This window comes from Xyrauchen texanus, chromosome 18 (assembly GCF_025860055.1).
Source record: "Xyrauchen texanus isolate HMW12.3.18 chromosome 18, RBS_HiC_50CHRs, whole genome shotgun sequence".
In the NCBI taxonomy this organism is placed as follows: domain Eukaryota; kingdom Metazoa; phylum Chordata; class Actinopteri; order Cypriniformes; family Catostomidae; genus Xyrauchen; species Xyrauchen texanus.
In genome coordinates, this window is record NC_068293.1 from 12163810 (window position 1) to 12407602 (window position 243793).

Consider the following 243793-nt stretch of genomic DNA (forward strand, 5'->3'; position numbering starts at 1 on the left):
CCGCCTACATAACAACTACCATTGTTTGCTTTTGTTCTAATAAACTTCCAGCACAGGGATCCTAACACCATCTCCATGGCCAGTTCATTACACATACACTATGATACTGAAAATAACTTTTTAAACTTTTCATTTCTGTAATCATGTTGCCCTTTTATTTTTTTTAAATCAGATTCATGTAGTGTTTACAGTATCCTAGATAAGTGATGTATTTTAAAAGTTATCAAAGCCACAAACACCTATAAAATATTCTTTCTGGCAAACAGCCATGAAAGGGAATGTAAATTACGATATGTGTGCTGCATTTTTAAATTGCAGCATAGAGTTTTTATTATAAAGGGACATAGCTTTCTCAACTCAGTACTCAATACTCACTACTCATGAGTACTTTAAATGAGATAATCTTTTACTCTTACTTGAGTACTTTTTAGGACAGGTACTTTTACTCTACTCAAACTATTTATTTTAAGAAGTAACAGTACTTTTACTTAGTACTGTAATACAGAGTATTCTTTTTCAGTACTCTTTCCACCCCTGGGTGTAATTCATTTCAGATGGCAGATGGCAGCCAACAAAATACCAGCATGCATTTCTGTTCTGTCATTTGCACAATTATGCAAATGCATGCTGAATGTTTCCAACTCTCAATATTGTAAGGAAGGTGCAACTGAATGCGTTTGACAAATTATCAGCACACAAATACAGGATTCTTGAGCATTTTGAGGCATTATGAGGCTCACTACATGATGTCCCGGCTAATGCAGGAGTTGGCAACCCTACAACTGATGTTGTTCTTATAGTTCTATAAAGGGGTTAAAGAATTACATTACCCACCCACTATTTTTTAGAAAGGCTATACACCACTGCTGCTGGTTTATCATGGTAGAAAAAGTACAAATCAGGTTTATTTAAAAATTGTATTTGTATTTATCACAGTCAAACTAAAGCTAAAATCAATTATTTCAATAATTAAAAACACTAATTAATTAACAGGACAAATTCTAATCTAGTCTTCATAGCACCTGTCTGATTTAAGTGCCACCACAGGAAAACTGTTGTAAGTGAGCCTCTCAGTGATCTCCACATCAGACCATCCATCAAGTCTCCGGTTAGGATGCTTATCAGATATTAACTGAATATTTGGATACCATGGTGCTGTTTAGACATGGAACAAGTATGTCATTTCTTAACAATTACAGTAAAAAAAAAAAAATAAAATTAGCAGACAATTCAGTAAACTAACAACAGGTTTCCATACAGCCACATATAATATTCGAAAATCATTCTGACTTCTTAGAACTACAGAGAAAAATATTCTTCCACAGGCGATTCTGGGGAGGAGGGAGAGAATTAGATTAGACTGTCACAGTGTCTCAAATGCCTCTGATGCACAGCTGATACAAAAAGAGATACAGAAAAAGAGAAGGGGAACAAAAAGGAGTGTGAAATGGAAGAAAACTAGAGAAACATGATTGTTCTCTTCCTTGGGAAAAATGTTGTTTGGATCAAGGAGGTACATAATACCTGTCCATTAGCATTCACATTCACATTCATCTCAGTTGCAGTTGCTCAGCTGGCAGATGTACCCTGGAAGTATGCAACCTGCATACCATCTTAGCTTTTGGGCAATCTGTTCTGGACACAATGTTTTTTGAGCCTAAAAATGTTTTATGATGCTCTAGATTGGATTGCTCTCTGAGATGCTGCCTCCCACAAAACACACACACACACACGGACACACACCTAAAGGGTTATAGGAGCACACTGATGAAAACAATTCTGTTTATCACACACTCTGTGTGTGAGGGTGAAGCAAGAGAGTGAGAAATGCAAAAAAGGTGGTAAAATTAGCTGCAACAAACCCTCTAAATCAGGTTAATTTGGTGGATTTGTTCCAGCCCACTCAGAGCTTCTATCTGAAGGCATATTATAGAGCTAAATTCCCAAAGACACCATCTGTAGGCACCATCACTCAGTTATATTGCCTTTCTCCCACCTCCGTGATACTACACACACATTTACACCTGACCCACTTTTATACATTCGGAAATTCGGAGAAAGCTTGCCTGTGTGTGTGTGTGTGTGAATGCAGAATATTTAATGTGTGAATGCAGAATATTTAATGATGCACTCTTAATGCAACTACACCCTCGACAGAGCGCTTGACAGACGGCATTCCGGGCTGCGTCATCAGAGCGTGTGCGGACCAACTGGCTGGTGTTTTTACTGACATTTTCAACCTGTCCCTCTCCCTGTCTGTAGTCCCCACATGCTTCAAAACATCAACCAATGTGCCTGTACTGAAGCAAGCCAAAATCACTTGTTTAAATGACTGCCGTCCTGTTGCTCTGACCTCCATCATCAGCAAATGCTTTGAGAGGTTGATCAGAGATCACATCTGCTCTGTGCTGCCCACCTCTTTGGACCCATTGCAGTTTGCCTACCACAACAACCGCTCCACTGATGATGCCATTGCATCTACACTACACACTGCTCTCTCCCATCTGGAAAATAAGGAACACATATGTGAGAATGCTGTTTGTAGACTACAGCTCAGCATTCAACACCGTAGTGCCCTCCAAGTTTGATGAGAAACTCCGGGCTCTGGGCTTAAACAGCTCGCTGTGCAGCTGGATCCTGTACTTCCTGTCAGGCAGTCGTCAGGTGGTTAGAATGGGCAGCAACATCTCATCACTGACCCTCAACACTGGAGCCCTGCAGGGCTGTGTTCTCAGCCCACCCCTGTATTCCCTGTACACACATGACTGTGTGGCAACACATAGCTCCAATGCCATCATTAAGTTTGCTGACGATACAATGGTGGTAGGTCTGATCACTGACAATGATGAAACAGCCTACAGAGAGGGGTGCACACTCTGACACGCTGGTTTCAGGAGCACAACCTCTCCCTCAACGTCAGTAAAACCAAAGAGCTTGTGGTGGACTTCAGGAAGAAAGACAGAGAACACAGCCCCATCACCATTAATGGAGCACCGGTGGAGAGAGTCAGCAGCTTCAAGTTCCTCGGTGTCCACATTACTGAGGAACTCACATGGCCGTTTTGAAGAAGGCTCACCAGCGCCTCTTCTTCCTGAGACGGCTGAGGAAGTTTTGAATGAACCACCACATGCTCACACGGTTCTACACCAGCACTGTAGAGAGCATCCTGACCAGCTGCATCACCGCCTTGTACGACAATAGCACTGTCCTCAACCGCAAAGCCCTGCAAAGGGTGGTGCGAACTGCCAGACACATCATCGGAGGTGAGCTTCCCTCCCTCCAGGACATATATAACAGGCAGTGTGTGAAAAAAGCTTGGAGGATCATCAGAGACTCCAGCCACCTGAGTCATGGGCTGCTCTCACTGCTACCATCAGGCAGGCGCTATCGCAGCATCAGGACCCGCACCAGCCGACTACATGACAGCTTCTTCCCCCAAGCAATCAGACTTTTGAACACTTGATCTCTCATGATCAATATATCAGCACTGCACTTTATTAATCTATTATTTCACACTGGACTGTCATAATTATATTCTCCTCAATACAACTACTGTATATATATATATTTTATATACTCTTTATTTTATTTTTTTATTGTATGTGTATTCTATATTGTGTGTATTGTTTACTGTACATTGTATATTATTATTGTGTTGTGTAAGTATGTGTACATTTGATATGTAAATTGTGTTGTGTAAATATGTTGTTTATTGTAATTGGTATATGTCTCGTCACTGTCATGACTGCTATGTTGCTCGGAACTGCACACAAGCCTTTCACCTACTGCTGCTCTTGTGTACATGGTAGTGTGACAATAAAGTGATTTTATTTTATTTTATTTGAATTGAGTGACTCCAGTGGATGAACATCCTTCCCAGTGCCTAAATTTGTATTCATAATATACTGATTCATGACTAAGGCTACATTCACACTGCAGCTGAATGTGGCCCAGATCAGACTTTTTCTCAAATCTGATTCTTTTTTTTTAGGTTGTTCACATATCAGACACTGGTCTGAACAGCCGTCACTCCTAAACTTACCCGCATGTATGTAGTGCACCTTGAGCATGCATATAACAAACTCCATCATGTTAATCAATATAGTATGAATAATTAATTGAATTATAATAAAAATGTAATTCTATGTTTTTAACGCAGATATGAACCATGCCTGTCTGATCATATGTCTTTGAGTGATGGAGAAAGACAATTGATGGATAAAGAATTTTTATGCAATGGAAGATCTCTTTTACACTGAAGTTTCCAACCAGATTGAGAATAGATACTAAGGATGGCCGCAAAATATCTATATGTCAACAACAAGCAATGTCTTTTATAAAGTCGACGGACTGAGGAAGTCATGGTGTGTTTTTTTTTATGTGGCCTCCAAGTGAATTTGTCTCACTCAATACACTATTGACTGTCCAAGGAACTGGAAATCGTGGGAAATTCAGCCGGGTGCCTTCCAGTGGCCCAAATAGGGCAATAAGTATTTGCTATATTATTCTCAGCAAATTTGTGTGATTTAATGATTTAGTTAATTTTGACCCTTTAATAAAAAATGTTTTTGAGTGATGTGGACAGGTGGGTTTCATTGCATTTATCGATGATTGGGAAGGTTAATGTTATTAAATTGAACTGTATTCCAAAATTCAACTACCTGATACAGTCACTCCCTATAGATGTCCCCCTGTCTTATTTCAAGCAATTTGAGAGCATAGTGAAGTCCTTCATTTGGAATAGTAAGCGACCCAAATTACATTTTAGTAAGCTTTATAGGCTGTTTGACAAATGTGGGCTAGGCCTACCCAAGATTTTTTTTTATTATTATGCGTACGGTTTGAGTCTTTTGCCAGATTGCTCGCTTCCTCCTGAAAGAGCCCCTCCCAGGTTCTGTATTGAACAGGAATTTCTTGCCCCTATTTTGCCATTTCAAAGCCTTTCAATCAATCTAACCAGTGAAGTTAAATCACACCCCATTATTTCACATTTTGCACACGGTATGGACAAAAGAGTCCAGAGTGTTTAATTCAGACATTTATTTAATGTTGCCTCAAGCTTATGGCTAAACCCCAAACTGTGCATTAATAAATCCCCTTTCTGTTGGACAGAGTGAATTGTGAGGGCAGTTAGTATACTCAGTGACCTATATGAGAGTTGTGTGTTGAGATCCTTTGAAAATTTGGTTAAACGTTTTGGGATCCCCAGATCTCAGTTTTTCAGGGATGTACATTGGTTCTATTGGACCCCCTCTATATTGCTCCTGGCGATGCAATCAGAGGACGGAGATATAATCCATTTACATTTACATTTATGCATTTTGCAGAAGCTTTTATCCAAAGTGACTTACAGTGCACGTATTACAGGGACAAACCCCCTGGAGCAACTGGAGTTAAGTGCCTTGCTCAAGTACACAATGGTGGTGGCTGTGGGGATCAAATCAGCGACCAGCGAACCAGCGACCTTCTGATTAACAGTTATGTGCTATAGCCCACTACACCACCACCACACCACATAATCCATGTCTTTTGGGGGTGTGTATACAGAATACAGAATACAGAAGTTTTGGTTAAAGGTTCAGAGTCTGGTGTGCGATGTGTTAGGCTCTCGGGTACCATTTTGCCCCAGACTTTGTATCTTGGGCGATAGGGCGGTCATCGACATTGAAAGTAGACACATAAAAAGTTGGGTCTTAACCAGTGTCATGATCACCAACCAGATTATTTTAAGGGGCTGGAGGTTGGCTGTAGCAACCTCTATTCAGGACTGGTGCCCCGAGATGGGAAGGGTGGTGGCCTTTGAGGTAGGGGCATTTAGAAGAAAGGGGAGGTACAACGTGTTCGTGGAGAAATGGGGCGGGTATTTGTCTTTTATGTATATGCGATTATTATTATTATATGTGTTTATTTGTATATTTATCTATTTACTTTTTTTGTGCATGTGTGTGTCTATATAATTTGAGACCACTGTGCTGTTGTTGGGGTAAGTGTGGAATTGGGAGGGGTAATAGTGGGGGTTAAGATTGATTCTGTGTATATATATATGTTTTGTTTTACTTTGTTCATATATGTGAATCAATAAAAATTGTTAATCTGAAGAAAGGGAATTGGAGAAAATATGAATCAACCACTACAGTAGAGGGAACACTGTTCCTTACACTACTACAGACTCTAACTCTTCTCATTAAGGGAAACATGTTGAATAAATTAATATAGAGGGAAAAAAAGGTTTAAATAAAAAGAAATTGTCAGCTTTAGCAACTTTTAAGGACAAACTTGACCTTAAAGTTTAGCTAAGTTAACCTACAAACACACAAACACAAACACTTACCTCATAGTGCTGATCTAGCTCTTAGTTGAACAGCTATTTCTTGATGGCTTGCATAATCCAAAGATCTTCCACATTGTTCAAAACATCTCAAATGTTCTTACACTTGCTTCCTTGTTCTTTTGGTCACTTACAGATGGACAGAGAGCTCTGTGATTTACCACTTCACACAACTCCTATTGACTAGTGTCTAAGTGGGATCAGAAGTGGAGACAGATAAAAAAATAAAAAGTGGGAGGAGTAACAGTGATCAATGAAAAGTAGGGTGTGAAGTAAAATGGGATCAAATAAGATGATTCATTATTATTGGAGAAGGCAACATTGAGTAAAACAGAGTTATGCTGTAGACCACATATAAGTTGCAGAGAGAGAGAGAGAGAGAGAGAGAGAGAGAGAGAGAGAGAGAGAGAGAGACTCCAAATCTCTGATTACATCTGCTTAGCAGAGAGCAGCTGCTCTGAAACAGTGACACAGGATTTCTGGTGGCCATGAAATTGTGGCAGGGGGAGGGGATAAGGGACATTCTTAACTGGTTTTGCATCAGGACCCAGATTTTACATTGGCCATTAAGTGGCAACCCAAAAACAGACTTGCCAACAAAGACAACAGAAATGTCCTGGAAAAGACTGGTTCAAATGTGTTAGCATTAGCCATATTGCCAAATGAACGATAAATTTGCACCAAAATAGAGATTAACTAAGCATACTGTACAGCATTTGACGTCAATAATCAAAACATATGAGAAGCATTTACTGCTACCTTTTTAAACATGATACATTTTTTAGTTCCAACCCACCAGTTAAGAACCACATGGTTTGACATAAGTATACACACAATGTTTACTTCAGCTAACAAACAAAAAGTACAGAACAGAAAATATTTGTCATAGAATGGTGTTACACTCTTCTTGTCTAGTGTGGGTAAATCTTGTTCTCACTGTTGCAGATTTGCTTTTTGCCTTGTTCAATTTGGGTGAAGATGTAAGACTAAATTCCAAAATGAGTGACAATACAAATTGTCATTCTCTTTTTAATCAACACAGATAACAGGCATAATATCGATTTGTTGGTCTTACAGCAGTGCAGGATGTGTATAGACAGATTAAATATAAAGATAAACAACAGATTAAATATTAACCACTGAGAATAAATGTTGCTGATTTCAAAATAAATGAAAATCATACCCTTACCAGACATATGTCACAATGACAAAATTTTACCCCAACCTATAATTAAAATGCAAAAATTTGAATGCCCATCGCATCAGTCAGTTGACGTCAAAGTTTTCTCATTGAAAAGAACAAACTTGCCGAATGCATTGTAAATTAATGCCAGAGGGTACCTTTGGTGTTTGTAGATTGATGTGTTGGGCTATTGCACAAGTGTCAATCTTTGACACCTTGGGAGTGTGAACGTGTTGGCAAACAAGGTTTTCCACATTTAGTCTTATCATTAGTTCACATGGTCTTTATGACTAATATCTATCCAGCTTTTCCCTTTTTAGCTCATTGTAACAGGGCTGGCCAAGTTTTTGAACACATAATAAGCTTTGTTGATTTGTAATTGTGGGTGTTAGAAATGTATGAAAGGTGTACTCAACTCAGAAAATGTTATTTACATAGTGTTTATAATAGTATTTATAGAATAGTATTTTTTTAAATACGTTAATATTTATTATGTACACTTACATGAGATGAAGACTCATATCAGTCTTAGTCACATATGCTGGGTGCACATTCATTTTGAGATCACATGACTATTACTGGATTTATCTCAATAATCCCCTGCAATTGGATGCTTTCACTCATGAATAAATGAATCATGGCTAATATCAGAAAGTAAGACTTCAGTTCATGTTTGGAATGAGGGTCTCTGAAGCTTAGTTTGAATAAATGTTTATTTTTTCCTCAAGTTTTGAGTTCTGAAAGTTACAGTATTTGTCAAGGTACAATGGACACTTATATATAAAAAAATCAAGGACATTTATATTACTCAGGAAATATCTCTTAATAACTGCAAAAATGCTGAATGTATATATTCAAGCTAGCAATGAAATGTGCTCTTGTGTTTATCATCTGTTGGTTTCTGAATAACTGTCATTATCTCAACAGGTCACCCTCAATAGTCACCTGAGTAACTGCATTATGTGCATTTTGGAAAAGTACAGCTACAGCTTTACTATTTGAGAATGCTTATTATTTAAATAACCTTTCCTCAATTCCTCTCACTCATTCTCATTTTTATTATCGCCCGTTTCACACATACTCCGTTTGCAGTGCGTATGCGGTGCATATTTTGTTCCGTACCTATGTTAACAGGTTACAGCTTTTACACTGCACGCGGATGCAGTCCGTCAATCCGTTCCAGTTGCGGTGCGTATACAGCAGTGCAGCGATCGTTTACGGACCGAGTCTATTTTTGCTGTGCTGCACCGCACTGAATTAAAGTGACAGCGCATTGTTCACATTAAAATAGACATAGATTGACAAGAAACTGTAATCATTTCATCATATACGCATAATTTCAGTTAATGTGTTCTACAGTTACTAAATTACAGGGTCAAGAAAAACAAAAAAGAATGATTATAGTCCCAAAAGTTGCAAAATGCCATCCTATATGATTTTTTACCCTAAAAAAAGACAGAGTGAACGCAAATGCGTCTCATTCTTCTCCTTCTTAGCAACAGATATAGCGCGATAGCTTTTCTTCAACTCGAACTACATGTAAAACAAAGAATCACAATGATTAAAATGAATTTTCATACTGTTTCAATGCCTTAAACAATCTCAAATTTAACGTTTGGGTTTAAAATCAAAATTCCTTACACATTTTTGATTTTGTGGCACACAGAATCTGCGGATCAGTAGCGCACTGCAAACGCAACATATGTGAAAGCACAATAGCGCATGCTGCTCCTGTACCGTATACGCACCGCATACGCACTGCACACGGAGTATGTGTGAAACGGGCGTCACTCTGTGGATTTCCTGGACAATTATTTAATTTGCTTTTGCATTAATGACTCAGAAATCATTTACCTTTTTACTACTTTCCAGTGCTATACCGGTTAACCTGTGCCCAACAAATCTGACTCATATAATTATAAACAATAATTATATATAGCCTATAAAATTCATGACAAGGACTAAAAATCAAGCAATTATTATATTCAATAATCTAGCTGCGAACAGCGATGATTGACACAAGCACAACTGGTCCATTTCCACCCGGTAGCTTTTGGAAAACAGTGCAAGGTGGACACATGACATTATTTTAAACAATTTTGAAGCAATTTGAGTATATATAAGAAGACTATTTTAATGTCTGTTGTAAGAGCCACACTTCCTGCTGCCAGGTGGTGGCGCTATGACTGAGACACAAAATAGTAAAAACCATGTTATTAGCCCCAAGACTATACATACATCTCAGTTTTGATCTAAATCACATATTGCACACAGAAGATATGGAACACTTCCTGTTTCCCATTTTTCACCATTAATTAAATGCCTTGCCATGGCAATGCCGTTTGATATATCAAAATCTGTTTGCAATTTAGTATCTTCTATGTCTTGGCATAAAGTTGTCTAAATGTGGTGACAATCTCATGAATCACCTGGGAGTATTTCAAAGTTCAGAGACTGCAATATTCAAAAAATGGTTGGGTGGACCTATTGACTATAATTATGAAAGTTGTCTGGCTTGATGAGAACCAATTTTGGTGACTGTAGGTGAAAATGGTGGTGCTACAGAGGCCGTCTTACACACCTATTTTAAAGGGGGTGCTACAGAGTCCTTCTTACACACCCATGCAGAAATAATTGCCAATGCCTCTGATGTGTGTGCAAAATTTCATGAAACTTTAACATGCCAAGTGCCTCAAAAACACCCAAATATAGGAAGAAAAGAATACTAATTAGTGCATTGCAATGGCAAAAATATTTAAGATATAAAATATCCCTTTACAAATTTACAGCAGCAGTGTCTTGACATTTTCATCAAAATCATACAATGCACACTGAAGATATAAGGAAATTCCTGTTTCACATTTGTAGCCATAAATGTATTGCTATTGTAGAGTATGAACGGAAAATCATGAACTCATTAATTCTGAATGCAATGCACACATTTTTGCGAAGGATCCTAAAACCCCCACACACTGACTCCCCATCTAAATCACCAGGTAGCGCCAGCAAGTCTGGGAGTTAGAATGCTTTCTTGACGTTTTTACAACGCAAAGAGCCTCTCCAGAGACACTCGTGATATCGCCATCTACACACTGAAAATCTATACACACACACGTTCATACCATTTAAAACCATGAAATGGCTTATTTTTAAGGAAATATGTTTTATTCCCGTATGCTTGGGTATTTCTGCTGTTATATCAAACTAGTTAAGATTGTTTAGTTGTGTAGTTAAACTCTGAGGGCTTATATAAAGAGTCTAAGAATATATATTCACTTTTAAGTGTACCAAATACAAGTTTCTTGGTATCAAATTAAACCTTACGACTCGCCCTAGCTGAATATATATATAAGGTTACATTAAAATGTATTCTGCTATGTTTTACCATCTTTTGAGTGATTCAAACCACATCCGGACCCTGTCATAAATTAGGCAAATGACTAGCCTTGACAAGACAAAGGGAACCTTCTCGCGCCAAAACTGAGGAGCCTCATTGGGTTGTTAGGGGTATAACAGTTATGACCCGGATCAGATAAGGAGAAAGAAAAACCAGGAGTCAAGAAGTTCAATCAAAGAATCCAAAATTTACTGAAGAATAGTTTGCAGTGAAATTGGTAGAGCCAGAGGCAAAGTCTCACAAGGAGATCGAAAGCTAACTCATACCTTACACAAAATTTTACATCAATTATACCATTGGCAAGGACGTATATTCTATTATTTAACTCCTGATTGGCTAACAGAGCATAAAGTCACAACATATAGATAGCTATAGCACATCAACATTAATCAGCGCAATTGTCGCCCTGGCCCGAGATTTACATCTGAAGTGACCTCGCAGATGGTCTCGGCGTCTTCGAAGTCTGCCTGCTGTGTCTCCCTGGGTTCAAAACCTGGGTAGAAGGTCAATACACACACACGAAACACTGATCGAACGACAGTGTTTCTCTGCGCTACAAGGGAACCAGAGCACACATTTATCAGGTCATTTTAACCAAAACAGTGAGATAAGAAATATTCACCCCTCAGGCAAAGGAGAGGAAAGAAATAATAAGAGAAAATTTACACTTCTACTTATTCAAGTGCTATCACATAGAATTTTAAATCATATAATTAATCATGGACAGGTAAAAATCAACCACAGAATATATCTGGAACATATGTTTAACATTCTCCCTGCCCCCTCTCATCACAGCTAAGCTTATCCCCAAAGGACCTTCAGACTACGGGCAGGACAGAGAGAGAGATTCTCTGGAATGTTCCTTAAAAGACACTAGTTAACATTCCAACACACATAGGATTCAAAGTATATTTCAGTTATGCATAAGAAAATAGAATTGATTATGTGATCATGCATATAGTTAATTCATCACTTTATTAAGGAAGTTAAGCAACAGAATATAGATAGATATTGATATAAAAGGATATATATAGATATGTATTGATATATCTGACGAGACAAGGGATTTCGACCCTCACCCTTCAGGGTCATTCCTCCCAAAGGAGGCGTGACCTCCCTACCTTAAAAGTCAAGATCTGGTGTGGAATCACTCTCTTCCTCTCTTCTCTTAACTCTTTTGTCTTCGCTTGTGCTCTTCTCTTTTATCTCTCTTCAAGCTCTCTTGCTTTTTCTTTTTGTGTGACTCTCGTCAGACATGTCTTTTGTTTTATTCAGCATTTATCTCAGTCTTTTCCTTGTCTTCGGACAAAGCTCAACACTCTACGTTTTTGGAGCAGTCCGATATCCTCCGGGTGAAAGGACTCTCTCTCAGTTTCAACCGTTACTCCTAAGATGCTTTGAACTTCCCGCGAGCGATCCACGCTCCGGAAGCACCAACAGATATCCTCCAGCTCACGGACGCAACGAGGACATTCACGCACACACGCAGTCTTGTTCAGCGACACAAAGGTCCATTTTGCAAGTATTATTCCATCTAAATTCAAATGCGTTAAAGTGTGTAATTCCCTTGCTGGCTCTCAAGGTTTAACTATTGTAACAAGTTTGCTATCCCTGTAATCTCTTTATTTTCTGTCCTGTTTTACTTTGTTTGTTCTATGTTAAATGTTTGTTGTTAAATGTGTTCTACGTTTGTTAAGTTTGTGATATATCCTAGTTCCTTGTATTAAACCCAATTATACGCTTGATTGTCTGTGTTTGTTGGTCATAAAGCAAAGCCTCTTTAATGTGCGATCTAAAGCTACGAGCTGATATTATCAAAGTAAGTTAACGTGCTTTGATTAAGTAAGCTTATACTAAGAATAAACCTTATGGAGAATTGATCAAGAGTGTCGAGCAAAGTGGTTCGGTGGACGAACTGATTGGTTGCGGTACGGGTTAATTCCATTAAGGTATTCTGAAAATTAATACAGCCTGTCTGCATATGATGTATATTCCTAATTAATTATAATTCGTTGTGTTTAATTATCTATATATATCTGAAGCAGACTTTTGGGCTATATAACCCCTGTTTTGGGGCAATTTAGAATGTATTGGTATCTAGTTCAAACCGTATGATTAATCATTGATTACAATCATTAATATTAATTGTACATTCCTCAAACCTGAACCAAGAAACCCTACACTATACACACACACACACACACACACACACACACACACACACACACACACACACACACACACACACACACACACAATCGGCTATAAAAGAGGTGAATGAAGAGGAATCTTCATTTGTTTTCTGTTGGTGTTTTTATGGGAATATGGATCTTTCAGATCAATTTGAGGAGTGCCTATGGTTTGCATGTTCCACATTTTATCGTAAGTGTGTCTTGAAGTGTTGGACTCGCACTGGTCTGGTCTTGGTCTTGGTCTTGACTCTGTCTCGCCCTGCCTTGGTCTTGAGCTCGACTTGGTCTCAACCCCTCAAAGTATTGGTCTTGTCTCGGTCTCGATACACTCAGGTCTTGGTCTTGGCTTGGTCTCGGTTTAGGTGGTCTTGACTACAACACTGATTAAAACATATAAAAATATTATTAAAACATATAAACTGTAGCGTCTGGAGGAATCAGTGAAGGATAATCATTAACTTAGCCGGTCCCAAACAATAAAGAACCCACTGTTAAAACTCCCCTAATTACTGCAATAGCGCCGACTAGTCTGCACAGCACAATGCGCTATTGACAAAGAGACAAGGAACTATTGACAGGAAATCCTCGTGACTGCTAAGCCCCCCCCCTTTCCCATATGACTCGCCTCACACCGCATGCTTTACCATGTGAGATCTTGAACGTAAAAATGTGTGTGTGTGTGTTTTTCAGTTTTAAACTTAGAAATGTATGTCTAATGAAATATGTTTTAATCCCTGTGTGTTTATTTGTCTGATAATAGATCAAAACTAGTTGAAATTAGTTTAGTAGTGTAGTAAAACCTGTTATAGTTAATAAGAGGCCTTATATGTAATAGCCTAACAGTGTATATCCACTTTTAAGGGTACCAAATATACTTTTCTTGGTATCAAATTAAACCTTACGACTTGTCCTAGCGGAATATGAGTATAAGGTCACCTTTGAATCATGTTCTGCTATGTTTACCATCTTTTGAGTGAGCCAAAGCAAAAGTCCTGACCAAATCATAAAGCATGCAAATGAGCCTTGACCGGACAAAGGGAGCAAATTCGTGCCCAAAACGGAGGGGCCTCATTGGGTCACTTCCCCCCAATGGGGGTGTGACCTCCCTACTTTAAAAGTCAGATCCAGCATTGAAATCATCCTCTTTTGCTGCTTACTTCAACTCTCTTTTGCTCTTACTTCAACTCTCTTTTGCTGCGCTCTTCATCCTCGCTTACTTCAACCCTCTTCTCCTGGACCTCTTCAAGCCATCTTACATCTCTCACTTCTTCTCCCGATCTTCTGCAACCCTCCGGAACACTCGCCAACTATTAAACAAGTATTCCTAAGACGCTTCGAACTTCTCGGAACAACCCTTCAATTCCTCTTCAAGTGAGTTTCAACTCCACGCTCTGGAAACACCAAACCGAAATCCTCCATATCACGGACGCCCCAAGGACACGGCATACACGCAGCCTTAGCCACAAGCAAAGGCCTATTTGTGCAAGTATTTCCATTGAAATTCAAATGCATCACAGTGTGTAATTTCCTTGCTGGCTTCAAAGGGTTAATTGTTGTAATAAGTTTGCCATACCTCTAATAATTCTTTACTTTCCCTTACTGCATTTATTTTGTTTATTTTATGTTTATTCTCTGTTACATGTATGTTTGTCAAGTGTAGTGATATATCATAGTGCCTTGTATTAAAATCAATTATACGCGTAATTGCCTGTGTTTGTTGGTCATCAAACAAAGCCTCTTTAATGTGCGATTTTAAGCTACGAGCTGATATTATCAAAGTAAGTTAACGTGCTTTTGATGAATAAGCTTATAACTGAGAATAACCCCTCTGGAGAATTGATCAGAAATATCTAATAAAGTGGTTCGGCGGACGAACAGACTGGTTGCGGTAGCCTACGGGTCAATTCCATTGAGGTGTTATTAAAATTAATATAGCCTGTCTGCATATGATGTATATTCCTAATTAATCATAATTCGTTGTGTTTAATTATCTATATATATTTGAAGGCAGACTCTTGGACTATATAAGCCCTTTTTGGGGCGTTTTACATGTATTGGTGTCCGGGTCACATCGTATGATTGATCATTGATTACTATCAGTAATATCGGTCATACATTCCCCAAACCTGACCTGCATACCCTACAAAATATACAACTAAATATACATCCAAATGCATTACTTAGGTAAGAGGTAAGGAAAGATTAAAGATTATTTGCCACAACCAAACATATGAATATTCCTCTGGCATGGCAACACCATTCAATATATCACAAATCCGTTTGTATTTAGGATCTTCAATGTCTTGGCATAATATTACCTAAGTTTGGTGTCAGTCACATGTATCCCCTAGGAGGTGCCAGCAATTAAAAAGAAAATGCACATTCAATCCAAAATGTCAAGACTTATTGTTGGGCAGAGCTAATGACTTTAATTTCTTTTTGAAAGTTGTCTGGCTTGATGAGAACCATATATGTAGCAAGTTATGTGACCGTAGAAGAAACTGACCCAGCCACTTTTGTCTAAAGGTGGCGCTGCAGAACTCCCCAGCCATACTCATGTGTTAACATTTGCTCAGGCTTAATGGCTGACATATCTGATATGTGTGCCTCAAAAACATGTGAATATACATAAAAAAGGAATGATGAAATGTAATGCATTGCCATGGCAACACTGTGCACGATATCAATGTCCTTTTCAGAATTTTAAATCTGCACTGTCTTGATATTATTCTAAATTGTTTTAAAGCAATTCAGGTAATTATAAGAGGGATATTTCAAAGTCTGTTAAATGTGTTACACTTCCTTCTGCCAGTTGGTGGCACTACGACCGTGACCCACAATAGCCACATCAATGTGATCAGCCCACAAGGCCAACATTTGGCTCAATTTTGATGTAAATCACACGATGCACACAGAAGATGTGAGACACTTCCATTTTCCCATTTTCTTATTTTATTGTATTGCCATGGCAACACCATTCATTATATAAAAAAGTCTGTTTTGTGTACTGGAGATTGCTTGTGGAACAGTTCATATTGTCAGTGCTAAATCAAAATAGTCCGGCATGTATTTGTGTGTTCGGAATGCACTCATTGGACCAAGTTGCACCATTTGCAGTGTTAAAAACACATCTTCTATATATATTATAGAAAGTATGCAGAATAAAATGAGCCATGGATGGTAGTAAAAAAAAACAATGCTAAATGCACTTAATAAAATTATTAAGCTAAACTATTTTGTTAAACTAACCATATAATTGTGTACAGTTAGTATAGCAAAATAAATTGGCTTAATATTTATAAGGGAGAGGAAATTGCTTTCCATATCTTTGGTTGTATTCCTGCTATAATGTGTTTTTATAAATGAATTATTGGCTGCCAAGAGCAGGAAACCATCAAAATGTAAGAGATAATAAAAAACTAAACACTCAATATTTGTTTATAATTGTGAGCCCATGCAGGTTATGGTAATATTAATACATAAAATAGAAGGAGATTTTAGTTTACTTTTGGACGGAACTATTTTGTCTTGTTTTGGGTGGGTCGCCATTAAGTGTTTTGTTCGAAAAAACAAAATGTTTTGTTTGCCGTGTGGGCACATGTGAGCTGTGCCCACAGAAGAATGGCAAAAGCGACTTGTTTTCAGCTGAACAGGCAGTAAAACAGTAAAGAAAAATCCATGTTTCATAAATGAAACCCAACAACCCAAACCTAAACCTAACCATTAGTGGGGTAAAAATGGAACCATCACTGATGCAAAAACAATTCTTAGTTACGAATTGGTTACAACATGGGATACAAACCCAGGTCTCCCACGCTGCTGATGCCACACACTTCCAGTCGCACCACATGGGGAGCTAAACACACTGTAGTTGCTGCAAAAATGTCTGATAGGAGATGCCGTTTGTCAGTGAGTCGGGATCATGTGACCGTTCTTACAAAACTGGAACACTCAGAAACAACAAGCTGACTTTCATTATAATCATGTTGAAAATAACATACAGTAAAAGACTGATGAAAACATGCGAAGACCACCACATCCTGCACCAGTTGGAACCCTGCTGCCAAACCTGTAGCTGGCCATCCTTCTGCTAAACCTGGAAAAGAAAATCTTTAAGTATAAATTGTGGGAAGTAGTCAAAGCAGCCATTTTAGTTGTTTTATATTTATTTCCAGTGTTTCCTTCTTTTCTTCCTGCAAAAGCAGAAGGACTTGAATGGAAGTTTGGTGAGCGGGCAATTTTTCATTGGTCTGTCTGTGAGAGAGGTTTGATAAATAGACTTAAATTCCCCTCCGTTTTCTCTCTCTCTCTTGCCACATGAACACCACACAGACACATGAATTATTAAAGTCAATTTCACCAGCTCTGACTGCAGCACTTAAAATGTAAAGCCACAAACAGACCATGAATAAACAACTAGCAGAGATACAAACCACAGAACTCTTACAGTTTTAAGACATGGACATGCAACAAACCTGAATGTTTCAGAGCATTCAAGGCCTCTATTACTACTAAAATAGAGATACAAAAGCTGTTTAATGAAGACCCTGCTGAAAAGATCAGCTTGAACCAATGTGAAATTCCATTCTAGTCCAGGCTTATTGCTGGTTTAGCTGGTTCACCAACCAAACTTAGCTGTTAATGCTAGTTGCTAGACGTTTCTGGTGAAGGTGGTTGACCAAGGATGTCTTGCTGGTAAGGGTTTCCCTGATGGGGACACCAGCACACCAGCCTGTTTTTTGTTATTTAAATTTTGTAAAAAAAATAAAACAATTTGATAGATGAGTTGGAGCAAAAACTGAGGGAAAACCGATGAACAGGTCCCCAGCATAAACTCCTTCAATACTGCTGGAGAAGCAACCCAAATTACTCTCTCTTAAAGGTAATGTTGAGAGCATGCCCAGACCTAGCGTGTGCAAAGCTGTTTGATTGATGTTAGAATCTAAATTAAAGTTTGAACTTCACATCTTAAGTTTAATTTGGTTGATTTCTGGTCCAATAATTCTCATACCTGAATATGTGTTACTTCATTGTTCTAAAATGTGGAAAATGGTAATCATAATGGAAGAGTGGGCGTTTCCAACCTTTTTACAGAAAATGTATGTAAAACAGTACAAACAAACACAATCTTGGCTGGAAAAGACTCACAGGAGATTGAGTGAGGGATTCTGGGATTAAGAGCCAGCCAAAATGAGTTTGGCCGTCAGGAGCAATTGCTGTGGGGCCTACAGCAATGACATTTATATTAAGAAATACAGTTTGGACACCTAAGACAAGTATAAGGTTTAACAGTCAATCTTGGCAGTAATTTTGCTTTAAATGCATGCAGCACTGTTATAAGTGTTGCAGTCTTGTACTGGGTCTGAAGAGGGAATTGGGGTGGATGGCAAGGGAGAGTGGGAGGCAACGGTAATGTAGACAAAGAATAATCAAGATTTAGGGTCCACTTTCATTCATCATACAGATACAAAGAGGTTACAGCAAGACCCCGGAATAGCAAAAAGGATGCATAGAGACACAGGGGGATGTGAATAGGGGGCAGGGCCATCTATAGACTTAGGCTGAGGGAGCTGTAGAGTCAAACCTTTTCAGTTTAAAAGCAAGGGCACAGAATGTACATTCAATTTACTCTATAATTTATGGATCATTATAAAACAGGTAGTTCAGATTCAAAATTCGAAGCTGCTGTATAATGATTATAAATCTACACATGTGACCATACATTCTATATTAAGAATGCCTAGTTGCTACATTGTTTGACAAGTAAACCTAAGAACAATTAATTATTTTACTTGCCGGAAGGATTGTTTATTCCTATAATAATAAAGGTACCCCTTCATTGCACATTTTAAAACGGATAGTTCGAGTCCTACCCTGAATTCTGATTAGTTAAGCCCCGTTCAAAGCAGTTGCCATAAAATGACTTTAAACGCACACCTGGCATAGCACATAATGTACTTTAAAACCAATTAAAATTGGTGTCCTTCATCAAAATGCTGTTGCCACTGTATTATCAATGCAACAAGCCAATCGAGCCTGCTTTACAATGATTTTTATGGGAGGTAAGGGTGTTTTAGCCACTCCACTTTGCATCATGCCCATGAACCCTTACTATTGTAAAATCATGTTAATAGGTAGCCTATTTTGGCTTAATAGTTAATATAGTAAAGCTAAAGCAACAATATAAAATTATATGGAAATACTGTATCATCCTATTAAAACCCTACATTATAATCATTCTCAGTATTATATAAGTCATCATGACCCTGAATCCAAGCATGGACTATATAGGCAAGGGCCAGTTGTAACAACTTTCCCCTTATAGTGTGACAACATTTCCCACTATTAGGGCATGATGTCACAAAAGATCAATGTGTGTTCAATGCTGTAGGGCCTACTGGTTGTTTAGACACATTTTTACTATCAGAAATAATTAATAATTAAATCAAATAATATAATTGAACTCAATAAATTCTATCCTTGGGACACCCACTCTTTGACAAGAGTAAAATAATAGTAAGTTAATGATCATGTCTCATAAATATCTGAAGGATCTGGGGCTGAATTTTAATTATTAAACAAAATAATCAAATAGGGGAGGAACTAGTCAAATTATTGCCATATGAATCTAACATTAATCTAATTACAGTTAGCTTCTAACACCAATAAGATAATACACTGAGGTAATTTGGGAGTTCTTGACGTGGCGGAGGCTAGCTTTAACACAATATTCAAGCAAAAACAACCAGGAGTACTTCTTATTACAATATAACAAGATGTATTATAATCAAGTAGCAATGAACACTGTCAATACTATCTGAATATGACACCAATCATGAGGAAATCCTAACTAATAGTGAAGCTATTTGCTAGTGTGTATTTGTGTGGGGGTATGTCTAGATATGGTACCAAAGGAAACAAAAATGGCGGAGCCAATGATCATTTAAGTGTGTGAGGGAAGGAGAAAGTAAAGATGGCTGGATCAATTCCAGAGCAGTGGAGCTAATACCACGTGAGGATGTGATTGAGCGGAAACACAAAGGAACTGATGAAACAGGTGGGAGAATTTGAAACACCAGCCTGAGTCGGACATAAACCACGGCGATGCTAACTTGGGAGTATCAGTGAGAGAGAGTGACAGAGAGAGTGAACAAAAAGGGGTGCATGAAATCTAATCGTGTGTGACCGCTCGCAACAGCAGGACTGAATTACTAGATCAGATCACTCAACAATACAACATTTCACCCAAAAATGACAATCTCACAAATCAAAACAGCATACAGGGATCAGAGATAAACATACAAAATTATACTCAAACATCAGCATTTACAATCAAATATAAGATTTAGTTTCTGAACTAAAGCTGCCCAGATATCAAGCCTTACGTGGGAAATCCTGTGTGATTTCAGCAGTTTGAATTCCTGTAGCGTGGCACGGTCAGGAGAAACAGTATGGATTGGTCCGTGGTCTTACGCTCATCAGTGAAAAGACGTGTCTCTGCTTTATTTCTCGGGTCCGATGATGGAGAGAAATGCAGGAGATGGTCAAAGTTGAAAGAAAACGAGGGAGAAGGGAAGCTGGTCACCTTTCATCCATTTTCAAAATAAATTCACTCAGACCCGGCGCCAGACACAAATTCACGGACGGATTATGAATTGAATATGTATGATACAATGATAATGATCGATAGCAGCCTGTTACATAATGTACTGACTCTATTCAAATTCATAACTGACGCTAAAGATTTGTGCTGTTTAGGCTCGCGCAGCCTCTCGATGAAACAAATAGGCCTAACTGCAGCTCACACAAAGAAACTCAGTTAGCATACTGCGGTAAAAAATTCAAAATGTGTAAGTTAGTTTTTATATCTATAACATGAAGCAACACCATATAACCAAGTGCTGAATACCATCACGATTGAAAATGTAACACTGATTTCGACAGTTCAATAAACAAGTAATTCATATTAAGTCAATTGCATTTTAGATGCAATATTGACTTTTGTTCTATTTTAAAACAAAGATCCCAGCAGAAACAGAACGCATCTCACAGTCAACCGTGTTTTCATTACTAAATGATTCAGTGTTTTAAACGAATCGGTTGAGTCAAAGATTCAATGACCCATTCATGAACGACTACTTTATTCTTGATGAATCAGCTGTTTGAACGAATCGTTTGAACAAATAACTCAATGACTCGCTAACACACGCAGTCAGCTTATCCCTTACCGCCATCTACTGGCGGTTTAGTTTCATGTTTAAAAGTGTCATTCTTTCAACTTTTCTTATTTGTATATTTAAAAAAAAGATTTAAAACAATCTCATAACATTATTTAATATATATTATTTAATGTAAATGATTTAATTTGATCGGTAACAGTCCTATAGTATCTTATTCTAATTTAATTTATTGATCAAATAAAGAATTTAAAATGAAAGAGGAATCATTAAGATATATAATCATATATTTAATAAGATTAGGGGAAATGTCCTTTATAAAGGTAAAAATATCACAAATATGCAGATTTAAATATGTCAAAGCTGATTGAAGTGTTGGGAGTTGGATCGACCTCTTGTGAACTGCTACACCCTGGGTCTTCTCCCCTTACCTCGCTGCTCTCTTCTGCCAACTTTGGTGGTTTTTGATTAAAGAAACGCCGTATATCCATGGTCGGCAAGTCTGCCATGGTCCGAAAAAAATATTCTCACTTTGGCTGTGTGAAAAGTGGCCTGTTGCATTATCAGATTGAGCTGATGTGCATAGCAATGGATGTAGTGGGCATTTGGGTAGACATCTTGTATCTTCCTCTGGCATCACGCTGGCTCCATCATATCCCTGGCAGATGAGCATACTCTTCTGATCCTCAGGAAAGATGGCAGCAAGACACTCATTTGGTGCTGTTGCAATGGAATCAGTTGTAGCTGACTGTAGAGGGATAAACTCAAAATATCTTTCCTGCACATTGTTTCTGGCATCAATGTAGTGCAGCACAAGCAAAAGTTGGCACTGTGTGGCAATATCCATCATCTCATCTGCCTGGATTGAGAGAAAATCACAGCTCTGTGCTTCTTTGATTATATGTTCCCTCACAACAGACAATTTGATATAACATAAGCTGGAAATGGTGAGTGTAAGCTCGTCCTCGATCACTTGACGACTGCTGAATTTGTAAATCGGGCCGATCCGGTGAAAGATCCTTTATACTTTTTTTTTTGTGAACAAGGGTGAAAGGTTTATATATATATATACGCACACTCACCTAAAGGATTATTAGGAACACCTGTTCAATTTCTCATTAATGCAATTATCTAATCAACCAATCACATGGCAGTTGCTTCAATGCATTTATGGGTGTGGTCCTGGTCAAGACAATCTCCTGAACTCCAAACTGAATGTCAGAATGGGAAAGAAAGGTGATTTAAGCAATTTTGAGCATGGCATGGTTGTTGGTGCCAGACGGGCCGGTCTGAGTATTTCACAATCTGCTCAGGTACTGGGATTTTCACGCACAACCATTTCTAGGCTTTACAAAGAATGGTGTGAAAAGGGAAAAACATCCAGTATGCGGCAGTCCTGTGGGCGAAAATGCCTTGTTGAGCTAGAGGTCAGAGGAGAATGGGCCGACTGATTCAAGCTTATAGAAGAGCAAATTTGCTTGAAATAACCACTCGTTACAACCGAGGTATGCAGCAAAGCATTTGTGAAGCCACAACACCCACAACCTTGAGGCGGATGGGCTACAACAGCAGAAGACCCCACCGGGTACCACTCATCTCCACTACAAATAGGAAAAAGAGGCTACAATTTGCAAGAGCTCACCAAAATTGGACAGTTGAAGACTGGAAAAATGTTGCCTGGTCTGATGAGTCTCGATTTCTGTTGAGACATTCAGATGGTAGAGTCAGAATTTGGCGTAAACAGAATGAGAACATGGATCCATCATGCCTTGTTACCACTGTGCAGGCTGGTGGTGGTGGTGTAATGGTGTGGGGGATGTTTTCTTGGCACACTTTAGGCCCCTTAGTGCCAATTGGGCATTGTTTAAATGCCACGGCCTACCTGAGCATTGTTTCTGACCATGTCCATCCCTTTATGGCCACCATGTACCCATCCTCTGATGGCTACTTCCAGCAGGATAATGCACCATGTCACAAAGCTTGAATCATTTCAAATTGGTTTCTTGAACATGACAATGAGTTCACTGTCCTAAATTGGCCCCCACAGTCACCAGATCTCAACCCAATAGAGCATCTTTGGGATGTGGTGGAACGGGAGCTTCGTGCCCTGGATGTGCATCCCACAAATCTCCATCAACTGCAAGATGCTATCCTATCAATATGGGCCAACATTTCTAAAGAATGCTTTCAGCACCTTGTTGAATCAATGCCACGTAGAATTAAGGCAGTTCTGAAGGCGAAAGGGGTCAAACACAGTATTAGTATGGTGTTCCTAATAATCCTTTAGGTGAGTGTATATATATATATATATATATATATATATATATATATATATATATATATATAAAGACGTAATTTTCTTTCATTGGGGAAAAAATGCTGTGCCAACCTGAATCTTGCCGGTTCAACTTCAATGGTGTAAACGATCTCAGCTAACAATCTATTAGCAATTAGTCAACTAACAATATAACAATCAATCAACTAATGAGCTGCTGAGCGGGAAAGTGAATTGTCCAGTAGGTGGATCGATCCTAAAAGTATCCATAGATTCTGAATTTTATTTTATTTTTTTAACTATTATTTGGTGTATTAAGTGAAATAAAATGGATTAGGCTATATTAGCAAATACCTGTGCAGGATGGGAACTGTTTCTTCTTCCACTCGTCTTAACATTCATAAATGTTGAAAAATACAAGCAGACAAGCGTGTGCGCTGTCACAAGCCTCGTTGAAACGAGAGAGATCAGTGCCTTGTAGAGGTAATGATAGAAAATCGGAAAAGCAGCTTCTGGTGTAGTCTAGGGCACATGCAGGCATACGTTGTATGCCCTCCTATCTGTTTTAGGATTTTGCGTATGCCCACCTGAAATAAGTGATGATAGGTGTGGCCGCCAGAACAACAAACTTTTGACCCGGAACTTTTTCAATCTAATAACGCGATGCCGCAGAACGGTTGATTGAATTGTGTTTTATTATTATTTTAAAAAAATACAGAGATTCTCTCTAAATGCTCACGGAGATGCAGTGCCGGGGAGCATTGGCAAGACAGACAGTCGGACTAAGCTGATCCACCAATCAGAATGTTAATTTCAGATGCGATTGGATATTTGCAAAACAATCATGTTTTCCGTTTCAGTAAGGGGTGGGACATTTCCAGTGTCTGATGCACAAGCATCCATGGAGAAACATGAAGTCTAATAATTTTCTGTTTAGGCTAAAAAAATAATGAGTTGAATAATGACAAAAATTATTATTTTATATTACCCATTTTATCCCAAGTAAATCGTAAAAACAATTATTTAATTCGGTATTGGTATTGACGATATTGGACTTGAAATTAGCGGTATCGGATCGAAAAGAAAATAAGTGGTATCGCCCATCCCTATCGTCCAATCACATGAGGCCAAAACATTTTTAAAAATACTGATAAGCTACCAACAAATGTGGGAGTGTCCGGGGAAAATCAGAAAGCAACCAATTAGAGAGCAGCCTCAGGTCACCTGCTTTCCAAAAGTTCTAGGACATATATACACACTAATTTGGCCAGCGCCCTGCACACCAGAAGTATAGCCTATGTATACACAGCAATTAACCAAAAACATTTTATAATTTTTTTTTTTTTAAATAAATGCTAACACACGACTACCAGGTGCATAGTATGACTAAATATAATTTCATAATTATTGTGCAATATGTAATTAACTTAAGTTTAACATGTTTAAGTAGCCTTCTTCTCTGAATAACTTGAAGGGGCTTGAATGCTTCTATCTACCAAAGCTTGATTTCACTTGCCTCTCGACTAATTGAGTATTTGTTATTAATAAACTAGTTGACTACAAAAACTCTACTCAAATATTGTAAATTGAGGGTGTTGTGGATGTGTGTCATTGAGGTGTTGGTTGAGAGCAAGGAGCTGTGATGGTTTACTTTCAATGATGTTTACTTTCAAGCAAAGACAATTGTGGCAATACTTGTAATAATTTAATTCTTACAAATTCTACTCTTTTGGCATTTTCAGTTTTAATAATATACATGGATGTCTAAATATGGATTTATTAATAGGCCTGTTTGGTATGTAATTCATTGAAGACTTTCTTTCAGATAAATCGATTTGACTGGGATTCTAAGAGGCCCTATTATGCTTTTTGGGATTTTACCTATCCTTTAGTGTGTAATACAGCTGTTTGTGCATATAAAAGGTCTGCAAAGTTACAAAGCACAAAGTCCACACAAAAGGAAGTTATTCTCTCACACAGACACACACTGCTTAAGAACTACAAGATACGGTTGGATTGTAGTCCAGCCATTTCTTCTGCAAAGTATCTATGTCACTATGTAACACATTTGCATAATGCCCGCCTAAGGGCTAATCTGGCCGACCCTCAAACAAACGTAGTTATAGCAGAGGCCAGTATGAGTTGGGTTAGTGTTGTCGCCATGTCGAAAAGATGCTGTTTTCTTCACTGCAAAAGCAAAACCTCTTTGTTTGGACTTCCAAAGGCAGATGAATTGAAGAACCAGTGGTTAAAATGTATTTGAATTATTTAGCAGTACAACCACAACCAATGATGGATTTTCAAGATGGTTACTCCTGAAAGATGATGCAGTTCCCACTTTGTTGGGACAATCTTGCGCTTCAGGAACACAACCTGTAAGTATGTTTGATTATTTGTGGATTTATCTGCTACCGCTGAGTTTTGTGTTGTAGCTATTGTCTGCTCCCAGTGCGCAGTTGTAGGCCTCTGTTAACCTGCTAGCTAATGTTATTGTTTTAGTAAGGGTTTACTGTTCAGCTGCAGGCCCACTTTTACCTACAATTGTGTTGAATTATGCAGATTGTTTGTTGTTCTTACTATCATGAATAGTGATCAAGTGTGGAGATGGATTTATTTTTACTAACGGTTATTTTACATCTGCAATCCATGTTAGAGCTCGGCTAACCTGCTATGTAATGTTATTGTTTTGGTAAGGGTTTACTATTCAGCTGTGGGCCAGCTTTTATCTAAAACTGTGTAACAAAATGGTCGATCTCAAGAGTCTTATATAATTATATAATTACAAGCTGTAATGTTTTGGCCACTATACACAGTAGTCAATGGCTAACTTGCTCACTAACCGGGAATAAGCCATTGTTCTTCGTTTATATCTCTGGTGAAAAAAAGGTGGCTACACCCATTCCAGAAAAATATTACAAATTTAGATGCACTACGTGTCTTTAACTTGAAGCTTTGTTAATCAACAGTGTACTTGTAAGGAAGCTACAAAAGTAAAACTTACCACTATGTAACGTCCTGGTCAAGTCATGCTTGCGAAGGTGGTTCGGGTCGATCAGCTTGTTCTTCCAAACTTTCATTATTGGACTCAGACTGGGCTTTTTGGAAAAGGGGGATTTAAAGAGATGGGACCTAAATCAGAGTGTTTGAGCCAGAGGATGAAAATAGATTTAGCAGAAATGTACAGTATAAGAACAATTATGTGTTTTTTGAACATTAAAGCATGTAAACCTATTCTAGTAGACCCCCAAAATAAACCAGGAACCTATAAATTAGCATAATTTGGGCTCTTTAATGATTTGTCTATTATTATTTGTGTATGTCATTAAACATAATTGTGAACATACATAATTATAGGGGTGGGCAGCGAAGCCATTATCTGTATTTGGATACAACCGATTGTGGGTGGGGCTTAAAACAAAAGTGTGTCAAAACTAAATGAAACGCCACATTTTAAGTGTTACTCTTACCTTTATAGTTTCTATGAAAACAATATACCTTATGTATGCCTTTTCCTAATAATTATAATAATAATAATTATTAAAATTATTTTACAATTGCTATTTAAAAAAATATTATTTAAAAAAAAAAATCTTAACAGATGAATCTGAATTTGTAGGCTACTTTAACTGTGGAATATGTTATTAAATGTGGTTTCTCCTGGCATTTCAGATATTAATATCTACATAAAACAGAATTTTGTCTGTTCATGTATAACAAAATTATTCTGGAGGTGTGCCAAGTGATCCTGCTTATTTATTATTTTTTTGCATTCCTTGCATTGTTTGAACATGTTTTATGCACAACAATAGCATTAAGGTCAGCATTAAGAGAAATCTAAACCTTACACATAAACTGGTTTTATGTAATTGTTTCATATTAAGATTTAAAATAGTGATCAGTGTATTGAAAATAACTTTATAATCTTTACATTTCTGTTATCATGTATCCTTTGTCCCTTTTTTTTGGAATCAGATTCAAGTTGTGTTTATCATAGATAAGTGATGTATATTAAAAGTTTGCACACAGTGTTCATTATAATGGGGCATGATTTTTGCTACTCGGTACTCAATACTCACAACCCTTACTTGAGTAGTTTTTCGGACAGCTACTTTTACTCTACTCACACTACATTTTTGGTAAGTAACAGTACTTCTACTTGAGTATGATTTTTCAGTACTCTTTCCACCCCGGAGTATACATTGAATTAGGGATGAAGCGATTACATGGTTAACTTAAGAATTTAGAATCCATGGTTAAAAACCTTGTAAGCTTTATTTACACATGGCAAAAATATTAGATATAATGTATAAATATATCATATAAAATAGTTTTTTGTAAGATTTTGTAAGCATAAATGGAAAAACTCTGGAGCCGTTGCAATGGTTACAGATAGTGGCTGCGTGGTGCTTTAATGGCCAGGTGTCACAAACTAAACATGAACTTTCAATTCACGTGAAACTGAAGCTTAAACACATGAATTCCAAAATATAACAGAGGAATTCGATCTATTAGACTCATTTCCATCAAAAAAGCGGCTTAAATCGGAGGTTTGGCAGCATTTAAATGACTGGCTGTAAATTGTGCAGACAGAAGTCCTAGAAAGAAACACATTCTACAAATGAAACAGGATGTTCCACTAGTCATCCAACAGCAAACTAGTTAGTGTAATATTTTTAGCTGTATTGATTTTAAAGTGATGAAATAAAGATGCCACCTTTTGGAATGTTTAAGCATTCTGACAGCATGCATAACATTGCGTGTAGTTGCTATCAGCAAGAAAACTTTCCTGCACTACGTTTACCAGAAGTCACTGCCCTGATCACTCCCTCGTTATCCCCACCTGTATGTCATTCCCTCATTAAGGTCCAAGTGTGTATGTATGTGTATATATATATATATATATATATATATATATATATATATATATATATATATATATATATATATATCTATATCCTCTAGTTTTGTCAGTAGTGGACAGTCCTTGAATTGTATTGTTATGTTTGATGTTCCACTCCAGTGTTTGTTCCACTCCAGTGATTGTAATTAAATAATTTAAAGTTCCTACTCCTGCGTCTCCTCTTGACTCCTAGGACACCAAACGTTACAGCTGTAAGCAATGTTCCCATTATTATTCATAGTCTAAAGGTTTATTTGTAAGGTTTTGTGGACAGTATTAGAGTCTGTTGCTTATTCTTTATGTTTGATTGTCTGACACAACGGATTGCTTTAATAAATTGATGCAGAAGAAAAAAAACTGTTTAATGCCATGAACCACATGTTGCGCACCCACAATAAACTTACATTTAGCCTATGCACTTTTGAAGCACTCAATTTACAATCAAGCACATCGCTGAGCTCGGGATGCACATAAGCTCGGGATGCACATAAGCGGTGTTGTCTCTTTATTACCTTCCCTTAGCGTCCACGTGTCCCCCAGAACTACGTCCACTTAGACGTTTAGACAATTTTTATATGAATTGCAGTTTTTGTATCAGTTGCATAATTGCATAATAACATTGTTCTTAAGGGGGGAAATAAACGCCTTTTACTCGAATTGTTATTCTGATAATATAATTGTGATGAGTTGTATTAAATTATAAGAGTTTAAAATTCTTCACTACCTCAGAAGCATTTTCACTAGACTTTTGCCAGTCTATTGCATACTGAGGCAACTCAAAAACAAACACAAATATAACGTTAAGCTTCATTTAACAAACCAAATAGTTTTCAACTGTGTTTGATATAATGGCAAGTGATTTTCTAGTACCAAATTAGCAATTTTGCATGATTGCTCAAGGATAAGGTGTTGGAGTGATGGCTGCTGGAAATAGATTTGTCTAATAGCCTGTCTAGATTTGATAAAAATTACTTTTTCAAATATTGATGGTGCTGTTTTGTACATCAGTCATGTCCTGACTATACTTTGTGATCAGTTGAATGCCACTTTGGTGAATAAAATGACCAATTTCCTTCCAAAACAGCTATTCCAAACTTTTGGCCGCCTGTGTGTGTGTGTGTATATATTGTAGGGTTTCTTGGTTCAGGTTTGGGGAATGTACAATTCATATTAATGATTGTAATCAATGATTAATCATACGGTTTGAACCAGATAACAATACATTCTAAATCGCCCCAAAACAGGGGTTATATAGCCCAAAAGTCTGCTTCAGATATATATAGATAATTAAACACAACGAATTATAATTAATTAGGAATATACATCATATGCAGACAGGCTGTATTAATTTTCATAACACCTTAATGGAATAAACCCGTACCGCAGCCAACCAGTTCGTCCAGCAAACCACTTTTCTCGACACTCTTGATCAATTCTCCAGAAGGTTTATTCTTAGTATAAGCTTACTTAATCAAAGCACGTTAACTTACTTTGATGACCAACAAACACAGACAATCAAGCGTATAATTGGGTTTAATACAAGGAACTAGGATATATCACAAACTTAACAAACGTAGAACACATTTAACAACAAACATTTAACATAGAACAAACAAAGTAAAACAGGACAGAAAATAAAGAGATTACAGGGATAGCAAACTTGTTACAACAGTTAAACCTTGAGAGCCAGCAAGGGAATTACACACTTTAACGCATTTGAATTTAGATGGAATAATACTTGCAAAATGGACCTTTGTGTCGCTGAACAAGACTGCGCGTGTGCGTGAATGTCCTCGTTGCGTCCGTGAGCTGGAGGATTTCTGTTGGTGCTTCCAGAGCGTGGATCGCTCGCGGGAAGTTCAAAGCATCTTAGGAGTAACGGTTGAAACTGAGAGAGAGTCCTTTCACCCGGAGGATATCGGACTGCTCCAAAAACGTAGAGTGTTGAGCTTTGTCCGAAGACAAGGAAAAGACTGAGATAAACGCTGAATAAAACAAAAGACATGTCTGACAAGAGTTTGAAGAGAAGTTGAAGAAAACTTGAAGAGGTTCAGAAGAGAAAGTAAGAGAGAAGTGTAAGAGAGACAAGAGAGGACAAAGAGAGAGGGATTCCACACCAGATCCTGACTTTTAAGGTAGGGAGGTCACACCTCCTTTGGGAGGAATGACCCAATGAGGCTCCTCAGTTTTGGCGTGAGGTGGTTCCCTTTGTCTTGTCAAGGCTCGTCATTTGCCTAATTTACAACAGGGTCCGGATGTGGTTTGAATCACTCAGAAGATGGTAAAACATAGCAGAATACATTTTAATGTAACCTTATATATATATTCAGCTAGGGCGAGTCGTAAGGTTTAATTTGATACCAAGAAACTTGTATTTGGTACACTTAAAAGTGAATATATACTCTTAGACTCTTTATATAAGCCCTCAGAGTTTAACTACACAACTAAACAATCTTAACTAGTTTGATATAACAGCAGAAATACCCAAGCATACAGGAATAAAACATATTTCCTTAAAAATAAGCCATTTCTGGGTTTTAAATGGTAGGAACGTGTGTGTCTAAGATTTTCAGTGTGTAGATGGCGATATCACGAGTGTCTCTGGAGAGGCTCTTTGGGTTGTAAAAACGTCAAGAAAGCATTCTAACTCCCAGACTCGCTGGCGCTACCTGGTGATTTAGATGGGGAGTCACAGTGTGTGGGGGATTTAGAACCCTTAGTAAAAATGTGTGCATTGCATTCAGAATTAATGAGTTCATGATTTTCCGTTCATACTCTACAATATATATATATATATATATATATATATATATATATATATATATACACACACACTCATATATATAGTACTGTGCAAAAGTTTTAGCCACTTGTGAAAAATTTAGCAAAGTGGGAATTTCTTTATTTGAATAGTGGTCATTCATCGATTAACATAATATAAACTCCAGTAAACATAAAAAATCTAAATCAATATTTGGTGTGACCACCTTTGCCTTCAAAACCACACCAATTCTCTTAGGTACACATGGACAAAATGTTTTTGGTTGTTGGCAGATAGGATGTTCCAAGTTTGTTGGATAATTTGCCACAGTTCTTCTATCTAATTGTCTCAGTTGCTTCTTTCTCTTCATGTAATACCAGAATGACTTGATGTTCAGTTGGGGCTCTGTGCGGGCCATACCATCTGTTGCAGGGCTCCATGTTCATCTATTCTATTATACTTGCAATAGTAATGTTTGGAAGTCTAAAATGTATAATTCCTATTGACACACTAAAGCTGAAGATATAAAAAAACTACTTAAGAAAAATGTTTAAGTGAAACATATTATGTGCCTAATACTTTTGCACATTATTGTATATATACATTCATACACACACCAATCGGCCACAACATTAAAACCACCTGCCTAATATTGTGTTGGCCCGCCTCATACCACCAAAACAGCGCCAATCCACATCTCAGAATAGCATTCTGACCACTCATTTCTCACCACAATTGTACAGAGCGGTTATCGGAATTACCGTAGACTTTGCCAGTTCAAACAAGTCTGGCCATTCTCTGTTGGCATCTCTCATCAACAAGGCGTTTCCATGCACAGTACTGCCACTAACTGGATGTTTTTGGGTTTTTTTCCACCCCATTCTGAGTAAATTCTAAAAACTGTTGTGTGTAAAAATCCCAGGACATCAACTGTTACAGAAATACTCAAACCAGCCCATCTGGTACCAACAATCATCCATGTGATTATCTAATCAGCCAATCATGTGGCAGCAGTGCAGTGCATAAAATCATGCAGATATGGGTCAGGATCACACCAACCATCAGAATTGGGAAAAATGTGATCTGAGTGATTTGAATCATGGCATGATTGTTGGTGCCAGACAGGTTTGAGTAATTATCTTACCCAACACATTTATTATAACATGCATGTTAACATGAAAAACAAAACTATTGATAATAATGCATTTATTTACATTAAAATAGTATATAATTACATAAAAAAGGTATTTAATTACAATGTTTAAAGTCTGACTTTTAATTTTAAGGTCTGGCTGTAAATGAAAAACATACATGACCTCACACCCTCAAATAACAAATAGATTTTAATTAACTTTACTTTGATGTTATCAACCCACATAAGAGACAATTTAAACAGTTTGCATAAATACATTTGATAGAATAAGACTCAATAAAATGCACTCACCTAAAGGTTTCTGGTTCATGTTTTGGAGAAGAGTGTAACTGAACTATGGCCAGACAAGCTTAAACATGCACGCTTCTCTGGAACTGGCCACAGATCCCTTGACGGCCACATATGCTGTTGCACGTGTCGAGTGTTGTTGAACTTACTGCTGAGTTTTGCACAGAGAGGGCTCAGATGTTTACTGCAAATTGATCAAAATTATTTGGAATTTCAGATAAAAGTGATTGGCTGGCTTAATCACATCGTACCGGGAGACACTGGGTAGTGGTGGCAGGCAAGAAAAACTGCCGGTATGGTGTAGACCAGCATTTCCCAAATTGGGGTGCGCATACCCCTGGGGGTACGTGAGGTGATAATGGGGGTATGGTAATAACATTCTGAGATTTACCATTCTTCCAGTTTTATCACAGTCTAAAAATAGCATTCAAACCCTGTTCATGCATTTCTCACTGGCAATAATTATTTTGTGTGCTCCCTAGTGTAGAAACACCAAAATGGTTGTGTCATAAAGGTCAGATAAATATGCAATGAAATAACCCTATCATTTGCGGTTAAAAAAAAATTCATCTACTCATGCGTCGTGCGTCACGAAAAAGTATATTTTTTCACCAGCTCAGCACACTGCTAGGTGATGTGGCTTAGTGACTGCAAGTAAAATAATTCACTGCTTTACCAGATTCGCACATGTCAGTCATCCACGATTTTAGTTTAGATTTTTTTTTCCGCAGTTTAAAACTTAATTTGTGTTTAAGGTTTGATGCATAGGGAGTTTTGATTCTGATGGTATATGTTCAAAAGATTTGATGACAGGTGTCAGACATTCAGCAGCACCAAATATTTTTCCACATTCACACTCAGTAATTTTCAATCACATTTGCTTGCATGGTAGAGACCTGTTTTTACATTGTTGCATGATGTTTTTTCAGCAAATGAGCTCAACCTTGCTAACAGTGTCAAATTTGACATAAAAAAAAGCACCTTAAACTGACCGCACAATTGCACAGATTCTTACCTGCAAGCTCGAATTCGGCCAGCAATGCTGTACCAGAAATGATGGGCAATTCCAGGCACAGAACTGAACACTATTCTTGCATACCGCGACATGATGAGGGGGGTTCCACTGCACGTTACGGTTTGACTCGCCTCAACTCTACTCCTTTTACTTTTTTAAACACGACACAAACTGACCAAAACAATAACTCAACCGCTAGCTGTTAGCTACTAGCTCATTGTGCTGCATAAAGCAGTTGTTGCATGGTGATTTTACACAAGTGTAACAGTTAAATTGGCCTGGTTGTTTTATAAGCAAACTTCCGGTAGCTGGTCATCTAAATAAAGTGAAGCTTTCAAGCAGATTATAGAGTTAATGTAACAAAACGTACCATCCTCCATCGTGGCTGAGTCCAGGGCACACTTCCTCCCATTGCTTGTCGGTTTAGATAGCGTCCATTTGGTCAAACCACTTCCACTTTTCCTTGATGGTTCTGTAGTCACTTTTAAGTTTTTTTTACAGGTGAAACTCGAAAAATTAGAATATCGTGCAAAAGTTCATTAATTTCAGTAATTCAACTTAAAAGGTGAAACTAATATATTATATAGACTCAATACAAGCAAAGTAAGATATTTCAAGCCTTTATTTGATATAATTTTTATGATTATGGCTTACAGCTTATGAAAACCACAAATTCAGAATCTCAGAAAATTAGAATATTGTGAAAAGGTTCAGTATTGTAGGCTCAAAGTGTCACACTCTAATCAGCTAAACACCTGCAAAGGGTTCCTGAGCCTTTAAATGGTCTCTCAGTCTGGTTCAGTTGAATTCACAATCATGAGGAAGACTGCTGACCTGACAGTTGTGCAGAAAACCATCATTGACACCCTCCACAAGGAGGAAAGCCTCAAAAGGTAATTGCAAAAGAAGTTGGATGTTCTCAAAGTGCTGTATCAAAGCACATTAATAGAAAGTTAAGTGGAAGGGAAAAGTGTGGAAGAAAAGGTGCACAAGCAGCAGGGATGACCGTAGCCTGGAGAGGATTGTCAGGAAAAGGCCATTCAAATGTGTGGGGGAGCTTCACAAGGAGTGGACTGAGGCTTCAAATGTCGTATTCCTCTTGTCAAGCCGCTCCTGAACAACAAACAACGTCAGAAGCGTCTTACCTGGGCTAAAGAAAAAAAGAACTGGTCTGTTGCTCAGTGGTCCAAAGTCCTCTTTTCTGATGAGAGCAAATTTTGCATCTCATTTGGAAACCAAGGTCCCAGAGTCTGGAGGAATAATGTAGAGGCACACAATCCAAGATACTTGAAGTCCAGTGTGAAGTTTCCACAGTCTGTGTTGGTTTGGGGAGCCATGTCATCGGCTGGTGTTGGTCCACTGTGCTTTATTAAGTCCAGAGTCAACGCAACCGTCTACCGGGACATTTTAGAGCACTTCATGCTTCCTTCAGCAGACAAGCTTTATGGAGATGCTGACTTCATTTTCCAGCAGACTTGGCACCTGCCCACACTGCCAAAAGTACCAAAACCTGGTTCAATGACCATGGTATTACTGTGCTTGATTGGCCAGCAAACTCGCCTGACCTGAACCCCATAGAGAATCTATGGGGCATTGCTAAGAGAAAGATGAGAGACATGAGACCAAACAATGCAGAAGAGCTGAAGGCAGCTATTGAAGCATCTTGGTCTTCCATAACACCTCAGCAGTGCCACAGGCTGATAGCATCCATGCCACGCCGCATTGAGGCAGTAATTAATGCAAAAGGGGCCCAAACCAAGTACTGAGTACATATGCATGATTATACTTTTCAGAGGGCCGACATTTCTGTATTTAAAATCCTTTTTTTTATTGATTTCATGTAATATTCTAATTTTCTGAGATTCTGAATTTGGGGTTTTCATAAGCTGTAAGCCATAATCATCAAAATTATATCAAATAAAGGCTTGAAATATCTTACTTTGCTTGTAATGAGTCTATATAATATATTAGTTTCACCTTTTAAGTTGAATTACTGAAATTAATGAACTTTTGCACGATATTCTAATTTTTCGAGTTTCACCTGTATTTTCCCTACACTGTTGGTAGGTCCGGTGGTAGCCGTGTGCGGCCAACAGCTGAGACACTTCCTCAGAGACTTTTTCGTTTCGCTCATCGCTAATGAGCGGACCGTCTGCACCTCGTTAATTGACCAAGGCATGGTTTTATGCAGAGCCATTTTTTTTTTTCACAAATTGAAAGTCGCGTAAACAAATGATACTGCTATCAATGTTACAAACCTTAAAACTAGCAGGTTGATGTCGTGTGCCGGAATTCCAGTGCCGCTGGTAGTGATAATTCTCCCTGACCAATCAGTGATCTGCAGGATTTTGACGTCACATTTAGTATCATATTTATTCATCATTTTTAAGACACAGAGTAACTATTTTGCTATTTTTTTTTTCTTCTCAGTGGCAATTCAGATTAAACTAAAAATAAAAGTTAGTATTGCTACCAATGGATGTATGGATGGATGGATAAACCATTTATCTGGGAAACAAGTGCTCTCTAGTGGCAAGTCATGTTATCACAACTGGTGCCATGAACCCGTAAAGCAAAGAAAAGCTCTATTTCTTTATTATTGGTTTCTGTTTCTAACAGAGAAATGATATTGCATTTTGATGTAAATTCCATTGTCATTTTCAGCCACAGGCTATCATCTGCTCAATAGCTAGTGATAACGGTTGTTTCCATATAAGATGTGAAGAAAATTTATATACTGGAGAACATACTGCCTCCATCAATAAATAAAAAGCTGCCTGTGTGAAGCATACAACACAAAGCTAGTGTAGTCCAATGCCAGTCTCTTGTCAATTATCCAATCTCCCCACAATGGCTTCCACATAACTCCACAATGTGATTTTGTCACCATCTGCTGGTGGAATCTTAGAAGCTGCATCTTGAGTTGAAATTGTAAGCATGCAAAAGGAAACTTTTGTTGTTGTTGTTTTGGATAACACATGTACATTTTTGAAATGTCTGTTTAAGTGTGTTCAATATGGAAATCATCACAATCTAACTGTAATCTATCACAATCTAAACATCTGATAAACATCTTAAAAAGGTCTGATTTACAAACAATCTAAATCATACACATCTCAAAGGCATCTTCTGAATACCTTTTTGACATCCAAGAGGAAATCATCCTATAGGCATATATTGCAGATGAGCAAACAACCTAAAAAAATACATCTTCCAGATGTAAACACACACGTCACATAGACATCTGAGTTATGTATGTGTGCTATCAGGGTTTGCATTGCAGTTTCTGTATAATTACCAAAATGCATACATGGGTAAATCTATAGCAGATGTTCAGAATCATAAAATATTCGTTTTATTTGTGTGTTAGAAATGAAGAAGAAATGTCTGTCTTGACAGTACTGCTAAATATAACCAAGATGTGTGTGTGGATGCAAGTCAACATGAAATGCTGTTCTCACATCCGTTCACATCACTTGTGCAAGTCAGACATAAAAACACTGGGGTTTGAACCAAAGCTGGTGCAAATAATTAATCTTCCAGGATACAATGCACAGGTATGTCAATAACACTGCCACTCTCTGCAGTAATAAGATGTCCAGACTGCCGTTCCAAGATCATCAAGCATCTGTCCCAAAGTCAAGCCAGTTTTATTGCTCCCAAGAAGGTGGAATCCCTATCCAGAAAGATATTTGCATGTGTACGAGGTATCAAAAGCTCCAGTCTGTCTCCAGAGTACAGGGTACAGAATGCCACAGCCCGTTTTTTGACTGGGACAATAAAGAGGGAGCATATTATGCCTGTGTTAGCATCACTTCATTGGTTACCTGTTCAATTCAAAGTTGATTTTAAGATTTTAGTATTTGTTTTTAAAGCACTGCATGGACTTGCTCCTGCTTATATTTCGGATCTACTTCGTCCCTACTCATCTCAGAGAATGCTCAGATTCTCCTCTCAGCTGTTATTGTTTTTGCAAAGTCACACTTAAAAACCAAAGGTGATAGGGTGTTTTTTACATGATAGATTTTTTTTCCCCTGTCTGGTGACGCTTTGTATTATGTTGATATTTTCTGTTTCCTTATATTTGTATTGAATTTATTTTAAATGTTATTTCATTAATGGGTTTTAGTGTAGGGGGATGTGTTATTTTATGACTGTTATATAGCACCTTGGTTAGCACTCATGGTGTTTTTAAGGTGCTATATAAATAACCTGACCTGACCTTTGGTGTTGCCACCCCTCATAATCTGCATGCCACCCCATGAAAAAAATTCTAGATCCACCCCTGATGGTAGTAATGAGAATTTGGGTTTAAAATATACACAATAGACATGAAAACAGTGAAAATGCAAATAATCTAAAAAAATAAAATAAATAACAAATATAAAAAAAAGGAAATTGTAAGATTAAATCAACTGCATACTGTAACTATTTTGTAACACTGATCAAGGAAGAGAATTTTGTTTTACACTGACCACCAGTGCAGCAGGTGTTGAAGTGATTGACTGGATTCATGCTCTGAATACAGCGGAACAGAATGTGGCCCATGGTGAACATAGAGTCAGTGTAGTACACCTGGGAAAAGGAGAGCTTGAAGCAATGAGGGAAAAAAACACTCAGCACTGTGTTGGGATGTCAAAAATCCTCAAGAATGTGTGATAAAATAATACTGTTATTTGCTGTGTATATGTACCTGACTATATATGAAAAAGAAGCCATCCTCTGACTAAAATGGTGTCCTGCTCTTCCTCCAGAGCTGAGCCTCGCATTAGACCCATATGCCACGGGATGGCTGTGCATATTTCCAAAGCAAACTCTGGCCAAAAAACCATTTAAAAATACATTTTACAGTTACATTTCATCTGCCTTAAATGGAGAAAGTAAGAAAGCAAGGCATCTTTAAATAGTGTAAAAAGGTGGGCATTCAGTTCTCACACAATGAAACACTAAACACTGCTATAACACTACAATTCACACATTTGAACTCCTCTGTTACCTTTCTGGAAGATTTTCAGCCATTAACTGCAAGCAGGGTTGAATTCTGTGGAAATGCAGAGTAATTTATTTTCACACAGGCAAAGCAGAAAGCAAAACTAATTGTTTTCATTATGTATCTTTTTTTTATGAAGTAACTGAACATTTAAATGGATTTCTGCAAGGAATTTCTGTTGCCATCTGTAAGTGATGAAAATTATATGTGTGGTTTTATGATGGGTAGTGCCCAGCTGATCATTGTTTCAGGTAGACCAGCTTGTCTGGTGTATCCATGCTGGAGGGGCCAACATGACCAACATGAAAGTGCCCAAAACATATGTGTTCAGTGGTGTAGTATAGTGTCTGATGAGGTGGGCATACTGTGAATTTATGAAGGACATTTGATATAATTATGGGACACAGCACAGACAGTGAGGAGGAGGTAATGGCAGTGAGGATCAGGACCACAAACATCCAGGGCAACTTTCTCCCCTCACCCTGGCCCGGGCCAACATCTCTAGAAGGCATGGTGTAAAGTAACTTTTAGGAAAGAGGATAATTAGTGAGTGGATATAAAAAACAAATATACAGATATTTAAAAATGTTATAATATACTGCATATGTAATTTCTTAGTTAGTTTTGGAGTCATGAAAATGTAAATTTGATTTACATTTAGTTATGTCCATTTTGGTTATGTTCTATCTTTTAATTTAGTTTACAAAAATGTTTTCTTGAACAATAACAGCACTGCTTTAAAGATCTCAACCCACCTCAAAACACTGAGATGATTGCATGTACTCAAGAGAGTAACTGGTCTGGAGTTCTTGTCTTTATCTAGTCCAATTCACCTTGATATGGCATGAAAGTTGCTCTGAAACTCTTAGCAAACATTTCTCTCAGTACAATGCTGGATCAGAGATAATCCAGACTAAAGCTCTTCTGCATGACTACCCTTTGTCTCAAAGCTGCCTATCTCTGTGGAGTTGAAGCTTGTTGATGTGAAAGAGAGGAAGACCTTTGGGATCTAACAGTCAGTCTTTCTATAAAAGTGTCTTTACTTACTATAAAGTCTTGTCTGCAAGTCTTCAGCTAACAGTCTGATTTTTGCATCAGATATTCTTCCTTTAGTGTGAGCATATGCACAGATTTCCTGCCAATCTGTACACGCCCACTGTTTTCTGCACTGCACTGCTGCATAGTTGCTTCCTAGATGAGAAGTTAAAGTGTCGGTGTTGAAATAAGCTAATCATCTTTAATAGCACAAAAGGAACTTCGTGAAATTACAATGACAAAGTAAAATGAAACCAGAAGATTTTTGATAAACAAGAAATCCAATAAACATTTATTTCTTTAAAATAGTCTCCACAGTCAAAACCAGAAACAGGAAGCAACCACTTTTAAAAATAAAAACTTCTAGAGCCAAGATATCAGAAGGGTTTGATTTCTTTATTGCATGTCACCATACAGAAAATAGAAAGTGTGATTCAATTGCATTTACATGGACAAATGATTTGAATAGAAAATCCACAGCTCAAAACACAAATTTTGAAAGAATAACCCCCTCCATGCACATTCAGAGCTGAATCCTTCTGCTCTGCTGTGTACTATAAAAAGCAAATACAAAACATGAGCAGCGCTTTATATTATTCCATATTTTTTTAAGTTTATGAACATTTATGAAGGAGATTTCAACATACAAACTAGCCCGAGATTGGCCAGAACATGCCGATGATTTATTAGTCAAATATATTAAACTGTAGTATTTTAATTATTTCATCATGACATTTCAGCATCTTTGTAACAAGTTATTGATCCAAGGTTTACACTCAACCACACAGACATTCAATAAGGTATTATGGCACATCACTGTGAGTTTAACTAAATGCATTGCAACTATACATGACATTTGACAAAAATAAGCATATATGAATTTGGAAAAAATTCCAAGAATTCTTGGTTTTTAGAGGCAGTTCATCTGAATTAGGCCTATACTATCAATAATAGCCAAGCAATGACCCTTCAAAATATCAAACTATTAATTTTATATGAAAAGGCCAATAAACTGTTTAACAAAAGTAACTGTAATTTATGTTCTGAAACCACCCAAATTCCTCCATCTTGGGAACAAGACATCTTGCAGTGGCTAATACCACTCGTCACTCTGTTCAGTACTGTCTATTAATAACTGTTAATAACACTGGACACACTACTGTACACATCTCTCAAGCACCCTTGAGAACTCAAGCCCTAACTATCCTGTTGAATCTTGAAAGGTGGACATTGGAAGCCTGAGAATAACCTCTGGTTTGTAGATATTAACATTTGCATGCAATGAAATCTTGAAATCTGTCTTGAAGTCTTGACATTCACAGGCAGTTTTGAAGCAATACAATTAAGTGTAAATGTGTTTTTAAGGTTAAACAAAATATACTGGGCATCTACGGCAGGCAATAATTACAGACTTGGATGAGCATTGATCCAACACTTATTACATAATGATTCAGATTTGCAAGGTCCACCATTCATGATCACTTTATACTTTGTGGTAGACCGTCCACCACCAAAATTAGACAATAGAAAAGACAAACTGTCACTGTTCTGGACCCCCTGCATCTCTTAACTTTTTGTCAAGAATTACTTTTTGAGATCACCCATCAATGATGATTCAGTTATCATTTACTTCCCCTCATATCACTGCAAACTGAAATGACTTCCTTTCTTCCATGAAACACAAAAGAAGATGTAGCAGAATGTTGACTCTCTTCTTCCAAACAACGAAAGCTCAAAAAAATGACAAAAACACCATAAAATAGCTTATATGACCCGTGCACTATATTCCAAGTATTCTGAAGCCATATGATAGCTTTTGTGAGGAAGACAAAATTGTGCCTTTTTTCCAAGGAGAATCATGTTCCATGTTTACATATATGCAAATATGGTGACTCAAGTCATGCTACGGCAACTTTGATGTCAATGATGACAAAAGGGTCATTTAATAGTTATGCACATTATCACATAACATTATTTTTTATATATTCTGAATATAAAATTCTGATTGAGAATGTATGTTAATGAATTGATTAAAATGATGTATTTAAATAAAAAGATTTAGCATATGGTTATATATTTTATGTGTTTTGGAAAAAAGAAAGCCCTCTTAAATGTTTAAAATGCCCCTGAAAATCAAATCCAGGAGAAGTTTTTCCTCCTTCATGGAAAAGTTAGTTCTGACACTGGCAAACAAGTTCATTTCTGACATGGTGGCAAACATTGTTGGTAATTGGTTACTTGCATTTCCAGTGACCAATTACAACATGCAAGTTTGAATAGACCATCCTGGGTTCAGTAGATCTCCAGCAAATAATGATTCAAATAGTTGTACGGACCACTTATATGGTGCTTCTTCATCACTTTTAGAACTCAAAATTTCCTACAAAAAAAGAGCCGCATCAACATTTTTCAAATTCTCTTCTTAGAAAGGCATATGGATTGGAATGACGCAAGTAAATGAAAACACAACTTTCATTTTTGGGTGAACTATTCCTTTAAGGGAACTGTAAGCAGTTAAATAAAATGGGTTGGTGCAGTGGGCAAGTTTTCCAACATGATCAAAAACAAAACAACTCCTAGGCAGAGATTTGATGTGAAGCACTCACCCTGATTTAAAAAAAAAAAAAAAGAAAAGAAAAAGAGAAATATCTTATTTACAACTTGTGCAAATGGACTGTGCTTGGAACACTGTCAAGCAGCTGGTATGTGCGATTTCACTCCATATTTCACTTATAGCAGTTCACTAAGGCTGAGATGGAGAGAAAACATACTTTAGGCTTTTTGTGATGGTATTTTGTTCAGTGCTCGCAATGTCCTGTAGCCCACATGAAAATCAGTGATAGAAATCTATACCTCTCAAACAAAAGCTCCATATGCAAATCCAAAGCATGTGATCAAACCACAATGAGTCGATTTCCTGAGTGGATGTTAAACCTTCCATAAAAAAAGGCAGTGAGATCCAATAAAGCTTTAACACAATACAGGTACAGTAGACTGAATGCATGAAATGTCAAAGACAAAGATGCCTGAACTAGGATCATTTGCATCTGGTCCATATAACGGTATTCAGAGGAATTGAAAGGCAGAACATGATTTGAAAAGAATCAGTATGAGCCCTGTTGTTCTGTTTCAAACTAAATAGAAGAGAGATGTTTGGACAGTTTTGATTGAGCAAATAACTTAATTTTCCAGTAGTATATGCAGGTAGCTGGGCATCTAGTATCCTTTTGAGGGTAGATATCTGTATGTGAAAAAGGAACATTTAGGAGTCTACAAATGGAAAAAAACTGACAGGGTATCAATATATGCATTCATATTTTAAAAGAACCGTACATCCAAAACTGAAAAGTCTGACATTAACTCACTCTTGTGTCATTCCAAATCCTTTGATTTTCTTTCTTCATTGAAACACAAAAGGGGAAGAAGAATATACACAACGATTATTTGTCCATACAATGAATTTGAAAAGGGACTGGGTCTTTCAAGCTTCAAAAAAGTACTATAAAAGTACCACAAAATTAGCCCATTTGAATTAGTCCCCATTCACTTTCATCATCTGGAAAAGAGCAGCCCGGACATTCAGCCTAGCATCTCTTTTTACTTTCCTTGGAAGAAAGTCAGTCATACAGGTTTGGAACGACAAAGAGTTTAAAGAAAGAACTATTCTTTTTTTTTTTTTTACTTAACAGAAAAAATCCCAAAGGTATTAAAAAAAGCAATCTTATCCATTACATAAATGAAGCTGTAAATAATGAATTTGTGGTGCATGTCCAATGAAAAGAAGGAGTCTAGGAAGTTGGGGAGAAGAGAAAAGAAAAAGAGATATTGTATATTCTATTTTGGAGGGTCCGGATATCAAGCAGTCAACAGTAGTTACTGCTCTATATTATAGTGACATTAGTTGTTCCCTGCGCTGTCTCTTCCCGTGCATGACTTTTCAGAAGTTCCTTCATAAACTGCTCCAGAGCTGCAAAATAACCCTGGCACTGCCAAGTGTCATTATGCGTACCCTCCGGAAAGACGGCGAGACGTTTAGTCCGAGACGGAGACAGCTCATACAGCTGTTTCATCATGACAGGCGGAATGAGTTGATCTGATAAGCCCGAGATAAAGAGAGATGGAACACGGCACAGTGCCACGTGTCTATAGGACAGGAACTTGTTCTTGTAGCACCAGAGGGGCAGGTAACGCATGGGAATGAAAGAAAACAGTGTGGCCGCCATGTGCGGGATGCTGAGGAAAGTGTTTTCCACCATAATGGCAGCCACTCGATGTGGATTCCCCGAAGCCAGACGAATGGCCACCGCACCCCCCAACGACCGGCCGAAGAGCACCACTTTAGTTTTGTCAATGTCCGGCCGGGTCATGACATAATCCAAGGTGGCCTCAGCGTCCTGGTAGAGACCCTCTTCGCTTGGTTCTCCTTCACTCTTACCATAGCCTCTGTAGTCCATCAAAACTACATTGGCTTTCAGGTTGACCAGCATGAGTAGGGCATTAGGCACACGGTGGCCAATGTTCCCTGCGTTACCGTGGAAATACAAAATGGTGGGGGCAGAGGCAGGGTTCTCACCAGTGTACCGGAGCAGGATAAGATTGAGCCGCACGCTGTCTTTGGTGCGGATGTACACATTCTCGTGCGGGATTCCCGTCGGCATGGGAACATAGAGGCGTGAGGAGGAGGGTTGATCGGGAAAGTAAAGCAGGACATCCTGGAACTTGTACAGGATTCCGGCCACAGAGGCAAAGATGAGTGCCAGCAGTATGAAGCCTCCATACAGGTGGAAGGTCAGAATGAGGGCCAGCAGGGAGATGTGGCATGCTCTCCACGACCACGCGCACACGGTCAGCAAACACGACTCCAGTGCCCCCCATAACCTCCATGGCTTCTCCATGACAACTGGGATGTCTCCAAACTCACTGCAGATGCAACCTGGGTAAAAACAGAAGGTAAGATTGTAGCGCTGGGGAGTCTGACCATAAAATTGTTTTAATCTGTAAATACAGTGCATTCATAAAGTATTCAGTCCCGTTCATTTTTTTTCATATTTTGTCATGTTGCAGCCTTATGCTAAAATACTTTAAATTACATAAGTTTTTCACATCGATCTACATTCTATACCGAATAATGACAAAGCAAAAACCAGATTTTTGATAACTGCAATTTTTTTTTAAAGAAAATACTGAAATATCACATTGACATAAGTATCCAGACCCTTAACTCAGTACTTAGTTGAAGCACCTTTGGCAGCAATTACAGCCTAAATAATTTTTGGGTATGATGCGACGAGATTTGCACACCTGGTTTTGGGGATTTTCTGCCATTCTTCTCTGCAGATCCTCTCAAGCTCTGTCTGGTTGGATGGGGACTGTATGTGGACAGCCATTTTCAGGTCTATCTAGAGATGTTCGATTGGGTTCAAGTCCAGACTCTGGCTGGGCCACTCAAGGAAATTCACAGGGTTGTCCCTAAGCCACTCTTGCGTTGTTTTGGCTGTGTGCTTAGGGTCATTGTCCTGCTGGAAGGTTAACCTTTGGCTGAGTCTGAGGTCCTGAGCGCTCTAGCCCAGATTTTCATATCAAATCTCTGTACTTTGTTGCATTCAGCTTTACTTTAACCCTGACTAGTCCCACAGTCCCTGCCACTAAAAAACACCCCACAGCACGATGCTAACACCACCATGCTTCACAGTTGGGATTGTATTGCGCAGGTGATGAGCGGTGCCTGGTTTCCTCCAGACGTGATGCTTGGAATTGAGGCCAAACAGTTAAATTTTCGTTTCATCAGACCAGATAAACTTGTTTCTTACAGTCTGAGAGTCCTTTAGTTGCTTTTTGCAAATTCCAAATGGGCTTTCGTGAGTCTTGCACTGAGGAGAGGTTTCCGTCTTGCCACTCTGCCATAAAGCCCTGATCAGTGGAGTGTTGCGGTGATGGTTGTCCTTCTGCAAGTTTCTCCCATCTTCACACGTGATCTCTGGAGCTCAACCAGAGTAACCATCGGGTTCTTGGTCACCTCTCTTACCAAGGTTCTTCTCCCCCGATTGCTCAGTTTGGCCGGGCAGCCAGCTCTAGGACGAGTCCTGGTTGTTCTAAACTTATTCCATTTAAGAATTATGGATGCCACTGTAGTATTTGGAACCTTCAATGCAGACAAAATTGTTTTGTAGCCTTGCCCAGATCTGTGCCTCGACACAATCCTGTCTCTGAACTCTGAAGGTAGTTACTTTGACCTCATGGATTGGTTTTTGCTCTGATATGCATTTTCAGCTGTGAGACCTTATATGGTCAGATGTGTGCCTTTCCAAATCATGTCCAATCAATTGAATTTTCCACAGGTGGACTCCAATCAAAGTGTAAAAAACGTCTCAAAGATGATCCAGATAAATGGGATGCACCTGAGCTAAATTTCAATTGTCATAGCAAAGAGTCTGAATATTTATGTACATGTGATATTTCAGTTTTTTCTTTTAATACATTTTAAAACAAGTTATCAAAAATCTGGTTTTTGCTTTGTCATTATGTGGTATGGCGTGTAGATTGATGTGAAAAAAAAAAAAATAATAATTTAAAGCATTTTAGCACAAGGCTGTAACAACAAAATGTGAAAAAAAAATGAAGGGTTCTGAATAATTTATGAATGCACAGTATTATGTTGTATCGTGGTAGATACATCAGTGTGGCTATTAATGGGTAGGACAGCTTTAAATTATTTACATGTGAGAACGGTGAAGACACATTAATAAATATGTGTAAAAAATAGAAGTGTCTGTGTACTGTAAAACTTCAGTAGCTAAAGTATTAATGTATTAAAATAACACAGTGAAGGCCAGTAGTAGTTTTATTTTGTATTTCATTCTGAATGTTTCCTTGAATACTTTATTCTGCTATTAAAAACCTTTCAATCTGTTAAAGCACAGAATAATTTGTATATTTTGTTCAATTATTTTTAATCTAATTCTATTCACTGCTGTTTTTTTTTAATGTTATTTTATTCCTGACTATTTACTAGTCTTGAATAATTACTTAAGAACTTGAAACCATTCTTCCATAATTAACATGTGTTATTATTTGTTGTGGTTTAGAAGCTGGTATTGAGAATTGGTCAAATATCACTACATGCTGAAACTTTGGTATTATAATAATGTATAGCCTTTGTTGTACATGGTAGATCTTGCTGCAATAACATGATGAAAAAGTAGATATTGTAAGGGTGGCACACAAATGTCTACGCCCAAAAGGCACTACTTCCAGTAAAAATCAAAGAATTCTGCGACAACCAGTGTCATAAAACTCTCACACAAAAGTGCATCTCCACCTGAGACAACACACCCTACTGAATAAGGACCATAAAACACAAATTTCTTGCATTCTTTGTAAACATCAAATGACCTACTCAATCACAAGTTTCAAAGGTCTACTCATAACTCCCTAAATTGTAAATCAAATCCTAAATAACATCAAACACACACATACATTCTAGAAGATAGAATTACTTAATAACATGATACAAAATTTAAATTCAGAGCATATCAACAAGGTTTTTAATAATTGGAGTCAGATGAAATAAACATGAAACTTAAATCAAATAATCAAATGATTATTTACAGCGTAGAAAAAGACAGTGACGTAGCAGGTACCCTTCTGCTACGCTATTGGATGCTGCAATTGGACCAATAGGTGGACCTTACAATCTCATTCCATAGAACTATGAGCACCCCTGCTGTAACTGATGGAGATGGAGGCTTTCCTTTATTTGACTACCATACGTAAGATAATATAATTATCACAGTAATTATGAAAATGTCTTGGTTACGTACGTAACCTTGTTTCCCTGAGACGAAGGGAACGAGACATTGCGTAGTAATGCATATGGGAGTGCCTTCATACACAACCTATTTGAAACCTCTATAATAACGCCAATATTCTTATATTGGATATTTTGTTTGATCCTGCCTGTTTTGACGCGAAACTGACCGCTATAAAAACAGGTGCACAGACACCATTTTCTCAGCATTTCTGATTAAGAACAAGGAGTGCATCGCTCATGCCTCAAGAACTCTAGAGTCTTGTAGTGCAGCTAGCTTTCACAATGTCTCGTTCCCTTCGTCTCATGAAACCGAGGTTACTTACATAACAGAGGTGTTCCCTTACGACTCAGTCCACTTGACATTGCGTAGTAACGCATATGGGGAACAGAATCCCATCACACCGCACTCTGGCTTGTAAAATGGTGTTCATGACCGAACGCGTCAGTTCTGGGGCATGAAGTGCGCTCAGTTCAGGGGCCACACATGTAGTTCCACAGCTGGTGCTGGGGATGCCAGATTGCGCCTTGCGCCTGAGAGAGGAGATCCCTCCTCAATTATATTTTCCCATTCTGCATAAAGTGTTGCATAGCCTGTGACTGCAGCTGAATCGCGACATAACGCTCAAACTTATTCATAGTGCCGCCAAAAAGGCCGCCTGGAGACACTGGAGCATCCAAAAGAGTGGCTTTTTCGTTATCACTTATTTCTGCCCTGGAGCACCGCCATTGTGTGGAGTGCTGATCCAGCTTGTTCTGCTGCAGAGTATGCTTTTCCCGCCAGTGTGGACGTTTGTCGACACGGTTTGGAAGGATGCACGTTACTCGCTGGGCAGAGGTGTGCCGCTAATTGGGCATAACAGTTTTCTTTCCCGTGATCCACATTAAAGAGGATGGCGTCACACGCCATGACTTGAATAGTTCTTTATGAACTTCAGGGAAGAATTGTGCAGGATGCTGCCGTTTGACAGTGTCAGGACTGCTGGAACAATTCATCGAGGCGAGACTGTTCAGGTTCCTCTGGGGGAGACCAGTCAGGGTGAAGCCCTTGTAAGGACGCGGAGCATCTCCCTGTCAGTGGCGTGTGCACGTTCCTCGCCGGGGGAGGGGCGGCAGCATCATTCACTGACCATTTGCTTGATGCGGCGAGATACATGACATCATCATCATCACCAGCATCAGATCCGCCAAACGAGACGAGGCTGCACACACCTTAAGAGGGCCGGAGCTCATCTCGCTCATAGCGTACTGGGAAACAGAAATCAGAATTGACCAGCGAAGCGTCAAGCCGCGAAGCGGAGAGATGTTCGCCGGAGCACTGCAGGGGAGCGGAGAGTCACTTCACTGCCGTGCAGATTCCGTCCACTGACTCATGTGTATCGATGGATGAAGGGTAGAGGGCTTTGAGACAAGAGATGATTGCTGTCTTGAAGGATGAAATTCTGAGGAAATGGTGTCTGTGCACCTGTTTTTATAGCGGTCAGTTTTGCACCAAAACAGGTGTGGCTCAAACACCATAGCCAATCGCAAATCAGCCAAATAGGTTGTGTATGAAGGCCTTTCCATATGTGTTAATACGCAATGTCAAGTGGACTGAGTCGTAAGGGAACAGACGTGTACAGAGTTTTGTTTACATTTACAATGTGTTTTTGCAGCAGTTGAGTATTCTAACCAATTACAGACATGTCTGTTGAGCAATGAAGAGGCATTGGCCAATCAGAGACACTTAAATTACAACCTCTTCCTATTATGACAACTGATCCTACTGCACAAGTTTTAAACAGTCTGATGCCCAGGCACTTGCTTTATGTTTCACCTCTGTTCACAGTGGCACACGAAAATGAATATTGACGAATTACTTTTGGGAAAAATTAATAATCACCTGACACTCGAAAAGAAGCTGTAGAACAAAAGCGAAAAGCACTTTGAATTTATTTTGAATTAATTGCATATTGTGGTGCTCACTAGCAACGTAGATGATAAATACACTGCATAGGAGCAACGCAAGTAAACTAAAATGCTCCTATTCTAATCAAGGCATAGACGCGGTGTAAATAATTGATTTATTATGCTGATTAGACAGCTTTGTTTTTATAAAGAGCTTTCTCGAGAGTGCAGAACTCTTTCGTCAGTGAGCTCACGCTGACCTGCAGGGCTCAAACAGAGTCACCTGCAGTGCCAGCAGTCATTGTAATGCGAGTTTGTCGCGTTGCTCGATTTTATTAAAAATGTAATAACAGTTTCGTTTTGGCATGTTAATAAGTAGGCCAATGTAAATTTGATTTGTATAAATTACCAATAAAGTAATTCATCTTAACTGTTCTAAGCTTGTTGTGGAAGTGTATCAACATATAAAATATGGCATATTTCACGAATCATTGTCCGCTCTAATAATTAAATTGCCACGCAGCTGTTACTGGTAGATTTTAAATGTTCACAAATCGCATAAACTCTGATCGCAAATTGCTGCTCTTTATTTCCAAAGTGCAAACGCTGAGGCAAAAAAGCTTACTGAACGCAGTAAGTAACTTGGTCAGTTTAAATCGGCAGTTAATACGTTTGAATATTAAAAATATCTTATTTTTAGCTATTGTAAATTGACCAATAACATGAGCAGTAATTTAGCAATAATTTAAACTTCTTCTATACTAATATATATATATATATATATATATATATATATATATATATATATATATATATATATATATATATATATATAAAATAAATTTGATTAGGACTAATATTAAAAAAACATGATTACAATATTGAAATCTTGGAAACTGGAGCGCAGCTCAAATCCACCATTGAAATCTGCTCCTGTAAAGAGCCGCATAGTCGCCTAATTTGTGACATCATTGTAATATAATCTTTTAATCGACATTAATAACCGCGACTACAATATCAAGGGCATTAATCGACAATTGTGATTTTAGTAATAATTGTGCAGCCCTAATTCTAATACACAAAATCAAATCATATACAGCAGTAAAACACTATCGCCTTTACTGCATACAGATCACCGCATATACGGACTATACCACTCGCATTTAGCTTGGCTTTTTAGCCAGCTGTTGACATGGTGAGAAACACCCTAAAGACCAAACACATCTGATGCGATTACTCAAACAGAAGAGGTGGCAGATTGACAGCGTTTGACAGCAGCTTTCCCGTCTAGACTTCATGTAGCGTCCTGCACTGCTAATACTATGCTAGCCTTGTCAAAATCTCATTTGATGATAATCTCACAGAAAACGTACTTACATGTATCGCATTCTTTAACGGCACATCTTATATAGGTGAGGTTACTAGCAAGTGAAAGTGTAATCTAAACACACATCACAAACAATAGCAGCTGATCCACTGAAGCTAGGCAGCAAATCTAGCCGGACTGCTACTGTGTACTGGTGTCGCTTCTTGAAAGCTCCGGGCGGAAACAGCGGAACCAATCTATTGACGGATAGGACGTTCCGGATTGTCATTTATTTATTTATATATCTATTTTATTTTAATTTTTTACTGTGGATCAGATCTAAAAAACAAAAAAAAAAAAAAAAAAAACAACAACTACTGTGGTAACTATAGTAAAAAAAAAAAAATTATAATAAAAAAAAATATACAATAAAATATTTTTGCAAAACATGGGGTCACTTTCTGGACTTTTTGAAGATGTAAGCTATTATAATAATGATGATAACACCCTAGTAATTTCCCTACATATTATATATATATATATTTAATTAGTACTTTCATATTTATTTTAGGCTATATAGGTATTTCCCTTACCAAAAATCCTGCAGGACCTGCACGCCTTCATCCTACAGGATCCAACAGGATTTTAGTGACTCCTGCAAGATCCCTGCACAGAGAACCACAATTCTACAGGATTCCTGCAGGACCTTTTTTGTTGTTGTTATAGGAATTATAATTTTTTTTTTTTTTTTTGCTACTGTATTTTATTTTTTTTTTTTTTATTTTTTTTATAACAATTTAATTAAAAAAAAATACACACAGAAAGAGATTATGTATTAAGTATTTTCACGACTTGAAGGAAACAGTAATGCAATACAGAATAAGAAAGCAAGACTATGCAACTATTTATATTATGCATGGGAAATTAACTTAAGAATTTGAATACAAAAATAAAACAAGTTGTCTACTGTATTAGTATGCCATCTGATCTAGCAAGAAATTTTAGTGAGACTTAAGAGACAAATTTTTGAGCAATTAATATATTTTAATCAAAAGACTGAGAGACTGTATAAAAACGTCTTGCTACTGTCTAGTTTTTTTTGTGCAATTATCTGCACAAAGGGATATGCTCAATAACAGGCATAACTTGCAAGATCAATTTCTGTGTCAACTGATATTACTGATGGCTTTTGTCTCTTTGGAAACTTTTCTTTGTTATGTGGCTTATGTGTTCAAGAGCCTTAGTCAACACCCACTGTGAAATTCCAGTTGATCAGGTCTGACCTCTAAACCTGTATACTGTAGCTAGATACAACCCCAATTCCAAAAAAGTGGGACAGTATGTAAAATTACAATAAAAATAAAAAGGAGTGATTTGTAAATTATATTCACCCTTTGCTCTATTGAAAGCACTACAACTACACACAATATGATGTTTTACCTTGTGAATTTCATTGTTTTTTATGTAAGTAATTTCAAACCAGATGATTACAACACACTCCAAAAAGTTGGGACAGTCGAGTGTTTACCACTGTGAAACATCACAATTTCTTCTAATAACACTTATTAAGCATTTGGGCACTGAAGACACAAGTTTGTTGTTTAAAAAGTGGAATTTTCCCCCATTCATCCATTATGTAGGTCTTCAGCTGCACAGTTGTACAGGGTCTTCATTGCTGTATTGTGCACTTCATAATGTACCACAAATTCTCAATCGGAGATGGTCATAACAGCAGGCAGGCCAATTTAGCACCTGCACTCTCTGCTTATTTGGCCAGTATGCAGTTTGAAGTTGTCCTGCTGAAAATGCTGGGACATCCCTGGAAAAGATGTGCTGGATGGCAGTACATGCTGGTCCAAAATTTTTACATATCTGTCTGCATTCATGGTGCCCTCACAGATGTTACCATGCCATGGGCACTGACACACCCCTGGTCCATACAGACACTGGCTTTTGGACCTGATGCTGATAACAGCTTGGATGATCCTTTTCCTCTTTGGCACAGATAACAGACAGCTGTTTTTAAAAAAAATTTTTTTGGAAATGTGGACTCGTCAGACCAAAAAAACATGGTTCCACTGTACTACTTTCCATCTAAGATGAGACTGAGCCCAGAGAAGTCGGCGGTGCTTGTGGACATTGTTAATGTAGGGCTTCTGCTTTGCATAGTAATGCCTTAACTTACATCTGTGGATGCAGCGGTGAGTGTTGTTGACTAACAAAGGTTTACTAAAGTAATCCCAAACACATGTTCATTATATCTATTACAGATGAATGATGTTTTTTAAGACTGTGATGTCTGTCTAAGAATGCGAATTGCCCCCCAAAAAAGAAGAAGACCTCTTGTAAATGTGCTGGACAGCTGGTTAAAGTGGAGATTTAATGTAAAAAAGGATTTAAATATTGACCTGTTTCCCACCTATCATAAGATTTCACCACTGCAGTTGTGTTGATTATTTTTATGCTGCCTTTATGAAGCTTTAGGAGCTCCAACGTTTTGGCCACCATTTACTTGCAATGAATAGACCAAAAGACCAAAAGACATGAGATAATCTGCCTATAAAAAAAAAAAAATAAAAAAATAAAAAAAAAATAAAAATCTTTATTTGAGTTCAGAAGAATTGGCATTTGGATGAGTAAATGATGAGAGAATTCTAGTTTTGGGGTGAACTTTTCCTTTATGTTTATGTATTTGATATCTGTTTGTCCTCTACATATGGTAGAGGAGATCTTTAGTTATTATTAATAACCTTAAGTTAACATTAAAAACATTATTATAACATGCTCCACTTTACCTGTATTTTCAGGGGGTAAAGTCAGATTTGGTAAAATAATTAATATAGTTTTATAATACAGTTATTATAATGTAATTATTGTGTATTTTGTTTAATGAGACTTGTTTCCCCTGTTACTGTATAACCTACAATGCAATCTGCTGGCATAGTTTGATTTGATTTCACATAGAGCCATGAAAGACAGTGAGGTTGTGGCATCAACTTTTGACTCTGGCCAATAAATGTCACTAATCAGATCCACCACACACTCCGACATATAAAGACCACGCAGACACAAATTAACAGCTATTTCTTATTTCATCAGAACACAACTTTAATCATTTTATCAGTATAATCATACCTTCGAAAAGATCATAACTTGTGAGATTGTTTTATAAATTATTTCATCAAAGTTGTTTGTAAAAAAATTAAATAGGTTACTGAACTAAATCATCTATAATATTACAATATATCAGTAGAATAATAATATTTTTTCATAGCCATAATGTTATCTCTATATGCCTTTAAACCTCTTTATCTTTTTTTACCCCCCTTAAAGTCATTGCTTTGCACATACACATGATCATCATCATCATCATTGACTTCAAGTGCTGAGGTTGGAACTAAGAGGACAGTTCTTATGATTAAAGCACTCCACTCTCAGTATAGATCTCAGCACAAACCAACCAGTGATCTCTGACATTTACAAAAGAGGATTAAAAAAAGGACACCAACTCAAAACACAAGGAAACCTCCAAATCAAAGAGACACACATTGTTTTAGCATTCTCGTAACGTATTTACAACAGAAAAAACAACTGAGGTCAAGGGCTGCATAGGTCCACAGGATTCAGAAAGAGAAAAAGAAAGTATTTCTGCTTGCTAAGTGGATTACACTGTGTGGAATACTAAATACACAACTGGATCTGCACGTGGAAATGGCCATAAAACGTGTGCAAGCATAAAATACATCTCATATTAGGTTTGGTGGTGTTGAGCAACATTAGCAGGCATCTGTGACATTCAGTCTGATTGGTCACTGAGACATACTGTTTGGTGACTGGACCCCCACAAACACAGAAAAACATGTTACAAAGGTGACAAGGAAATCAGTGGCATGACACAGGTCTCCATTTAGGATGATGTTGGGAATGGTATCATTTGAAAAATGTTTGCGTCTACTAAGGTGCCAAAATGATGATTATAGCAACATTATTGAGGGTGAAACAGACATAACGCTAACTCTTTATGACTTGTAAAGCATCACAATGAATATACAAATTATTTGCAAGTAAGGAGCACATAGATGTATGTATTAATGTGTACATATGTGTTTATTTGGCTGTAATAAGCATCCAGAACTTCTTAGCAAATTAATAAAAGTGGCAAGATATTGTACTTTTTAATGCCAAGGACCCCTACAAATGACCATTCCCTTGCAAGGGACCCTCTTCCTAAACAATAAAGGCAGCTGTTTATTTAAAGTATAAAAACCCATTCATACTGTGCAATAACAGTTATTGTGATATTATTTATACAATATGATTTATATAATGATTTTTGTTGCAATCCAAAGAGAAAGTAATCAAAATATGTGCAAGTGTTTTCGATAATTTGTTTGAATGCGACTTGTTATACAATAAATGTGTTAAGCATACTTAACTAATTACACACTTAGTTTGACAGCCCTAAAAACTATATTTTCCTCCGCCGACCACAGCTTAATAAACCCCTCTATTGAGGAGAGTCGTCAACTGTGTGTGAACTTTAGTCCTAAACTCACCTACAGTATTTCTAAATTTACCTTATTACGTTTTCCTCTCCTCTCCTTCTTACGTCTTGCTCTTGTTAGGACAGATTGTATTAGTTTTGTTTGGAGCTGAACAGAGAGAATCATTTCTGATCTATCTGCTGTTCCAGAGCAGGTGGTCTCAGCCGAATGTCCTGGCTTATAACTAATAAGATTTTAGGGGGTCTTCTTCCTCTGTGGTTTCATTCTAATTATTTATTAGTGAAGTCCTCATCATACTAAAGCCAATACCTGCTCACTGGAGTGTCCTATACATCTGGACTGTCCTATTGTTTTTGTACATAACATGTGGTCAAGCTTTTTCGGTCATGGTTTATTTTTTTCATTAAACGTATTAATGAAAATACTTTTTGTTTTAGAGAGGAGCGATGCAATGATTTAAAGGCCAGAATCAATTACTGAATTAAAGCTGTAATGGCGAGGATATTAAAAAGTAATTATTACATCTTAATTACAAATGTTTAATGGTTAGTTTAACATTTGATAAAACTCTAGTCTAAGACCCTTAATGGCCGATAATTAATGTTGATCCAAGTAAATGAATTTATTTGGAAAATATTTAAATTAAATTAACTAATACATTTAAAATAAATAAATAAATAGAAGTGAGATTTTCTCACCGTATTTGGTCAGCCAAGTCAAATGCCCCCCAAATGCAAATAGTTTCAGAGAGAAATAAAAAAGGGTTTTAAATTTGCTTAAGTTTATCAGTATTTAGAGTCTCATGGCATATGTGAAGAACAGATGAGAATATTAGGAAGAAATGAGCTAATACTTTTCTCAGAATACTCCTTTTTATGGGGCAGCTTGATTTTGTGGCAAAGTTGAAGGTGGTAAAGGAAGTAAAAGTACATTTTATGAAAAGTGAGGGACTTGTAAGGGAACTGGGGTAATGCAAGTGTGTACTAGCGTAGGTCCCATTTTTATTACTTTTGTTTGTTTAAAGACATAAATAAGACTTATAATAATACCTTTTTATTTTTTAGTTATCATACTTAGCTCGAAAGCTGTCTGCATGTATGTTTGCATGTATTGGCCGGTGTAGCTTTGTGATGTTTAATGAATCTTACACCATGAAAACACAAGCATGATGATGACATTTTACAGGTTCACACTGAGGCTGAACTTAGTCAAACTCTTGCACACTCAAACAAGGCTTTTTTTTTGTGTGTGTCACAATGACACATCCTCATTGGAGCATAAATGTAGAAAAAACTCAAATAATATATCAGCCCTTGACATTGCCACTCTAGCTCATTTTCAAACAACCAAATATCTTTGGCCCAGCCACCTGAGATGGGCCTTGTTCCTTCTGGAGCAGTGTGATTAAGCCACACATCTTCTCGTTCTTTTATAAACCATTACTATCTTAAGGTTTATAACACATTAATGTAGTTTTCACTGAGTTGTTCATGCCACATTCATTTCTACATGCAAACGTTGCAGGGGTGTTTGAATATGTGTGTGTGTGTACATGATGAGTAAGCCCTTTACTGTAATAAGGAACATAGTATTTTGGAGAAACAATTGTGTATGATGGATCCTCTCTGTGTTTGGTGCATTTTGTCTTATAAGCTCTTATTGGCTGGGCTCATGCTGCAAAATAGCAATTTGGATGGTTCTTTTAATGCATTGTGCTAAAAACACATAGAATTCAGATCCTTTGGTTTTATTTTTTTTTTAAAAATAAATCCAATAAATCTTGAAAAATTTAGCAGTCAAGTCTAAACTCTGGATATAACATGCAATCACAGAATATAGGATAAAGACTATATAATATCTTAATATAATATATACTTCTAAGGGCAGAAAAACAGATTTGTGGACTTTTTGTTGCTCCTTTGTAGGTTGAGAGGACAAATAGAAAAGGACTCTGGATTCCATTCAATATTCTTGGGATTTCACTTGATAAAGACCTGTTCAGTTTCAAGCACTTCAGCCAATTGCAGACTGACATAATGCTCCTCACTATAGGGGTTGCAACGACTGCTCGACTAGTCGATTAGTTCTGCTACTAGTTGACACATTGGGTCTGTATCAACTAGTCATGTTCTATATGGTGACAACAGGATGAAAAACCTCTATCCACAAATTGTATCCCAGTGTTTTTGCAAAGGATTCCACATATTTGGAATGACGTGAAAGTGAAAATTATCCCGGGAAGCTTTGCGGAATGCACATCATGCTCTGCAGACCTTTAAAGTGTTCACATACAAGCCAAAATTCTTGCAAAGAATTCAAGTGTCATCAAGAAGCTGACAGAAATGTCGACATAGTCATCTTATGACAATTATATGACTATGTCGACATTTTTGCTAAAAGACATTGCGCGGTTCCATGAATTGGGGCAGTTTTGAGGTGAAGCGTCCACTGTGTGGTGCTAAAAGCAAGTAAACTTTTTTCCTAAACTGATTAGGTTTTTAAGGTAATGAGTTGTAAATCAACAAAACCTACCTCCGTACCCTAAACCTTAAAGATAATGTCATAAAAAAGCAAATGTGAGATGAAAACGTGATTGTGTAAGCAACTATGTCACCACATTTATGGTGCTTCTATGGCTTTGTTCACACAGCAAGAAAAAAAAGATTTTTTCTCAAATCAGTTTTTTTTAGACTGACTGTTCAAACTTCAGGTTATATATGGACAGATCGGATTTTTCTGTTCACACTGCAATTGATTTTCCTAGTGTAACGGGAGCGAGCTGTCGCACTAGCGACTCACATTATAGGCTGTAGCCTTTATCCTCCTCATTAGTGCACCTGCCTCCCATGCAGGCTTGAATACCACTCGAAGCAGGTCAAGCAGGACCCGTTACAGTGGTGCCGTGACCCGGATGGGAGTCAGGTTTAGGGGGGTGAGTGTAATGGGTCCAGCTGGTACATGATAGCTGTGCAGTGCGTGTAAACCTCACTCCCCTTGCCTCAAGAGGCGCACTAGTGACTGACAATAGGGGCTGTAGCCTTTAGCCTCCTTGTTAGCGTACCCACCTCCCATGTCGGCTGATGCCGGTTCGAAACCCGCTCGGAGTGGGTCGAGCATGACTGATTACACTAGCACGTCCACACTAGTTGTCATAGTAATGATGCAAACTTGCGATTGTTCAAAATGCGTGAGTTTAGCAATGGATGTTTTTCATGATGGTAGTATTCAAATATGAACACATTCATCATAGACAAAGGCTTAAAAAGCAAGAAGGGTGGCATATGCAATACTTGTTGCAGCTAGGGTTTACAACTGTCTTGTTTTAGCCGGGACGTCCCATATTTGTATTATGAAACAACCAGTAGCGCACAACAAATTACAAAAAAACAACGTTCAGACTAAGACGCATTACAAAAATGTCTAAGATTTTTCTTTCTGCATGTGTGAGACTTTCAGCTCATGTGCTGACTTGCATGCTTTTCAAGACTTGTACCCCGCTCCTTTGCATCACAAGGGCAATGGTGGGAAATCGGTTGAGCTATTGTGCAATTTCATCACACTTGAACTAGCTTGTAAATGTAGTTGGTTATGTAATGCAAACGTTTAAATGTATCACCTTACAATTCATGCACAATAGTAAAATGTTGGATTTTTTATATTATAAAATAGCATTTTGTAAGAAACTGGATGAAAATTAAAGGTGCACTCAGTAACCTTTTGATCATGTCATCTTGGACTTACAGTGACACCAAGTTGTGTGGCTGCAGCATCATTCAAACACAACAGTTTTCAATGGCAGATGCCATTGTTGAAATTGTCTATTCACAATCAGCCATGATTCATTTAATCAAACAATGAATGTGTCCAATAACAAGAGGGTTACTGAGATTAAGTAAGTAGGATTCAGCTGGTCATGTGATTGTAAAATGGCAGCACCCATGAGGGCGCCCATGCCCCATATTGAATAAAACAGCGTTTATAAGGTTACTGATATGACTACAGTCCTCATCTCATGTGAGTGCTCATGATTTTATACATATTTTTTTAAATTTCCATTAATTTATTTAGGAGTAAAACTGTTTTAATGGGCAAAAAATTTACTGAATGCACTTTTAAGTTTTTATGAATTTATAATCTGCCATTTTACTCATAATCTGTGTAAAAATGAAATAAAATGAATTGTTGTTTTAGAGCCTCTAGAGCTCGTTGTTGCCATATGTATAACAAGCTACGTTAAAATAATTTAGCTTAAATGTAGGTAGTAACATGATTTTGTGTGAGCATAAAACTATAAGTGAGTAGTATATGTCTGTTTTACACAGTTTATGACAATGCAAGCTGCATTGATCTGTAATAGTGAGTGTACACTAACTAGTTGACTATGTTTCTGAATGACTTATCGACCAGTATATATGAGTAGTCGTGCAAGCCCTTCTAAAAACACCTAGACCCCCAAAGGTACTGACCTTGCCTAACATGAAATGACATCATATCAGCAACAAATATGTCAAGCTACCTTGATAAGGTTACAGAATCTTAATGGGAGAATCTGCAATTTGAACCTGGACTTGATTTGGGTATCTTCTTATTGGTCTAGGCAGATTTGTCATTTCAAACATGTATATAAACTGCAATAGAAACCCTCATAATGAATAGAGCAGCGTCCAGAGAGTTTATGATTACAAATAGAAACAAGAACATCAAAGTGGACACACATAAGCAGGCACACATGCACACACACTCATCCAATCGCCCACATACACATACAAACACACACTTTGATACTGTACATCTCATCCCAATCCTTCCTGCACAAAGACCCAAATGAAAGGAAAGGAAACTTGATTTAGATCCTGTAGTCATCTAGTGCAACAGAAATCCAAACCATAGACACAGTGTAAAAAACATGGTGCGAGAGAACTCCGCCCAAGAAGCCTCTTTCAACAAAGGCTACGGTGTTGTCCCTTGTTCTTGTTGCTTGATTAAATGTATCCAGTGTTCATTAAGCTTTTTCAGTTCATTTTGTTTGCTTGGATGATTGCATGTCCACAGTCTCCACCTGAACTTTACTAGGGGTCCCAGAAAGCATTACAGCTGCCCACGGTCCATCGTGTCACTGGGCTCGGAACTGCAACCGCTTTGCTGAGTGGCTATTCCATTATTCCTCGTTAGAGGAGCTGGAGGTGAGGTTGAATCCAGTGGTATTGTGGGATGCTGTGAGTGTGGCAACAGTATGCAGGAGGACGAGGACCAGCAGGCAGAGTTTGAGTCTACTGTTGCACAGTCTAGAGGCTGCTGCCGAGGTCAGCGATGTCCCGTGCTGACACGAGGGGTGAGTTCTTTTGAGAGTTCCTTTGGAGCTGTTGTCCGTCCGGCTGTCCCATCGAACGTCACAGCACTCTGTCTCTGCCTCTGAGGGGGTGTCCTCCTGGAGCCCTGGGACAGCAAAAGACACATGTTATAACCATCACAGAAGATGTCACAGGAACTGGTAAATGATCTTTGTGCTCAACGAATACATTCAAACAAAAATGTATGTTCTGTCATTAATTATTCAGTAAAACTTTACAAAAAGGTTTCATTTGTTACATTAGTTATCAAGAACTAACAATGAATGATGTTAATTTCAACATTTACTAATACATTTTCAAAAGTTGTATGTGTTAACATTAGTTAATGCATTATGAATTAACATGAACAAATAATTTACAATTGTATTTTTATTAATTAACATTAACAAAAATGTATTTACTTATTTAACTGTAAAAATTATATTATATATTGTTTGTTAATGATAACTAATGCATTAGTTACTGTTAACAAATTGAACCTTATTGTAAAGTTTTACCTCTAAAGTGTTACATTTATTCACCCCATGTCATTTAAAACCTGTATGCTTTTGTTTATTTAATAAATGAAAGCATACAGGTTTATACGACATGGGGTGAATATATATATATATATATATATACTGTATGACTCACACATGCTTTGAAATGCTCAGACGCTTTTGTGAGTGCGGGCTCTGTTACTCCTTTTACTCTGAAATGGTGTTGATTGTCATGCTTGACCGGAGAAACTGAGAAGCGATCAGATGAGCGCTCGAACCTCACAGTAAACACAGTCAATCAGTTGCAAGCATGAACGGTAAAATGTGTTTTGTGGTCAAAATTGGCGTCAGACATGGTAATAATGTAAACACATTAAACACGTGTCAAAATATCGGATCTGTGCATTAGACCTTGCAGTGGCTGCCTATTATATTGTTAAGATGAATCAAACAACAATATTTAAAAACAACAACAACAAAAAACACTCACTACTGTATTAAAATGAAAACCACTCAAAGTTCTTAATTTATTTCTTTGTTTTTTTATGACTAATTCTTAGTTTACTTAATTGAGAAACACTTGTTTTTATTTACCTTTTTTAACATGCTACAGTAGTGTGTTCAATAGCACGTTACTTATTAAAATTGGTATAGAGATTTGTACAGTTTCACTGGTACTGGTATTGACTACTAACATTTTGGTATTGTGACAACGATAATAGTGGCTAGGCTGTCAACAAAAAACAAAACAAAACAAAATAAAACAAAACAAAATAAAACAAAACAATACAAAATAAAACAAAACAAAACAAAACAAAACAAAACAAAACAAAACAAAACAAAACAAAATAAAACAAAATAAAGTAGTTCATATAACTCAAATTAAAATGGTGGCTTTAGATTTGTCAACCTTGGTTTCATTGCATTGACAGTAAATGGTCTGTTTCTCACAAAAAGCTATTTTATATGGCTTCAAAAGACTTTAAATTTAGCATGTCTACTTTTACTATACTATTATGGGGTTTTATGGTCCTTGGATCTTGACAGCCGTGCTTATTCTCAAATGTCATTGTGATGCGTGATTACATTACTTAATTTCAATATTTGTTTCCAGCAGGAAAAAAAAGAAGAACAGTAAATAAATACATTAGTTCATTAACGTCTTTCGAGTTTTACAGGAATTTCATTTTTGGGCTAACTATTCCTTTAAAGCATTATCCACTTTTCCACTTGACCTTGCCACACATAAATCCATGACAGTTGTTTAAGGTCATGTGGTGATGATGAGGCAGGGGTATGTGGATGAGTGGTGCAAAGTTTGGCACTGTGAGACGAGTCTGTGTTAAGTGGGGATACTTAAAGCGATTAAAGGGCATGTAATTACAGTCTGACCACTCAGCCGGTCCATGTGCTTCTGCTCTAAATTCCCCATTTATCATCAGTGTGTCTCATTATAGCTCAAGCCTGCAAGCCAATGGGAGGCCATAGCACTCATTCATATTCACCACTCAGCACACATCCGCTGGGATTAGGAGAAGAGCATATCCTGAGAAACAGCATTCAGTGCATCAGAGTACAGCAGCTCTATAGTTCTCAACATTCAGAAGAGTGAAAGCCTATTTCATGCCCTCTGGATTCAAACCCATGATCGGCATATTTATTCAAATCAAATGGGGGATAATTCAAATATAAAATGTTTGTTATTCTTGAGTCGACTCAAATATTGTGCAAATAGGTTATGATCACACTTATTTATCCAGTGTAAAGCAGGAAAGAGGAGGGAAGGATTGTACTTACTATTTCAGCCACATGGTGGCAACGGAGACAAATTATTTGACAAAATACGCAATGCCAATGGCTGTTAAATCTGAAAAGTGATATCTTAGCAGGAAGTTTTAAAATATATTTAATAAACAATAATATTTAATAAATTGTATTATTAACATGTGATAACATTGTTATTATTATTTTTAATTATTATTATTATTATTATTATTAAGTATCCTTCACTGCCTATGAAATCCAACAATCCTGTTCATTCATTTTGGAGGTTAGTGGACAGAATAAAAATGGTGTCACTAAAAATAAAATTATTAATCCGAATTAGTTCTAGATCACTAGAAATGATGATACTATGCCATGAAAGCTGGTCTGAAACCAGCTCAACTGAGCAGGTATTACAAAAAGATACCTGAGAGAGAGAGAGAGAGAGAGAGAGAGAGAGAGAGAGAGAGAGAGAGAGAGAGAGAGAGAGAGAGAGAGAGAGAAGGATGGGGAATGCTTAAATCGAGAGAAAATACAGATATGAACATTCAAATGGCAATACATGAAGCATGTACATTCAAGACTATTATCTAGACTAAAATTATTGTTTTTTTATAGCCTTTTTTCCATACACAATCAATCATTAATTCACAGCGAAGAAGAAACAGGCAATGTATTTCTTTATAAGAAATGGTTTAAGTGCCCACCTGTGCATATAAAACTGGGGCTTCCTCCGTAGATGAGCTCATCATTGTCAGGCAATATGAAGGGGCACCTCTGTTGGACTTCCAGGCAGTACTTCCTGCAGGGGATCCTGTTGCTGCAGTGCATCTGTGTGGTGTGGAAGAACTGGGCACAGAGCCAGTGTTTGTAGACAGTCTGCACACAGAAATGAGGAAGAGTTGTTAGTACTTGAGAGTCTGGGTGTATGTTGCATATTATTACATCATCTGTACCTTGGTAACAGTCGTCATCTAATCCCTCCCACCAAGAATTTTGGCAATCTTACAGCCTCCTCCCAGGTAGCCCATCATCACTTTATTGGTGTCCCTTCGAAAGTCAAGAATCTTTCTCTGTAGTATCATTTTGCATTTTGGTATATTGGGTGTGCACCAGATTCAATGTTTCTATCCAACAAATTTTCCATACACAAACCTATCCATTATTTATAAAACAAGTCTGCAACTATTATGACCAGTGTTGGGTAATGTTATTTTTAAAAGTAACTCGTTAAAATATTGTGTTACTCCTTAAAAAAAAATTTAATTAATTAAAAAGTTCATTTTTATGGAAAGTTAAGCATTACGATCATTTTGCGTTATTTTTGCATTACTCTTTCCTCACAGCCACTCTCTCTTCTGCTATGCTACAGTATGTATTCCATACAAATAAGACATGCATTGCATACAAGAGACATTACAGGTCATGCTACTGTACAACACTCATGTCAAAACAACATAGTAAACAAACAGATATTTAGAATCAGGCCTTCACGACATATTTATAATAAAGAATCAATAACATGAATATGCATGATTTGTTTTTCCATCAACATGGCAGCCAATATGAATAATGAAGAATAACCACTTCTTACATAAAGAAGTCCAACACTTGAACCTGCATCATATATGTCATCATGTGCTGTGCCCATCGACAATGTCACAGTCAATTTAAGATGTTTTTCAAAAGTCAGGATAAAGTTCAGTGGGCAATGCCAGCCTAACATGTTCAAGGAATGTGTCTGATAATAAAATAATTATTTTCACTCAAGTCACCTTATTTTGAGTTGATCCACAGAGTGTACAGACGTCACTGGTTGATCGTATACAACTTCAATGGTGCATGTTGATACAACTTGAATGGAATAGTTTATAATGCTATCCAAATGTCATAAAAATGGTTTATTTCATGAATCAAACTACTTGTTTATTATAAAACAAAAATGTTGAATCTTTTTAGAAACTATGACATTTTCTCTGCATACACAATCGATGTAAAACCTTGCTTGGAGCCACTGATCCAGAATCAGCTTTTCTCCTCCCATTCTCTCAGTTATGGGGAGTTGTAACACAGAGCAGTTTGGCTGCATAAGTCAGTGAATTGAGCAAGTATTTCACCCTGTAACATGTTGTGGAAGACTAGTTTTATAATCCCTCTGCAGGAAAGCAGGAAAGAGGAGGGAAGGATTGTACTTACTATTTCAGCCACATGGTGGCAACAGAGACAAAATATTTGACAAAATATGCAACGCCAATGGCTGTTAAATCTGAAAAGTGATATCTTAGCAGGCAGTCTATGTGGGTGGGAAGACAAGTCTGAATCAAATGGAAACATAACATCTTATCTACTAAGCTTTCATGCCTTCATTTGGTTAGTTTTAATATATATTTAATAAACAATAATATTTAGAAAATAATATTATTAACATGTAATAACATTGTTTTATTATAATTATTTATATGTATCCTTCACTGCCTATGAAATCCAACAATCCTGTTCATTCAGTTTGAGGTTAGTGGACAGAATAAAATTGTGACACTAAAAATAAATAAATTAATCCGAATTAGTTCTAGATCACTAGAAATGATGATATTGTGCCATGAAAGCTGGTCTGAAAACAGTTTCCTTAATTCACTAGTTCTCAAATCTACTGGGACAGTCCACATTCATAAAAAATTCTGTAAATGTGCCAAATAAGCTATTATGGCTCATTTTCAACTGAGAAGGTATTACAAAAAGATACATGAGAGAGCGAGAGAGAGAGAGGGGGGAGGGGGGGAGAGAGAGAGTGAATTAAACTACGTGTTAATTATAAAACAAAAATGTAGAATCTTTTTAGAAACATTTTATTTTCATCATAGACAACATTTTCTCTACATACACAATCGATGTAGAACGTTGCACGGAGCCACTGATCCAGAGTCAGCTGTTTTCATCCCATTCACTGAGTTATGGGGAGCTGATTTTATTTTATTTTTTTTATAGGGAGATTTTTTTAATGCAGTGTATTAACAGTTCAATAAATCGGGTTTCAGTCAACCGAATGTTGACCTCATATTACGATAAAGCACAAGATTGTAATGGCTTGTATAGCTAAACCGCATGCACGTTAGTGAGTTGATTGAGAAGCGATGCATCTAAAAGATGATTGGATCTTTTACATGTAAGGCAGGATTTCTTTTGTATATCCATTGATTGTTAGGTGCTAGAGCTCCTTGGTTGGGCATTTAAATTCCCATTAATTTAAATAAAAGTGACCCATGTCTGCTAAATAGTCTCTGGCCTCACAGTCTATAGAACTACAATGTCCGTCGTACACTACGTCTCCTCCCCAAAGTTTGCATACCTTTACTCCTGATTTCTCGCAATACAGGGAAAGTAGAGGTGTACAAAAGCAGCACATTACTTTATTTAAAAAGTAACTCCAATATTATGGTCTAAAATAAAAATTAAAATAATGTGTTACTTTACTCGTTACTCAAAAAAAAATTAATCTGATTACAAAGCACGTTACTTGTAATGCGTTATCCCCAACATTGATTATGACTCTGTCAAGATGCTATAGATATCTATAGCCTATCTATCAATGTGAATTATGTTATTTCAGCTTACTGGAATCAAGATTCAAATGGTTACACCTTACAAAAAGGTTCCATTCATTAACATTTGTTAATGCATTAGGTAATATGACCTAATTATTTACAACACTTTATAATAATGTTCCGTCATTAATAGGTAACTATGCAGGAATTAATGCAGGACAAATGAGTAGTACTACATTAACACTTTAGTTATTACTATTAACTAATATGGAACCACAATTAACTAATCAGTAAGTAATAGTGAACTGATGACTGAGGTAGTTCACTGTTTGTTAATCAATAATTACTGAATTTGATTTGCCTCATTGAGAACTATTAACTAACTATGGTTAATTTAAAATAACTACTAATTAATTACTAATCAAAACATTAACGTGTGTCTAAAATGTGAATGATTATGTTTTTATTGAGTATTTATTGTACATGAGATCTTTGTGGGAATTAATTTATGAATGTAACAGGTTTCTAAATCAAGGTTACAGTGTCTGGTAGAGTATCACAGTCAAGGATGTAACCACATATTCAGGATTGATGGGGACCAAATTTCATAATGTAATAACTAACCATGGAAAAACCCAGTAGACCAATATTATGAATATCTTCTGTTCATTAAAATTGTATTAACTTCTGCATGTTTCATATTGCTGAAGGTCTTTTTTAAATAATTCTGGTAACCCATACGTAATTAGTCAAGCATTACCACATAAGTATGAAGGAATCACTAATGATCTGGACCATTATTTAAAGTGATGATCATGGTAACGCATTATTAATTTATGAGATCTTACTATTTCCTTCCTTGGTAGTTAAAGGTTATCTGAACCATTATTCTAATGTGACAACACAATATATACTATTAATAGTAACTGAGGTGTTACTTGTCAGTTAGTAATGAATACTCAATTGTTTGTATCTACATTTTATTCATTTAATCAAACAGATAGTTAACAAACATTCACAGACATTAAAAAACTGCTTGTTACTACATGTTTTAAAAGTCTTATCTCTTAACATAAAGTAAAATAATAAAATGATATGTCTAAAGGACAAATGTGTAGATCTCCACAAGACTTCAATAAGAAAAATGAGAGAAAACCGGCGTGCAGCATGAGGCCGATTCCACATGTGTACTTCCGCTCTAGACAGCCCATTCTGTAAATACAGAACAGTTTTTATCATATTAATTTGACATGTTTTCTCCTTTGCCATGTTCGTTATAAACAGAACAGAATGTTTGTTGAAGTTTACAGTGTGCAGGCAGATCGATGGGAGGGTGGAGCAAAAAAAAAAATCTTTGAAATTTGAACTTTTGTCAGTTTCAGCTTGAACATTGAATATTGCGAACCCTGATTGGATTATAAGTTTGATGGACCAGCCACTTTTCATTGGATCCATTGTTACTCAGAAGAAAAAGAAATATGCACTTTACTTAAAATTAAACACTTCTTATAAGATTTAACAGTATCTATGAATCAAAAATGATTTGTGTATAGTCAAGTGTTTATTCATTAATTAATAATGTGTTACCATAACCCTCCCTTTAAAATAATTAGTAATTCCTTCATATTTATGTGGAAGTGATATCCCAAGGAATACACATGTTGGGTATATACATCTGTAAGCTGACAATAATACTCTAGCAGACACTGTAGCCATGATTTAGTGAGCTCTACTGTTCATCAGTTAATTCCAGCAAAGGACACATGTAAGGTGCACGTTTCTCTGAAGGAGCATTTCATAATCATGTTCACAATAAAAAAATAATCATTCACATTTTATACTAGGGATGCACCGATCCGATACCTGGACAGTTATACTGGAATTTCTGTTAAATTTGCTGCTACAATATCCAGTATACTAGTTAATAATAAAGTGTTTCTTAATAAGCAATACATTTATATTGAAATAATGTGTTGTTAGAGGTTTGTGTTTCTTTACATATTAAAGAGCACACCCAATTATTTCCACACAAAAATAGTAAAGATATTCTAAAGTGATTATGCAAAAAAAAAAAAAAAACAACAACACTGGTATTGTATTGGGATCGGTATCGGCTATGGATACTGAGATTTCCGATATCGGAAACAGATCGGAAGAGAAAAAGTGGTATCGGTGCATCCCTATTTTAGACACATGTTAATGTTTTGATTAGTAATTAATTAGTAGTTATTTTAAATAAGACAAAGTTAGTTTGAGAACCATAGTTATGGTTTTCAATAAGGAAAATAAAATTCAGTAATTATTGATTACCTAACAGTGAGCTACCTCAGTCATCAGTTCACTATTTCTTACTGATTGATTAATTATGTTTCCATATTAGTTAATAGTAGTAACTAAAGTTTTAATGTAGTACTACTCATTAATCCTGCATTAATTCCTGCATAGTTACATATTAATGGTAATATAACCATTATTATAAAGAGTTACCCAATTTCTTTTAAAATATTTATTAATATTATTTAATAAAATACAACTGTTTATTGTTAGTTCATGTTAGTTCATGCTGCATTAACTAATGATAACAAGTACAACTTTAGATTTAAAAATGTTGAAATTAACATTAACTAAGATTAATAAATGCTTAATAAGTATTGTTCATTATTAGTTAATGTTATCTAATGTTGTTAACAAATGGAAACTTATAGTTAAGTGTTACCATTCAAATTTTAAATAATTAAATTGTAGGATTGACAGTGACGTTACTAAAGATGGGATTAGAGTTCCATCATGATGCTGATATCATCCTATAAGAAGGAATAAAATGACAAATGAGATCTCTTAAATATCTCATAATACAATTGTGTATATACAGTATAATATAAAAGTTGCTCTTCGGTACAGATAAGAGATTAAATGGAGAGCAAATGGAGAGAAAGACTCCAGTAATTTCACAATTGTCTCCCCAAGAGACTCTCAAACTGTGCTCAGATTTGCCAAGATACTTATGTCTGCAATCAAAGGCAGGGATTACAATTTGAACCCAAAATGTTCTCATCAAAATCATCCAGGAAAAAAATTATTTGAGCTATGCTATCTACATACATTTTAGCTCAAACTACCTACTGTATCATTACATTTCTTGAGCTATAAAGGAACAATAATGTGAGCAATAACAGCACTTCTTTGTGGGGCATCATACATTTGTAATGCCAAAAACAGGCATCAAATTGAATAATTAACCATATAAACAAGCAGAATTCCATTTAACACTGAAACTAAACCCCCAAGACTTTAGCTATCCTCACTAATAAACACAAATGTGCCCAATCAATCAAAAGTATGAGAGATCTTGCACCAAATCCATTTGCTTTGACAGTTTCCTTTGTGAACAACATAATATTCTACCCAGTGTTAAAAGGCTCAATGAATGGACCTTAATGAATTAATGGTACTTGTACCAAAGACAGAGATTCTTTACAAGGTTTTCCAGCAGCCATTAAATACAGCAGACCCAGATCATGACATAATTTCCTCTCACCCATCACAGGCCTAATGGAACTGATTTATTTATCCTGCACTCATCTCATTTTAATTTAGAGAGAGAAATCCAAACAAACTTTAACATCTTCTGCACTGGATGATATCAGGGCTCTTCTGGGGATCAAACCAGTCTAGTTACAATGACGGATACGTTCCCACAGTCAGTGTTTAGGACTAGAATTGTCTTGCTCATACAAAAGTTTACAGTAGCATCTCAAACACTGTATGTATGAAGCCTTTTTTCTATTCTCGTAAATAATGCTTGAAATCATAGTGGGAGTGACTTAAGTAAACATCAAAGATGGTGACTTCCATAACGCTGGAAAGTCTAAGCTCAACTGACAATTGTTATTTAATAAACAAGTTAAATTCGAAATTCATCCATAAAATCTTAAAGTAATAGTTCAACTAAAAATGATAATTCTCTTAGCATTTACTCACCTTAATGTTGTATCAAACACTTTCTTGTGACTTTCTTCTGCAGAACACAGATGAAGATCTTTTGATGGAGATTATTTATTTTGTCCATACCATATAGATCAATGGGGTTCAACACTTCCAAGCTCCAAAAAGTACATAAAGGCTGCTTAAAGATAATCAATAAGACTCCAATGGTTTATTCCATGTCTTCTGAAGTAATACAATAGCATATCGATCTGTCCATGCATCAAGCACGAAGGAATGCTGCATTTATGCTCTTTTTTTTAAAGTGTGGAATTTTTGGGCCCCATTGACTTGCATAGCATGAATATAAACTCATCATGGGTCTGTTCCAAAACCTAGTGATTTTGGAAGCATATTAAGACATCATAGGCACGCTCCCGACGCAAAGCCTGTTCCAAAAGGTAGGTATATTAATCAAATTAATTGTGCTCCCTCCTTAATATATCTTGTTTAGGCCAAATTTTAAGGTAGCATCACATGTATCATATGCATGGTATGTATACTAGGCGATCCCAGATTGCACCATGATGAGCTCTATATAAATATATCCAAGATGGCGGACGAAGGAAGATACATTTTTAGGTATGCACCTATATCAAATTTCTGGGCCAATACCAATAACCGATAACTCGAAGCAAATTGTGGCCAATGCCGATACCCGATATAAAATAAATAATAAATTAAAAATAGGTTTTAATTTTTCATCCTTCAACCTGAAACTGTTTGCTAATTCATTAAAAGCTTCTCATTTTAAAATAGGAATTTGGACTGCTATTTAAAGTTTTATGGATGTAACTTTATTACAGATTTATGCTGATTTAAATGATATAAACTTGCATAAATTATGGTGCCCATTTATAAAGGTGTTTATGGTAATTTTGGTGACTCGCTCACAGAGAAAGAATATCTTCTAACAGCTGTAATAATGCATTGATTAAACCAAAATGAGGCGATAAATTGCATGTAAGAAATATTAAACAACAAAACAAATTCTAATCTCTGTATACATGGCGTATTATTAGTGCCGCTGTTATGGATCAACTGGGGATCGTGTTAACAGGAGATGTGTGCATGCATGTGAATAATTTCACTTGCCTTTTCAGCAGATTTGATCAATGTGAATTGCCAAGGAGCAAAGAAAAGAAGTTTTGCAAATTATAAAAAAAAATACTGGCATTATTAAACAGTTGTTTCATTGATGTCTGTTCTAATGATTTTGACAAATATTAAGAGCAGTTTTAACGTTTTCACAGGGTAACATGGTTGCCTATTTTAACGTGGGACATTGGTTTGAATGGGAACTGGCGATTACACTTGTCAGAGCAGTAAATCACAATTGTTGAGTTATTTTATTAGCAGCATTAAAGCATCATAGGCTGATATGTGTCAATAATATACTTTCAAATGCTTTTATTTCTTTATAATGAATAATGACTTGATTAATGGTAAGTCTTACTGGCAGTGCAAATATTGACCCGGGTTCAAGACCAGGTCAAACAGGATGTATTTGAAGCTTTGCAGCAGATTTTGATGTATTTTTGACAAATATAATGAAAACAATCTGGTAAAACACGCATACACAGAAAAACTAATTATTAAATTGTTTTAAATAAATAAAAAATGTTTTTAACTGAATCTGACAGCCAGTAATCACAGTGTAATCTATAGAATTTTCTGAGAATGTTTGAATTTCTGTGAAACCAAATTATGATTGAAAATCTTAAGATTTTGCCAAACAAACAAATCATTAAGTTTATTCTCACCAATAGGTAAATTTGGCCTTTGTACTTGTTCTCCACAAAATAAAAAAATGTGCTGTTCTGAAAGATCATCTTTTGGCAGTGTCATGGCGTAGTACTAAACATATGACGTTGTCATGCACATAACCTTTGAAAAGTAAAGGATGCTGTTATAACAATTTAGATGAGGTGGCAAATGGTCACAGGTGATTTGAACCCAGTTCAATATGCACGGTTAGCAGACACGCTACCACTAGACCAACGGGCCTATTAAATAAAAAAGAACGTCTATGTTAGTATTGTAACCTCCGTTCCCTGATGGAGTGAACGAGACATTGTGTCGAAGAAGCGACACTAGGGGTCTCTCTTGAGAGCCTAGCACATCTCTGAACTTGAGAAAAGGCCAATGAGAAATTGGCAGACAGAATTTGCATGTGCGAGGAGCCGAGAACGAGGTTGGCCATAACAGTGGATCGGTTCAGCGTCATGGCAGGGAGGACAATAGTAACCTAAACGTTCCTCGTCTGTTGCTCACTTTGACGTTGTGTTGAAGAAGTGACACTAGGGGTCCATATTTAATCACGGCATGCACTGAACCAAGTACGTGCGCTGCTGATGCAGGTGCGGGCAGGCAGTTGCGTGCCAAAGCGACAGGCTTCGTCAGACTGCACATACCCTTCCCCAACGCCCCATAAAATCGTCATAAACCTTTTAGTTTCACAGAACCCAAAAGGGAGGAACAAGGCAACATGCCAAGCATGGGAGCAGGCCACACCAGCCGCGCTTTTTCTTTCTCTATGTTTCTCTCATAGAGTAAAAGTGGCTGGGGCCATCTTAATGCTATCTCACGCATCGGGGAAGGCATACTTTTCAAACTCCTATTCTTTCAGGGGGAAAAGACCCCAAGGAGACCACCACCTGCCCAGGCTGGGGGGAGGTAAAGAATGGCGAAATACGTCACATGGGTTTTCAGGCCTGGTGGTAGTGCCTGGTGGTGTGGGAATGGCATGGTGGTAGATCCTACCTGCTGCGAGGGAGGAGTTACTATAACACAGCGACCGGGTGGCCCAAGGGAGACGCGCGTCCACCCGTAGGGGGACCGTACTGTGGAAAATACACACAGGGGGATCAATCCACACAGGGGCCCATCCTGTGGAGCACCTATTCCATTACAGAGTAGTTTCAGTGGTCGGGGAATTCCTCCGCTGAATTCACGGACCAGAGGGCTAGGGAGGAGTCATCCAGGGAGCCGAGTTAGCGGAGTCTCCTGGGATAAAAGAGCCAATGATCGCCTCAGTGGAGGGGAAAGGCGCTTGATGCAAGCAGTACACCCGGTCAGTTGTTCTGCGTTACCGAGTTCTACCGGTTCGGACCTGAGAGATCACGGGACAAAACCGAATCAACCCTGAGATTGTAAAATCTCGAAACGGTATAAGGTGTTGCCCAGCTCGCTACTCTGCATATTTCTGCTAAGGATGTGCCATTGGCCAGTGCACACTTCAAGTCGAGTGTGTTCAAACCCGCAAGGGGGCTGGCATGGCCTGGGTGTGCAGACAAAGAGCTGCTCAGAATGTCTAAAGCTCTGTGTGCGGTCCACATAAGTATGCAAGGCATGTACTGGAAACAGTAACGAAAAGGCTGGTTCTGCCTCCTCCCAGGGCAGTGCTTGCAGGTTCACTACTTGGTCCATGAAGGGGGTTGTAGGAAGCTTGGGCAGGTAGCCCGATCGTGGTCTTAGGACGACATGAGTGACTGCCGGACCAAAGTCCAGGCAGATGTCGCTGACAGAGAACGCTTGCAGGTCCCGATCAGGAGGGCTGTCTTCAAGGAGAGGGCCTTGAGCTCGACTGATTATAGCAACTCAAAGGGGGGTCTCTGAAGGTCCGAGAGGACCACTGAGAGATCATAGGAGGGCTACAGGCTTGGCCGGGGAGGGTTAAGACTTGCCATCCACTGTGTTCCAACCTCACATGCAGAAATGAGAGCACTAACCCGTGTGCACACCTCTGCGGGTCTTCAGACTGGGAATTTGCGAACAAGCGCCACTTCAGGATGTAAAGTTGTCTGGTAGAGGGAGCTCTGGCTTGGTTGATCGTGTATACAATGGCAGGTGGTAGGCCACTTAGATCTTCCACATCCCGTCCAGGGGCCAGACGTGGAGGTTCTGGGCACAGATGCCAGAGGGTGTCCCATCCCTGAGAAAGAAAGTCCTTCCTCAGGGGAATTTGCTAGGGAAGGGCTGTCGCAAGGAGCATGAGATCCGAGAACCAAGTCTGATTGGGCCAGTAGGGGGCCTGAGTGAGTTGTTCCTTGTCCTCCCTGACCTTGCACCACACCCGTGCAAGAAGGCTCACTGGGGGAAATGTGTACTTGTGCAGCCCCCGGGGTTGCCAAACCGTTACCAAAGCAGCTGGACAATCTGGGGGTGGAGCCTCCACTCTCTGCTGAGCATACCATATTGCAACTGCGCATCTGCTGCCGTGTTGAGGTTGACCGGAATGTGAGTGGCACACAGCGATCTGAATCACTGATTGCTCCAAAGGAGGAGATAGCAGGTGAGTTGTGACAAATGACAGGAGTGCACGCCAACTTGGCAATTGATCTACCTTCGCGGTGCTATCTGATCGGATCAAGATGTGCTTGCCCTGAATTAGCAAGAGAAACCTCTGCAAGGCAAGAAATACAGCCAGCAACTCTAGGCAGTTGATGTTCCAACGCAGCGGGGGCCCTTTCCAGGAGCCAGCGGCTGCGCGCCCATTGCACACAGTGCCCCGACCCTGTTTGGAGGCATCTGTGGTGACCAGAACGCGTCGGGACACCTGCTGTAAGGGGACTCCTGTCTGCAGAAAACAGAGGTCTGTCCAGGGTTTGAAAGTGTGGTGGCAGGCGGGTGTCATGAACATGGTGCGTGCCGCTGCACCATGCCCAACTCGGGACTCAAGTCTGGAGACAGCTGAAGCGGTCTCATATGCATCAACCCCAGTGCCATGCCTGGCTTGAACAAGGTGAGGCATTTCAGCACTGACTGCACACACTCGTTGGTGAGGCTTTTCCCAATTGACCTGAAGCCCTAAGCGGCTGAGGTGCCTGAGCACCTGGTCCCTGTGGGTGCATAGTGACTCTCGAGAGTGGGCGAGGATGAGCAAGTCGTCGAGGTAGTTGAGTATGCGGATGCCCACTTCCCTTAGCTGGGCAAGGGCTGCCTCTGCATCCTTCATGCAGATGCGAAGGGACAAGATAGAGACGTGGAAGTACGCGTCCTTCAGGTCTACTGCTGCGAACCAATCTTGATGCTGGACAAGTCCAAGATCGGTCAAAAGCTGCCGCCTTTCTTGGGTATGATGAAGTAAGGTCTGTAGAAACCCTTCTTCATCTTGGCTGGAGGGACAGGCTCTATCTCGTCTTTGAGTAGAAGGGTTGTGATCTCCGCACGCAGGGCGTTGTCGTCTTCACCGTGCACCGAGGTAAAGCGGATGCTGCCGAAAGGGGCCGGGGGCCTGGCGAACTGAATCTCGTAGCCGAGTCGGATGGTCCTGTCCAACAAGTGATGGGTTGGGAAGTGAAAGCCTCGCGTCCAAGCTCCGTGTGAGGGGCACTAAGGGGACGATCATTTTCGACTTACCTGGCGAGGATTCGCAGCGGTGCGGAGCAGGCAGTATGGTGTCAGGAGGCAGAACAGCATCCCGAGGCTCTGGTGCTGAGAGAAGACTCGAAGCACATACCTTGCTCCGTACACCCAGTAGGGGGCGGATTAGTGACTGAGGAGGAGGTCCCGTGTAGGTGTCTTCTGGACTCGTCAGGTTGGGGCAGAGCTGTGCGTTTTCTGGAAGCTGCAGTAGGACGCCCTTGACGGCTCCATCTCCAGCCTGGTCGCCTCAATCCCGTGGGAAGAAGAAGCGGCGCGGGGGGCGACTGGAGTGCTGTTCCTCTTTAGGAAGGAAAGCCGAGGTGCAACATTTCCACGGTTGGGTTCTCGCAGTGAGAATACGAACGATCCACAAATGCTACCTCGGTGTGGTTGCTGCCCAGACACACGAGGCAGCGTCTGTGACCGATTGGAGTGGAGAGAACTCAACCGCATCCAGGAACTACACAGGGGCGGAAGGGCATCTTTATAAAGACGCGTCCTGAAAAGGACGTTCAACGCTGCTGTGTATTGCTCTTTTAGAAAAATATTCTCTTTTAACAGTGCTGTCGAAGCACCCAGGGGCAAAGCTGCACTGTTATGCAGAGAAGGAGAAAGCCGCTGATATACGCTGATAAACATGAGTGAACAGTCGGTGAAAACAGCTCACTGATCACACAACCGCTCGGCTCCGAAAGAAAAATCTGAATGGACAGATGCATATTTCCCTCCCTTTATACCCGTATGTCCGGCAGCGGGACATGCAATTTCTGTCTGCCAATTTCTCATTGGGCTTTACTCAAGTTCAGAGATGAGCGAGGCTCTCAAGAGAGACCCCTGGTGTCGCTCCTTCGACACAACGTTGAAGTGAGCGACAGACGGGGAACAATCATTTTATCAAGGTATTATTTTTCATGAATAAATAAAAGTAATTTAAGTGTATAGGAAAATTATTTACACATTTCAGCCTATGATGCAATAATTTTACAAATAAAATAACTCAACTTGCTCTGACAAGTGTAATTGCCAGTTCCCATTCAAACCAATGTCCCACATTAACGTAGTTAAATCACTCTTAAACTGTGTCAAATTCATTAGAACAGGCATCAATGAATTTTTTTTATAATGTGCAAAACATCTTTTCTTTGCTTCTTGGCAATTGACATTGAACGATTCAGCTGAAAAGGCAAGTGAAACTATTCGCATGCATGCTTACATCCCCAGTTAACACGATCCCCAGTAGATCCATAACACCGGCAGCTGGACTGCGAGTCTGGATATATATCGGCCGCCATATATCGTGCATCCCTAGATATATTTTATATAAATATACCTACAATAAATTAAATACTGAAAAGTATCGATAAATAACAGTTTAATATGATACAAAACTGGCTATTTTACCCCTAAATGTGTCTGCTATACGTATCTATGCTCATTAGAGGATTGCTTCGTTTCTCTCATGTCACCTGTATTGAAAGTTGCGAGTCGTCTCGCATGCGCTATGGGTGAGGAGCGCTATTTTAATGATACACGGAACTGTCAACTATGTAGAGTGTTCCAAATCGCTCTCTAATGAGGCAGAATTTCAGCTGCCTATGCAGGTTTTGGAACAGACCCCATGTCTCCATCAAAAAATCTTTGTTTGTGATTTGCAGTAGAAAGAAAGTAATATGAGTCTGAGATGGCATAATGCTTAGTAAACGATAAGAGGATGATCATTTACTATCATTAGCATCATTAACTATTCTTTTAATTAACCGACATCAGTTTCGATTGCTTTGAATCCACACTCAAAGTTATGTTCTGAATCCTGAGAAGTTAAGATGTGAAGTTTATTTATAGAAAGCAGTTGTCACTCTTAACAAAGTTGTCTGCTCTTAACCAAACTATGCATGAACAGAACTGTATTTAGTACTTAAAACAGTGCTGACTATTGTATACTCCTGCTGAGTGAACATAGCCAGTGTTTGTCTGAGCAGGCTGAGGAACACAGGCAGGTCTTCAACTCTGACTAAAACAACAGCTTCGGCAATTATGAGTGCAATGAATCACTGTCTTTGCCTTAAGCACAGCGCCTTGCCTGAATGCGCCGCACACAGCTGTACAACATGTCACGTTGCCACGCGAGATGAAATATTTATGTGGCGTCACTCGTGTAAACTCTTTAAAAAGCACATTTGCTTCCTCAGCCTTGATCCTCCATCAATTTGGTTTGCCTGTAAGCACTTATTAGATTTGCAAAGAGCAAACCACTCAGCGGGCGTTTGCTAATGCCTGTTCATATAATGAATCCCTCCTGAGACAGAGGTAAAGCAGACATTTTAGGGTGACAGATCACAGACAGGGGTACAGATGCAACCTCGTGTCTCCTCTCCAAGCCATTTAAGGTAGGTGACTGACAAACATGGCAAACAGCTTTCCAGAGGTAAAATAAGCATTTTCAGGAGTTATCTGAGGACTTCATGATGCACTTGATTCCAAAATATATCTGACCGTAACAGAAGTGAAATAAAACACTAGACTACTGTAATACACATCAAAGTGTATCACATGTCTATCAGCCTAAAGTCTTGTCTACTGTACATATAAGCTTATTCTGGCAAAGACTGAAATGTAAATCGTCCAACCACAGTTTGTTTACATGCCAATTAGAAGAAGGGAAATTTGAAACTACCAGAATAATTGAATGGTGTGGAAGAAATTCAATGGGGTTTGGTGTTAGCACGTTGCTAAGCTAAAAACACAATAATCTGATAATCATAAACATGCATGGGATACAAAAACATTGGGTTAAGTCTTTTTTTTTTATATAAAAATGATCTACTTTCTACTACGCTCTAACTGTTACAATCAATACTTTATTTAGTATTTAATTAATTATAAGCACACCCTTGTGAAAAATTTAGTTTCTGCTTGTCACAAATTTGTCACTGCATACACTGCATGTGAAAATAATGAGTGGCGAATTTGAGGCCAGTTTGCAGCAAGTTTGCCAGAACCCTAGATTTTGGTAACTTCTCTTTGTCCACCATCTTGCATGTTTGTTTTTTTATCCGAGCTCTTTCAACATAGTCTCATGACAACTCAAAAGGTATGACTTTTATAACATCCAATCAACCAACAAATAGAATTTCAAATTCGAAACAATACATACATAACATTTTAGCTAGCATGCTATCTGTCACGTTTAAATGTGTTTTGGTTCATGTTTTGTGTTCATGTCTTTAATTTTTTAGTTTAGTTCCTAATTTATAGTCATGTGTTCATGTCATGTGATTTCCTGTTCCCTCATGTGATCTTGTCATGTGTTTCCCCTGCTCATGTGTCTAGTTTTCATTGGTTCATTGTTTGAGTATCTTGGTATTAGTTTAGTCTTATTATTGGTTGTCATTGTCATGTGTGTGCCCATGTCCAAGTATGTAAGCCCTCATGTTTGCCATTGTCTTTTGTCAAGTATTGTTGGTGTAACGTCGTGTCATTGTTCTGTTCTGTTCTGTTCTGTTCTGTCATGTCATGTCATGTCATGTCAAGACGTTTATGTTCTTTTTGTTTTCACTTTGGAGTTACGGTTTTGGATTTCATGTTGTAAATAAACTGCACTTGGGTTTTCTCACTTCATCATCGTCTTCGTCTGCCTGTCACTGCAGCATTGTTACACTATCCAGCACTATCACACACATACAAATTTGGTAACTCATTCTATATTTATTTATGTAATTCAAATGACTGATTTCACTAACTTCGAATACGCTTCACTCATCTCGTTCTTAACACCAATTATTATTTTCTGTGGTACACAACCAACATGATAATACGGTCCCTTAGGATTGGCCACACTGATGCTGACTTACTTATAAGTGTCATCTCTTGTCTCTATCACTCCACTCTCTCCTCTCCACCAATAGCTGGTGTGTGGTGAGCGTACTTGTGCACTATGGCTGCCGTTGCATCATCCAGGTGGATGCCGCACACTGGTGGTGGTTGAGGAGAGTCCCCTGTTCAATGTGTAAAACGCTTTGAGTATAGTGTCAGAAAAGCACTATATAAATGTAACGTTCATAACATTATTTCCTATCAGACATTTTTACATCGTCTCTAGCGTGTTTAACTATGTGCACGTCATGTCAGCAGTATGGCAGAACCGGGTTCGGATACTGCATTGAAACCAGGATGTAATCGCATTTGCATTGTCAATGAAGAGGGTGATTAAGAGTTTGCATTTTTCCCTCTAACATATTTTTTTTTTACTTTCCTGATGGTTAAGTTTAGGTTTGGGGTTGGGGGGTACATTTTATAAAATATGCTATCCTCTTCACTCTATTTCTGCCTGTACAGCTAGTAGCAATTTGCTTCAAAACCTGCTTGTGTCGCCCCTCCATGGAGATTACACCCAGAAAATGGAGCTCATACATGCCAAAGTCTTTCCAGCAACAGTCCACTGACAGCCCTACCCTCCTCCTCGTCACACAGTCATGACAGTGTAGCTCCTATCTACTTGAATGGGGAAAGACTTAAATCTCCAAAATGGATGGTGAAGATTACACTCAAAGAACACATTTCAAATCAGCAGTAAATTCAACCTACTGTTTCCGATTTCACTGTGAGATCAGTCTGACACAAAGGTGATATTCCTATAAAAATCATGGTTTAGTTAAGGGTTTAGGTAAGGGGTTATATATATAGTTAGGTTTAGTTTTTTTGTAAGAGCCAACACGTACGATTTCTAATGATTTTGCCATCTCGTACTATTATTCCGAATTTTCATAACAACGGGTTGGCTTGTCGTAATGCAATATGGGTTTGCCACCTGTTCAAAGGATGGATGCAACAATGCCTTATATTTGGTCAAAGAAGTTATCTCAGAAAATTACACCGTGAAACAGCTTTCTCATCATCATTTCAAGCATACTGTGCGCCTATGTGGACTTAAAATGCTTTGACAACTCACTAGGTTTTGAAACAGTAAAGAAAACAATACAGAAAGCAAGGCATCTTTTGAGTCAATATTAACACACAACTCATCAGTACACAGTGTAATACATGAGAGGAAAAAAAAAAACATCTCAAGCTATCATCGAAGAGAAATTCCACAATTATTTTGTGATGAGCGATGGGTGAAATATTATGAGTTTTCTTGATAACAGTTTTTTGCTTGTTTGTTTAAAGTGACAGGTGGTTTAAAAAAGGAAAAGTTTACTAGTTGAGTAAGATGACAGCTTCACACGCATACCTTAACCAGACATGCCGGCTTAAGACGGGCACACACACACATACCCACGTGCCCGTTGCACACATGAACAGAGCCCTGGAGACTGCAAGGTTGGCGGCATGCTGGTGGCATTTGGAGCTGGCACATGATGACATTAATCCACAGCTCATTTGCAGTGCACAGTGTTGCAAGCCTGCTCGTACTGACAGAGAGAGAGAAATACAGAGAGAGAGAGAGAGAGAGAGAAGCTAATTCCTGCAGATCCGCAGAGATTGTGAGTTTTGCTTAGACACATGCAGCCTTCAACATGTGAATGTCACACCTTTATGGACTCTTAATCAGTCTCGTCAACACTGATATTTCCCATCAGCCCAAGGTGTGACAGTCTTTACATCCTGGAAGCCTTATCTGATAAATCTATCTACAGTAACCTACCGTAACACAGCACAAAGAATGTAGAGACCTTCATTAGAGATTACATTTAACATTAAGATGCAAACTAACGACAACAGTACAATATACATAAAATATCTTTTATTTATCAAACATATCTGTGTAACAACATAGACATTCAGTGACACGAAATTGAGTTTATGTAGCTAGAAGAGTTTGCATTCAATAGGGCAGTAATTATTCCCATAGAGATTCCAATCAATCAACTCAGCAAATCAGCTATTTGCTATGCATAATTTAATTTAATTTAAACTGACTGATTACAGTTGAGAACAATCTGGGCTGTCAGTAAAGGGTTCAACTTTTGCCGCAAAGAGTCATGTGACAAAACAACATGGCGCCGATTACAGCTGAGTTTTCCTTTGGGAGAAACATAAAAAAAAACTACATTTGGTAAGAAAGCTCATTAAGTTTTTACATTGAATACTGTTTAAGTCAAAAGACTAGAGTCTCTAGTTCCCCTTCTGTCACTCACTCGACGTTGTGTCGATTGTAGTGACACAAGGGGTCTCTTCTGAGAACCTTGCGTACCTCTGAACTTGAGAAAAGGCCAATGTCAAGTTGGCATTCAGAATTTGCATGCCTCGCCCCCAGACATACGGGTATAAAGGGGAGAGGGGGAGCGAATGTCACATATTATTTTTTCTGAGCCGAACGGTTGTGTGATCAGCGAGCTGTGTGTCACGACTGCTTCACCCACCTCTGCAAGAGAGCTTCTGTTGGATCCTCTCTGCACGCTGTGCAGACTCTGCCCCTGTGCGCTTCGACAGTGCTTCTTTCTGAGTTTTATATTCCTCTAAAAGAGTTTGTTTTCTGGTAAAACAGCAACATGGCGTTGAATGTCCTTTCAGGACGCGTCTTTATAAAGATGCCCTTCCGCCGCTGTGTAGTTCCTGGATGTGGAACCGGTATCTCTCCATATCCGATGGTAATAGACGCTGCCTCGTGTGCCTGGAAGCATTTGTGAATGGTTCATGTTCTTACTGCAAGGACATGACCACGACAACGTTGCGGTCGCGGCTTTCGTATCTCAAACCAAAACTCCAGCCGCACCCCGTGTCACTTCTTCTTTCCACAGAATTGAGGATGACCCGGCTGGTGATGGAGGTGATTTGTGTATGGCAGCAGGCTCGGTTTCGCCAGGCACAGCCCCACGAACCTCCTACACCCCGGCACACTCTATTGCTTACCTCTGCGCTTGGAATGACAGCGGCTCTCTTCAGGGCCAGTTTGCCTCATCCCTGTAGCCAGGTCTGGATGATGACATCGCCACTGCATCGGAGAGCATTCAGGTGTCTGACGCTGAAGACCTGACCAGACTCCCGTCCTCGGGCCAGCCCGCCCAGTCAGAGTCTAACATGCAGATGGCCGACATGCTTTCCCGGGCCGCTGTGAGCGTTGGGTTGGACTAGAACCCTCCTTCCTCCCCCCAACCCTCGCGACTTTATGATTTATTACCTCGGCTCCGGACACTGCTCTCAGCCACAAGCCCCCCCTGTAACTTTCTTCCCGGAAGTGCATGACGAGCTGACAAGTTCATGGGTTGAAGCCTTCCCGGCCAAGCCTGTTCCCCTCCTGGGATCTCTCAGTGGTCCTCTCAGGCCTTCAGAGACCCCCGCTTGATTCAGTTGAGTTCAAAGCCCTCTCCTTGAAGATGGCCCTCCTGATCGCGCTCACTTCCATCAAGAGGATTGGGGACCTGCAAGCATTCTCTGTCAGTGATTCTTGCCCGGAGTTCGGTCTGGCTGATGCTCACGTCATCCTAAGTCCGCAACCGGGCTACGTTGACCGGTTCCTACGACCCCCTTCAGGGACCAGATCGTGAACTTGCACGTCTTTGTTGCTGTGTCCTGTACATGCTTTGCGTGTCTACATGGACCGCAGGCAGGGCTTTAGATGCTCTGAGCAGATGTTTGCTTTGGCGGATGGCGGAAAGGGAACTTCGTCACCAAACAGAGGTTAGCCCACTGGGTTGTTGATGCTATTTCCCTAGGCTATCACACCCAGGTCGTGCAACCCCCCCCCACACACACACACACTTTACGAAAAGCATGGCATCCTCATTGGCATTGGCCCACGGCACCTCCTTAGCAGACATCTGCAGAGTGGCGGGCTGGGCAACACCCAAAACCTTTGATAGGTTCTAAAACCTCAGGGTTGAGTCGGTCTTGTCCCGTGTTTTATCAGGTCCAAACCGAGCTGGAAGAACTCGGTAATACAGAACAGCCGTCCGGGTGTTCCGCTTGCACCTTGCGTACTTCACCAAGCTTATCTAGTGCGCCACCTTCTCTCACAGGTTAGTCAGTAAGCTCTCGCTTCCTGGACGCTCTTCCTCCTTAGCCCTCTGGCCGCGGATTCAGCTGAGGAAATCGCCACCAAACCCACCACGAGTTGAGTGCTCCGTGTTATGCTTGGGCTCCACAGGCATAGTTCCCGCTTCAGGCAACACCCTGTGACGTATTTTACAAGGTACGGTCGCCCCGATGGCATCCCCCTGGTCGTAGTCTGTAGTAACTCCTCCCATGTCAGGCAGGATCTACCACCGCACCATGTCCATGGGTGGCTTGACAACCCTCTTGTGTATTGGCCACGAGTTACCTCCCACAAGTCTGGCCAGGTTGTGGCCTCCGCAGGGCATTTTCCCCCTGAAAGAATAGGAACGGGAAAGGACGCCTTCCCCGACACATCTATAGCGTTAAGACCCAGCCGCTTTTTAACTCTATGATGAGAAACATAGAGAGAAAAGGCTGCGGCTGGCTCCCATATAAGTCATGTCGCCTGTTCCTGTACGGGTACTGAGAACATAAGAGCGGCATATGACACCTTTCATTGGGGCGTACGCTGAAGCCAACTTGCACCTGGCTCGGCAGTCACGTAACACGGATAGTGCATGGTGTTTGAATTGGGACCCCTTGTGTCACTACAATCGAAACAACGTCAAGTGAGTGACAGAAGGGGAATGTCATGGTTACTGTTGTAACCTCCATTCCCCGATGGAAGGAACGAGATGTTGTGTTCCCCTTGCCATGTCACTATCCCTACCACTGTAATGCGCTGTAACCGCATTCTTGGCTCCTCAGTGAAAACCTGTCTGACATTTGCTCCCCCATTCCCCTTTATACCTGTATGTCCGGTGGCAGGGCATGCAAATTCTGTCTGCCATCTTGACATTGGCCTTTTCTTAAATTCAGAGGTATGCGAGGCTCTCAAAAGAGACCACTTGTGTCACCAATCGACACAACGTCTCGTTCCTTCCATCGGGGAACAGAGGTTACAACAGTAACCATGACGTTTCATCCAATATGCCATTTTGAAAATTTTAGTGATTTATCACGAAACGGCACACTGTTAAACACAATGACCACATACGAGGATTATAGGCCTTCTTTTCCCCTTGGAAATCCTTTATTCACTGTGCACTCAATCACACTGAGAATCAATGGGTGCATCCAAAAGCTGAAAATGTTTTGCTTTCAGAGGCTTTATAGTGAGTTAGGATGAAAATAAGGCACATTTCAAACTTTTCTGAGACCAGTGCAGAGAGGCAGCACATTGGGGTAAAGTCATTCCCTAACTAGGGAGCAAGGTAGCATCCTATAGCTTTCCTATGGAGCCAAGTGCATTTACTTCTAACATTTGATCAACTTTTTTCAGTTTCAGACTGTGGATGATTTTTGCACCACTCAACATGGTTGGCAGATATGGGACAATGATTATCAGTACTTAGTTTCAGAATTTAAAATACCAATTTTTATTTTAGCATGATTTGGCAGTGATTGGACGATGACGCATTACTTTGAAACAGAATTATGCAAATTTCTGATTGGTAAAATGCTTCAGCACTGGTTATCATTTGTTTGTTTGGCAGTGCAATGAGAGAACATTGAGATTTAGTTGCCAAAGTATAAAAAAAAACACTGTGGCATAAAAGTCAAATCAAGTGAAATAATTTTTTATTTGTATAGTTTTATAATTTATGATTATTTTTTACATATTTTTCCAAAGCAGCTTTACAGATAATTAGCTCTAATGTCTGCAACATTTAAAAACATGAACAGCCAACACTCCTGGAAACATAATAAACAATTTGATTAAAAAAAATATATATATATATATGACTTTCTATAGCTTGGGTTTATTTAAAATTTCAAAACGTAGTCTCACTGTCCCAATATGAGGACATTGATTTTTAAGAAAACTATTTGCTCTAAAAATGCTTTATTTTTTTTTCATGTTTATTAGGGGCTTATTACAAATCAAAAAGGTAAATGAACAATGCACACAGCACTCACATTTGTAATAAGCTAATAATACTCACGTATCAGTAGCCTATGTGTCACGATTCACTGTTGTCTGCCCTGTGTTTCTCCCCTGTCATCTGTTCCCGGACTACACTTCCCATAATTCCCTGCTCTTATCACTGCCAGCTGTCCCTCATTGTTCCTCACCTGTGTTAATGTTCTCATTAGTCTTTGTGTATTTAATGCCCTGATTTCTGTTCAGTATTGTCAGTTGTTCAATGTAGTTGAATGTATCTAGACCCACCGTGTGATGCCTGTGCCCTTCGTGGATGTTTTCTCATGTTTGTGTTTTGTTTCCCATCGTGGATGTCTTATTTTGTTCCCTGTGTTTTTGTGTATCCTGAGTTACTCGGTTCATCTTTTGTTTTCATTAAAAGCTGCATGTAGATCCTCATTCCTTGTCTGCCTCGTTACACTATGGGAGTAAAAGTAAATTATTGTATGAGCCAACACCTACGATTTCTTACTGTTATGCCATCTCATAATTTACTTGTCATGAAACTGGGTTGGATACTTGCACAGAGAATGTTTCTGCTTGAAGGAGCAACACATTTCATGTCAACACCATTATTTCATAGATCTTTCCTAGCAACTCTCTGAGCATTTTTTATAGCAGCATGAGTTTGGTGTGACCCCCTTGAATCTGTCCTGTCGAGTGCTCCATTACAGATGTGATGAGGGATGAGCGCTCTGTGATGAGTATAAATGCATTATCACTGCTAAACACATCCTGAGTGATGGGGTGAGCTTGCATCATGGACACACAGTATCTGCAGAATGCTGCTGAAGGACACAGTGCTAAAAGGGCCATTTATGTTTCTAATAGCTGGTTAACTCTGCACTGCCTTTTTCAATCCTCCCGTGCAATTTTGACCCAAGTATTTGCCTCAATTTACTGCTATCTGGATTTCTAATATAATTAATTATTCTGCATTTAAAAAATTCAATCAGTCAATGAATCGGTTGTCACAGAACTCATCAGTTCTTATCAGACAGCATAATATGTAGTAATTTTCTCCAGTCCTCTGTCACCCCATCCCTTTCTTCCTCTGCTCACTGTTGAAATGGTGGGAGTGGCCAGCAGATGGAGCTAACATAAAGCCAGACCACTGAAGATTTCCTCACTCAGCTGTAACTCATTCACCATGACATGTCAATACTGCTTTTGTCCTTCTGCACTGCAGGGTGTGTATACTGGTACATATATACTGAAGAAACAGCATCACAAGAAGCATCTGTAATAGCCCTGAATACATACATTAGCAATGTTTGGAATGGAATACTGTTTAACTACTTACTGAGTACTGCACAGTGAACAAAATCTGTATGTACTACTAAATCTGTATGTACTAAATTTTAAACATTTAGTGAAACAGGGGACATTATTCCTCCATAAATGTTTCAGACAGTAGTACTACATTCCTCTCACATGGCCTCATCATGTTACAACACAGTAAAGGGGCATCCAGTTACAGGATCATCTGAGAAATAAAAACTGCTTTACAGAAAGTGTCAGATTATAGGACTTGTTTTCAGAGAATATATCTTGTATAAATATACAAAAATATATAATTAATATAATTTTTAATTTTTCATACCCCATTTAACAATTGTTATTTGACAAATTGATCGTATTGCTTCTGAAAACATGGATTGAACAACATGGATAACCTTTATGCTGCTTTTATGTCCTTTTTTTGTGCTTGGATGTGTTGGACCCCATTGACTTGCATTATTTGGAAATATTCACATCATATCTGCATCTAAATATCTTAATTTGTGTTCTGCAGAAGAAAGAAAGTCATATGAGTTTGACATGGCATTAGGGTGAGTAAATGATGAAAGAATTAGCCTTTATTCATTATTGAGTTCAATATTTCTTTAAGATTTCTCTTCACTGGAATCATGGGATTAACCCAACCTGTTAATTAAGAGGGGGTGTCCACATAATTTTGACGATATAGTGTATTTTGTCTGGAAAAATATTGATTGAGAAAATTATTTTAGCATGCATATACTGCAAAAGTAGGAAGAGTAGTTTGTAAGTATACTATTCCCACCTGAGCTTAAATAACCCATTGATTGGTCTACTTTCTTCATCACATCTAGAGCTGAGGTGAGTCTTATCTTTTGCATCACCGTTTCTTTAGCATGTGCCAAAAATGCTAAAAACGCATGTGCAAACCTCACTTGTAATTGTAGGAAAGCAGGGCAGGAACACAGACAGAAATAAGGGCAGTTTGTGATGCAGGCTTTGTCACTTTTGCTCCCAGGCAGCAGCAGACAGAAGATGGTGTGATCTCATTAGTATGAAGAGCGGAGGGAGTGTTGGCGGTGGAGCTTTGAGAATCAGCCGCTGCTGCTACTGTCTCTGTCCTACTTATCTAAACACTCAGCTGCCTGCACAGGGAGCTGCCTGAACCTGCTACATCTAAAGCCCTATTCGAACAGCAATTGTTTCTCAGGGTGACATCTGTAAAAGTACATTTTCATGGCTCCTCTGTGATAAATCTCAAGCGTTCGGATGACAATTAAATCAAGGGGGATGAGCTAGACTTTTTGTCGATCACATAATTGCAGTTGTGCTTGTTATATGGAAAATTCATCAATCCACAAACTGTGTCCTCTGTATTTGCATTTAAATATGCGAAGAACAATTCTACAAATCAAGAAACTATAAGGACAAGATCGTTTATCAGCGCAGCCAAATAAATCTGTCAATGGGGGTGCGCATGTTTCGTCACATGCATCGCTTCAGTTGAGCCGCTTATGCACTCTATCTTAAGCACACGCAAGGAGATATAGAAGCCACACATATGAAGGACAGTAAAGATAGTTCAAATTAAATTTGAGGAGCTATATATGGTAAAAAGAAATGTCCTATGTTTTATCTATCAAAATGATGGACATCATCTGGAATTATCTGTCAGTGTTTAAAAAGTGGAGGTGGAAATTAAACCTTTTAAATATAGACATTGACCTGGCAACTTTTCTGGGACTAGTCGACCCATACAAACGAGTAGTCATGTAAGCCCTATGTATAAATGTAATTAGTAAATTTATCTACATTAAAATGTGATATATTAAAATTGTATTACGTTGCTGCAATAATAATGGATCATTTCAAAAGTTTACGTGATCTGGCTCTCGTTTTTCTTTCTCTTCTGCTTAAAAGTTCCTTCTCACTGTGGTGGAGCGACAATGTAATTTTATTATTGTGAATTATTTCAAAAATATCTGATACACAATCCTCCAACTTTCACAACTGTCCATTACTGCCAGAGCTGTTACCATGCACAAACGTACGGCACTGATTATAAACTCAGAGATGTGGATTCGGACGGTAATTAAATTACCACACGACCTTGGTGTTTGTCAAAAAACAGTAGGTAATTTGGCCGGGAATTTTCTCTCATTTCGGAGGTCAATAAAATCACTGACCACCACCTGTAAATGCAAGAATTACCTCACGTCCCCATGTAAAATGCTTGTCCCCATGCTCACATGATAAATGACCACAAAGTCTCAGACACACACAACACATTTCCATCTTACATATGGCTTTGCATTTCCTTTCCTGACAGTATTTATCTATTCCTCTTACTACAGTGGGGCTCAAAACCCCAAGACCACCAATGGAAATGCTTCCATTTTTCTAATTTAATACAACATTTTTCATTACATTTTATTATCAGCATAAGAATTTAAGTGGAATTTTAAACTGAAAAATTAACATACATTTCAGAATTTCTTACTATTTGGTATGACCCCATTTTTCTTATCAGGCATAGTTTACCAAACATAAAAAATACATGTCATTTGCACATGCTCATGTGTTTTGAAACCCATTATTTTATTTCACAGGAGTTTCTTTCTTCAATGTAAGCAGATAAATCTGGCCTTTTATACAGATGTGTAAATCATTACGTTCCTTTGTTCTAAATTTTTTTAAAAACCTAAAACTTTGTTTATGTCCAGGTTTAAATTAAATAAATCCCAGATTTTCAATGTGGTCTCAGACTTTAGAAAACCCACTGTATTTTTTTTCACCCACTGTGTTCTTTCTTTTCGCTCTATTTTCCCTTGCCCCTAATCCCTCTTCCTTTTACCCCATTGCTTTTAATCTGACAGTTTGTGTTTAACTTTCCATTCTCAGGCATTAGCCAAGTTGTCTGGGAGGACTGCATTATTCCATTATGAGCAGGCTAACAACATTGTAATTGACAAAAGGCCTTTCTGCAGTCTCAGTATTGGTTTTTAAAAGCCTCTATTGCCCTGTCAGTGCTTTCCCTTTGATGTTTTATTTGCCTCCTTGTCTCAAGCCCTAACCAGCAGACATGGTCCGAACCTTGTGTTAAACTCTTTCCACTGCACTCACCTCTCTGATAATTTCTCTACGCCTGACAACTATCAGGGCCAGAGTTGGAGAATTACCAGTAGCTATGTTGAAAGTGTAGCTTACCAAACTGCAAGATATTAATTTTTTTAAGTATTCAATGGTAAAGTATGTAATTTTTTATTTGTGTACACACACAATAATGACAAATCCTTGTGCTTTTGTAAAATAAAGAAAATAAAAAGGGTGAGCATTCAGCAGTCTCTAGGTTTGCGAGCATAAATCTGAAACACGTCACAAAACTGAACTGAAACTCTGTGAATACTTATCACACAAACATGAAACATATATCTAAAGAAAGCTTAAATTTTCTACTTTTAAATAAAAAATTCAAATTTAAAACTAATATTCTCCTACAATGTAATCTGTATGAAACAAAGCGATGTACAGTTTCTCCTGGCTCAGCTAATTATCCCTAATGTGATCACACCCACCAGCAAAGCGCGCCATTCATACTGTAACACAGACTCAGGTAAGTTGGGATCCATCAGCAGTTTCTTTATTGAACTCACAGAGATAAATAGGCAATGGTCAAGCAGTGGGTAAGCAGGGCAATCGTAGACAGGCTGAGTGCATAGTGAGGCAGGCAGAACGTCAGGGCAGGCAGCAAGTGGCAATACGAAGAGGCAGGCAAGAGTTTCAGGTAGGTAGGTAGCAGTCAATCGTAGTCAGAGGGGTAGCAAGGTCGGTAGGCAGAGAATGAATCAGGTTTAGTAGTTAGAACGCTCAGAAGTGTAGCCGGAACAAACAAGACTTCGCAATGTGAATGCCACTGCGCGTGGCTTATGTAGAGGGAGTTGAATGAGGAACAGCTGTACCTTAATCAAGCCCCGGTATGTGGGTAAGGAGGAGATTAGAACTCAGGTGAACCCGATCTCCGGTGGCCGATCATGACACATACGGTAATGTGCTGAGAACACTGCGACTGTGTCTTAAAAACATCAAGTACATTCACTTTTCTGCGTGTTCGGAAGATGGCACGATACACAATTTGAGGTTTGAAGAGAGACTTGATCCAGCCGAGGATGAGTAAGTCATTTAGTTTTCATTAGCTGACATGCTATTTTATATAAACATATTTTACTAGTGGGACTGTTTCCAGACTTGCCAGCCAGGATTCAGAGTACTGACATTTGAAATATGACTCCTAATAGCAAGATTTAGTTACATTTAAATGTTGTTTCGGCTAAAGCATGTATTTAAATTGTATGCTGTATGATATAAATATGATATTTAATATGATATAAAAATAATATGAATGTATAGATTATATTTTAACTGGTGTTTATTCTGCCTTATCATCAACAAAGCTTGTGCTTGCAAATATCTGTTCAGGTGTAAATGAGTAAAATTGTGTGTGAATTGACACTGATAACTGCCGTAATGATGCTGAAAATTCAGCTTTGATCACAAATTGCATTTTACAATATATTTAAATAGAATATTTTGCTTTTAAATTGTAAAAAGAGTTCACAATATAAATGTTTTTACTGTATTTTGGATCAAATAAATGCATTCTTGGTGAACGGAAGATACTTCTTTTAAAAGGTAGTGAAGGTCTAAAATGTTTAAGTATAGTCTTTATGTAAAGATAATGTATAGTCATACTTCTTTTAACTTAAAACTTGATTTTGATCATTAAGTCTCCTCACATTCATTCTCTTTCTGTCACATTCCTCATTGATAGGCCCAGGGGAGGGGTCTTTTGTCTCCTCAGGTGTGAATTACCTCATTATTCATGATAGCTCACGCCTCCTTGCATATGACCTTTCTAACACTAAAAGTGTCTTACAAAAGTTAAATTTCTATATTATTTTGTATGAATAAGTGATCAGGATGGTTTTCACATCATTTTGTAGCAAAACCTCTAGACTACAAGATCCAGATCTCTTGTGGACAAATATTGAGTATGTGTTATATGGCCTTATTTCAATATTTTGCTCACATATTATTGTGGCCCAGTTTGTGCTGAATACAGTGTTATCAGACTTTAGCCATTAATATATTTTTAAGCAACTCAAAAAAGCACAAATGTCAAGGCATGTCAAAACTTCTCCAGGGCCCAAAACACCCTCAGACCCCAGAAGGTTAACCACTGAGCACAGTGTTTGCACTTTTCAGGGAAATCAACCTATAGTACAAATGCTCTACTCTATTAAACTGATATGACGAAGCTCAGTAGCATAGAACAAATGACACACTTAAACTAAAGCCAAGCTTTCCGTTTGAAAAGTGTTTAGCTACACTACATGCTAACAAAAAACAGCTAACTACATTTAAGGTATTTCAAAGGTGATATCTTTAAAAAAAATAAAAAAAATAATAATAAATAATAAAAAAATAAATAATAAATATATATATATATATATATATATATATATATATATATATATATACTATGAAACAGTATATTTTATGCTACAATCAGAGCAGTACTCCCCTGACATAAAAATCAATGAGGTTTTTACAACTAAATATGACTAATAAAACAAGAGTCCAAAGCATAGTGCATTCTGAATATTTAAATACAAAAAAAAAAGATGCAGGGTCTTCTGTGCAGCAACTCAAGTGAAGTGGTGAATAATTTTTTTAATTGGTTCATTGACATGAACTATCTGAACATCGGACTTCCCAACTCTACATATTGAATGAGAGGACATTTTAAGGAAAGCTTCAGTTCACTAAGTAGTAAAACTTTGTGCATAATAAAAGCAGGGGTTAAAGTGAAAAAAATTTTTTGGGGGGGGGCTGCACAGACAGACTTATCTTAAAATATTGACGAATAACAAAAATACAGTAACATGAGCTTAAAGTGCTTAAAAAACTGGTAAACTGAGACTGAGATGGACAGATTCACTTCTCTTCAATGATTAAGCTTTGCACCATTTATTTAAAAGTACTATGTCAAATAAAGTGTTTTCTTCTGAACAATAACAAGTGCTTAAAATGCTTAAATAACAAGTGCTCAAAGTGCTAAAGAACTGAACTGCTAAACTGAAGATTAGAAGTGAAAATCAAGGCCATTATCACTTATTTTTTCTTTTTTTCCAGGTTGTAAGCAAAGTCCTGCAAACTCGTTCTTTTTAAGACATTTGGACCAGAAGATGGAGTGTTCATGTAACTCGCATGTTGATTTGAAACCGACAGGCTAGTTAACGCTTTTATGTCTTCTGCTAGTTTTCTACACAGGGTGACCAGTGGCTGCGAAATTCTGAATGACAAATCATGTTCTGCTATAAATGTGCACACACGTATTTTTAAATCGCAGACACGGTCAGTCATAGACAACGGTGTGTCAGCTGTAACAGTTGCTCCGGCAACGTCGTGGTAAGTTTGAGTGCACGGGCAGCGGCTCTATGACCGGAGTCTAAGGCCCTGTCCCAAATGGCGCACTTCATGCGGACTTTCGGTCTCGTGGACTTAAATTGCGCGTGCTCGCTGAGTCTACGAGAACGTAGGCCATCCCATTTAGCATTTTAACGCTCTGAAGTGTGCTCAGCAGCGCCCCCTTTGTACCCTTGAAGCGGTCTTCCGCGAAGCCCGCATAGATCCAGGCTTCACGCACTTCAAGTACCCAGGAGTCCTTGCGAAAGGCCAATCAGACAACTGGTGTGAAGAGCGCTTTCGCTCACGGACACAGACAATTGATAACATGGCTGAGAAGAAAATATTTAAGTGTAAGTATCATTATGGTTTTTATGACTGTGTACATTTTACCAGTTGTTACCTACAGTTTATACAAACATTATGGTCATCGACCAGTGGTTGATGTCTCAAACATAGTAATAGCGCGCTGAATAATAGGCTGATCGCATAACGATTCATTATATAGAACCGAATGGCAGGGCTTTACTGAGTCATATGTAAGTGAAGTATGGATATTTAAACCTGTAAATAAAAAAACCGTTAAAAACGACATAAAAAAAACAAGGTACACATAAAAAATATAAAATACATATATATATATATATATATGTATATAAAGAAAAAAGAAAATTAAACAGTAAATCAAATAATAATGACTTAATGCATTAACGACTTTTGACAAGTTATATGTTTATCTACAAAGTCAATAACATTTACTTGCTTACCTTTTCCTCCGTGCATAACATCAGCATTTGTATGCATGAAAAATAATCTTGTCTTCTACGACGTCAGAGCGTATAAATGTGATTTCTCTGCATGGCAAGCCATCTCGCAAACACAATAGTAAAAACAACAACAATAGGCAGCATATTTCCCCGAACCGAACCTGCAGCTCCTGTCCAACAATAACCACGCTTCACGATCGAGTCTGTCCCAAAAATACTTCTCAATGCGCCCTTGTGGACTTGCGCGAGGGGCCCTATAAGTCTGCACTACATGACGTCACCGAAGTGTGGAAGTCCACAAGTCCGGAGTGTGCCATTTGGGACAGGGCCTAAATCATGACGAGCAAGCACTTTCTTACCGCTGCTGGCATACAGTAGCTTCCTCGAGCAAATTGGGCTCTCTCAGTTTCTGGCACCAACTGCCAAAAGGCTCGCCATCTCTACTTTCTTCAATCCACGCCCAGCGCCATTTATTTTTGAGTCCTTTATCTATTGCTAGGACATCATCTCCAGGCTTCATAAACTTGCGCTCAATTTCACCGACAACGCTAACGTGAGATTGACGTATGGGTGTCAATCATACTGTGTTGCCAGGACCCACCCTTCTCTGCTTCTGATAGGCTTGTAACATTAGTTAGAGCTGCGTTCCTCTCATATGATTGGTAGGTGAAATAAATTGAATAGAAAATATTAAACCGCATGCGCAGGTTCCCAAATATTATTTTATTTTTTTCCCTCACGGCTGCACGCCGGAGATCCGGCATGGTGCCGGAATACTTTAAGCCCTGTAAAAGTCTTTTTAGCAAGTCAGTTCACTTGGCGGCCATCTTTGGAATGCTCATGGGAAGCTATTTTTCTAGGTAAACAAGCGGCATGCCAGTGCATCTCCTATCTACTTGAATGGGGAAAGACTGAAATCTTCAAAACAGTTGGTTAAGATTACGATCAAAGAACATATTTCAAATCAGCTGTAAAATCTGACAACATTGGTATCATAAATTGTGCTTCTTTACTTCAGATTACGCAAAGAAAATTGTGTTGCCATGTCTGTATCTAAAAGGTGATTGACTCTTTTGCCTGTAAGGAGGGACTTCCTTTCTACATCCCTTGACCACTGGGCATTCCAATTTCTCCCATTAATTTTAATAGAAGTGACCCAGCTCTGCTAAATAGTCTCAGGCATAATACACTGTGCCGAAAATAGCAACATGCAGTATTTTGTAGTACAACCACACCACCAATACTTTTTGGAAACCGTAGTTTGTTGAATTCCAGAAAGGAATTATGAAAACACATTGTTATGAAACCAGATAAGCTACAGTCATGCAATTGGAAAATGTAGTTTAGTTAGTAGCATCACTAATTTTAGCTAGCTAATCCCCCACACTCAGTATGTTTGAATTTCAGTCAGTCATGTACAAAAATGTAGCTTTTTAAAATGTCCAGGAGGCAACCAGTCTGATTTTTGTGAAGTCGGACTAAAGGGTCTTTATAATGACATTGATCTCTCTGCTGCTTCCAAGATCAATACACATTAATCGGAACACAATTGTTCTCAGTGTTGTGCATATGGTTTAAAAGGCAGCGGTGATGCGCAACGTGTACTACTGGCACTTCCTGTTGTCCTTCTATCATGTATTTGATTATGAAATGTCTCATGTATACTTGGAGAGACAGATGACGACTGTAGGTCAATTACACAATTTTTTAATTGTCCATTGTAGCTTAGTTATTGTCCACTGTAACTTAGTTATAACTGTGGATGTAAAAGTACTGACTGATGAGGTCAAAAATATCTGTTGAAAATCATATAGCAGTTCAAGTGGGAGTGAAGAGGTAGAAATAGCCACAAGAGTTTTCAGTGTCATATCAAATAACAACAGTCTATTTAAGAACCATCTTGACATTGCCAAGATGGTAACTCAGCCTTCCAGCGGATATGATGAGGTCAGAGGTCACAGGCTGGCACATGCCTCCATGGGGACTGTGAGGGGGTAAACAACTGTGAGGCAGGTCAAAGAGCATCTGTACTTTTCCTGCAGTGGGAGTGCATTACAACACGCCCCAGGTTACAGGTCACTCAGCAATCTTCAGTACTGCATTCAGCCACACACAGCAAACAGAGTCAATTCAATCAGCAGGAGACAGAGCTGAGAAACCGTGGAGCAAATGAACATTACACATGAATGTCAAATGAAAACCAAGCCAGCCGTTACACTGCACAGCCTTCACAAGTTTGCTGTAAATTATTTAAGTCTCAAAAATCAATATCCATTTTTAACAGTACACTTTATGGCTGTAAGTATGTGAACACCCGAACACTATACCATGTGCTTGTTGAACATTTACTCACAAAACCATTGTTGTTAATAGAAGGTTGGCTCTCCCCTTGCTGCTATAACAGCTGCACTCTTCTGGGAAGGCTTTCCACTAGATGTTAGAACATGGCTGTGGGGATTTACTTCCATTCAGACACAAAAGCATCACTTACGTCAGCCACTGATGTTCAAATTCATCCATAAGGAGTTCAGTGGGGTTCAGGCCTGGACTTTGTGCAGGCCAGTCATATTTTTCCACACTAGAAGATGTTGATCTGACATTTGAAGCTTCAAAAATCACAGACAGTCTGCATTAATTTCATCCATACAATCCAGTGGTTAAATTAATACCTTCTTAAGTGACATGATGGCTTTTGGGGTGAAAAAGATCAATACTGTACAAAAAATAATCTCTTCCTGTCAGCAGCAGTATGAGCGTTCACGTCACATACAGATACAAATTTAGATCTAAACCAAAACCAACAAAGCTTCTGTGCAGCATACCCCCTTCTCAGTTGTAAACAGCGTTGCTCTTAACATGGCAAGTTTGTGTGAACATGGTAACGTGATTACATCACACAAGCATAACGCTGCTGACCGGAGGAGATGATTTTAAGTTAACAAGCACTAAAACATCTATCTTTTAAAAAAAAGCGATCAAAAGCAATCGTATTGATATAAAGTCATATGGATGACATTTATTCTGAGTCTGTGATTTTTGGAGCTTCAAAAGTCCATCCACATGCATTTTAAAGACCTACTGAGCTGAGATATTTTTCGGTATTTCTTCAAATGTGTTAGAAATAAAGAAACACACACCTGGGATACCATGAGGGTTTGTAAATGATGAGAGAATTTTCATTTTTGGGTGAACTATCCCTTTAATTCCACCAAATCTGCTGTAACATCACAAGTCCCCACAGTCAGCCCAAATAAATGAATAAACAAAGCCTAGCTTCACTGGAGATGCATACGTCAACACTAGCTAATTAGAATCTAACTGAAGCATGGAGCACAAAGTACATTTCCGAAACGGCAAACTGAATATCCGCAATAAAACACAAGAGCAATGTCTTTTGTACAAACAATCCTGACAAGACAAGTGCAAATCTAGCAGTCATAAAAATTAGCATAATGCTACAACACGCATACAGACTGTTCTTTCATTCATTAAGAGTATGTTACGTGTATTGAGTGATAACAGATACAGATGTACGTTGGCTAATAATGCTTGTTATTCAAATAGCAGAAGCAGCGTGCTAAGCAACAGTAATTTTAGACTAAACAAAGCGGGTGGACGCAGGGGTTGGCTAGGCAACTCTCGTTCCTCATTATAGGTTCAGATAACACCCTGCCCTAAACAAACTGCACACAGTAGTAGGTGCAAGAGGAAAGATTATCATCGTGGAGCCCTCACAGTGCACTGAAATAATAGTGAGCTGGGAAACAGGAGGGGGTGGAAGAGGTTTAGTATGGAAGTGAAATCTTCCAAAGCTTGTGCTTCACCTGCAGTACACTACATGCTGATGATGGATTTCTTGCTGCTTCCGACAGTCTGTATGATAATACATAAATCATTTTAATAGGGCATGCCCATGTCATGTAAATATCATTACTAACATACAGGACTTATTTGACAATGCAAAGCTTATTAAATATTAAAAACACAACCAAGACCAAATCAGATTCAACTTGAACTTGAACTAAGTGAAGTGGGCACCTCTCTGTATTTCATTGTTCTCTTTGAAAAAAAAAACAGAGAGGGATAGAAAGAGATACTTTTCTAGTGAATTATAAATTTATTGCACAAACGAATTAATGTCACAGATATTACATTCATATTTAAAATATTGCATATTAGACTAATCAAATTTAATTATAATAAAAAAAGATATAATCATTTGCTTATCATAGTCACTTTTTCTATCTTTTTCACATGTATCTCCAGCATCGGAACGAGTGTATGTGTGCTATGATTATATACCGCGGTCTTGTGCTCAGCAGGAGTCTTGAAATACACAGTTTCTCTTGCTCTGCCACTCCAGCAAGTGTTTCAACTGCCTTTCACTATTGTGCGACACAACAAATCTCCAGTATACTGTTAAATCAAAAATGCAGTGCCATGCAACACAAACATAACATTAATTCTAACATATTTGATGTTAATGTACAGTTATGTGGAGCAAGATTTTACACCAATGAGATTTCACTGTAGGCGGGGTTACCCAGCAAGACACTATAGAAATAGAAACCAAGCGCCTGGCTAATTGTTCTTAATACAGCACAGAATTTTAAACAAACTGTACATCTATTCCTTTCTTTCCCTATCTATATTCATTCTATTAAATCTTTCAATCTACAGAGATGCACAATCTGTATCTGGGTTAGCTGCTGCAGCAACATGATCACACGGAAAGTCGACATGTTGTTTCAGAGAGTTCCAGTACCCTAGGATCGGCCACATTATTCACCTTATTCAGCCCCGTCCCTTTTCCCTACTCTGATCTTTTGAATTGTGTCATCTAACTTCCTGTTTGTATTAGAGTGTACTGAGAAGAGTCAATCAAAATGGATTACATGTGGGAGCACAGAAAGTATTTTTCGACATGAGTTGATGGTGTGAGTCTACACAACCCCTTAACTAAGAGAAAATGCTTGTGAGCTGTTTTTTCTATCACTGTAAATGTTAGTTTTTTTCCGACACCCAAGGAGGTAAATTGGACATGGTAGATCATATTCGAACATCTATGACACACTGCAATTTTTCATAATGCAATCGTTTAATCATAATTTTTAGGTTTTAACTTGTTGATAATTTATGTTAAAATGTGTAGTTGATATGGAATTTCAAACAGGACAGGACATTATTTTACATGCAAGTTCATGACATAAAGGAAATTATTTGTACATTTTCATTAAATTGTCACCCACATTTTTAAGAGGCTTAAATGTGATTAAAATAGTTTTAAAAGCAATATAAAATAAAACATGGAGTTTACCTCTACATGGTGTCAAGTTTTCCACATCCCTCCACCTCCCCTTTCTCCTACTATCTATTTATTAATAACAAATCTAGGTCAAGCCTCAGGCCTTCGCCCAGGACAGCAAACCACACACATTTACACTATCCTCTAAGCAGGATTACATTAACTTGCGAACTACTGAAGTACTCTTTTATATATATGTGTGTATATAAATAAATATAGTATCACCCTGTCCTGGATTATTACTCCAAAAATCTGCTCACATTAACTATTACGTGATGGGTGAATGACATGAGAAAATGGCCACAGGTGTCGTACAGAGATATTTTTAATGACTTTGTGTTGTCTCTTGTAGTTTCATGAGCATAGATGCGTCCACAGAGTGAAGGAAGAATCTTGTGTATTTATGAATGAAATACTCTTGTTTGAAATTCTCACACTCTGCTTGCCATTGTTATGACATCCCCTGAATACTTTATAATACTTATGATAACTTTTGGCCATTCTAAAACCTTTCAATCTAATTTGTTAGCTAAATACACTTAAGACATCAAAACCGTAGAATACGATAGACTGTTAGATATGCTAAAACGTTCAAGATAGCAACGCACTATAGTTTCTCGGCTACATAAGCTGAATACCGACTCCTAACATACATTTTTGCATTAGCTTTAATGCGCGTCCCCAGAGGCATGACTGGAAGCACTTGCATCTGCAGTGTGGGAGACCTGTGTTTGGATCATGCATTGCAACTAGGAAGTAATTGTGTCTGCATAATCAGAGACAAGGGCGAATCTCTGGTTGCATTTCCCCCCCAACCTTACAATTTTACTTCACTGATGGTTAGGTTTAGGTGAGGGGGTTCCATTTATAAAATGTGCTTTCCCTTTTCACTATATTACAGCCTGAACAGCTGAAAACAACTTGCATCACAACTCGCTTTTGGTGCCCCTACGAGGACATCACACCTGGAAAATGGAGCTCACATGTGTCCATACACCCCAAAACATTTACTGCATTGGCCACTGGGAGCAGTGTTTCAAATTTCGGTAAGCACAGAAAAAGGTCAGCCTACTGTTTCTGATTTTACTGTGAGATCAGTCTGGTTGAAGTGGACCATAACACTCCAATTATGTTCTCTGTATCATGTATGTTCCATGTATCCATCTTTCAATGTTACATGTCTCTGACTTTGTCCATGTATTTGACAAACACACCGGTGCTGTTCGTTTTGTCCTCAACCCTGCCTTGACATCCTGTTACACTCTTTATTAAGAAGCAGAACTGGCTGTGCTGAACACAGACAGCTGTCACCTCAGCCCAAACCCACTCAATAAAGCTATAATATGTCAAGATTACTGTCAGCCCCTTGGTTTGCCTTACAATTAGAATCAATAGCTGGCCAGCCTTAAGAATGACAAGATAAGAGAAAAACACAGAGAGATTAGGTCTGGACTAGAATGAACACTGCCTACTAAGGCGATAGAGAGAGTGAAAGTCAGTGACAGAGAGAAAGAGAGCACTATTTAATGAAACTATCTTTCGCGGCTTTAGTTCATGCTACAAGGACCAGAAAATATGACAGGGGGCATGAACTTTGACAGGAGGGAGCTGGCAAATCGAGCACCTGCAAAAATGAGCAGCGGCATAATCTCTGTTTTCATAGTGTTGTTGGATTTAAGGCAGAGGGTAAGGATTAACTATAACTACTAGACATTTGGTACTGGAATTTATTCGGTAATGTCATACCAAATTTTCACCAAATTCACAACAGGTAAATTTGTGCTTACTTTTGTTCTTATGTTGATCAGTCTTGAGTATTCTAAAATAGGTAGCTTGTGCTAGTAATTAGCATACTACACAAACAATCCATCTTCATATAAGGATAAAAATGACTGTACACCAATTCTTTACTAGCTGCAAAAGTATCCTTATACACTCTTTATAGATGCCCTATCGCCTGAGAACATGCACAACATGATCTTCAAGTCAAGCCATTCTCAAAACCGGTTTAAACAAAATAATTACCTTTTATATTAACTAGACAACACATGATCAGCTGTATTATAATGGAGAACATATCCTAAATCAAACTATAACACACAATAATTTGTGTTATTATGAAATAAGTTAGACTTTTTGTCAATCGGTTTCTAATATTATTACATGAATATAATGATAATTTCCAGATATCACAATTACCAAATGTAACATGTTAACATTCATTTACTGACATAAAAAATTTACATTTTCACTGACTGTAATTCAATTGTTGATATCAAGAATAAAATTTGACAAGGAACAATGTAATTACTGATATCAGGAAAGGGAGCTCTACTTGTAACAATGATTGACTTAATATCTAAAATAGCCTTTGCAACTAGTGAAAATAGAATTAATGCTATCTTAAATGTGATTTTTACAAGTAAAACTACTATTATCGATATCTAGATATACAAATGTATCAGATAAAAATAGCTGAATATTAATGAGACCTGTTTTTCCCATGAATAATCTTTTGGCAGCAGTAGTGGCAGGTAAAAAAATGGAGGGAGACATTCCATGTGGGTAAAAACACATGTATTTTTATGTTTAAGAAACGTAAACTGAGAACATCATATGCTGACTGGGAATTTAGTCTAATTTCTATACTATATTATTTTTATATTGAATACATTTTATGATTTTGTAATACATTTGTTTTCATGACGTATCAATAAATGTAATGTCAAATGGGATTAAGGGAGTACAGAAGGAGCAGGTGTAAATTGTATTGATTCCAACTAACATTTTATAAACTAAAACCTTCAATATACTGCTCATTATTCCTAAATAAGTGTCGCTGTGCGGTCCACGTGTCGACGGAGTTATAGTCGGGGCGCCTTTTGTCCGAATGCTTCCAATCTGCTGCTGTCTGCCCAAGTAAAAAGTCTTCTTACCTGCTAGAAGTCAAAATCGCGGAGGAATGGGTTTTACACTAGCGCATAATAGCATAAATGAATGTTCTAGAATGCTAATATTGTACGTCTGTGTGTTACTGTATGGTAATAAAGTGCAAGACGACAGCGTGGAAAAAATTATAATAATGGGTGCACCCTTTCAACCAAAATTAGACATGCATTTAATCCAAGCACAAACATTATGGAAATGCTCAGTTATTTTTATGGAATGTATTAACTAAGCTTCAGATGGGGGTTCTTCTTATAGGCTAAATGTTGATATCAGGTACACTGAAAAAGTCATGTCTCAATCCGCTTTTCAAATTGTCCGATTGCACAGATATTTCCCTTCAAAGCCGACTGACAGGTAGAACTTTCACCAAACACCCTCACAATATTTTAGCATTTATTATGTATATTTATACTGAATATATATATATATATATATATATATATATATATATATATATATATAGACATCATTCCTACTGCTGTTACTCTAACATTATTGGTGGACTGCACATATGGCCATATCTTTTGAAAATCTGATCACAGATGAGACATACTGCTGGTAAAGCGAAGATATCATTCTAATTGACAAAGAACTAGTTTTCTTATTAACATTCTGCATGAGAGAGTGCTTTTATATAAACTACAGCAGTGCTCATTGCATCATATCAATAACAAGATGAACAATCTATCAATGTACTCACTCAGACTGCCGACAATTTATTTTCCATGCATAATGTTTTTATTATATCTATGTACAATATGTGGTTACAGACAATACAGAACAGTGAAATTGCTCACAGAACCTTTAACTTCCCCTCCGTCTTGTTTGCACATGACGCCATTATCTCACAGGAGAACACTGTCTTCACTCCTGTTCACTCAGATTCTGTGTGAACACGCTTGCACATACAGTAGGTTTTACACAGTTAGTGAATGAGACCCTTTGTCTTTTGGTTTTATTGTGTTTCTGACAGCAAGTTCCTGTTCTATTATGTCGTGCAAGGCAGGACCACTCCACATGGCCAGAGAGCAAAAATGGTACTATCAAATATTAAACCTGACATTTAGTTCATCATAAGCAAGGCTTGTGGTAAGCACACAAGAGCACAATAGCCCTCTTTCTAGAGACATACAAACGAATACAATTCTTTTAAAACGCATGTTTGCATTATTTTCACAGGCATAAATGCAACGCAATAACTGATCCAAACTATATATTACATAAAAAAAATCTAAACAAACAAGAAATGGGATAAATATTATTCAATAATTGGATTTTTGATAAAATCCCACTGATTACATCAAAACTCATATGCATCTTTAAATACATTGTCATATAAACAACAAGCTGTTAACTGCACTGCCTGACCGAAGTCTCACAGGTCTGAAGTACAGATCTGTTTCTGCAGGCATTGTTAAACAAGCTTTAATATCATGTAATGTTGGAACTTTGACTCATTTGACTCAACGTTTATCACTTACTTTTTATATCTCCCCGGGTACTGACAAGTTTGTGTGACATCACACACCTGCATCTCAGTGAAAATTTCCGAATGAGTTTCCCAGTTGGAATTCCACCTTAAATGCAGGGTGGGACCTGATTTTATTCTTAATTGATTATCGTAAAATGTGGGTTTTCCATTCCAAAATGGAGCCGGACCTGAATGCCAGTTTTCGGATGATTGTGGAGGACTACTCCCATCCTGCAACAATGTGGCACCCAATTTTAAGCACCCAATGTCTTTGAAAGTGCAAACATTTTGCTAGGTTTACGCCACTTATGTACACTTGAACAGGGCATTCCCCTACCAAATGGAGCTTTTTGAAAATGCTCTCCATTATCACATACTATGGAAAAAATTGACCTTCAAAAAATGAAAATAGATTGATTAGTGTGGCTATGACCATAAACACTGATTAAAAATAACTGTTTGGCCAGATGTAAATCTTATTTTCCCCACCTGAATGGAAAAGGTGACATTAGCCAAAAACTTCTAATGTTAAAAGCGCCACAAAGCTACAATTTTTTTACATTTGAGGTAAATCAATGTGGAAATGGCTTACTCTGCGCATTTAACTGGGAAGGGAGACAGCACTTTAACATTAGAAATGTGACGCAGCAGCTTTAAATGATTTCTCTATTATCCATAAATTCTGTTATGTTTCCATTTTCTGTCATTTACAGCTGACATTTTAAAAGTAAATTTCCACGATGCTTATATGTATTTTCAATAAATATCTGTAAATAAAAGTTGAGTTTCACATATAACAGCAAAAAGAAATCAGACCGAGAAGGAAGTAACCTTTTAAGCTTTAAGCAATTCTAAATATATGGTATTGATCAAATTTAAGGTGCTTTTGCAATCATAAACAACATGACCAGAATGGACAAAATCATACACCTTGTGTTCTATATATTCAATAATGTAGCATAAATCCATTGGCATTACAACATCTCAAACATGCATATATATGAGAAATTAAATGTCATTTTTTAACTAGCTAAAAATATTGTTTTATCTGTGTCACATTTTCAGGCTTCTTTAAATTAAAAATGGCTGGGTCATAGTTGAGAGGGAAAGACAGGCTAAAAGAAAATGAAAGAAATTATGTTTATTAGATTTAGTGCTGCAGAGCCATGATTAGCTTTTCTGCTACTGCCTCTCTCCCTCTCTCTCTGCAGTGTGTGCCACAGAAGACACATGACAAATGGCCTCAGAGATGAGAACTGTACCTCAGCCTCTGGTGCAAGGTTACAGCACACACACACACAATATATATATATATATATACAGTGTTGAGCGAAAATAACATGTCACGCCGCATAGACACAGACACTCCTATTCAAAAACATTGGGCGGTCAGGAATCAGATGAGCTTGTTACCCACGAACAAGTGCTGTTTGAAGGATGATTCTCTCTCACATATGGAGTATCAAGGTACTTTTGCAGAGTGTTTACTGATATTTACTTCATTTGAGCTGGTAATTACATGGTTTTAATTTAACATAGCCACTGTTGAGACAGAGCTGTCTGATCAGGGTGGACTGGCAATAGAAGTTTCACCTACAAATAAAAATTCACTTATGTCTATGCAAAGCAGTAAAACCCACATACACACAATGTTGCAGATTATTTTGGCCAAATAAATTTCATACCAATTGTGACAGGGCGGAGGGCTGGGCCGGGTCGTGATTTTACACACCCGGCCCCTTATCAGTCTAATCAAGCCTCCGAGAGGGATAAAGGCCGACTGCGGATGGTGGTGCGACAGAGAGAGAATGTTTACGGGCAGCTGTCCGTCCTATGTGTGTGTTTGTGTCTTTTGGTTTTAGTTCTCTATTAAAAATAATATTTATATTGTCAAGCTGGTTCTCGCCTCCTCCTTTCCATTGTTCCATTTACACCAATATACGGTATAAAATAAACCTGAATAACCCCAATTTATCCAGATGATTCAGCAATGACAGCATTTTAAAGAACCTCTATGAAGAGAAACATTGGAAACATAGGGCTACTATCTGTTAATAGACTGTCTCAACAGGTGCTGCTTTTAGATCACAAAAGGTGCTGATAGTACAGATGGTCCTGTTACAGACCAGAACAATAAAATATCATATCATGTGAGTATTAGAGAAATAAAGAGAAAGATGGTTAGAAATGTAAGCCATTTGTCAATGAATGCTGAAAAAACCAGGGGTGAAATGTAACTCTCTTCAAAGCCTTTTACCACGTGCAGCAGGCCTACTGTTTAATTAAAGTGTCATTTAGGAAAAAGATCAGAGCCTTTTTATCCCACATGCACAGCTTTAGCTCAAACAGGAAGACCAGGAAGCAATCAAACTAAATTCCAATTTGTGCTTATCGTGATGCTAATCCCATATATAGATCAGCCATATAGAATATGAGGCAGGGTGCAGGGCTTGCATTGGTGAGGACTCATGCATATTCAGGGAGACAGGAACAAGACAGACAAATAAAGAGAGAGAGAGACAGAGAGAGAAAGAGAGAGAGATAAAGAGAGGAAAGGTACTTTATATATATATATATATACACTCACCTAAAGGATTATTAGGAACACCTGTTCAATTTCTCATTAATGCAATTATCTAATCAACCAATCACATGGCAGTTGCTTCAATGCATTTAGGGGTGTGGTCCTGGTCAAGACAATCTCCTGAACTCCAAACTGAATATCAGAATGGGAAAGAAAGGTGATTTAAGCAATTTTGAGCGTGGCATGGTTGTTGGTGCCAGACGGGCCGGTCTGAGCATTTCACAATCTGCTCAGTTACTGGGATTTTCACGCACAACCATTTCTAGGGATTACAAAGAATGGTGTGAAAAGGGAAAAACATCCAGTATGCGGCAGTCCTGTGGGCGAAAATGCCTCGTTGATGCTAGAGGTCAGAGGAGAATGGGCCGACTGATTCAAGCTGATAGAAGAGCAACTTTGACTGAAATAACCACTCGTTACAACCGAGGTATGCAGCAAAGCATTTGTGAAGCCACAACACGCACAACCTTGAGGCGGATGGGCTACAACAGCAGAAGACCCCACCGGGTACCACTCATCTCCACTACAAATAGGAAAAAGGCTACAATTTGCAAGAGCTCACCAAAATTGGACAGTTGAAGACTGGAAAAATGTTGCCTGGTCTGATGAGTCTCGATTTCTGTTGAGACATTCAGATGGTAGAGTCAGAATTTGGCGTAAACAGAATGAGAACATGGATCCATCATGCCTTGTTACCACTGTGCAGGCTGGTGGTGGTGGTGTAATGGTGTGGGGGATGTTTTCTTGGCACACTTTAGGCCCCTTAGTGCCAATTGGGCATTGTTTAAATGCCACGGCCTACCTGAACATTGTTTCTGACCATGTCCATCCCTTCAAAGCTTGAATCATTTCAAATTGGTTTCTTGAACATGACAATGAGTTCACTGTACTAAAATGGCCCCCACAGTCAGCAGATCTCAACCCAATAGAGCATCTTTGGGATGTGGTGGAACGGGAGCTTCGTGCCCTGGATGTGCATCCCACAAATCTCCATCAACTGCAAGATGCTATCCTATCAATATGGGCCAACATTTCTAAAGAATGCTTTCAGCACCTTGTTGAATCAATGCCACGTAGAATTAAGGCAGTTCTGAAAGGGGGTCAAACACAGCATTAGTATGGTGTTCCTAATAATCCTTTAGGTAAGTGTATATCACAAGCTTAATCTTCTACCCACACTGTACTTAACTAATGGCAGTCAGTGCAACCTCATAAAATACACTAAGCACAAACAGTAAATGATACAGTAGAAACTGTATCATCAATTATAAAAGCCATTTTAATGTTTATTCACAATATATTTTCATTGAGTGGCACCCCACTTTGCTTTAAAAAAACATTATTCTCATAATAAGTAAGTTTTATAGGTGAAGTTTGACATTTTTGAGGCACTAGCAGTATGATCACACTGGGTGCTTCTCAATTGGAAGAACGCAGCTCCGTTAGGCTGGATATCTAGACTGCCACGTCATGAAGCATCGTCGAAGGCCATCTCAATTGTGAAGATTGGAAGGCAGCCTTGTTTCGCAGCCAACGTTTGTTATATTTTGGAGGATGCATTGTGTGTATACTTCGTGGACTTCAATCACCCACAATCCTTTGCTCATGTCCCAAATTATTTAAAAAAGGGCGGAAAATGAGCTGCGTGATGCAGTTTTTATTTGCATTTGCAGCAATGACAATATATAGAAAAAAAATGCTTGTTTAGACAGTACAACAAATTTGAAGATACGAAGCACCAAAAAATAAATACATAAAATTAATAAAAGGGCAATCACATGAATTTGAAAAGCTTTAAAAGTTTTATAGTTTTTCTATATATAAGTCTAGGGTTCTGTTTTTATTATTATTATTATTTAAAACGATTTAAATATAAATTCTAAGATCAGTGTTGCAAAATGTATTATATAAAAGGCTTTTTTTAAGTGACTAGCTTTGTGAATAACACATTATATAATTTAGATATTAAGGACATATTTCTCATTTTCTGAAGTAAATGGGTTTTGTTCTATGCTTACCGAAAATCAAATCACTGCCCCCAGTGGCCAAAGCTGGAAGTGTTGTTCAACATATGGGCAACTGTGAGCTCCAGTATCAAGGTGAAATGTCCACAGCATGGCGCCAATAGTGAGTTGTTTTTCAGTTGTAAATGATTTTCTAAACAGTCAACAGGAATGCATATTTTACTAACTCTATGCCCTAACCCAGTCCCCAGCCCTAAACCTAACTGTCAGTGGAGTAAAACATTTCTTATTGTTTTGCTAAATTCTGCCAAACATAGCCCATGAATTAGACTGGCCCTATTCCTTCAATCACATGCCCTCTGTCCAAAACCCCACCCTGCACAGATATATCAGCCAACCCGATGTCAGCAAACATGAGCATGCAAAACGATTTACAACCAGAGAACTTATCTGATTGGCTGGTTCTCTTATTGGTTCTCAATTTTTTTTGCCATTTACAGAGCCCAAGGCTGTCACAGAGGTAGGACTGGTTTCTCTGGACACCTATTTCAGTGATATCTTTCAGGTATTAGGGACACTTTATGTGAATATTCCAAACATGTAGCTTGCTGTAACTTTAAGCTAAAGATCTTTGAAGTGTTGAGAGCCACCTTGCTGGGTTTGTCACTACTAATATGGCGCTGAAACAGTATTTAACAACTTTATTGTGACCATGCAGAGTTATGACAGAAAGTATACTTTCAAACTGCCAGCTCCCCTGTGATCCTATCGGTGTAAAGATGGATTGCTTCTGTCACTGATCACACAACAGGGGGGATGTGTGGCTCCACACATGCTTGCAGACACCATGGAAATCAATATGTGCTCTTTCTTTAATTACCAGACGAATAACTCTAGAACCGTGCGGGCATATTAATAATAGAAAAACTCATCCAAACTCTGGAGCCATTAGCGCCTAGCGCGCTGGGGCTAATGCATCTTTTTAATAGGGTGCGGAAGTGTCATTGCTTATGGAGACAGGCATCCTGTAAGACCAAGAGCCCCTCCCTTTCTCAAACACTCTGATCTAGTGTAACATGTCTGAGAAGAATTTCACTTTTCCATTTCCTTCTCTCTGTCTGTCTATTTCTAGTAATGATGCATACATAGGGCATATTGTCATTAAGCAGCTTTTTTCCCAAACCCTAACCTAACCTAACACTTAGAGTACATCCCTGAACTTACATTAATAACTTAAAGGAAGTTAAAGTTTAAGGAATAGCTCACACAAAAATTTAAATTCTGTTGTTGTTCCAACATGATCAAACTGGAAATTGCCAAGCTGCTTCTGAAAGTTAATTTACCTTAAAATCAAACCTTTGCTAAGCACCATCCCCAGTCAAACAGTTTTGCATCAATTCAAGTGTGAAAACATTTTCCGCTAGCGCTTCGACAGCATCGTGTGAGAAACCTCTGAAACATGGGTTCTGGTCCTGTGGGAACATGAAGTATTTGGTTCACAAAAACAATGGTGAGTGCAATTCAGAGGTTGCATTTTTGCTCTAAAATTAAATTTGTGCTCCACTGATTGTTAGGTGAAGGGTTGAGGGAGTTAGTAAAATTTGCCTTCCTGTTTACATTACATAATGTACAACTAAAATACAATTCGCTTTTGGCGCCACTCTGTGGACATTTCGCCCAGAAACTGGAGCTCATACAGATTTTTGGTAGGCATAGAACGATTTCAGCACATTTCACAGTGTGAACAGTCTGGTTTTTCACTCACTCTAAAGTTGTTCCAAACCTGTGTGCTGTGATTTACTCTGTGGAACAAAATAGATGATTTTAAAATCACATTCTCAATTCAACATATTCTAACTGTCACAACACCACAACACATTCAGTTATATAAACAATAAATGCAAAGCAATGGCATTTGGTGTCAAGGACCCCAAAAGTTTTTTAATAACTACAAACATAAATGAGATTTCAGATTTTCATCAGAGGGGAAAATTATTAGTGAATAGCAACTAAAAGTTTAATACAAAAAAATTGTTTTGGTCCTCATTGGAGCTTGACACTAAGAACTGTCATTGTATCAAAAAGATTTTTCACTTAATAAATAAATAAATAAATAACAGCAGACAGGTTTTTAATATTATGAGTGTGGCGGGGTGAGTTAGAGGCATTTATTGGACACAATAATAAATGTAATATGTCCATAAAAGGGGAAAATAAAGTGTTATGGGGGAATAGTGTTCATAATAAAGTGGTAATCTGGCATCCTCGTGGTGAGGGCTCCATGAAGGGTGGGGTAGTGTCTATGGAATGGCCCAGACATGAGCTGGGTCTGTCGGCCGCACACGCTCCCCTCCAGGATCCACGGCACGAAGCCGGCTCCCTGAGAAGAGGTGCATAATTAATAAGCCTTGTTTTGACAACGGTGGATGAAGCACACCTGATGTGAATAATGCTTCATCACCGCTGTCTTTAAAATGCAGAGTGCACCTCTTCTCGGGGGGGCTGGCTTTAAATCTCCATGTGTGCCCACACTAGCATCCTCGCACGCCCAGGACCAGAGCTGGGGGGGTTCGGACGAGTTGGATGTGCCGCCGGAAGGATTAAATTAGTTGCAGGGGGAGAACAGCACATGTTGCAACCGCCGCCTTCCCCTCTCACCTGCCGCGGGCCTAGGAAGTCAGGCCGCCGCCCCTCGCACTGTGGAACCTGGAGGGGAGTGTGTGCAGCCGACAGACAGAGCTCATGCTTGGGCCACTCCTCAGACATTTCCACACCCTTTACGGAGCCTCATTGCGAGGATGCCAGATCCCCCCTTTATTACGAACACTACTTCCCCTGGACACTTTATTTTCCCCTTTTATGGATGTTTTACGTTTTTTATTATTTCCAATAAATGCCTCTCACAGTGGGTGTGGAATCAAGCCACAGTGGATGTGGCTTGACGCCACACCCACTATGTCTGTCTCTTGCTCACCCCACCATATGATGGTGAGAAAACCTATCAGTTACCAGTCCAGAACTCTAACTACTAAACCACACCATCACTTGTCTGAAATTTATGTAACCGGTCCTGCTCGAGCCGCTCCGAGCGGGAATGGAACCAGCGTGGGTTAGTGTGGGCCTTGTTTCCATATTTACTCATGAAAAAAGGGAGAAAAGGGAGAATAATCAGACAAATTTGGCTATTTTAACAAATGAAATTACATCATTGCGTCATGATGAACACAGGAAAGAAGTGCCGGCTGTCACGTGTTCCAGCTGAGGACACTGTTCTGTTCTGTCAGTCATAACACGCACTCAACAAGCCACGTGATAAGATGCATGGATTGACGTCTAAGACATAGAGGCAACTCAGATTTGTGCTCCGCCACCCGGATGGAGGCGAGTCTGGGTGGCCACCACGAGGACTTAGAGCACATTGGAAATTGGGCATTCCAAATTGGGGAGAAAAAGGGGAGAACCCCCCCCCGCTTTGAATTTTAAATTTGAACCACAGATGTCGTTAAAGAGCACAAAGTTACGTAGTGCAGCATTAAAAAACGTTTCAAGTCATCGCTTCATGACGAATTCATGTCAGTGTGGGACCGCTTATTATTATGGTGTATGCAAGTCCAAGTGGTTTCGTTTCAGTTTCATTTAATGTTGTAAGAAAGACTTTGTTTTGCAGATTTGATAAACCAAATCAGGAATATATGCTTGCTCTACCTTTCATTAAAATAATGATCCATATGAGCAGCCTGTTCTCTGTGTAAATAATAATAAATGCTATTCTACTGGATTTTTTTGTATGGAGTGTGAATGTTGTACACGTTGTACCTGTAATTAAAAAATGTTTGAAGTGTTGATGCCTTACACAGTAGTTTGTTTACACTCTGCCTATGGTTGGTGGGCAATAAAAAATATTTTTCGGGTTTTTTGCCATTGTTTGAAGTGCAAAAATCTACACATCAGCTTTTTGTCATGTTTTTCGTTGTTAAAATAGCCAAATCTACTGGATATTTCTCCCCGTTTTCCTCAGGAATGTTTGAGTAAGGCCCTCCTTGCCGACTGTGTCTATAGGGGGCGGGCACGTTAACGAGGAAGCTTAAAGGTAAGTTCAGCCAAAAATGAAAATGATCCCATCATTTACTCACCATCAAGCCATCCTACGTGTATATGATTTTCTTCTTTCAGCCAAACACAATCTGAGTTATATTAAAAAATATCCTGGCTCTTCCAAGCTTTATAATGGGAGTAAATGGTACCTTAGATTTTGAAGCCCAAAAAAGCACATTCATCCATCAAAAAAGTAATCTGTACGGCCCAAGGGGATTAATAAAGGCTTTCTGAAGTGAAGCAATGTGTTATTGTAAGACAAATATCCATATTTATAACTTTATATACTATAATCACTGGCTTCCGGTAACGGCAGTCCACATGTTCATGAGAGAGTCGAATTCCGCTGTATGATGTAGGTGTAGCGTAAGCTCCTGTGGGAAGCACACAGGATAGGGCAAAACAAAACGCTGGTCACGAATTAGAAGACAACAACTGATATAAGAGAAGAGGAGATTTAGTTTTTTGCCCAGCCCCATTTGTATGAACCAGAGTACACCAAACAGGAACTCTGGGAGATGGAGGAGGCTGCAGCAGCAGCAGCAGCACAAACAAAATAATCTGGTAGACGGAGAGTACGGGAGACGTGGTGGTGCTCATGCAGGAAATGTGAGGTAATGCCAACAGGGGCTGAGAGTGTTTACTGCCATGAATGGACGACTGGAATGAATGGATAGATGCACAAACGCACAATTTTAAGACAAATACAAATCTACAGTATAGCTAAAACAACTCACTTCTTTTCGCAATTTTCCTTTGCTGTAAACAACGCACATTTCCGTGTTCGTCACATCTCACCGGAGTTTACGCTACGGCATTACTTCCATGTTACGTCATACGTCCATTCATTCTTTCGATGTGGTGTTGGGATTTTGAGGAGAGAATATACATCAAGCACTATAACAGTGTGTTACTGAACGATAATAAATGGCAAAAAAGTCATGAAGACAAAGAAAGCACAAAAAAACAGTACACTGTTTATCCCAGATGCATTTGAGATGAAACATTTCGAGCAAAATAATTGGCTGTTTTAGTGGATCACCTGTGTTAGTTCAGCTTCAGATATGTGTGCTTGTCATCTTGTCACCTTGCATCAGACAGAAACACTGAGAAAGAGCTCATACTTGTAATCACTGTTTATGTAATCACTTTTTCAAGTATTCCGAACGGATAGTAATTTCCTTTTAAATCCGCACATAAGTTTAAACATTTGTTCGGTGGGTGATTGACTGGTGAGAGGTGGTGCTTCGCTGCTGTCCAGGACACATCATGATGCCATTTTACTTCAGAAAATGCTAATTCTCCATGCTTCTTAAAGTCCATGATATGATATGTCATGTCATTGTGTCACACTGATCCAAATAAATTATGGTATACTTTTTGGCAGCAAAATACAAAGATTAAATATTTAATTAAATAAATAATATTATGCTGTCAATTAATTCATTCTGTGGCTAAATAACCTCAATATATATCTATAATTAAATAAATTAATATGGTGGCACAATAATATTTTTGTTAACAAAACTAATTTCAAACATTTAAGCATACACCTTCAGATCAAAAGATTTTTAAGATCATGAGAAAGTGTTTCAAAGGTTTTGACTGGTAGTGTGTACTGTATATTTAAGGATAGATCAGTCATTAAATAAAACATTAAACCTGCCATTTATTTTAATACCACTAGCACAATTCTTGGTTAATTTGAGTTTTATGATAGAGGAAGTTGTTAAAAAAAAAAATGCTACCACATATCTTAATATAATCTAAAGCTTAATATCACTTAATCATCGATAATTTGATTAACAACTGATCATAAATGGCATAACATGATAATGCAATTTATCATGCTAGCCCTTTAACAGTAAAAATAGAAACTCACTATTTGTTCAGTGGATACATGATATTTTACTTCAAGATTGAACTACGTGTTTTTTTTTATATATAAAGGTCATTTTGGTGTTTATATTGCTCTAATGCCACTGACATTAAAATAAATGTTTTCTTTTTTTGCAAATTATTTTATACTATTTGTACTTATTTCACTTAAAACCTTCTACTTCCTGTATTCAAATTACTAATATATTTTAAAACAAATATTTTTCTTTTTTACTATTTTATAAAAATAATAAAAGCCACTTTATATATTTTTTTAACAATACAATGTTCTAAGAGCCTTTGAAAATGAAATGCATTATAATTATAAAGTATATGATCATATATACATCTCAAGTTACAGTTAAAACATGTTTATTAAAAACAAATGGTTTTCTATAGAATTGTGTTCTTTACAGTTTGACTTTTTGCCATCTTAAAGTGAGTGATGGCATCAGCCTAACACAATTGTTGAATGACTCAACTACAGAACATTTAAAAAGCACACATAAAAGATATAGAAATGTGTTTTTCCAGGAAACTGATGGTTGGGGAAACATCTTTTCTGATTTCAGAATAAAAAGAGTGCTTTCATATTTTCTGCCTGAGGGGCTTGCACAGAAATCTGCTTCTGAGATAATGGCACTGAGATGGCCCAGTATTTAGCAAAGGGTGAGAGAGAATGTAAGAGGCCATTTACATTAGTGAAGACCTATGAGGCCAACAGAGGAAATTACTGCATAGTTGGATGAAAATTTCCCTTTCTGTGATAAAACTAAATAGGCAATGCAGCCTTGTAAAATATTACTCTCTATTGATCGAATGATCAAAAATGTCTCCCTGCCTGGAGACAGGAGCAAAAAAGACCATTAAGAAATGTTACTTTTATCTCTTAACAAAAACTATGACTCCATCAATATTTTATGATAGCCCACCAGGCCCTCTACCTTCCACGTAAACTCTTTGCATATATATATATATATATATATATATATATATATATATATATATATATATATATATATATGACACTACCGGTCAAAAGTTTTGAAACACTCATTCTTTATTATATTTTTTCTTCACATTCTAGACATTTAATAGTTAAGTCATCAAAACTATGGAATAACATAAATGGAACTATGGGAATTATGATGTGACTAAAAATCTATATTATATTTTAGCATCTTCAAAGTAGTCACCCTTGCCTAGAATTTGCAGACATGTACTCTTGACATTTTCTCCACCAACTTCTTGAAGTTTCACCCTGGGATGCTTTTTAAACAGTATTGAAGGAGTTCCCATCTATATTGGGCACTTATTGATGCTTTTCTTTATTATTTGGTCCAAGTCATCAATTTTAAAAACGTTTTATTTTAAATACAATTTTATAATGAAATAAATGAATATGGTGAAACAATTATATTTTTGACTACAAACTAATTTAAAACATTTAAGCATAAACCTTCAAATCAAAAGATTTATAAGATCATGAGAAACATTTCAGTCAAGTGTTTCAAAAGTTTTGACTGGTAACGTGTGTATATATATATCGTCTAGGATACATATGTAACCTCCATTCCCTGATGGAGGGAATGAGACATTGTGTTGAAGAATCGACACTAGGGGTCTCTTTGGAGCCGAATATGCCTCTGATCTATGAAAAAAGGCCAATGAGAAGTAGGCAGACAGTATTTGCGTACCCCGCCCCCGGACATATGGGTATAAAAGTGGGAAATACGGCGAGTTCGTTCAGGATTTTTCCAGTAGCTGGAAATGGTCCGGCCAGAACAGTGGTTCGGCTCAGCGCTGTGGCCGGGAGGACACAACGTCTCGTTCCCTCCATCAGGGAACGGAGGTTACATACGTAACCTAGACATTCCACATCTGTCGCTCACTTCGAGCGACAGATGTGGAATGTGGTTTTGCTTGAGAATTTTGAACGGGAGTTTGTGCAAAGCCCGGTTGAAAACTCGCAAGTCCAAGATCGGTCGTAAGCTGCCGCCTTTCTTGGGTAAGATGAATTAAGGGCTGTAGAAACCCTTCTTCATCTCGGTTGGATGGACAGGCTCTATCGAGTCTTTGAGTAAGACAGTAGCAATTTCCGTGTTCAGGGATTTGGCATGTTCGCTGTGTACTGCGGTAAAGCAGACGCCCACGAAGGAGGGTGGGGGCCTGGCAAACTGAATTGCTTAACCGAGACGAATGGTCTGGACCAGCCAGCGTGACGGGTTGGGAAGTAAAAGCCACGCATCCAAGCTCAAATGCTAGGGGCACCAAGGGGATGATTATTTTTGACGTACCCGGCGGGGCTTCGCTGCGGGGCGGAGCAGGTAGTACGGCGTCGGGAGGCGAGGACGCACAGGACGAGAACACGGTGCAGAGTGCCGTGAGAACGGCATTTGCGGGCCAGGTGACCCAGAGACAAAGGAAATAGCTCTTTTACTGAGAATGTGGGTAGTGCAGCCCAATCTAGGGGGTGCGGCAAATTATATAAATTCAACAAAAGATTCTCCTCCCGGCCCTCCGCGGCCCTCCACCGAGCTAATATCTTGGTCCCTGGGTCAATCATCTCAGGAGCGCCTGGGAGCCTTCCGGGTCCTCAAGGGGGTCCGTGAGATGGGGGGGCGTCTGCTTCCTGCGGGTTTCTAGACGCGCTGGCTGAGAGCTGGGCCCGGGTTGAGGCGGAGCAGGGCGTATCTTCCCCACAGGAGGACGCCCTCGGCGAGCAGACGAGGCATGGCCCACTGTGGCAGATCTTTCAGTGCCTTGGCCTGGTGGACTTGCAAGAGGGCCATGGCATGCAGGGCGGAAGCGGCATGTCCAGTGGTGCTGTAGGCTTTGGTAGTCAATGAAGACGTTGTGGGGGAATCGCTGTGTACCTGTGGGCCGCTCTGCCATCGAGGGTAGCGAGAGCGGATGAGCGTGTGGCTTTGAGACGTGTGGAGAAGGGTGCCGTCCACGAAGACGTCAGCTCATCATGCACCTCTGGGAAAAACAGGACCGTGGGGGGGGGGCACGGCTGTGAGCGACGCGGAGCCCCCAGGATATAGTCATCCAACCGTGACAGCTGTGGGGAGGATGGAGGCTTCCAGGTGGCCTGGGCAAGCATGTCGGACATCTGCGCATCAGCCTCAGCCTGGGTGTGCTGGCCTGAAGGCGGCAGCCCAGGGGAGTCATCCGCATCAGACGCCACGCTCTCCAATGCAGTAGTGAGCTCATCCACCTGGAGATCCAGAGGATAGGCAGGCTGTCTGTGAGGCGAACTGCTGTTGCCTCGAGCATGGACGGGAGTCAACGAGCATGCCGGGGGGGCGGGTGGTCCGAGGGGGCGTACCCTATCAGAGCTGCACCCGCTGCCGTCCCTAGATCACCTCCATCGCCAGCCGCATCGTCCTCAATCCCGTGGGAAGAAGGAGCAATGAGGGGGGCGGCTGGAGTGGCATTCTTTCTGTTGAAAGCAAGCCGCGACCGCAACGTTGCCATGGTCGTGCTCTCGCAGTGAGAACATGAAATATCCACAAACGCTGCCTTGGTGTGATCGCAACCCAGACACACGAGACAACGCCTATGGCCGTCTGAAGCGGAGAGCAGTCTACCACATCCAGGAACTACACAGGGGCGGAAAGGCATCTTTATAAAGACGCGTCCTGAAAAGTACGTTCAACGCAGCTGTGTATTTGCTCTTTTAGAGGAAAATACTCTTTTGCAGAGAAAATCACTCTTTTAAATAAACTCTTTTAGTTTTTGAGCTGTTGAAGCGCAAAGGGGCAAACTGCACTGCCGTGCAGAGAATGAGAAAAGCCACTGAAGTGCGCCGTAGATCCAATAGCAGGCAAGCATCAGAGGGACAGGAACAGGTGTGTGACTCGCAGCTGACTGCATACACTACCATCTACTCCGAAGAAAATTTCTGAATGAACTCGACGTGTTTCCCCTCTTTTATACCCGTATGTCCGGGGCTGCGGGTATGACAAAGCTACTGGTCTAGTCTACTTCATCATTAGGCACGTGTGTTTCACTAGATCAGAGGCATCATTCGAAGACTTCTAAAGATGACGTTTCCCTAGTGTCAGCGTATCTAGTCTGACTATCAACGGCCTCAAAGTGAGCTATTGATCAGAGCTAGGGAAATATATATATATGATATAGATATATATATATATATATATATATATATATATATATATACAGGTGAAACTCGAAAAATTAGAATATCGTGCAAAAGTTCATTAATTTCAGTAATTCAACTTAAAAGGTGAAACTAATATATTATATAGACTCATTACAAGCAAAGTAAGATATTTCAAGCCTTTATTTGATATAATTTTGATGATTATGGCTTACAGCTTATGAAAACCCCAAATTCAGAATCTCAGAAAATTTGAATATTGTGAAAAGGTTCAGTATTGTAGGCTCAAAGTGTCACACTCTAATCAGCTAAACACCTGCAAAGGGTTCCTGAGCCTTTAAATGGTCTCTCAGTCTGGTTCAGTTGAATTTACAATCATGGGGAAGACTGCTGACCTGACAGTTGTGCAGAAAACCATCATTGACACTCTCCACAAGAAGGGAAAGCCTCAAAAGGTAATTGCAAAAGAAGTTGGATGTTCTCAAAGTGCTGTATCAAAGCACATTAATAGAAAGTTAAGTGGAAGGGAAAAGTGTGGAAGAAAAAGGTGCACAAGCAGCAGGGATGACCATAGCCTGGAGAGAATTGTCAGGAAAAGGCCATTCAAATGTGTGGGGGAGCTTCACAAGGAGTGGACTGAGGCTGGAGCTACTGCATCAAGAGCCACCACACACAGACGGGTCCTGGACATGGGCTTCAAATGTCAAACGTCTTACCTGGGCTAAAGAAAATAAGAACTGGTCTGTTGCTCAGTGGTCCAAAGTCCTCTTTTCTGATGAGAGCAAATTTTGCATCTCATTTGGAAACCAAGGTCCCAGAGTCTGGAGGAAGAATGGAGAGGCACACAATCCAAGACGCTTGAAGTCCAGTGTGAAGTTTCCACAGTCTGTGTTGGTTTGAGGAGCCATGTCATCGGCTGGTGTTGGTCCACTGTGCTTTATTAAGTCCAGAGTCAACGCAGCCATCTACCGGGACATTTTAGAGCACTTCATGCTTCCTTCAGCAGACAAGCTTTATGGAGATGCTGACTTCATTTTCCAGCAGGACTTGGCACCTGCCCACACTGCCAAAAGTACCAAAACCTGGTTCAATGACCATGGTATTACTGTGCTTGATTGGCCAGCAAACTCGCCTGACCTGAACCCCATAGAGAATCTATGGGGCATTGCTAAGAGAAAGATGAGAGACATGAGACCAAACAATGCAGAAGAGCTGAAGGCCGCTATTGAAGCATCTTGGTCTTCCATAACACCTCAGCAGTGCTACAGGCTAATAGCATCCATGCCACGCCGCATTGAGGCAGTAATTAATGCAAAAGGGGCCCAAACCAAGTACTGAGTACATATGCATGATTATACTTTTCAGAGGGCCGACATTTCTGTATTTAAAATCCTTTTTTTATTGATTTCATGTAATATTCTAATTTTCTGAGATTCTGAATTTGGGGTTTTCATAAGCTGTAAGCCATAATCATCAAAATTATATCAAATAAAGGCTTGAAATATCTTACTTTGCTTGTAATGAGTCTATATAATATATTAGTTTCACCTTTTAAGTTGAATTACTGAAATTAATGAACTTTTGCACGATATTCGAATTTTTCGAGTTTCACCTGTAAACAACAAAGTTAGTAATTACATAGATCACAAATTTAATGAGGTTGTCATGTCAGCAGATACCAGCAGTCCTTGTTGAAAATTTGGAATTCAAAATCTGAAAATGTACAAATTAACAAAGTTTTAGAATTTTTTTATATTTTAAACATAAAAAACTTTACATACAACCAGGGCTGGACTGGGAAGAGAAATCTGCCCTGGATTTTGCATAGCAACTGGCCCAAAAGTTCACTGTCCTTTTCTGCATATCGCGGTGCTGTTTTGTGGTCCGTTCTGCATAACACGGCGGGTCATTTTAGCTTATCACGGCCCGTTTCGCGGCCGACCCATCAGCCCGCTCGGTTCTCCCGATGGCCAGTCCGCCCCTGATCGGCCCCAAAGTGTGTCGGCCCACTGGGAAAATGCCCGGTATGCAAGATTACCAGTCCAGCCCTGCATACAACAAGAAATATTTAAGATTCTGCACTTTTTTAGGTCTCTAATTAAATGTGTGACATTGGCCATGTTAACTAATTTGAACAAAAGTCAGATTTCCTCGCAATAAAGTACACAAGTTACTTTTCAAATGAACTGTTCACTTGAATTTTTATGCTAATAATATGATTTGCAATAAAAAAATAAACTTTATTAAATAATAATAATAAAATACAAAACAAAAGCACTTTCACAAATGGATTCAGACTTTTGAACCCCACTGTGTGTGCTGCATTTCCAGCTTCCTCTCTTGTCCAACTGTGACAACGAGGTGTATAAAATTGAAAATCTGGAGTGCTGATCTGCACAGTCACAAATCCCAAAGGATTCCATTCTATTTCATAATGCAAATGCAGTGAAGTCTATGCATGTGTGTCAGTGTTCTAGTTCCATGAGAAGGAAGCAGAACCTGAAGACATGCTGACACACTAACTGATGTTGCTCTACAATACTACAGTTTAGTATAGTATAGACAAGTCCATAACTATTAGGCAGTGACAGATATGAACATTGACAATGTGTGCTTAATGAAGATGTAATGCAACATATACTGTATGTATACACATGTGAGTAAAGGTTGTGTAGTTTATATGTAATGATTTTCACAAGAGTGACAGCCTCTTTATAGAAAGGTTTCAACCATAAACACCAAATTTCTTCAGTAAGACCATACAGTAGTTCAAATAAAAGAGCCTGGACTTCTCATTAAAGACCCCATGAAATCAAAATTTGACTTTTGTGTCTGCATTACACAATTTTGCACATATAAAAATGACATTCTCTTCTGGGGAAAATAGACCAAAAACATTAATATCTCATCTTGCACATAGAGGCATATACAGACTTTAAAAAAAAAAACAATAATGATGCAACTGAATGAGAATATCCCTCCCCCTAAACTAAAGGCTAAATGTCCAGTTTCATTAGAAATTATGTCAACAACGGAAAGAAAAATGAACCAGAGAGTATTTAGCATAGACAGGCCACTTCTATTAAAATTAATGGGAGAAATTAGAGAAATTCCCTTAGGAAGTCCCACCTTACAGGTAAAAAGAGACAAACACCTTTTAGATACAGACATCGCCTGTCAATCACCCATAGAATGCACATGTGTATTAGCTATACAAGCCAGGACAATCACCTTTTTTAGCGTAATATGAGGTTAAGAAGCACAATTTATGATTACAGTTTTGTTACATTTTATTTTTGATTTGAAATATGTTATTTGATTGTAATCTTGACCAACCACTTTTGATATTTTGCTCTTTCCCCATTCAAGTAGATAGAAGCTGTACTGTCATGACTAGAAATAGCCTCCTGAGAGCATTCCAAAGATGGCCAACAGCGGACTGACTTACTAGAAAGATTTTGGCTGAACTCATCAAGGCAGTTTCCTTAATTGTTATTTTAGAACTACTAAATGTAAAACCATGTTCATACTGAATGCACTACAGTATGCATGCCCATATAAAGTCGATCCAGCTTATCATCTTATGTTCAGTGACTACAGAGAACTACAGAGGTAATAAATGTAGCTGATAATCAAATTCAAAGCATTTGATGAAATTCTGCAAAAAAGTATTACTATAGAACTTTGAGCTATTTCAAGTCAACCAATGCACACATGTCCCCTCTCCCGAAATACAAAACCAACAAGTCTTGCAATAGAGGGAGTGAATGGTACCTTAGATTTTGAAGCGCAAAAAAGTGCACCCATCCATCAAAAAAGTAATTCATATTTCTCCAGGGGGTTAATAAAGGCCTTCTGAAGCGAAGCGATACGTTTTTGTACGAAAAATATCCATATTTCTAACTTTCGTCAGACAAGACAAGACTAAATATGTTCGTCAACAACCTTTTTTCCATGACTAAGACGAGACGATGACGAGACTGCACCAATCTCCAAAAACGCTGACTAAGACTAAATTAACATGCATTATTGTTGACGAAAAAAGACGAGGCTAAAATGTTTTGCATAAAATAAAAACAAAGATAAAATCTATCTTCATTTTCAGTCAACAATCGTCTCTACTTTTTCATCATGAGATAGAATATTCAGCTGTTACTGAGCCTTCAAAATATTCGAATGAGTTCAGGCTGTTGCTCAAGTGACGGTTACAGGTCTCATACTCCTGTTGCTGCCAGCCTGTGGATGCAACACCGAAACTACATGGAGCAAGAACACAACAACCAGTGGCTGAACACGCGACGAGCGCCGACGACATGCTAGGTAGAAGGAAGAGTCTCGATATTTGGTCGCATTTTACTTACAATGACATTGACAAAAAGTCAGAGTGTGTCATTATAACTGACGGGAAGCACTGCGGACAAAAAATATCGGGGAAAAACACCACCAACTTTAAGCGACATCTAAAGGCTAACCACCCACACATTCAGGTAAGTTAACTTAAATGAACATCTCATAAGCTAATGCTGATTTTAGGCATCTGCCTTTAGGCATCTGCCAGCTTCCGAAGCCTTTGCAGAGCGGGTCTTTAGTTTAACTGGAGACCTTTCAAGTGGCCGCCGCAACACAGCGAGTGTTACATTAGAAAGAAGTGCTTTTCTAAAGCTTAACAAAGTCTAGACGAGTAATAACTGCATACTGTTTTGGTTATTTGTTCTGTTTTCACTTTAAATAACCTTCAATTTAAAGACACACACATTTTTTCTAACACTCTACCTTGTAATGGATTTTGCTTACTGTTGCAAATCTTGCCTTTGAACTTGATTGTTTAATTGAGTCAGTGTTTAACCTAAAGCTGTAGTAACACGTAACAGAAATAATTATTGTTAGCCTTGTTAAATCTCATTTGTCTGTTATTTCTCAAGACCAATCTACAATTTAAATAGGTTGTATTTTAGTCCTACAGTACAGTAGGCCTATTCTTTTCAGTTTTTCTGGGTACACTCTATATAGAAAAATGAGACAAAAGGCAACCAAAAACAGCTTTAAAAACCTTTGTAATTTGTCAGTCTGAGTCTGTTGGGCCCCAGCTTTTGAATTGTGTTGGTTCAAAATAAAATAATCTAAAGAACAAGTTCATAATTTGTGAATGTGTCTCTTAAATCAGAAAACCAGACACTTTTAACAAAGTGAATTCAACAAAAATCATTCAACAAGTGTATTTTGTCAGGTAATTATGACATTTAACCAATATTTGAGATGTGTTAAACACTATTTGACTGAAATGGTTATCTCAGAATTAATCTCAGAAATAATTTATTTTAAAAAAGACAAATGTTTTGACTTACACTTGACTAAGATATATTGAGTTTTCTTTTGACTAAAATGACGAGACTTTTAGTCGACTAAAACTTGACTAAGATACCTTAAATTCTCTTTTGACTAAAACTAGACTAAAATGACGAGACTTTTAGTCGACTAAAACTTGACTAACAAAAAAAGATATGTGAATGACTAAATATGACTAAAACTAACAAGGACATTTGGCACAAGACTAAGACTAAGACTAAATTAAAAATAGGTGACAAAATTAACACTAATAACTGCATGTTCACTGGCTTCCTATATCCTATGCGCTTCCGCATTCTTCACTTCTCACCGGAGCTTACGCTATGCCTACGTCATACGCCGGAACTCAGCTCTCTCGTGAACACGTGGACGGTCGTTACCGGAAGCCAGAGATTATAGTTTATAAAGTTATAAATATGGATATTTTTCTCACAAAAACACATAGCTTCACTTAAGAAGGCCTTTATTAACCCCCTGGAGCCGTAAGGATTACTTTTTTGATGGATGGATGAATGGATGCCCTTTTTTGGGGTTCAAAATCTAAGGTACCATTCACTCAAATTATAAAGCTTGGATGAGCCAGGATATTTGCTCCGATTGTGTTTGACTGAAAGAAGAAATTCATATACACCTAGGATGGCTTGAGGGTAAATTATGGGCTAATTAACATTTTTGGGTGAACTAACCTGTAAAGCAGTTCAATGGAAAGGAGGAGGCGAGAACCGGCTTGACGATATAAATAATATTTTAATGATTAACTTAAACAAAAGACAAACACACACACATGACGGACATGTCTGTAAACGATCTCTCTCTCCCGCACCATCCTCCGCAGTCGGCCTTTATCCCTCTCGGAGGCTTGATTAGCCTGATAAGGGACCGGGTGTGTAGAATCACGACCCGGCTCCGCCCTCCGCCCTGCCACATATCCCTTTAACCTTACCTTTGAAAAAATAACCTTCGTTTTACAACAGTAACCATGGTTTCACGTGGGAACGAGTGCAATCGACAGATCCCACATACAGATCAAATCCTTCTCTGCACTCTCCGACCTTAACAGTGACCAAATCACTGGGATGAATTGAACATTTATATTAATTTTTAGCTATTATTTTAAGTAGTATTAAAGGAAATATTAAGAGTGGAAACAGGAAATCGGATGGGAAAAAGTGTGAGATTGAACGAACCGTGGTCACAAGGACAACAGAACTCTTTCGCACACCGTCTTTGCACCCCATGCCATTGCAGTGACATCTATTGGTTATTTTGTTGTATATTTCTGTGGCTCCACCAGACTATTGGTGCGCAAATAGCTGCTCAGTGAGGGAGATTTTATTTACACCGGGGTGTACGTTTTCATATGGATCACTATTGATCGATGTAATATATTATTGATCACCCCATCAATTGTGACAGGTTCACAAAACAATCTGAGCTGAAATGTGCCTTTTGGACTCTAATGATCAGGTTATTTTGTTATAAAGTAAACTTAAGCTACTTATTTTAATGTTGGGCTCCTTCAGAAGGATGTGCAGAGGTGCAGGTGCTACACGCAGCCAGTAACAGAATGGAGTTTGGCAGAATTTCCCATAGGGCCCAAGTTTCCAACACCAATAATGTACTAATGCACAATTGACAATATAAACATTTATTTCCTAAAAGTTCAGTACTTTTATTGGTCATCACACTTGTTACTTACTGTACATGTGAAAACAGGCATTAACCTCTCATCTCCATTTGAACAATCTCAGCAACCGTTTTATCTATTGGAAATACCACACTACTATGCCTTTAATACAGATCTACTCTTGATATGCCGAATTAGAGATCTTCAACCATTAATTTCTTATTAAAACTGGAGCTGAGAGCCCTGGTCTCTGAGGGTTGGGATCAATGTAGAATAGCTAAATGGGCACAGGCACAGGGGGAGACAAAGAGTGAGAGAGAGAAAGAGAGAGAGAGAGAGAGAGAGAGAGAGAGAGAGAGAGAGAGAGAGAGGTCATTAGTCCTCCCCATTAACATGCAACATGCAAATGGCTGGGCGGTGCATGTAAAATGGCCTTTAATTGTACCCTTCTCCCTCTCAATCACCCTCACTTGCTTCTTTCACACTGTCACGACTGTAAATCAGTGGTTGGAGTTAAAACAAAAAGCTGGAGTGCACCCAGTAGATCTATGGACTCCACAGGTGAGATTTTCATTAGCAGTATTGCTCATAACTCCTCTATAAACATTATGTCTTTCAAGACTGCCAATACGTTCAAATACATGTTGGCAGATGGTCACAATGTGTTATACTTTAAATGAAGAGAATTCCCTGCAATGTAGAGGTCTACAACCCGACCTGGGCCCGTTGGGACCCTCACTGTAACTCACAGACACACGTGAACAGACGAGTTAGGGGCCAAATGTATTTTTGAGCATCTGTTTTCCCATTGTTTAAACACATGCTGGACGAAAGCCTTTGACATTTGCACAATGTCTCCCTTTTTCTTCAGCGTCTCGCTCAGGACCAGCACATTTTAAACACCATATCAAGTTAAAAAGTATTTAAGATTTTCAAAAATGCACGTTGAGACACCTGCATTTCATTCTTTGTGCTGCATCTAGATTGTTTTTTGTCACAAAGATTAAACAATATATGTGCCAACAGTAATAGTACCATTAAAAACCATCAAAAACACATCGTGAAAATAATGTGTCGATAAGTAATCGATGTGAGGATATTTTATGACGTTATATAAAATTGGTTGAATACTGCCTACTGTTGTACAAATTATTTTTGTTGACAGAGATACTATAGATATTACATTATAGAAATACTGTTTAAAGGGGTAGTTCACCCAACATTTACAAATCTTTCTTCTGCTGAACACAAATAAAGATTTTTAGAAGAATATCTCAGCTCTGTAGGTCCATACAATTCAAGTGAATGTTGACCAGACCTTTGTAGCTCCAAATATCCCATAAAGCAAACATAAAATTAATCCAAAAGACTTCATTGGTTAAATTTTAGTGTGGTACAATTGCCCCATTTCTCCCCTATACAATGGCCCCAAAAGATAATTGGACACTTAAGTCACATATACACATTTATGTAAATGTAATCTAAGTATTTTTAAGTGTCCAAAAATGTTTTAATAAATTTGGGGGCACTGCATATGAAAACTTTTTAAACATCATTTTAAATCCTTTAATCTTGCTAGTCTACTTTCAAAATTATTTAAAATCTTGTGAATCGTAATTGAGTAAACAGCTTCATATTTTCATAAGCAACAGGACAATATAGCTTCATAAGCAATACAACAAACACTTGTAAAACGATGATATAGTTTCCACTGAACTCTAAAATAGATTCTCATCTCCCTTAGCAATTATATACCTTCAAGACAAGATAGTAGGGCTCTAGTATTCCTGTTTACTCTCCACTGCTTTCCAAGAAAAGCAGAGAGCAGTGGACCACCCACCATTCACATCCTTCTTGCCTAGGTCAGTACTGTGGTGCACAGAGTGCATCTCACTCTCACTGTCAATGACATTTAATCGATTTCAGAACACAGCTCTAACAATACCATTAAAAAGCTGAGAGCACAATCTCACAAACACACACGACAGAACTATGGAGTTTGCTGGGATTCACCTAACCTGAGCACAATGCTTTCCAGGTCTTAACAGATTCTGTCATTCCCATTACAGTTTTTCTCAATTGCTTTGGCTCATTTTCTTAAACATTCTCTAAACTGTGCAAAGTGCAATTTGCATGTCCATTTTTACGCATTTATTACATGTAAAGTCATACTGTATATCGTGAGCAGAAATTTGCCAAAAAATACATGCAAAAAACAACAACAACAACAACAACCCCGCAACAATGAAAAAACCTGCGTTAGTTCTGTAAAAAATTATGAACTGTACCTACTCACAGTTCATAACATTATCTTCTTGGTGGACATCCTGTCGCTCTTGTTGGTCTGGCCAGAGATTTAACAGACATCACAAACATTCCATGTGATAGATATTTATGGAATATACATGTATGTCTGACAGATTTTGATAATTGAATGAATAATTTTGCATGTGATGGCTCACACAATGAAAGAATGTTTAGAAGTTGTGAAGAGTAAGACAATTTCACTGAGAATTAATTAATCACTTTTGATCAGCAAGCCATGTGAATTGAGATATTGTGAAAATAATAGACAATTGTACTTACTCTTTTGCACACTCTTTTGTTTTGTGCCAAATCAGGTGACATTTGCTTAAATTAATAAGAAATTCAAATCTGATGTGAACAAGCATCCAATTGTTCAGAGATCGTCTAGGTTACTATTGTAACTCCCGTTCCCTGATGGAGGGAACGAGACGTTGTGTCGAATGAAGCGACACTAGGGGTCTTTATTGAAGGCCTCGGTTACCTCTGAACTTGAGAAAAGGCCAGTGAAAAATTGGCAGAGTGAATTTGCATGTCCCTCCCCCGGACATACGGGTTTAAAAGGATGGTTCCAGGGGATTTACGGCCTGCTGGATGTGATGCCTCCCCACCCACCTACGGTCCACTGGATGTGACGAGTTTCTAGAATGGCGTAGATATCACGCCGCTCTACTGCCACTTATTCAGCCCTTGGATAAACCTTTCATTTCTACGGGCAGGAGTTCCCTTACAGCAAGTGTCCAGACATGTCGTGGTCACCACAGACCCCTCCAAACTGGGCTGGGGTGCCGTGCGAAATGGGCACGCAACCGCCGGTACCTGGTCAGGTCCAGTCCGACAACACAGCGACAGTAGCATATATAAATCGCCATGGCGGCGTACGCTCTCGTTGTATGTCGCAACTCACCCGCCATCTCCTCAGTCAGCAGCGGCTGAGGTCGCTGCGGAACACTCATATCCCAGGCAGCCTCAACGCTCTGAGCAGCTCTTTGTCTGCTTTGGTGGTCAGCGGAAAGAGAAAGCTGTCTCTAAACAGTAGATGTCATTGTATTGGCCTACCAGACCCAGGAGTTTGCAGCCAGCCCCACTATGTGTCTAACAAGCCCTGTACTGGGATAGGTGCTCCACAGGTGCTGATTTATCCGGTAAACCCTGTGATGTAAATTCCGTGGTATGGTCTCTCTGTCGGCAGACCCATGTCTCCCTTGGACAGAGCTCTCTCTGCCCCGGTCGCTGTGTTTGTAGAGTTCCACCCCCTTTCATGGTAGGACCTACCACCACGCCTCTTCCATGTGATATTGCTGAGCCCATGTGTCATATTGTGTCCCTCTTGCCAGAACACTGTACTAGCAGCTGAAATGGCCGGACCTTGTCTCGCCTACTCAGCACAAAACCTGAATGGAATTGCATTCCAGCTCCTTTTATACCCGTATGTCCGGGGGAGTGGCATGAAAATTTCACTCACCAATTCTCATTGGCCTTTTCTCAAAGAATGGGATGTGTTCTTGTCTCTCAAGAGTGAACCCTAGTGTCACTACATGAACACAACATCTCTTTCCCTCATCAGGGAACCTGAGGTTACGACAGAAACCATGATGATTTTAATACTGTTCTAACATTATGTTTTCCTCTTACAGTGAGATGCTGATACACCATATGAAAATTGGCTTTCACCAGGATGGTTCAAGTCCTGATAAAATGGATAGTATGATAGGATGTGCAGGGGAATAAGAATCAAAGAGGGGGTAATTGCAACCTTCAGTGCATACATTCTTTTTTAACATTATATTTTCACCTTATATGAAAAATATGCACACTTCCTACAATGTGCTATTGAGTCAAGAATCACTATTAACACCGAAAAATTAAAAAGTGTATGAAAAGTGTATGAATGTGAATGAATGCAATTCTCACATGTGCGTGCACATCTCCTTTCCTTCTTGACTGTATGTCAGACTCGTCAAATTGCGCTACACACACACACACACACACACACACACACACACACATGCAGCAGATGTCAGAAAGAAGCGAGGCGAGGGGGTCTGTCATGAGTGTGTGTGTGTGTGTGTGTGTGTGTGTGTGTGTGAGTTAAAGTAGTGTTTCTCAACTGGTCTATTAGGACTGGGTTACGGACAGCAGGGAAATAACAATGGCATGGTAACTTATCCCATTGAAGATATTTCGGCGGCCGCCCATGTGATCGACTATTTAGGACTGCCGAGGCAGATTTAATGATAATCTCGCAAACAGCTAAAACTTCTCATCTGCACTTTCGCGAGTGTAACGAGCTCGCGCTAATGATCTGCTCTTCTCTCTGGCGCATACGTTCAACAACTGGCTTCCCTCGATATTGCGGAGCGCAGACATCAAAACTTTGACTATTTTCAAGTCTAGCGAGACTTTTCTAGTTTAAAGTGTTATGGAGATTGTCAATTCGAACCTTTCAAACAGTAGCAACCCTGACATGCCAAACAGCACTGATGAGGAAAAGAGCAAGACTGTGCAATGCACCAAAAAAAATTAAAAATTAAAAATTACACACCATCACCTTTACAAATTTGTTTCAGGATTTTACATGAGTAAAAGTAACTGTTATATTATGACAAAATGTTATAGTTTCATATGAAATAATCTAAAGGTAGAATCTATTAGACATCATTTTGTTTCAAGATGTGTTTCAGCTAGTATTTATTTTTCATAAATACATTAATTGATTATTATTATTACTATTATTTAAGACTAGCACACTGACCTAACCATGGTAAAGAGGATCCTATCCTTCTGTGTAATATGTGTATAAATATGTAATATTAGGTAACAAATGGGATAATAATGGGCCCATATAAGTAAATATGCTCTTCAATTTTTAAAAGGGGGAGAGAAAACTTCCTGTAGATTTTGACATCAACAACAAAAATAATGTCACTTAATGCATGTCCTTTTACTGGAAAACCATGATCAAAACTATACAACATAAAAGGAAATGCAACCCAGGATACATTAAATACAGGTTATGTTTAATCTATGGCAGGTTGACACTTGATTTCCAATGTAAAATCTGTCCTGAAGCAAAACCAGTTGAGAAACACTGAGTTAAAGGTACAGACCGGAGCAGTCTGGCTGTGCTGTTGTGCATCTACAGTATATGTTAAATGTTAATAATAAAAGGACACTACTTTAAAGCTCACACAGCTGGTGTTATTTTTCATTTAGTAGTAAATTTAACATGCTATGCTAACATGTAAACTAACATGCTTTAGTTATGTAACATGTTATAGTTACATGCTATTTTTTTTATCATGTTTATAAATCTGTTTATTATAATTCTGTTAGCTTTCTTATTTTTTCTATTTATTTTATTTTCAAAAGGGAGACTTTTTTTTTACACATACTTTAATAAAAGAAATGGTTTCAAGTTTCAATTATAATAAAGTGTTTGCTCAAAAATAAATAAATAAATAAATAACCCTTGTTTTCATTGATAATAGTAATTGTGTAATAGCGCATACCGTGATATTTTCTGAGACGGTTATCTTACCATAAAAATAGTCCATGTAACTAGTGCGTCTAATTTCAAGTCGTCTGAAGGCATACGATAATTAATTTTTTATGAGAAACAACCTGAAATGTGGGAAACTCCTTAGAAGCGGTTCATGTGTTCACTTTGTTCTTTTTTAAAACTATAAAGTGAGGTACTCTCAACTGCCATTGTGTTGAAAAGATAGCCTGTGATGTTCATTTAAACCTCTTCTTTTATGTGCTCCTAAAATGTATTTTATGGGTGAATATTGAAGGGTATTTAAGATAAAATGAAATGTGTAGTAAAAATGCCAAGTAAAATGGCTAAATAAAATATGTATCCTACTGTATTTGATGAAAAATTGTGATTCTGAGACGTTTAAAATGTAAATTATGTGACATTGTGAATAAAAATGTAAAACATTTGAAATTATTGAATGTAACATGTTATTAAATAAATGCAATTAAACATCAAGTTGGCAGTTTTTAATATGCTTTACTGAGTACAGATTTGCCATTCATAAGGTACAAAGAACTTGTCACTGGGTCAGTACCCTTAAAAGGCCAAATTTGCACCTTTTTCCAAGGGTACATTTACATTTATGCATTTGGCAGACGCTTTTATTCAAAGCAACTTACAGTGCACTTATTACAGGGACAATCCACCCCAGAGCAACCTCGTGTTAAGTGCCTTGCTCAAGGACACAATGGTGGTGGCTTTGGGGATTGGCAACAAAACTGGTCAAAAAGACAAAGGTACAGTCTTTCACAAGGGTACAAACTACAATCCTAAGCAGCATTGTGAATTATGTAATTGAATAAAAAATTATGGGAATATTTCAAACTATTGATTTTAGGTTGTTGATTATAAGTATAGAAACAATATAATTTATGTTTATTGCTAAATATTCAGATATGTACAATTAGAAAAGTAGTTTAAGGGCAAAGAGACACCGAATCGATTACGTCACTCCCAGTGCTTCATGGACTGTGGGTATGAATAAGTATGCTATTACATTACACTTTCAAAACTACATTGTGACAGGGCAGAGGGCGGGGCCGGGTCATGATTATACACACCCGGTCCCTTATCAGGCTAATTAAGCATCCGAGAGGGATTAAGGCCGATTGCGGATTGTGGTGCGAGGAGAGAGAGATCATTTACGGACATGTCCGTCATGTTTGTGTGTTTGTCTTTTGTTTAACTTAATCATTAAAATATTGTTTATATCACCAAGCCAGTTCTCGCCTCCACCTTTCCATTGAACAGCTTTACACTGGTGCCGAAATCCGGGAAGGAGGAGGGATACGCCATAGTAGAGTTCTCGCCACTACCATCCACCCCAACGGAGCCGACCGCGAGGGGAGAAGGGGCTCGCTGCCGACCGCCTGGAGCAGGAGAACTGCTGCAAGGGGCGGGGGAGACCCCTTCTGTTCCCAGAGAACGCGGCGGGGCATTCCGTTTGCCAGGGGCAGGAGGACTGCCTCTGATCTGCCCGGAGAGGCGCGGCTGTCGTCTGTTAGAGGGTGGAGGAGTGGCCGAGGAAAAAGATACGGCGTATCGGAGGACTGACGAGTAAGTGTTTTTTTTTCATCACTCTCTCTCTCACTGCCGATCCGTGTTGGCCTTTTCCCTCTCTTTTAAATTTTACAGTGTATTTTTGGGGGGATACTACACTGTTACAGGAAGTACCCCCCCATTTTTTATATTTCTGTTTCCCTACCCTTGTCCCCTCCCTCATCCAGGTAGACGGGGATGACCTGCCGGCAGACGGGGCTTAGGGCACGTCGTGTGTAAGGGTGTGTTTGTCTTTTGTTTAAGTTAATCATTAAAATATTGTTTATATCGCCAGGCCGGTTCTCGCCTCCTCCTTTCCATTGAACTGCTTTTTATACATTTATAAAATTTCTTTATGTGTGTGTTCACAATTTTCATTTTTAATATAATTTGCAGTTAGATAAGTGTTTTGTTATGTCTGATTCTATTTCTTATATTTGTTGTCTTTCCATGAATTTTCCAGTTCAAAGGCCATGCAAATTGCTGATTTTTGTCTACATCTTTATTGTGTGTAGCTTGAAAATAGCCTGAATTATTTCTCTAATAGTCTGCTATGGAGCGTTACTAGACAAGGTTTGGTTTGGACGTCACAGCATTATGATCAAACATTTAAAATTTTGATAATTTTTTTCTTTCTAGCAAGTAAAAAACATTTCATAAAGTGTCTTATACAAGCGTAAAACAAATTAAATGCATCACTGTAAAGTAAATTTAAAAATGAGACAAAATAAATTTCCTATTTAAGATTTAATCTAGTTAATCCCCAGCATTGTATGTGTCGTACAAGTTCATTGCTGCCTGCTGATCAAAAACAAACATGAAATACTGTGAAATCCCCACATAAAGTGATCCATTAGCCAGGGAGATGCCCAGAGATGAAAGGCACCCTTGCATCCTGCCACACCAACACACTGCTCTGTTTAAATAACCTTTTGCTCCAAATACTGCCCATACATATTCATTCAGAGAGACAGAGAGAGAGAGAGAGAGAGAGAGAGAGAGAGAGAGAGATAGACAGTGAGAGAGAGTCTTTTCTGGGTGTGTGAGCAACAGGGCGAGATAATTAATGCACATCATGGCTGCCTGATTATATTCCAGGAAAAAGTATGGTCATATATGTGATATTCATAATCACACACATAAATGGTTCTCCAGAGTATGACCAATACGTTGCATTTGCCACTATTTGTCTTTGTAGAGCAAACGCTGCTTTGAAATATTCAACGCTCAAAAAATGTGTTTTCCCGTCTGTCGCTCACTCGACATTGTGTCGAATGAAGCGACACTAAGGGTCTTTCTTGAAGTCCTCGGTTACCTCTGAACTTGAGAAAAGGTCAATTGGCAGACAGAATTTGCATGTCCCTCCCCCAGACATAGGGCTATAAAGGAGGGAATTGTGCATCTGTCCATTCAGATTTTTTCTTTCGGAGCCGTGAGTTTGTGTGTTCAGCAAGCTGATGCTTCACTACTGATCCACTCGCCTCTAAGAGCATTGTTTGATCCTATGGTGCATTACCAGCAGCTTTCTCTCTTCTCTACATGCCAGTGCAGTCCACACCCCTGAGCACTTCGACAGCGTTTCCTTAAAGAGCAAATAGACCTGTAAAAGAGTATATTTCCTCTAAAAGAGTATACATATTGGCGTTGAATGTTTTTTTAAAGACGCGTCTTTTAAAAGATGTCTTTCCGACTTATGATGACGGTCATAAAAGCTGCCTCGCGTGTCTGGGCTGCGATTACATGCAGGCAGCGTTTTATAAATGGTTCATGTTCTCATTGCGAGAACATAACCATGGCAATGTTGCGGTCGTGGCTTTCTTTCTTCAGCTGCCCCCCGCGCCGCCCCTCCTTTCTATGGGATTGGGGCCTGTGCGGCTGGCAATGAAGGTGATTTGTGGAGTGCAGCGGGCTCAGTTTTGCCGGGTATATACCTACGAACCACCTGGCCCCCAGCACGATCTGTATGCTTCCCTCCGGGTCTGATGCAAGACTGACTTGCCCCATGGCCAGTCTGATGTCTCCCTCAGAACCCGCGAGCTGAATGATGATTTCGCCACTGCATCGGAGAGCATCACAGTGGCCTCTGATGCTGATGACTCGACTGGGCTGCCACCTTCGTGTCTGCTCGTCCAGTCTGAGCCTGACGCACAGGTGTCCACTATGCATGCCCGTGCCACCGTGAGCACGGGGCTGGACTAGAATATGCAGCTCAGCTTCAACTTGGGCCCAGCTCTCAGCCCCAGCATAGAGCTCCCCGCAGGAAGCTGACCCACCCATCTCATGAACTCCTACCGGGACACAGAAGGCGCATCACTTACACTTCCAACCCATTGCACTTGCTGGCCAGGGCTATCCGACTCGGCTACACAATTTCGTTGGATCCTGGACAGGACCACGCCTACATTGGCACGTCAACTGCCTAGAGTTATTGGCTCTACTTCTTGCCCTGCGGAGGTCTCTCCCATTGATCCAGGGCAAGCACGTCTTGATCCATTCAGACAGCACTATGACTGTGGCGTACATAAATCACCATGGTGGCATACGCTCTCGTCACATCACAACTCGCCCGCCATCTCCTCCTTTGGAGTCAGCAGCGATTCAGGTTGCTACATGGCACTCATATCCCAGGCAGCCTTAACACAGCAGCAGATGCGCTGTTGCGACAGGGCACATTCAGCGGAGAGTGGAGGCTCCACCCCCGGGTGGTCCAGCTGATTTGGGAGCGGTTCGGCAAATCACAGTTGGACCTGTTTGCTTCCCAAGAGTCTTCCCAGTGCCTGCTCAGGTACTCCCTAACGCAGGCTTCCCTCGGAAAAGATGCGCTGGCACACAGTTGGCCCCGGGGGCTTCGAAAATGCGCATTTCCCCTAGTGAGCCTACTTGCACAGGTGCTGTGCAAGGCCAGGGAGGATGAGGAACAAGTCACCCTAGTGGCCCCTATTGGCCCACTAAGACTTGGTTCTCGGATCGTTCGCTCCTCCCTGGCAGATTCCCCTGAGAAAGGACCTTCTTTCTCTGGGACGGGGCACCCTCTAGCATCCGCGCCCAGACCTCTGGAACCTCCATGTCTGGCCCTTGGACGGGCTGCGGAAGATCCATGTGGCCTACCACCTGCTGTTGTAGACATGATCAACTAAGCCAGAGCTCCCTCTACCAGGCAGCTTTATGCCTCGAAGTGGTGCTTATTCGCGAATTGGTGTTCTATCCGATCTGAAGACCCGCAGAGATGCACAGTTGGGTCAGTGCTCTCATGTCTGCTGGAGAGGCTGGAGGGGAGGCTGTCTCCCTCCACCTTGAAGGTCTATGTAGCTGCAATGTCGGCTCACTACAATGTAGTGGATGGCAAGTCCTTAGGGAAGCACAATCAGGTTCCTTAGAGGTGCCCGGAGGCTGAACCCTCCCAGGCCATGCCTGTTCCCCTCATGGGATCTCTCCACGGTCCTTTCAGGCCTCCAGAGAACCTCCTTCAAGCTGCTAGAGTCAGTCGAGCTTAGAGCCCTCTCTTTGAAGACGGCCCTCCTGATTGCGCTCAATTCCATCAAGAGGGTTGGGGACCTGCGAGCGATCTCTGTCAGTGACACTTGCCTGGAGTCCGGTCCAGCAGATTATCATGTAATCCTAAGATCTCTATGTGCCCAAGGTTCCTATGACTCCCTCAGAGGGAGTGAACCTGCAAGCGAAGCTGCCCCAGGAGGAGGCAGAGCCAGCCTTATCGTTGCAGTGTCCAGTGCATGCTTTGCGAACCTATGTGGACCGCACGCAGAGCTTTAGATGTTCTAAGCAGCTCTTTGTTTGCTGTGGCAGACAGCAGAAAGGGGCGTTGTCTCCAACAGAGGTGGCCCACTAGGTTGTCAACGCCATGGCTGGCCTATAAGACCCAGGCCGTGTCACACCCAATACCTTTACAAGATTCTACAATCTCAGGGTTGAGTCTGTCTCGTCCCGTATTTTCTCAGGTCCGAGCATGTAGAACTCGATAATGCGGAAAGGCTGACTGGGTGTTCCATTAGCACATATATATATATATATATATATATATATATATATATATATATATATTGTGTGTTTATTAATGAGGCAAGCATAACTACTACTACTGCTTAAAGCTGCGGTCACAAATGACTTTCCTTTCACTTCCACTCAAATGCATCCAAACTATACAGTAGATTAAACTTACTTATAAATAATTTTGCATACTCTAAGCCTATTGTGGCTGTTAAGTTTTAAGTTAATTTTAGTTTTTCAAAACCCCTAACCCTAAAAACTCATTCTGCACGATTTGTGCAATGGACATTAATGATACCTAATATTGGGCTGTATATTTGTCTGCTACACTTTCTGTGATTCAGAATTTTTGCTTGCCTGAAAATAAAACCTGTGGAAAAAAATAAATAAAAATAAAATAAAAAATCCATTATCTTTGCATTGGAGGCAGGACCATTGGAGGTGGTTCTTTCAACTTAGAACAGTAAGCAACCACCCAGAACACCGTAGCAACCGCATAGCAATGCCCTGGCAATCACCCACAACACTCTAGCACTGCGGCAGCAATTTTTGCACAGGAAAGGAAATGAAAAAATCTAGTTATTCTCAACTGCCTTGTTTTTGTGGCTTGTAGGAAAATAAATATTTAATTGCTTTTGCAAATGAGCATTTGACAAATGAAACATTGGGCTTTGAACAAATACAGTCATACAAACAGCAAACCAAATACTTGTCTTATTTGTCTGAATGTTGTCAGTTTTTATTAGACACTGGAAGTGCTGAAAAGAAAGCAGCAAACTTTCCTTTAGACAAAGACTAACCGCTGCAGCCGCTGCTCAGTGTTAATTATGCAATTATTTGATGCCACTGACAGAGAGCTAAAGTAGCTTTTTTCATTAAGATTCATGGCAAGATTTCCATCTTTGTCACTAATCAGACAGCAGATCTCTTCCATCTATCTTTGAGGAATCTACAATGAAGACTATTAGAGCTCATCTCCAAAGGAGCTACTAGCAATCATCTCAGTATCAGTATACAGACTAAATAGATCCATCCACACATGCACATATGAAGTAGTGATCAACCAATATGGGTTTTACAATAGAATGCTAACACATACTGTCAAGTACATGTGTACACCAAAATCTAAAAGCCTGATTCCACAATGGAAATCTGGGATTTATTTCTGATTTAAACCTAGATATAAACAGAAAGTGTTTGGAATTTGATATAAGAATAGTTATGATATACTGTATAGTCAGAGTCTCTAACTTGAGTGCCCATCTCTGCTCACGTGTCAGGTGTTTTGGAGCATCTCACTTTGCTTGCGCCACATCTCACTAGTTGTAAGTGTCTCTAGTCATAAGTGCTGTGTTTTTAGGACGCTGTGTAAATTGTATTGTAGTTTGAAACTTTTAAAAACATGTCTTGAGATTCCTGCATTCTGTTGCGCTTGTTTTCAGATGTGTTTGAGCACAAGAACACGTCTGTGGAAGGCTGAACTGCCTGCTCTCGTTGGTTCGACGAGGCGTGTTGCTTGTACAGCTGAAGCACTGACTGCCCCCTACTGCAACAATTTTACAAAAACATCTGGGTAGTACATCAAGCTTGAATTGCAGTGATGGTTGGGACATTTCTTGTTATGGAATTGATGTATGGGTCAGGGGCATGATTAACTGCATTCATTTTATATATATATATATATATATATATATATATATATATATATATATATATATATATACTGTATATACAGTATATACAGTACATAAGTGCTGTCAGTTTTTGCACAATTTTTATTTGCGGTTAATCACAGAATTTTTCATATTTAATCTCGATTAATCAGATTTTGAAAGTGCTGAAAATTGACTCTATATACAGTGTACTTTTCAAATAACAAATGTTGCCCTATCCGACCCAGGCCGTGTCCACCCCCTTGCGGGTTCGAGCACACTCTATGGCACCTCCCTAGCAGATATTTCATTTTACACAATATTTACTGCAAATTCACACAAAAATATTGGTCTAGTTCACAGTTCTGTTTATTGGCAAATTAATTGATATTGGCCAGATAATTAAAAATTTTCAAATGTTGCATGATTAATCAAACACTCATTAAAACATACTTATTACACCTTATTATTTGATGGAGAATGCATCAAAAAATGGGAACATGCAATGATCCCTTACAAGTTTATGAGAATGAAGGATGGATGGATGGATGGATGGGTGTGTGTGTGGGTGGATAGATGGATTTGATACTGTGCAATAAACCATATGCATTGAAAATAAAAGATTAAGAGTTCTTAGAAAGATTGTACATGTGTTTCAATCCATCTGTGTTACTGTATTGGATTTAGCACTTCGTCTTCTACATATGGCTAAAGACGGGGACGTAGAGGACGATATGGTGAGCTTCTCTCTCTCTCTCTCTCTCTCTCTCTCTCTCTGAATGAACAATGGAGCAGAAGGTGAGGCGGGAATGTCAACGGCTCTTTGGAGTGCTGAACAGCATGATTAAACAGGTCAAGCAGCAACCTGGAGGGATTGGGTGTGTGTGTGTGTGTGTGTGTGTGTGTGTGTGTGTGTGTATAATAAGATTGAGAGTGTGTGCAGGCACATGTTTTATAGCTCAGGATGTCATGCCGAAGGCATGGATGATGGCTGGTGGTTATGTATAGCTGAAAAATAAACAGCAGGCTTGGTTTTAATTTATATACGTCTATTTTGATTGACAGGAGTTTATCAGTCAAGATACTCTCTTCTTACACTAGCAGTTCTTACACTAGCGGCTGTGGCTCAGGTGGTAGAGTGGGTTGGCTGCCAATCGCAGGGTTGGCAGTTCGATTCCTGGCCCACACGACTCCACATGCCGAAGTGTCCTTGGGCAAGACACTGAACACCAAGTTGCTCCCAATGGCAGGCTAGAGCTTTGCATGGCAACTCTGCCGCCATTGGTGTATGAGTGTGCGTGTGAATGGGTGATTGGAACACAGTGTAAAGCGCTTTGGTAACCTCTAAGGTTAAAAAAAGCGCTATATAAGTGCAGACCATTTACCACTACTGTGTTGTGTTTTACTGATTACATTATCCTGCAGGTGTTCTCCCACAATTCATTGTGCTACAAAATAAAAAATAAAATAAATGGATGTGGGATATTCCTACTTGATAATGCACCTGCATCTCAGTGAAATCGGAGTTGAACATTTCCAAATTGGAATTCTGACTTCCAGTGTTGTTCCATTGCACTTTTCCAAGTAGGAAGTTGGAAAATCTGACTCTCCGAATTTAATGGAATGCAGCAAAAGACAATTTTATAGAGACAGACCACTTGTTATAAAATATGAAAAATTGGGACACCCAATTTGGCCTGTGTAGAAAACAAAGTTCTGTCTTACAAGTAAAAGTGCCAATCACCTTTTTGACAAAAATATTACCTGTGAGTTAATTTGAGAATGTGCATGCACGTTAGCTTGACCTGCCTGAAACACAATTTCACCTGAAGGAGCACAATTTATATATCTTTGTTGTCAGATTTTAGATGGACTGTTTTGGATATTTCTGGTCTTGAAAGGGACTTTGCTAGCAAGTAGCAAATCATGGATCATGGGTCATGGCAGTGACATGACTACATTTGATTAAAAAGTATACAAGTCTCTAAGAAATGTTTATCAGTCAAGATACTCTCTACATCATGTGCAGCTGTATAGCCCCATTCAATAGCTGTCAAACCTCATTCACTAGCATCTGCTTACACTACTGTGTTGGGTTTTACTCAATTACACTGTCCTGAAGGTGTTCTCCCACAGTTAATTGTGCTTCAAAATAAATGCATGCATCACAATGAAGTTGACACATGATGAATCTCTCTTCCCACACATTGCGAGCTGAAGAGTTTACTTTTCACTATCTGCATTCATCAAGAATGCTGTTCAGCATTTCTACATGCATTATCATTTATGCAGAGTAGAGCTGGTCTAAAGCACCTGAAGATGTGGGTTATGAAATACTCTGGAAAATAAGGTGTGCATACAGAAAAACTGTTATTAAGCATATCTGAAAGAAAACTGTAGACAGATAACAGATGCTCAATGGTCCAGTTTTACAAATTTTCAGAGCCCACCTTGTTCCTGACCTTTGGGATCACCATCCAAAGCCATTTGCCTCAGACTAAGAAGGGGCTTATGACAAGAAAAGGTGGCCCATGAGATAATAACAAAAGTGGTAAATGGACCAAACAACAGCCCACAGTTATCTGTCATTAGTTGAGCACTGATTTTATGAAGATGCCTGGACATGACTGCCATTGGTGTTAACAATTTCCTTGTCATAACCATTAATTTGGACCGAACACACCTAATAGCTGTTTGATGCATCAGTAAAGAGCAAAACACTCTAGAATAAACTCTGGTAAAGAGATGTTGGGAGCATTGGTAAATGGCAAAATGAATCAAAAGCTTCTTGCTCTACATCAGTCCAAACAAATAGCTTGTTTTTAAAAGAAAATGCAGTGGCGGTAACATTTGTGTAAACTGGCAGATAAAGCGTCTGTAATTTGAGTCTTTAACCTTCTGAATATTATTGTATCAGGCTGTAAAACAGCTGAGGATACAATATGTCCTGTAGAAGAAGATTTTGGCAGGCTTGAAAAGTGTCAACTTCAATTTTGCTGCTTTTAAATTGTCAAAGACCTGCTGCCCATCGTGTTTGGCTAATGTCAACTTTGAGTTTAACCATTATTTTATTTTTTTACAGAATCACATCATGTATTCAAATTGGAACAGCATTTTGTGTGTGACTCTGTCAGTATAACAGAGTACATATACTATATATACTACTTTAGTATATATACTAAAAACATCACCATAATGTTCTGATCAACCCCTCAATTTCTTCTGCTGATACTACAGCCATGCAGAATACTAGTACCCTTCAGTTGTTCTCTTTCTGCTTTTCAGCACTAAACAAGAAAATTCATTTCTTTGCTTTATTTCCACTCAATTGCCTCTAACATGCGCTGGGGGAGATGGGTTAAGGAGCGCTCATACATCAGAGCTAAATATGCCCCATAAATAAACCCCTGAGCCAATATGTCAGAGATTCTACTGCTGCTGCAGCAGCATGGAGTTTAAATACACACAATTTTGCTGTCTGAAAATGACAAGCAGCATGAAGGCACTGACAGCTCAATTATAATAACTCAAATGTCATGTTTTGGTATGATTACGTCATTCACTGCATGCAAAATCAAGCAAAATAATATAAATATAATAATAATATAAAGTGTGATTGTAGCATGACAACTCATGACATAAGAGTAATTATCATTCTCAAAAGTATGAGGTAGTATTTATAAAAAAATCACTTATACAGCAAAAGAACAGATGGTTGACCACTTAAGTCAATGCAAAATGACAACATATGCACAGTCAATGCATGATTGGACTGGATCATATTAACAGGTATGTGTGTGTATACATATATATATATATATATATATATATATATATATATATATATATATATATATATATATATATATATATATATATATACACAGTATAAATACATTATGGCTGTGAATCGGTTAATTTTTTTTACTAATTAATCATAGTTTTTTGTATTTAATCATGATTAATTGTGGTAAATTAAAAAAATATTAATATATATATATATATGCAACAGTAAGTTCCAGTTCTTAAATTTGATTGGACGAGAGGCGAGGTCTCACACCATCAGCACTCAGACGCATCTCTGTGTGTATCAATCCGCTTGTGTTCGTGCCATTCTAAACTAAAGTGTGAGAACAATGCAGATGTGTTAAGAGCCATCTGTCTCTTTACATTTAATTTTGTGACATTACATATTTTAGCCAGCAGGTGGAGGCAAAATAAAAAAGAATTGTGTGTATTATGAGCCAGCTGGTGTAAGTGAGTCAGTGTCACTCGGTGTTAATATTCAACAGCGCTCCATGATTGCTGGTATTACTACTACACTACAAAAGCTAGGAAATAGCTTTAAACAGATTTAAACTAACAACTTCAGCATTATGGCTCATCACAGCTGAGAGACACAACAGACTGATTTATTACACAATCTCAAGGCACTTACCTCTTACCGGACTTTCCACATTGGAGAGGACAAAATGGCAGAGGAGACTGTGGTTCCTATAGTGAAAGATTCTTGCACACCAGCTGCTGCAAATAGGGAGGAATACCCCCGCTTGGATGGCTATTTTTCCACTGAGAAAATAGGATACATTTCACCAAAATTACATTATCTTCTGAAAGCTGATTAACAGACTACAACATCATCAACAGGTGATCGCACACATTTCATCTCTCTCTCTCTCTCTATTTCTAACACACACACACACACACACACACACACACACACACACACACACACACACACACACACACACACACACACACACACACTCCTAATGAAGGCTTGGACGCATCATTTGGTTTGAACGAGCAAAGGCAGATTCTGATCCGTGGCATAAGAAAGTAGTTCCATGCAAAAATGATTTTTTTTGTGACCATACGCAGTTTTTCCTAATTCTTTAACATTTACTTGTTCATTGAACGGTTGTATATAAGCAATATCACACTCGCAATCATGCTATATGGCCCTAAATCAGCACTGCTGCGGTTAACTATAGCACTCGGCCTGCGTCTACGTGCCTGTGGTCCAATCACAGCAGTGCTGATGTAGGGCCATATCACACTCTTGCTCGTGTGATATTGCTTAACTATACAACAGTTAGTTCCGGTCCTCGAATCTGATTGGACGAGATACCTTCCATGAGCGCTGATGGTCTGACACCATTAGTACTCTGACACGTCACTGTGTGTGTATCACTCCACTTGTGTTCGTGCCATTCTAAACTAAAGTGTAAGAGTAGTGCATATGTGTTAAGAGCTACTTTTTGTCTTTTTTACATTATATATGTTAGCCAGCAGGTGGTGGCAAAATATTTTTATGTGTAATATGAGCCAGTTAGGTAACGTGAAGTGAATCTGCGTCAGCCAGTGTTTTACATACAGCACTCCATGATCGCTCGTATTGCTACTACTAAACCTAGGAAATAGCTTTAAAAGGCTTTAAAATAACAACTTCAGCATTACAGTACATCACAGCACAGAGACACAACAGACATTAATAACACAATCTGAAGGACTTATCCACATTGGAGTAGACATTGCAGATTCTATAGTGAAAGACATTTGCGCACCGGTTACCGTGGGAGAAATAGCCCCACTTGGATGCTATTTTTCTACTGAGAAAGTTGATCTTCGGAAAGCTGACAGCATCTCTGCTTGGGTGTGGCAACAAGTGATCGCACATGCTCCATCTGTCTCTCTCTCTCTCTCTCTCTCTCTCACACACACACACACACACACATCCTTGTTTATACAATAACTTGTTAAATACAGCACAAGCCGTGATACTATTTCTGAAGTGACATTTTTGACACATTTGTTTTGTACCAGCAATAGCAGATTCTGATCCGTCAAGTAAGAAAGTAGTTCCATGCACAAATGTACTCGCAATCTGGCTATATGGCCCTAAATGGCCATGTCACACTCTTGCTCATGTAATTGCTTAAATATATATATACAAAAAGTATTGATAGTCAATCTCAATAATCGACTAGTCAGTTGTAGGACTAGTCAAACATATTGACTCATCCTGAATTACAACCTGATTTTTTAATGTCTTTATCTCTTTTTGTAACTTCCCTTTAACTGGAAAAAAAAAATGCTTAGATGAAGGCACATGGGAGTGACTTGCTTGAAGATGTCATTTATCTCTGCCAAAGGAACTGACAGATCTACCTTTAAAACAATCAATACTTTATGAATCAAGGGATTTCCGCCTCCATTCAGCATGCTGTTGGTCAGCCGATAGACAGAGGTTATATCACCGCATGTCCCCTGTCATTTGTTCTGTTTGTGCTTGCTTAATCAATTCAGCCAAATTACTCACATGCACAAATCGACCCATGAAAATCTACTGAATATACTGTATATGAGGTCAACCAGCTAACCCCATGTGGTGCTATGTGTGCATGTATTAGTGAAGAAATTACAAAACGTGTGAGAGATTGAACAGGTCATGGATAAATACAGACCAGAATAAATCAAAATATTCTTCCAGAAGCTCCTTGCTAACTGTATTGTTTCCTCAAAGAACCCATGAATTCAAAAATGTTTAGGCTTTCAATCCATATTTGTTAGCGTAGAAACCATCTGTATGCTAGTGTATTGCAAAAAGTAAAAGATACATAGATAAATAAATACAAATAAAACCTTTAGCAGATATAAACATTTAAAATGTACAGTCTCTTCCAGGACACCAGACCAAAAAATATTGATTAGCCTACTCATCTTGCAATTACTCATATTGCACTACACTGATTTTTGTCCAATCAAATGTTCAATAGATTGTCCCTCCCCCTTAATACCAGCTGCAAATGACCAGCCACAAATTCTGCATTTCATTCAAGTCAAATGTGGGATATTTCTACTTGATATCTCTGATCTCCAACCATAAAGGCATTCCATTGCCAGATACTCTGTAGATGATGTTTAAGGAAACAAAAGTGCAATGCTCCTGTTAGCTTAGCAGGTGTTTGACTGTCACCAGATACGCCTCCTAGTAACCCAACTGATAAACAATGCTGCAACGCTAGCATGTGTACAACAGGTGTACAATAATCAAAAGAGAGTACAATTTACCATGTTTTATATAACTGTCTTGGCAGATATTTGTTAAACAAGCTTTAAAATATTGTAATGTAGCAACTTTGACTCATTTATCAACATTATTTAATAAAAGTTAATGTTTATCACTTCATTTGTATATCTCCATGGGTGCCAACATGTTTGTGTGACATAATGCACCTGCATCTTTCCAAATTGGAATTCTGACTTCCAGTGTTGTTCCATTGCACTTTTCCAAGTAGGAAGTTGGAAAATCTGACTCTCCGAATTTAATGGAATACAGCAAAATAAATTTTTAATGAGACAGACCACTTGTTATAAAATGGGAGAAATTGGGACACCCAATTTGGCCTGTGTAGAAAATGAAGTTCTGTCTTACAAGTAAAAGTGCCAATCACCTTTTTGACAAAAACATCACCTGTGAGTTAACTCGAGAAAGTGCATGCATATTAGCTTGACCTGCCTGAAACATTTTTATCACAATTTCACCTGAAGGAGCACAATTTATATATCTTTGTTGTCAGATTTTAGGTTGACTGTTTTGGAGACTTCTGTCTTTTCTCATTCAAGTAGATAGGAGATGTAATTTAATGTTGCTTGTATCCATAGAAAATAGCTGCCCGGAAGCACTCCAAAGATGGCTGCAGAGTGGACAGACTTGTCTTGAAAATGACTTTTCTAGCATGTATCAAATCATGGGTTATGGCATGTGACAAGACAAAATTCTATTAAAAATCTAGAAGACTCTACAAAATGTCACATTCAAACTTCTTGTGTTGGCTGCATCATCATAGATACCAAACAAGGGGTGGGGGTGGGGGTTACATACAGTGTACCAGATTGGGACAAAATACTACATCATATAATTGCATTTGTAAACCAGAACCTGTTTGCATTTTTATAAGCACCTAGCTAAATCATTACCTCCATATTTAATCTTACTGAATTATTAGGTTCAGTAACAACAGCCGACATGCATTCTTCACCGCATTCTTCACCACTTTTATGAACATTTGTAAAGACAAATTTTACAAAATATTCTTATTTTATAGTCAAGGAGTTGGGCAATAAACCTAAAAGCCATGCAGCAATGCTTACCAGCCACTTTATGATTTGGCATGCTCAAAACATAACCATGCATATCCTAATTTCACATACTATATACTGAATCATTCCTCTAGCTCAATTGGTATGGACAAGTTGATCATGGATGGGCACATGTCCCCAGTAGAGTCTGCAGATGTGTCAAATCAAACAGTGTTGCATCAACATCATTTATTATGATAATCTAGAATTACATCAAGCTGATTTAGCACAGGAAGCACAAACACACACGGATGCATTCACTAAACAATTGAGCCACTTACGTGTAGTTTTTCAGCAGATAAAATCTGCATCTTATTCACTAACCACCTGCAATCTAGTTCAAGCAGAACTCGCTTGGCACTGACAGTGGCATGAGTTTTTAAAAGAAGACATTGCCATTCATTGAAGAACAAACACACCTCATTACAATGTAAATTAAGTTTACAACAGAATGTGTCTTATCCACAAAAGTAAGTGCTATTTGCCTGATGCAATTATCACGCTATTACTATCCTGGAAAGCAGGTGGTAAATAGATGATTGTTTAAAAGAGGTTTGTGTAAATTTTCAAGTGATCATTGGGCTGGGTATCGATACAGATTTCCTGATTAGGTTTTGCTTGCATGAGAAAGCAGTTTGACAATTCTCAATATCAATTTTGATACCACAACAAAATTCTAATTAATTTGAGTAAACATTGTTTCAAGGTCAAAACAGTCAGGAATAAAGTAAATCAACAAAAAATGTTTTAGCCTTTTATTTAATAGGACAAAGATTAAAAGAAATAAGATATCAGTGCTTGAAATTCGAAAACTGCAGTATCAAGTATTCAAGTAAACATTTATAAATTTAAAGAAGTAATGAAATGTAACCCAAAACCACTTAAATTTCTAGTCTTCATTGTATGATTATAATGCATTCATACTTTTTAAAGGTATTTCAGTTATCTAGCCAAGAGCAGTGAGTGGTTTTCTCGTTTTCTTGCTCTTTTATTCATATTTCTAACATACTATAGCAGCAAATCTATTACACTGTATTTACTGTACACCTCAAGTCCGATATTTGATACAAATCAACATTCTGGTCCTGCTGTTTACATTCACTTCAGACATAAATAATTGAGTATGCAGTAGGACATCTCCAAGATGGGCAATATCACTTAATTTTGAAGTGTATTTGATTGTTTAGGTGCGTAGTTGTATTACTCCATCCATCCATCCATCCATCCATCTTCAACTGCTTATCCGAAGTCGGGTCGCGGGGGCAGCTGCTCCAGCAGGGGGCCCCAAACTTCCCTATCCCGAGCCACATTAACCAGCTCTGACTGGGGGACCCCGAGGCATTCCCAGGCCAGTGTGGAGATGTAATCTCTCCACCTAATCCTGGGTCTTCCCCGAGGCCTCCTCCCAGCTGGACGTGCCTGAAACACCTCCCTAGGGAGGCGGCCAGGGAGCATCCTTACCAGATGCCCAAACCACCTTTCGACGCAAAGGAGCAGCGGCTCTACTCCAAGCTCCTCATGGATGACTGAGCTCCTCACCCTATCTCTAAGGGAGAAGCCCGCCACCCTTCTGAGGAAGCCCATTTCGGCCGCTTGTACTCGCGACCTAGTTCTTTCGGTCATGACCCAACCTTCATGACCATAGGTGAGGGTAGGAACAAATTGACCGGTAGATTGAGAGCTTTGCCTTTCGGCTCACCTCTCTTTTCGTGACAACGGTGCGATAGAGCGAGTGCAATACCGCCCCCGCTCCCCCCATTCTCCGGCCAACCTCCCGCTCCATTGTCCCCTCACTCGTGAACAAGACCCAGAGGTACTTGAACTCCTTCACTTGGGGCAATACCTCCTTCCCTACCTGGAGTACGCACTCCAGTTGTATTACTGCGACACATAAAGCACACACACAAGCTACATGTCAGACAGTCAAACAGCGCGCCAGAGCCAAAATGAGGAAATAAAAGACATTTTTAAAATTCACGTTATTTGTGTAGTTTCTCTAATCTCAGTTACTTTTGGCCAGTTAACAGAATCAACCAGTGATCCCCTTACAATCGACTGGTCGTCGATGTAACGAGCATTCCTGGTCTAATAAAAGATTGATTATTGATTGTTATTCTAAGAATTGCATCTGGGTTGTTTAAATGAAGATACAATTAATCAGAAAATGAATTTGTTCCCCTAGCCCTGGCAATCATAGCAGCAGTAATTGATCAAATGGTGATCAGATTACAGAGGAAAGTATTATAACCACACATATACATAATAACCACTTTCTAGTTAAGCCATTTCTGTGTGTTTTACAGTGGTGGAGTGAAGCTATACAACAGCTTCATTTTTAGTGAATTCTCCCGACATTATCACTCATACACACTGTCACTCAGCCTCAACACTTCCCTCTGTAGCTCTTCTCGTCTCTGTACCCTGCTGGGCCATTCAAATAGCCAGGAAGCTTCCTTTTACAGAAGACGTCAATGGCTTCCTTTTGGGCTTTTTCATGAATGGTCTCAGACCCCGGGTCACGTTCAACAAGACCCCCCCTCCCTTTTTCCATGCCCCCAGACCTCCCACGCTCTCCCCCATGGGGCGTGAAGACCGAACATGATCGATACATCTGCAGCTTGGGTCTCGCTGGACAAAAAGACGATTCCATTGAGAGCAAGCCAGCGTTCTGTTACTGGGGATGAGAAAGCAGAACCATACAGAAATAAATATACACCATTATAGCAATGGTAAGTATTTGTGTAAGAGCCAGAATGAGAGAGAGAGAGAGAGAGAGAGAGATGTTGTAATGATGTACAGGTGAGTATATGCTGGACTGGTGCATTGCAGGTGAGACTGAGCTCTGCAGTGTTTTACAGATGACCCTTCTCAACACACAAACACACACTCACAAAGACAAATGCACACATTTAAAACATTAGTAAGAATCTCTCACTTTCCGTTGGGCCCACAAAAACTCATCAATAATAATCAATAATGTAAATAGGTGCAATAAATGTCATAATTTATTGAGAACCTTTGTCAAAAGGTTTATGAAAAAGGCCACAGATCATGCTTCAGTATTTCCTCATTCTTTAAAGAAGAGCTTTAAGATGTGAAATATCTGATTAATCGAAGAAATCATCAACAAATTAACGTATTAGTCGATGATCAAATTAGTCGTTAGTTGCATACCTGGTTTCCATATTACTAAGTCATAATTTCTATCTATTTGTGTTTTCATGTTTTCATAGTGATCTATATGAAATTGATCCAAGACTTCCCCATTTTCCATCTGGAAATTGACAATGGACTCCAGCAGGATGTGGGTGGTCTGCTATTCCTCTCCGAGCTCTCTGAAACTTCCTGCCGTGTGTTTTACTAGCAGCAGATTTTCCATGTTGTGCCTAGCTTTTCTCTTGCAAAATCCTATCCCCCCAACAAAGGCGATATACAGTATGCAGGGTGTCCCTCTTTGTGCCTGACAGACCAATCAGCCTTATTGGCTGATTTAATTACAGTAGGGTAGTTTTTGGGTTAGGGCCTCGTAAGATAATCAGAAACAAAGTGGGGCACCAACAGGCCCCAACAAATCTCATCCCTCTTGGAAACCAAAGCGATTCCATTGGCTGAAAGATCTTTTCTAATTAGTGCCTGATTAGAAATCCTAATAACCTAATAGCACATGTATGTCACCCAGATGTCTTTGCAATGTGTGTATGTTCATGTGGAAGATACAGATGAGCCTTTGCAGATGCCTCTAAATCAACTCCTTTCGGGTGTGAAACCAGGAAGTAATCGCAATTGCTTAATCAGTGATGAGGTTGTATTATCTCCTCTAAAGTTAAAGGGGACCTATTATGCAAAATTCATAAATTTTGTACAAAATGTGAGTCAGCAGTGTTAAAAGTCCACCCACTCTTCTTTCTTATATTCCTATTAATCAAAAACAGTGTGTCAAAATGAACGGTTTTCGTTTCGGCTCTTAAGTGATATCATATTAGAGCAGGCCTTGCCCTCGACTGGTGACCGACTCCACCCTATTATTATAGACCCTCCCCTGAGTGATCTACAAACAGTTTTTTCCGAGCTGGAGCAGATACAGTGAGAAGAATAATGTCTCAGCTTTGTAAGCATCATAAGTGTTCTGATGTTGGCTGTAAAAGTGAACATAAGTGTCTTCATGTTCTCCCAGCATCAGAGCCACTGAAGACACAGTGGACAAGTTTTGTTTTTGAAGGAAATGTGCCCCAAAACATACAAAAAAGTGTGTTTGTTTGTGCAAATCATTTAACACCAGACCGCTTTGTGAATGAGTGTCAATACAAAGCAGGATTTAAAAAAAAAAATATTCTCAAGCACGGATCAGTACCAACTGTTCATGTTCCAGCTTTATAGCCAGAAGATGTAAGTGTCACACTTTATATTTTGTGAATGTTTGCAAATCGCCTATTCGAATGTGCTTGTTAGCTGATTCCACGGCTAATGCAGCTAAATTTATTGTATTGACCTAAATTTATGGAGACCAAATATATATATATATATATATATATATATATATATATATATATATATATATATATATATATATATATATTCATACATATATGGCAGAACTCAGGGCTGGACTGGTAATCTGGCATATCGGGCATTTTCCCGGTGGGCCGACACACTTTGGGCCCGATTAGGGGCGAACTGGCCATTGAGAGAACCGAGCGGGCTGGTGGGTCGGACACGAAACGGGCCGAATGGGCCGCGATAAGCAGTATGACAATATGCAGAAAAGGACAGCGAACACCCCCCTGTTCAACTTTTGGGCCAGTTGCTATGTAAAATGATGGCCGATTTCTCTTCCCAGTCCAGCCCTGGCTGAACTACGGTATTTATGCTGTCAGTCATATAGGTTCTGATTTGTTGTTGCTGTAGTATCCGAAGCATGAGCTGTAAAGCACAGCCCTCTTCCGGAAAGGGGGCAGGGAGCAGCAGCTCATTTGCATTTAAAGAGACACACACGAAATCAGCATGTTTTTGATTCCACACAAAAAGAGGCATTTATAACATGGTATAAAAAATTATCCGTGGGGTATTTTGAGCTGAACACATTCTGGGGACACCTGGGACTTATATTACATCTTGTGCATAATAGGTCTCCATTAAATAGTTACTCCACTGAGGATTAGGTTTGGGGTTTGCATTCCTCTTTACTGTATTACAGCCTGTACAGCTAAAACCAACTTACTTCACAACTTGCTTATTGCGCCCCTCTGTGGACATTACAACACTTACTGCTTTGGCCAATGGGGGCAGTGTTTAAAATTGTGGTAATCACAGACAGATTTCCGCTAAAGAAAAGACAACCTATTTTTTTGTATATAACAATTGTGATATTTATCTTTAAATACCACCAGTCTGTGTTCTCTCATGGAACAGACATTTTATAGTTTCTATAGTTACAGGTTCATTTCACACAGGGTTTATTACTAATTCATGTTGATCATTATTTTAGTTTTACTGAAATAAAGAGGGGGTAAAATTACTCTGCTTCAGCTTTGATCAAAGCTACACATCAATCCAGTTGCAGCTAATGTTTAATTCTTTAGTTTTGCTTGGTTGATGCTGTGTCAGGCATTGTAAATATTTGATGGTGTAGAGGTAGAGAGAGAGGGTGAGTGGGTGTGAAATAACTCAGATTTCTTCCCCTCTTTTTCATTCTCTTCTACTTCTCTTAGTCTTCCAACAGTACACATTATTAATGCTATTTTCTTCGTACACTTTCATACAATTTGTATCTATGTATTTAGATTGGAGATGTTCGAAATTACATTTTCAAGAACAACTAGACAGTGAGTTTCCTGATAGAGTCAATTAATGGGTCTTGAGGAAGCCCTGTTTAATTAGGCTGGTTTTGGGTTCACCAGACCATGATCAGCCATGTTACATTTAGGGCTTTACATAAGACTTTCTAGCATTCAAAAACAGCTAGAGAGTGTGCAACAGAATAGAACAGAGTGCAGGGGAAGGAGTTTTTAAAAGTTAACAACACTCATGGCAGGACGGTCAAAAAAACAGCAAGAGAATCGACACAATGGCTAAATACGTCTGTCTAAATGTGTATGCTGTAGCTGTGGTGCTTGAAAGTCAGAATATAAAAGAATTTAAAGGTATTTTTATATACTTATACAGTATATGTTTTAAGAATAAGAAATATTGATATATCTATGAAAGAAAAACAACATCGGCAAACTAGTTAACTTTCTTAAACAAATAGTCAGTTGTTCGACAACTATTCAAACAATCGACCATAGTGACCCATCCCTTATTTCAATTCCTTTGTCTCATTCCCTCTCTCTTCCTACCATTCTCTTTATTTCCACTACTCTCTCTCTCTCTCTCTCTCTCTCTCTTACACTGTGTGCATTAGAGGTTTTGTAGTTGTCTGTTTGTGTTTGTGTTGTGTGCAGTTCTGCGGGGCATAAAGTATTCTGTTGTATGATACATCACACCTTTCATTATCAGAGTACAAAGTCTGATCCGGTCTCTGAACCTTTTCATTACAAACTAACTGATTCTTGTCTAAAACAAGTCACCATCTGATCTATGCACCAGCATGCTCATTTCACACCCACCATCACAAACCCACTTAAAAAAACTGTCAAGAATGGAGGGAGACTGGCGGGATGCAAGCAATGTTTTGTGTTTGCTCTCTGCGAGAGGGTCATTTGAGAATTTCAGAGATGAATATGAGAGAGTGACTCAGACCATTAATGGACCATGGGTGCGCAGCTTTTATAGGGGTCATTACGAAGTAATGTCGGTAAGTGGCCGAAAGAAGAGGTGGACAACTGTGAAAGCTGCATGTGAGGGGATTGTGTTGGGTCATCATGTGGGAGAAGATTGAGATGGTTTATTAAAAGGAAAAGTAAACCTATTTTACTGCCATTACTATCAGGTCATTGCCAGACCAGGTTCAGTCTCTTGTTGTATCATCAGGAATAAGACCAGACAAACAGAGCACAAGACATGTTGTTCCAAACCTGTATGACTTTCATTCTTCTGTTGAACACAAAAATCGTAGTTTTGAAGAATGTTGACGTTGCTCTCCATAGAATGAAAGTAGTTGGGGACCTGTGGCTGTCAAGCTCCAAAAAAACAACCACCACAACACCATTTTAAAGTAGTCCAAATGACTTGTGCGCCATATTATAAATGTTCTGAAGCCATGTGATGGCTTTGTTTGAGAACTGGACTTTGAACATAATTGAAATCTTGCACTGAAAATCTTGCATAACAGTTCAATTTCATAATTTATAAAAGAGCAGCTTGGACATTCTGCTTAAAATACATTGTGTTCCATGAAGGAAGAAAGTCATATTGGTTTCAAAAGACATAAGAGTGAGTAAACAACCATTTTTAAACTAGTTTAAAATCTGGCCCACCAGCCTTCAGGTGTGCACACTGTCCCGACAAAAGAGGGAGCAACAATGAGCCGCAGCCAATTAAATCATGAGACAGAAATATAGCACAAGAGGAGAGCATGGCAGTAGGAATCAAGAGACAAAAATCCCCATCAAACTGCTGCCAACAACTCCCAAACCTCTCTCTCATTCATATTGTTGTCTTTTTTTCCTGTTTAGTGCAAAAACAATTTTAAGCTTTGTCAAGAATCAAATTCTAGCATTGCTACTGTATGTGCATGAGTTTGTGTGAGAGCTGAATTTCAGGATCGCAACTACAGTCAGGAGAATGATCTTGTAATTGACGTCACTGACGTACCTGACATTTGTAGTGTGCACTTGGCCTAATACACAACTTGAAATAAACCATGACAGTGTTCATTTGTTAAATCAAATGGAAATGGCCTGCCATTAATGATGTCAATAAACATGTAGGTGATAAGTTTTTCTTGCTCTGTCAGTCCTGCAAGTTCAGATTTGTTGTGCCTTTGTAAAAGGAGAAGATAGAATAATCAATACTAATAAATCTTGTTGCATGAATGAGTGAATAAAGGCCCGAATGCATGCCCACAAGTAATCAAAAATAGCTATCTGAAGCTCACAGAGCTAAAGGGTCAGTCAAAAAGGATTAGTGATCACTTTCAAAACCAAGTGAGATGACATGAATCCATGCATTGCATTCTAACATTAATGGAACCTCATGAGCAGGCCCAGGTTTGGAACATTTCACTATGTAATGTATCATGTCCATTCAGCAGAATTCCACAGTCTTTACCCAAAAATCAGTGCAGAAAACTCAAAGAAAGTGTTACATTCCTGAGAGTACTACAGCTGAAAGCATTATTATATTAGCCAGAGCAGTTCAATACAAGTTCAATACAAGTGAAGTGGGTATTTTTTAGAATACAAAATAGAGAGTTTTTATCTTTCTCTTTCAGATGTAAAAGTGAAAGTGGATATTTAGAGTAAAAAAAAAGGGCTTACATTTTGATCTGTTATTCACCCACAACTATTATATTCCTTCAGAAGATATGGATTTAACCACAAGAGTCATATGGATTACATTTTCTTTTTTTCTTCTTCTTTTTTTATTACGCATTTCCTTTATGTGATTTTTGGAGCTACAAATGTCTGATCACCTTTCACTAGTATTGTTTGGATGTAAAGAGGTGAGATATTTTTATACAAATCTTTGTTTGTGTTCTGCTGAAGCAAGAAAGTCATACACATCTTGGATGGCATGAGGGTGAGAAAATGATGAGAGAACTTTCATTTTTTGGTGAATCATCCCTTTAACATGGAAGGGAGATGTGTAGAACTTTTTGAATGATGGATATTACAAAATCTGCAAAGGCATATATATTGTATGAGCCTGCTCGTTAGCAACTTCTTTGTGATACTTTTCATAGATAGTATTTGTGTAAATACACCACTTACATGGGAAAACTGAAAAACATTCCTCACATGAGAGACTCAACAAACATTTACAGTTGATTTTGACATCAGCATGTAGCTAAGGAAATAATTCAATAGTCTAATAAGCACAAAAACTATGAAAACCTTGAAAACCAAGATTTAAATTAGACTATATCCTATCGATAATTGTCAGAATTAAATAAACATGTATTTCTAATTGACATAAGGGATTGTCTTATTCATGAAGCATGTTGCTAATGAGATATCTAGGAAAATATCACAATAATTTTAATCATCCACTGTGTCAGAAACATGCATACGCTAAGTTAAATGTGCTATAGGTAGGATACACACTCGCATGACCAACTGGCACTGTGGGGCACGGTTTGCATGCAGCCCTGCACTAATGAAATTTCACTCTGATGCCATATATTTAACTCATCACTCCAATGCCATTGGCTCTCAAATGCCGTTGGCTGACATCAGGTTTGTTAAACTTCATGCAGCGCTGCACAGACAGATCGGAGCCTGACTTGATGCAATGCATGTCGGTTATAAATTTTGTCCAACTTTAGTCAGCATCACTGCCCATGTCACCTTGACTAATGCTGTTGACTAACTGCCACGAGATCAAGACGAGGCCAGCCTGCAGAATAAGTGGCTGCAGTTGCTCCAAAGCAGCTGCACATGCTCCAATGAAGACACAGCTTATTCGTATTTAGCCAGAGTCTCTGATGACACCAACGCATGCCTTTCTTGGGCTGATATTGCAATGACATTCTACCGATACTATTTCTGCCAGAATCTGATCAGTTTTAAAAAGAGCATGGTAGTATGCCATTATCAAGGTGTTTATTCTGACACCTTCAGTTCAAATAAACTCTCACAAATCTGTTCTTATAACAGTGCACTTTTAATGCAATCTTAATCATATCATGTTTATTCTTAAAACCAATTAAAAATCATTTAAAATACTGACTCATTTTGGCTTAGATAAGACTTTCTTCTGGTACTCCAGTAAAGTCTTTAAAGGAATAGTTTTTCTTGTTATTATATGTAAAATTCAAGGATCTGTCTTTATGTATTTACATCGCATCGCTCACCACACTCACATCTAGTCACCAGAGGTTGCTGTCGCTCATGTCGACGGAAGTCACCAAGTCTCATTGAAAATGAACGGGATCATGTCCGCTTTGTCGCTGCATGTGTGTATGAAGCTTAAGGCAAGACGCAATTCGTGTCGAACACACCAATTTTCTCTTGCTTGTCATGTGACCAATTACGACAACCTCATGTTTTAATGGGTTTTTTTTCATGGAGAGGAACATTTTCAGCAATTAAAACCTTTGGTTTCACTCTGTTCCTCAAACGGAGCTATCGTATGGTCTCAAAAGACTTTAAATGCATCATGAGTCATTTGGTAAGTTATTGTGACTTTAATTGCATCTGCTCGTAATGTCTTTATATTGTTGGTTTGTTATATTCTTTATATATAAGAGGTTAGGTTTAGGGATGGGGTTGAGTTAGGGGATCTAAAATATCAATATGATTGTATAATGAAACTAGACTTCAATGAAATGCGTGATAAATCCGAAGATTGCCAAGCCTGTGAACAAGGGTGAGAATGGCATGACAATGACATTTTGATGATGCAGGCAAAAAGTCGGTTATGTTTTGGTCATGAGACTGTCCTGAGGTACACAGCTCACTAGGTTTCAAGACTCATGGGGCTGAAGATGAGGTCATCACAATGGGACATGGCTGAGTGGCAGTGGCTGCAGTAGTACTAAGGTGCTTATAGGTTATCGATAAAGGCACTCATGTGGTAGACTGATCATTTGAAAATACTCCATCCAAAGCTAAATGTACTGTGTAATCCTTCAATTTAGGCAAGCCTGTGTGCCGGCACATGTTTGTGTGTTTTTAAGAAAGTGACTGTGACTGTGTTTTAACGACAGAGCTATTGAGGGGCTTAATTGTCTGTGTAATGTTTTATGCATCATTGGCACTTTGTACTTTAAGGTTGTTGAAAGACTGTTCTAAGGTTTTTTTTTTCTCTCTTCTTTCCTCAGCTGTTCCCTGCTTTAAATGCCGGACCTTTCATAGAAAAAGGTCATGTGCTAAAAACACTAAGCATATCATGTTGCATCATCACAGGAACTCAGTGCAACTCTGTTCAACTCTGTTAAGCTGTTCAATTAGTCTCCCCTTTTTGTTGATGTCACTGGTTAACAGAATACAACTCAGAAAAAAGATTGTGCTTTTACAACTTGGCTGACAGAAGTGCACAATGTCCAAACTGGCTGCCAAAAAACAACATTAACATAAAAAACCTTGTAATGCCAAAGAGCTTTTATTATTCATTAGGCTTGAACTTGATGTTTAGTCAAGGATCTAACAAAAATGTAGTGTACTCATGGGCATTTGCAATTGTACACTTTTCTGGTGATTTTCTGCTGCTAACTAAAAACACTGACAATTTGGAGTGAGTTCTAGTTTTATTTTTTATTTTCTGTTGTAAAAAAGTAAAAACATTCTCACTAATCGCACAAACTAATCAAACCTTCATTACAACCAGGGAAGCAATTCCAAAAAGCATTGCCAACTGTGGTAGCAAGTTCCATTGTTACCAACAGAGTTAAACGATTTGATGTTTCCCGAAACCATAGTTCCAACAATCATTCGTAAACAGCATTGCAAATTTGTGTGGTTGGAGCTACAGCTCTCCACCTGTGGTTTAAGCATATCTCTATATTAGTTTGCTGTGTGGACATCATTTGACTTAACTGAGGCTTCTATGTCTTTCATTCCATACATATATATATATATATATCTTTCCTTCTGTCAACAATTTGACCACATTTACATGCACTTAAGAAAATGTAAGCTTATTCCTATCATGCAAGGGCAAATACAGCCGCTTAAGGGATTAAAGGCTGTTAAAAGAAAGCGTTTTATAACACACGGTTTCTGTCGAAGAACACGGCATTTATGTGTTTATGTTTAAGCATAAGTGCCATACTTATAGGTCTTTAAAAGTGCACATGTGCTTATGTACTCAAGTGCATTGGGGGAACCCCGAAGTCTGCTGTAAAGGGAAACTATTGCAGCGCATTAAATCTGTTGCATTACACAGTGCATGCCGCTTTCATGTCTTCAGCAGCATTCTCACATTGAACATCTTTCTGGTTTACCTGTTAATGAGCTATTATAATAAAATTTTCCCAGAAGTTTTTACTCCACCTCCTGCGGAACGTCATTAACGACAGCTCTATGTTGTTGAACCAACGTGGTTCGAATGAAGGATGTGTGACATAATTACTATGGTTTTGGGAAACAATCATGACTAGCTAGTTAATTTTTCCATTGATGTGATGTATGGTGGTTAAGCAGTGAGTAATGTCATCGTTCGGGAAATGCACCCCAGGACTGGATGTTTCCCAAACAATAATATTTCATGATTCAGAAGGGGCGGGATATTTCTTACACATTTCATGTAGTGAGGTAGAACTTATAAAATACACATGACATTTTGACAGACCCTTTGCCACATTTTGCTGTGTGTGTGCACGCATGGTACGCGTAAATTCACAGTATGTTCACCTCTTCAGTCACCACTACAGCAATGCCCCAGCATGAGGCAAACAACAAAGAAACATCATGAACATGACTAGACAGAATATACTGACTTTTTCTTATCTTAAATGTTTTAGGGATATCTGAGGAATTCTATGGAATGAATGTAAACATGGTAAAATGTGTAAAAAAAAATAAGAGCTTAGAGCACTACACTCTTATTTGTAGCTGAAAGCATAATTGAATTAGCCAAAAGTATATTAAATCTACGAGGCTTTCTACAGATTTCTATGCATGCAAATACCATGTGGGCCTGTTTATGGATAACGAAATTATCACAAGTCACAAGGCACTACTGTAAGCCATACAGGTGCTGATACAGTTGTGGCCAAAAACATTGGCACCCTTGGTAAATATGAGCAAAGAAGGCTGCATTGTTTATCCTTTTTAACCTTACATTAAAACCCCCCACAAAAATCTAATCTTTAATTGAATTAAAACTATTGAAACAGGGTAAATATCTCATTATTAAATAAATATCTGTCTCCAAAACGCATTGGCCATAATTATCGCCACCCTTTTGTTCCATTTGCCAATGTATCAGCTCTGAATCTTCTCCTGTAATGCCTAATGAGGTTGGAGAACACCTGGCAAGGGATCTGAGACCATTCGCCCATACATTATCTCTACAGATCCTTCAAATTCAGAGGTCTATGTTGGTCGACTCCCCTCTTCAGTTCACCCCACAGGTTTTCTATGGGGTCCATATCAGGGGACTGGGATGGCCATGGCACAACCTTGATTTTGTGGTCAGTGAACCATTTTTGTGCTGATTTTCATGTTTGTTTTGCATCATTGTCCTGCTGGAAGATCCAACCAGTGCCCATTGTAAGCTTTTTTTCGCTCTTGTTATTTGATAGAGTCTGTGATGCCATGTATCTGAACAAGATGTCCAGGACCTCAGAAAAACAGACCCACGACATTAAAGATACAGCACCACATTTAACCATGGGATTGGGTACTTCTTCATCTCTGTCTGTGCCAAACCCATCTCTGGTGTTTGCTGCCAAAAGTTTCATCTGACCATAGAACCCAGTCATATTTGAAGCCAGTAGTGTCTGGCAAACTGAAGATGCTTGAGTTTGTGGTAGGATGAGAGCAATGTCTTTTTTTCTGATAGGTGATATTTTATACTTTTTTAGACTTTTTAGACCCCAAGTAACCCCAAGTAACTAATTTCTGCAATTCTCCAGCTGTGATCCTTGGAGATTCTTTGGCCACTTGAACCATCCTCCTCACTGTGCATGAAGACAATATAGACAGACGTCCTTTTCCAGGCCGATTCTTGAGATCTCCAGTTCATTGGAACTTCTTAATTATTGCCCTGATGGTGAAAATGGGCATTTTCAATGCTTTAGTTATTTTCTTATAGCCCCATATTGTGAAGCTCAACAACCTTTTGCCGCACATCAGAACTATATTCTTTAGTCTAACCCACTGTGATTGATGATTAAGAGAATTTGGCCTGTGTGTTACCTCATATTTATACTCCTCTGAAACAGGAAGTCATGGCTGAACAATTTAATGTTCCTAGTCACCCAGGTGAACTAAAATGTTTTAAATATGAATGGGAAAATACTTCATATAAGGTGAAAGTCAAAGTGAATCTAGAACAACAGAAGAAGTTCAGAGCTTGTAACTATTTTGCTCAAAGCCTTTATGAGCTCACTGTCCTTGGGCAGATGTCAAATAATTCTGTACCACAAATGGGATTATTTCAGTCTTCCTCTAGACTGTGTGTGTGTGTGTGTGTGTGTGTGTGTGTGTGTGTGCGTGCGTGCGTGCGTGCGTGCGTGTGTGTATTAGATAAGCTAGGTGAGATAAGGACTAAATAGAACTGCACACAAAGAGTTATGGTTGTTTGTTAGTGTATGTGATATGATGGTTATTTGTTCTCCTTTATATGACTCTGTGTACATACTGATAAAGCATTATCACTAGGCTATATGGTGTGAAAAATTATATATCATTATTTTTCAGCCAATTGACAAAATTCTGTATATATCAGGATAATATGCATTTGCTCTGAAATGGCAGTAAATACATTTCATTTTGTAAATTATTATTGTGTGACCAAGTCAAGTTTATTATCATTATATAATAATTACTAATTATTTATATTATTTTTTGGATATTTTAGATATAATTTGTATAATATTAATTTGTTTCTGCCATATTTATTTCACTTGGAGGTTTTATTTTGGCAAAACACTGAAAGTCTACAGCAGTTTACATCTCATCCACACTTTCCTCGGCAAAAAACTGAGCGAAAAAAAAAACTTTCCATATCTGCATACTTTTGTATGATAACATTAGCAAACTGAAAATTTAGTTTTCAAACTTTTCACAAACCAATTAGCATGGATGTGGCCATAATAGTCAGAATATTATAATTGCCGGCCTATAGCATTTCTCTAAACATCTATACATTCTATTCTGAATTAGGCTTTGCATCATGCCTAAAAACATTTACCTGGGGAAAAAGCCCTGTAATGCACACCCGCTTGTGGCTTTATTTAAAAAATATGTAAGAGCAAGCGGATACATATGTTTGTGATTGTACATGTTCGCACGTTGCATTCTGCATGTAGCGCTGGATTTATAGCATAAGCAATTTTCACTGTTTCTATGTTTTCACACCTATCTGCATGTATATGTGTGTGTTTATGAAGTGATAAGTGTGCTGGTTTCTCACTTGAGTGCTTTTGAGTATGTGTATGCATGTACAGAAGATTCAAAGGGGGAGAAAGAGGGAGAGAGTGAGTGTGCATGTGTGTGTGCGCATACTTCCTTCATCGTAACTCATTCATGCTTTCTTGGTGAGTGACACATTGGGATCGCCTGCGGTTGCTAAGCAGTCTCTCTCCAGTTCCACCTCAGCACTCCACTGCGCTCTCTCCTGCCGAGCTGAGCTCATTCGCTCTGCTGCAGACCCCAACACACTACAAATCACCCAGTAAATGTCTGCTTGACCCAATAAATGTCCATCATCTGTCCCCCACACAAAAAGCTACATTTCCCAAGCTGAGCTTTGGCGCGACACAGCACATAGCTCAATGTCCTTCATAGAGGTCAGAAAGTCCTGCTGCAGTGGACAAAGGATTCTACATGGTCATGTGATGCAGTTATACAATCACATGACCCATAGTACTGTGGGAAGATTATTAGAGGAGTAAAAATGATCAGGGTATAAATGCTGTAGGCTAAAAATAATAATAATAATCTAATCTAATATCTAACATGAGTGATATGTGGTGGATCTCACTAAATATAAATGGTAATAAAATGAATAACATCGGAGGATGGTTATTATACTGTATGTACAGTAAGTGATAATGTACAGTCAGCCGGTTGTTATCGCACAATAAACCCTGACAGGGTGATCAAGACCCCAACATGAATACAACCAATAACATCCGGCTGACTGTACATTATCCCGCTTATTACACGGCTACTAACCAAATATATAAATGCATGGACTTATAATATTGATTTGTTTTGAAATTATGTAATCTGAGAAGAAAGAATTCGTTGAACAGCTGGAATCAACTTCCGGTTTCTGTCTGAGTTCTGTTGGTGATTATTTTGAGAAAATATCGGCTTCACTGCCAATTATTCAGCCTATTACAAGACTACTTGCAAATTAAACAAATAAATGAATGTGAAACACTGATCTGAGTTGAAATTATTTTATTAACTTATTAGAGATCGCACAGTGATCTAAGAAGCAGGAGAGTTGACTCGCTGTACCCGGATGAGCAGTTTGATATGTGATTTTCAGATGTTACAGAGCAATATTGGACCACTGGATGGTGCCATTGACCAATCAGAATCGAGTATTCTAGAGAGCCATGTAATAAGTAAGATATAATGTACAGTCATCCGATCAGTATCACAAAATAAGAAACAAAAGCACTGAGTGCTTTCTGTAGCTCTGCTTTGCTGCCGTATCAAAATAAAGCTTTTAACCTCCACATACTTCAATAACAGCCTCTTTTAAAGCCTGGATTACATTGTGACAGTTTCATGAAAGAATCTATGTCAAAATATGTAATACAAACTTTTAAAATCAGACTGTCCCAGACCTTGTAAAAATAAACATAATTCTTTCATTAGGACATTGGGATCCTTATGAAAGATATTCAGAGCAGCAGGGGCCACATACAGTATGTTTTACTATTATCTTTAATCTTCTGTTTTTTTAGGAATAGGTCATCTTAATGTAGTTTACAAGCTGGCCGTGAAAAGTGGGAGCTCGTGTCCTGGAAAAAAGTGCTTGCTCTTTTGTCTAATTGATTGAAATATTTCAAGCAAGCACATTTAGCCACTGTTTACTACAGATAATCCAGAATTCCCAATAAACCCCCAGGACAAGGTCCTAAAATATTTTCATTTTACTAAGCAAATGCAACAGCCTTAATTCATCTTTGGTATTTTTTATAAATATGGTGCTTTCAAATTTGTTTTTGAAACGATTCTAAACAACAAAAATCTATTTGCTAATATTTTCAGGCATGGTCTGAAAATAATCAGCAGAATTCAATTTCATGTTGATTGGACAAATTTTATAGGAGTAATTCCAACAACAAAATGTTCACATAAAATCAAATCATGGCCAACCAATGTTCTCTGCATGACCCACACAATCTAACAAGACAAGTCACACAAAAATGCAAAAAACATACAGCCTCAAGTCTATTTTGGTGTGCTCAATGTCAAATTTGTTGATGATTGGCCAATCAATATATGCAACTGTCACCATGATCAATGATGGCAACTCCCACAAAGACACTGAATGCAAAGACACTGCATAGACATTTTGAAATTAATTGGACCAATGTTTCTATATTTCGAGCCACTTTCATATTGTTCCCTGTTATAGCGCCACCAAATGGCCAAACCCCACAACTGTTTCTGTGTGTTCTCAGGTTGAGCCCTTATATAAGTGTGTCAAGTTTGTTGAAAATATCTCACTTACGATTTATATCAGTTTACATAAAAGCAGAGACAACTTTTAAAATTCATCTGTCTGTTTTTGGCATTTGAAGCAATTTGTTTAAGTGGTTTTCTGAACTATTTTTGAGGTGGCAACAGGCCATAAGGCGAACCTAACTTAGTCCTCCCGAACTTAACAAGAACAGTCCTGTGAAAATAGACCAATGCCACTGAAAGTTATAAGCTCACAAAGTAAAAAGAAAAAATTTCACCAGACCTTCAGGGCATGGTCCCGATGACACACATAACTTTTCATAACCATATACCAATGCGTTCATAAAATACAGCATTTTGTAACAAAATTCAAAATGTCCGACACCCAAAATAGCTGACATGTGAAAATTGGGTATCGTTTTACTCTGAATCTAAACCAGTTTTATTACTTTTGGCCAAAGCATTCAAGAGTTATAAGCCAAAATAGCCACTTCTGCCATCTTCTTGTGGTGGATCTGGTAAGAGAGGGTAAAGATGTCAATGAGAGTCCTGCTGATTTTTCTCAGCATGATCCTTCTTTCGATACCATTGGAGATTTGCGATTGTTATCGATATTCTATGAGAAATATTTCATTGTTGGAGCATGAGGCTGATGCCAAAGTCTTGGCCTGATAAAGAGCGAACACAGTTTTGCATTGTGTTTTACCGGTAAGGATCAAGAGGTTTACTCCGCTCTGCCTGTATCAGAGAGTGAAAATTACAATATGGTTAAAGACGCTGTTCTAAAAGCTTATGAACTGGTATCAGAAGCATACCACCAAAAGTTTAGAACTTTGTCCAAAGGGGTGAATGAAGCTCACTTTCAGTTTGCCAGAGAGTTCACCATCCTGTTCAATCACTAATGTGTTGCAACTGAGGTGCAGGTCTATGAGGAATTGTGTGATTTAATTGTGCTTGAACAATTCATAAATTCCTTGCCCGCTCGAATCGCTACTTATATAAGTGAGCACAAAGTTAACACTGCTGCGGAAGCGGCTATGCTCGATGATGAGTATGTTTTGACTGATTTGGTTTATAACTACTCCTGTGTTTAAGTCTCAAAGAAAATATTCAAATACTTCTATGTGCTTTAAGCCTGCTGTGCTTGTGGCACTCGTATCTATTAGTTCTGTTAAGTCTGCCTGTGAAGAACAGTCTAATGCATTGAATGTGGTTAGAGACTTGGAGTGTGCTCAGTTTATTACAAATGGTTATGTGTGATTGACTGGAAGTGACAAAAAGATTCCAGTCAAATGTTTCAGAGATACAGAGTCTTTTGTCTTATTGCCATTTTCCAGGGTAAGTGATACTGGGACCAGTGTAGTTATTCTGGGAATTGGGTTAACCACTTTGTCTGTTCCTTTACACAAATTGGTGCTATCTTCTGATCTGGTGAATAGGGAAGTCTTGGTTGGCATGCATCCCTTACTGCCAATTGAATGGAATGGCAGTTGCGGGTTAAACACAATAAAGCGAGTGCCTATCATCCCCAAAGCCAAGGTGCTTTGGAATGTTTTTACCAGAAACTTGATTACTACCCCTAAGCAGAGATAGTCCACTTAATTATGTCATATTAATCTGCTAAAGCCTTACTATTGCCATTCATCTGGGTTGTGGGATGGGGGCACTACTAATGTTAAACCTGCTCAAGTGGTTGAGACTACCATGTACTCTCCTTTGGAGAATAAGTTGGATGAGGGAGTCTGACCACCAGATGATACTACAGTATATTGCTGGGTCGTTTAAAGAAATTAGTTTGAAAAATCTGGATGTTGACAGCTGGCTCAACTGACTGATTTTAGAGGGGCTGAACTTATTTGCCTCATTAAACAAAACGCCACCCTGTTTGTTGACGTTCTGTCTCTGGCAGTGTTTCTATTGTGTTTCCCCAGAAAAGAAGAAGCATCTTGATAACAAGGGTCAGTATATGCTTGATCAAGCCATTGTGCAGCCGTTGTTTTCAAGCTAAGCATTGCCCTGTTTGCTGGTGATTATCTGATGGCAAGTTTAGCTATTGTACCAAATATAGGAAGGTAAATAAAGTGACTAAACCCGATTCCTTCCCTCTCCCTTGAATGGAGGATTGCGTCAACCAAGTTGGGGTTGCTAAATTTGTGAGTAAATTTGATCTACTGAAGGGCTATTGGCAAGTCCCTTTACCACCATGTGTTCAAGATATTTCAGCTTTAATACACCTGCAGGATCATTCTTGTATAACATTATGAGTTTTGGTTTACACAACGCACCTTCTACGTTTCAGTGATTAATTAACAGAGTTGTTTTTGGGTTGGAGGGAATGGCCATTTATTTGGAAGATGTTGTCATTGTTAGTGATTCCTGGGAGTAGCACTTGTGTCGAATCACAGCCTTGTTCAGACACCTAGAGGAGGAGTGTCACACTGTCAACCTGACCAAGAGTGAGTTTGCCAGAGCAACAGTAACTTACCTCGGAAAGGTGGTTGGACAAGGGGGTCTGCGACCAGTGCATGCCATGGTTGACACAAATGATTGCTACCCCTCTCCTACCACAAAGAAAGAGTTGATGCATTTAACCCTCTGGGTCTGAGGGTGTTTTGGGCCCTGGAGGAGTTTTCACATGCCTTGACATTTGTGCTTTTTTCAGTTGCTTAAAAACATATTAATGGCTAAAGTCTGATAACACTGTATTCAGCACAAACTGGGCTACAATAATATGTGAGCAACATGTATGTACAGGTTTGTATTTTTGAGAAAATTACTTTTATGCATGATTTTTGAAAAAACTAATTTTTTAAGTTATTGAAATAAGGCCATATAACACATACTAAACATTTGTCCACAAGCCTTTTGATAACTGGATCTTGTAGCCTAGAGTTTTTCTACAAAATGATGTGAAAACCATCCTGACCACTCATTCATACAAAACATTATACTAATTTAACTTTTGTAAGACAATTTTAGTGTTAGAAAGGACATATGCGAGGAGGCATGAACTATCATGAATATTGAGGTGATTCGCACCTGAGGAGACAAAGACCCCTCCCCTGGGCCTATCACTGAGGAAGGTGACAGAAAGAGAATGAATGTGAGGAGACTTAATGATCAAAATCAGCAAGTTATAAGAAGTAATCTGACTATACATTTCTTTACATAAAGATGTTACTTAATTTTAGACCTACACTACCATATACAAGTTTTAGAAGAAGTCTCTTCTGCTCACCAAGAATGCATTTATTTGATCCAAAATACAGTAAAAACATTGTGTGAACTCATTTTACAATTTAAAATAACTATTTCTATTTGAATATATTGTCAAATGCAATTTGTGATCAAAGCTGAATTTTCAGCATCATTACTGCTGTCTTCAGTGTCACATGATCCTTCAGAAATCATTATAAGATGGTGATTTTCTAATATGGGCATATTTAAAGTGCATTTGACTCATTTAACCTCAACAGATATTTGCAAGCACAAGCATTGATGATAATGAGGCACCATAAACACTAGATAACATATATTCTAAAAATTCATATAATTTTATATCATATTACATATCATATTTATATCATACAGCATACAATTTAAATACCTGCTATGGCTGAAACAACATTTAAATGTACCTAAAACTTGCTTATTAGGACATATTTCAAATGTCAGTACTCTGAATCCTGGCTGGCAAGTCTGGAAACAGTCCCACTAGTAAAATATGTTTATATAAAATAGCATGTCAACTAAAGAATACTACATGACTTACTCGTCCGAAATTGTATCCTCGGCTGGATCAAGTCACTCTTGAAATTGTATCCTCGGCTGGATCAAGTCACTCTTCAAAATACAAACGTTCATCGGCGTTCTGCTCTTCTTCTGAAGAAAATGTTAACTAAAATGTTAACAATGTTAACACAATTCATTCACTTTGTGTAAATGTTAACACAAAGTGAATGAATTGTTTACATCAAACCTCACTGCCTGGGGCATTTACCATTTGCCTTGATCGCCTCAGCACATTAGCGTATGAATGGCACGCTCTGCTGGTGGGTGGAATCACATTACAGATAATGAGATGGACCGATAAAAACTATACATCGCTTTGTTTCATACAGATTACATTGCAGGAGAATAATTGTTTTAAATTTGAATTGTTTTATTTAAAAGTAGAAATCTTAAACTTTCTTTAGACATATTGTAGCAGGGCAGAGGGCGGGGCCGGGTCGTGATCCTCGCACCCGGTCCCGTATTAGGCTAATCAAGCCTCTGAGGTTTAAAGGCCAACTGCAGAGTATCGTGCAGGAGAGAGAGATCGTTAGCGGACATGTCTGTCATGTATGTGTTTATGTGGTCTTTTGAGTTTATCATTAAAACTATTATTTATATTGAAAAGCCGGTTCTCGCCTCCTCCATTCCATTGATCCCTTTACACTGGTACCAAAGCCCGGAAAGGAGGAGGAGAGTCCGCTAACGATCTCTCTCTCCTGCACGATACTCTGCAGTCGGCCTTTAATCCTCAGAGGCTTGATTAGCCTAATATGGGACCGGGTGCATAGGATCACGACCCGGTCCCGCCCTCTGCCCTGCCACACATATGTTTCATGTTTGTGTGATAAGTATTCGCGGAGTTTCAGTTCATTTTTGTGACGTGTTTCTGAAATATGCTCGTGAACACAGACAGCTGAAAGCTCACCCTTTTTATTTTCTTTATTTTAAGTACAAGGTTTTGTTGTTATTGTAAGTGTACACAAATAAAAGTAGACCCTTTATAGTCTCTAATGATGTCTTACACCTATCTGTATGCCCCAAAGTATTTTAAGTTTTTTCCGCTGTAATGATGAAAATATCCAGCAGGACGCGCCGGCGTCGTCGACCACAGAGGGTTAAGACTGTTAGGCTACTATTGTAGTTTTTGTAAAATCTTCCCCACTGCAGTAGCCCCTCTTACTGATTTTTTTAAGGCTATGGCTGCGTTCAACTGGACGCCTTCTCTAGAGCCTCCTCATTTTGTGATGAGGCACTTGACTTTCCTGGAGTGCCTTTCCACGATCCAGACTTGTGATGTTTGGCTTTAATCTTGATTTGTTATTATTTAATTTCCTGTACATATTCTTTTCCTTTATTCAATTATATTCTTTGAAATTCTATCCAATCCCTTATTGTTGAAGCTTACGACCCGTAACAGCAGTGTTTAAAATTTTGTTAAGCACAGACCGATTTTTGAGAAAGAAAAGTCAATCTGCTTTTTTAAATTTCACCGTGAGGCCAGTCTCTACTGTGAATACGCAAACACATTGAGCTGTGCAGCTAAAAAAAAAAGCCACCAGAGAGCATAATCTTCCCATATACAATCTTCCCTTCATATTGCCGAAGGATGTCAAAGCCTTTCTGAGTGATTCTAGAATTTGCACACCTACAAAAGCTTTGTTTTGTGGAAAAGTGAGTAAGCTCCTCCAAAGTCAAACAGCATCAGCTCAGTACACGTGTCACACAGGAGGAGGTTGACAAACTGTGGTAACAATAACAGCTCACAAATGGAGTTGAGATGCCAAAAACAAGAGTGCCAGACTAACCTGTGGCTTGTGTTTGGATGTTTGTAATTGTAGGTGAGTATGTGTGTGTCCCATTCATTGGTATCCGCAGTCCTACTAAACACACTAAAGTCCTTGATGAAGGACTCCACAGCCATCACTTAGTTGTATCTACTTATGTTTGATGGATGTGTCATATTCCTAAATACAGAGAAACAAATTAGAGCTTCACTGATATGAAATGTAGGAGTAAGTAAAAACCAGACGACTAATGTTCAAAGAGTTTTCAAGAACAGAGCACATATTCCTATAGTATCTACTTTCAGATAGAGAATCAAGCAGTCTATCCCATGAGTTCTTGTATAAACCTTTAACGTCTATATTTTGACGTGACAAGGGCAGTGGAAATTTTAATCCAACTTACACCATTATAAATCGTGATAAAACGAAAAATGCTAAAATATATTTCTTCCATGTAAATCAGAGTTTTTGTTCTAGCAGCCGGGACAATCAATGAGCACAAAACACTTTGTCGGTCACTTAGTTTCTATTTCTGCGATGCAGCCCCGTCCACACTGAATTCTCAACTGCATATTAAACATGTGAAAGTGTTGTGTCTTGATTAGAGGTCGACCGATTAATCGGCCGATTTTTTGAATTTTTTAACATAATTGGCATCGGCCAATATCCAAGTATATCAAGCCGATTATTAGGCAGGCGCATCTGTGGGCAGCCTAGTGTTGTTGTGGAACACGTGTTCAACGCACGCTGCCCCTAGTGTCATTTTCCAGCAGAGTGAGCAGACCTCATCCAGTGCCTAAGGAAGGAGCTAAGTTCCTTGGAGAAAACAGTAAGGATTACATTTGTATAACTCCTTTATATTAAATTAAAAACTTTTGATATGTTACTGCCAACTTCAAGAAAAAACGCGACAAACGCGATAGGTGACATGACGTTCGGCTACTTTGGATATTGATAGCGTAGTTGAAGTTGCATTATCACAGCAGAAGGGTTGCTATCATGTCACAATAATTAAGCAAGAATTTTGCAATTACAGACAGTGAATCTGAGACTTTTATTTGTTCTGTTTGTGTGTCTTAAATTTGAGAGGGTTGTCACTCAATGCAGATAAATAAGTAATAAAAAAGATACCAACGCGCTATAGGCTATTGAAGGACTGACTTTGGTAAGCTCGGACGTAGACGGTACTGGAGAAATTAAGAAAATACATTTATTATTGCTATAAAGAGAAAGTTATTTTATCTCGCCAGCCATTTCTATGTATAATAATATGAAACCATTTGACTGTGATGCAATTTGGCTATTCGCAGTCAGAGAGAGAGAGAGAGAGAGCGCTGCCACAGCGAGCACAACACGAGCCCTGCTTAATGAGTGACAGAACTAAACATTCAAACGTAGCCTGTTTACACTTTAGATCTGTGATATTAGTCTGATTTTATTTTAGATTTTGCCTTCCAAAGATTATAAAAAGAATATTTATACATAAGCTGCATTCTGTCTAGCACAACTTCCTTCCCTTCACAGCGGTGCACTGACATTTCTCCCTAAAACTCAAACTTAACGTCAGAATCAGCACGATTGGTGATTGTTGTAAAATGCAGTCTAGCTACTGTTGCTAAATTGCGGGACACGTTTAATAATAAAAAGAGTGCAAGAGATACCGTTCCCAATGCGACGCGCGCTCCGAAACAGACCGCAATGAGACAAGCAAAGTATAGGGTACTTTGGGTTTCATGTGCGCGTCTAAACGATCAACTATACACAAAAATATGTCAAAACGACCGGTTTGGAGATTCACTTAAACACAGTTTATGTCTTAAATGGACGTAGTTATGGAAATAGTTGGGGAGAAAATATGGCACATCAGGAGCGTATTAGATCTGAACTCGGTCTTAAAGGGGAAGCAGTCTATTAAACATGTGACGATTGAGCCATTACAAACAACAAAAGGCAAAGAGAAAATCACTTACAGCTCTTGAATGAATAACTTCTGCATTAATAAGCATGAATCCATCTATGATAAAATATGCAGTGTTATTTTACAATTGATTACTTTATTAAATTTCTTTTTAGACCACACCTGAACAGTAATGTTAGTAGACCTTCCTGAAATTAAATCACTGTGCCTATATAACGTTTATCATTGTGTAATATATATATATAACAAAAAGAACCGTTAAGAATACTGTTAAAGTACCGAATCGATAAGCAGTATCGGTAAGATAGTAATACCATTAAAACCTTAACGATACCCATCCCTAGTTATGCCTGTGCTTCTCTTGGATGCTCTGAATATTGGATTACGTGTCTGGATTGCCCCTTAATTAAAGCTGCATTTGGATCTCAACCTTCGTGTCTCGGAGCAGTTCGTAACACCTGCTTTGTTTATTTAATATATTTGTTATACATTATTTATACAATATGTTTTTACATTATACATTTTTAATTTAAGTGTACAAGTGCAGATTGGTCAAGTGTTCAATAAATGTATTTGTTGAGAAATGTTGTCTATTTTAAGTAATTATTTGTGTTACATTTTATCTTTCAAATAAAAGGTTCAAATAAGAGGTTAAAAACAAGCACATATTGGCCAAATATCGGCCAAAATAAACTGGCAGCATTAATCGGCCATCGGCCGACCCGGATTTCAAGGGATCAGTATCGGCATTGGCCTGAAAAAACCCATATCGGTCGAACATTAAGGAATAGTTCACTTGAAATGAAAATTCAGTCATAATTTACTGACCCTGTTGTTCCAAGCCTGTATGACTTCCATGGAACATTCACAAGTGCTTGCAGAGTTTGAACTTACAAACTTTAGGTCACCTGCCCAGATTTTTAACCACTAGGTTACACCACCCTTACCTCCCATACTGCACATTGTCCTGTACAATCACATAGATATTGACATATAGGCTTTGTTTATTTTACAAGTATTGTTTATAGGTGATATATGCATGTTGCATGTTTGGATTCCTTGTGTGGGCCACATGGTGAGCACCTGCTCTGAGCTTTCAATGTTCCTTTAATCTTTCTGTGTTCCTTATCAGAGAGAGAGAGAGAGAGGAGGGGGCAGTGATTAATAAAAGAGGCCAAAGTGCCACTGGGACTGTGTTTATCTGCAAGACTTCTAATTAACTGGCACACTCAGTCCTCTGGTCATAGTTTGTGTGTGTTTTGCTTTCTCCCAGATTTTTTCTTGGAATTTTCCTCCCTTCAGGAATCTTGTACATCTCTTTTTTTATCCCTTATTTTCCCTAACTCACAAGAGCTTTATTACATTATTACAATTAAATTGCACAACAAAACACAAAGCAGGCCACAGAGAGTGTTTTCTCTCTCTCTGTGTGTGTGTGTGTGTGTGTGTGTGTGTGTGTGTGTGTGTGTGTGTGTGTGTGTGTGTGTGTGTGTGTGTGTGTGTGTGTGTGTGTGTGTGTGTGTGTGTGTGTGTTTAAATATACAGTAGAAAACGTGTCTCATACGCTAGCATTGCGTTTGCTCATTGTGTGTGATTTGTGGGTTATGTACTAAAGAAAACCTGCACAAATAAATACATATGCAAATATTTTGGACAAAAACTCTGAAAGGTGGCTTTTGCTTGTGGAAATTGCACCAAATGCACACTTACAGTGCAGCTTTCACTAAATTATATTATTTCATATTCATTCAATATAATATGGCTGTGACAGGGCGGAGGCCGGGGCTGGGTCGTGATTCTACAAACCCGGTCCCTTTTCAGGCTAATCAAGCCTCAGCCCTGTCACAATGGCATTTTTTAAATATACTCTAAATAATAATATATAGGAATATACAATGTCATCATAAAATCCCTGCTATTTTGCAAGTGTAGTAGTTGATGAGAATACCCGTGTATGACACACTTCTCTTGAAATGTTTCAGAGCGAAGCAGAGGAAGAAATCACCTCAATTTATAATTTACAAAGTAGAAAATTCAATATCATGCAATCATTAATCCATTGCACCACCAATCTGAATTTCAAACCACAAATATATTGACCATGTTAAAGTAACCTGTGCTTGAGAAAGGCATGGGAGGGTGCACGGGTGGGAACCAGGCCTCATTGCTCGTTTCGCAGGAGCAAGACACACTTGTTCAGCATTCTGGAGCATATCGGCTGGCCCACTTCGATCACTGGAGAGAACCACCACTTAAAATATTTCGCAATATTTTGACAATTAAAAGGAAAACACTGAAATACGGCATAATTTAGATATAAATTGTTAGTATAGGCTATCAGAGTTATTAGAATTGTATGATAATCAGTTATTTATAAATTAATAGAATAATGTTTTTTTTAAAGATAAATAATATATCACATTATTGCACGTCATCAATGGGTATTTAAATAAACCATTTACCCATTTACCACACAAATAGTGCTCCGCAAAAGAAACTCCATTGAGCTCTATTATCAAATTGATAGTTACAAATCAGACATTGTGACTGATAGCATGTTGTTTAGCTTATATCTCTACATGGACATGCACTTTAATGACAGTTTCAAACCCTCCATGATTTCTAAATGGAGAACTTGCAAAATAGCAGGACATATCGAATACTTGGGTTCCTAAATGTAGGTATGAATATTCCAATTTTAATTGCATGAAACTATTTTTATTGTCCAATTTTGCACAATTTTAATTTCGAATCATTATCTTACATTTACATTTCTGCATTTGGCAGACACTTTTATCCAAAACGACTTACAGAGCTCCTTATTACAGGGACAATCCCCCCGGAGCAACCTGGAGTTAAGTGGCTTGCTCAAGGAAACAATGGTGGTGGCTGTGGGGATCGAACCGACAACTTTCTGCTTAACAGCTCAGTGCTTTAGCCCACCACGCCACCACCACTCCATCAGACATCATACATTTTTACTCACACACAACATGGCCCTGTTGTTACACATCTCCCCACTGGCAACTGCCTGTAACTTTAACACTGTTGCAACCTGCCTCGTTTACTTTCTTGCAGATATAAAATATTGTGTGTGTCCATGTGATTACCTGGTAATCAGCTTTAAGTTTATAGCACTCATCACTGCGGGGGGCTCATCATCTAGAGTGATATTTCCTCACTCACTACACCCCCCAGCAGGAAACATGGGTTCCCATCAGGTCGCAGCGAGTGCTCGGCGAGTAACGTGACACCCATAACTGCTGCACAATCCACAGGAACTCAGGTACTCATTGGATCTGCATGTAAATATGTCAGGGGGATTATAAAAAGCCTAGTCACCTAATACAACCCTGCTGCAGCTCCATTCATGCATAGAGACGGGAGGTCTTTCATATGATAATACCACCATGATTGCTCTCCATCTGACATATGCTCTCCCTCTCTCTCCATTTCTCCCTGAAATGTGCTCTCTTCTCTTTTAATATCTGTCTGCCTCTCTCTCTCGTTTTCTCTCTGAAAACCCTTTGGAGATAGACTGGAATAACCCCTGAAACAGCTATGTACACACACACACACACACACACACACACACACAACACACTATCTAGGGGAAGACTGAAATAATCCTTTGGTATTTCCACGATTCCTTGAGGGATGATTTTCGTTTGCATACACCCATGAGGACATCCAACAGGGTACTTTAAGTACAAACGCTTGGGGAAATGTTTTGCATACACTTGACCATATCTCTAATATTACACACACACACACACACACACACACACACACACACACACACACACACACACAGGTTTGCCAGAGCCCTGAAACCTGAGCCTTAATTAGCCTATCAAATATTAACTGCTCATCTGGCATTGTTCTAATTAAAGACTGTGTGAGGCTGTGAATATTTAGAACAGATCAAAGTCTGTACCTCCAGAAAGACCTTCTTTGTTGCATTATGCTATGTGTACCTTTATGCTGCCTTCAGTTCATGTCTGAATGATCTTATGTACAAGACAAGTGCACACGGATAACACCACAATATCATAATTACTAGGGGGAAACTTGAGATTCTGGGAACTAGGATTTTCGAGATGAGATGTGAGATATACCCGAAATTCTGAGATGTGAGATATGCCGATTTGAAAATCATGGAGGAAGCCAAGGAATTTATAATACTTGGAGAGCTATCTGTTAGCATCCCCATTCATCTCAACTGCAGTTGCTTGGCTAGCGAAGGACACCCTGAAAGTATATGATGTGAAATCTGCCATCTTTGCCTTGCACATTTTGAGCCAGTCACCTGACTAATCACTCTGCCATGTGACTAATCTCTCTGGGGCCAAAGGAAAATGGTGTCATGGCAAAGTACCGATTTTAATTATATTAAAAGAATATTTCAGGTTCAATTCAAATTACGGTCAAACGACAGCATTTGTGGCTTAATGTTGATTATCACAAAAATGCATTTTGACGTCCCTCCATTTCCTAAAAAAAAAAAGAAAAAAAGAAATCGAGGTTACAGTGAGGCACTTTCAATGGAAGTGAATGGGGCCAATCCGTACAGCAAATGTTAAAATACACACTGTTTCAAAAGTATAGGCATAAATTGTATTTTAGTGACATAATATCGCTTGCTAATCTTCTCTGTGTAAAGTTATATCCAGTGATACAATTTTGTTGCCTTGACGACATTACGGCATAAACGCAAAAACCCTAAAATGACTGTAAAATTTTGTATTATTTTTATTTATTTTTTTACATTTATTAAGTGCTTTTATAAAATAATAATCTGCACATTTCTTGCTATAAACCTTAAAAAATTGTCCCCATTCACTACCACCTATAGTGCCTCACTATAATCGTGATTTTTTCTTTTTTAAAAGAAAAGGAGGGATGAGTCAAATACATTTTTGTGGTAAACAATATTATAACAAATGCTTTAGATTGAACTCAACTTTCATTGAACCTGGAATATTCCCTTACAGGGTATCTGCACATTTTTTAACAGCAAATTTAATAACTTTTAAGACCTTTTTAAGTCCTCTAAAAGGAAAATTTAAGACTTTACCTCAACAAAAAAAAACAGGAAAATGTTCAGCGCAACAACACAGAATGATGTGTTGTGGTACAACTCACCAGAGCCACGCTCAAGACAGGTCAAAGGGATGCGAGAACTTTTATACCAAGTGCTTATTCACCTTACAACCCTGTCATGGTTGACTATGTATAAACTATCAGCTTTTAAGGTACTTCAGGTAATTTCTAAATTCTGGCCCCTCATAGCAGTTTGAAAAAGACATGGAAGACAGCCCCAGGACATTACAAAAGCCCACAAATACACAAAAGTTAAAGTATTCGTCACACTTGATCTAAATTATGGGTAAATGTGGCTGCCAAATAGCCTTGAGCTGGGTTTGGGGTTCTCCCCCAAGAAAATGTTATTCAGGGTCTGATAGTGTTTTCCATGTCATTTCAGACACAGATAAATGCAAGCACATTCAATAATCTATGCATAGACCTAATGAATGAAGATCCAGTCAGACAATTGTAGGAAAGATCAGGATCAGAAATTTATTTAAAAGTGCTTTGTTCAGCAACTACTTTCAGTACTGTGCATCAAACTTCCAATATGGTCAACAATGGGATTAATGCCAATCTGGCAATCCAAAGATATACATGTATAACAGTATACAAACAGAATAGCATGAAAACAGTCATGCTTACATGGGATGACAAATAGAGAAACAGCTTCGGACTTCCCTATAAAGCCACAGTGCTGATCAAACATAAAAGGAACTGATTTTGTAGGCCCTGACAGTAACATTCAGCAAATAATACAAATAAATCTCTAAAGGTACATGTAAACCTTCAACTTTTAAGTTCTCAAACTCAAAGCCCTCATGACAGTTTTGTCAATTCTACAGTCTTGTTTTCAATTTCTGCATCCAACTGAATTAGTTCTTTATGTTTATCTTTAGCTCTTCTCCTTAAAGAATTGGATTCTGTGATCAATATGGCCATTTTACTACCACCTGAACTTTCGGCTTGCTCTGCCATTCTAGCTGCATCTTTCTCCAAAGATATGCAAATTTCTCGAATTGATTTTTTCTTTTGCTTTAGCTTTTTCAGGTCCTCTTCGACATACTTTCTTTTCTTGGAGTTTTCTTCTGTCTCTCTCTTCTTTTTTTCCTCTTCCAAGTGTGCACGGTAACGGCTCCATGCTGAGGCACAGTAACTGATTAGCTCTTTTGTAATAGGCACTTGTGTCACCCCCCCCCACAAACATTCACTTGATCACAGATGAGCCTTTGAATAACAACTGTCTCCTCAGACATGTTGCACGTCTCCACCTCTTTGTTGATGGAGAAGCCCCGCTCCACTTCAGCTTGTCCATGTGAGAGGAGTAGTAACTTCTTGCAGAAGTTCCACAGATCAGTGTAGGAACTGAGATTCTGAGACAGGAATGTATCAACCCTAGACACTGAGGGCTGGAAGTTTGCAAATTCCAGCGATTTGGCCTCATTGGAAAGGGCCTTCTCAAACTGTTGAGAAATCACATCACCTGTAATAATGCACAAAGGAGAGCCAGTGTGAATAAAAAATTAGCATCACAACATAAAAGGCAAAGTTGCGTTTTTTAAAGAGACCAATCCACACTCATTCCATAAATTTTCTGTTAATCCCTTCCATGAGTAATATTTTTACAAAGAAAAATTGGGCCTATGTGATATGGTTCAGTGTCAAAATTGTTAACCTAAAATTGAGAAGCCCAAAACAGATATTTGGAGTCCAATTATGAACTGGCCTACATTATTTAATTCAATTCAATTTTACTTTTCACATAAAAAATATGCAAGAAGCATAATGCATATTGAATGCTTTATACAATAAAGTTATTTACAGCACTGCCTTCCATCCAGAATGCAGTAGGCATGCCTAGATGTCACCCACCCACAACATTTTTTTTAACTGATTGGCTGGGACAACAGCCATTGCCCATCGTGAATCGAGAAATTATTCTGGATCATTCCAATTTTTCTGAATGTGTCGCAATTCTTGCTCGAATCGATTCTGAGTTTAGTTTTCAACAGTGCTTTACATTTATCCATTTAGTAAGTCGCTTTTATCCAAAGCGACTTACAATTGCTACTATATGTCAGAGGTCGCACGCCTCTGGAGCAACTAGGAGTTAAGTGTCTTGCTCAGGGACACATTGGTGTCTCACAGTGGATTCAAACCCGAGTCTCTCACACCAAAGGCATGTGTCTTATCCATTGCGCCAACACAAGTTCGAAAAGGTTGAAGCGAAGTACAAGCAGTACAGCCCACTGCAAGTGGTTGCAGTGGGCTGTTTACAATAATCTCGCGTCATAAAAGCATTATATCAAGTACATTCTCAGACTCAGCCGAACGCACAAACGCTCTTCTTCGTGAGCATTTGAGTGTGCGGTTAAAAACTAGCCTAAAGCGCCATCTGCAAAAACTAAGCTCAGAATCAATTCGCAAAGCATTAGGAAAAAATTTAAATCAATCCAAGAATCGCAATGAATCGATATATTGTCCCAAATATTCATTAGGAAATAACATGAAAACACACAAAGCATTTTAACATATTCAAAGCATTTTAAATGTTACTTTGATAGGCTTACCTTAAAATGCTCCAGCAAGTCTTCTGCCGTTGAGTGGCCCAAAAACTGAGAACCAAGATAGCGAGACCTGACAATCGGGGTGCCGGTCTCGTCGGTTGACCAATGTCTGACGTGCAAGTCCAACTATTTAGTTTTCGTTGTTGTGTTCATGGACTCATCGAACATTATGATGAAAGCGTCCTTGTTTGCCCGTGAAATTAGTTCCTTCTTTAGGTATGGGGCAACACCAAATCGTGCTAAATATGCGGTTTTGTCCCTTCCACACGTGAACGTACTCGCACACTCTGAGTCAGGGAACATTGCTTGAAAAACTAGGTGGATGTCCTCATTTGAGGTGTACGAGTGGTGGAGGCTTACGGTTTGAAATACCCACAGTATTTCGGCTTTAAGTGTAGCTACATTAGCAAAGCTGCCGAAGGCATTGCTTGAAGTGGACGGCCTTGTGGAAGGCTGAGAGGTCGAAGTGCTCGATGAGAAGAACATTATGGGCAAACTACTTGCCTGCGGCGACGACACATACTTCTTGTGCTTCTCTGCTTTCATGTGTGAATCGAGCGCTATGTGGCCCATTGACCCCAGCTGTATCGTCTTTTTACATAAAGCACACCTCGCTTCATGATTACTGGCTGTTTTCTTCAGCCACCGCCGATACTTTTCGTCCTCCAACCAATTGTCATTAAACAAACATTTGCCCATGCTTGCGATTTCGCAAAATGCCGTGGTGGCGAACCATCAACGGAACGCATTCATCAATCACTTACTCGTATGTCACCTATGAAATGATGCAGGTTGCACCCATGAAATGCTACCCCCAAATGTTGCGCTGGTCAAACTGCGGTTGAAAAAATAAATAAAAATGACGAGACGGACATGAAATTTAAGATCCCACATGAAATTTAAGACCTCCTTATGGAAAATTCCAGAATTCAAGACATTTTCAGACCTTAAAAATCAAAAATTTTATTTAAGACGTTTCAAGACTTTTTAAGGACCCGCGGGGACCCTGCCTTATATTTTGTAATAATTTTCCTTCATTTCAATCCCTCACTAGCGAATATCCATAGCTCTGACATCAAAGGCAGTAGACAGGGAAGAATATAAGTGCATTTCATAAGTCCATACTAATACACAGTTGTTTCTGAAAGGCGTTCAAATGAGAAGGATATTTTTTGCCGCTGTAATGGTGAAGTTACCACATCTACCAGGAGGGTCTAACTGGACCGTGCTACACTATCCAGCCTGACCCCTTGGAGCTGACAAATTTGCACAACAAAACTATATATCCCATAATTCTCTGCAGCAGGATGAGAATGATAAAATACATTGAGATATTGTTGCACCAACGCTAAAAAAGCATCCTGTCTTTGTCAGGAGATATGAAATTTCCTAATGCATTGAATGCAGATGGAACTTCACAGAAAGCAGCATTAGATTCAGTCATTTTCCACTAGTCTTTCCTCTTAATACCTGTGTATTTCCTGTCTACGAGGCACACTTCACAGCCACACTTCCCCAGAAAGCCTAATTTGTTTGAGTGAGTGGATGTGATTGACATGTAAAGAATATATTTTCACTCCCACTTTTTTTCCTCTAAATGTAAGTGACTTCAATCCTCCATACTAAATATATGTGTACACCACAGGTCATGACACACACTAACACGCTTCTGTCCCGGTAATGAAAAGGTTCAATTCTGACATTTCACAAACTGGTATATAAATACGGCACATACACAAATGCACTGTAGTGCAGAGGCTACACAGCAGCATAAAGCATAAATATTCATCACACAAGAAAGGACAAAAATGGAAATTCAAACTATAACTACGAGCTCCTATAAAAAATAACAAATAAAAACATTAACTTGCTCATTCGGTAGGGCATACAATTGTGCATAGGGTTTGGACCTCTTTTCCGTGTCTACTGACTAATTTCATTATGAATATTGTTAAGTGTACTCATTTCTTTAGCCTTTATGCAACAATATATGCTAATTTTAAACAGAATCAATGTGCATCTGCAGATTTAATTGTACAATAACCATAACGACGAAATTTGGGTAAATTTACCTAAACAGCCTAAGTAATAGTGATGTCTTTAGTGCAAGAAGCAGGATTATAGTTCCCAGTGTGCACCGTGGCACAAAATATTATGCAAATTACTGCTTAGCTGGTCACTGTTTTCTGCTTTATTTGCACTAGTGCTGTTGTGTTTGGTGCTCTCTTAAGTTATATGTCCTGTAGTGCTCCTGCATCTCTGTCCATAATATGCGGATGTCAGCTAACTGGATAGTTGTTTACTTTTTTTCATTTTATTTCCAAACTATTAGTGTATTCCGGCAGCTTTGATTTGGTGGACCAGCCATGTTCTCGCCAGTGCTGAACAATTAAGCTTGTTTCAGATGGGCAAGTTCTGCGCAGAACCAATAACCAGTAATCACCAGCAGGTGCATGCTGGTTAAAAATCTGTCCGAATTGCTGTGATGTCATGATGACATATGTAAAAAATGTCCCGTGAGAGCGGGATGGCACAGCTGCTTTTTCCAAGCTGTACAAAGTGCAAGCACAATGGGAAACGACTTGCTGAAGACACAGGTTAATGCTCATTGGCTTAAACAAATGTGATGCTTTGTTCTTTTTTTAAATGTTTGATTTTTAAACTCAGATATAATTTTTTTTATGTGTATAAATTATGTGTGTATATTCCCAACACTGCGATCTCTGCATGGGATATGTGACAGATATAATTTTTCTGACATATCTAAAATGAGTGTCTTTATCAAATATAATTTATGGAAAGACACGTCTTAAGAATAATATGTACATTGAAAGTCTCGTTTATAATTTGTCTTTTTATTTAAAAGCAACATACTGTAATTTAAATTGTATCCACTTATCAGCAACAAAGCACATAAACACGAATCACACGATATCTTCCTTTGATCTCGCAGGTGTGTGATCCACTACAAGAAGTGAGAACTGAGTCTGATTTGACTACACTGATTTCACTCCTCCCCTGACTGCAGCCGCCTACTCTCGTCTACTTTCAAGGTGAGGTTCCTGTGAACAATTTCACTATTCTATATCAGTTGTCTGTAACCAAGGCGAGGCGTTTGGCATCTCAAACGAGCCTAACAATGTTTCCAGGTTGTTGCATTAACCAAGGGCTGATCATTAATTATCAACTGATTATCCATGTGTTCACTCTGTGACATCACAATGAGAGACCCAGCGAAAGAGGCAAGTTCATCACTCTGCAATTTCTGACAAATTATCCATGTGGATTCTGAGTCTTAATGTTGATTTGAGCAAGCAAATGATGCCGAATTGACACAGATCCAATCAGTTCCCCACAGGGCGGAGATGGAGTGCAGAGAAAGAAAAGCCATGCCTGATATCTAATGAGAAAGATGGAGAGGGAGAGAGAGAGAAAGAGCAGCCCAGCAACCCCAACAATCCTCCCTCAATATTTTGGCTAACTTTAAAGAAATACAAATGAAAATCCTGTCATTATACACATCCAAACCCACATTCTGCTATTTTTTGAAGTGGAGCACAATAGGAGAAAATAAGAAGGGCGTTACTCAGCTCTTTCAAAAAGACACCATAAGAGTAAAAGATCTTGCTCGAAGAACACTCTGATATCGTTCCATCACAAGCATAAAGTGACAACTAATTGAACGGTCAATGAGAAAGATGGATTGTCAAATATTATAAGAAAGAGGCTGGTCAAAATTCTCACTGAAAATGATGGTGAGGATTTATGTGAATATGGGGAGGTAATTACCACAAGCAAAGATTAATTGGAATTTAAAATACACATGGCCAAATACAGGACAAAGCACTTATTATGTCTCTTATAATCTGTGAAAAATGCGAGAAAGATAGTTGCACGTAATGGACTTTAGAGTGGTCCAAGAACAGACCATTTGATGAAACAAAGTCTCCAAGAACCCCACAATTTCATCACAGGATCTGCAGGTAACATTTGCAACTATTGGTGTCAAAGCGTATGTGTCTGCAATCAGAAAGAGATTGCACAAATTTGACCTGCATGGGAGGCGTGCCTGGAAAACCCTTCTCTGTCTAAAAAGAACATTAGAGCAAGATTAGTTTGCCGATGAACATATATTCAAAGACCAGACCTTTTGGAATAATGTGCTCTGGACAGACAAATCAAAGATAAGATTTGTTTGGCCATAATAACAGTACAAATGTTACCTTTTAAGGAGAAGAGCCTCATACCAACTGTTAAGCACGGTGGTGGAAATGTTATGGTTTGGGGTTTCTTCGCTGCCTCAGGGACAGGGCAGCTTGCAATCATTGATTCAACTATGAATTTTGTATCATATCAAAGAGTGCTTGAAGATAATGTGAGGCCATCTGTCTGAAACCCTTAAACATCTTGCAACTGAAAGAATTTTGAAAGGAAGAGTTGTCAAAAATGCCGATGTGACTGGTGGACAAATATGCAAAATGCCTACAAGAAGTTATTTCTGCTAAAGGGGGCAATATTAGCTTATAGGTCTAAGGGTGTACATTTTTGCACAGAATACATTACTGAAAAAGCTCATTTTCCTTGTGGTTTTGTTCAAGTATAGCAACTTTATTAATAGGCACTGTTTCGAAGTGGAAAAAATGTTTGCTTGTCCAAATATGTCTAAAAAGCCAACAATTTCCATGGGGTGTACAGTATTTTACAGTAACTAGCTGTAAATATCCATGCATTATTATTTTTAAATGTTATAGTTATTATATACAATGTATTAATAAAAGAAAACACATTATTATTTTTATTTGTATTTTTTTATTTATTTTATATATGAAGAATAAATGGAACTGGATAATGACATACAATAATTCTATATAGTAAAACATTAAAGGAATAGTTCACCCAAAAATAAAAATGGTCTCATCATTTCCTCACCCTCATGCCATCACAGATGTGTACGACTTTCTTTCTTCTGCTGAACAGAAACAAATATTTATAGAAGAATATATCAGCTCTGAAGGTCCTTACAATGAAAGTGAATGGTGGCTAGAACTTTGTAGCTCCTAGAATCACATAAAGGCAGCATTTACGTAATCCATAAGACTCCAGTGCTGATTCTAAATAAGAACACCCCAAAAGTTGTTGTCCAGGTGCAAGATGCCGCCCTGGGCGACTGCCCATGTCGCCCATACCTAAATCTGCCACTGAACTGCAGGGTGCAGCCACAATTAAATAGGAATATGAGAGAATCTTTTTTCAGTTCAATATTTTAATAGCCACCGATACAAAAACATTATGGCATTACCAAGATCTGACTAAATTCCCTTCCCATGCACTGTTTGATTACAGCCGGCTGCTCTCAATTGCTAACATGCATGTGTCTGTCTGCCTGTGCGCTTGTGTATCTTGATGAATTCAGTGTTCCTGTACGAGATTGTGCGCAGTTTTTTAATCAAAATACCCCTCTTTAGGTTATATTAATGTAAACACAGCTGTTAATGAATTATGAAGTGTAAACAGACTGAATTAAATCTGCACTGTCTTGACAAGATATTAAAGCAAACAGTTGTTAATGTATAAGCAGAAAAGACAAATTCTCCAAAATGTTAAATCTGTGCGATCGCTAAATATATATAAGCTGCATGCTGTCTGTTATAGGCATTCATGTATTCATACTGCATCAAATCAGTATTAATGTATATCTATCACACATTTAAGAGTGTCAAGTATTTAAGTAGTTTCGTTTGTCATTAAATTACCTTTTTTAATGTTTTATATGATTATTATTTAAATGTTTAATTGCTACTGTTGCTGAAAAACTTAGATCACGGGTTACTCTGTTCTCTATTTAATTACTGGCTGTTGAATAATTCCTTTACAAGCTGGAAGCAGTTTTTTTTTTTACAAGAGACACACTGAAGGCCTCATTGTTTTAATATAGATTGTTAATATTTATTTTAAAACAGCTTTTATAAAATAACAGTGTTTTATTGCATATTTGCTTACATGTGCAAAATAAAGTTAACATAGAACTGTTAATGAAGCTTTTTTTCTGCTCGTTTTGTTTTTTACTTAGCCTGTGAGAAACAGGTTAAATCGTTTTTTTTATTTTATTATTATTATTATGCCCTTGTTTTAACAGGATTCTTTATTTTATTTTATTTTTGCAATAATCACAAGGTGCTGTTTGGTTTATAATGTATTTGTTGCCCCTCTTGTGGACTTAGAGGACATTTTTAATTAATATGTTTAATTACAACTTTTATTGCATTTTTTTTGCATAGATTGAAGCAGAGAACATTTTGTAAGAACCTCTAGTAAATTATACGTTACTTTGTTTAGTACCCTTACTGTATGTCCAGGTTTTGTAAATCACTGAAATAAGAATTTTTCTTCAGAATCTTGATCTTTATTCTAAGCAAAAAAAAATTGTGATTGTCAATTTATCCAGAATCGTGCAGCTCTAGTTGTCTCTGAGTGTACTCCATAATAAACGCTGATGGCACATTTTTTTCTCAGAGAAATGCTCTGAGAATCAACAGAGTCTGCCTATATCTGTGATAATGCAAATACAGTTTGTTACTGTATTAATTAGATAAAAAGTAATTTACTGTTATTAATGAGTGATGCCACAGATATTACCTATGATGCAATGCATATTACAGTTACTGCATGATTATATTGTAGTAATTTACTTGTTATTTTACAGTTATTTACTTTATAAACTACAGTAAGGGTTAACAGTGATTCAGCATCCGTGTTTGGAATATGGTGAGTAAATGTTGACAGAATTTTCATTTTTGGCTCAAATTTCCCTTTAAAATTTTCGGTTATGTATCAACAGCCTTCTGTGGAGTCTATGGAAAATAAACCCCCATACATTCGAGTAATACACACACATAGAGAAAGGGTGCATGCCCAGAGCAGTTGGCTAAATGACTGTCTTTCTCAGCCACTCAATCCCCTGGTTCTGCAGGCTGATTGACAGGACTGTGCAGGGCATGTCGATAACTCTAGGTGCTCAAAAGGTGCGACTCATACTGCTCTTACTTTATTCTAAGCTGCTATATTTGGGCCTGAAAATGCCCCAGACAGCCAATGGGGAGGGGCAAATAAAAGACTGGGGGGCTCCCCGCTGTCAGCTGGTACAGGGGAAGTCCTGTGAAACCCTGTCTGTCACCCACAGCACAAACAATACAAACCCACCACAACTGGACACTAATTCCCATAAGGGAAAGGAAGTAAGAGAGAGAGGCAGCTAGGCTTGAAAAGTGTCAGAAGTTACACAACCTAAAGCATGAAGTTGACAGCAGCTTTGGAAGAATTGAAAATAAAACCCCAGAAAACTCCCTCACTGTCTCACAGCCCGAAGAAAAAAAGTTAATTTTCATTCCCGCAAACAAAGACACCCGTTCTCAGACACAACTGGAGCTGTTATAACAGTCATTATCAGCATTTTATAAATAACTCCCATACAGGAGGCTTCACTAACAGCTTCTGATGCACTATCACCTCTAAACATAAGTGGAAGTCAGCAGACACCATTTGTCATTCTCCCATCTGAATTCATCAAGCAAAACTGATCTGCAAACTTCATCATGCCCGTGACGTCTGTAACGAAGTCATTTCCACAGCAAAGTCAATATGCGAATGTGTGTCACGAATGTAAGGCAATGAAGGCAGACGAAGGTTGAGGAGCCAAATGCAGCTTACTTTATTGTTCACAAAAACACAAAGGAAAACCCTCAGTGGGGAAATAAACATAAATAGAGACCTCAGGCAGGGAAAACAGACCAGGGTAACAGCATTCACAAACATTCAACGACTGACAGAGACTGAACAAACAGACAGGGTTTAAATACAAAAACATGGGACAAAGGGGCCAATGAACAAACAGAATACAAACTAGATGACAAGGTGATTAACAGAAACCAAAGGCAAATTAACAAGGGCAGGTGAAAACAATGACAGAGAACACGAACGCTAACAAGGAGACTATGGAGTTAAACAAGGGACAAAAGTGAAAACTAAGGAGTGCAAAAGTGACAAAAATGGCAAACAAAAGGGCAACAGTGAAACAAGACAAGGTATACATAACAGAGCCCCCTCAAAGGATCGGATTCCAGACGATCCTAAAGAAAAAAACCAAGGACAAAAACTCACAAAAAACAAAATGAGGGCACCAGGGGCAGACAGGCAGACCAGGGGGGCACAAGAGCAAGAGGGCAGTCCAAGGGGCACAGAGGGCAGGCAGGAAGTCCAAGGAGGCAACGAGTGGCAGACAGGCAGTCCAGGGGGGCCGAGAGGACAGGCAAGCAGTCAATGGGGGCACAAAGGGACAGGTTTAGGGGGCCAGGGAGGTATCGATCGGGCAGGGACAGGTTTAGATGGCCCGGGGGCTGGCCATAAGGCAAGGGCCGGCTCAGGGGGCCTAGGAGGAGGCCACAGGATAGAGGCCGGTTTTGGTGGCCTGGGAGATGGCTGTGAGCCAAGGGCCGGTTCAAGGGACCTGGGACGTGGCCACAGGACAGAGGCCGGTTTTGGTGGCCTAGGAGATGGCCATGGGGCAAGGACCGGTTCAGGAGGTCTGGGAGCTGGCCTCAGGGCAAGGACAGGTGCAGGAGGTCTGGGAGCTGACCTCAGGGCAAGGACGGGCTCAGGTTGCCTGGGAGCTGGCCACAGGGCAAGGATAGGTTCAGGAGGCCTGAGAGCTGGCCACAGGGCAGGGACAGGTTCAGGAGGCCTGGGAGTTGACCACGGGATGTGGGTAGGCTTGGGGGTGGTGGCCGCAGGATAGGGGCCGGCGGTGCCGCGTGAGGCGGAGCCAAGGAGGACTTCGGAGGCGGAGCCGTAGAAGACTTGGGAGGTGGCGCCGAAGGAGGCGTAGGCAGGACCGTGGGGGGCTTAGGAGGCGGAGCCGAGGGAGGCCCAGGGGGCGGAGCCGAGGGAGGCCCAGGGGCGGAGCCGAGGGGGCGGGGCTGGGAGAGGCGGAGCCGGGAAGGAACTAGGAGGCGTCGGAGGAGAGGCTGAGGGAGGCTTCGGAGGCGGAGCCGGGAGTGTCTCTTGCGACGGGGCCGTGGGAGGCGGAGCCGTAGGAGGCTCGGGTGGCGGAGCCATAGGAGGCTCAGGAGGCGGAGCCGTAGGAGGCGGAGCCGTAGGAGGCTCGGGAGGCAGAGCCGCAGGAGGCGGAGCCACAGGAGGCGGAGCCGTAGGAGGCTCGGGAGGCAGAGCTGTGGGAGGCTCGGGAGGCAGAGCCGTAGGAGGCTGAGCCATAGGAGGCGGAGCCCTGGAAGGCTCAAGAGACCCGAGGGGCGGGGCCCTGGTAGGCTCGAGAAGCTTGAGGGGCGGAGCCCTAGAAGACTCGAGGGACTTGAGGCGGAGCCCTAGGAGGCTCGGGAGGAGGAGCCCTGGAAGACGAGAGACTTGACAGATGGAGCCCTAGGCGGAGCTCTGGAAAACTCGGGAAGCTCGGAAGGCAGAGTACTAGGAAGCTCGGAAGGCGGAGCTCTGGAAAGCTCGGAAGGCTCGAAAGGCAGAGTACTGGGAAGCTCGGAAGGCGGAGCTCTGGGAAGCTCGGAAGGCGGAGCTCTGGGAAGCTCGGAAGGCGGAGCTGACTCTTGGACGGGCGCGACCACTGGCGCTGGCTCAGGGACGGTCGAGGCTACAGGCGCTGGCTGGGTTACCGTGGTATGCGCCGGCTTGGGTTCGCTGGGCGCTGAGGGCAGAGCCAAGAGGGATTTAGGGCACGGGGCTGCGGCAGGCGGAGGCTGGAGAGCAGAGACCTTTCCCCTTCTCCTCTTCCTCCGGGCTGATGTGACTGGCGAAGCTGGGACGCTGTTCCTGGTCTGTGGCTGGCAAGGGCTCCGGCTCGCTGACGGTGACATTCGTGGGCTCTGGCTCGCAGACCGGGGCAGGCGTGGGCTCTGGCTCGCAGACCGGGGCAGGCGTGGGCTCTGGCTCGCAGGCGTAACAGGGAGAGCCTGGGATGGCTGAAGAGTCTCCACAGTAGGTGGGGAGGTAGGGTCCTTCCCAGCATGGCCCACGGTGAACGGGGAGCCACACAACAATAAGGTCAACTCCAGGAAGTCGCGAAGAGTCCAGCCGCGTGATGCTGGCGGCAGCCACTCCTTCAGCCAGCCACTCAGGTTTTCCCTGAAGAAGACCACAAGGGAGGTGTCCGGGAAGTCCGCAACAGCCGCAAGACCAAGGAAGTCGCGGACGTGGGCCTCAATCGGACGGTCCTCTTGCCTCAGGCAGAGCAGGTGGTATCTGGCACGTAAAACCGCTGGATCCATGGTGGTCAGTCGTTCTGTCACGAATGTAAGGCAATGAAGGCTGACAAAGGTTGAGGAGCCAAATGCAGCTTACTTTATTGTTAACAAAAACACAAAGGAAAACCCTCAGTGGGGAAATAAACATAAATAGAGACCTCAGGCAGGGAACACAGACCAGGGTAACAGCATTCACAAACATTCAACGACTGACAGAGACTGAACAAACAGACAGGGTTTAAATACAAAAACATGGGACAAAGGGGCCAATGAACAAACAGAACACAAACTAGATGACAAGGTGATTAACAGAAACCAAAGGCAAATTAAAAAGGGCAGGTGAAAACAATGACAGAGAACACGAACGCTAACAAGGAGACTATGGAGTTAAACAAGGGACAAAAGTGAAAACTAAGGAGTGCAAAAGTGACAAAAATGGCAAACAAAAGGGCAACAGTGAAACAAGACAAGGTATACATAACAATGTGTTAATGAACAAATTTGGGTTTTACAATCTGGATTTTAAGCCTGAAAGGTGATGTCTTCTATCTTTATTTTCCAAATTACAGGAAGATATAAGACAGAAAAACATTTCACTAAACCAGGAGTCGACAACCTTGTTCTCAATTAAAATTATAAAAAATTATAGAACGAATCTGAAAGCTTCTTTTAATGTTTACGGAGATTCCATATTAATTTATTTTGATTTAGAGTAGTAACAATAACTGTTTTGCATGGAAATTTGGCAGTAAATCTACCACAGTAAATGTTTATGTGTAATCAGTATCTGTAGTAATCAAACTGTAGTGGAATACAGTTAATTTTGTATTTTAAATATGTAATCCTGTTACATTCATTCCGTTACTCTCCAACCCTGCCGATAAATCATCCTGGTCAATATTTGACACTTTTGTGATTACTGGCATCGGAGAATTATACAAAGTATAATTATAATAAAGTATAATTCTACAATAGTAGACATCAGCAATTGAAAAATCCTGATTGGTCAACCACTAGCTGAAAAGGTCATTCACAGTAAGAGATTAACATTGTGCTAGAACATGCTGAAATAATACTGTAAACTTCATAATGATTACTGGAATCTAATGTACTGCATGTTTAAATCATTTAAATGTATGCCATTGAATCCAATACAGTGGTGGTCCATGAGGACATTTTCTAGGGACATTTTCAAGGTTGCAGTTCAAGGTTGCATTACCTTTTTTTTTTTTTGCTAATAACTATGCTACTGTGGAAAAATTATCTCTCCCTGATATCTTAAAATGGTTGATGCATTATATTTACGAATACCAACCCAACATTACAGATGATCAATATGAACATTTATAAATGAATGGCCCCATTTAATCTTACGTCTCCTCCCCTATGTGCAGCAATTCCATCCTCTTCTTCATTTAGTTATATATGATATATGATCCTGCTGTTCAGTCCTTTTTTAAGATCCTTCAACAATCTAGATTTAATGGAGATTTTGGCTAAATTTGAAAGTCTTCCTTCAACTGTCGCGTTGTGTTAACAACAAGCAGGCTTGATGACACCCTAACATAATACTGAAAGCTGATTGGCTTAAAAGGTCCAAAATGATAAACACGGAAGGAGGAACATTTTATTTTGCCCCCTTTTGACCTTTGTCGGACGCTTTTTGTATGGAAGCAAATGGCATTGTTTTTTTCGAATATGCATTGTGATTGTTCAGCTTACTAATGAAATGACCCTTTTTAAAGAGCATTAAAGAAAATTTAAAAAAAAAATCATTTTGTTACATTATATGCATTTTATACAGATTAATAGGTATATGGTTTAAACAACTATTTTTTTAAAACTGATAAGTTATTTGTTGTTACATTCATTTTGAATACATTTTAAGGAAGCTCAGCCTCCTCTGACAGACTGCCACTGCATCCTTACAAATGTGGTATATAAGAAGAGCTGAGACTATTTCCCCATCAGTGCTTTTTGAAACAAGTTAGTTGATAGCAGGACTATCTGCTGTGTTAGACACATATTGGCCCATATGTAACGCCAATTACACCATCCACAGGGTGAAGATTAGAGTCATTAACAGTGCTTAACACCAGGCAACGTACCAGTGAATTATTAAAGACCAGGCATTCAGCACCTTACCTCAGCACTTCTTGTCCTAACAGAACTGTCCATGTGACTAACTTACAGCATGTACCTTAATAAAACATACAGCTGCATGCCTGACCAGATATATGCAATGGCATAAGTGTGAATGGTATATACTCTGTGAAGGTGTATATGTAGATATATGGAGATATATATTCTGCTCCACCTCTGTATATACATACATACATATACATATATATATTAGAACAATGAAGAAACATGGTAGAATGCAAAAATAAATGAAGCATTCATTCATTACATTGTTTATGGTTGCCATGCAACGTGACAACTTGCCATATTTGAATAGATGTGTGGTCACAGATGTTTCACCTATAATACAAATGCCTCAGTCATTATTATTCCATCATTATTAATCTTTTTCACAATGATAGTTTTACTGTTTTGAGTCTTGCGTTTTATACTTAGGAGTTATATAATGTTGTCATTTGTTTGTTATGAAAAATATTATCTTTTGGTTTGCAACAAATGAGATGAAGTACCTTTTGAATGGATTAACAAAAAAAAAATTAAAATAGGCATTACCATTTTTTTAAATTATATTTTCAGTAAAAATAACTATATTGTGATACATAAAATTACTCATACTTCTATATAATATTTTGGTCAAACCGCTGACATGCACTGAAAGCACACACACTAAAAATCCCTATCTGAAACACAGCATGGTACTAATCCCAAGCACACATTCTCAAGTATAAACCTTCAAAAACTGACCCCAAAACCCCATCTTATCTTACACACAAGTCTTAATCACTGCAGTTATGCTGTAAATAGCATGACAGTTACTGCCCACTTTTTCATTGACTTTGGTTCTAGCTATTTCCAATTTTTTATACACAATTCCAAATAAAATCTTCAATGAAGGGGTCTAAGCCTTGAACCAAAAGAACAAGCTTTAAAATGACTGTTACATGTGATAAAAAAAATAAAATAATAAGTTGTGTACCTGAACATTTAACTCAGGAACACAACTGTGAAAATGAATGTGTAACTCATCCCATAAAGCATTTGGAATTGTGTAATCCAATCATGTAGGGTTTTTTGTGCCTTTTATTATATATATTTTTTCTCATAAACACCACTATGTTCTTTTAAGCTCTAACACAACAACATCCAATGTAAGTAGCTAGCTAGGTAGCGTTAACATGCTAATGTAGCGTTAGCTAGTCTGCAAAAATCAGAGACATCATGGGGGAAGGAGACAGACCACCTGTGGAAACTTTAATGGAATAAATCGCAACACTCATTCTGGTTGTAGTAAAAAGTCTCACGCTTCCTTGAAAAGAACAAATTGCTGTTTGATAGATTCTGTTTACTCTTTGTTTAATGCATGTGCTTTAACTGGACCAGCCTGATGGTAGATCATGCTTCAGTATTCAATATTGATGCATATATTATCATCTAACAACCTTGAATCTCATGGTAGGCCTGTCTTGAAATGTTTATAGTTTATTGCTATTAATCAATTTCTGTATGGAGATTTTGAATGGTATTTTACTTCCAAACCCCTACTATTGAGTTCTGTTTTGTTCAGTTATACTGTAAGTGTGTACTTCCATGGACGGACACATATTAAAGCAATAAGCCCCGTGAAGCTGTGTTTTACAGTGAATTTAGAACAGCTAAGGGGCATTGTAAAGCACGATGCGGAGCGGAATGCCTAAAACCCCCTTAGCTGTTCTAAATTTACTGTAAAACATGGCTTCACAGGGCTTATTGCTTTTATAATATGGTTACTCCATAAAAATATTTATTCTAATATTTATTTTATTCATAAAATAAACACCAGCAAACAAAAATATAATTATATAATGTAACACATTTATTCCTCCGCCAAGCAATGTAGTTCCAAAGAGGTTGCCAAGCAACGCACCCAGCAACAAAGACAGTGCCAGAGGCAAGGATATTGCTCCAGCATCGTCTCTCCTCATAGTTTAGATGCCAGTAAGATTGCAGGGACAATTCACATTTATGCCCCATCACTGACATGATTTCTCTCGCCTCTAGGCCAGCATCAGAACGTTTTTGTATAGTTGTGCTTCGCAAGCAGTGGTTGGTGTAGATTGTCTCAGTGCCAGCTGCTTTACAAATCTGTGGCAACATAGAACCAAGGAAGTTCACCCCCATAGGCTGTCTAGTGTACAGAACATTTGGAGAAAGAAAAAAATTGCCTTGGAGCTGTTGTCACTTGCCAGCAATGTCTTTTTTTTTTGTTACAGTGTAGAGTAACTAAGCTACACTGTAACAAAAAATATATTGCTGACAAATGACAGCATGACTGCAGAAAGGTGTGCACAATATGCTACAAATAAAAAAGTAAACTAAAGTTTAACTTACCATACATCTTTGGTGTAGTTTGTCCGCGTTGGACGGAGATAAAAAGATGTTGGATTGGCCGGCAGCAACGAGAGGCATTTCTCAAATGAGGCGGCAGGACACAGAGGATTCCCTGACAGCGCAAATATAAATCCCCGCAGGCTTTCTTTGTTTCTTTCGCCGGCATCTTTGTGGTTATTTGTGCATTCGTTGAATGACAGTGTTACATATTTCTGACCGTTCTCTTTCTGGCGGATGATAAATGATTCAGGCTTCAGTTGGCGGTTGCTGTCTTTAGCTCTGCATCCCATATGCAGCTGTATATCAAACCAGAATTTGTTGACAAGACCCTCCGGTGTATTTGGATGCAGTGCTGCAAACTGCTTGATTTTCTGAAAACCTGCCTCCGTTAATGCAGGATGGTGGGATGTTTTGTCACGTCCTTCTCGGTGAACATTTTTCACTACCCCAACGAAAACGTCGTTGCTAGTGATAAACTTGTGATCTTTCAAAAGACACTAGGATCGGCTGATTGGTGTATCCTTTATGTACCGGTTAAGCCCCGCACGTAGGGTTCAATTTTCCTGTTTTTCACGGTGGCATAAAACTGACAGAGAGCCTGGTTTTGGTCAATTTTGGTTATTGTTTTTAAATCAATATCCAGATCTTTCTCGGCACACCAATTCTGAAAACAGCAAACAGACCACATAGTCTGTTTAACAGTTCCAGCTTAATTTCTTGACTTTTCCAGCTCTTGAATTTATCTTTCATTCATTTCAGAGTGTCTGCTTTTTTTTTAATCTTCTATCTCTGTCCTGTCCATCTCTTTCCACCACTCATCCACACTTAGACCAACCATTAAGTCAAAATTTACAACAAAATCTGTCATTTTGAAACAATGTCTTTGGCGCAGTAATACTGAATTGTTTTACAGAATCACAAACGGGAGTTGCGCAGTAACACTGATGTAATGCGGTCACAGGTGTATGTTTGTTGAGTAATTTACAACGTCTTCAAACGCAGCTCAACCAATCAGAATCAAGGACCGTAACTATTCGTTTTATAAACACATTATTAAAGTGCTTTCCCTGTAAATCTCTTGCGGAATCATTCGTTTCTTGCATGGCTACAATGCACACACTCAAGGTTACTAGGCCAAAACACATGAAGAGCGATGGCCAGTGTTTAACACATTGACCTCTGGGGTCTGTGCAAACCAAGTGGACAGTAACTCATTGTGATCTTCAGCACTTATAATCAATGTACCAAACATCCACCCCCACCATGGCCATGTGTCTCTTTAGGGAGAAAGAAAAAGAGTACAGATTGGCACACGGAGAGAAACATGAAGCCGGAGAACATAGACATGAAAGAGATTTCAGAAGGCGTGTGCGGTTGTTGCTCTCATTAAGAAGGTGACCCCTTACTCTGAGCATAAACACGGTTGCCAAGCGGAAAGGAAGTCGCTCATTAGCATCATTTCAGCAATGTGACTTCCTATCTGCGCATCTAGTCTGTTTATGTGTGTGGACTCGCACAGAAGACATCTGGTGATCCTGTGGGAGATGTTTAGCTTGGTTGGGCTGGTGTTTGCTGTGCAATGTTGAGGACTTAATAAAGGGAAATTACAGAGTTGTAGCTACAGGATCTCGGAGTGAAATAGGAAATAGTATGTTGACTTTTCTTTAGCTAGAATTGGTCTGTGCTTACCGAAATGCGAAACTTTAAAGTAAAGTGAAGATTCAGAGAGCGAAATAACCTACAGTGTCTGTAAAGAGAGATCACATAATCCCAGAATTTTAAGAGGGCAGAGGTGATCACAGATTTGTGTGTTATTTAGTGTTTAAAATCACCTATTTATGTTACATACATTAGTATGTTACATGCACATCCTCAAATGTTTTGAATGACAGAGCATGTGATCTGTTCATTCTTATCAGCTGAAACACCATCAACAAAATCACTCTGCAAATCAGTGACCGGACATGTGGCTTACTGCGGTAGCCTAAATCAATATATTGCATGCTTGTTTAGGTTGTGAATGTGTAAGCATGCAGTAGGAGCAGGGTTTGGGTGTCCCCAGGTTTTTCATAATGTAGCGAACACAAGTTGAGACAGTCACAATGTCGGGGAAAAACTGCTTATTCACAAAGCAAAGCAACAGTACAAAACAAGGGCAAATCCAATGAAGAGTAGTCAAGGGGAGCGTGAGGTCGAGAGCCGGGGAATCAAAGTATCGTAAGCGGCAAATCCGGGAGAGAGTGGTAAACGAGAGCGGGAGGTCGAAGCCGGGAAAACAGTTAACAATTAGGGCGAAGAACTAGACGGGACTAGCGGGATCAAAGACAGGGGAACAAGGGGAGCTGGCAAGCTAAGAGGTAAACAAGAGGAGGTCAGAACTAGACGATACTGGGGGGGGCAAAGATACGGGAAACTAAACACAATAACCAACACCCGTGAAACGGATGTGCTGTGGTATTTATAGGGGAAGGTGCAGGTGTAAACAATGAAAGGTGATGAGACGAGTGCAGGTGAAACTAATGTGCAGGAGGATTGGAAGCGAGTGAGAAACTCGAGGAAGGGAGATAACCTACGAGCATGTGAGCGAGTAGGAGCAAAGTGGGCGTGAGGGCTCGAGCGAGCAAAAAGAGCGTGAAAAGCTCGAGGGGGCGGAGCGAGGGAGTGAGGTCGAGGGAGTGAGTGTGTGTGCGACGAAGCGGGGATGGGGCAGAGGAGCGGGGTTCGTGACACATAATTAATAATTCTCCTTAATAGTTGTTCCTGAGGTCCATTCATTGTCAAAAACCCAGCAGAACTGCACTCAACAGTGTCAAAGTTGCAGATGTTGTTAACCAGTTTATTTCCGCAAGAATTCCAAGACCATAATTGCTTCATTTAAGTCACATCACATTGCATGAAATGATCATGCTGTGCCCTACTATAATGTGACTTCACAGTCCTGCTGAATGAATCAACCTAACCCTCTTTCCGGCATTACTGGAGCTAGTGATTACCCAGAACACATCTCCTGTCCCACCTGCCCCTCTCCTGTGTGTGCCCACTCCACTCCCAATCACAGGGGGAATATGAACATAAAATACTGAAAAGAGCAACCTGGTCTCATAGAATGAATGTTACTCTATATACATTTTTGCAAACTGATTTGTACGTGCTGCTTTCTACATTTTGCTGCAGTTTCCTGGTGAAATGAACACTACAGACCTTACAACAACTGTGTGATTTTATCATTGTCACACAAATCATGAGTACAATTGCTGATTTGATTTTTCGAAAAACAAATTTTTCACTCTATTTCTCACACCACCTACATATACACACTTATTTATATTTATATTCATTAGCTTACTTGGTTGCTCACCTGATGGAGCATTGGATTTTGAGACTGACGGTCGTGGTTCACGTCCAGCCAAAGATGCACGGAAGTGAAAATGGCATTGAAGAGACACAAAATGGCATGGATGCTTAAGTTAATGTGTGTTTTCTTTTTTATTTATTTCAAACTTGCATTTTCAAACATAATCGATTAAGGCTAGGTGTTGGTTAAGGGTAACGCTGTCTGTTTTGGTAAACTCTAATTTATCTTTTTGTACACTATTGGTTAGGGTTAGTTGTTGGGTAAGGATATCTGTTTTGTTAAACTTTCATTTATCTTTCAATATTGGTTAGGTTTAGGTTGGGGAGGTACGTTTTACTTATTAAAACCTAAAATTCACCTTTAAAATCTTGTGTTATTACAACCTCATTTCACTCAATTTTGCCACACTAATCAGGTTAGTACCTCGAGCAGAGCATCATTTAGCTTTAACCATTTATGTGATCCCTACAGATTCTAAGAGTGGTGAATCATAACAGGAAGCAATAAACTACAGTGTTCAAGTCAGGAAAGCACAGGGAGTTTGGCCACTGAGAGCAGATGAGATCCTGCCGTTGCCCAGGTGCTTGTCACGGCTGTAATCTGTGTCTGCCATCCCACAAGAGAGCCACAGCGAATCAGAACTGTCAGCACAGTGCAATCTGTTCAGAGAGGAGAAACCTGAAGCATGTGCCATCCACTTCCCCCAACGGAAGGACACTTTGAGAAACCAACAATTAGACAGTTGCATCCTCCACTGCAGTAAATCTGGGAGAGAATTTATAGGACTTACAGGTAGATTACTTGTAAAGGAATATTTCACCTCATTATGTATGTCAAAACTGTATGCTGTTATGTTTTGGTAACACTTTACAATTAGGTTCCAGTTGTTAACATTAGTTAAAAATGTATTAGTAAATGTTAAAATTAACATTAACCAAGACTAATAAATTATGTAAAATGATTGTTCATTACTATTCATGTTAACAAATTGAGTAAACCTCAAAGCCTTTCCTCTTGATGGGTCTAATGTGTACTTTATTGTAAAGCGTTACCTTTTTTTCCTATGGAACATGAACGTACACAAGAGGAATCTTAATTGTTTTTTATATATTGCATAAAATCATTTTTTTCCTTATTATTGTTTTCCTGTAAAATTATGAAAATTTACAAAACAAAAAAATGTAATGAAGTCTAAGCTTAAAACAAGAAAAAAATATTTGCCAATGGAATAAGAAAAATAAACCTGTAGTTTGAATTTACTTTTCTTTTCTTTAGTACCCCATTGGCGAGAAGTTTAATTTCTTGATTTAAGTGTAAACCTTACATATTGTTAGATTTCTCTGACAAGACTTAATATCTTATGTTATTTTGCTTCTCAAGTAATCTTATTTAAATGGATGTTTATTGACATTTTTACTGGAAAACAAGACAAAAATACTCATCAAGAATATTGCAGTGTACAGAAACAATTCTCAGTGACCATATCAGTCAAGCTCTAAAGACAAAAAAAAAAAAAAAAACACCACGTATTCCACTGCTAAAATACACTATATTTCATGTCTTCTGAAGCCATATGCTAACTTTATATGAGGAAGTTTAAGTTGTTATTTACTGACAATCCACATTCGCATTCAGTTTAAAAAGAATGGTGCATTAACATCACTGACAAGAATGTATTTGGTCTCGTGTAGGGTAACCAAATGAATCTTGTATTTTTATTTTATTCTGAATGTGACTGCGAGCTAGACGCAAGCCTTGGAGAAGGCAACCTTACATTTTGCTCTGTTTCTCACACATAACCCTTGTATGGCTTCAGAATACTTTTTTTTTTTTCTTGAACACAAATCATATGGACTACTTTTATGGTGTTTTTACTGCATTGTTTTTTACTTTTTGGAGCTTGAAAATGTGGTCACTATGAACAGTTGCTATATTTTTTTGCTTACATAAAACTGTGCTTGATCCCATGTGTATGCATATTATAATTATTTTCTTTTCCCTCTTCATGTCAAGTCAAGTGGTTTTTATTGTCGTTCAACCATATACATTTAGTACAGTACACAGTGAAACGAGACAACATTCCTCCAGGACCATGGTGCTACATAAAACAACATAGGACAAACCCAGAACCACATGAGACTACACAGACTAAATAACATACCTAAATAAAGTGCACGTGCAAACGTGTGCAAAATGTACGGGACAGTACAATAAATTACTGACAATGAACAGGACAATAGGCACAGTAAGAGACAGTGCAGCGCCGACCAGTACACAGTAGTGCAAAAAGATGACAGTTTCTAAAAATGCCAAATGTAAACATAACATACTATGAGATAGTGTTCTATGCACATAGCAGTTATTGAGGTAGCAGCCAGGTATAAAGTGACAATAATTATAGTGCAACTCAGGACACATGTGTGTGTGTCAGTCCAGTCTCTGAGTATTGAGGAGTCTGATGGCTTGGGGGAAGAAGCTGTTACACAATCTGGCCGTGAGGGCCCGAATGCTTCGGTACCTCTTGCCAGACGGCAGGAGGGTAAAGAGTTTGTGTGAGGGGTGTGTGGGGTTGTTCACAATGCTGGTTGCTTTGCGGATACAGTGTTTTTTGTAAATGTCTTTGATGGAGGGAAGAGAGACCCCGATGATCTTCTCAGCTGTCCTCACTATCCTCTGCAGGGCTTTGCGGTCCGAAACGGTGCAAGTCCCAAACCAGGCAGTGATGCAGCTGCTCAGGATGCTCTCAATAGTCCCTCTATAGAATGTAGTGAGGATGGGGGGTGGGGGGTGGGAGATGTGCTTTCCTCAGCCTTCGAAGAAAGTAGAGACACTGCTGGGCTTTCTTGTAATAGAGCTGGTGTTGAGGGACCAGGTGAGGTTCTCCGCCAGGTGAACACCAAGGAATTTGTTGCTCTTGACGATCTCCACAGAGGAGCCGTCGATGTTCAGTGGAGAGTGTTCACCTTTTGCTCTCCTAAAGTCAACAACCATCTCTTTTGTTTTGTCGACATTCAGGGACAGGTTGTTGGCTCTACACCAGTCCATTAGCCGCTGCACCCCCTCTCTGTATGCTGACTCGTCCTTCTTGCTGAGGAGACCCACCACGGTCGTGTCATCGGTGAACTTAATGATGTGGTTCGAACTGTGCATTGCTGCACTGTCTTTGCACACATACTACTTTCTTTATATCAAATGTTAAATGGTCTGCACTTATACAGCGCCTTTTTAAACTTAGTGGTATTCAAAACACTTTACACTGCATCTCATTCACCCATTCTCACACACATTCACACACCAATTATGGTAGAGCTGCCATGCAAGGCACTAGTCTGCCACTGGGAGCAACTTGGGGTTTAGTGTCTTGCCCAAGGACACTTTGGCATGTGGCACTAACCCTGCGATTAGTGGACATCCCGCTCTACCACCTTTATGTATTCTTTATATAATGCTCTCTATATGTTGCAATGTTAATATATTTAAATGTTTGATTTGTTTTTATTTTTGGTGTTATATAATTTAAGGCCTCTAGTGGCCAGCACCTGCAGCAGAGCATCATTTTTTCCATTGTTTGACAACCTGATGATGCCCTGTTTGGGCTGATATGCATTGGTGCTTTTTTAAGATGTAGCCCCTCTAACAAAGTCTTTTTAGTACTGAAATTCCACATGAGTACCTGGATGTGGATTCATGCTTTCATTATTGGGAAACATCTACTACTATTTTTCATGTATTTCTCCTTTTGTGTTCCATGGACAAGTTCTTCAACTATTAATGTGACTCTATATGTAGAGTCAGAGGTTAACACAGTCTGCAGCTGTCACAGTTATGTCCTGGTTTTGCGGTCTGTGTCCTTCTGACCCTGTTCCGTGTCCTCACTTGAGCCATGCTGTCCCAGCCTGAGACACATACTAGCACTGAGCCCAGGACCTCAGCTGCAGCTCAGACACAGAGAGGGAAGCTCTCTAAAGACATGTCTCATTGGCTCATGCAGAGCAGACATCAACGGATCACTTTCTGCAATGACTTGGCTCATAAATCTGTTCTTAACACTATCCTGTCCCCTCCTTTTCCTTTTTGGCTTCCTGATATAATACATAATCCCGTCCCAGTTTAATGTGCAGAGACAACTTGGTATAGGTTGATTTTTCCAAAAACGAAACACTGACCGTGGCACAAAGTCTGAAATTAAGTCTTTCACTATGTTAGTGGAAATAATAATTATATATACACACACACACACACACACACACACAAACAAACAGTATATATATATATATATATATATATATATATATATATATATATATATATATATATACTCACCTAAAGGATTACAAGGTACACCATACTAATACTGTGTTTGACCCCCTTTCGCCTTCAGAACTGACTTAATTCTACGTGGCATTGATTCAACAAGGTGCTGAAAGCATTCTTTAGAAATGTTGGCCCATATTGATAGGATAGCATCTTGCAGTTGATGGAGATTTGTGGGATGCACATCCAGGGCACGAAGCTCCCGTTCCACCACATCCCAAAGATGCTCTATTGGGTTGAGATCTGGTGACTGTGGGGGCCGTTTTAGTACAGTGAACTCATTGTCATGTTCAAGAAACCAATTTGAAATGATTCGAGCTTTGTGACATGGTGCATTATCCTGCTGGAAGTAGCCATCAGAGGATGGGTACATGGTGGCCATAAAGGGATGGACATGGTCAGAAACAATGCTCAGGTAGGCCGTGGCATTTAAACGATGCCCAATTGGCACTAAGGGGCCTAAAGTGTGCCAAGAAAACATCCCCCACACCATTACACCACCACCACCAGCCTGCACAGTGGTAACAAGGCATGATGGATCCATGTTCTCATTCTGTTTACGCCAAATTCTGACTCTACCATCTGAATGTCTCAACAGAAATCGAGACTCATCAGACCAGGCAACATTTTTCCAGTCTTCAACTGTCCAATTTTGGTGAGCTCTTGCAAATTGTAGCCTCTTTTTCCTATTTGTATTGGAGATGAGTGGTACCCGGTGGGGTCTTCTGCTGTTGTAGCCCATCCGCCTCAAGGTTGTGCGTGTTGTGGCTTCACAAATGCTTTGCTGCATACCTCGGTTGTAACGAGTGGTTATTTCAGGCAAAGTTGCTCTTCTATCAGCTTGAATCAGTCGGCCCATTCTCCTCTGACCTCTAGCATCAACAAGGCATTTTCGCTCACAGGACTGCCGCATACTGGATGTTTTTCCCTTTTCACACCATTCTTTGTAAACCCTAGAAATGGTTGTGCGTGAAAATCTGAGTAACTGAGCAGATTGTGAAATACTCAGACCGGCCCGTCTGGCACCACAACCATGCCACACTCAAAATTGCTTAAATCACCTTTCTTTCCCATTCTAACATTCAGTTTGGAGTTCAGGAGATTGTCTTGACCAGGACCACACCCCTAAATTGAAGCAACTCCCATGCGATTGGTTGATTACATAATTGCATTAATGAGAAATTGAACAGATGTTCCTAATAATCCTTTAGGTGAGTGTATATACTGTATACATATTCATCTGTTAATGATCATGGTCTTATGATGCAGCACTTAATTTCCTCTCTCCTCTGAATATGACCATTAACCAATCAGATGGCTCAGCAGAAAGGTGCATGCCCTGATCAGACATATGCTGAGCATATAAACATGGATGCAGGGGTTGCAAACCCACACACACTCACGTAATGGTGACAAAGCGAGCATCCTTAAAGAGAGAGTCGAGAAGGAGAGGACAAAGGAAAGGGAAGAATGCTGCCATATGCCAGGGGTCTGTTACTATAGCAACACCACACTTCCTCTCTCTCTCTCTCTCTCTCTCTCTCTCTCTCTCTCTCTCTCTCTGCTCTCTCTCTTTCTTCTCATCCATCCTTCCCTGGATAAAAAGAATAAAGAATCCCGGAAGTAGTAAAACTGAATATTATAAAAACTCAGAAAGATGATGATGGCAATGAGTAATACTTCCGTTTACTTCCAGAAAAATATGTATTTTATTCATTTTCTGTATGTAAAAAAACCCAATGACCTACTACATTTGCCAGAATGTGCAGTATACAACCAAGTACATTATACAGAATGCAGTATGCAACAATGCAAAGCACTTGACATTTTATTTCTAATGTAATGAATGAAAAATAAATAATTATGGTTTTGAACACTGAAATGAACAACAACACTGAATGTCAAAAACACTGAATGATTAAACAAAAACTCGTTATTTTATTTGGCTGTCAAATGTTGGGTTACATTTTTCATTTTATATTTTAAATGACCATTATTGTCACGATTCCCTGTTGTCTGCCCTGTGTTTCTCCCTTGCCATTTCTCCCGGACTACACTTCTGTACGAATCAGATGAGGGCAGACAAGGTGTGAGGATCTACACGCAGTTTATTGACAATTAACAAGGACAAACGACTGTTAAACACAGGAACAAACAAAACATCCACGATGGGAAACCAAAATATAAACAAGAGGAACATCCACGAAGGAACGCGGGCAGGAACGCGGGCAGGAACGCGGGCAGGAACGCGGGCAGGAACGCGGGCAGGAACGGACATTACCTAACATTTAACAACCGACAAAGACTGAACAAACAACAGGGCTTAAATACACAGGGATAATGATTAACAGGTGAGAACAATCAAGCTGGCAGTGATGAGGGCAGGGAATTGTGGGAAGTGTAGTCCGAGAGATATGGCAAGGGAGAAACACAGGGCAGACAACAGGGAATCGTGACAATTATAGTATTCCCTCTACAACAACAACTTCTTAATTTGTGTCAGAATTGCATATTAAAACATGCTAAATCAAATCCGGGAGTCCTGATCTTTGTTATCCACTGGTGATGCTCAGACAATCCATCATGTGGTCTATATAGTTTGGAATGGTTCAGTATGATAAAGTTGTCATTCTGGGGTTTGTGTTCCAAAAGGGGAGATTTTTTAAAGCTGCAATCAACACATTGTTTCTGTTATATTTCAATTATACACTGATGTTATAAAAACTGTATTTCACTTATTTCAGAACTGAGCAAACATCTCTATCATTTCACAAATTTCTGTTTTACACCACATCCCGAACACATGCACTCAACAGAGATCCCCAAAGACTCTCCTCAAGCAGATGCACAGGGCAGAGGAGAATAATGGTTGCTAGGCAACAGCTAATGGGACCTCAACAAACAATAAACAATAAACCTGACACTTGCTACAATCCACACACACAAACAAGTGCACACAGACCCTAATTTCCCACTCATAGCCCTAGGCAGCGGAGGGTAATGTCTAGGTGAGCGGACTGCCCCTCTTCATTTTCTTTGATTGTCAGTTCTCATCGGGAGAACAGACTGATGCCCCCCGGGCAGACCTGCACTCATTCTCGAGCATGGTCAACAGTGTAACACGCACACACACCTCACACCTGTTGGTCAAAGGTTCGCACAAATATACAGAAGGAAAACATTTATATGTACACACTGTACATACACATAATGAAAATACACCAATGATGTGAATCATTAGGCGCTGGCACACACACACACACACACACACACACAAACACACACACACTCACTCAGCAGTAACACTAATTACAAAACACTACATTCAAGGGGTGCTGTAATCTATGCATAAAAAACAAACAAGCAAAAATAAAATCATCAGTGCAACAAAACACACAAGAAGCCTTGGGAAGATGTCCAGGAACAAAACTTTTTGGCTGTGTTTTACTGTCTAATGCCTTCCTGAGACCTCCTACCTGTAAAAAACTGATCTGAGATTATTTTCGCGGGATTTGTTAACAGTCAAACACACAAATAGTGCTCATAGGTAAGCAAACCGAGTAGATGCAATGAAATACTTTTCCAATCGTCCTGCGATTACAAGCCTGTTAGATTGAAGCACATCGCTTTGCACCTGGGATGCGCTTAAAAGAGCATGTGCCCAATGTGGGCGTGTCTCTTGATATATATACCTCTTATTTATTTGCGTGATTATCAGTTTTCCTATTGTAGGGCTGAACCTATCATGCATACTGTATATTCCTGAGATACACATCCACTAACATAGTCAGTTATGATATGATATTAACTTTTTGCATCAGTGCTGTTGCATAACAAGAAAATGTGCAAATAATCATAAAACCGGCTAACTGCGATTATTTCTCAGATGATCAAAAACTCACACATGGCATCCCTTTAAACAACAACATCTATTGCTCCACATAAGCCTTCATACCTTACCTGGGACCACATCATTAAAAAGTCAGGTTACAAGAGCCTTTTGCCACTCTCCCAAACACAGCTCAGCTAAAACAATAACGCAAAATGTAATTGACTTTAAATAATTTAAATAAGCCTGTTAAAAATTTGCAGAATACATTTAAAACAATGTTCAGCATCATTCAAATATATAAAAAGAGTGAAAATGTATAACGTTCATTTTAATAGGTTCAGTACTCAAAAATAGTAGGTAAGCCTCTTCATATAGACTTTGAGACACAGCCTTACAATAAAGCACAGTGCACTGCATTAAAAAAGCATTCTCGGTTTGACAGACAGAGAGAGAGAGAGAGAGAGAGAGAGAGAGAGAGCAGAAACTGCTGATCAATCTGTTGGACCACATGTCCTCTACACAGAAGGTGACCCTGACACCAAACCCTAACCCCCACCCCCCATCGTTCTCTCTCTCAAATACTGTCATCTGCTACCTCCAATTCTCATTCATTAGATGAACAGTATGTTATTCAGTTGTTATAAGCCTCTTATATTCAGTAATACATTCATTGTCCCATGTGCTACTCAAAATGGCACAAATATAATGAATACACACACACACACTCAACAAAAATACAGCCTAAGTCCATGTATTACTGAATAGCTATGGTCTTAAATATCTTTTGAAGAAAAGTCTTTTCAATGACACTCTTAGTTATGCAAAGGTTGCCCTGTTCCTGCCCTTTTATTAAAATCTATCTGGCATATTCTTCTTCCGCGACACAATTCTGCCAGACCCTGGCGTTTCCCCTGAGGGAAGTGCGGGATGAGGCAGCTTAAAATTACCTCTCTAAATTCTCTTTCTTCATTTTTCTTCTCTGTCTCTCTCCAAAATCGTCCATCAATTCTCTCCTCCGTTTGTCTGGCAGTATCCCTCTCTCACACACCCATATTTATAGGCCGACATTATGAAGAATGGATCTGTAATGAACAGCTGATTACACTGAAGACAAGAATTGAGATACAGTCAGCAGGTTGAGGTATCTCCAGACAACCACAGAGACAGAGATATTTAAAGGAGCAAATCTCCAAATCCTTTTTAGGGTTGAAGGGGTGGATTTTCGAAATCCTTTTATGAATTGTTTTATTTTAAGTTATACCTTATCTTTTATCATCATAATTTATTGTTATTATATTAATACATTTTCTATTTTTCTTTTACTATAAGGTACAATTAATATGTATGTGATTTGAGATGTGACTGAGGGTCTGGCCCATGCCAGGAGTGCAGTAACAGTGATTACTCATTTAGCCCAGCCTCCAGAGAATGTGCATTTTATGTTGTAATGCATTTATTCCATTTCTATTTCTATTTCTATTACATAATGAATCACATACCCTATTTAACTAGATGTAGCAATAGTGAGCTCTCTTGTGCAATGAAGTGCCCTTTTGTTTCTCTCTGTGCTCTGTCCTAATATTCCACAGATGTGAGTCCCAGCATTCCATCTGGGTTGAGGAGTAGGCCTCTATTCCGGAGGAGAAGATAGCACAGATACATTGAATCTCTAGATAACTTATGTCTCTGAATTATTTACGGTTATTGTGCCCTCTCAAACGTGACTTTACCATAGTCAAAAACAACTTCCAATGATTTGAATTTTATATAGGAAACTGTGGCTAGTTTTCACATACAGTATACTCCAGTGAGTATTTCATATGGTTATGTTTTATTATATATATATATATATATATATATATATATATATATATATATTTTTTTGGGAGTCAATTTCGGTAGTCACATCCCTCAAAGTCTTAACTTCAAAGGAGCTATATGTCTACTGTTTTGCAAAAGGAAAAAATATTCAGTTCATCAAAGATTGAATAGCAAGGCATTATTCCACACTATATACAGTAAGTTTATCACAATAGGATACTAATAATTGTGACACTTTGGCTTCATTTTACATCACTTATTCCATCACTTCAAAAAAATTGTGTGTTGAGCACCTTCATGTTTACAGTCTTTGTATGTGCATTCTGGTTCAGGTCCACACATGGGACATGTGACTTGTCCAAATATGCAATATAACACTCACTAGAGATCCAATGAGATGATCTGACACATCTATGATGTGAAAGATTGTTTCAGTGAATGATCCTAGAGAACAGCTTTGCTATAGCGAGTTCTATTAGCGCTAGACTCTCTTTGAGGAATATCTGTAGATTTACACAACATATGACATTGAGTGAGGGCTTGTTTGATACAGGACCACCTGCTGTAAGTTGTGATATATCTTTTTCTTACTATGTGTATTTTTCATGAAGTAAAATAAAACAAAATGTGACTTAAATGCTGTTTATAATTTTTTTGATTATTAAGTTTGGATTTCACACGCTAATACTCACTACGGTTTGGTCTAAGAAAGAAAAAAACTGCATTGCTCATTATATTGTACTAATCAAGACCTTTCCAAAGGTATATAACTGATGGCTGTGGGATCTTTTTTATTGTTTTAATTGTATTATATCTTATTGTCGTTGGCAGCCATATCACCCAGCAGCTCTTGCCTGGTTGCCCACTAAAGCTAAGCAGGGTTGAGCCTGGCCAGTACCTAGATGGGAGACCTCCTGGGGAAAACCAAGGTTGCTGCTGGAAGTGGTGTTAGGGAGGCCAGTAAGGGGAGATGTTAAACTGAGGTCCTGACTCTCTGTGGTCATTAAAAATCCCAGGACCCTTCTTGCCAAATTCCCCCATTGGCCTCTATCTATGTACTATCTATGGCCTTGTATTAATCTCCATCCCTGAATTGGCTACATCACTCTACTCTCTCCTCCCCACCAATAGCTGGTGTGCTGTGGGCATTCTGGTGCACTATGGCTGCTGTCACATCATCATCCCTATGCCATGTAAAGCGCTTTGAGTGCCAAGAAAAGCGCTATATAAATGTAAGGAATTATTATTGTTATCAAATTTACATTTCTTTCTTTTCTAACAGAAAGTCCTAATTTATCAGCAAATTGAAAAGCAGTATTTTAAAATTAGTCAGTACAACTGTACAGTATTTATTGTAAAGATAAGAGTCTAAGCTTTAAAACGACACCTAATTTGTGCAGTTCAAGCAAGTGGTTGTTGAATAATAACGTTTGTTTGTTTTTTTCGTGATCAGTGCCCCATAGAGGACCCGGTTAAAGAAGGTAAAAGAATGACAACTGCATTCTACAACCAAATTCTCTACTTAAATATTCAGTATAGGTTGATGCATTGACATCAACACTTTTGGACACAGCTTGTCTAAGGCCAAGTGGTTTTGCTACGTTTACGTCTTTCATCCACACTGGAACAGCATTTTCCTCCATCAGAAATTGAGATTTTCGAAAACGCTCTCTTGTCTCTGTAGACAATGGTTTGCTAAAAAAAATTGTATGTATCCCTGATCACTTTTTTGTGTGTATTTATATATAATATGCATGTATCTTATTCACAGCCGCAATAAATCAAAGCGTTTCTTTAGTTATCACTACGTCAACTATCACAAATGCAGGAGTGACAACAGTATTCAGTAATCAGAACAACAATTTAAGGAATTCACTCATGCATTTAAATGCATTCATCTCCCCTTAGTATTTGAAGTGTGTTTGCAGCCCTTTTTTTCAAAAAGCTTTCTATTTAAATTGTGTTGAATTGAGTTGGGCCATAATAATATTACGACGGAGCAAATGAATCGGTGAGACAGGGAACAGCCCCTGATAGCATAGAGGGGCAGATTTGTGGCTGAGAGAGATGAGAAGATAGAGAATGGAGAGTGAGGGAGGGATGAGAGCGAGATGGAGAGATAGAGGTGATGGAGGGCCACTTGTGGCCTTAGGTGATGGATGGAGGGAGTGTCACAGGGCAGGTGGAGAGGGCTGCCCTCTAATGATTTTTCTCTCCATTCTGCATTGAAATACAGCCCCCTCTGCCAAGCATTGATGTATATTACTCTTCTCTCTCTTTCTGTATCTCTTGCTATCTGACTCACTTTTTCTTTCTATGATCCTCTCTTTCTCTGTGTCTCTTTGACATGCAAGCACACACATATGCACGCTCAAGCAGAGAGGAGAGGTCATGTGTTTGGCAGGGCTTGTTCGGGGAGAATGTGGCACAGTAAAAGCCTCTAGCAGAAGAGGATCTCTCTCTCTTTCTCTCTCTCTCGCTCTCTCCTTTCTCTTCGCCAGTGATGTGGGCGTCTGCTTGCATTACTACCTGCTCTGAGCCCAACCAACTCACTTCATTGACACAAGCTGCCTGCCAGAACCATCCAAAGCTCTATTTCTAAAACAGCTGCTTCAAGCAGACTGCAGCGTTTCAAGTGCCTCATCGGCCGTTTATGCTGTTCTGTAGCATTTATTTGGGACTGCGGTACATGGGCGAATCAAGGCTAACAAAAATACGATTATTTTGTTCATTTGGTGTCTGCAGCATTGCTCTGCAACAGTGCTGCAGTTGCATTAGGATTATTTAATGTTGAGATGCAGCTTATATATACCTCTAAACTAATTCTCTACAGGTGGTAAAAATAGACCTGTGCTACAAAAAAAGGAAGAAAAAATGAAATAAAGTAAATAAAAAGCAGACATGCTTCTACAATATATACCCATCAATGTGCCACCTACTATATATTTATACCTTCCAGTATACAAACGAACAACTCAAGGTGAGGAAGAACATGTTTTTATGGGGTGTGTATGGTAAAATCTTACAATCATGGTGTTCTGATTAACTACGTGAATGCAATTATTCAAAGATTATATTTTCAAGACACTAAGTTAAATTGATAAGCAGGAATGGGTCAGAAGTGAGTCTTCTCTTTAGATACACTAGTGTACAGTTTCTCTGACTTAGTCGCATGATTCTCAAAACTACAAACAATCCCTGCAATGACATCAATAGACAAAACACAACGTTTCACTAAAGGTTGGGACACAAGCCTTATCCAGCTGGAACAAACATGACGAGAGAACAATACGTAAAAAATGCAACAGAGCAAAGTTATGCAGAAATATACATACAGTGATAAATTACAATGTATTTGTGGCAGTAATTAATGACCTTTAACTTTAATTTATGATCCATGTTTTCATTGAATTGCCAGAAAAATAACCGATATATAAGGGGCACAAAGTAACGCAGGCTAGTTGTAACACACAAGGTTTAAACGTTTCCACACACGCTGGTAAGACAAAACTTTATTTCTTTATTTGTTGTTATATTAATACTGTCTAGAGAAAAAATTGTGTCAACATGAAAATAAAAACTTTGGAAGATATTGCCAAAAGTTCATTTTTATGTAGAAAAAGTAAAAATGTACACAGAAGATCATTTTCATCTCTGTTTTTAGTGTTTATTTCAACTAAGGCAAATGTAATATTTATCTCCAATATGTTAGCTAGCATCTTACATAGACTTTTCATTTTTAGCTAGCCAGCAGAAGTGACGAGTCTGGTTTAAATCCCAGTTACGCTGATGGGGCGCGTTGTAACACTGCGTTACAACATGTCCCAATAAACATAAACTATATGAAATTCCATGCAGTCAAATATGTAATTTACATAATACCCTTAATGCGTGTGTGTGTATGTGTGTGTGTGTGTGTGTGTGTGTGTGGGTTTGGGTGGTTTATGGGGATATTTTTTTAGGTTACAAACTGGTAATTACCTTGTGTATTATGCTATAAATGTGGTTTATTATTATTACATGTGGGCATTTCTAGTGTCCCCATAATTCAAATCGCTTAAAAAACATACTAAACTATGTTTTATTTACAATTAATTTGTTGTGTATTTATTGTCAAGTGTCAAAATTATTGCCATATTATAGATGCCAAACTTAATAAATGGCTTGTATTGACATAATATTTTAGTTTATCTTCTACTTATTTTAATTAGATCAGATAAAGTTGTTAGAGGGAGATTTTAAGCTGTCATAATGGCTGTGTTACAACGTGCCCCACCTAATAACATTTCGCTATCCTTTTTTTCAGGTAAAGGAAAAAAAGTACACGCTATACCCCGATCAGCCACAACATTAAAACCACCTGCCTAATATTGTGAAGGACCCCTCATTCTGCCAAAACAGCACCAACCCGCATCTCAGAACAGAATTCTTCTAACCACAATTGTACAGAGCGATTATCTGAGTTACCGTAGACTTTGTCAGTTCGAACCAGTCTGGCCATTCTCTGTTGACCTTTCTCATCAACAGGCCATTTCCATCCACAGAACTGCCACTCACAGGATGTTTTTTTGTTGTTGTTTTTGGCACCATTCGGAGTAAATTCTAGAGACTGTTGTGTGTGAAAATTCCAGGAGATCAGCAGTTACAGAAGTACTAAAACCAGCCCATCTGGAACCAACAATCATGCCATGGTTTAAATCACTGAGATACATTTTTTTCCCATTCTGATGGTTGATGTGAACACTAACTGAAGCTCCGGACCCGTATCTGCAGGATTTTATGCACAGCTACCACACAATTGGCTGATTTGAAAATCGCATGGATGATTGTTGGTGCCAGATGCGCTGGATTCAGTATTTCTGTAACTGCTGATCTCCTGAGATTTCAACCCACAACAGTCTCTAGAGTTTACTCAAAATGGTGTCTAAAACAAAAAACATCCAGTGAGCGACAGTTCTGTGGACAGATATGCCTTGTTGATGAGAGATGTCAACAGAGAATGGCCAGACTGTCACGGTCCTGCCACTCTGTCAGTCTGGGTTTTTGTGTGGCAGGACCGTGACATCATTGTTATATGTCTGTCTTGTGTTTTGTTTTCTGTCTTTGTATTCGGTGGTAATTTCTCTGCTGTGGTTGGTCTCATGTTTCATGTTCGGAGCATGGTATCTGGATCCTAACTGTTTCAGTTTAGGTTGTGTCGGGATCGGTGCTCCGTGTTCTGTCTGTTATTGGCGTGAGTGCATTGAGCTTATGTCATCTTTGCAGCATGCACTCACATCAGTCGTTGTGTCTGTCTCTCATGACCACGGAAGCACTTCATCTTGCACTGTGCGCCCGGATCACGAGCTGTCTTCACGTTGTGCTGAGGTTTGGTCACTTTGGTGTCGGGTTTGTGTGTGGCCGTACTATTGCACATGTGTCCTGTCTCGTATTTTCACCTGTTGTGTGCATGTTTGGTGTTAGCCTTGCGATGTACACTCAGGCTTTGTCTAGTGTGAGAATGCATGGCATTGCTTTGTTAGCATTGTCGTGCATTCTCTCGTCTTATCTGTCGGTTGACATGAGCGCATGTTGCCTGTTGTCTGTTGTCTTGGCAATATGTGCTCGATTTCTTTCCCTATTTTAGTCTCCTCGTGTGTGCTGTCCAGGGCCAGTTAGTCTTGTTAGTTCATGTCGGTATTGTTCATGTCCATGTTCCTAGTTGGTTCTGGTCGGTCCTGTACTCAGCTCATGTAATTATATGACCTGCTCTCCCCTACCATCACTGCAATATTTATGCATACTTATGCATATTGTGGTCTAAGATGTTGGTCAAACTGCCCAACCCTACTTAGCACTTCAAGGTACTTCAAAGAATGCCATAGTATTACCATGTTACTGTGTAAAAAAGCATGCTTGATACATGGCAAATTTGTTGTGTTATTCTCTCTTTCAGTGGAAAATTAGTTGAGGTGATGACTCTTATTAACTTCATACAATTATCTTAAAAACATTAACCTAAGATACAAAGCTACAGCCAGAGCAGCCATGTAGTTCATCAACCCTTGGAGCATCCTTTTACTAAACCTGAACTAAAATAATGGGAAGGGGTCACTTTTTGTTACACACATGCATTGATATAGGCATGTCATCTATTGTAATTTTTCAGCAGTTCAGTTACTTACATTCATGTATTTCAGCTTGCTCTGTCAAAACATTACTGTTTGTTTTGAGCATCCCAACCATCCAAACACAGCAACACTGGTCCAACCAGTGGCATGAGTTTAGAGCAGGACAATCAGTTTGTCTGACCAATGGCAGGCACTGAAGTAATAGGGAAACCTGTTTGAAAGGTGCTGGTCTCAGTCTTTTTGTCTGATCACTGTGACTCAAAATCTAAACCCATTTCACACACAACTGCCATATATGTTTTCTTTTTTCCCTTTTCTTTCATTTGGTTGGTGTGGGCTGATTACAGACAAAACAAGCCAGATGTGTGTACATATTTGAATGCGTATGTGTGTGTAGCCTCTGATGTAGATCTGTTTCATTAGCTTGCTCTTATTCACAATGACGATACTTCATGAAAAAAGAAACATGCTTCCCTGCTAGTAACTCTTCTTGTCTAAACATGTCTACATGAGCCTGCTATTCATATTTAATGCCACTAAAACCAGTTGGGAATCTAAGCCAATTATCATCACTGAATGCTTCACACTCTCTTAGACCCTACTGTACAGAGAAAGGGGTGGAGGAGAGGTAGAGATGGAGTGACAGAAGGCTAGGGGGCTTGTTGAAACAGCGCTCTTCCATTAAAACTGTGTCTTGTTCCCTGTGGGATGTGAGGGGAGAGAGACCAGCACTCTTTACAGCATCTGTATGCTGGGACACACAGTTCGCCTGCATGTTCTTCATGGGTAGCTGGGTAGGGTGGCAGGATGTGTCTTGCAACAATGGATAAAGTGGCGGTATGATCAGAATATGTGCAGCTTTAAAGTGTATTCACATGGACATTACCTCACGGATCTTCTTCCGTATGTCTGATATTAACATGCAGTGACAGATCTGAAGCACAATTATACAGGTACTTCACTAAAATAACTTAGAATTCTGCTACAGATGTCATGTTTGCACTTAGATTTAATAAAAGTAAATTGACAGAAAAGGGGGAAAAAATCAGTACATGATGGAGAGTATTCAGTTAAAACAGCCCACCATACCTGTCCATAACTGACAATTAAAAATGTTTTGCTAATTAGATTAGAGCCAAGTAAAAGCCATGTAAAAACCTTACATTCCCACAAGACTCATAACACATGAAATCTCCAACAGTATGGGGAAAATTATTTAACAAAAAAATTTTTGATTTTAAAATGTCAAAGCTTTGTGTGAGGGTTAGGATATAAACAAGTGGATGTGTTTTTTTTCTCTGATGCTTAGTGCATGTGGAGTGGCCATTTCATCCAAGAGATTAATTTAATTGCTTTATTTCTGCTAAACATCTCATTAGCAGCTATCTGCTATCAATGAGCATTTCTCTAATGGCTTGTACTCATTTCCTTATCCATTTTGCAGGTCTTCCTTCCTTCTCTCATTCCCCACATTAATAGGCTCCCTTCTCCCTTCTCCTCTCCTGCCTGACACTCTTTATTTTATCTGACAGTGATAGTGATCTCTGGCATAATAAAGACTGTTTACATTTGGAAAAGTATTCCATAAAGCATCTCCTGATGTCCCGCCTGCACCTCTCAGCTGATAGTGTATTTAATGACACACACAGTAGCAGCTATCTCCAGAGCTCCATACATACTGCATTGGCTCAACTCAAATCTTTTCTCCATCATGGGCTTTGTTTATGTATTGAGTCAGATATTTGTGCACAACACATTAATACAGCCTCTGTGGGAATATGCTACACATACTTGGAATTGTACATGATATATTGGAACCAGAGCTGGGCAGAATATAGCTTATAATCACTAATCATTGAATTTCCTATTAGCAAAATTGTGATATATTTACAGTGCCTTGCAAATGTATTCAGACCCCTGATCAACTATATTACTGAATTACAAATGGTGTAATGAAATTTCATTCTGTTTGATATTTTATTTTAAAACACTGGAACTCAAAATCAGTTATTGTTAGGTGACATTGGCTTTATGTTGGGAAATATATGTAAATAAAAGAAATATCTTGCTTGCATAAGTATTCAACCCCTGTGCTGTGGAAGCTGCCATGTTACACCGATGAAATAAATTTCCCTAATGAGGGCACAATTACTTAACCATTGGCATCCACCTGTGAATCATTAAAGTTGCAATCACATTTTCTGGATAAAAACCCATTGTTGAAGGATCACTGATCAGGCTGTGAATCTGCATGAAAATGATGACCAAACATCATTCCACAGAAGTAAGAGATAAAGTAATACAAATGCATAGATTAGGGAAAGGTTCCAAAATAATATCCAAATGTTTTGATAGCCCTGTAAGCACATTTGTATCAAAAATCAGGAAGTGGATGCTGCAACACACCACCCAGGCACTGCCAAGAAAAGGCAGTCCCTCAAAACTCAGCGCTCTACCAAAAATAAAAATTGTGAGAGAAGCCACAGAGAGTCCAACAATCACTTTGAAGGAGCTACAGAGTTCAGTGGCTGGGTGTGGAGTAATGGTGCACCAGTCAACCATATCAAGAGCACTGCATAACGCTGGCCCGTATGGAAGGGTGGCAAGAAAGAAGATGTTACTCAAAAAGAAACCTTCTGAAAGCATGTCTAAAGTTTGCCAGAAAGCATGTGAGTGACCCAGCTGTGATGTGGGAGAAGGTTTTGTGGTCAGTTGAGATCAAGATAGAGCATTTTGGCCAAAATTCAAAGCACTAAGTGTGGCCCAAACCTAACACTTCCTATGCCTCAAGACACACCATCCCTACAATGAAGTATGGTGGTGGCTGCATCATGCTGTGGGGATAAATCTCATCAGCAGGGTCTGGGCATCTTGTTAGTATTTAAGGAAGAATGGATGGAGCAAAATATAGGGAAATACTGCAAGAGAACCTGCTTCAGTCCGCTAAAAAACTGAAGCTTGGGTGATCAGCATGACGATGATCCCAAGTACAAGGCCAAAGCCAGATTGGAGTGGCTCAAGAACAAAAAGATAAATGTCCTTGATAAATATGACTACCTCTTCAGCAAGACATCAATACCTATTTTTCATCATTGCACCCTTCTCCCCGCCCACTGGTGTTCACAGTCAGTCATAGGTGAAGAGGAGATAAGGCCTGTAATGGCATATTCATCTACAGCAAAAGGGTAAAAGTAAAACTTTTTTAACAAGGAAAAAAATGAGTGAGTGCACCTTTAAGTCTCCTGTGCTATGAAAGAGCAACTTTTGAGCACAAAAGTTTGTACTGTCTACTGTCTGTATCAATATAGGCCTAATTACCAAAAAGGCTCAAATCAATCTTACCAAATGGCAATATTCCTTAAGAAAAAAAAAAAGAAGGAATAATCTGATATATTATTCAACAAACATATCAAACAGCTCTCATACAAACAATCTGCAGATTACGAATGTAAAGGGAGAAAAAGGGAGAAAGAATGAAAGAGGCATTTTTGTCAGTGAGCAATTCAGTGTGTGTGTTAAACACTCAGCTTATACATCAATAAAGGCAGCCATTGCATGCTCCAGCTCTCTTTCTACACTGGCTTCAGCAAAGGAGGCATTTAGCATTGAAACACTCATAATGGCTGGTCACACTCTCACGCTGTTTTCCTTAATCTCATTCTGCACCGTAATCCGTTTGACACGCCGGCCCAGCGGCAGAATTCAGCCACAAATGAGCAGAGCATGGTGAGAAGATAAAGTACCGTCTCCCACTGCAGACAGGAGACAAGAGCCACGAAGGAAAGACTGGCACCCAATGACACATGCAATGAAGAGTCAACAGGAAATGACATTATTAATGGTAATGTCGACCGGAGGCAACAGCACAACAGAAGCCACACTGTGTCTCACAGAAGAAAGATGGTAATGATGCAATTTTATGTACGCAGAAAGGCAACTGTATGTAAATGCTGTGAGAGAACACACAGATAAAGAAAGCAGCTGTGATCCTGTAGGCAAACTGTATTATGGGTAATTGTGTGCAAAAAGGCAAGAATATTTGCGGTACATCAGAAGTCAGGGCTTATATACAATATTCGCAACATTACATCTAAAGCAGGGATGTAGGGATGAAAAGGGGGCTTTGTTTCAAGTGAACTGCCATGCTGTCTTTCAAAGTGGTCATTCAGACCAAATGCATTCTTGCACAAAAAGAAAAAAAACAACAACAACAAAAAAACTGGTGTTTCAAGACATGTTTTTAAAAGAGTAAGTTCTTTTACACTGGACACAGCATCTAAAAAATGTTGCACTCCTGAGTGGGATGCTGAAAAATCAGCAAGATATGGTGCAAACTGTCAAGTGCATACCGACACAAAAGCATGTTCAGAGTGAACGGCCCCTGAGACAGCATCCTAACTGCAATGGAACTTAATAAGTGACTAATTTCAAAGTCCCTTTCAAGATAAGTCAGTCAACCTCGTCTCCCAGCCGACATTGAGCAAGACATGCACAGAAAGACGCTCATAAGTTATGAGTCATAGCTGTATAAAAAAAGCTTATTTAAAAACCAACAATGTAAGAAACCCGCGATTACATGAGACTTATAATTATCTGTTTTTGACTTCAAAATGTAAACAGCTTTGACAACAACACTTAAGCACATGTTATAGGCCGGTAAAGTTTACATGCAAAGTGAAACAGGGGAAGAGGGCAAAAAATATTTTACATGTGCCGATCGATTTTTGTTATATTGATATATTTTTGATAATATTGGATTAATTACATAATATATTGTAAAATCAGAGGTCAGATTCCTCTCCAGTCTTTTTTTTTTTCACCCACTAAATAACATTAAATGGCGTTTATTCCTTGCTATCGGTGCTTGAAGTGGGCGGGTACTCACCAGTACCTGCACTCCTCTAATTTAGTCAACAAGTAGAGTACTGGCAGTTTTTCTTGCATACCACCACTTCTTAGAGTCTCCCGGTACGATGTGATTTCTTTATTTAATGTAACACAGTGGATGATTTTATGCAGACCACCAATTATCTGACCCTCCAATGGATTTTGATCAAATTGAGTCTAAACATCTGAGCACTCTCTGCGCAACACTCAGCAGTACTAGCAACAGTATCACCGATCCGTGGTCCAGTTCTGGACCGGAGCGTGCATGTTTAAGCTTGTCTGAGCTTGGTTCAGTTACACTGCTCTTTAAAACATGAACCAGCAACATTTATGTGAGCACATTTCATTGTGTCTTATTCAATCAAAATGTATTTATGCAAATTGCTTAGCTAGCAGGTGCAGTACACTACAGACTTAAAAAAATCCTTTAAAAATACAGCTGTTGCAAGAGTGATGTCAGCTCATATGCGCAACCTTTTTCAACAAAAGATAAATCAATGATGAAAACTGAACATTTAAAGAAAATACACATAAACGTTTGATTTTATTCTTCATTTACCATGTGTTAAACGGGCGTGTCTCATCTGTTCATGGTCAGTCATGCTTGTTAAAAGTGAAAACGTCATTAAACTCGCATACATGCATATCCTGATTGTATTTGGTTCTATAATCAGACGTGTCTGAGTTCTCAATCAAGTCAGTTTGTTTTCCACTTACCAATAATTATCTGCACAAATATCTGTTCATATCACAAATTCACCATGTGCAGGACAAGAAAAGGTTCATTTCCCCTTCCTGAATGGGAGGATAATAAAGAAAAAGGCATTCCATTTTTTCATAATTTTATCTAAAAAGACAGTTCTACATTAGATTGCCATTGTTTTCTTATGTGGATTAACATTGTAAAAGATATACAGAATTGAGCAGATGTAAATGTTCTTCCTCTGTTTTTATAAACAATAACTTTATATTGTGTGTTTTTATTTTCAAAGTAAAATGAATCGAAACCTATTGGTTTTTTGAGGGTGTAAGGTCAATTTTGTTCTTTAGCCAGATCTTAAAAAATAAATGTATGTCCAGACCTTATATATAAAAACACACACATTATTAACAGTGTTTTGTTTTTCATTTTAACATGTTAGTTACAATGAAAGTGTTAGGTAAGAAAAACATGGAAAAATGTTTGGCCCCCATTGAGTTTCCATCTGGATAATTTGGCCTCTGAAGAAAGTAGTAGAATAATCCTGTCGTATAGTAACCCCAAAATGTATTTATTTATCTTAGTGGTCTCCGAATATCATTTACCCTAGTAAATATAAATGACTAGTGTAGACAAACTTATATTCTCAAGTTCATATTATTATTTTTTTAATAATCAAACAAAATAATTGCAGTGCTGTTGTTTAAATTACTTGAGTTCTGCTTTTTGTTGCCACTGTCAGACACTTTTGTGGCATTTATGATTTAAAAGACATTTATGTTGAATCCTTGAATGAGCTAAACCTTTGTGGGTGCTCGTATCTTATCGTATTATATAGTATCGTGAGGCTATGCATTGTATACATGCCTAGTTAGCATGTCACTAAGCTAACAGCATAATCCTCTAATAAGCATGAAAACAGCACACACAAAATACCTTTTTAATCATTTAGGTAGGGCTGGCAATTTAACATATAAATTCAGTTTGATTAATTATATAATAAAGCATTCATTAATTATAAATGTTTTACTAAATGTACACCCCCTGACCGTAATAGGCAATTTTTCTACCATCAGTGCAATTTGAGTACCAACTTGAGTTCAAACCCAGCTGGACGCAGTGCAACTCCAAATGCAGTTTTCTATGTTTCAAACTATGTCTGACACAGTCTCCTGAAAACACTGTTTATGACGCAATGCAACCAAAGACTCTTGAAAAGCGTCCATCTGACACATGTGTGAATAGAGGCATCCTTAGAAAAGCCCTCATGAGAAGTTTACCTTGGATAGATTGATGTATTGCAAAATGTGTTGCTGTGAACTGTAGACCAATGATAGGCTTTTGTTCAATGATATAGAAATAATGTATTGCCTTCTAAAGCCACTTTGTGTATCCTAATCAATGCTTTACTTCTCTGCCTCAATAATGTGATGTATTTTAATTATCTTAATTATAATATTTATAAATAATTATTATATATATATATATACTGTTTTTATGGTAACACTTTAAAATAATTTTTCATTTGTTATTTAATGCATTTGGTATCATTAGGCCAAACTAACAATAAACAATAATTATTTTATTATTTTTTTAATAGCATATTATACATTTTGGTTCATGTTTATTCCTATAAATTAAATGATTTATTGTTAGTTCATGTTAGTTTATACAACATTAACTAATGGTAACGATCACAAATTTTAATTAACATTAATTCAGACTAATAAGTGATGTTTATTGTTAGTTAATGTTAACTAACACAACCTTATTGTAAAATGTTTTTATTTAAATACAATTATTGACGGACATGTTGGTTTGTGTTTCGTTATAGCACATAGTGAACGTTTTAACAGTATTTGTGTGTGTGTGTGTTGCTCATTCATCATTGCAAAACTGCTGAAAAAACTCTACAACAAATAAATACATTTATCAAATAACCATTCGGTAACTTCCTGGTTCATTCTCAAAGTTGTTACTTCTGAGTCTCTCCCTCATCAGTGTCTGACTCCGGTTTAAACATATAGGGCTGAACACCATTATTTTTGCTGTCAGTCATATTGCTTATGATGTCTAGTTATCCGAAGCAGAGATCTCAAAACTCCACCCTATTCTGGATACGGGGCAGGGAGCACCAGCTCCTTTGCATTTAAAGACACACACACAAAAACAGCTTGTTTTTATTCCCACCCAAAAATTGGCATCACACATCAACATTGTATGGTTGCAGGACAATGCTGTGTTCAGTGTTGCTAGTGATGTGCTACAATGTAATCTAGAAATCAAGTACTTGCAATTAGATTACATTTGTAAAGTTTATAATCAGATTACAGTTACTTTTATGGATTACAAATCTATTACATGATTACATAATCAGTCTTGACATTAAAAGAAATGATGTTGTGGGGGGGGGCTTAGGGTCTGACAATTAGTAAATTGCAGTTTAATTTAATCTTTAATGATGTTGAATGAAAGAAGTGTAAACTGGTACTTAAAATTAATGATTTTCATCAAAGCAAGTAATCCAAAAATAATCAGATAAGATTAACTAAAAAGTGTGATCCAAAATATTACATTACAGATTCCAGTTTACTCGCAGATTACATTTATGAAGAAATCTACCCAACACTGGTTGTGTTTATGAAACAAACTGGTTGCACAGCCCATAATTTGCAAGAAGTCACGTAATTCATATACATAGCAGTCATATACATTTTTATATACATTTGGAAGACACTTTTATTTTTAAGTGACATACAGAGTACATTCAGAGTGTACAATTTATCAGTACATGCGTTCCCTGAGGATCAAATGTATGACCTTGTCATTATTAGTGCCATGACACCAATTGATCTACAATAATATTATCTAAAAGAGAAGAAATATGAGACTTCATCATTAGGCTCTTGTTTCATAAAATCAGCACCGATTTTCCTGGAAGCAGTAATCCACCACACACCCAGGGAATACACTAGAGTGTCTCTCCTGAGAGATGAAACACTGCCATTTCATATGACGTGGAGTTCCCCTCTCATTCTGCTGTTTACACAACGAGAAACCAACAATGCACTAATTAAATTAGGCATTGCCTTGAGAGATGGAACTAGGAAAGATAGAGAGAGATCAAGCTGACCTCATCAGTGGTCCTAGCCTGAAGTGTGTTCTATGTCTCTCGTGAGCTCACAGGACTATGGTGACATCTGTTAGTCACATTTAACAGAGAAGTCTTTCTCTTAGGGTCATATGAATAAAACTGTTCCTTTGCTCATAGTTCCCCAGGAGAGTGCTTTAATGGGTGCTCTGTTTTATTTTACTTCATAATATCCGGCACACACTGCTCTTAATTACTTACAGCACAGCACCTCCAGCTAAACAGTCACCTCAGTCCCTATGGACAATTCTCAATCTAAAGCAGTCTTGGGCTTGTGAAAGCACATTCATTGGTTCCAATCAAATTCCAGAGATCTAAAAAAAAAAAAAAAAACTATATTTGACACCTCTGGCACATATTATCTATGGATTAGTGGTAGCCTAAATGGTTAAGTACTGGGTTACTTACGCAAAGGATGTAGATTCACTTTCAGTAATTGGTACAAGAGATTATTTAGCAGAGATGGGCCACTTCTATTAAAATCAATGGGAGAAATTGGAACGCCCAACGGCAGCCAGCGGTCAACGGATGTACAGTAGAAAAGAAGTCCCGCCTTAAAGGTGAAAGAGCCAATCACCTTTTAGAGACAGACATCGCCTGTCAATCAACTCTACAACATGTATGCGTGTTAGCTATACAAGCTGAGAATTTACTTTAGCATTATCTGAGGTAAAGAAGAACAATTTCAGATTTTACTGCTGATTTATCCTTTGATCGTAATCTTGACCAACCATTTTCAAAAAAAGATTTCAGTCTTTTTCCATCCAAGTAGATAGGAGCTCCACAGGCATGACTGGAAATAGCCTCCGAGAGAGTTTCAAATATATCCGACAGTGGACTGACTTCCTAGAATTACTTTGTTGGTACCAATGAATTGAAGGGTTGCAAGGCACTTAAGCTGAGATTGCTTCTTGGTATTGTCCCTTATATTAGTGTTCTGTGAATACCATTGGGATACACATACTGTATCTTCTAAATCCATTGACTCCAGTTCAAGTTGTAAGATGCAACAATCAATCAAAACAACAACAACTGATGTAACAATTGAGTGTTGTTCAATTTGTACCACTACAAATAACATATAATAATAATAATAATAATAATAATAATAGAAGTAATAACAACAATAATAATAATAACAATAATAATATATTCAAAATTATAATTTGAAACTTGTAGTGTTTCTCACCTGTGACTTTGAGCCATTTGGTTGTTACATTGCAATTCTTTTTACAACACTCACAAACATTTATCTGAACAGCAAGGGATCCCATAAACCCTCGCTAATCTTCGGATTTCTTCTATGGCTGTATATTTCATGAACAAGTTGAAGTGTTTCATTATCGCTACAGTAAATGTATCTGCCTGTTCCATTTTATTTATGACTGTGAGGTGGTATATTGTATGTACCCGTATTTACTGCTCAGCTGCATAACATTATAAATATTATTCTGATATATTCTACCATGGTCAGTATACATTATACAGTAGACAAATTTACATACATGTTCATACAGTACCGTAACAACGAGGGTGAATCTCAATGCTATTACCATGAGATTCTCATTATTACTATCCAGTATTACAGTAAAAAAATATAAAAAATAAATAAAATGATTGCTTATTTATTTTAATCAGCATAAATAAAAGGCAATTCAACAAATACTGACATTATATATTTAGCTTGGCATTTATACAGATTTCCCAATTCGATTCAATTATCATTCACAAGCCTTCAATTAGAATCAATTCTAGGCTAAATATTTAAAGTTTAATTTTAAACTTATAATTCCCTTTTAATTTTTTAAAAATCACAAATCACTATTTCATGGAATTTTGTTATGAAATTGAAATGTGTAAATCTTAAAAATAGGTTAAAATATTTTTTATATGTGTGTACAAATTCTCAAGATTACCTCAATCTTACCACTGACCATAAGTATTAAATCAACATCAGTCCATATTTTTATGCCATAATATGTAGAATAAGGACTATTATAAACTCAGCAAAAAAAGAAACATCTTCTCACTTTAAACTGCTTTTATTTTTAGCAAACTTAACATGTGTAAATATTTGCATGAACATAAAAAGATTCAAAAACTAAGACATAAACTGAACAAGTTTCACAGACATGTGACTAGTGTGTCCCTCAACAAAGGAGGGTTCAAAATCTAAAGTATCAGTCAGTATCTGGTGTGGCCACCAGCTGCATTAATCACTTCAGTGCATCTCCTCCTCGTAGACTGCACCTAATTTGCCAGTTATTTCTGTGAGATGTTACCTTCGCGGACATTTCTGGGGGAAATGGCCATAGCCCTCACCCTCGTGTTCAATGGGATTGCTATCCAGGCTCTTCGCTGGCATGCAGAATACTGACATTTCTGTATTGCAGGAAATCACGCACCGAACGAGCAGTATGGCTGGTGGCATTGTCATGCTGGAGGGTCATGTCAGGATGAGCCTGTAGGAAGGGTACCACATGAGGGAGGAGGATGTCTTTCCTGTAATGCACAAGTTGAGATTGCCTGCAATGACAACAAGCTCAGTCTGATGATGCTGTGACACACCACCCCAGACCATGACAGACCCTCCACCTCCAAATCGATCCTGCTCCTGAGTACAGGCCTCGGTGTAATGCTCATTCCTTTGATGATAAATGAGAATTCAACCATCATCCCTGGTCAGACAAAACCACGACTCGTCAGTGAAGAGCACTTTTTGCCAGTCCTGTCTGGTCCAGCGATGGTGGGTTTGTGCCCATAGGTGACGTTGTTGCCGGTGATGTCTGGTAAGGATCTGCCTTACAACAGGTCCACAAGCTCTCAGTCCAGCCTCTCTCAGCCTAATGCGGACAGTCTGAACACTGATGGAGGTATTGCACGTTCCTGATGTAACTCAGGCTGTTGTTGTTGCCATCCTGTACCTGTCCCGCAGGTGTGTTATTCGGGTGTACCGATCCTGTGCAGTTGTAGTTTCATGTGGTCTGCCACTGCGAGAATGATCCGCTGTCCTTCTTGTCCACCTGTAGTGCTGTCTTAGGCATCTCACAGTACGGACATTGCAATTTATTGCCCTGGCCACATTTGCAGTCCTCATGCCTCAATGCAGCATGCCTAAAGCACGTTCACGCAGATGAGCAGGGATCCTGGGCATCTTTCTTTTGGTGTATTAGTCAGTAGAAAGGTCTCTTTAGTGTCCTAAGTTTTAAATGGTGACCTTAATTGCCTACCATCTGTAAGCTGTTTGTTTCTTAACGTCCGTTTCACAGGTGCATGTTCATTAATGGTTTACGGTTCATTGAAAAAGCATGGGACACATTCTTTAAACCCTTTACAATAAAAATCTGTAGTTATTTGGATTTGTACAAAATTATCTTTAAAATACAGTGTCCTGAAAAAGGGATGTTTCTTTTTTTTTTTTTTTTTTCGGAGTTTATAAAGAACTATATCAGATGTTACAAATAAAAAAGAAGAATTACAAGTGTATTTTTTTTGCCTCAAGACCCTGATTTGAGTATTTTTAAGTTATAATATACATTTTGCTTACAAAAAAAAAAAATAAATAATAAGACATTCTCTTTCAGCTAATGCTGTTATTTACACAGAGGACCTTTAAAAAATATACATTTGAAATTATAATGTTTTTTTTCCAGTCACATTTTAGGTTATCGATTTAGTTCATGAGCCATTGCTGAACGCTTTGGGGAAATTCCTTTTCTACGACCTAGTTAAAGCCTTTCAATCATAACGGCAATCTTATGATTGACAATGGTGTTTGAGCCCCGAATTTTTAGGCGCGCATTTGACCTATATAAGTGCACACAATTTTTTCAGAATTTTATTCCTTTAAGACTGACATCATCTCTTCTTGACTATGCACCTGGATCAGCCCTCTCTTTGCCGTCGACAGACATCCATCAGCGGACAGGATTCACTTGCCCCCTGTAGTGTTCCGGCAAAGAAATCTCTCCGCCTTGGGCTCTTCGCAGTGAGATATATACATATATATATATATATATATATATATAGGTACAATTGACGAAAAACATACATAGAGTTGTATGTTTGTATGTAAGTGGCTTTTTAAAGATGTCATACTGCAAATGTTTCTGGGACACATCTCTCTGTCGGACCTACCCACACTGATGCAGCTCTCATGGAGACAGACTGCCCTCACTGTGAGGATATGAGCCTCAGGAACGCTCCGCTCTACGGTCGCCCTAGTTCTGAGGGACAAATCCGCCTCCCGCACCCTCCCGACCATTTCCTCTGTGTAAAGTCTTGAGGGACCACATGAGGAAGCCGAGTGACGAGACAAGTGGTTCCTGCAGGCCAGCTTCCACCTGCAGGCCGCAGTCCAGAAAACTGTGCCGTTCTTCCAGGAAGTCAATGATGAGCTCACAAAGACCTGGCAAGCGACAATATTCATCTTGCGAGTTGTGGTCCTCACAACAGTGGACCACGCTGAGGATAAGGGATATGCTAAGCTTCCCCCAATTGAAGAGGTGGTTCCTGCACATCCCTGTCCCTTTGCCACCCTGACTGATGTCTACACTATGCTATGCTAGGCTGGTTCAGCACTCCATGGCAGTTCTTCAAGTCTTTCAGCCAAAGCTCCTCAAAAATGTGGATGAGCAAGGCTCAAACACTGATGTGGTTAAAGAGCTCTGAACTGCCACAGATCTGGCGCTGTGAGCTACTAAATTTACCACACAGGACATAAGAATGGTAATGTTAATTTGGTGGTTTTGGACTGGCATGTGTGTTGTGTTGTTTATAAATAAAGAATGTATTATAAATGAAAAAATAAAAGTGCTTGTTGCGATTGCACGAGACGCTCACACATTCTCCAAGAAAAGGCTTCACGTTTCTCACACCCCACACACTATGCTCCAAAGCTTCCCTATGGCCAGTGGTGCTCTATCTCTTTTAAAGAGCGAACTGATGCACCCGCCATCTCACCATGCAGAAGCACAGAGAGCTCTCATGGGTGTGTAAGACTGGGTGCAAAAAACAATCGAGCACAGTTATATAGTTCCTTAGGGGAGTGAGACACTTGAATCCCCCTCGTCCTGCTACGGTTCCAACGTGGGACTTGAATCTGGTGCTGACAGCTTTCATAAGCCCCCTGTCGAACCTTTGGAATCCGTTGAGTTACGTGTGTTCTCTTTAAAGATTTCTAAAGATCTCTTTTGCTGTTGGCTTTGGCCTCAGTCAAACGACATTTATTATGCCACGTGCGGGTATAGGGATGGCAGCGGCAAAGACTCTGCGACAGCGCATCCCTCCTCGCTCCTGGGTTTCACCAACAATGTAACAGGTAAAGGTTGGGCAGGGAACCACCTGAACAGTCAACATAAAATTTAATGGACAACATAAACTTAAACCAATATAAAACATAAGGAATCACACACAACACGGCCGCGTGTGTTCGTCTCTCTCTCTCTCTCCCGAACTGGCACCTCCGGTAAGTCTGTATCCCCCTACCGGCTGATTAGCCAGATTCAAGGCCAGCCATGTCTCCTCACGGCCTGGCCCAGCCCACCCCCTCATCACAAAAAGACTTAATTTCTTTTAGAAAAACTTTGCTTCCATTTTTTTTTCTTTAAGGGTGAAGTACTGTATTACCAAGACATATTCCACACAGGTTTCATAAGATTCACCAACAAATAGGCTTACAGTATTGCATTTGTACCTACTTGTGTGTTCTGTTTAATTTAAACATGTGATAATATCTTCTGTGAAACAGCAACATTACCCTTGTGACACTGTGCTGCTTTTTAATAACAGTACAGATGTAATTCACAACCTGAACTAATTGTATTGTATTTAAGGGAGCAGATTTCTAGATTGCAGTTTTTACATGTTGTTCAACAAAACGTAGCCTGCAGAAAGGAATCTTTTTCAGTAAAACAAGTAGCTGGCTGAGTATGCAGCCATCATCCATTCAGGAGATAGAAGGAAGAAAGGCTTGTCTTAACTGCTATGTTCAAAAGGCACTCCTGAGGGACCTCAGGAAGACTGTCTGGGCCTGTCTGGACACTGCCTGTTATAGAGATATAGAGTGAATCCAACATACAGATCTGTGAGAGAGGGGGTGATGTTGGACAAGTGATAGATGTGGAAAGACATTTTTTAATGTGTGTTTTAGACAGTAAATGTCTAAGACAAATGCTCTATTCCAAAACCGAGCTGCCCACAGATGCATCATTTAAAGGCAGCATAGGTGTGCTCCCCACATGAAGGCTGTTCCAAAGGGTAGGCATCTTAATTATGCTGCCTCCTTAGAAATAGTAGACTACCTCGCTTTGGCCAAATTCTAATGCAGCATAGAATGAATCCTTAAAATAAAAATAAAATACAAATAAAAAGACTGGACGAATTGAGAGAAATGTTGATTTAAAAATGTACTTAAATTGCAATAAAGAAAACTGTAGATAAAATACTTAAGTGTAATTAAAATTAGTTTCTTTTACCCTTAGCTTAGCAACATGCTAACGTCAAAATATACTAAAAATCAATTGTTGCAACTACCATGTGAAGTGCCATTTTTGAACTGAGTTCAATTGCTACCTATATTGAGCAGACCAAATCACAAGCTCACAAGATTGTGAAAAAACACTAAAATCACATCTCTTTTGATAGACCAGAAGACTGATTTAACAGAATACTTTGGATGCAGCAGTGGATGAGAGATGCAACCCCTCACAGAGAGGGAGAGAGACAAAGAGAGAGTGCTGGAGGAGGGGACCAAGTACAGCAGAGAGAATCAGAAGGTCACAAATTGAATTAGACCGGAAGAGAGAACCAGGCCCGGACCTGCAGTGAACAGCACTCACAATTACTGCTTGTTTTCTTCAATGTTTGTGCATGGGAAAAAGTGTGTGTATGTGAGAGTGATGTGTGTTATGTACAATATGCATGCTTATTTTTGTGTTATATAACAGTGTTATGTTGTATCCAGCAATCAAAGTTCATACATGTGAAATCATAAAAAACATGCATACGCAGTTCCAATGGCGATGCACTGCTGCAGAGTATGCAATGTGACAAAATGATGATAAATCACATCAAAGTTATATACTTTACTAAAAAAATGGAGGTTACAGTATGGCACTTACAATGGAAGTGAATTTTTGAATGTTAAAATACTCACTGTTTCAAAGGTATAGCCAAAAGACATACGCAAGTATGATTTTAGTGTGATAAAATCACTTACCAAACTTTTCTTTGTAAAGTTATAGATAATTCTACAACTTTGTTACCATGACGATGTAATGACAACAAACTTTAAAACCTTCAAATGACTGGAACACTTACAATTTAAACAACAAGTTTTACCACAAGAATTAATTAATTAAGAATAAAAGAATTAAGAACTTTTATAAAATTATAAGCTTCAAATTTCTGTGTAAACCCTCCAACAATTGGCCATATTCACTTTCATTGTCCCCATTCACTTCCATTGTAAGTGCCTCACTGTAACCTTGTTTCTTGCTTTTTTTTTTTCAAGAAAAGGAAGAACGAGTCAAAATTAATTTTTGTGGTAATCAACCTTATGCCTAAAATTCTGTCGATTGAGCTTAATTTGTGTTGAACCCAGAACATTCCTTTAATTGGTGTTGTTGTTCTTTTAAAAGAATCAGAGGGAAAGTCAGACAACTTTATTCCTCACTAGGCACGCATGACTGATTCACTCACTGAACCACAGGTTATTACTGTAAGCCAGACTCATGAATGGCTGAGAAACAGTATTGTGCAACTTGTTCTTTTTAGAAAGCAATTTGCAAACAAACACTGTACATGCCATGGTCTTTCTGATCTCTATGTCTTGAATTTCTTTACAGTAGCATGCAATGTTTGTACACATCCCGATTCAATGACACATTTTGTTGTTCATAATTATGAAACAACAGAAAAACAGTATCAATGCCTCTGCTTTATGACTAAGCAGTCATGTGACACTCTTTGTCGGAAGTTGAAACTGTCAATGGGGAAAGATAATTTCAACTTCCAACTTCATTTATCTTCCATTTCATAACGGTCTTGTCTCTGAATGGCAATCCACAACACATCAGTAAATACACCCATGTGCTCACAAAGCTGACATTAATTGCTCGTGATTTTACAAGTGTTCCATGCAGGGGCAAACAATGATCACATGAGTGCCCTATGGGCTGCGAGCGCATCGCTGTCCTGTGCGGTGGCAGTAGAATAGGATTGTGATCCTTGGCTTTGTCCTCTGGCTTTCCGCTGAGCCACTGTGCCATGTCAAAAAGGCCCCAGGGCTAAGGACGATAAGCCAACTCCAGGGACACGGAGTGGCATATGAGCCTCAGAGCGAGAGAAGTGCTCCTCTGCCAGCCCTCCTTTCACCATCTGGCCTTCCAGGAAAGGTTAAATAGGACTTGAGTAGGAAGCATTGATTTCAAGGATTTGAAGACGGGTCTACTTGGAAAGGATTAAGGAGCTACCTGCTGCTCTGTCTGCAGCATGACTAAATGAAAGGTCTGGTTACTGTATGTTTATGGCTATGTGGTTTTTTCAGTGCCTAGATGCAGGTGGAAAAAACCTGCAGCTAGATTATTCTCCAACTGAGGAGAGTAAACACTTGCACTTGCCAGATCCTTCCTATACTTGAGGTTCAATGTGTGAGTTATTTCTACTTGATCTAACCTTTAAAATGGACTTTCACTGGTTTTACCTAATGTAATCAGGTTGATTCAGTCATACATAAATAACAATATGTTTTCCTTGAACAAAACCAGTTAACCAGCCATTTTTTTAATTACCTGACAAATTAGTTTTTTAAAGTGCAGGTAAATTTCTTCCTGTTTGTTGGCATCAAACAGTTTTAAAAACTCTTGGATTAGAGTATGGGTGGGCCTACAATATGGCGATATATGCATAATTGTTATGTTGTTTATACAGTATGTGCATGTATTGACTTGTTTCAGTCACATGACTTTTTCCTCACAGCCAAATTTGTGACCATCAAAACACTCAAATTATGTCACGAAAAACATCAATTTTGATTTTGATTAATTGATTTTGATCAAGTCTTAGGAAGTGTTTATACAGGGGGCTGTAACATGAAGCTGTGTGGCCTTCCAGGTAAGTTTAAGTATTTACAGTGCCAGCGTGGTCATGTAAATTAATTATTATTAATTTAAAATTAAGTTTTAAACTGTAAAATTTACAGATTGTTCTGTAAAGTTGTTTATATTTTTACTGTATTGTTTTACATAATTTTCCTCGCAACCACAGATGCCAGTATATACATTTTATTCATTTATTTATTTTTTTATGTAAAAACAACATAATTTTTTTTTACAGTGTAGGCATTGATATATCAATTTTATTTTGTATATTTTAAATGTTTTATTATAATTTACATATAATTTTTTCACACACAGAATTTGTTGTTAGCCATTTTGTAAACCCATTTGGTAACACCAGTTGCACAGAAATTACACACTTTATGATATTTTCATGTACATATGATGGATCCCCACAAAGTGTGAACCCACCCTCTCTATGTTAATCACTACAGATGTTAATTCAAAAAGATGCCAGAAGTGTCTGTTCCCGAATACGTATGAGAGGCAGCAAGGTGGAAATTGCTGTCTTTCTGTCTCATTAATTTTCCTTGCAAACAGAGATCCGGCAGGCCCATAGCTCTTTAGTCCCATACATATTTAATGCCTTTGAGAAAAGGATGCAGAAGGATGGATTCAGCACTCTCTGCAGTCTCCATGGCTTAGGTAGTGAATAAAGCGCCCTTACAAAGTCACACTGTCATGCTGTCAAGAGGGCAGCATCTCGCCAAAAATGTCATTAACTCCCCACTTGTGTGCAACAATGCGCAGGCCACCAAAGGTGAGGAGGAGAGCAAACACACAGGGAGTGGTAGAAGAAGAGGAAAATATTCTTTAAAAAAGAGATATGATTGTTTCTCATGAAATATAATTAATCTTCAAGAAGTGTAGGGGTCATTGAACTAGACATTCCACAATTCATATACAAAGTACAATGCTTGTGCAAAGGTCAAACAAACATAAGAAAAGATTTGCTATATAGATTGTGTTAAAAGGCTGCCAACTCCCCATATTCATATTTTTATTTCATTAGGAGAACAGCCATTGCTCAAACACTACAGTTTTGCTTCAAACATTTATCAAACACACACACAGAGCAACTTCCTCTGTATCCCAATTATATTCACTTATTACACGGCTCTCTGGAATACTCGATTCTGATTGGTCAATGGCACTATCCAGTGGTCAGATATTGCTCTGTAACAACCGCACATCCTGGGATTTAGAAGTATCAGACCGCTCATCCGGGTTCTCCGAGCTGTCTCTCCTGCTTTTCGGCTCACTGTGCGATCTCTACAAGTAACCTAATGAAATAATTTCAACTCAAATCAATGTTTCATGTCCATTTATTTGTTTATTTTGCAAGTAGTCTTGTAATAGGCTGAATAATGAGCAGTCAGATGGTCATTTTTACAAAGTAAACACCAACAGAATGTTGTTTTGGGTCAACCAATCTGACGCAAACGGAGATTGATTTCAGCTGTTTAGCGATTTCTTTCTTCTCAAATTACAACCTTTCAGCACAAATAAATATTTAATGTCCATATATTAATTTATTTGGTTATTAGTATAATATAATGTACAGTCAGCCGGTTGTTATCGCACAATAAGCCCTGACAGGGTAATCAGGATCCCCGACGTGAAGTTTTAAGACATTATCCCTTACTTAAAATGCTTATGTTTTTAATATTTAGATAAAAGCTGAAGTGTAGAATTTTTGCGACAACAAATATAATTTCAAAAATAATCACAGTTGTCAAACAGATTCCAGAAAATGTTATTACCTCACTAAAATTAATTGAAGATTTTATTTTTTATTTTTTTTAAGTAACATTTTTGTTTCATTGAGCTAACATAATTTAGCTGGTTTGGGTCAAATTAATGTACTACAGTAGTTTAAACTCGATTTACGAAGGTTTTCTTTTAATAAAATGTATTATGTTGGACCAACTATTAATCATTTGTACATGCTAGATGAGGAGGTATAAGAATGGTGAAACTGTTACACTGCCAATTTAATAGGAACTGCTTATAGAGCTAATTATCACTGGAAAGTAAAAGTCCATCCTCAACCTAAGCACAAGCACCATTCTTCATCACAATGGCAACACAAAAAACTCCAGCATAACAGACAATCTTTTTAAATACCAATATAAAAGAACATCAAACTAACAAATCTCTTCCTAGTCTCATCTTCCTCAAAAATGCATAAGATATCACTTAATGTAAACACTTTTGAACTTTCCAGTCCCATGCAAAGTATGATGGGAAATGGAAATCAACTGCCCAGTTTCATCAATGCTACATTAACAACACAAAAAGTAATCATGTAGTCCCGACTCAAATGGATTAAGTAAACTTCCGTTTTATACATTTAAATGGAGAGAACACAATAAAATCAAGTTGTGACAAAATGTTCCAAAACTGTTGTTTTATAAGAAAACTGAACAAGCAGCAAAAATACTCAGTCACGCCGATGGTTAAGCCAATGTTGCGGTGGACAGACTTCTGTTTATATAAAACCACAGAGCCAATGTGTTACACGTTTAGGTGAAATCAACCCACAAATGGCTAACTTGTTGACTCTGCATATTAAGCTGGGATGCGAGAAAGAATTTTAATATCGAACATTTACATAGCTTTAAAACGTTTTTCAGTGCATGTTCATTAAACACAAATGTGTTTTATGTACACAGATCACAGGGAAATATTCTCTGGCAAGCAGAAACTAACAAAATCTCTTCTACAGATGACCCTATTCTGACCCTTCAAAACAAAACTGTTCATCTTCAAAATAGGACACCTGAGCCCACTTCACATCAACCAGCAGCTGTCAGTCAACATCATTCAATCAGAATCATTCTAAGTGACAAAAAGCCATGGAAGAACAAGCATCTCTCAACAAAGTCCTCTAAGGAAGAGGTAGCCATGTGTAACCAGACTTTTGAGCAACGGCATAAAGTCTGGTCCACACTGCAGCTTATTCCAGCCTAGAACTTCCCACTTAGACACAAAGGGAATGAAAGAAATGAAACAGTCTCTGTGAATGCTTGTACAGAAAAAAATAAATGTGTGTACATTCTCTGTCAATCCAAAATGAAAAGGTATGATTTTTTCACAGACATAACTCACAAAAACAAAGCAGAATATACAGTTTTGTTCTGTTCATTCAAATGTAGCTTGCTACAAAGTGCCTAAAACAAAACTCTGAATATTCATACTCATATTATACTCAAATTTATATTAATAATACTTCAAAATACCATCCATCTTCTACGATTGCATTCCCTTGCACAAAACTGTACATCTGTATATATAGACCATTTTTAGGATGTGACTGTGGCATCGGGGGCATGGTCGACCGCCCGTTCGGGGAGAGAGAGCGGTAAGGGCACTTGCGCCTGAGCCCCCGCTGCCACAGTGACGTCTGAGAGCCTTGAACATTTCCTGTTAGTTGTCGAATTTATCCAAAACAACAGTGGGAGGTGCTTTATTCATTGTAACTTTAACACGATTAACGTCACTAATTTTAACATGATTGTCATAAAATATCATTATTAAAATGTGGACCATGCTGTTTGGTGACTGGATGCTTCCTGGATGCCTGGAACTAATGGAAATTAAAGTGTTTAGTCTCTGAAAGAACAACCGCAAATGAACACGTGAACAGCAGCAGTGAAGCAAGACGGCTGGATACTTCTAATACTAACAACTGTAGCACACATCATATATCTGGTAAGATAATTTGTTTTGCCCAAAACATTTTTTGTTTGAGAGTTTGTGCTCTTAAAGTGACTATAGATCTCCCTGATTATAATGAATAAAGGTGTGCAAGTAATTTACTATTACATTTAGTCATTTAGCATTTATCCAAATCTAAACTAAACATCTAAACTACAATCAATTTTCATCGCCTCACTCGCCTAGATGCTCAGTATCAACAACACGTCTGGATAAGTCACTTCAAGTAAACGTTTGATGTTCTTTGAGAGAATATATTAACTCATAGCTTTATTTAAAGGATCCCGGAATGATACCGGTACCGGAAGTGCTTCAGGCCAATAGCATTCTAATTTCTATACATATCTTATTCACTTACTTTATTTTATTATCTATCTGGTTGTTGTTTTTCTCTGTGCACTGGAAGCTTCTGTCACCAAGACAAATTCCTTGTGTGTGTAAGCACAATTAGCAATAAAGCTCATTCTGATTCTAACATGCAAACTTTGGCAAATCCATCTATTAGTTTTTCCTCAAAAACTCTTTTTGTATCAGCCTAGTACTTTGTAAACACAACTTTCTTTCCCCCAAGGGGCACTGTTAAAAAACTCCTGTGTGCCCTAACCCCAGACTGATTTCACAGTGAAATCAGAAAGAGTGGGTTGAGATTTCTGTAGGTAAAATCAGTCTGTGCCTACCGAAATACAAAACAATGCCCCCAGTGGCCAAAGCGGTAAATGTTGTTGGACGTATGGGCACGTGTGAGCTCAATTTTCTGGGTTTAATGTCCACAGGAGGGTGCCCAAAAGTGAGCTGTAAAGCAAGTTATTTTCAGCTGTACACACTTTAATACAGTGAAGAGGAATTCATATTTTATACACTGAACCCCCAAACCTTAACCTAACCATCAGTGGAGTAAAAATGTAACGATAGAGGGAAAAATGCTAACTCCAAATCGTGCTTGACAGTGATTATGTGAATGTGATTACTTCCTAGTTTCGAGGCGATATCCGAAGTTGGGCCTCCCATGCAGCTGACACAACTCACTTTCGGTCTCACCACAAGGGAAGGTAAACATGATGGAGCCGATGCAAACATGTCAGATAGTAGATGGCGCTTATCAGTGAGTCAGCATAATGTGATGGATCCTACGGTACTGGATGTATTGTAAACAAAATGCCGACCTCCTGTGTGATCATTTTGTAACTCTGGAAAATTCGGGCAGGTGCAAATTTAGAGAAAGAGACAAAAAAAGAAAACAGAAATCTCTCTCTGATCCATTCCAATTCTCTTTCACATATGCATACACACACACATTTAGACAGATGGAGGATTATAAATCTATTTCCACCACATAGTTGCTATTTATCTGCCTTGGGTTGTCTACAAGCTTGGAGTTTTGAGACTTGGATATGGAAACGTGATTTTGGGGAATATCTAAACAATCTAATTAATTAATATGGATTATGCATTGGATTTGTGTGCCATCTGAAGTGTAAATATTCTTTCTGTGAGTGGCATACAGAGCATACTACAATCCAATACTGACAATTCCTGGTTCACTTTTAATACAGAAATTGCTTTTTATAGTTTAAAACATCAATATCTAAAAACTAAAAGAATATATTTGCTTACTCATATACAAACCTACAATGATAATTAAGGAAATCGCTATATTTCATAACAAACAATTTTTTTCTTCATTCAGTGCCTGATATTTTTATTAATCTAAATGAATACAAGTTCCATCATGTTCAGCCATGAACACCATGTTTAAACATGTTATGAAGCAGAACACCTAGAAGTAAATAGAGCTATAATCATTCTTACTGATTCTAGGGAGTAAAGGGGTGTGAAATAAACTTTCATTGTTCTGCATTGCCATTAGTGATTATGTGCAGTCTTGTTCTGCAGAGGAGTGCAATGACCTCGATTCAGCACCATGGACAGGGACCAATTCACACCAGTCTGTAATCCTGACCAAAACTAAATAAATAAAGCAGCAGAGGAACAGAAGAAACAGAGAGAGGGAGAGAGAGAAAAACACAGAGAGAGGTGCAACAATCTGCTGCACACTCTGTGAAACGTAGTGTAATGTACTTTACAAAATGTCATGCAGCCAGTTTTGGCAGGACATTTTGCCCTTGTTTTCTCATATCAAAGCACAGGAAATTTGAGCTGCAAAACTGGACCTTGACTACAGCTAATTGTTTGGGAATTACATGTTGCATATGCTATTCTCCACTGCGGCTGCTGCGGCTTCTCGATAATGCTCTATTGAGGCACTGGCTAAGAGGAGCAGTCCTATATCATGCATGTGCAGTAGCAATGTTATTCAGCGCCATGTCAGAAGGGGAAGGGGACCAAAACACCTGAAAATGAATGGAATAGAACAGCTTTCCGGGGATTACACAGGACAATCACTGCTGTGCTATTAACGTTATTGAAATTCCATAAAGCACTGCGCCATCTCCCTTTTTCTCTCTCTCTCTCTCGCTCTCACACACACACACACACACACACACACACACGCACACGCACGCACGCACACAATCTTTGTATTGTTCTTTCCTGTATCTCTTTGCAGATAGGACACCCAGAATAATCAAAGATTGTTTCAAATGAGAGAACATGCCCTCAGCTTCTTCCATATTGAGGTAATTACAGACTATGAGAGCAGCTATACGCCTGGAACCACATTATTGTCATCTAGACAAGACTCACCAATGCATTATTTCTGGCATGATGGTGCAGTGGGGCATCTACATAACGGTAAAGTTAGATGTAAGTTAGATATTCGTTGGATATTCGGTTTCTCTTACCCTCGCGCTCTTTAGTCGACAATCTTACAAAGATGTCATATTAAGACACTTGGTATAAAGGAAGTATAACTATACTATATGTGCATAAAAATTGGACTCAAAATTGCTGCAAAATTATGCTTGAAATGCTCCGACGCGCTTTGACTGCATAGCAGATGTAAGGGACCGTCTGAAAACTCCACCAAATACGTTAAAACACAGGAGATGTCCACTCATTCATTCAATTGACATGAAAAATTATACATAAAAAAAAATTAGTACAGTAATCAATTATTTGAGAAACATATTCACTCAAATTAATATTCTCTCATTTTAAAGGTTGTAGTAACGTCCCAGAGGAAAGACGGACTTCCTATAGATTAGATAATTACAGTATGATCAATTATATGAGTATAGTAATCAATTATTTTGATTACCTTTAGAATCAGAAAATATCATTTTAGTGATTTTGTTTCTAAAATAATTGAAAATAATAACTGTAATAATCACACCTGCAGTAGTATGTCTGTCTGTCCTCTGGGAAGTTACTACAACATTCTGAATGTGAAAATGTATTTTACTGTGTTCTTTTTTTCATGTACAATTTCTCATGTCAATTGAATGAATGAGTGGACATCTCCTGTGTTTTAGCGCATTTGCTGGAGTTTTCAGACGGTCCCTTACATCTGCTAGGCAGTCAAAGCGCATCGGAGCATTTCGAGCATAATTTTGCAGCCACACTAAACATTGAGTGTTCTGAGTCCAGTTTGTATGCCCATATAGTATAGTTATACTCTCTTTATACCAAGTGTGTTAATAACATTAACACGTTTGTTGACTGAAGAGAGCGTAAGGGACCGTCTGAAAACTCCACCAAATACTATACTATATTACATTTATGCATTTGGCAGACGCTTTTAGCCAAAGCGACTAACAGAGCCCTTCTTACAGGGACAATCCCCCCAGAGCAACCTGGAGTTCAGTGCCTTGCTCAAGGACACAATGGTGGTGGCTGTGGGGCTTGAACCAGCATCCTTCTGATTATCAGATTACCAGTTATGTGCTTAGACCACTACACCACCAACTTAAATCTAACTTTACCGCGGTATCTAAATAACGTTTCGTAAAACTGAGGGTGAAAAAAACTACACATCAATAAACCCCAAAGATTGCATAAAATACATATTAATGCATGTTTCCATCACCACCCTCCCATGTAAACCAAACTTATTCATTTAAGATGCCAGCAAATCCGCCTTCGTCTTTCACGTTAATCCACAAGTGCGCGCGCGCACCGTCTACCCACGTTCGCGCTACGCGTTCTCGCGCGCAGATGACACAACAGTGGACCGTTCACGATCACGTGTACTGTTTATACATAGAAACACTTGATATGAAAGAAACGTCTTCATTTAACATGACAGCAGTAAAACATTACGACCTTCTGTTGCTTCTGTCAACAAAATGGCCACAAAAAAATAAATAAAAATGTAAACGCATCCTACCGTGCACTCTTCCATGCATGTCCGCACCGAATATACATCCGTTTCATATTTCTGAACCAAAAGCTCAAACTCTTGGTATTTCTCCTGAGCTCGTCGGTCGTAGCCTTGGTAAGCCTGAACGCAGCGGCTGCATCCCGATGTATCACCGCCCGTAGCCATGTCCAAATTACAGGTCAAATTGTCCGGACTCGTAAACCCGTAAAACAAATCCAAAAGCGAGTAAGAATTACAAAAAGAAAGATAGAAATCGCTCAGGTTCCACTCGGAGAGGCCCGAGCACGCGGCTTCCGCCTCGGCGAAAGTCAAGCAGTTTTTGGAGAGGCTGTCAGGGTGACAAGTTTCAAGTCTCCACAGAGGTTTGGTAGAATTGCCTATAAAAATAAGACTCTGCTCTCTGACGGGCTGATGGCTGGGTGAAAGTATATGGTTCGTGTGCTCCACCGTGCCCACGACGGCCAATTTATCGAGCCGTTTGTCTCGAGTCCTTGTCAATTTCGCCTCGGCGCAGAACCACAGATGATCAGAGAGCAAAACGGTGATAAACAAAAGAGAGGCTAAGGACAGTCGCCATCTCTGGGCCCTTTCCGAATCGGTGAATAATGGCTTTTCGTCCTCTCGGGGTGCAAACCAGATTTTTAAGCTGTCATCTTGCTGCCGACACGTCCAAACACCTCTGGTCATATTTCAGGAAAGAGCAGCACTGGCCGACTCCACCGCGACGGCTCCTCTGCCACAAAATGCATTGACTTAAAAGGGGCTTTTCCCGTGTAAACAGCGGTCCAGGCAGCTGTATCCGAGTCGATAGGCTAGATGAAGCCACGCGCGGTCATATCTCCGCTTTTCCGCATGGCTCCTCGGAGAAAATCTGACTTCTGTGTGACAACATGCCTCCTCTCGTGCCTTCTCTCCCCATAGACCCTCATAGAGCAGCTGCTGTGTCCCTGTATCTCCTCAAGGGAAGGCGAGATCCTGAAAGAGCTGCTCTTTCCCTATCTGAGCGGACTGCATTCGATCTTCTCCGTTCATCATAATCATCATCTTAGGTCCTGTGTTAAGTTGCCGCCATGTTCGTCTTGAAACACTTTTTGGGGAGCTGGGTCATTTGCGTCATCTCCATCCTGGCGCAGTAACACAGATCTACAGACTACAGGCGATGGATGCACACGCACACGCGCGCGCGTGTTCATTTATGAGCATAAACTGGACGTTGCGATATGAAAGATCACTCATAATCCTAATTGAACTTAGCACAGCAGATGCATGTCTCAGTCAGTAATTTAAAGGGGTGAATTTCCTGTGACATAGAATTGGGTAACATTTGGATTTTTAAGCCAATCGTCCCTTTGTCCTTCTGCTTTCAACCCCTACAGTCCACGCTCATGGTCCATTCATTTTCCAAATCTCGACAAACGTTGGTGAGGACGAGCAATCCGCTCCGAGCAAAATGCTCTAGGCTGTGTGGCCGTTAAAAATGTCGTTATGTCCGTTATGTCGTTAAATAACATCGTTTTGGAAGTACCGTGCAATGCGCAAAGACGGGAGGAAAAGATGGCACAACGTGTTGCGTGAAGGAGAATCAATGTGTGAAAGAGATGCAATGACATTTGTGTGTTTCGTTCATCTCGTTTTCCCTCCGCTTAGGCTGACGTTTATTAGTATGCAGCGTGCAACTGTGTGTAAGGAGCCGGGCACAGGGGAGACATCTGGGCGTCAAAGTAGCACGTTGGAAAGCAAGCGCGGAAACGTGAGGCGTGTGTGTGTGTGTGTGTGTGTGTGAGAGAGAGAGAGAGAGAGAGAGAGAGAGAGAGAGAGATTGATACTGTATATACAGGCTAACCTTGAGCGGACGTCTGTGTTATCAGCATGGCCCTGTTTGATCTTCGATTTCAAAGCAAACAAAGTGTACGTGCTGTGCGCAACAGGTTCAATTGCCTGGAGTACTACCAAGTTCATGGTCCTTATTATTAATTGTCAATTTTAACCCTTTAAATTGGTTAAGATTGACTTTTTAATATTTGATGTCCCAGAAACTCCAGTGCTGTATAACATAATAATAGAGTATTTACAAATGTTCCTCTGGCCTAATGAAAACTCATGTGACACTCATGTGACTATTTAAGCTTTAATCCTCTATTGTATCACAAATTAAGAATTCCCAGAAATGTGGTATCGGAAATCAGTTTCTGTTTGGGGTCAAAAACACATACAGTAGTTTTATTACAATAAAACAAATCCGAATAAAGACTTGGCAGCAGTGTGCTTCTACTGAGTGAAAATGAATTGCATTTAATTTAGTTTTATAGCTAAGGACTCTGAGACCACAAACATAATTAAAAATCTTCATTGGAAGATGTGTAAGGCTTAATATCAAGTTACAATGTTATTATCAGTACTATCAGACTAGGGAAATTCATGATTTTCAAGTAAATTGGACAAAACGTTTTTGTGTAAATGTGAACCATTTGGATTTGTTGATAATTATAATAATACTTTATTGCGACTGATTTTACTGTCACCACCATACAAAAACATACTAAAACTAAACAAACTGACAAGTACATAACATTATTACACAACAAAATAATGTGCTTAGAAATATTGTGCAACATTTTTGCATCCCACTTTTTAAGCAAATTCCGCTAGGAATTTTAAGCAACGTTACCTAAAAAAATGTAGCTAGCTATGGCCAAATTAATTAGCTTCCATTAAAAATGTTTACTTGAAATACTGTGCCATGCCAGCTACTACATTTAAGGTTTTTTAACCCTAAGACTCTCTGTTTACCCAACTATGCAATTTAAGCACATTTATCTCAATTGTAAGTGCTACTAGCAGCTTTAAATTCTAAGATCTTTTCATTTACTTTCAATTAACTTTCAAATAAAATGACCTGAAGAAATAATAGACAACAGGTGAATGTCAAAGGTTGTTATTGTTGTTTACAACTGTACAATCGAATATAGATTTTCATGCTCTCCTAGAACCAAAATACATTCTCAAATACAAAAATAGTAACAAAATCATGATGATAATCAAAAACCATAAAAACAAGTAGGCTCTGCAATGAATTTCAGAATTCCAGTAAATCTAAATAAACAGTTTAAAATACATATTAACGGACTGCAGAAATATATGCATGTAGGAGAAAACTCTCTGAACTAATACACACCAGAAACAGTTTGTGTTTATAAATGAAACTATTTATTCAAAAGATCTTTTCAACATGGCCAGACATTGCCATCATCAAGATGGAACACCATTTACAGTATGACCTCAAAAAAAGAAAGAAAAAGTGTCAGCCTCTTTGAGTAACTATTGTGAAGGGCATAAAGTAGCCCAAAAAGTCAGTGCACTGACTCAAGTTTTCAAGGACAATCAATACATCTAGTTGGTTGAAAGGCAATCGATCTTCCTGCTCCAAAGTCTTGATGGCATCTGCTCCTTTCTGTGCTTGGTAAAGCTCCTCTTCCTTAATGCATAGAAATAATCTTTGTAAAAATGTATATTAACAGTTTCCATTGTATTTATTTGCTCAATTAAATATCCCCAAATTCAATTATTACAGAGTAAAAAGAAAAGTGATGCTTAAAGGGATAGTTCACCCAAAAATGTTTTTGTTTTTTTCTAATTTACGAACCACCATGCGTAGGACTTTCTTCTGTTGAACACAAACAAAGATTTTTAGAAGAATATCTCAGCTCTGTTGATACATTCAATGCAAGTGAATGGTGGTCAAAAAGAACATTAAGGTGGCATAAATCAATCCATATGACTGGAGTGGTTGAATCCATATCTTCAGAAGTGATATGATAAGTGTGGTTGAGAAACAGATCAATATTTAAGTCCTTTTTCACCATCAATCTCCACTTTCACTTTCATATTTGTCTTCTCTTGTTTTTGGGATTCACAATCTTTGTGCATTTCACCAACTACTGGGCAGAGAGGAAAATGTATATTACAAATGTCTTAAATATTGATCTGTTTCTCACCCACACTTATAATTTTGCTTCTGTAGACATGGATTGAACCACCGGAGTCGTATTCATATTTTTATTGCTACCTTTATGTGCTTTTTGTACTTTCAAAGTTCTGATCACTTGCACTGTATGGACCTACAGAGCTGAAATATTCTCTAAAAATTTCAGTTTGTGTTCAGCAGAAGAAAGTCACACATCTGGGATAGCATGAGGGTGAGTAAATCATGAGAGAATTTTCATTTGAAGCACACAGCTATTCCACCACAGTACGAAATGCATACATTTATATGAATGTCAGCGGATGTGTTAAAATGGCACTATGTAAATATAAATAATGCCATCCAAATGTGTTCCCTACCTTTTATTATTTTGCCTAGAAAACCTCTGATGACTCTTCTATCAATTAAACCTGTAGACCTGCCAGGACTATAATTTAACTGACCCTATCCTGTTAGACAAAAAAAAAAAAAAAGGATAATTGTAACTGACAAGATAAGCAACACGTATGGCTAGTTTACATTTGAGATTCACGTCGA

At 38.8% G+C, this 243793-nt stretch overlaps 2 protein-coding genes and 1 pseudogene across 2 annotated transcripts; all 3 read right to left on the bottom strand.

Annotated features, from left to right (window-relative positions):
* Positions 1 to 37308: 37308 nt before the first annotated feature.
* LOC127658623 (tumor necrosis factor ligand superfamily member 13B-like) lies at positions 37309 to 39171 on the bottom strand (annotated as a pseudogene).
* Positions 39172 to 40083: 912 nt separating this feature from the next.
* abhd13 (abhydrolase domain containing 13) lies at positions 40084 to 50909 on the bottom strand. The gene is made up of 2 exons (XM_052147945.1): positions 50766 to 50909; positions 40084 to 44627 (listed from the first exon to the last, which is right to left on the bottom strand). The coding sequence occupies exon 2, from the start codon at positions 44587 to 44589 to the stop codon at positions 43576 to 43578; it is 1014 nt and encodes a 337-aa protein (XP_052003905.1). The 5' UTR covers positions 44590 to 44627; positions 50766 to 50909; the 3' UTR covers positions 40084 to 43575.
* An 8539-nt stretch (positions 50910 to 59448) lies between these two features.
* LOC127658576 (NALCN channel auxiliary factor 1) lies at positions 59449 to 240466 on the bottom strand. Its single transcript, XM_052147942.1, has 3 exons — positions 239281 to 240466; positions 63501 to 63672; positions 59449 to 60635 (listed from the first exon to the last, which is right to left on the bottom strand). The coding sequence occupies exons 1-3, from the start codon at positions 239959 to 239961 to the stop codon at positions 60358 to 60360; spliced, it is 1131 nt and encodes a 376-aa protein (XP_052003902.1). The 5' UTR covers positions 239962 to 240466; the 3' UTR covers positions 59449 to 60357.
* Positions 240467 to 243793: the final 3327 nt, after the last annotated feature.

Coding starts and splice junctions, on each gene's coding strand:
- LOC127658576 (XM_052147942.1), bottom strand. CDS start 239,961: ATGACCAGAGGTGTTTGGACGTGTCGGCAGCAAGATGACAGCTTAAAA. Junction 63,673..239,280: donor CATGCATGGAAGAGTGCACG/GTAGGATGCGTT, acceptor TTCTGTGTGCAG/ACTGTCTACAAACACTGGCT. Junction 60,636..63,500: donor CCCCAGTTTTATATGCACAG/GTGGGCACTTAA, acceptor TTGCTGTCCCAG/GGCTCCAGGAGGACACCCCC.
- abhd13 (XM_052147945.1), bottom strand. CDS start 44,589: ATGGAGAAGCCATGGAGGTTATGGGGGGCACTGGAGTCGTGTTTGCTG.